Genomic DNA, 288358 nt, shown 5'->3' on the forward strand with positions numbered 1-288358 from the left:
ACAGGATCAGAACCAATGAGTGACTTTTCAATGGCACCTGGAGTTGAGCAACTTCCCTTGAGCTCAAGTTTCCACTATAGGCCACTGTGTGGTCTGCTGCTCAACTTCTGTCCTAACATAATTTACTTTTGAGGATAGATGAATTGAATTTATTGTCACGTGTACCAAGGCACAGTGAAAAGCTTTGTCTTGCGAGCGATTCAAACAGATCACAGAGTTAAGTAGCTCAGATAAGTAAATAATAGGTAAACAGTGGCATAAACAAAATCACAGATACAGGTGAATGTCAAGAGTTTGTGAGTCCATTCGGTTTTCTAACAACAGGAGGATAGAAACAGTTATGAAATCAGCTGGTGCGTGTGTTTAGGCTTCTGTACCTTCTCCTCGATGGTAGATGTTTAGAAAAACATTGCCAGGGTGGGATGGATCTTTGAGAATGCTGGCAGCCTTTCCTTGACAACAGGCCTGGTAGATGAATTCTATACATGGGAGGTTGGCCTTTGTGATTGTCCAGGCTGAGTTCACCATTCGCTGTAACTGTCTCCGATCTTGAATGGTACAGTTGCCATACCAGGTAGTGATACATCCAGACAGAATGCTCTCAATGGCGCACCAATAAAAGTTGGCAAAGATATTCGCCATCATGTCAAATTTCGTCAGCAGCCTGAGGAAGAAGAGATGTTGTTGGGCCTTTGTAACCAGTGCATCCACATGAAGAGTCCAAGAAAGCTTGTTGTGGATGACCACTCCCAGGAGCTTGACACTCTCCAATCGTTCCACCTCTGTGCTGTTAATGTGTAGGGGGGCATGAGTAACATTCTGCCGAAAGTCAGTAATGAGTTCCTTGATTTTGCCAGCATTGAGAGCTAAGTTGTTCTCAGTGCACCATTTTATCAGGTCTTCCACCTCCTGTCTGTAGTCTATTTTGTCGCCATCTGAGATTCGACCGACTGGTGGTGTCATCAGTGAACTTGTAAATGGCATTAGTCTGGTATTTAGCAACACAGTCATGGGTATACAATGAGTACAGTAGAGGGCTGAGTGCGGACTCCTGAGGGGCTCTCCAATGTTGAGTGTTAGTGAGGATGAAATAATGTCCCAATCTTTACTGATTGTGGCCTGTGGGTCAGGAAACTGAGGATCCAGTTGTAGAGAGTGGGGCATAGTCCAAGATCACTAAGTTTAGTAATCAGTCTCGATGGGATAATAATGTTGAAGGCTGAACTGTAGTCAGTGAGTAGTGTCAAGCTGCCCTAGGGAGGAGTGAAGGACGAGTGATATGGAATCTGACGTGGATCTGTTTGTCCGATAGGCAAATTGGAGCGGGCCAAGAGTAGTGGGGAGGCTGGAGTTGATTAATGCCATGACCAGCCTTTCAAAGCACTTCATGACCACCAAAGTTAGGGCCACTGGTGGTCATTGAGACATGCTGCATGAGCCTTGTTAGGCACAGGGATGATGTTGGCCCTCTTGAAACAGGCAGGGACAGTGGCCTGCTGCAAGAAGAGGTTGAAGATATCCGAGAAGACCTCTGCCAATTGATCTGCGTATGCTCTGAGTGCACGGCCTGGTACTCCGTTTGGTCCCATCGCTTTCCTTGGATTAACATGAAGGAAAACTGATCAGACCTCTGATGCAGGGACTGTTGGGATATGTTCGTCAGGACTTGTGGGAGTAGGTGGTACCTCTCTGCCGAAATTCTGCTCAAAGCCAGCATAGAAGGTATTGAGATGATCTGGGAGGGATGTGACATCATCTACTACCTTGCACTGTCTCTTTTTAGAACCTGTGATGTCATTCAGCCTTGCCATAGTTGCCAGGAGTCGTCTGGGTCTCTAGTTTGGATCAGTATTGGTCCTTGGCTGTCTTAATGGCTCTGTGAAGGTCATACTTGGATGGGACATGAAGGTATGGCTACTCATGGGTCATCAGTCCAATGAAATTGTGCACTAAGAGCACTTGCCATCAATGAAGATGCTGCATCTTAAATTAGTCAGAATTGTCAATGTAGCCACTTGATTAGCTACCTCCTCGAAAATCACTCTCCGGTCCCGATATTGGCAATTATCGGTTCCAAATCCACATTTCCTCCCAGCAATAGAATTGGGGCATGAAAACAAAAATCCAGTCCATGCCGTCAAATCAGTGATCTTTCATCCGAATTGGAAAGAGTTCGAGATGTGATTGGGTTTTAAGCAAGTACAGAGATGGAAAAATAAAAATAAAATACTGAGCATGCTGGAAATCTGATATAATAACAGAAAGTGATAGAGAAACAGAAACAGAGTTAGCATTGAGTCCAATGATTTCTTCAGGAATAAAAGCAAATAGTTGGAGAATTGCAACAGATCTGGCAGCATCTGTAGAGAGGAAACCGTTAATATTTCAAGTTCAGTGACCCTTCGTCAGAATTGAAGATAGCTGGGGAAGGGTGGAATGTATGCTGATGACGAAGTGGAGTTGGAGATGGAGACAAAAGAATAGAGTACATGGAGTAGAACTACTCTATTACTATACATTGTTGGCTATCACTCACAGGTAAGAATTATTGCCTTCCACAATCCAAACTTGGTTGCTGGGACAGCTTCTACCTTTCTAGACTCTGCGGGATGTATGATATTTGTTGCCTGTGGGATATCAGTTCATGTGTTATCAGTTTGAATCATGGTTTATTCTTTTCTCTGACTCCTGTCTCCCTCCTAAATTTATCACTGTTAGATCTCCAAATGCTGGGATAGTTCCACAGACTCTGCATTCATCTGTTTTAATCAAAGATGGTGGTCTCCCAGGAGTTGAGGTCAATGTTGCATTTCTTCATGTTGATTTTTAGCACAATCCTGATCTGCTTCTTCTGTCCTGTGATGCCTTTATCTTGACTGAGCTGGGGAAATACCTGCCTTGGCAGCCTTTTGCCTAACATCAAAACTAGATGACTTATGTGGTGTAAAGTGTGTGATTTATATATACTTTCATGTAGTTTTGTTTTGCGTTCTGAACCACTGGTATATGGCTTTTCAGTATGTCTGATGGCATTTAATAATGAACTTGTAAATACTTATGTAGCCATAGTGATTTATTTTAAAACATAACATTAGAGAGCGACTTCCTGGGGAGTAGTGGAGATTCGTTTACTTTGGGAAAATTTACAAATGAACAAAGTAAACAGTGTATTGCATCAGGCTTCCAGATAGAGAATTTCTCAACTTTTTTTCTGGGACCATAGGGATGACTGTTAAGAAGGAGATTTAAAGTCATTGAGGTTGATGGGTCTTCCTACGCTTATCAATCTGGCTTTGAGATGTCAACCAGGTGAAGCCACAAAACAAACAACATAAATACCAAGTGGTAAACAGAGCTAAGTGATTCCATTACCAACAAATCAGATTGAAGCTCTTCAATTCTGCCACATCCTGTTGGTATTAATGGAGAACAATTAAACAACTCAGTAAAGGAGGAGGCTCCACAACTATCTCATCCTGAATAGTTGGGATGCTCAGCACATCAGTGCAAAAGAAAAGGGTGAAGCATTTACAACAATTTTCTGCCAAAAATGTGCCAATTGGATGATCCATCTCAGCTTCCTCCAGAGGACACCAGCATCACCGATGTCACTGTCCAACCAATTCACTCCATGTGATATCAAGAAACAGTTGGAGGCACAGGATACTGCAAACACGATAAGCCCTGATAACACGCCTGCAGTAATACTGTAGGTGGGTGATCCAGACCTTACTGCACTCCTATCCAAATTGTTCCACTGGTTTGTACTCAACAATGTGAAAAGTTGCTCAGATATGTCCTGTCCACAAAAAACAGGTAAAATCCATTCCACCAGTTACCACCCCATCAGGATACTCTCAATCATTAAAGTGATGGAAGGGGTCTGTAAAAGTGCTATCAAACAACACTTACTTAGCAATGACCTGCTAACTGACACTCAACTTGGGTTCCTCTCTGCACCTGACCTCATGACAGCTTTGGTTCAAATATGAATGAAGGAGCTGAACTCCAGAGATGAGGTGAGAGTGCCTTTGGCATCAAGACCACATTTCAGTGAATGTGGCATCAAACAGCACATGCAAAACCAGAGATGATGGGAATCAGAGGGAAAACTCTCCACTGGTTGGAATCGCACTTGGCACATTAGAAGATTATTGTGGTTGTTGGAGGTCAGTTATCTCAGTTCCAGGGCATTTCTGCAGATGTTCCTTGGGGTAGTGGTCCTTGGCTCAAACATCTTCAGTTGCTTCATCAGTGACCCTCCTTTCATCATAAGGTTCAAAGTGAGGATATTCAATGATGATTGCACAATGTTTAGCACTATTTGCAAATCCTCAAATATTGAAGTAGTTAAAATCTAGGAAGATGTAGACAATATAACAGACTTGGGCTGACAAGTGGCATGTAACATTCATGCATATAAATGTCAAGCAATGACCATCTCTGATAAGAGATAATTCAACTATTGACATTCAATGGCATCATCATCATCACTGACTCCCCCGCTTACAATGTCCCAGGTGTAACCGTTGACCAGAAACTGAACTGGAGTAATTAGATAAATACAATGGCTACGAGAGTGAGTCAGAGGTTAAGAAGCTAAGAACCCTGCAGAAACTTAGCATGGCTCTTTAGACACCTCCTTCCAAACCCATGATCGCTACCATCTTGAAGAACAAGAGGAGAAGTGACATGAGAACATGTTCCCCTCCAAACCACTGACTATTCTGACTTGGAATTATATCGCTGTTCCTTTAGTGTCACTAGCTCAAATCCTTGGAGGTCTTTTCCTACTGACATTGAGGGCCTACATCCAGCAAATTGACTGGAGCAATTCAAGAAGGCAGCTCATTACCATCTTCATAAGGGCAACGAAGGATGGGCAACAAATCCCGGCCCAGACAGTGATATCCATGTACCACGAATGAATATTCAATAATTCAGCTAGTATGCATTTTGACTACTTAATATTAAAATGCAGGGTAACACATCTGTTTGTGGAACATTTAGCAATCACACCCACATTACGTTCAATAGGAGACCAAATCAGCTGTGTACATTCCTTAATTGTAAGAATAAATAGGTTCTCAATGATATAATTGATCATCTTTGAGTAAAACCAAAAAAGGTGGAAGCCATTATCTCTACTATTATTGCTCTCTCTTTCACACTTTTTATGTTATACTTTTTATTAATATCTGATATCTGTTACCCAGTTCCTCTCAGTATCTTTCTTAATTTGCTGATTAAAATTTATTGTTCTAGATGCTTAAAGTTACTGTATTCCTTGTCTTTACTTGCAAAACTGCATTAGTTTGTCTTTAATAATATGAACAGCTTATTATAGCTGCATAATTTAATGCTGTGTAAAAGACAACTACATAACTTTTTTATAAAATGAACAACCTAAGTGAGGCAAACTGATGCACTTTGTCATGGTTTAGGAGCAGTAAAGGTTAAGATGAAACAAATCAAGATTCAGAGTCATATAACATGGAAGCAGATCCTTCCGTCCACCAGTCCATGCTGACCATAATCCCAAAATAAATCCCAAAGTTTCGCCTGCCTGCCCCTTGGTCCATATCCCTCCAAACTTTTCTTATTCATAGACTTATCCAACTATCTTTTAAATATTGTAATTGTAACTGCACCCATCAATTCCTCTAGAAGTTCATTCCACAAACAAACCATACTCTATGTAAAAAAAGTTGGCTCTCATGTCCTTTTTAAATCTTTCTGTTATCTTAAAAATATATCCCCTAGACTTGAAAACCCCCAACATAGGGAAAGGAAACCTGCCTTATATATGCACCTCATGACTTTATAAACCTCTAAAAAGCCATCCCTCAACATCCTACATTCCAGTGAAAAAATTTTCAGATTATCCAGTCTCCCCTGCCAAACTTAGGTTTTATAAAATGAGCGGGTGTAGGAAGTGGAATAGACTAAATTTTCCTGCTCCTCGGATGCTGCCTGACCTGCTGTGTTTTCCAGCACCACTCTAATCTAAACTCTGATTTCCAGCATCTGCAGTCCTCATTTTTGCCTAAAGAGCATTTTAGTAGTGAGTTGTGGGAAAGGATGAGTAAGAATTAGAAGAAGTGCCAATTTGATTTCAACACAGTGTGGATTGGAGGGGGGATTTCTGAAGGGCGCAGAATGGCATATTTTTCAGTTTAGGAGCAATAATAGAGTAAAACCCCTTAAAGAGCTTGACAGTTGTAGTATCAAAAGATTGGTATGATCCTCATGGAGATCAATAACACCACAGAGCTGAACTTACTAAATGATCCCAATGGGGCAACCTCAAAAATAAAATGCCAGTTTTTATAACTCTTACTTTAGAATTTTGATTAAAATCAGCATAAATTAGCAGGGGAAATGTGGTAAATTTAAACTATAAATGTCATATTAAATAGTAGAACAAAGATAGACCTCGCAGGTTTACTAAGCAATCCCATTAGCATGTATGCCTCCTATTTTAGGTTAAAAACAATGACTGCAGATGCTGGAAACCAGATTCTGGATTACTGGTGCTGGAAAGGCACAGCAGTTCAGGCAGCATCCGAGGAGCAGTAAACTCGATATTTCGGGCAAAAGCCCTTCATCAGGAATACAGGCAGAGTGCCTGAAGGGTGGAGAGATAAATGCCCATTCTGCCTGTATTCCTGATGAAGGGCTTTTGCCCGAAATGTCGAGTTTACTGCTCCTCGGATGCTGCCTGAACTGCTGTGCTCTTCCAGCACCACTAATCCATGCCTCCTATTTTAGCCACAGTAATTCAAAGGTCTGAACTTCCTCAAGTAGAACTCCAACTATTTTTCTTTGAGGATTTAGAAAACAATTTTGTTCCAAATGCAGCTCACAATGAAGCCAAGTTCCATGGGCCTGGTCTTCACCAAAATGTGTACACCTACAGAAGCTATTCAGCTCTGCTTACAATAGCCTTGATAGCATGGAATCACCCAAAATACCTTTATCTGTAAGTTTAGTAGCGACACAATGCACCTTATGGTAAAGGTTGATCAATCAGTCCCTTAAAATATTAATGCAGTGACTGTAACTGTTTTTCCCCATATATCCCCCATTCCTTGATCCAGTCTGCATTTTCTTTCTGCGTGCACTGCCAGGTTTGAACTCAAATGGCCCTGAAATTTACCTAGTTTCAAGCATTGATAGTTTCCCCAGAAGTTCCCTTGAAGTTGCCATTTCAGTTTTAGTTTTAAATTCAACTTCCATTTTGATTAAGGTCTGTCTCAAAAAATATAGAGTTTGAAACAACAGACTCCTTTGTAATATGGATGGACAAGAAAAGTTGTGAAAAAGGCAAGATGGGAGCGAATGCTGAAATAGTTTGTTGACCAGAAAAGTTTGGTCCTGTTAGCACTTCTGCCTCACAGCACCAGAGACCCGGATTCAATTCCTGCCTCAGGCGACTGACTGTGTGGAGTTTGCACGTTCTCCCTGTGTCTGCGTGGGTTTCCTCCGGGTGCTCCGGTTTCCTCCCACAGTCCAAAGATGTGAAGGTCAGGTGAATTGGCCATGCTAAATTGCCAGTAGTTTTAGGTAAGGGGTAAATGTAAATGTAGGGGTAGGGGTATGGGTGGGTTGCGCTTCGGCGGGTCGGTGTGGACTTGTTGGGCCGAAGGGCCTGTTTCCACACGGTAATCTAATCTAATCTAAAAAGACTGCGAGGAGGACAATAGAAGGCAATCCCAAAATGTGCCAGCAGTATACAAGACTTGGTGCAGCTATAAATTTGGTCAGTGTTAAAAGAAAGAAACTAAGATTTTAGAGGCAATTTAACGTATGAAGTATGTATTCTACGTTAGATTGGAAGAGAAAAAAAATATTCAAGATGAAAGAATAAAAGTGAACCATTAAGATCAAAAGAAAATCACTGCTAATTACACTGAAGAAAACTTGGAAAAATGAAAATGAACAAGGTTTTCTAGCTGCACTGAAAGAAATGGAGACAAACAAGGGTTTAAAATTCCTGCAACATTAGGACTGCTTCTGGCGGAGGTGGACCTGCACAAAACTGACAGGTTACCCACTTCAACAAGGGCTGGGTGAATATCATTGCAAGAGATTTTACTCAAACTATTGTGGAAAGGTTTAAGCTATCTTGCCGGGGGTCCAATAATTTGAAAGTAGATTCGGCAAGGAGACAGCTAAAAGTTAAAAAATGTAAGGCAGAAAGCTAATAGGCATGTTTGGAAGGAAGGGAAAACAAAGGCCTGAAAATATATAGCTAGCAGGGTTGGGCAGTGGTGGCGACTTCAAAACAAGAAGTCTAGGAAATAAGCAGAGAGGATAGATTGACACATGATGAGACATGACTGAGAAAGGGACAAGAATGGCAGCTCAACAATCACAATTGCAGGACTTTCAAAGGATATTGAGAGGTGAATGAAAATGGGCAGGTCTCAATGTTAATTGAAGAAATAATAATAACTGAGTGGAGGTATTTGTAAGAAGGATCATCAAAGGAGCTACATTGGTTGAAATGAGGAGCAAAGAAAATCGCACACTGGGAGTGCACTGTAGAATCACCCCTCCCATATAGCCTGAGGGAGATAGAAGGAGAAATACGTAAGTAAGCCCATGGAACTTGGCTTGATTGTGAGCTGCATTTAGAAAATTGTTTCCGAAATCCTCGAAAAAGAGTTCTACTTGAGGAGGTTCAGTCCTTTGAATGACTGTGGCCAAAATAGGAGGCATATATGCTAATGGTTTGCTTAGTAAACCTGTGAGGTTTATCTTTGTTCTACTATTTAACATGCCACTTATTGTAAATCTCTGAAAATTGCAAAGAAGTATAAATTATGAGGGGTTCTGTTATTAACTAAGATAGAATTTGGAAAAAGTCAAACAGAGAACATTTCTCAATTTTTCTTTTAGATAGTGCATAGTAAGCCAAACAGAAGAGGGGGCAGACCTATGTTTAACTTCAGGGAATAAAGCTGGGCAAGAGAAAAGCGTCCCAAAAGGGGAGCACTATAGTAGAAGTGATCTTAATTTAAAAGACTTACAGTAGTCATGAAAAGGGCAAGGAATAAAAGTTCTGAATTGAGTCGAAGTTAATTTTACAACCTGAGAACATATTTAGCTTATCTAGATTGGGAAACAGCTACCTGAAGGTTATTGATAGATATTCAAGGAAGACATAACCAGTATTCAGGGTAAGTATCTTCCCTACAAGAAGAAAAGTGTGACTCACAAATCCAGAACCCTTTGAATGTCAAAAGATTTAAATAGAAGAACAGGAAAATATATGTAATTTACATAAATGATTTGGATGCGAGCACAAGAGGTACAGTTAATAAGTTTGCAGATGACACCAAAGTTGGAGGTGTAGTGGACAACGAAGAGGGTCACTTCAGATTACAACAGGATCGTGATCAGATGGGCCAATGGGCTGAGAGTGGCAAATGGAGTTTAATTCAGATAAATGTGAGGTGCTGCATTTTGGGAAAGCAAATCTTAGCAGGACTTATACACTTAATGGTAAGGCACAACAGTTCAGGCAGCATCCAACGAGCAGCGAAATCGACGTTTCGGGCAAAAGCCCTTCATCAGGAATAAAGGCAGTGAGCCTGAAGCATGGGGAGATAAGCTAGAGGAGGGTGGGGGTGGGGAGAGAGTAGCATAGAGTACAATGGGTGAGTGGGGGAGGAGAAGAAGGTGATAGGTCAAGGAGGCGAGGGTGGAGTGGATAGGTGGAAAAGAAGATAGGCAGGTCGGACAAGTCAAGGAGACAGTAACTGAGCTGGAAGTTTGAAACTAGGATGAGGTGGGGGAAGGGGAAATGAGGAAGCTGTTGAAGTCCGACCTGTCTATCTTCTTTTCCACCTATCCACTCCACCCTCTCCTCCTTGACCTATCACCTTCATCTCCTCCCCCACTCACCCATTGTACTCTATGCTACTCTCTCCCCACCCCCACCCTCCTCTAGCTTATCTCTCCATGCTTCAGGCTCACTGCCTTTATTCCTGATGAAGGGCTTTTGCCCAAAACGTCGATTTCGCTGCTCGTTGGATGCTGCCTGAACTGCTGTGCTCTTCCAGCACCATTAATCCAGTATTTGGTTTTCAGCATCTGCAGTCATTGTTTTTACCAACTTAATGGTAAGGTCCTAGGGAGTGTTGCTGAACAAAGAGACCTTGGAGTGCAGGTTCATAGCTCCTTGAAAGTGGAGTCGCAGATAGATAGGATAGTGAAGAAGGCATTTGGTATGCTTTCCTTTATTGGTCGGAGTATTGAGTACAGGAGTTAGGAGATCATGTTGCGGCTGTACAGGACATTGGTTAGGCCACTGTTGGAATATATGTGTGTAATTCTGGTCTCCTTCCTATCAGAAAGATGTTGTGAAACTTGAAAGGGTTCAGAAAAGATTTACAAGGATGTTGCCAGGGTTGGAGGATTTGAGCTATAGGGAGAGGCTGAATAGGCTGGTGCTGTTTCCCCTGGAGTGTCGGAGGCTGAGGGGTGACCTTATAGAGGTTTATATAATTATGAGGGGCATGGATAAGGTAAATAGGCAAAGTCTTTTCCCTGGGGTCGGGGAGTCCAGAACCAGAGGGAATAGGTTTAGGGTGAGAGGGTAAAGATATAAAAGAGATCTAAGGGGCAACTTTTTCACACAGAGGGTGGTACGTGTATGGAATGAGCTGCCAGATAAAGAGGTGGAGTACAATTGCAACATTTACGAGGCATTTGGGTGGGTATATGAATAGGAAGGGTTTGGAGGGATATGGGTCGGGTGCTGGCAGGTGGGAATAGATTGGGTTGGGATCTCTGGTCAGCAATGGACGGGTTGGACCGAAGTGTCTGTTTCGATGCTGTACATCTCTATGACTCTATAATGAAGACTGAAGTTGCAGAACACTACTCCTAAAGGAGTATAAGAAATATAGGAGAGAAATTAACAAGGAAATTAAAAACAGCTGCCATGACAAAGCAAGTAAAAGCAAGATTTTGTATAAATAGGTAAGAGAGTATAATTGGCAAGAGTCAGGATTATTAGGAATGAGAATGTTAGCTGTGGAGTCAGTGGACACAGATACAGTTCTTTGTGGATATTTTGTCAATTATCATAAAAGATAGGAATGATGCAAACAGTACAATCGAGTGGAAAGGGTGAGAAATAATAGATGAAATTAACATGACGAGAAAGGAAATATTAAGGAATTTAACATCTTTGAAAGTGGATAAGATGAAACATGTTGTCGGCGATAAAGAAACCAAAATAAGAAATAGTGGAGGCTCTGGCCATCATTTTACAATCCTTTCTGGCTCCTGGTATGGACTGAAAGATAGCTAATGTAGTAACTCTCACAAATGGAGTAGTTATCCATGCTCAAAGTACACAGGGCAGCGGGTAAATTTATCCCAAAGATCTCCAATTCACCTAATTTCTTAGCTCACACACTGCAATAAGGAACAAATAGTCATGCCACATTGTTTAGCAATAGAGAAAATGGTTGTCTGAATAATTACAGGCCAGACAGCTTGACCTCAGGATAGGAAAAATCTTCATTTCGAAAGACACAATGTAATCCAAACCAGCCAACATGGATTTTTTTAGGGAAGTTCAAGACTGATCAACATAATTTACTTAGAAGGGAGGGTCAATGACATTATGCATTTGTTATTGTCTATATGGGTTTTAACTCAGCTTTTAGACCATAATACCATAAGATATAGGAGCAGAAGTAGGCTATTCAGTCTATCGAGTCTGCTACACCATTCAATCATGGCTGATATGTTTCTTAACTCCATTCTCCAACCTTCTCCCTCTGTCTTAAATATCAATGGGTTCATTCAGTTAGTCAGACTGCCCTCAGACACCAAATACCTCACGCTGGAGACATGCCTTTTACCTGCTCCATGTGTGAGAACGAGTTTACTCAATCGCCTTTGCATTCTGCCCAGGGTGGTGGCTTCCTTCCTTAAATAATGTGCCCAGACCTGAACACAACACTCTAAATGTGGTCCAATCATAGCTACAGAAACACTACAAGTTATTTATTAAACTGTTCAGGCACCAGAAAAACCCACATGTCACTAATTCAAAATTCAAAAATCCAAATTAAAATAAATGATATTAAATATGTGTACATAAAAATCACACAGTCTACATCAACACAACTATTTCCTCTAACTTGTTTCTCACAATGAGGAGAATGATGCAGGGTGGTTAGATGCTGTAAGTAAAGCTGTAGAAGTAATAAAATAATATGATTAAAGTTTTCAGGAAATCACTAAATGTCTCTTCAATTTGCCTATGTGGGTACAGTGCGCCACCTGATGGTGGTACTCACCACAGATCGAGCCTTAATGTTAAATATGATCTTTGTTCTAAAAAGTGTATGCATACTTTAACATCTTCATTTCTTTACCAGTTATATTCAGTTTTTCTCTGTTCTAGGGAAATGTTATGAATAATCTAAATCCTCATTTTACACCTTAGCTTCAAATCTGTCCAAAACTGTCTACAAACAGCCCTCAAAACATATTCAGCATGGCTGCTAGGTATAAATATTTCTCACCACCATCCCAGGTACACTTTTATATGCAACTGCAGGCCCATCCACTAAACTATCTTTATTTAATCTATCCAATACTTAAGGAGTAATCATAGAATCCCTACACTCAACCCATCAAGTCCACACTGATCCTCCAAAGAGCATCCCACTCATACATATCCCTTCTACCCTACCCCAGTAACCCTGTATTTCCTATGACCACTCCACCTAATCTGCACATCTTTCGACTATGGGAAGAAATTGGAGCACCCAGAGGAAACCCACACAGACACAGGAAGAACATGCAACCTCCACACAATTGACAGAGTGTGGATTTGAACCCAAGTGTCTGGTGCTGTGAGGCAGTGGTGCTAACCACTTGAGCCACTGTACCAACCTGTATCCTAGCTAAAAATAATCTTTTAAGCATTTCTGATAATATCTAGGTGGGATGTTGTCTGGCCAGGAGGTTTTAAGTAATAAAGGGAGATTGAATAATCTGGAGTTTTTTTTTAGGAATGGAGGAAGCTGCAAGGAAACCTTATTGTAGTGTACAAAAAATTTGTAGGTACTATACAGAGTGAATATGAACTCCATAATCACTTTAGTTGAGAGGTCCGTAACCAGGAGAATGACTTAGGGTAAGATGTCTCAGGTTGAGGGGGGCTTCCTTTTCACATTAAGAATGATGGGAATCTGGAACGCATGACCTGGAAGGGTTGTAGAGACAGAAAATCTCATAGCACTTGGAGTTCCATGACTATTGAGGCTGCAGCCAAGAGCAGGAAAGTAGGAGTATAGTGGATGGGCTTCTTTTAAACTGGTATGAACAAATGACCTAATTCTTTGCTGTAAATATCTATGATGCAATGATTTCTTAGACTATGATTTGGTGGGTTGTTTAGAGGCACTTGAAGTAGGATACCATCGTGAACATTAGCAAAGTCCAGTAAAATTGCAGCCAATGATTCACAAAGGTGGTCAAGACTACTGTTCGTAGAATTATACAATTATAGAATTCAGCTAGGAGAAAGTGAGGACTGCAGATGCTGGACGTCAGAGTTGAGAGTGTGGTGCTGGAAAATCACAGCAGATCATGCAGCATCCAATAAGCAGGAGAATTGACATTTTGGACATAAGCCCTTTATTAGTGTGGGTTGGTTATCTCTGATAGTTAGAGCATGGTGCTAATAATGCCAAGGTTGTGGGTTCAGTCCCCACACTGACCAGGTGCAGCATTTCCAAGTGGCTTCTCACTTGCATGGTCTGTGTTTGTCATTTATAGAATTCAGACAGATAACCAAATTATCATTGGCAGAGCTTAAAATGTGTTGCTGGAAAAGCGCAACAGGTCAGGCAGCATCCAAGGAGCAGGAGAATCGACATTTTGGACATGAGCCCTTCTTCAGGAATGGAGCCCTTCCTGAAGAAGGGCTCATGCCTGAAATGTCAATTCTCTTGCTCCTTGGATGCTGCCTGACCTGCTGCGCTTTTCCAGCAACACATTTTCAGCTCTGATCTCCAGCATCTGCAGTCCTCACTTTCTCCTCTATCATTGGCAGATCCATGACAAAAACCAGATTAGCAACCATGACCAGACTATTGTTTCCAAAGGGATGAATAATATGAAAACTGACATAGGTTTTATAACTATGGAAAGAGCCAATGTAAAGATAGCACGGACAATTTAAAGAGATTGTCAATCTGAGGAATTGATACTCATAAGCAAATATTCAAGGAGAAGGAATAAAAAAAATTGTATTCTTTAATGTCTTTCCTTTTTTCAACGAAAATATGATTGAGGTGCTTTGTAATATGAAACAGCTGTGATCAGTGTATACAGAAAAATCCCATAAACAGCAATGAGATGAATGGCCAGCAAATCTGTTTAAGTGATATTGTTCCAGATATAATTACCACACTTCACACTCATGAAACTCTGGGTGGCCACACAAGCAGTCTTTGCATTAATTTAACATCTCGCTTGCAGGACTATAATCACGATCAGCAGCAGAATATTTAGTCAGTGTTGTCCGAGATTATGCACCGAGGTCGTCGAGCAGGGCTTAAACTCATAAATTTCTGAACTGGTGATCAATGTACTACTATCAAACCACATGGATACCGCAATTTCAGGGAACATATAATGGAAGGGATATCATCAGGATAGAGGTTAATGGAGTCTATCATAGTCCAAGCAGACCATTAGGCCACTGTCTCATTGGAGAGAGACAACTGAAAGAGTTTAACCTGAGATTCACCACGATCAGGTGAGAAACAAGGTTGAGAAAGCAGGACCTTCATGGTGATCTCAGCTGATGTGAGAATTGATCCCATACTGATGGTATCACTCTATGCCACAAACCAGTCATCCAGCCAACTGATCTAACTGACTCTCAACTAGCTGAGTCCAGAAAATAGATACTCCAACATTTTTATTGGGAACACAATTTACCCATCAAAATGATCACATGGAATATCACAATGGAAGGAAATATGAATGTTAGAATTGTAAAAAAAAATGCATTTAGGAGGTTAGCTTTACTATTAGGAAAAGAATATTTTAAAAATGAAATGGAGGATTCCCAGAATTTAGCTATGGCATTCATTGGAAAGTTGTTGAGCAGACAGGAATTTTTTTTTGTTAATAGTTGCTGCTGGCTTAAATGACATTAGCTAGGTTATTTTGGAGTTGAGCATTTTTTGCCAGAATCTGCAAAATCTGCACGGCTGAGTTAAAGTACAGAAGAGAAAGAATAAACCTTTACTTAACAGAGAGAAAGCTCAGGAAAAAAAATAATTGTAGTTGGTCCAGGAAAAGCATCAAAGAAGAATATGATTGTTGATGAGTATACTGTAAGATGCAAACACCAAACACTGCAGTAAATAAACAAGTAGAATGTAAGACTTGGAACTGATGTGGTGAAAACGCGAAGAGAATGAGTAAAATCATTGGAAGAGGATGAGGATGAAATGGCAGCACCAAGATTCAAAGGAATGCCATGCAGAGCTATGTTGCAGAGCTGTGGGATACAGTCAGAGGAAGTTGTGGACATTACAGTGGCAACTTATGAGTTCTTCTGATTGTATTCACCTTGATGCTTATGACAAGAAGAAGAATCAAGGATAATTAATCACTTATATAGCAGGAAAGGGGACAAGTAGAACTCTAAAATATATAATTCTTCACCCCAATCTTCAACTCATTTTCCTTCAACCTCACCAGCTATCCCCTTAAAGCTTTCCTCCGATGTTTTCAAGGTACTACAGCATGAGTTGGTTAAGATCAAAGCATTAATTCAAAGAGAGCAACATTAACTCAGAGCAAGTCTAGAGACAAACTTCGCTAACCTCAGCACACAATTTAGTATTACGCACCTCAGTACAGAGGGAGTGCTGCACTGTCAGAGAGTCAGTACTGAAGGAGTGCTGCACTGTCAGAGAGTCAGTACTGCAGGAATACTGCACTGTCGGAGAGTCCGTACTAAGGGAGTGCTGCACTGTCAAGAGAGTCCGTACTGAGGGGGTGTTGCACTGTAGGAAGTGCCATGTTTTAGATCAGTTTAAACCAAGGCCTGTTCGGAATTATGGGGAATTTGAAAGTGAACAGGGATGTTTGCTATCCTGCCAACAAACAAAAGGCATCTCTTACTTGAACAAGACTACATTTACATATAATTGAGCTACCGGGAGGGTCTGTTAACTGAATGGACTGCCATTTAACCTTGGGTGTTTTTCCTACAGCTAAAAGCATGAAGATGGTTATTTATCTCATTACTGTCTGTTGTACCTTGTGCAAGAATATTTGTAGGTGTACTTTCATTCATTATAATGGTGACTACACTTTAAGATGTATTTTGTTGAGCATGAAATGTTTCAGAATCTCCTGAAATCATGAAACCTCTCATAAATAGGAGTTTAGTTTTATTTTTTCTTTGAATGCCCAGATGGTGCCTTGCAGTATGAACCAGTTAACTTTCGTACCTTTTCTTTTTATAATTAGTGTTTTGTCCCTGCAGTCATAATATTAGACATTTTAAGAAAACAATTTTAAAAATTACATTTTTTGAGAATCGCTTGACCTTCTCCTGAAGATTTATACTGGAGCCAGACAAAGAGAAGATGTTCTCAGACATATATATTTTTTTTAAATTGAGCAATTAAAAACCATTGATTCGATGGTTTTCCTTCAAGCACGAAAACCTTGACAGATAAGGACTTTAATGTATGAAAAGTCTGGGCTTCCTTGAACACTGATAAATGGGATTCTTTGGCACATGAATCATTAGTTTGTCAAGATCTCGAGACACCATGGCCATCTTGGCTTACTTGCCAAGCAAAGATAGGACAAGCTGCCAGAAGAGGAGAGAAACAAGTGAGAGAAACATCCTTAAACACCTTCAAAGGGACTGATTGCATTAATGAGAGAGACAATTCCAATAATACCAGGTGTTGGACACCTTTAATCAGCCAGGCTATGAAAGGGCCTGATGAAGGGTTATGCTTGAAACGTTGATTCTCCTGCTCCTGGGATGCTGACTGATGGGCTGTGCTTTTCCAGCACCACACTCTCGACTCTGATCTCCAGCATCTGCAGTCCTCACTTTCTCTTATAAAAGGGCTACGCCCACAGACTTGTGAAAGAGAAACAAGGGATCACTTCTTTCCAGTCTTCCGTCTACAACCTACCTTCAATGCAATCTAAGGCAGAGCAACTGCGAAAGCCATCACGGCTGCTGAGATATTTCTGTAATTCCAAGCCTTCACTTCAGATAGTGCAACGTAGAGTCACACAGCATGGAAACAGATTCTTTGCTCCAACTTATCTGCACCAACCAGACATCCCAATCTGACCTACTCCCATTTGCCAGCATTTGGCCCATATCCCTTCCTACATACTGTATATACTCGTCCAGATGCCTTTTAAATGTTGTAATTGTTCCAGGCTCCACCACTTCCTCTGGCAGCTCATTCCATACATGCACCACCCTCTGGGCAAAGAAGTTACCCCTCAGATCCTTTCTAAATATTTCCCCTCTCACCTTAAACCTATGCCCTCTAGTCTTGGATGCCCCCACCCCTCGGGAAAAGACTTTGACTATTCCTTCTATGCATGTCCCTCATGATTTTATAAATCTCTAAGGTCACCCCCTCAGCCTCCAACACTCTTGGGAAGAACATCTTGACTTAAAAATATCAGACCTGCATCAAACAATAGAAACCGAACTTGACACATTTTTTTCATAAGTAATGTTTTAATTAAGGTGTGTGTGTGTGTGTGTGTGTGTGTGTGCGTGCGTAATTCGTGTGTTTATGTCTTATTTTCTTTCGTTGGCTTTAGAGCAAGCATGTGGAAATAAACTAGCTTTCCCTTTTATGTATAAAGGATTTTGCTGCTGCGGCATTTAAAATCGACTTTCTCTCAGAAAGGATAAGAAATATTCACACCACTGCAGAAAAATGCATTGATTGTGGGCACCATCTTAAAACTGGCCATTCTTCAAATCTATTTATGAATCCATGAAGATGAGAAGTGTACCCTGACTATAAGTGAAAATAAATTCAGTTAATTGTTTTAATGATTTATTTGCAAATCCTGTGCAGAAAGACTGACGAAATGCTGGAAATACGGGGAGAAAAGAGCAGTTTGGTGCTTACTGTCAAAGAGAGAGACAATATTTCAACCATGTCATTAGAGTCAGTGGTAAAAGAAATAGTTATTGGAGGGGAAAATTGTCAGTAAGCATGTGAGAAGGAAGCAGAGGTGAAAACAAATGATTGATAGAATGGCATGGCGTTGTTGAAATGCGTGGGAACTAGGGGGCATATTTGTAAGGTGAGAGGACAGAGATTTAAAAAGTCCTTTGTACAAAAAAGGGAAAGCTAGTTTATTTCCACATGCTGGCTCTAAATGAAAGAAACTAAGGCATAAGCACATGCATTGCACACATATGTACACATTCCTGGTGAAGGGCCAATGACTTAAATGTCAACTCTCCTGCCCCTTGGATGCTGCATGACCTGCTGTGCTTTTCCAGCACCACACTTTTCAACTCTGACTCTACAGCTCCTGCAGTCCTCACTTTGTCCTGGATGCTGTTGACCTGTGCGGAAAATCTGAGGGCAGCACAGGTCAGAGGTGGAGATGGTAAGATGGTAACACGTGCAAACAAGGAAGGAAATGTACAGGTTAGAGTAGATGACTACGGTGATTCCACTTTGACTTTACTCTATTAGGAACTACTGAGCATATTGGAAGTCAGAAAAATAGTAACGGGGGTTCAGATTTGAGTAAACAAGTTGGGAATTCATGTTGAGGTTGGAGAAGACATTGGTTAGGCCTCTTATGGAATACTGTGTCCAATTCTGGTCACTCAGTCATAGGAAGAACTGGAGAGGGTTCAGAAGAGATTAAGCTGGAGAGTGTTCAGAAGAGATTTACCAGGATTCTGCAAGGTATGAAACGTTTGAATTATAAAGAAAGGCAGGATAGGCTGGCACTTATCTCACTGGAATGTAGGTGATTGAGAGGTTACCTGATAGAAATACATAAAATAATGAGAGGTATAGATAAAGTTAATGGTAGTTGTCTTTTCCCCAGGATGGGGCATTTCAAGGCTAGGGGGAATATTTTCAAGGTGGGAAGAGAAAGATATTAAAAAGACATGAGGGGAAAATATTTTACACAGAGGGTGGTTCGCATGTGGAGTGAACTTCCTGAGGAAGTGGTGGATGAGGGCACAATAATAATGTCTAAAAGACACTTAGATAAGTACATGAATAGGAAAGGTTTGAAGGGATATGGACCAAGAGCAGGCAGGTGGGACTTGTTAGTTTGGGATTATATTTAGCGTGGATTGGTTAGACTGAAGGATCTGTTTCCATGCTGTATGACTGTGGACTAAAGTCAGCCACAGTTTTAGCACTGCAGCTGCAGTTATAATAATCTCCAGCACGGGGAGCTACTTCATTTAGCAAACAGAAGTTTCAGTCTGCATTTTACGGGAAACTACTTCACAAGGTTTTATCAGATTATTCTTTCTACAAATCAGATCTCTATTACAAACCATTACGTTAGCATATCCACCCAATAAATATTTGGTCATATTCATAACCGGTTGCTATCATCACACATACTTTGTATATTATTGTCTTGCAGATTAATGTAGGCATGGGAACAGAAATTCTTACCAGTAGTGTTTAGGTTACACTGGGAAAGGCAGGACAGGGGTTATGAGGAAGCATGGTTTCGTATGATCAACCTCAAAAAATAGGTGGTAAAGAAAGAGGTTGTTGGTGGTCAAATTGAAAGCTGCAACACGTTTAAGACAAGGAGGTCACTGTCACAGAGAATGCTACCATCCACCTTAGCAGGATTCAAACCCAGGCTCCCAGGACATTATCTAGGCCCCTGCTTTAAGAAGACAGGCAGTCAGCAGCTGAAATTTGATTGTCAACAGAGAGAGGGAGACTACAGCAGTTATGGGAACAGAAATAGGGCAAGTTCAGCATTCCAATGACATATATTAGCCAAGAAGCTGATAACAGGCACAGGGAAAAAGAGTGCTGACCATCAAACAACAACACAAAACACGCCAGCTATTTTTAAGAGGCATCAGTGACCTCAATGAAGATACAGGAAATCTAGGCACCATCTTCGTAAAGCCATCAGGAACGCCAAGAGACAATTCCAGACTAAACGAGAGTCCTAGACTAACCACACAAACACACATCGATTGTGGTAAGGCTTACATGATATAACAGGCTGTAAAGCAAAGTAGAATCACTGGCAACAATATATCCCTCCCCGATGAGGTCAATGTATTCTATGCTTATTTTGAAATTATCTCACCTGCCTTGGGGTCACCTGCGGTCACCACCACAGATGTCAGATCGGCCTTCTTGAGGGTAAACCCACAGAATGCGATTGGCCTTGATGGAGTCTCTGAATGGGCACTCAGATCCTGCAGGTCACATTTTTAACCTTACCATGATGTGAGGTTTCCACTGCTTCAAGAAGACCACTATCATCCCGATGCCTGTTTTTCCTTTGGCAATGTGTCTTAATGACTACCACCCAGTGGCTCTGACATCCATCATTATGAAGTGCTTCAAGAGGTCAGTAATGGCACGTGGTAACTCCAACCTCCCATAATGCCTTGATCCGCTACAATTTGCCAACCGTCGCAATAGGTCCATGGAAAATGCCTTCTCCCTGGCCCTACACTCATCCCTGGAACCTCTGGATAACAAGGACACCAAAGTCAGACTCCTTTTTATTGACTTTAGCTTCACCTTCAACACCATAATTTCAACAAAACCCATCTCCAAACTCAAACTCCCAGGACTCTGCTCTCTACTCAAAATAGATCCTCGGCTTCCTGCATTGGTTACTGATTATGTAACGAGTAGTCGATGTGATATCAATTTGTTTCTAAGGATAAAAATCTTAAATGTGAAATCTTACTGCATGACCCTTTGGGGAATATTTTTTTCTTTTGAAAAGTGATCGATTTCTATTATAATTGTAACTAATGCTTCGCATAGAAGAAAGGCAAGAGAGACTGGGCATAGAGCACTATTGGAGAGAACATAATGGGGCATGAGTAAGCTTTAAGATGAATAACTACCCCCACCCTTTAGCTGCTTGTTATTGTGTTGAGTTTATAGACAATGGCTTACATCAATATAATGTGTTTATTTTTATGTCATCTTTATGCCTACAACCATCTGCACAATTGATTGGCCATCATTTATTGACACACCAGGGCTGACTGTGTGTAATGAAATCCATAAGTTAAATCTTGAAACCTTCAGACATTACTGCAGATTAATGTGCTACAAATTTCATTGCTGTTCCTCCTCTTTTCAGACTTTTACCATTTTATGTTCATTTAGAAAGTAATCAGACACAGTAGACTTCTGTGTAGTGATCAATGGCTCTGTATTCAGAGAATTCCTCTATCTGATTTGACATTAGGCCATCATTAGATGGTGTTCTTCAGTGACACTGGCACATACAATAGCTTTATATTTATTAAATTATTTTTTAAGAGCTAGAAAATGGTATCAATAGGTTCCAGTTCAAGTTAATTATATCCAGCTATTATGTGTGAGCACTGGAATATATGTCCCATGAATCACCCTTGTAGCTGTATTGTGATATTCATTCTGAGTGTGAAGGAGTATTAAAATTCAAACTATCTATCAAAGCATAATTCCTCCTTTGAGAATTGCAGTTGCATTTCAGCATAGAAGTCAAAAATATAAATCAAACTTATTTGTTTTAGTTTCTGGGAGAATGGAACTGTATGAAATGTGCACAGGCAGAAACAAGCAACCGAGTGCAATTAGTCTGTTCTGATGTTTATATTCTAGAACAATCTCCGTCCATTCTATTTACCTCATCTCAGCCTTTCAGCATATTTTATTATTACCTTTCTTATCATGTAATTGTCTAATTTTATTCTCAAAGCATCTGACTTATTTACCTTAGCCCCTTCCTGTAGTAGCACATACTCCATTCTAACCACTCTCTGAGTAAAGAAATCTCTCCTTATATGCCATTAATAGGTTTGGAGGGATATGAACCGTGTGCTGACAGGTATGACTAGATTGGTTTGGGATATCTGGTCGGCATGGACAAGTTGGACTGAAGGGTTTGTTTCCATGCTGTACATCTCCATGACTCTATAAATAACTATCTTATATTTTTGGTCCCTAGTTTTAGATTCACCCATAAGTAGATGTGTTCAGACCACATTTATCCTAGCCAACCTACTTTTATTTTTAAACATCTCCAAATCCCAAAGCAAAATGGACCAAACTTCAATCTACTCCAATAGTTGTTTTCTCTTGGTTCACATCCCATTCCTTCTTGTCAACCTCTTTTACAGTTTCTGTGGAGTTTTGATGAACAGAACTGTGCACAGTTAGTTTGATCGGGGATCTGTACAAGTCTCATGAAACTTCACCAGTTTTCAATTTTAAACACTTAAAAGTAAATTCCTGTGTCACCAGGTCCCCTTTTCTCTCTTTTGTTCTTCTTTATTATGTTCTAACATAGCAGTTGTTGTAATAGCTATTAATAACAAGAGCAGTGTTGTTGAGTTCTTCCTTAAAACAAGTTGGACAAATCAGACCAGAATGTTATGAATGCATTTGCCCAGGTGTCCCACATTACTGAAGCGGTCAAATCGATTTGAACACAAGACGGTACCAATGCGAAAACAAGTTACGATAACCTTTAGTACTAAATATACTCTCGTATCCTTTTGGCCCCTTAAGTTTACAATGCTTCCGAGTCTCTTGTGGATTTACACGGTGGCTGTCTCTCTGGCTGTGCGTCAGGGTTTGCAAAGCTGCTTTCTCTCTTCCAATCTTTCTCTCTCTCTGGATGATCAGCAGGTCTCTGTCTGTCGCCATGCTGGTCTCCTCAGAAGGTTTGCAGAAGACTCAAGAGAGCGATCTGCAGGTGAACCCTGGTTTTTACAACTTTTAGATGTTTTTTTTGGAAGTTTCTATAATTGTGGCCAATCAGGGAGATACACTTAATAGTTTGAAACAGTGTTGATCATTTGGATGGCTTGCCACTGTTTGTTTCTTTGTGTAGCAGGACTTGGTGTCTTTCTGTCTGGGCCCTTCTTTGTTTAGTGGATAAGTTGTTGGAGGTATATCTGTCCAGGGTAACTGTTGCCTTTTAAAGTCTTTCCCACCTAGCTGCTGTGATAGCACTGTGACTGGTGTGTAGCTTTTGTGCTTTCAGAGTTTTACTTGGCCAATGTACCCAGCATCCTTTGCTGATTGGCCAAGTTAGCAATCTCTCAATGTTTTAGCAGCTAGGAGGCTGCAACACCAGCTATTTTCTATACTCAGCTGATGGTAATACTGCAAGGTTGGGTCACAGTGTGAAATTGTCATGATAGACCACATGTTTTATTTTTGTAATTTGTCAATTTTAAATTTTGTAATGTACTATTAAGGCCGTTGATGTACTTTTAATAAACAAAAATAAAGCTTATTACACAAAGAGAATGAAAAGGTTAAGGTTACATATGTGAAACGTAAAGGGAAAATCTTATAACACGAATCTGGAATTAAGCAGATTTCAATACATTTTTTTTCTCTGCAATAACCATTACAGACATTCAATACCACTCTTGTCACTCTTTAATTTCTTACTTGACTGATGAGGTTGCAAGCATTTCCATTTGTTGGTGTTCTGCACGTTCATCAGATGTGATTTTCTCTATTACTCTGTCTTTCGGATATCCACAGATACAGTCTAACTCACTGACTCTTCCTCATTAAATTCGAAGTAAAGTTGAAATAAAAACTGAAATTGCGAGAGACATTCAGCAGGTCTGACAGCATCTGTAGAGAGAAAGCACAGTTAACACTCTGAGTCCAGTGACCTTTCTTTGGAACTGATGGAGGCTAGGAAAATGTGGTATAATTGCGAGAGACAGGAGGTGTGTGGGTGGAGGGTAAAGGAGTAAGTGATATGTTGAGGCAGATTCTAGAAAGAGAGAAACACAGGCAAACAAAGGGTAAGCCACAGAGAATGGAGAGCAGTTAGTGGGGACGATAAGTAGGTGAAAATGAGTTAGCTATGCCAAAAAAACAGTCCATGTGATGATAGGGACTAAGTTGTGGGAATGTGTAAAGGACATGGAAAAAAGGAGCTCAAGCCCTAAAATTATTGAACTTCATATTGAGACCTAAGGCTGCAGTGTCCCGAAGAGGAAAATGAGGTGCTGTTCTTCCAGCTTGTGCTAAGCCTCACTGGAGCACTGCAGCAAGCCTATGATAAGAAATGTTGGCCGGGAAGCAAGATGGTGTGTTGAAGTAGCAAGCAATTGGAAGCTCAGAGTCACTTTTGCAGACAGAACATAGGTGTTCCACAAAGTGGTCACCCATTCTGCATTTCGTCTCCAGTGTAGAGGAGACCTCATTGTAAATAGTGAATACAGATGACCAGATTGAGTGAAGTACAGGTAAATTGCTGGAAAGTGTGCCTGAAGCCTTGGATGGTGAGAATGGAGGAAGTAAACAGGCAGGTATTACACTTCCTGAAATTTCATGGGAAGGTTGTAGAGGTGTTTGGAGGTGTTAGGAGTTGAGGAAAAGTAAATAAGGTGTCCTGGAGATAACAGTCCCTGCAAAATGTTAGCAAATGAGGGGAGGGGAATATGTGTCTTGTGGTGGCATCCCACTAGAGATGGCAGAAGTGACAGCTCATGATCCTTTGAATGCTGGGATGCAAAATGAGGACAAGGGAACCCTATCATTATTGTGGGACAGAAGAGAAGGAGTGAGAACAGACGTGTGGGAAATGGGTCTGACACAGCTGAGTGCCCTGTCAACCATGCTTTTTTGAGGAAAAAGGTGGACCTTTCTGAGGGACCTGTGAAAGGTAAACAGATGCGACACAGAGGAACAGGGAGAATGGAATGGAGCTTTTACAGTGTACAGGGTGTGAGGATGTATAGTCAAGGTAACTGTGTAATTCGGTGAGTTTGAGGTGGATATTTGATGGCCAGCCTATCCCAGAAATAGAAACAGAGATGTTGAGGAAGGGAGGAGTCAGAATTAGACCAGGTCAAGGTGAGAGCAGGGTGAAAATTGGAAGCAAAATTGTTAAATATTTCCAATTCTGAATGAGAGAGGGAATCAGCGCTGATGATGGCACTACTGTATCAGAGAAAGAGTAGTGAGGATGGACCTAATAGGCTTGGAGCAAGAAATGTTCTTTGTACCCCATGAAGAGACTGGCATTACTGGGACCCATGTGGATACCCATGGCCACACCTTTGATCTGAAGGAGGTAAAAGGAGAAGTTGTTCAAAGTGAGGATGAGCTAGACCAGATGGAGGATAGTGATGGTGGATGCAAAGGGTTCAGACCTTTCCTGGAAGAAAGGAATGTGATTCCAATAATGTAATTGTCCATTGGATTTCTTTCATCACCTGAGATAATATCGCTGGGTTGAGTCTGTCTGGATGTTGTTTTAGAGGTTATACGTCTCCTATGTTGGCATCATATATATCCAAACATATGTTTTCTTGACACATATTTGCAAATTGATATATGAGTCTGTAATAAATTTTTAAAGTCTCTTCAAATGTTTTTAGAGGAATAGCATGATCTTCAATCTAGTTTTATTGAGCACCTCTGTATTATCCAATCTAATTACTGGAGCATCAAATTTAGAATTTTCTCCTTCTTTAATCATTCTGATATTTACATTTCATTCCCAATTTCTTTCAGTGCTACAACTACACTTCTGTTCTAACTATCCACCCTATCACAGTATCGCTTTAACATATTAACACGACATATTCACATTTCCTCTTATCTGGTGTGCACATACTCATATCTTTTACAAATCATTCCTTTTTGATTTCAAGTCCGGTGAACTTCACTTATATTAGTTTACCAGAGACAGGTAACAGCACTAATGCCTTGTCTCCAGCAACAATATTTTGTGCTTTTTTTTAATCTCCTCTAGACATTAGTTCATTCCTGATGAAGGGCTTTTGCCCGAAACATCGATTTTCCTACTCCTTGGATGCTGCTTGACCTGCTGTGCTTTTTCAGCACCACACTCTCGACTCTAATCTCTAGTATCTGCAGTCCTCACTTTCGCCTTTCGATTAGTTCTTTGTTGAGTACTTTGAATTATTTTTTGACTAACTCGTACACTTTGGTTAGTTTTTTCCTCAGACACTTTATACATAGGTTGGAGTCCCTGACTTTACATGGTTTTCTTTAACTAACTTTAGGAGTCCTGTCACCTCATTCCCAAATATCAGCTAAAAAGGACTGAATCTTGTTGACTCCTTAGATACATCATTAATGGCAAACAATAATGAGAGAATTGCCTTAGTCCAATTATTAGTACATTCTTGGCAATAAGCTTTAAGCATAATCTTTATAATTTGATGCCATCATTCCAATGTTCTTTGAGATTGTGGGCAATAAGTTGAAGACATAGCTTTTTTTCACAAACTATTTCTTTTTTTGGGTAATCTATATTTGGTGTAAAAGTTCATTATTTTCACAAACGCCTTAATTATCCCTAAAGGCAATGCTTCAGGAATTCTTGTTGAACCATGCAAAATTGTTAAAAGATACTGATTCCCGCTGTAGGTTTTAGGTAGGCATCTTGCACACTTAATTAGGTCCTTGCTAAATAACACGTTAAGAGCTGGTCCTGGAATTAAAGGGGCAGGTTTCCACAATATCTGACACACAAAGCATGTCTGGCAATATTTCACCACATCTTTAATTAATCTTGGCCAATATTTTAGTTTGTGTTTTCCTGAAAACTGAAATGACCTGCCATTGGAACTTCAAAAGCCACTTCTACAATTGTTTTTACATAGGTTTTGAAAATAGTGTCAAATAACTGAATTTCCAAGTCATCTCTCTTTTTCATTGACTTTTCCTCTTCCAGTCTAATTCTGTGGGCATGAGATCTAGTCATGACACAATCTGAAAACAATCTAGAGTGGTGGTCCAGTAGCATATCAGTTTCTTTTGCTTCTATAGTTTATTCCAACATCCCAAGTGAGGTCAATATTTATGAATACCAAGTTAAAAATTAATTCCTTTTATCATCATTTGTTGCACTACTCAATCTACAACCTCTCCACTTACTGAGTTACACTTTAATCTAACTCTGTACAATGGTACCAGTTTGTAACTTCCATATATAATTGTAGTTAATATTCTCTTCCATCATACTTTTCATCATTCATATAAATCATTTGGATGTGAACATAGGAGGTATAGTTAGTAAGTTTGCAGGTGACACCAAAATTGGAGGTATAGTGGACAGCGAAGAAGGTTACCTCAGATTGCAACAGGATCTTGATCAGATGGGCCAAAGGGCCAAGGAGTAGCAGATAGAGTTTAATTTAGATAAATGTGAGGTGCTGCATTTTGGAAGAGCAAATCAGAGCAGATCTTATTCACTTAATGGTAAGGTCCTAGGGAGTGTTGCTGAACAAAGAGAACTTGGAGTGCAGGTTCACAGTTTCTTGAAAGTAGAATCGCAGGTAAATGGGATAGTAAAAAAGGCATTGGGTATGTTTTCCTTTATTGGTCAGACAATTGATATAAACAGGACATTGGTTAGGTCACTTTTGGAATTTTGCGTGCAATTCTGGTCTTCTTCCTATCGGAAGGATGTTGTGAAACTTGAAAGGGTTCAGAAAAGATTTACAAGGACGTTGCCAGGGTTGGAGGATTTCAGCTATAGATGGAGGTTGAATAGGGTAGGACTGTTTTCCCTGGAGTGTCGGAGGCTGAGAGGTGACCTTATGGATGTTTATAAAATCATGAGGGGCATTGATAGGATAAATAGACAAGGTATTTTCCCCAGGGTGAGTGAGTTCAGAACTAGAGGGCATATGTTTAGGCTGAGAGGGGAAATATATAAAAGGGACCTAAGGGACAACTTTTTCACACAGAAGGTGGTGCGTGTATGGAATGAGCTGCCAGAGAAAGTAGGAGAGCCTAGCACAATTACAGCATTTAAAAGGCAACTGGATGGATATATGAATAGGAAGGGTTTAGAGGGATATGGGCCAAATGCTGGCAAATAGAACTAGATTAGGTTAGGATATCTGGTTGGCATGGACGAGTTGGACCAAATGATTTGTTTCCCTGCTGAACAGCTCTATGACTCTATTAGTCATTGTAAGACAATTAAAATCATCAGCCAGCATCAACAACTAACTGACTCCAATGCCTTCCAATCTCTTTATTGTTTTGTTTCCTTGTTCAGAAGAATAAAGAAATTATACAATCATAGAATCCCAACAGTGTGGAAGCAGGGCATTTGGTCCATTGGATCCACAACATCACCTCTGAACAGCATCCCACCCAGATCCAGTCCCCTAACCTATCCCTGTAACCCTGCATTTCCCAGGGCCAATCCACGTAGAGTGCGCATCTTTGGACTCTTTGAGCATCTTATCCTTTGAAATAAAATATTCAGAACCTATAGTGCTCTGATTTTCTGTATCGATAATGCAGGAAAAATTGTCTTGACTGTCCTGAGTCATCTTTCCCTTCCTAGTATTCCTGGTGAGTTCTGAAAGAACACAATCCATCTGTACTATTGATACAATTTCAGTATTCATTTTCTTTCCTGATGATACACTGTTTTTCTGAGGATTCCTTAGGTATTCCTGCAGCTGCAATGGATCTCATTTAATTTCCAGCAATTGGCTTCCATATGTCCAATCAATGTTTTTTTTCCTCTGTCAACAATCTACTCATTCCATTTAGTCTGAACATGATTTTTGCCTGGCCTCCTGAGCCACAGGTTCAAAGTTTGAACAGCAGACTTTAGACTCCCTGCTGTAATACAACTTGAGTATTAGGTTTTCATAAGCACCTCTCGATTTTATTGGTTAAGTGGAACTGAAAATGCCTCACATTAATCAGATATTTTCTTTGTTTCGGTCGTCAGGAAGCCTATTCCACACATTTTCTATCCACAACTTCACTTCAACCTCTTGCATCCAACTGTTATCATCCATGTGTAAATCCCTGCAGAAAACTTGATTTTTGGCATGTTGTACGTTTATAAATTACCCTGAGCTTTAATTTTGTTCTGTCAGCTGTGCAAGCTGGAAAACCATGCCTTCTCATGTAGTGTGGTTTTCACCAGAACTTTCTTTGAGCCTTTCCACTCCACAGTTCAGTTGCTGGACTCATTGTAATTCAAGGGTTTTTCATCAAAGTTGTCGACATGACACCTACACATGTATTTTTACTGTTGTCTGTTGATGGATCTCTGGAATCTGGTAATTTTGTCATCAAGGTGGCAGCCTGAGCAAACTTGGTCTTCTGCTACAACACCACACTATTTCATTCCATAACGTGGCTGCACTAACTAGCTGTTGTTCTAAAATATTTGTATTTATTTGGCTCACTGGGACGCATGTGTAAAAATTGCATTTCTGGTAACGGTGTAACCAATGCCAGCAACTGCCAACACATTCTTCTCCTGTTCAGGGCAACGGTTGATGCCTGTTCTCATGGTACATTAGGTCTTGGCAACCTCCTGAGGCAGATTGCTTCTACTCTCAGACTGTTTTTTCTCTGAATTCTTTCGCTGCAGAGCAGATATTTAATTACTTGGCTTGAAAGCAAATTCATACTTCATTCATTTTGTAAGAGGGATTTCAGTTTGTCAGTCATCATGCAAGTCTGTGATATGTGAACACCTCTTATGGTCTGTGCATCTTCTTGGCAACTTGGCCTGTATCACCTGCTTCATCCCATACATTGCCTTATAAGGTGAGCCTAACCGTAAACATGCTGAAAATTTGAAACTGAGTTGGTGGCTCAGTGGTTAGCACTACTGCCTCACAGCGCCAAGGACCCAGGTATGATTCCAGCCTCGGTTAACTGTATGGAGTTTACACATTCTCCCTGTGTCTGTGTGGGTTTCCTTCCACAGTCCAGAAATGTGCAGGTCAGGTGGATTGGCCAAGCTAGATTGCCCATAGTGTCAAAGGATGTGCAGGCCAGGTGGATGAGCCATGGGAAACGCAGGGATGTGGTAGGGAGGTGCACCTGGGTACGATGAACTTCGGAGGATTGGTGTGGGCTGAATGGCATGCTTCACATTATAGAGATTGTATGATTCTAATGTTAAAGTAAGTTCTACATGTGCATTTATTAGCTGAAAAATGAGATGGGTGGGGGCGGGGTTTGACTTATACAACCTTTGTAGACCTAAACAAGTATTTTGGTCTTGGAAAAATTAAGTTGTTTTATATGCTAAATTGATGTATAATTATGTTCTATGTACCATACTTTATCTCACCCTGTCAGCATAACCTTTTATTCAATTCTGCCTTGTGTCTTTTTCTAACCTGTCCTTAGACGCTATTCACACCAACTAGTGAGTTTCACAATCTAACCGCTCTTTAGTTAGTGATTTTTCTCCTGAATTCTTTGCTGGCCTTATTTTATATTTCTGTCCACCAGTTTTCTTTTTCTCTGAATAAGTATCCTGTTAAATTTATTCACAATCTTTAAAACCTCTGTGAGGTCATCCTTCGTCCTGGAGAAAAATACCTCAACCTAGTCAGTCTCCTAAACCCTGCAAAATACCTTCACAAATATGTAGAGCTAACAAACTAGGCAAGGCCTTGGTTCAGATGTTCAGTTTATACTGAGCGACCTTTGACTTCAGAGCCTTGAGCCAGTCAGGAGGCATTGTCCTAAGCTCTTAATTATTATCCAGTGGTGGCTATAAATGTGTGCATGTGGCCATTATTTAAGGTAAAGGTTGGGTTTTACTGGGATGCCCATCAAATGGCTTGCAGTACTTCACTTTGAGTGCTGGAGTCAGCATATTGATAAGGAGAGGGGAGCTCTTCCACATAATGAAAAGGAATTACTGTCATGATACATTTGCAGCAAAGAATTGTAAAAATATTTATATTCCAATCTGTCCATCCCTGTTTGAGAGACTGTACAATAAACAAAAAGTCATTCTCACTCCATAGGGACAGCCTAAGAATTAGGAGAGAAGGCAAGAAACTAGCTGTCAGTTTCCTTTTCTGCACAGAACTGTTTAAATAATACATACAGATTGCACAAAATCTGCTCTGATATGCAAATATAAAGCAGTAAGGTACTGCTTTAATGAATTCACACAAAATGACAATGAGGGCAGATGTTCCACAATGATCATAGTCACAGTTTAACAGTGCATTATAATGGACAAAAAAGCTTCATGATTCCTGTTGAAACAGTTAACAAAGATATGCTGTATTTTTTCTCCCTTGTTGTCTTAATTCTTTTAGAATTGAGTGACTGATAAATAATGAGTGATGCAACATCCTGTGAAAATAGTTCAGCATTAAGTGAACTTATTTCCTGTATTTACATCTATTTATCATTGTAAGTAGTCAGTTGAATTGCAGTGTCACCTCATGCTGTGCTTTCAAGATGAGATTGTTTAAATAAGCTAATTAAACACACAAGATATGGCCTTACATAATCCAACAAGTAAAATTTCTGACAAGAATGTGTGGGCTGGATTGTGATATATTTTAAACAGCTTTGGCAAATTTGTCCAAATTGGAAACTCGGGTGGGTAGGTGGGCAAATTTTAAACTTGTTGACCTGCCTGCTGATAATCCAATCGACAAAAGAGGAATTTGAATGTGGATTTTGTGCTGAAGTTGTCTGACAACTTTGCATTTGCAACAAGGGACATTGTCACCAATCTTGTCAGTGCTGAACAAAAATCTGATCAATCAATGTCAGCAACTCATTAGTAACACCCTAGTGTAAACTCCACAGGTCAACAAGTAAGTGAACAATTCACAAATGTCAACAAATATGTCATAATGCTGAAAAAAAAGTCAAATTCCAATGAATTAGGCAATAACGTTGAGTACATATCCTGTGCAAATATTATATATTCTCTTCACGCTATGAGAGAACTGCTCTCTGTCGGTCCACAGCCTGTGTACAAAAGCACAATGCATATTTAGTTATTTTTAGAGACTAAATCCCTGGGGATGTAAGTGTCCTTGCTATAGATTGGTGAAAGATGCACAGTTTGTTGACCTTCTTATGATTCAACAGATGAAAAAAAAGTTTCAATGGGGCCTCATGTTAGATGTTAATGAGCAGATCAAGTCACTCTGCAAGACAAGCCATAAATGTATAATGTATGGAGACCTGGAAATTTAATGACTGTGTGTGCTTTTCAGGAACACAAAGGCATTTAAGGTTTGAGGTTTGTGGCCAGTTATGGGCCAAAGGTTCCAGACTCACTATTTTCATAAAGATTAAAAAAGAAGCATCCAGGATCCACAAGTTAAATTTGCATTTGACTTAATTTTTCATTCACAGGACAAAGGTGTCACTGGTAGTTTTCCCCCTGAAAATTAGGGACAGTTCCATGGTCATTAAGCATTTGAATTCCAGATTTTTATTGGATTCAAATTCCACCATCCGCTGTGGTTTGATTCAAAACCAGGTTCTCAGAGCATTACCTGGGTCTCAGGATGAACAGTCCAGCGATAAGACCACTAGGCCATTCCTGCCCGTATAACTTATAGGGACCTGAGTGGTGTGGACAACAGTGAGATTTACGGAAGAATTATGTGAGAAGTCTAGTGAGCCTGATCTCGATACCAGGAGCAACTCATTGTGGTTTTTTATGCTTTTGTTGAGCAGTTTCTCACTGGGCAGCAGTGAGTTCCCAATTCAGGGAGATTGTCACTTGTAAACACCCGGTTAATGGCACAACCCACCTCATTAATATTCAGCTTCCTATCTTACCATTCGCACGGAACAAGCTTGGCACCAGGAATTCTCCACATGGAAGTCTGAGCGGGTACCTAGTGACTGCAACTCGCTACTGGCTGTGAGGAATCTTCATTTTGCTCAGCGTCTCAATGTACCATCCACGGGCACCAGCTGCAGTCACACCCCCTTGTCCACAGGGATTGACATCCAAGATCTGTCAACCTCTCATGAACCTCATGGTCCATCTCCATGATCCCCATGATCCATCCCCATGATCCCCATAGTCCATTTCTGATCCACTTGCAGAACACAGAGGAAGCACAGACTTGCATTTGCCAATGAACTAGCAGCGAGTATTAAAATGGCCGCTGTAAGGACACTTTCGACTCAGGGGCAAGGACCCAGGTCATAGACTGGATAAGACTGTATCTCAGGGCTGCACTTAGTGCTTACCTGCATGGTCACATCATCTAGGCCTTGCTTTGCCATGCTTGGCCAGTGAGTGTATTGGTGCTTCAGGCAGAGCTGATGGCTCTCAGTACTGTCCTATTCTGATGCTCCTTTGCACAGATGTGCAGTCAGGCTGCTTGTCAGTAAAGATCTTTTGGGTGCAGGGGACAGTCTTTTTGTCAGGCACACACCAAAATATCAATATAATAACCTCATGGCAATAACACTGCATATTCTTTCAACCAAATGGCTGTGTCATTTGTCCCCCATTCATCATTTTTCCACTCAGTCTGGCCATGATCAAGGGCAGGTCCAACTGCAGCCCGGGGTAGCAGTCAGTCTGGTAAGGCCAGCAGCAGCATTCAGTTGGGAACCACATCTTGTCAGTTGGGGAACGGCAAAGACAACAGTCCAGGCCCCGGTCAGTCATGTCTAGGACCTGCCAGTTGGAGTCAGTCAGAGGTTAGAGTGCATGGAGTCCCAGTTGTCTGCACATTGGTGGTTGGGGAGGGAGCAAGAGGGGCCTGTTGAGTCATCATTTGCCAAATACGGTGCAGTGGTTAGCAATACTGTCTCACAGTGTCAAGAACACAGGTTCAATTCCAGCACCGGCGACTATCTGTGTGGAGTTTGCACATCCTCCCCATGTCTGCATGGAATTGCTCTGGGATGTTTTACCACAGTCCAAAGATGTGCAGGTTAGGTGGATTGACCATGGAAAATGCAGAGTTACAGGGAAAGGGTAGGGGGTTGGAGGAGGGGGTGGGACCAGCTGAAGTGCTCTTTAGAGGATCGACTGAATGGACTCTTTATGCACCATAGGGATTCTATGAAAAGGGGTGGGGAAGTCAAGGCTGGGAGGGGGAACACAGAAACGTGTAGAAGTGGGGACAAGGATGATAATGGGAATGAAAATCCAAAGGTGTATTTGGGAGAAGGCAGAACTGCATCTGAAGGCATAGAGGCTATGAGAGGGAGGGTTATTGGCAATGACCACATCAGGACCACTACATAGAGGACCAGAGTGGGCATCATTAAGCTGTAATGTCAGACCTTAGGGACAGGGAGATCTGGTGGAGGAAAAGTGCCCAGGATGGGCAGAGTCATTATTTCTTTGATGGGTGACAGCAGGGGATTCCACATCTGCTGGGCACTTGGACATTGAAGAGACAAATACATGAAGCACGGATTTGCAAACACCGGCTGCATTTCAGTTGCAAACAATTCTTCGCCCATTTACAATGGCAAAGCACACAGAATGAACGTGCTTGGGGTTCAAATGCTGCTCCCGGGTGATTGCACCATACCACCGGTGCTCACAAACTTAAACAATTCCACATCAATGATGCAGAAAGTAGCAGCAATGACTTTAAAAAGAAGTGACTGCTATCCAAAAGCGTCCCATCACTTCTAAACCTTTTGAGGGTGGTGTGGGAAAAGGGGGAGTGTCTCTGTGTCATGTGATTATGATGATGGACTCTGCAATGGAAAAGTGAATGGTCGGTGTGGCTCTGGGATGGGAGCGGGGTCAGAGGCACTCCCATGATGTAATGAGTTGGTCACTTTGCTGTAGCAGTACCTTCATTAAGTTAGTGCCCATGCCATGGCCAGGGCCATAGTGGAGCTGATATTGGGGTTGCTGAAGGTGTGGTTTCACAGCTTGGACTGTTCTATGGGGACCCTCCACCAGTATAGAGCAGACAGTGTTCTGTACCACCCTGTTGTGCTGAGCTGTACTCTGCACAATTGGCGCAGGTAACAAGGCAATGTGATAGATACTGAGGAGCTGAAAGAATGGAAGCAGTCATCTGAGGATGAGGATGAAGGCATTGAGCTGGAGGAGCTCTCCTTGGGTGGCTGCCTCACAGTGCCAGAGACCTGGGTTCAATTCCCACCTCAGGCGACTGACTGTGTGGAGTTTGCACATTCTCCCCGTGTCTGTGTGAGTTTCCTCCGGGTGCTCCGGTTTCCTCCCACAGCCCAAAGATGTGCATGTCAGGTGAATTGGTCATGCTAAATTGCCCGTAGTGTTAGGTGAAGGGGTAAATGTGGGGGTATGGGTGGGTTGTGCTTTGGTGGGTCGATGTGGACTTGTTGGGCCAAAGGGCCTGTTTCCACACTGTAATCTAATCTAATCTTGTCTACAGCAGAGCTCAGCTGCATTGGACACTAAAGGCTAGACAGGAGCTGATGGACAGTCAATGACGGCTGGATACAGCAAACTATTACATTATTTGTCAAGATGCCAGCATTTGGTTTATATTGTGAGAGTGAACTGCACCCTCTACTTATTTTTGTCCGCTTGACTGTAAATAAAAGCTCATCTTCGGAATTATCCGATTGCTCACCTATATGTGATATATGTATGGACCATAATGCACTGTAGGCCTCCAGTAGATACTGGGGTAGAGTAATTCAGCTGTGAGGGTGTTCATATAGGATGTAGCTGCACACAGGTACCTGAATGGCCTAGGGGTTAGACAGCAACTGGTGTGAGAGAATGACATTGTATATGTGAGGGAGTGTCAGCCCATGCCAGCTCTGGATCATGAGCAGAGTGATTTTGTGGCTGCTGTGCCATGACTGTGCTCCTGGTGTGGGGCAATACTAATTGCCAATGCTTGTCCAAGTGGACTATTAAAGGTGGCACAGCTGACAATCTTTCAGCAGATATCCACTGAGTAGTGAGGTGTTCTGGGGAATGGTGCATGCTAAGACAGGGTTAGAATTGCTTAAAAGGGGTGCCATAGGGGAAAAGGAAGTAGTTAATGAGGTGATACAGTGGGAAATCTTGCTAGGTCTTGCAGCAAAAATCTCTGCAAAAACCCCAACACAATTGATTCAACCCTGTGCATTCCAAGCCCGCTTTGGATAATTGGTCTGCCCTGGATACAGCTGGTGCTGGCTGGCTTTGTTCAGTTAAGCATACTGAACCAGGGTGACACCACCATCATAAAGATGGGTTTGAAAGGAAAATTGGCATGATGGATGTGCCAAGTGGCCCTATTCTGCACCATAAGCATTCCATAATTCCGTGGAGCAGCAATGTGCAGGACCTAGGGGAGAAGGACATGTGCCAGGAATGCCAACTTGCCAGAGGGCACTATCACCTACTAGACAGGCATGCAGATGCCAGATCGAAGGACAATTGGACAAAAGTATTGTGGAATATTGGTGTGCTGGGGATTGGAGGAGCTATTTACATGAAGCACATGGATAAGCTATTTTCTGAGAGCTCTTGCAGCTCAGTACATCAGCAATCACGGGTGCTATTTGTCTTGCTCTACGTCCTTGTGGTGTTTCTTTTCCTTCTCATTTTCCCACTGTATTGCATATCTTTTGCCTGAGATGCTGGAAAGGGATGCACCTTCATTATGAAAAAGTCAATCAGCAAACAATCACATATCTAAATGCATTGCCGAATGCCACACAGCTCCTCTCTCTGCACGAGGAAGATTGCTTGCGTATTGCATGACTGATTGATGTTATTGTTGGTGGAAATCAGTTTGAGATCTGACGTGCTGTTAGAATAAACAAAACACAGATGACTGGTGGAGGATGAAAGAATCACAATCTTTGCCAGGAAATCTGGCACAAACTGCTGTATTCACTGCATTCGGTCACAAACAGGCTGGACAGTGAGGGATTAGAATTATTTTCTAATCATAAAGACAGTGGGGTGAATCTTTCTTTTTTTCCCCAAGTGCATGTAGCATTGAGTTTCTTTGGAGCGATTGCTAGGGCCTGCTCCGATTTCCATTTAGGGTTTCTAGACGTTTAGGGTATTTGGCACTTTTGGTAATGTAGGAAGTTGAACATTAATGAGGTGAGTTGGAGTGCTAACAAGGCATTTATTAAGCAGTAATCTCCCTTAATTGGCAACTCACAGCAGCCTAGTGAGAAACTCACCACACAATTTGGCAAAACATAAAAGGTGAAATGAGCTGCTTCCAACGTTGAGATGAGACTTACCGAAATTCTCACACAATTCCACTACAAATCTTGCCATTCTCCATGTTACACAGGCATCTATAAAGTACTGCATGGTGGTAGGGTGCAGACAAGGCAGTATGGCTGCATTCTGTGGTTCCTTGGACTATGAGGAGCCTGCAATGTTGTTGAAGCCCACAGCTGCTCGAACTGCTCATTAGTAAAGTGGTGCTGGTGTTCCTCTGGCACAGAGAACTTCAGCAGCTGACTTGATATAGTGACACACAGCAAACTGGGAGACAACACTCATGTCACATGCTATGGCCTGGAAGGAGCTTGCTACTTAATAGTTAATGTCTCACTGACCTCATCCACAACATAAAGTGCTGTCTATACTTTGGTGTGAGGCTGCAGTTCTAGTTGTTGCCAGTGACGTCCTTGGTGCAGCAAAGGCACATTGCACATTGATCATCAGTGAAACCGAGACAGAGGATGTACTGACTGAAAGTGTACAGGGTACTCTAATATCATTTTGAATATAGTTTGTTTATTTGTATTCTATCTACTTATCCTATCTCTCCAGTTCAATTTAAATTAAGTTAATATCTTCTCAAGATTTAACTTACCCATTGTTGAGAAGTGTTCTTAAATAATGGGGCCACTAGCAATGTTTTGTTCGTATTATATAGGAGCTGCCAGTGTGGCACATGCTGAGGTAACTGCACTCTGAACAAAAAGCACAATTTGGGTATCTTCCAGCACATGTCTCCAGTGATTCTCCATCGATTAAATTATTTTAACAAATGGCAAGCAATAAGAATGTTCCAAGGATCAATCTTTACAGGACTTTCATACAGAAATGTTGAAGGTGAAAGCTTGTCCCATAATATTTTGCATTGTTTAATTTTTCTAAGGTCCTCTACAACCCTTTGAAATCACTGCATGTCTTCAGTTGCATCACCTTACACATCCTGGTTTTGTTTGTTCCACCCAACTATTGACCATGCCTTCAGCTGCTAGAGTCTTGAGCTCTGGAACTCGGTCTGCTTCTCTTCCCTTCTCTCCTCCATAAAAATGCTTTATAACCTTCCTCTTCAAACAAACTTTTCATCACCTGTCCAAATTCCTCCTCATGTAATTGGTGTGAAGGTTTGTTTGATAATGCATTTTGGGATGCTTTGACATCTTAAAAATTCTCTATAAATGCAAGTCATTGCTGTTGTAAATTTGTAGCAAGTCTTGAGATATAATAGCATTTCTGATGACATGAAACTTGGTGGGGTTGGTAAATAATGAGAAGGATAGCCTTGGGTTACAGGAGAATATAAATGGGCTGATCAGTAGCAAATGAAATTCAATCCGGATAAATGTGAGGTGATTACTTAGGCAGGACAAACAAGGCAAGGGAATACATGAGGAACAGTCGGAGCCCGGGAAGCGCCAAGGATCAGAGGGACCTTGGCGTCCCCTAAAGTATCGGGATAGATGGATAAAGTTGTTGAGACAACATCTGGGGTTCTTGCTTTTATTAGTTGAGGCATAGTATCAAAGAGCAGGGAACTTATCTGGAACTGTATAAAGTATTGTTTAGGCCCCAGCAAGAGGTCTGATGAAGAGCTTATGCTTGAAACATTGACTCTCCTGCTCCTCGGATGCTGTCTGACCTGCTGTGCCTTTCCAGCACCACACTCTTTGACTCTAATCTCCAGCATCTGCAGTGCTCACTTTCTCCCAGCAAGTTCTGGAATCTTCTCTACAGGAGGGAGATGATAACACTGGAGAGGGTGCAGAGCAGATTTACCAGAATGTTGCCTGGGCTGGAGAGTTTCAGTTATGAAGAGTCATTGGACTGGGATTGTGTTCCTTGGAACATGATTGAGACGTATAAAATTAGGACAGCACGTTGCTTTTCCCCTTGGTGAATGGATCAATGTCCAGGGAGTGTAGATTTAAGTTAAAGGGAGGAGGTTTAGAAGGGATATGCAAAACATTTTTTTCTCTCAGAAGGTGATTGGAATCTGGAACCCACTGCCTGCAAGCATGATAGAAGCAAAAACCCTCATAACATTTAAGAAACATTTAGACGTACACTTGTGATTCCAAGGCATACAAGGTTATGGGCCAAGTGCTGCAAGATGGGATTTGAATAGTTAGATGCTTGTTTATGACTGGCACAGACTCAATGAGCCGAAGGGTCTTTTTCTGTGCTGTAGACCTCAATGATTATGACTATAACTATGAGTATGAACTATAATACTGAAGCACAAACTGTTTTAATAATCTTATCAGGACCTCAAAACGTGTTGTAAGTGTTAATAGATCTCAAAGTTTGACATGCTTTAGAATGTAAACGCTTCTTTGTAAATCAGAGTGCATCAATAAATTTCACTAACCTCTTCTGGTTGGTTCATACAGTCAATATATACTAAATTAAGCAAATTTAGATTTTTTTTATCACGCTGTAATAACAGCGCCCACAAACACCCAACAATGTTGCTTATTTTTCCTGAAACTGGATTTAGCTGTTCTCTGACCTAGATGAATGTGTAGGTTTAAAAATTACAACATTAAAAAGAGCACATAGAACAATATCAAACTTAAAAACTTTTCTACTAGGAGTGCCTTGAAAAATACCTCAAACAATGCACTGTTATCTACTTGTGTTACTCTGTGCATACCACATGGGTGGATCAGGGAAGACACCTATGCTGTCAGAATGCAACTTTAGCTTCTCACTTCCTACTTAATCTTCTACAGTAATACAAGTATAATATTGGGTAGCGAGAACAGAGCTAAGTAGGAAGTTGTAAACTTTTCACTAACTAGTCAGCCTTTACATGAGCCTTCTCTTAGAAGAGATTCTGTTGCACTGGTCTGCTTCCAGTGCTACTGAACATTAATCCGTACTAGCTGCGTAATTGAGAGTTTCTCCATTATAGTGAAAATGGTACTAGAGACTCAAATCCGGAACTCACACCCATGACCTGGCTCCCACCATGTGAAATGATGGGGGAAAAGAAGATTGATGTAAATTGCACATAGTTGGTTCACTGAGGCAACTGCATGTATTGAAGTGCATGTATTAATGGAATGTGGGCATTGCTGGCTACACCAGCATTTATTGCCCATCCCTAATTGCCCAGAGGGTAGTTAAGAGTCAACCACGTTGCTGTGGCTCTGGAGTCACTTGTAGGTGAGACGAGGTATGGATGGCAGTGTTCATTAGTGAACCCAATGGGTTTTTTTTTCAACAATTGGCAATGGATTCATGGTCATCATTCGACCTTTAATTCAAGGGTTTTTATGGAATTCACAATCCACCAAGTGCCGTGGCAGGATTCGAAAGCCGGTCCTCAGAACATTATGTGGGTCTTTGGATTAACAGTCCAGCAATAGTAGCATTAGGCCATTGCATCCCCTTGTTGGTTCCAGTCTGATCCAATTTTCTTTAGTGAGATGTCTAAAACGTAACTTGTGCAGGTTAAACCTGGCAGGAAAACAAAATGGAATTCTGTGCTAGGCATTTTCGATATTGACCAAACTTGGGAGAGGTGAAGTCCACTTTGGGAAAGAAAATGCGTCTTCTGGGGTTGTTAAAAGTGGACATGAAAAGAACATAATGCATGCATAAACCCATTGCAACAGTCAAAGGAAACTGTCAAGGAAGCTGTTAAAGGGAACCATCGGAAAGAATTGTCAAGCAGTTAAATATCTTGCATTTGAAAAAAAAGCTGTTGTGTTAAGGAAATCATTGTTTGCTATTTCACTCTGTTTAAAGTGTGACAATTATCATTGTATGATAAGTACTGCATGACCAATTTCACAACCTATCATTATCACAGTGTTTGCCTGACAGTTCATAGTTTGATTGACAGATCTATTTGCATTTAAAGGCTTTGAAGTGCTTCTACGAATACAAATGCTTGCTTTTACAAGGGATCAAAAGAAGGTAAATATGGTGAATAAGCTTTTTAAAGACAGTAATATCATCAATAGTCACCTTAGAACTCTTTAATTCCAGCACAGGTCTTAGAAGCTGCACATGGTGACAATTGGGTGAGTTAGCATGGGGATTAATGGTGAAGGGTGATAGATGTGGGCATATGTTGGCATTAATTTGACATAGATGCTGTAAAGAATTGTAAAGAGGGTCATCGGTTGGCATGGAGATTATGAGGGTCCGTGGGATGTGAGGTGGCATTGGTTGCCAGGGATGGGACATGGGAAATATGTGGGGCTGTTAAGGGTGAGGACTGGTGGTGTACTTTTTCTTTGATTCTTTTCACCTCAGCTGTGACAAAGTGCTGGGGCACAGAGGTGGGCCTCACATATAGCCCACTTCTGCATCTGTGCTTTGTTCAAATATCCTGGGTAATTTTCTCAGTTTTGGTTTGTGAGTCTGGGAATTGTCATGCCTGTGCGTTCCTGCCTTCCCAACCCCCACTGACTGCAGAACAAAAGTTTAAATCTACCTCACTGTTTCTGTCCCTTGCCCCTTGCTTACTTCATTGTGTTTCATTCTCAACCCTCTACTATCACCCCTGTATTGCAGTCTCCATTTTCCTACCCCTTGCAGTGTAAAACTTGCTGCACTAATGAATTTCAATGCAGGAGAATTACTTCCAAAAGCCTTGCCATATTTTCGTCCAAATTAAACATCAGGAGAGACATGCCCTAACTCACATGCCCATGAATAGTTAAGATGTAGAAATGCTAGTGTTGGACTAAGTTGGAAGTCACACAACACCAGGTTATAATCCAACAGGTTTATTTAAAATCACAAACTGTTGGACTATAGTCTGCAGTTGTATGACTTCTGACCAGGAATAGTTAAATCATACACAATAAAATCTTACAGGGGTGGTTATTAATGTACAGACTGAATCATATGACTTGACAAGAGAGTGAAACTGGGATTTATTTCTGAATGATGCAAAGGAATGTCATAGCCTGAATACATTATATGCATAATTAGATACTGGGAATGTAATTGGAGTCTGAATTACACTTCAAGGGTTTTAATGATGCCACAAATTATTGGTGAAAGTTGTGGAACTATGAATGCCATCGCTTCCTGTGAAGGTGTTGTTGTCTTTAAAACACTTACAACTACTTTTATTGTTCTTTATGTCATTTACAGGCTTTATACTTTATTCCACTTGAGATGGGAATGAAGTTTACATCTTCTGTCACTTGTGACTGTTTTACTTTGTGAAAAGAAAGAGGTTTACATAATTTGAAGATTTTTTGTTAACATCTATGTATTTTATTGCAGAAGAGCAATCTGGAATATTCCAAAATATTCCAAGTGGGGCAGCATGGTGGCTCAGTGGTTAGCACCGCTACTTCACAGTACCAAGGTCCCAGGTTCAATTCCAGCCTCAGGTGACTGTGTGGAGTTTGCATATTCTCCCTGTGTCTGCGTGAGTTTCCTCCGGGTGCTCTGGTTTCCTCCCACAGTCCAAAAATGTGCAGGTCAGGTGAATTGGTCATGAGGAATTGCCCATAGTGTTAGGTGCATTACTCAGGGAAATGGGACGGGCTGGGTACTCTTCGGAGGGTCGGTGTGGACTTGTTGGGCCGAAGGGCCTGTTTCCACGCTGTAGGGAATCTAAACACTTTAATATGCTAGAGTTTTATTCAGTGTCCTAAGAGATGCCTCAAACATGATGCAAAATCAGTGGGATTTCTTCAGAGAGTTATAGCAAACTACATTTAGCTAACTTATTTTCAGTGAAAGGTAAGCCTTTCTGCTGTTTACATATGATCTCCTCACTTACATTCAGACAATCTCTGCTAAACAACACACATGTAATAATAAGGATCAACTGAAGGACATCCAGCCATTCTCCTGATCTAGACTTTTCTCCCTGGACTATCATATCACTAGCCTCACTGTCATTGCAATTCTACATCTTAGCCTGAACCTATCCAAGTTGAAATCATTTTGTGCACACAAACTCAATAATAACATAGTCTTGCCCAGGTTTCTTTGATCAGTGTAAAACTTACTGCACTAACATATTTCAATGTAGGAGAATTATTTCTGAAAGTCATGCCATATTTTCTTCTGAATCTTGCAGTGTTGCCTTTTGCTCTATTCCTGCATCAAATTTCCAAGCACCAGCTTTATCTATGCATCGTACTTCTAAATGATTTTCTTTTCTGTCGCTCCTCTCAATTAAACTAAGAAGCACAAATTGTTTTATCCTGTGCTGGTTTAGGCTGATTGGTTGATCCTTACTATATCTCATTCTTTAGCTCTGCTCTGAAATAAGTCAATGTCTTACCTTTCCGTGCCCTGCAGAAGGAAGCTCAGTTAGGAGTGTCAACATCAAGGAAATCGCGGTAGTTCTTGAAATTGTGTCATGGAATTGTTGATAGCTGCCTGAGAGGACAGACAGAATCTGATAGGTTCCAATACCACAATGAAGAGTGAGTCTAGTGAAGTGACTGCACAGAGGCTGGTATCCCGTCACCAAGTCACCCTTTATTTACTAGTGCTCAGTACACTGGCCAGCCAGCCAGCTTGGAGTCAGACCCCTGAACTGAGGAGATTCTGGTTAGATATTTTTAAAATTTTTTCTCACCCAACCACCTATGGTAGTGCTTATTTTTCCCCAGCATCCATGTTGTGTGTGTGCAGGCGAAGGACACAGTGAAGAACAATGAGTACAGAAATCTTTATTTATATTCCTCCACCACCATGAAGAAAGGAAACACCAGAGTGGCCAATGACTTTGACCCAGCGACACTGAAGGAACAGCGATACATTTCCAGGTCAGGATGGTGAGTGGCTTGATGGGGAATTGGCAGGTGATAGTGACCCCATTTTTTTAATATAGTCATTCCTAGGATCTCAGCATCGCTAGCTAGGTTCTGTCTAAGAAGCCTTGATGAATTTCTTGTAAAAGATACATACTACTGCTACTGAGTGTTGGTGATGGAGGGAATGGATGTTTGTGGATATGATGTCAGTTTGGCTGACCAGTTTGTCCTGGATGGTGTCAAATTTCTTTTGAGTGTTGTTGAAGCTGCACCCATCCAGGCGAGTGGGGAGTATTCCATCACACTCCAGACTTGTGCCTTTTGGATAATGGACAAGCTTTTGGAGTCAGGAGATGAGTTATTTACTACAGTATTCCTAGTCTCTGACCTGCTCTTCTGGCCATAGTATTTATATGGCTAGGAGAAAGTGAGGACTGCAGATGCTGGAGACCAGAGTTGAAAAATGTGGTGCTGAAAAAGCACAGCAGACCAGGCAGCATCCATGGAGCAGGAGAATCGACGTTTCGGGCATAAGCCCTTCTTCAGGAATGACGCTGGTGTGCCAAGCGGGCTGAGACAAAAGGTAGGCTAGGGGAGTTTGGGGGAGGGGTGCTGGGAATACGATAGGCGGAAGGAGGTGAGGGTGAGGGTGATAGGCCAGAGAGGGGATGGGGGTGGAAAGGTCGGGAAGAAGATTGCAGGTCAAGAAGGCAGTGCTGAGTCCGGAGGTTGGGACTGAGATAAGGTGGGGGGAGGGGAAATGAGGAAGCTATTTATATGGCTAGTCCAATTCAGTTTCTGGTCAATGGTAACCCCCAAAATATTGATTGTGGAGGATTCAGTGATGATGATGTAAATGAATTCTTTCTTATTGGACATGGTCATTGCTTGGCATTTGTATAGCATGAATGTCACTTACTACTTTTCAGTCTGAACCTGGATAATGTCCACATCTTGCTGTGTTTAGACATGGACTTCTTTCATATCTGAGGAGTCACAAATGGTGCTGAACATTGTCCAATCACCAGTGAACATCTCCGCTCTGACATTGTGAAAGAAGGGAAGGTCATAAATGAAGCAGCTGAAGATGGTTGGGCCTAGGACACTTCAAATAGATGACAATCAACATGGGCCCCTCTTGACTGATAGTATCTGCCAATCTCTTCAAGCAATGAGTAAATTTGAGAAGCCCAACGCTAATGTTGTTATACTTGCATTGATGTCGGAGTTATAAATTTTTTAAAAAGTGCGATGTGACATCTGTAGCTGAACACAGAAATGGGAAATCATTTGCTTAGATATGAAGATTTGTTCATTAAGATAATAGCAACTTTGCAGCCATGAACAACATTAAACTGGCATTGGTTTAGTAAGCATTTGGGTTTTAGCAAACAAGTGTTTGGATTTAAACTGGCGGTGGATGAACAGGCTCATTTAGTGTGGAATGGTCTTCAATGTATTTGTTTGGCAACACTTTCAATAATATTAGCCAGGCCTAGGTGTTTGTTTGGAATATTTATTTTAAGAATATTTATACTGACAGTGGGCTGACTTTCCGAAAGGATACTGCAGCATGGAAGCATCACACTGTACACAACAAAGGCATCACAATCCAGCGGAAAGCAATGTTAGAAATAATATTCAGCTTTTGCTTTGAATGTTTTTTGTAAAATTTCATTGTTTTGGGGAGGGAAGGAGGGGGAGGGTGGTAGAGGAACTTGGTGCTTTTACAAGTGGCATATGGAGTGCAGGCCTTCCTTTTCACCTTCGTTGTCTCAATCTCTTCCTGTACCTTTTCGTTTAAAGCGATGCAGTATATAAATCACAGGCGAGCCAGTGGGCAACAGCACAGGAAAACACTTAGCAAATATAAGCTATAACTTTTTTTTTTAAAGAGTATCCAAACAGACAGAAAAATATATACAGTAAGAAAGTCCCAGAAGCATCCTGCTCTCGCAGGAGGCACAGAATCAGAGTGGGCTTCTTTTGGTCTCTATGAAAACAAACTCTTGCAGATATCAAAACAGTCCAGATTAGCCCATCTCTGAAGTCTTAAGGAATGAAATGGGCCATCGCTGATGCTGACCTTTTCCCCATTTGTCCTTTGACCTGGATGGAAAAATGGCATCCGATGCACTTGATCGTCTAAATCCCAATCCAGTTCCCCCACTTTCTTCCTCTTACAGATTTCAGCAGTGAACCAGCCAGCCTTAGTAACTGAAAAGGAGAATACCAAGTTAAAAAGAGAATTATCTGCTGATGTGAGGGCTGGTGGTGACAGGATTCCGTTGTTAGTCAGATAGAGTCAAGAGGATGAGTTGGCAAGCGCCTCCTGAAGAGATCCATCCCCAGTACAGGGGAATGATCATCACAACTCACTTCTAACAAGAGAATTACAGCCTCACATCCGCAGTGGGAAACATTTCAGCAAACGGAACTCTACACAGACGTTAAGACACATTACAGAGATCCAGCACTGAAACAACAAGAGTTACAGCAGTGGCATGTGACAGCAGCTACCCGCAAATGCTGCACATGCTCAGAACAAGCCTGGTCACAACCACTCCACGTTTAGTTAAAAAGAGCAGTGTGATGAGCAGGAATGATTGTGGAATTCACACATCCAGACAGAGAATGGGATGACTCTGGTGCACACCAAAGCAAAAAGAATTTCAGTTTGTTAATATTCACAATTTCTTTCTCATTCCTGACACCATGAAAAACACTTTTCCGATCATTTGAGCCGATGCAGATTCGTCTCCAAGCTTTACTCTGATTGGTCATCAGTGCTGGGTTTGGCTGGAGGTGGTACTTCTGTGAAAACAGCCAATCCCTGATTTAATTACTCAATCACCATACAACGGGGTAGGTGCTGTGAGTAATATTTGAAGAGCTCAGGTGTAGCACCAGGGCAGTTGGTGAGTTCCAGCTCCTCCAAGTCTTGCAGTTGAATTAAGCCTGAGAGGCCAGCGGTGGTCAACAGCGGACACCCTAGGAGACAAAATAAAGCACCGTTATAACCCAACTTCGGACAAAAAGCAAACACATCACTTACATGGGGAATTATTGATAAGATGAGAGCTGGGCATGAAACTGTTAATCCCAAAAATCAGGACAATGTAATCGCACAATCTCTTTCTTGTGAGTTGTGTTGGCCACATTTAAATGGCCCCATTAAGTAACCTATTTATAGCCATTAATTATTCCTTTTCTTTATTTTTCTCTTTTTATGGTCACCCTTTCTGAAGCCAATAGAATATAATATTGCAGTTCCTCCGAGATTTCACATAGTTGGCCATTCTTCATGCTGGAGCCTAGACAGCTAGGCCTTGAACTGCGTTGGTACTGCATATAATAAATCAACAACCTCATCCTCCAATATAGTGGTTACATACAAATGCACATTCGGCACCATAAGTGCACGTGTATGGGTAAATGATGTGTGTACCATCCAGAGTCAACACCTGTTACAGATGTGAGGCCCTTTGCAGATGCAAATCAGGCATCAATCATCTATTTCTGACTTTCTTTATAAAGTGCATTAGTTACTGATTTAATGTTGTAGTCAGTATTCTCTGACAAACCCGCATTCATTAAAGACACCACTGGAACTAAAAGATAAGTTTTAATTTTTTATACCATATTTTGAATATAGGAGGTGCAGTCGGTCCCATGTTAACTTTAGACTTACTCATAGACACCACTCACCTTCTCCCACTGCCATTTCTGGCCTCAACCCTATGCCTTGGCCAAAGCCCATGCCAGCTAGTCTTTGTTCTTCAAAGAACCCTCTAGTTTGGTTGGTTTACGATGCAGACTGATGCTAACAGTGTGGGTTCAATTCCCACATTGGCTGAGGTTACCCTGAAGGTCATAACCTTCATCTGAGGCGTGGTGATCCTCAGGTTAAACGCATCACCAGCCATCTCTCTCTAATGAGAGAGCAGCGCTATGGTCCTCTGGGACTGTGTTGACTTTAACTTTAGTTGTCGCTGTGGCCCCAATTTGTGATCGCTGATGATAAGATGAGGACAAGTTGACTTCCATGTATTCTTGGCACTAGTGTGCTGGCCTGGCGCATGCCACAGCTGTTGCTCCTTATTTGTGCTGTGCAATTCACTAACCCTCTATGTCTGCCTTCCCTCCCTCTTTCCCCCCTCTAAGTGCCAATCTCAATGCTGGTGCCTTGGAGGTATGTAGTGCATGATGGTGATTCCTCAAGACTTGTCTCGAGCTTTGAGCGCTCCACTTTGACAAGTTGCTAATTAGGTTCTTGCTGATGAAAAGAACCTAAAGGAAAAGAAAGCAGGACAGCATTAGGATGGTAATGAAAGGCTGAGGAGTCACCAATGCGGGCTCACCTTTTGCACTTATCTGAAACTATTTGCTTGGGGGTCATGAAAAGGCCGAAGTATGAAGCTGTCACTGCTCAGAGGAGTTATCAGCTTTGCCATCTTCAAAACTGCCAGCTCCTGTTGTGCCTCCTGCTGTACCTGGGTGGGAGCCACAATAACAGGTGTTCTGCCACTGTGCAGATCTCTTTACCTTCTGTTTTGCACTGTCTGCTACCGTCAAAGAATAAAAGCGTCATGAATAAATACCTAAAAGGGAAGGGCAAACGTGAGGTTTATGCATGCAGTGCACGAGCTGGGAGGGAGACCTTTGAGAATGAGAGGAGGTGCCTTGTACTTAGTTTTGAAGGTGGATGTGCAGGTGTGGTCACTGCTATAAATGTCAGAGGAAATTGAGTGTAAGTAGGTGCAAGAGATCGCAAAATCACTGGCTGTATGGACCTTAACTCTATTTGTGAGGTCATTAAGTATCTTGCCATATCATTTCTGATTTCCTTTGTGCCAAATGTGTTGACTCCTTATTCTGACACAGTGAGACTCTTCAGGTCCTCCTCACAAACAATAGCAAATAGAAGAAGGCACTCAGGTCTGATCTGCATTGATCCTCTTCGTCTGTTAGCTGCGTGTTCCAACCAGTTTACGATTCCAAGCTGTATGCTCACACACGCGCAAACACACACACACACACTATAACAGACCACAACATCCCCAAGTAAACGTGACCAGAATGTCTGATGGCAGACTGCAATCAGCCAACCACTCCATCGAGCATTTTGAAAATCCCAAGAGACACATGCAGGTATCTGTATTTGTGTTTGCTGTCAGGAGCCTCTCCCCTGTATATAATGAGGACATTCCTCTCCATTACCATCACACTGATACATTAAGCTGTGCCTTTCTAAGTTATAGTTAGATCACAGAAATCAAGGGATGTAAGATCCACATCAAATGCATTCTATATGGGACAGAGCAGTTGTTTTCTCACATGAGGAATTCAAATATCCCTTTATAAAAAAAAAATCACCTGAATAAAAATTAGGGAAAATATTCCTTCCAGTTAATGGATATAAATTGGAATATTCAATAAAAACAAAATTAGTCACCTGCTAATGAAAGAAATCGTAAACTCCTCATTCCAAAGAGATGTTGTAAACCAAAATCTTGCACCTGTGGAAAGAAGAATATGAGTCCATTAATTATCGAGGAATTATTTCACAGCTAGGAACTGCAATGATTGGTATGGGATAACAATGAGGTAATTTGAGGAAGTTAATATAGAAAGGTCTGCCAAGAGACTTGGGTTGCTTTCATTGAAGAAACAGACCTGCGGTATTTCCTAGGTTTTGTCTGGTGCTGTGGCATTGTGATTAGTGGCAGCTGTAAGCCACTGCATGCCGCACTCGAAGTATCTGTAGGGGGAGGGGGTAGAGACTGTCACACATCTCCTGCTAGAAGGTGCCTTTGTAAAGGAGGTCTGGAGAGAGGTGCAGTGGTGTTTGTTGAGGTTCGTCCCAAGCAGCTCCATGATGCAGGACTCTGTTGCTCCATAGTCTGTTCCCTAGGATGGACACACGACAAACATCGACTGCACCTGGAGGACCATCAACTTGGAAAGATGCTCTTTAGTTTTCCAGAAACCTAATGGATTACTACAGCAAGGAGTTAACCTCGATTGAGTGTTGCAGGCTGGCACATTCCAAGGTCCGGGACTACGTGCTGTGGTACGCACTAAAGCTTGGGGCAGCTGCTGCCAAGGCACAGTGGGGAAAGACCACTGTCTGAGGTAAATGGGGGTCCGTTCAGTTATTGGACCCTCCCGGGACCTCAAATATATGCAAATATAATCTTGCATAAGTAAGAAATGTCTTCAGTTTGTTCGTTGGGTAGAGTCAACTCCAACGTTCGTTTGTTCCTTCATATGTTACTGTATGGGACCAAACTGCTTCAGTGACTAATATATAAAGATGTTTTTATGAATAAAGTATATTTTTGAAATTTAAAGAAAAGTGACTACTGAGCATAAAGATTATTTCTATTCCATGTACACTCCTGCAAGCTTGGAGTAAAAAGGACATTTTGAATGGGTGCTTCCATTTTTATCTGAATGTAGATGCTTGGAAACAGTGGTTATTCATCCAATGATAGTTCCACCTCTTTTTTTCTTGCTATTTACAAAGCTATACTTACGTTGATTCTATCATTGTGCATTTCATTTATTATTAACTCTATCAACGTGGAGTTTTCTGTGTTTATACTTCTTCTGTCAATGTTGTCCCTGTATTAATACTGTTATCTCCCATACACACTAACGCTTATCCTGGGCACTCTGCCAAAATCACTATTATATATTTGTTCAAATGTATTGTTATAAACCCTATGTACTGATCATGTCACAGATAATTAATTCTGACAGTTACACTGTTAGAACAGTAGTCAGACTGACTTCACAGATTGTCCACAAAAGAAAAGACCCTGAGCTTCCAGCTGCCTGCCACTTCAACATACCAGGCGAAAGTGAGGACTGCAGATGCTGGAGGTTAGAGTCACAAAGTCATAGAGTCATAGAGATGTACAGCATGGAAACAGACCCTTTGGTCCAAACTGTCCATGCCAACCAGATATCCCAACCCAATCTAGTCCCACCTGCCAGCACCCGGTCCATATCCCTCCAAACCCTTCCTCTTCATATACCCATCCAGATGCCTTTTAAATGCTGTAATTGTACCAGCCTCCACCACTTCCTCTGGCAGCTCATTTCATACACAAACCACCCTCTGCATGAAAACGTTGCCTCTTAGGTCTCTTTTATATCTTTCCCCTGTCACCAAAAAGCTATGCCCTCTAGTTCTGGACTCCCCCACGCCAGGGAAAAGACCTTGTCTATTTACCCTATCCATGCCCCTCATGATTTTGTAAACCTCTATAAGGTCACCCCTCAAACTCCGACACTCCGGGGAAAACAGCCCCAGCCTGTTCAGCCTCTCCCTATAGCTCAAATCCTCCAACCCTGGCAACATCCTTGTAAATCTTTTCTGAACCCTTTCAAGTTTCACAACAACTTTCCGATAAGAAGGAGACCAGAATTGCACGCAGTGGCTTAACCAATGTCCTGTACAGCCGCAACATGACCTCCCAACTCCTGTACTCAATACCCTGAACTATAAAAGAAAGCATACTAAACACCTTCTTCACTATCCTATCTACCTGCGACTCCACTTTCAAAGAGCTATGAACCCGCACGCCAAGGTCTCTTTATTCAGCAACACTCCCTAGGACCTTACCATTAAGTGTATAAGTCCTGCTAAGATTTGCTTTCCCAAAATGCAGCACCTCGCATTTATCTGAATTAAACTCCATCTGCCACTTCTCAGCCCATTGACTCATCTGGTCAAGATCCTGTTGTAATCAGAGGCAACCTTCTTCGCTGTCCATTACACCTCCAATTTTGGTGTCATCTGCAAACATACTAACTGTACCTCTTATGCTCACATCCAAATCATTTATGTAAATGACAAAAAGTAGAGGACCCAGCACCAATCCTTGTGGCACTCCACTGGTCACAGGCCTCCAGTCTGAAAATCAACCCTCTACCACCACCCTCTGTCTTCTACCTTTGAGCCAGTTCTGTATCCAAATGGCTAGTTCTCCCTGTATTCCATGAGAGCTAACCTTGCTAATCAGTCTCCCATGAGGAACCTCGTTGAATGGCTTACTGAAGTCCATGTAGATCACATCTACCGCTCTGCCCTCATCAATCTTCTTTGTTACTACTTCAAAAAATTCAATCAAGTTTGAGTCGAGATTAGAGTGGTGCTGGAAAAGCACAGCAGGTCAGGCAGCTTCTGAGGAGCAGGAAAATCGGCGTTTTGGGCAGGAGCCCTTCGTCAGGAATCATAATGAAAGGCTTTTGCCCAAAATGTCGATTTTCCTGCTCCTTGGATGCTGCCTGACCTGCTGTGCTTTTCCAGCACCACACCAATCTTGACTTCAACACACCACCATATTTCCTGGCCAAATCTCTATTTTAGGGTAGCTGCAATACTCCAGGGAAGCTCAGCACAAGCTGGAAGGACAGCACCTCATTTTCCACTTGGGGACCCTGCAGCCTTGTCCACTATTGTGGACTCAATAGTGAGCTCAACATCTTTAAGGCTTGAGCTGTTCCCAAGTCCTCACCTCAACCCCACACGCCAGGCTTGTTATCCCAGATTCTGGATTAGTGGTGCTGGAAGAGCACGGCAGTTCAGGCAGAATCCAAGTAGCTTTGAAATTGACGTTTCGGGCAAAAGCCCTTCATCAGGAATAAAGGCAGTGAGCCTGAAGCGTGGAGAGATAAGCTAGAGGAGGGTGAGGGTGGGGAGAACGTAGCATAGAGTCTTCATAGCAGAGGAAATGACCTGGGAGTTGCAGTGGGAGAGGGACTCCCTGAGATTCTTGTAGAGAGAGGAGGAAAACTTCTTCAAGGCAGGCATCCTTGCAAGAGGATTCGCAGTAGGGTTAAAATCAACAAGGTAAAAACAATGACTGCAGATGCTGGAAACCAGATTCTGGATTAGTGGTGCTGGAAGAGCACAGCAGTTCAGGCAGCATCCAAGTAGCTTTGAAATCGACGTTTCGGGCAAAAGCCCTTCATCAGGAATAAAGGCAGTGAGCCTGAAGTGTGGAGAGATAAGCTAGAGGAGGGTGGAGGTGGGAGTTTATCTCTTCACGCTTTTGCCCGAAACGTCGATTTCAAAGCTACTTGGATGCTGCCTGAACTGCTGTGCTCTTCCAGCACCACTAATCCAGAATCTGGTTTCCAGCATCTGCAGTCATTGTTTTCACCTTGTTATCCCATAGCCTGTTATAATGCACAACCTTTTGTTAGCCATGAACAGTCTCCATTAATAGCTATTCACCCTCCCAGACAGATCATTATCCACTCCTTTGTTTGTCCAACTCTTCTTCTCTCTCTTTAGGTTCTCTTTCCACCTATTGTTTACTCCTTAGCCCCTCTCAGCCCATTCTATCTTCTGCATAAAAACCAACATTTTCCCAGCTACTATCAGTTCTGAAGAATGGTCACTCAACCTGAAACACTAACTCTGATTTCCCTTCACAAATGCTGCCAGAACTGCTGAGCTTTTACAGCAATTTCTGTTTTTGTTTCTGATTTCCAGCATCCACAGTTTTTCCAGATTTTAGATTGACTTCATTCTTTCTACAACTTTGTTTTGTAGCTACGGAGGAGCTATAGTTATGCCACTGGACTGGCAACCTAGAATCCTAGGCTAATGTTCTGAGTTCATGAGTTCAAATCCCATCATGGTAGATGGTGAAATTGGGATTCAGTAACTTAAAACAAAACTGGGAAAAAAACCCCAAAAAACCAAAAAAGTCACCAAGTAGCAAATACTGCCAATACCAGAGGTGTGTCCGAACAGGTAGACCTAAAACATCTGTGATCACTGTCAATTGTTGTAAAAACCCATCTAGTTCAGTCATGTTCCCTAGGGAATTACATCTGTTATTCGTACCTGGACTGGTCTACATGTGACTCCAGACCTACAGCAATGTCGAGAGTATGGTGCTGGAAAAACACAGCAAGGCAGGCAGCATCCGAAGAGCAGGAGAATCGATGTTTCGGGCATAAGTCCTTCATCAGGAAGGGCTTTTCCAGCACCACACTCTTGACTCTGATCTCCAGCATCTGCAGACCTCACTTTCTACAGCAATGTAGTTGATTCTTAATTTTTCTCTGGGTAATTAGTAAAGGCTGGCCCAGCCAATGACACCCACATCCCACGAATGACTTTTTAAAATTTAAAACACATAGAAGTGACTTGAATTTTTATTTTACTTGAATATATGCATATTGCAATACGTACCTGACAACACCATCTCAGGTACAGACTGCGCAGGGAAGACATTGTAGAGAGATAGCCAAGTCCAGTGTCAGTAATCCGCACGCATCTACAATGTCAATAATGTGGAACAATTAGAAGGAGTGAGGGGAATAAACTTAACAGTAGCATTCAACTAAAATTAACAACCAACTCCATTAAGTGTGACTGACAACTTGTCACTGTCAACTGAGATCATTACTCAAGTGGACTTGAGCAGTTTTCAATGTTCAGTACTACCAACACTGTGTACTGTAGAAATCAATCTGGTTCTGCTCAGGAGAAAGCATAAGCCTTTTAAATTAATTAAGTGATAATTAAAACCAATCAGTAAGTCTTTCTAGTGTTTTACTCTGCAATAAAACAACTAAAAGGTGATAAGAAAGATTAAGTGGTTCTTAGATGTTAACACTCGGGACATTATTGAACTGAACTGCTCTATGTAACTCCTGCCATTGAGGTTTGCATGCACGATTTAAGTAAAATCATGTAGTCTCTCATCTAAAATCCAATGAAATATCATTTTGCACTCTGACAAGGGCAGAACACATTTCCTATGATGATCAGCAGGAAGCTGTTACGATAGTCTTGCAATGACCAGTTACCCTAGTTCTTGTACAGGGTCACAATCTTAATTATAAAGGGAAGTGCAGAGAATGCCATTTCCCTTTGTGACTTGTGCTTTATACATGTCAACTGACTTTTAGGAGTCAGGAGGTGAGCTACTCTCCATAGAACTCACAACTTCTAACCTTGTATCTGGGAATTTGATCTACATGGACAGTGATCCAGACATGTGCCAGGTAATGAGTGGTTAGAAAGGATTCGAGAGAAGGGTGAACACCTAGTATCATCGGGCAAGAAGGCAGATTTCATTCCTTCTCAATAACCTGAAGCAGTATTTAGTCATCGGTAGTAAGTCATTTGTTTAAAACAACATGATTGGTGTAATCCATGAGATTTACAGGCCTTTCAGTTTCAGCATTTCACCCTTCTTTTTCCTCCTTCGACAAAGAAGATCTTGTTCTTCTGATTTAGTCTGTAATGTTTCCAATTATAACCTTGCTAGGGAGAGAACAAGAATCACATACAAACACATTTATGCAAGGAAGAAAAAAGCTGGAGATGTGGGATATAAAAGTTGGATAGATGTTGGCGGCTGATTGGGGTGGGGAATCAGAGCAGGAATCTCATTTTCATACAATAGCATGTCGTGCTCATTCATCATGCCATGTTAAATTGTACCTTTGGATTTAAGTATGCAGCAAATGAAAAAAAGTCCTGAAGATTCACACTGGTTAAAGGTGGTGTGTCGTGCTGTTTTCCAGGTCTTGCTGGTGGATTTGGAATGAAGAGCCGCACCCTCTCCTATATACTGAGCTTTGGTGAAGCGAGGGAAGGAGGCACTGATACACTGAAGCTGGGTGGTGCCTGTGAAAGGTGAACAGGCATGACTGACTGAGGAGGGTGTTAGTGGGTGGCAGCCCTACAGAGGCTCATGGGGGAAAGGGGAGGAAGCGGGATCATCCAAGAGAAGGTCACTGTCAGAAGCTGTTAGCTCTAAGCACGATGATAGATATGCCAATGGTGAAGACCGGAGAAATGAAAATAACCGAGGTCAGGTCAAGAAGGATAGATGGAGATTCATGAATGGCAAATGGTAAGTTGAGAGTGGCAGTTGGACAGTTCCAGTCTGCCCGAGGACTGACCAATGGTGATGGGAGAGGGAGCTCTGATTAATGGGTGGTCAAGGGTGACTGGGGAGGGGGTAATGATAGTTGGGTTGAGAGACACCTAAGGCAGGATAATTGAAAGACACCCCAGATAGACCTTTGACACTTCCTCACCCTGCCCTCTCATCCAGATTCCAGCCAGAATGAGGTCCATGCAAGATCTCTACATCTACTCATGAAATGTGCAGAGATGACACACTCTTCACAAAAAGCTAGACTGAAACTGTCGGATGGCAGGAAGTGAACGCCTACCTGAGTGTCACTCATGATGTGGATAAGTGAATATCAATCATGAAAGAAGGACTGAATTGTTCAAAGTATAGAAAGGAATCGAAATGTCATAGCGCCATTAATGATGCCAGAATGTTCAGAAAAACCTTGGCCCTGTGAGCGAATAGGGGAGCCAATGGGCTCCCAGCTCATTCCCTGCCACACGCTTGATGGGGATGTCTGATTGAGTGACCACCATGCGATTACATGTGTCCCCCCCCCAGTTTGGGTCTCACATTGGAACCCTTCAGCATGAGAAGAAGATCCTGCCCAAACTCTGCACTTGGCATTGTATCATTTGTTATTGCCTCCTTTTGGCCAATGGATAAACTAAAGGCTACAGGATTGCTCTGTGGTGCAGTTGGGGTCAGTCTTCAAATTCTTTGGCAAGGAATTGATTCACAAAGTGCAGCTTTTAATGATTCCCAGGCCGTGTCACAAGCTGTACAGGTTGAAACATCACCACTTCAACATTGCTATTCCTTTTTATATGCAATATAACATTTTACTAATTCTGGCACCTGATGTACAATAATATCACTTTTTAAAAAATAAAAAACCATTAGACATATTGTTTTGTGATCAATAGTTCTGATGCATCTATTTTCTCAGCACAATCATTGCTTTTAACAGTACTCTTACAAAACATAATTTTATTTAAGTTCTTCTGATAAAGCAAGTCCAGTTTCAATGCCAAAAGCAATATTTTCCTCTGTCTCTTTCTTTGAGCCAAATGGGCAGGTGTATGAAAAGAACAGCTACTTTCAGAATTACAGGATAAATCATGCAGGAGTCTGGGCCAGTCAGTCCATTCATCAAGGTTTTGTTTAAGATCAAATGACAGAAGAGACTGCTGCTGAGCGCTCAGTTAATCAGAGTAAGAATGGACAAAACGGCTAATTTTCTCAGTTGAAGCGTGTTTGTGGGCTCATTTCAAGGTCAAATACAGATAATTATAGCAGCAGAAACAGCAGCAGCCTGGAAATAAATCTGCTCCAAGCAGAACCGCGGAGAAATTGAACTGGCTAATGTGCCAAAAATGCTGCTTGAATGTTTCCTACAACTTTCCACAGACTCCACTCAGGACAGCTCATTCCAGAAATTCATATTAATTTCAATAATATATATTTCTGCCATTCAATTTCACAAGAGCAGTCAATCCATTTTTAGCAAATGTGAAGCTACCATAGCTTCTTAGATTTCTCAAATTTGCCTTCTGATATAACACACTAACCACAAACAGTAATCCTGCTGGACTAGACCCTGAAGAAGGGCTTATGCTCGAAACGTCGATTCTCCTGCTCCTTGGATGCTGCCTGACCTGCTGCGCTTTTCCAGCAACACATTTTTCAGCTCTGGACTAGACCCTTCACTAACACATCAATCTATATTATACCAGAACATCTAATATGAAACATAGTGCCATTATAAAACTCACTTATACAACTGACCCTGCCTGGAATTATTACCATTTTGCTGTTTTTTAAAATCATTATGTTGTTTGTTATGTTTCAGTTAATGTGCTATGATTTTCTCAATTGGCATAAACTTTAGCTTATATCACTTTAAGTGTTTTCCCTTTGGAAGGCTGAATATACATGGAGAATATCAATAATGAAGGAAGGAGTGAACTCCTTGAATTATAGAAAGACTTGTACAATGATGTCCTGCCATTAATGATACCTATATATTCAAAAACACTTTACAGTCAATGAAAATGTTTGAAATGTGGTTCCCGTTATAATTTTAGAAAACTCAACAAATCTTATTTTAATTCCCTCATGGGAGATGTGCATCGCCATCTGGGTCAGCATTTATTGCCCATTCCCTAGATGTCCTTATGGTGTTGGTGGTTAGCTGCCTTCTTGAACTGCTGAAGATCACATGCCGTAGGAAGTCTTTGCAGCTAAGACTTCAAGCAGCAATGAGATAAAAGACCAGATCATCTATTTTTGTAATTTTAGTGAAGGGATAAATATTGGCCAGGACATCAGATAAATTCTGTTTTTCTTTAAATAATCCTTGCTTAGCCATTTACCAGTACCCATACTGAGAGCTCCTGAGACCTGACATTTCTCTCTATCATTAGCTTGATGTTTGGGCGATACTGAGGAAGGGATATAAAATATAAATCCTGATCAGAGAGCTGCAAACCATGAAGGGAACTTTCCAAACTATCCAGGTTTCAATACTAATAAGAGTTCTTTTCTAGAACATTAAGTTATGTTTACGTACAGCACTGGAAACTCTCTTATTCAAGAGAATGAATGCCTAGAATAGGATACATAGCCAATTATTTGGCTACTTTCATCGAGGAAACTGAAGCTCCAGTTTCCACCCACAGGCCAAAAATGTGCAGATTAGGTGGATTGGCCATGCTAAATTGCCCATAGTGCATAGGGATGTGTAGATGAATTATCCATGGGAAATGGTTAGAGTGGTGCTGGAAAAGTACAGCAGGTCAGGCAGCATCCGAGGAGCAGGAAAATTGACGTTTTGGGCAAAAGCCCTTCATCAGTAATGAGGCCTCATTCCTGATGAAGGACTTTTGTCCAAAACGTCAATTTTCCTGCTCCTCGGATGCTGCCTGACCTGCTGTACTTTTCCAGCACCACTCTAATCTTGACTCTAATCTCCAGCATCTGCAGAACCCACTTCTGCCTATCCATGGGAAATGTAGAGTTACATGAATAGGGTAAGGGGGTGAGTCTGAGTGGGATGCTCTTCGAAGAGTTGGTGTGGACTTGTTGAACCAAACAGCTTGTTTCCATGTTGTAGGGATTCTATGATCTCTGTCCAGGCATCCACCACACTCTGAGGTAGTGAATTCCACAGATTCACTGACTCTTTCAGAGAAATAATTTATCCTCATCTCCGTTTTAAATATGCTATCCCCTCCTAAAACAATGACCTCTCGTTCTAGATTGCTGCACACGAGAAAGTATCCACTCCACGTCTACTTTGTCAACCTCCTCTCGCATCTTACATACCTCAATTAGATCTTCTTTTCTTCTTCTAAACTAGACCAAAGGCTTAAACTGCTCAATCTCTCCTTAAGGTAAAACCCCTCATTTCTGGAATCAATTTAATGAACTTCATCTGAATTGCCTCCAATGCAATTACATCTCTCCCCAAGTAAGGGGACAAAAGCCATATGCATTTGGTCTCATTAATACCTTATACAGTCACTGCAACACTTCCCTCCTCTTATACTCTCTTCCTTTACCAATAAATGACAAAATTCCATTTGTCTTACTGAGTACCTGCTGTATCTGCATACTAGCTCTGCGATTCGTGCACAAGGACACCTCGATCTCAGAATCTTCTGAATTACTGGGAGAACCACTTGAATATAACATTATTGATCAAGAATCTGTTTATTCCAAACTGTGCAATGACTATGATGAAAATAATTCAAACTCTCCATTATTGGCAAAGGGATTCATTAAACCTGAATAGATAGTAACTAAGGGCTACTGCTCCTCGGATGCTGCCTGAACTGCTGTGCTCTTCCAGCACCACTAATCCAGAATCTGGTTTCCAGCATCTGCCGTCATTGTTTTTAACCTATATATCTCTGACCTAGCGTGTACAGTATAAAGGGTAGAGCAGAAAATAAAGGCTACAAACAGATGAGTTTTGACCTTATCTAACAGCAAAGCAGGCTTGAGCTGCTGACTCCTGTTCTGAACTAATATGTTCAGCCATAAGTATATTTACGCATTTCTTTCAAAGGTACCACTGATGTACTCACATCTGGTAACAAACCACATCGTTATACCACTCTCATAAATGTCACAAGACCGAGTAGATTATCTTGTCCATTGTACTTCACCCATCCAAATGCAGTCTCCAGTCAGCATTGATTTTCTATATTGACCTGTTTCATTCAATGCATTTGTGGCTTTTGTATTCATTAATCTGTATGAACTGCTTCCTCATATCAGTTCTAAAATTAGCTGTTTTAGGAGTTTGTCCCTATGTCCTCTTGACCTACTCACAAAGTATAATTGGAAGTCACAGTCCACATATACCATTTATTACCGAGGATACCTTTAAAAGGACATCACTCACGCTCTTCTTCATCAGCCTTAAAGGTCTGAGTTTTCCCAGCCTTTCCTCACAACATAAGCACTGGACCTCATATGCCAACCATTGGCTCTTTGCACTGCCTCCAATTGATTTCAAACTCCTTTGTGGAGAAAATGAGGACTGCAGATGCTGGAAATCAGAGTCGAAGAGTGTGGTGCTGGAAAAGCACAGCTGGTCAGGCAGCATCCGAGGAGCAGGAGAATCAACGTTTCAGGCATCAGAATTCCTGATGAAAGGGCTTATGCCTGAAACATGATTCTCCTGCTCCTCGGATGCTGCCTGACCGGCTGTATTTTTCCAGCACCACACTCTTCAACTTCAAACCCCTTTGTGCCTTGAAGACCTGAACTGGTGGTGCAATAAGACAAGAACAGTACAATTTGATTATGATTTTCTTGAATATTTGTCAAGCTGCATTGGGTAGATGGTTCCGCCTCTCTTGGATTTGATAATAATATATTTTTTTGCTGGTTTGAATCATTAATGTTATATCTGGTATGACCTTGATATCTTTCCATTTGCTTTTTACATATTTCAACCACTTGTGGGTAGAAATTTATCTTCACTGTGCCCATGTTTTATGAAGACAATAGGAACAATTTCTACTGCTATGTTTCTGAAGGACACCTTAAGTACTCAAATGCAGTTGACCCCAGTGAATCCAGCCATTTTAAAGCTCTGACCCAGGCTACTTGGTGGCTTGGATGAGTGGAATCTTCCCAGTCCCTGAACGATGTGGACTATGGCGGGAAGTTTGGGAAACTCAGGTGAGATGTTGAGACCAAAATGTTATATTTTCCAACCAAGTTCAAAACATTGAGACAAGATTCTTGTTAGTGAGTGACGAGAGGTCTACTAATGAGGATATCACTCTGTACCAACATAATTAATACATGATCTCATCCCATTCATATGATCTCACATTTTCCCACTTGCTGGATACAAACTAGATGCTGTGAATTCCCATGCATGAAAATCTGAGCAGGTACCTGTGACTTCCTTCAGACAGACAACAGGAGGCTGGAAGAACACAGGAAGCCCGGCAGCATCAGGGGGTGGAGAGGTTGACATTTCAGGTGAAAACCTTCTTCAGGACCCTTGCTCCTTTAGACCTCCATCTTGGACATTTGGTATCAATGTCCTAGGGCACAGTCATGGGCAGTGACTGTACACTGCCCATGTTCACAGACATTGACATCCAATAAGTACCAGCCTGTCCATATGATCATGGAATATCACAATAGCTGCTCTCTCTCTAGGGTACTGCTGCAAGGACCCTGTGTGTACAGGCACAAACACAGCCTACATCCTTGATGTAGAGCTCACTCACTCTGAGCCTAGCTAGATGCTCACAGCATCCTGTCTCACTATCTCCTGCCCTGCCTTATTGTTCTTTGGTTCCTCAGCTAGATCTTATAGAACATGAAACAGTCCAGCACAGGAAAACGCACTTCAGCCCACCAAGTCTGTGCCAACCATGATGCAATTATATGTAGGGAATGCTCTGCCCCAGAAGGCAGTGGAGGCAAAGTCTCTGGATACTTTTAAGAAAGAGATGGATAGAGCTCTTAAAGATAGTGGAATCAAGGGTTATGGGGATAAGGCAGGAACAGGATACTAATTGTGGATGATCAGCCATGATCATAATGAATGGTGGTGCTGGCTCGAAGTGCCGAATAGCCTACTCTGCACCTATTGTCTATTGTCTTCTGCAATTCTAAACTAATCCGCTGTGCCTGCATTTGGCTTACATCCCTCTATTTTCTTAAACGATCACAGCATTTCTGTCTGGGCTTGTTGTTTAATGCCTACACAAGACCAGGCAGCCTGTCATGATTATAGAGTCATACAGTACAGAGGAGGCCTTTCAGCCCATTGAGTCTGTGCCAACCTATTTATACTAGCCCCTTTTCCAGCACTTGCCCCATAGCCTTGAATGTTATGACATTTTGAGTGCTCATCCACATTTTCTTTCCAAGCTGATGAGGTTTTCCAACTCTACTACCCTCCCAAGCAGCACATTCCAGATTCCCACCACCTTCTGGGTTAAAAAACTTTTCCTCAAATTCCATCTAAACTTCCTGCCATTCAACTTAAAATTATGCCTCCTCGTTATTGACCCTTTGATTAATTGTCAGGAAACATCAGTCAATGGGGTGGATAGTTTGCTGTGTGGCACCATGCTATGTCATTGTTGTACCTGTACCATACACCAGCAGTGTATGCTCCAACACACTGCAGTTGCTGCAAGCAAATGGCTTTGTCTCCAAGTCTGAGAGGTATAGTTCTCAATCTAGTCCAGGGAGACACCGTCAGTCAGTGTGTCCAGCCACAGAAAGCCAAGAGCATCCCCAAAGGCTTGGGGATGGCATGTTATAGCTTTTTAGGTTTGGATTGTATGTTTATATTGTACGTGTTATGGAGGGAGCATGGGGGATACAAAGCTTTAGTTTCATTTTTGAGTTTGAGCACTGCAAAATCTCAAGTCTGTTCACATGTGTATTTTTTAATGAGTGTTTATAGCTTTGGAGTAGAGTTGTGGGTTAACAGTTCAATATAAAAACAAAGCAAAATTTGGGCTCTTGCCTAAGTGACCAATGACATACAGAGACAAAGACATCCGGAAAGTCAGTGACTGCGAACACGCTGGACAATAGAGACTGAAGTGCTAAACCAGCAGGAAAACTTTCCAGAGAACTGCTGCAAGTTGAGTGTTTGAGAAATCCATGTGTTTGGAAGTCAGTAAGATAGAAGCTCCAGAAACCACTGCATCACAGGAACAGGAGTAGGCCATTAATCCCCTTGAGCCTGTTCCAAATATTCAATGAGAACATAATTGATCTGTGGCTTAACTCCGTATACTTGTCTTTAACCCTTTTCCCTTAATACTACTGCTTAGATTCATAGAGTCATCCAGCATGAAACAGACACTTGGTTCCAACCAGTCCATGCCAAACATAATTCCAAATTAAACTAGTCCCATCTGCCTGTCCTTGGACCATATCCTTCCAAACCTTTCCTATTCGTGTACTTATTCAAATTTCCTTTAAATGTTGTAACTGTGCCTACATCTACCACTTTGTCTGGCAGTTCATTCCACGCACTCTCTGTGTAAAAAAAGGTTAGATTCCCTCCAGTATGGAAACTGGCCTTTCAGCCCAACAAGTCCACACTGACCCTTCAAAGAGTGGTCCACCCAGACTCATTCCCTCACCCTATATTTACCCCTGACTAATGCACCTAACACTATGGGCAATTTAGCACAGCCAGTTCACCTAGACTGAACATCATTGGGCTGTGGGAGGAAAACCACGCAGACACAGGGAGAATGTGCAAACTCCACACAGACAGTCACCCAAGGTGGGAATCGGACCATGGTCCCTGGCGCTGTGAGGCAGCAGTGTTAACCACTGAAACAGTATGCCACCCTTTGCGTCCTTTTTAAATCTTTCTCCTTTCCTTAAAATATGCATCTTAGTTTTGAACCCCCTCACCCGAGAGAAAAGAGCTTTTCATCCTATCTATGCCCCTCATGGTTTCATACTCCTCAATAATATAAATAATAATAATATTATAATATTATACAATAATATAAACCTCACGCTCAACCTCCTACACTCCAGTGAAAATAGTCCCAGTCCTTCCAGTTTATATTTATATCTCAAACTTTCCCTTCCTGGCAACTTCCTGGTAAATCCTTTCTGAACTCCAGTTTAATAATGTCCTTCTGAAACAGGGTGACCAGAACTGCGGAAGAGGCCTCACCAATGTCCTGTACAATCTCAACATGATATCCCAAGTCCTATACTCAAAAGGTCCGAGTAATGAAGGTAAGCCTGCTAAATGCCTTCTTAACTACCTTGTCCACCTGTGCTGCTAATGTCAAATAATTATGTCCCTGAACCCCTAGGTCTCTCTGTTCTACAACACTACCTGGGGCCCTACCATTAATTGTATAAGTCCTGTCCTTGCTTGTATTACCAAAATGCAATATCTCACATTTATCTAAATTAAATTCCATCTGCCACACGTCAGCCTATTGATCCAATTGATCAAGATCTGTTTGTACACTGAGGTAACCTCCTTCGCTGCCCACTATACCACCAATTTTAGTGTCACCTGAAATTTACCAACATGCCTCCTATGTTCTCATCCAAATCACTTTTATAAATGACAAACAAAAGTGGACTCAGCACCCGATCTCTGTGGAACACCGCTGGTCACAGGCCTCCAGTTTGAAAAACAACTGTCCACCACCACCCTTTGCTTGACAAAAATGTATCTATCTCAGATTTAAACTGAACAACTGATGCTGCATGCACTACCATTTGTGGAAGAGAGTTCCAAACCTCTACCACTCCTTGTGGGTAGAAGCACTTCCTCATATCTCTCGAACTGTCTGGACTTAATTTTTAGACTGTGCCCATGAGTTGTAAAATCTCCAACTATATCCGGTCTATCCTTTTCCATCACTATTTTAAAATGAATAGAATTATGGTCGCAGGCCCCAAAGTGCTCCCCTACTGACACCTCAGTTAACCTGCCCTGCCTTAATTCCTGAGCGTAGGTCAAGTTTTGCACCTTCTCTAGTGGGTACATCCACATACCGAATCAAAAGAATCACACACTTAACAAATTCCTCTCCATCTAAACCCTGAACACTATGGCAGTCCCAGTCTATGTTTGGAAAGTTGACTTCTTCGCCCTCCACCAAAAATACTTCCTGCTGACCGTTCTGCTAACCTGTCCTCCATGGCTACTCATCCAGTCTCTTTCTCTGTGATGTGCTTTGGGATATTTTATATCTTACAGAGTTGTTCATGTACTGAATCACATTTTTAAGTTACTAAATAAATACAAATTATTGTTGTAGTATATCCTGCTACTCATAGAGTCTTAAGAGTCATAGAGATGTACAGCACAGAAACAGACCCTTGAGTCCAACATGTCTATGCCGACCACATATCCTAACCCAATCTATTCCCATTTGCCAGCATTTGGCCAATATGCCTCTAAACCTTTCCCATTGATATATCCATCCAGGATGCTTTTTAAATATTGTAATTTTACCAGCCTCCACCACTTCCTCTGGAGGCTCATTTCATACACAACACTACCCTCTACGTGAAAATGTTGTCGCTTTTAAATCTTTTCCCTCTCTCCTTAAATTTACGCCTTCAAGTTTGTGACTCCCCCACCCTAGGCAAAAGACCTTGTCTGTTTACCTTATCCATCCCCCCCCTCAATCTCCGACGCTCCAGGGAAAACACCCCCAGCCTATTCAGCCTCTCCCGAAAGCTCAAACCCTGGCAACATCTTTGTAAATCTTTTCTGAACCCTTTCAAGTTTCACAACATCCTTCCTATAGCAGGAAGACCAGAATTGCACGCAGTATTCCAAAAGTGGCCTGATCAATGTCCTATGCACCCACAACATGACCTCCCAACTCCTATATTCAAGGCACTGACCAATAAGGGCAAGCATGGTTTGAGAAGATTTGTAGCTCAGGTTGAGATTCTGGATGTAGGTTTGCTCGCTGAGCTGGAAGGTTTGTTTTCAGATGTTTTGTTGCTATACTAAGTAACATCTTCAGTGAGCCTCCGAATGAAACACTGGTGGTGTAGCCCGCTTTCTATTTATATGTTTGAGTTTCCTAGGATTGGTGATGTAATTCCTGTGGTGACATCATTTCAAGCATATCAAGTGCCTTCTTCACTATCATATCTACCTGCAATTCCATTTTCAAGGAGCTATGAACCTGCACTCCAAAGTCTTTGTTCAGCAGGACCTTACTATTAAGTGTGTAAGTCCTGCTCTGATTTGCCTTTCCAAAATGCAGCACCTCACATTTATCTAAATTAAACTCCAGCTGCCACACCTCAGCCCATTCAAAATGCAGTAAACTCTGGGTTCTAAGAATTATGATCTCTCAAAGTAAAACCACGCATGTTCAAATCCCAAAGCTTAAACAGAGCAGCCAATATGGATTTAGTAAACTGTGCTGATAAATCCACTGAAATTAACTTTCAAAAGCTGGGAATATGTCAGGTGTAGACGTAAATAGATCGTTGAATACACAGCTAACAAAACTCAAGTAAGACAAGAATATTGTCAAGAATCTGTCACCTCTCTCCAAATTCACACAGCAGCGGTGCAAATACTGTAACAGCACTGGGAAACACAGGTTGATAGAATGAATTATAGTAGCCATTTCAAACAATGTAAGACCAACAGTAAATCTGGTAAAAATAGCAAACACACTATTGGTGTCTAGAGTGTCACATATCAAATAACTAAATTGCTGCCAGAGGAAGTGGTGGAGGCTGGTACAATTGCAACATTTAAAAGGCATTTGGATGGGTATATGAATAGGAAGGGTTTGGAGGGATATGGGCCAGATGCTGGCAGGTGGGGATAGCTGGTTGGCATGGACGGGTTGATCCGAAGGGTCCATATCCATGCTGTACATCTCTATGACTATGACTCCATGATACGATCACGGAACAGGAGCAGGCCATTCAACCCATCGAGTCTGCTCTGCCATTTAGGAAGATCATGACAAAATCCACATTCCTGCCTCCCCCAAATAACCATTCAATCATTAGCTTACACAAATCTACCCACCTCTGCTTTCAAAATATTCCAAACTCTGCTTCCACTGCCTTTCGATGAAGAGAGTTCATGATCCTCTGAGAGAAAACATTTCTCCTCATCTCTGTCTTAAATGGGTGACCATATAATTTTTAAACAATGAGCCCTAGTCCTAGACTTTCCCACAAAAGGAAACCTCCTATCCTTGTGCTCCCCCCTCTGAAGACCTCTCAAGATCTTATGTTTTGATCAAGGTTGCTCCTTATTTTTGCATTTTATCAATAGGTTACAGATCAGACACTCAAAAAAGGTTTTTGCTATTGTTACTAAACTATTGCTTGGCACAGAAGGCAGGGGAGTGCCTGTGTCAGATGGCATTCTGTTGGTAAAATCTTTCTTCTGGTCGCAGTGGACTACCCCTTCCTACTGAGAAAACAGGAGCCCCATGGAATATGTTTCTCAGCTACTGAACTGGTTGAGGACAATAGTGGACTGTGACAGGAGAGAGGGAGAGGTAAGAGCAGGAAATAATAGGAAGGAATGAATCTTGTTTATAATTTTATGTATCCCATTCTTGAGCCCAGAGGGCAGAATTTAATCAGTGACTAAACATATTGTATTCTCTAAGGAGATAATTATTGCTAACATGATTCAAAATACTTACCTTTTGTTATTCATGTCTTTTATATGCTCAATTTCTCAGTATCATGCTCCCACATGAACCACCAAACAGAGTAGACCCAACCTTGCACAGAATCAGCCTGCAGGGGGCACTCTTATTCTACTCAATGACAGGAACCATGAAAATGGGGTCCAAGCTTGATAGGGCGACCAGCAAATGAAGCAATTCTGTGTTTTGAGTTCTTGTTTCATAAGAAACACAGGAATTTCTGTTATGAGAATTAAAAAGTGCAGGAACTGCAACCATGACAACAGATCCAAAAGAATACTTCAATTCAGCTACCTGGTTGAACTGAACATGTGTCCGAGAAACAACAGTATTACCACTCTCCATTAATACACAGATTACAGTCATACACACTTGCTTAAATCTATGGACATTCTTATCCTTTTATTCTTTTCCTTCCCTATTTCTCTTTAAATGCCCTATCCCACCTTAATCCTGCATCCTTGGCACATACCATTCCCCACTTCATAAAACAGAAGGATGACCTGCATCAATCCAGCACCACACCTGCTCACCAAGTGTTCAAGAAAGAATATAGGAGTCGCTTGGTTTGAGAGACTTTATTTTTAATTTCAGCTTGCTCATCAAATGACTCTGTGCTCCATGCTTTGTTCCCTGACAACACACACCAAGACGACCATCGATCATGCCTGGAGGACCATCAACTCGGTGAAAGACATTCTTTGGTCTGCCTGAAACTGGTTGGTCTTCCAGAACAAGGAGTTGACTCCAACCGAGTGTTACAGACTGGCATATTCCAAGGACCTGGACTATGTGCTGAGGGACGCAGTAAAGCTTGGGGCAGCTGCCACCAAGATGCAGCGGGGAAAGACAGACCTCTGACTGATGTCTTCCTGCCGAAGATAAAGGGGGGTCCATTCAGTTATCGGATCCTCCTGGTGCCTCAAATGTATATAAATATAGTATTGTATGTGTAAGAGAGGTGTTTGGCTTATTGGTTAGAGCCAAACTCCAGTATTGTTTCCTAGATATGCAACTGTGCAGAACAGAACTGGGTTTGTTACTATGTGTACATATTAATGAATTTTTGAAAATGAATAAAGTATATTTTTCAAATGTAAAAAAAATCTTTATTTTTGGCTTCAGCTTGCTCACCAATTCTGGGGTTGAACCCAGTTCCTACGCCTCCATGGTTACACAACACCAATGTACTTGTGCAGATTAGGGTGAATTGGCCAAGCTAAATTACCCAGAGTGTTCAGGGATGTACAGGTTAGGTGCATTAGTCAGGGGAATGGGTCTGGGTGGACTACTCTTCGGTAGGTCAGTATGGACATGTTGGGCTGAAGAGCCTGTTTCCACACTGTAGGAATTCCAATTCCAAAAAAAACTGTAATTGCAGAGCAATGTTTCCTCTTGAGTCGCTGAAGTCTATTTTTTCACAGCTATGCAAAGCAAACATATACCACATTCAATCCTCCTGAGTCATTTCTTTGTTACCAAATATTTTGTTTATGTGATTGCTGACTTCTGCCTCTGAGATGCCCATCACCAGAGATTCCACAAAATCAATTTGCTGCAAGTAACAAAGAAAAAGCTGAATTTGTTGGTCACTGCAAAGACTATAGACCCTGACAACATACCAGCTTTAATGCTACAGACACATGCTCCTGAACTATGCAGGCCTTGAACCATCTCTACACTGCTATTTACCGGAAAACTGCCTGTTTATAAAAAAAACGATAAATCCAACCCAGCCAGTTACCACCTCATCAGCCTTCACCCAATCATGAGTAAAGTGGTAGAGTGAGTCTCATCCACTAATTATCCAAGCCTTGTGTATTTGCAGTGAGGACTCTCCTGAAATAGACTCCACTTACTTGGAAAGTGTCTAACTACAACATCACTTTCAAAGCTCAACACTACATTGAAGAAAGTGTTCTGATTGGTCAGAACTCAACCTATTTGATTTTGCATTCACACATTGCATTATCAGTGCATCAGGACACACTTCAACAAATCAGTAAAGTTTCTTCTGCAACATCTCTTGACCTACATCAATTAGAATAACACCTTCAAATTATCTCCAAGTTGCATAGCATCTAGACTTGAACAAATGTCATATGTCACATGACACCAGGTTATAGTCCAACAGGTTTATTTGAAATCACAAACTTATGGAGCGCTGCTTCTTCGTCAGGAGAAATGACTTCACCTGGTGAAGCAGCAGCACTCCGAAATCTTCACATTTCAAATAAACCTGTTGGACTATAACCTGTGGCCGTGTGACCTCTGACCTTGTCCACCCCAGTCCACTGGCAGTTCCACTTCATGGACAAATGTTGGCATTCCACCACCATCATCACTAGGTCAAAATCCTGGAAGTTCCGAATTAACACTGGTGTGGGAAAACTTCCATTACATGGAATTCATTTGGTGAAGAAAGCAGCTCACCACCACCAACATGGTGATAAATGCTGACCATGCCCCAAAGCAATGCCCTGCCCTGAAGAAACTGGTTTTCTTTCTGACTTCCTGAACATGATTCTACCTAACTTACATGAACCTTTATCCTAACTAAGAGGATACACTATAACACTAACATCGATTTGTGTATGATTTGCATTGCTTTTTGTGATTTATTGCATTCTAAAATTTGCAACATTGAAAATGCAGAGAGAGCAAACAGAATTAAAAACAAACACAAAACAACGTTTTTCTGCATTGCGACAGTCATGCAATGAAAGAATGAACTTTTGAAAATCCGGCCTTTCATTTTGACAGAAGATGCATTGGAGGTGTATGAATAATTCGATTACTTCCAAGCCGTAACTTGTAACCAAGCCAAACGTGTCCTTCAATCTATTTGTGCTCCCAGTGATACAGTTGGAAAGCAGAACTGAGCTCAAACTCCATAGTCAGCTTCGATCAGTCACACAGAATGTACATATGTGGGTTCACGCTGCTGCAACATCTTGGTACAGACTCTGCAATAAGAACGTTGTAGATGAGGAACATTTGTTCCTTAACACTATCAGGGCACTTTTTAAAAATCAGCTACAGTGGAAGTAAAACCAGCCCCACCGTGCTTTCTTTCCTCACCCTGTCTTATTCCTGTTTGAACAACGTTAGCAGGATTTAGCTGAAATGTTGCTGCCATTTCCTACTTCTGGTTCGGCGACCGTAAGATTCTCCAGTTTTTTTATTCATGGACCGTATTATAGAGTGATAGAGATGTACAGCATGGAAACAGACCCTTCAGTCCAACCCGTCCATGCCGACCAGATATCCCTACCCAATCTAGTCCCACCTACCAGCACCCGGTCCATATCCCTCCAAACCCTTCCTATTCATATACCCGTCCAGATGCCTCTTAAATGTTGCATTTGTACCAGCCTCCACCACATCCTCTGGCAGCTCATTCCATACACGTACCATTCTCTGCGTGAAAAAGTTGCTCCTTAGGTCTCTGTTATATCTTTCTCCTCTCACCCTAAACTTATGCCCTCTAGTTCTGGACTCCCCGACCCCAGGGAAAAGACTTTGTCTACTTATCGTATCCATGCCCCTCATAATTTTGTAAACCTCTATAAGGTCAGCCCTCAGCCTCCAACGCTCCAGGGAAAACAGCCCCAGCCTGTTCAGCCTTTCCCTGTAGCTCAGATCCTCCAACCCGGGCAACATCCTTGTAAATCTTTTCTGAACCCTTTCAAATTTCACAACATCTTTCCGATAGGAAGGAGACCAGAATTGCACACAATATTCCAATAGTGGCCTAACCAATGTCCTGTACAGCCGCAACATGACCTCCCAACTCCTGTACTCAATACTCTGACCAATAAAGGAAAGCATACCAAACGCCATCTTCACTATCCTATCTACCTGCGACTCCACTTTCAAGGACCTATGAACCTGCACTCCAAGGTATTTTGTTCAGCAACACTCCCTAGGACCTTACCATTAAGTGTATAAGTCCTGCTAAGATTTGCTTTCCCAAAATGCAGCACCTCGCATTTATCTGAATTAAACTCCATCTGCCACTTCTCAGCCCATTGGCCCATCTGGTCAAGATCCTGTTGTAATCTGAGGTAACCCTCTTCGCTGTCCACTACACCTCCAATTTTGGTGTCATCTGTAAACTTACTAACTGTACCTCTTATGCTTGCATCCAAACCATTTATGTAAATGACAAAAAGTAGAGGGCCCAGAACCGATCCTTGTGGCACTCCACTGATCAAAGGCCTCCAGTCTGAAAAACAACCCGCCACCACCACCCTCTGTCTCTACTTTTGAGCCAGTTCTGTATCCAAATGGCTGGTTCTCCCTGTATTCCATGAGATCTAACCTTGCTAAGCAGTCTCCCATGGGGAACCTTGTCGAACACCTTACCGAAGTCCATATAGATCACATCTACTGCTCTGCCCTCATCAATCTTCTTTGTTACTTCTTCAAAAAACTCATTCAAGTTTGTGAGACATGATTTCCCTCACACAAAGCCATGTTGACTATCTATGATGAGGGTGTCCATCTCTAATTGCCCAGAGGGCAGTTAAGAGTCAACCCCATTGCTGTGGGTCTGGAGTCACATGTAAAGCAGACCAGGTAAGGATGGCAGTTTCCTTCCCTAAAGGACATTAGTGACCCAGATGCGTTTTTCCCAACAATGGCTTCATGGTCATCGTTACACCCTTAATTCCATTTTTTATTACAGGATTCAAACTCCATCATCTGCCCTGGTGGGATTTGAACTCAGGTACCCACTACATTACCTGGCTCCCTGGATTAATAGGCCAGTGATAGCACCACTAGCCATTGCTCCCCTTAATTGGTTTAATGGGACATTAAAGGAAGTTAAATTGCATATACAACAGATTGGACAGCATTTCTCACACTCGGTGTCGCTATGGAGCAAAACACAAGAAATAGCTTTCAATATTTCCATTATTTCTGTCTGTTAGCAACCTTCTTGTTTATTTTTGGACAGACATGTTCTCTGACCGACATTGTTTCCAGGGAAAAGACCTTCACATTTGCTGTTGTGACTGAAGGATATTTAGCCAAGTTAACTATAATGCAAAATCAGACAATATTAATGTTCTTTTTCTTAATTCATCCTACTTTGCAAATTTACGTGTTCAGACATGTTAGTAGGAGCAGGTGGGACTTGAGCCCGGGTCTCTCAATCCAGGGGTAGGGTCACTACCACTGCACCACACATTCCGTGGAAGCAGGGAGTGAAACTTCCATGTTTCAAACTCCTGCTCTTTCTCTGAAAGAGGCTGACTGACATGTTGAAAATCTAGTGCATGGGCACCCATGGAATCAATTTGTAATTTGAATGGATGCTCAGTACCAGCGCCCCAGCGCCTCAGAACCAGCGGCGTGGACAAGTTGGACCGAAGGGTCTGTTCCTGTGCTCTATAACTGAAGTTTGCACGTATAACTCTGAAGAATCCGTTGATCATTTGAGATGCATTATAGAAAATATGATGCTTCCTGCTTGCTGATCCAACTGAAAAGATTAAATGCATGCACTAGATCCACATTGAGAAATTTAAGTCTATTTTTTGACCTCTACCACTTGCATGCAAAGCCAATTCCAGAATGTTCCAGTGAGAATGGTACCCTGAGGTGTAAGGAGTTTGGATTTCGCAAGCCACTTCTCATTATTACTTATGGCAAATTTGAAGCATGAATGTTTAATTAGGTTTGCTGTCAGCAGAATGGAAGTATTTTAATAATGAATTAACATAAGAAAGGACATCCTCATTATAGTATCTTCATGGGCGTGTGCGGGTTGAGTTCACTTTCTGAAGGGAAGTGGTTTTCCTGGCGCAATTAATCCCTCCACCAGAGAGTCCAACCCACACTCACCTCAACAGTTTGTTTCCACATCACAATTCTCTTCGAAAAATGTATACTGGCTCACGAAAAAGTATTGTTTATTTAAAAGATGCATTATCAATGTACACCTGTCAGAATTGAGGTAGCTGAACCTCTTGTCCTTGGCTTTCTCTTAGAGGACAGTTGACTGTAATTGTCACGTTACTTTTATTTATTCATAAGATGATGGGCAGCATTTGCAACAGTACATCAAAGGTGGCTCAATACCAGCTTCTCAAGGGCTATTAGGGTTCAGCAGCAATCCTAATTAGCATTTTGAGTCTTCTCTTCAAAACTGATCCTTCCTGCTAGTAGCTTTGCATAGTTCATATTTTGTTGATAGTATTGAGGGCTATTGCAGGCTGCAATGTGACATATTGGATTAGTGGTGCTGGAAGAGCACAGCAGTTCAGGCAGCATCCAACAAGCAGCGAAATTGACGTTTCGGGCAAAAGCTCTTCATCAGGAATAAAGGCAGTGAGCCTGAAGGGTGGAGAGATCTCTCCACCCTTCAGGCTCACTGCCTTTGTTCCTGATGAAGGGCTTTAGCCCGAAACGTCGATTTCGCTGCTCGTTGGATGCTGTCTGAACTGCTGTGCTCTTCCAGCACCACTAATCCAGTATTTGGTTTCCAGCATCTGCAGTTATTGTTTTTACCTCTGCAATGTGACATAGACAAGATGCAGAGCTGGGCAGAGAAATGGCAGATGCCATTCAATCTAGATAAATGTGAAGTGATGCATTTTGAAAGGTCGAACTTGAATGCTGAATATAGGATTAAAGACAGGTTTCTTGACAATGTGGAGGAATAGAGGGATCTTGGTGTTCAAGTGCAAAGATCCCTCCAAGTTGCCACCCAAATGGATTGGGATGTTAAGAAAGCATATGGTCTTTTGGCTTTCATTAACAGGGGGATCGAGTTTCAGAGCCGCAAGGATTTGCTGCAGTTCAATAAGACCCTGGTGAGATCACACTTGCAATATTGTGTCCAATTCTGGTTTAAATTAAATTAAAATTAATTACAGTATGGAAACAGGCCCTTCAGCCTAACAAATCCACACCAAACTGCCAAAGCGCATCCCACCCAGACCCATTCCCCTACATTTACCTCTTCACCTAACACTACGGGCAATTTAGCCTGGCCAATTCACCTAACCTGCACATTTTTGGATTGTGGGAGGAAACCGGAGCACCCAGAGGAAACCCACACAGACCCAGGGAGAATGTGCAAACTCCACACAGAGAGTCGCCTGATGCAGGAATTGAACCTGGGTCTTTGGCACTGTGAGGCAGCAGTGCTAACCACCGTGCCACCCATGGTTATCCTATTATGGGAAAGATACAAGGGCTTTGGAGAGGGTGCAAAGAAGGTTTACCAGGATGCTGCCTGGACTGGAGGGCTTGTCTTACGAAGAGAGGTTGTCTAAGCTCAGACTTTTCTCTCTGGAAAGAAGGAGGAAGAAAGATGATCTGATCAAGGGTATACAAGGTAATGAGAGGAATGGTTAGAGTCAATAGCCAGAGACATTTCCCCAGGGCAGGATTGACTGGCATGAGGGGTCATCGTTTTAAGATATTAGGAGGAAGGTATAGAGATGTCAGAGGTAGGTTCTTTACACAGAGAGTTGTGAATGCATGGAATGCGTTGTTAGTGGTGGTGGTGGAAGCAGAGTCATTAGGGACATTTAAGCAACTGCTGGACATGCAGATGGAGAGCTGTGAATTGAGGGGTGTGTAGGTTAGGTTATTTTAGATCAGAAATAATCCTCAGCACAACATCTGGGCTGAAGGGTCTGTTCTGTGCTGTACTTTTCTATGTTCTATCTATGTTCAGAATTTCAGTGGTAATCAAAACAAAGACAACATTGATGGGGTTTCTCAGGTCATGAAGTAGAGGTTACAGCATTGGCCCAAACTGAACATGCTTTCGAGATAGCCTTTTGCTCTGCCTCCAGCACTCTTTGCTGACTCTGCGCAAAACAGCTTGGCAGAAAATTCTGCTATTAATTCAACATTAGCTACCAATACCTTCGCAAAGTCTTTGATCAAGTTTTGGTTTTGCACATTCCCTTCACTAAATATAAAGATTCATTCAAATATTGAATGGTTTGAAACAGAACTTCATATAGAGCTAACAAACCATTTTGATAATTCTAGTTCTGAAGAAGGATCACTGGACTTGAAACATTAGATTAGATTAGATTAGATTACTTACAGTGTGGAAACAGGCCCTTCGGCCCAACAAGTCCACACCGCCCCGCCGAAGCGTAACCCACCCATACCCCTACATCTACATCTACATTTACCCCTTACCTAACACTATGGGCAATTTAGCATGGCCAATTCACCTGACCTGCACATCTTTGGACTGTGGGAGGAAACCGGAGCACCCGGAGGAAACCCACGCAGACACGGGGAGAACGTGCAAACTCCACACAGTCAGTCGCCTGAGGCGGGAATTGAACCCGGGTCTCTGGCGCTGCGAGGCAGCAGTGCTAACCACTGTGCCACCGTGCCGCCCACAAAAAAGTTCTGCTTCTCTGTTCACAGACGTTGCCAGTCCTGCTGAGTCTCCCTCTCCAGCAATATTTGTTTTTGTTTAATTCAAATCTCCAGCTCCTGCAGTTCTTTGATTTATATTAGGAAGTTCAAGGGCGAGATCATGCAGAACTTGCAGTAGGTTTTACAAATTTAGAGACTAAGACAGGAATTTTAGTGGAGACATTAACCTAATAGTCTCAGAAATTGCTGGAAAAGCTCAGCAGGTCTGGCAGCATCTGTGGAGAGAAATCAGTTAACGTTTTGGATTGAGTGACCCTTCCTCAGAACTGGTTAACAGAAATGCTAACTCTGGTTTCTCTCCACAGATGCTGCCAGACCTGCTGAGCTTTTCCAGCAATTTCTGTTTTTGTTTCTGATTTACAGTATCCATGATTCTTATGGGTTTTTAAAAACCTAATATTGTCTTTAGATTGTTAATTGTATTTGCTCTTCATTCTCAATGAGTTCTGTTTTTTAATTTTAATTTCCAATACTTGTTTTTTTTAAATTCCTGTCAGATTATATTTTGTTCATTGGAATCCAATGTAAACTGAAACAGCGCTGTTTTACGTTGATTATCTCGCCATGGCACCTTATCTATGTGCAGTTTCCGAGCGTTACAAAAAAAGAAATGCATGTTTAACATTTACTGCTTATCATTTTCACTGACCTTTGGTGATCCCTGAGGTCAAATTCACTTCTGGGTGAAACATTATGAGCCATAATGGTTTCTTTGGCTTCCCCCAGAGAACATGCAAAGTGAATTTGAAACAGAAATCAATAACACCTCAGTGAAGTGAGGGAGCCTGAGTCTAGATGCACCAGGAACTAGCCAGGGTGTAAGTTTAATCTAACTCCCCGATTGGGAATCCCAAGGGGATGGCTGGAGGTTACTTTGCGCCTGGGATTACTCTCTGCACTTGTTAAAATGAGAACAATTGGGAGAATAGATCCAGTGATGTCCGTTCCCTTCAGTTCTTCACCAGCAGGTTCAATTAAAATTGGCTGTATTAAGATTCCGTACAAAGTACCATTATTCTGTTAAAAAGTACCATTTAAGGAGTTGGTCGCTCAGTTGTCTGTAAGCATATAATCCTGCAGACTCATCAGCAAACATAACTATCAGCCAGTCATTTCACAAGTCAAGCAGAAAGCACTAGCTACATCATTTTCTGTCTTTGGGCCGTTAGCTCTGATGATTCATGGGTTCTATTTTAGAATGCAGGTTCATTGTTAGTTACAATAAACACAGTGTTTTATTTCCCAGTCATCAGCTGTAAACTCAAAGGACACTGCCTTAATGAACGCATATATGATAAACCTTGGATAATTTGTTTACAGTTGTACAACGCAATGAAATGAAATCTCACTGTAATTTAAACAATGCATTCTTAACTTCGCTATCACTGTCTGGGAGCATCACAATAAAAAAAAGAGCGCTTTTTAATAAGATTTCCAGTTTCTTAAATTCAATTCCTATTATTGCCGGAGGAGAGTAAAACCCAAAATGAAAATAAAATGAAACCAGTCCTGAAAAATCCAATGACTGTATTGTAAAACTAATGGCTGCACAGGAGGCCATTGCTGGTACAATCTCATTGTGGCCTTCTGAGGGTTAATGTAAATGTCATCTGGACTCCTGAGGCGATTACACTCACTCAATCACTTTCAGATAGCCATTATTCTTTAGATAATCTATGTTCGGACAGATGATTTCTTTCAGAACCTGCAGGATTGATATCACAGCTCTTAATCCCGGCTTCAGCCCCTTGATTAGATTGTAATACCCAGTTATCCATTATGCTAAATACAGTGTAATGAACATTGCAGCAAGCTTTATGTTGGCTTCGAATCAGGGAACTGATTAACACATGAGGCAAAGTGATCAGCTTGCCTTAATCCACTATTGTGGGATGTTTACACCAATCATGAATTAAATAAATGATTGACCTAACAGCCTATATGTAGTTGTTGAGCTGCTCAAAGTGTAGGGTTTTCTAATATATGAACAATAGGAAACAAGCAGGTGGGTAAAATTCAATGGTAACAATCACTAGAGAGAAGACTCCTTTCCTTGTGTGATAGTTTAAGTAATTCCAGGACAAACATGATGCATGTGGGTGGGTCCTTAATCAATCACTTGTCTCCTCAACATATGAACAGGTTCCCATTTAGGCATGAGGAGAGCTGCTGCTCGCGCGACCTCATTTCTTGGGAATTAAGATCATTCATCATTATTTCATCAGCCACCACACAGTCTCATTTTTCGAATTAAAGTTAAAATGAGAGTAAAGAGGCAGATTACTTTCCGCCTGTGGATGCAATTCATCTGCAAGGAGCCCCTCTGTAGTTGAAGACATTTAAATAATCCATGGTAATGAGTGCTCGATAGTACTTGTTGGGGAGTCAGTTTTGCATTTAAGAGAAATGAAAACAAAAATCTCTAAGCTTGAATTAAAGCACAGGAGATGTGCAATTTTATTTCAAAAAAAGACAGGGAACATAGTTTTGTGGCATAGTGCATTTCTATGTTAGATATTGTGAGAGAACTGGCCTGTGTTATTATAAGAGAGAGTGAGGACAGCAGATGGTGGAGAATCAGAGGCGAAAAGTGTGGTGTTGGAAAAGCGCAGCAAGTCAGCTAGCATCCAAGAAGTTGGACAATCAACGTTTCGGGAATAAGTCCTTCATCAGGAATGTGTTATCTTATCCCTGCAGCAACACTGCCTTGTAGCACTATTTTTGATCATCACCAGACTAATACACATTGAGATTTCTCTCTGCTGCTAACACTCTCCTGTCATCACACAAAATGTGAATAAAAATTTGATTTTGTTTATTTATTATCACGTGTATTTATTCCAAATACGATATTGTTTAGTGTCGCAGCTCTCTGGCGCCATCTTGAAATGCAGAAAAATAAACCAAAACACAGAAATATACAGCCAGAAAAATTAAACAGTGAAGTTCATCTTGTGGTCTTATCTCAATAGATTTAGGTGGTCTTTGTAATAGCTCCTGCTTATAGATCAGCCCTGGGCCTGGATCTAGGCTCCTCCAGCCTAGTTCCACAGGTCTATGCCACTAAACCAACGACACTGCTGTAACTGCGCTCCACTGCTGCTGGAGCAAAGAGCCACCACGCGTCACTACCATGAGTTCACGCTGGGCCGGCCTCACCAACGCATCCACCGTCGATGGTGCAGGAACCTGTGCTGGAACCAAACTCACCATCGTCAAGCGCCCAGGCCTAGTCACAGACCTGGAGTCTCGGCTCGGTCTACCAATCTGGATTGGGGGATTAAGCCTGGGGCCTGTTCCTTGCTCATTAGGAGACCTCGGGCAGGGTTGGAGCCGTGTCTGTCTCATCCTGCCTGCTTTAGTTTTGTTTTTACAGAACAAGAGACTTCTTTAAAATGCTAGGGAAGCAAATTGTCGATTGGGAAGGAGGAATAGATGGAGGTTAGGACTAGTAAAGAAAGGTAGTGCTAAGGAAATTAAAAGGGCTGAAATTTAATAAATCCCCAGGGCCTGATAATCTATATCCCAAGGTACCAAAGGAGAATGCCATGCAAATAATGATGTATCGGTTGCCATTTTCGAAACTTTTGTAGATTTGGGAGCAGTCTGGGCAGATTGGAGGGAGGCAGATGTAATCCCATTGTTTCAAAGAGGGGAGGAGAAAACTAGGATTTATAGATGGTTAAGCCTAGCACCAGTTGTCAGGAAATGCTAGGATCTATTATAAAGGATGTAATGATAGGACACTTAGAAAAATACCAATAGGATTAAACAAAGTCAACATGGATCTATAAAGGAAAATCATCTTTGACAAACCTTTCGGAGCTTTCTGAGCATGTAATCGGTCGAATAGATGAGGGTGGATTAGTGGATGTGGGGCATTACAGAAAGCTTTTGATTAACTCCCAGGCAAGTGGTCAGTGTGCAAAATGAAAGTACATGGGATTGGTGGCAATATGTTGACCGAGAATTAACTAGAAAACAGGAAGCAGGAAGTAGAAATAAATGGGTCGTGAAATTCAGTGATGAGTGGGGCACTGTGGGAATCGATGTTTGGACCCCAGCTAATCAGAATATAAAGTAACAATTTGGATGTAGGAATCAAATATTTCTTGATTCCATCACCAGTGGGAACTCTATCCAGATCCCTCATGATTTTGAACGTCTGTATCATGTCTCCTCTCGAATTTCCTTCTCCAGAAAAATAATCCCAAACCTCTGATCTATCCACTTTTCTCCTCTGTTGAAGTTTCTCCTCTCTGGAACCCTTCCTTGTGAAGCTTTACTGCCCTCTCGCTAATGATTTCACAATTTTCTTAAAGAACAAGACACAACACTCCAAGTGAGGCTGAAACAATGTTTCATACGACTTTAAACAAAGCCTGTTTGCCTTTGAATCTCTTGGGAAATTTTATGTGTGAACCATCGCACTAATGATTGCTGCCAACAATCGTTTTGGGCTTTCGACCTCAGAAAAGTTGCGTCTGATCATCATTTAGCGTACCTGGGATAGAGCTGGATGGATTTTTAGACCTGAAGGGAATTAAAATATATTGGGATAGTATAGGAATATGGAATTTCGGTGAACAATCAGGGATGATCTTATTGAGTAGCAGAGCCAAATGACCTTTCTTCTTTCCAATAATTTCTTATATTTTTACAATGGAGTTAAATGCAATTATTGAGAGGGAGGACTTAATTAGTGCCTTAATTATATGGTTAAAACTGTCAAATTTGATTCAAATCTGGAATTAAGCATTAAAATTCTGTCAATTTCAAAATTTAATATTTGGAAACATATGGTTACAAGGACTGTAAATCCCAAAGTTGAATCTGGTTTTCTTATTTGAGAAAACAAAGAATATGAAGCAATGTCAATCATTTAATGTTTCTACATAATGGGCAGAACAGAGATTGTTGGTCTCTCTCTAAGGCACCTGCTGAAACCACGAGAGAAAAATCGTGGTATTGTTGGTTACAGCACATCTGTTCCTGAACTCAAGATATGGATAGTTTACTAGCTGTTTTGCATTGCTAAGTGCCAGTTGGCGGGGATATAACAATTTTATATATTCACAGAGTGGGTGTTTCATTTTATCACTGCTGAGGGCTAATGTTACTGCTCCTGTCAGCATTGTGATAAATGATTAGCTTTTCCATATGGGCCCAATGTGCTGCTTCATTGCTGATTTCAATAAACATGATTGGTGAGGTTCTTTGGTTGGCTTAATGCAATATAAGTTCCCCACAAAGCACTTAAATCTATTACATTTTATGTTCCATCACAAGGATTTCATGCTCAGTCACAAGGTGGAATCTGATCCCAAACCCATCACAAGAATAGCATCTGATTGTGCAACCTCATGGAGACACTACAAAGCCATCTTTATCCTCTTGTCACATGAACTGGCTAAAACAGAGAAGATTTTTTAATTAACCAATCTGTCTTCTCTTTACTCCTGTTTCAGACATCACAAGGCCAGACTATTACGTACCAGTAAGCCTCCAAAGCAAAAGTAAAACAAGCTTTGAGTCCTTTATTCTGCCTTTAGAATGGGCCAATTTGATGAAAACAGAGCAGACATTACAATTGGTGATGATTTATCATGTGGTATGTTGTCATGCTTTGAGGTTGGGTTCTGTACACACAGAGCGTGGTGCTGGAAAAGCACAGCAGGTCAGGCAGCATCCGAGGAGCAGGAGAATTGATGTTTCGGGCCTAAGCCTTTCATCAGGAATTCCTGATGAAGGGCTTTTGCCCGAAATGCTAATTCTCCTAACCTCCATCTATTCTTCCTTCCCAATCGACAATTTGCTTCCCTAGCATTTTAAAGAAGTCTCTTCTTCTGTAAAAACAAGACAAAAGTAGGCAGGATATCAGTTATTACCTCATGTAACTATACAAGATCACACAATCTTATAATCCACAGGCACCTGATGGAGCAACACTCTGAAAGCTAGTGCTTCCAATTGAACCTGTTGGACTATAACCTGGTGTTGTGTGATTTTTAACTTTGTACACCCCAGTCCAACACTGGCATCTCTAAATCATCACTCTAGTGCAGCTTAGAAAGTTTTCTAACTCTGCCCACCCTGTGGTATTTGCACTTAATAATGTGCAGTTTGGTGACATCATCATAAGGTTGGTCAGGGTCCTAATCCTTTATGCAACAGGTGCCATTTCTTTATGAACCTTACAGAGCTAACAGTGTTTGTGCAAAAGCAACACAGCGTATTTCACACAAATGTAGTAATGCTCACACTTTCTACCCTAATGACTATCACATTTTACATTATTTATTCCCTTTACTATTCCAAGCTTTCAACAGCAAATCTGCTGATGGGAGTGGAGGGGTCTGATACCTCCACATTATTCTGTAAATTTGCAATTGAGCAATTTTGCTTTGACTCCACACCAGCTAAGGTGGCTTTGATTCATAGTCATGCCAAAATATGAATCAATCCTATTCTGGCATGTACTTCTCAGACTTCACAATCTAAGAATAAGGTGTAAGCCATGAGATAAGAGAGCTGTGAACCTGCAGAATTCTCTCCCACAGGAAACTGTTGGGGCTGGTTCACTAGATATATTCAAGAGGTAGCCAGATGTGGCTCTTGCAGCTATGGGATCCAGGGGTATAGAGACAGTGTGGGAACAGGATACTGAGATTGCATGATCAGCCATGATCATATTGAATGGTGGTGCAGGCTCGAAGGGCCGAATGGCCTACTCCTGCTCGTGTTTTCTATTTTTCTGTGTTTCAACCAAATTTTTTAAGATAGGGTGAGGAAACTTGCTAGCTCTTGCAGTGATAAGCCCTCCTGAAAACTCAATACAACTCGCACAAAGCTAAAAAATAAGGTAAGATCCAGCCCAAAGTATTTCATGGCACAATTTGATGAGCAGTATGGGAATTTTCCTAATGTCCACACCAAGATTATCCCTCAACCAATGGCATCAAAAGTTAATTAACTGGTCATGTGTCTTATTTTCTATTTTTTTTTAACAAGAATGACTCCAGTTAGTAAGATATTCATCAGTTATGAAGCCCTTTATTTTACAATAGCAGACATGTTATGCTTCTTCACCTTGATCCTGTATTTACCAATGGGTTTCACATTGGGACTGCATTGGCTGCCCTTGTACTTGGCTCATGGCCAGGTTTGGCCACAGACCCAGAAACATACAGGACCTATTGCATCAAAATGGAGGAGCAAGAGGACTCAGAAAAATTGCATCCTCTTACATTGTCAGGAAGCTTGGTTAGAGAGCAAATCATGTCACCAGAAGCAATGTGTTATTCACAAAGAGGATGAGGAGTAATCTGCCAGAAAAAAACCATCTTGACAATGGTGAGGCAAGAATGCTGTGGGGAGGAGGTGAAACGTGCCATGGTTTATCTGGCTTTGCATTCAAGTGAATAAATTTATATATATATATATATGGCTTTTTTTTGATGGGTGATTTGCAGAGGACTTTGGAATGATCATGGCTGCTCTACACACCCACAACAGACTGAGAAAACCTGGAAGAGTGAGATAGTTCCAGGAATGAGCCCATAAGAGATGCACATCCCAAAACTCCATTGGAAATGGGCTGACAGTTGCTTCATCCAGTCATTCTGGATGGAGCTCAAACCAATATGGCGAGTTGCACAGACCATGCATACTCACACAGTCCACCTTACTGGTCCCTCAGCTTCTGATCTTCAGGGATAGAATGGCCACTGTCTTCAATGACCATTATGACAACTGTTGAATTGTGGTGCACCATCAAACAGCATGAATAAGCACTCACAATCTTGCATCGGTCTGTCATAGGAGACAGTGAGGTTTGCAGATGCTGGAGATCAGTGTTGAGAGTGTGTTGCTGGAAAAGCACACTTTTCCAGCAACACACTCAATATCTATCATAGGTCTATTGCAATCACTGGAATCGTACTTACTTTTATCATATTCAAAATAGGTAAGAATATATTACACTTTTTTTTTGACCTGGGATATGCATATCATTGGCATGGCCAGTAGGAATTGCCCATCCCTAGTTGCCCCGAGAAAGTGGTGGTGAGCCACTTTCTTAAGCAACAGGAATCTGTGTAGTGTAGATACACCCATGGTATTGGTAGGAAAGGAGTCCCAGAATAGAGCTGTAGTAAAGGAATGCCGACACCATTCCAAATTGGGATGGTGAGTGATGTGGAAGTGACTGGTCTCCATTGCAGTTGCTATCTTTATCCTCCTACACAAGTTTGGGAGATGTCTTTAAAGGTGCCTTGGAAAATTGTTGGATGCTGTTGAGTTCTTCCGTATTGTTACTGCTGCTCTGATCCATGCATGTGGAGAATATTCAATGATGGTTTTGTCTTCACCTTGTAGATAATGGATATGTTGTGAAGGAGTTAGGATTTGAGTCATTCACTGCAGAATTCTGAGATTCTGATCTGCTCTTGAATTTGATTTGATTTGATTTATTGTCACATGTACCTAAGTACAGTGAAACAATTTGTTTGCAAGCAGTACAGGCAGATCATAGTAAGCAATACATAACAATATTGGGTGCTTCGACAGAGTGAGGCATACAGGTTGCATTGCACAGGAGATACGTGAAGCAAGATCAACATTATTTGAAGTTAGAGATTCCATTCAGCAGTCTAATAACTCCATGGAAGAAGCTGTTCTTGAACCTGTTGGTGTGTGTTCAAGCTTCTGTATCTTCTGCCTAACGGAAGGGGTTGTAGAAGAGCATTACTGGAATGGAATTGGTCTTTGATGATGTTGGCAGCCTTTCTGTAGCAACAGGAAGTGTAAATGGAGTCCATGGATAGGAGGTTGGCTTCCATGATGGTCTGGGCAGGGCACACAACCTTGTGTAGTTTCTTACAGTCCTGGTTGCCACACCAGGCCGTTATGCACCTGGACTGTATACTTTCAATGATGTGTCTGTAAAAGTTGGTGAGATTACATTTCTGGTCAATGGTAACTTCCAAGATGTCGATAGTAAGGGATTGAGTGAGTAATGCTATTGAAAGTTAAGGGGAAGTGCTCCATTAAGAAAACTTCTACATGCTTTTCTGTGCAAGTTGCAAGTAAAACTTTTTGTGGCATGACTTTAATCACCTTCAGAATACATTCATAACTGAAACTCCACAGGTCAAACAAGATAAAAGTGTGTCACATAGAGGACAATCTTTGACAGAAGATATTCCGCTTTGAAATGGAAATTTCATTCCACTGAAGAGTTCCAAAATGAGGGAGATGACAGAGGAAACCTTTCACACCAAAAATGATTTTAAAAATTCCTCACTTGGTTGATAAATCTTATAGGCACTTATAATGGATGTTTGTATGACTTAATTATAGTCCTTTCCCTTAGTTTTATGTAAAAATATAAACATATCAATAAGCAATTCTCCAAAAATCTTTATGATTGAGGATTCCTTTATTGTGTACTTATACAGAGATAAATAACCACAGTCCAATTACTTGATGCACTTAAATATTGATCATGTATGACATTATTATATATGTAGACTTGTTCGATTCATCAATAGATCTCCAAGTATTGGCAGGAATTCTGCAAGGAATTCCCATTCAGGAAATTTTCACAAAGTGACAGTCAAGGTTGGAAGTGTTTTAAAGTGATTTCAAAGCCACATTGCGATTCCCATTCACAGTGTGCTCTGAAAAGTGAGGTCTTCGAAGTACTTGGATTAAACTTGACGACTTATCAGTGTGCCCTCCAGGTTGAGTAGAAACACAAGCTGCTTTTGCCAGTTACACCCCTCTAAATACTGTGCAACAATGCCACATTACTTCTGCAAGGTTTCTCAAATGGCACAGGATGGGTGGAGTTTAGTGATTGCAGGGAATAGGGCCAGCCATTGACTGGAGAGTCGGTAGCAACACTGACCACAACCATTTCCAGGGGTTTGTTGGGAATAGTTCCTGGTAAAGTGGTCTGCTGGCTGCTCTCATGATTGCCAAAGCCTGCAGGGAGACTTCCTACCTTCAGCCCAACAGTAATAGCAGGGCCAAGGGAGCAGATGTCATTGGTAGTACTCCAGCCAATGCAGGGAAGAATGGTCATCAGTACAAAGGACACCAAGGGGATCCTTCTGTTCTACTGGCAGTGTCCATCACTGAACAGTGGATGCCTGAGAAGGAAGGACCTCCACCATCAGGGTGATACCCTTCCAGGTATTAAGTTCAGTGCCATAAGCACATTGCATTGCAAAATGGGTTTGACAAAAGACCTCCTCTAACATTATCAGTGTAAAATGCTAGAGCAGAAAGACAACTTCTGCCTTGTCAGTAGTAGACTGGACAACTTTAAGGGCATTTAAATGGTCATTGGATAGGCATATGGATGAGAATGGAATAGTGTAGGTTAGTTGGGCTTCAGATTGGTTTCACAGGTCGGCGCAACATAGAGGGCCAAAGGGCCTGTGCTGTGCTGTAATATTCTATGTTGTCAGCAAGGCCAGTCTCTAGTATTCTTTGCGTTGGAATGTAAAGGCTCAAAGAACAGTTCTGATCACACTTGACATGTTGACCTTTTTCTAAGCAACCTGCTTGGAGTTCAGATCGCACATCCTTCTTGCTGGAGGTATTCCTGTGCGTTTTATTCACCTTCAGAAGCTGTATCACCTGCATCAGCTCACTGGGGTGCTCATCTGTAGAGATACAAATGATTTCACATGATTAGGCCGCACACTGGACTGTACAGCATTAACAAGGAACAATGCAGGGAGTTATTAGTTGACTTTAATAAATAAATGATCAGTCATTATACATACTTTATAAAGAGAATATCCATTTTTATTGAAAAGCAACACAGAACTTAGATTATGACTTACCAACTCTTGAAGCAGTCTTCAAGGCGCGGATAGTATCTGCGAATCAGTCATCTGGGCAAGGATTTTCTCCAGGCTTGTTAGGTATTTCCTTGGCGGCCTTTTGGAGTTCAATGCTTTAGACAATAGACAATATGACAATAGACAATAGATGCAGGAGTAGGCCATTCTGCCCTTCGAGCCTGCACCACCATTCATTATGATCATGGCTGATCATCCTCAATCAGTATCCTGTTCCTGTCTTATCCCCATACCCCGTGATTCCACTATCCTTAAGAGCTCTATCCAACTCTTTCTTGAAAGGATCCAGAGATTTGGCCTCCACTGCCCTCTGGGGCAGAGCATTCCATACACCCACCACTCTCTGGGTGAAGAAGTTTCTCCTCAACTCTGTTCTAAGTGGACTACCCCTTATTTTTAAACTGTGTCCTCTGGTTCGGGACTCACCCATCAGCGGAAACATGCTTCCTGCCTCCAGAGTGTCCAATCCCTTAATAATCTTATATGCCTCAATCAGATCCCCTCTTAGCCTTCTAAACTCAAGTGTATACAAGCCCAGTCACTCCAATCTTTTAGCGTAAGACCTGATCTTTCTGATTAGTTAAGGTCATTGATTCTGTCTCAACAATCAATAGCATTTCCAGTCTTTAGAACATCAGTACAGTCCTTTGGTAATGCTGACCCATCCCTTAGCACAGTCATCTACCATGGCTGTCTCTCTTGGAAAAAAGATTCTTCTTCTGGATTGAATTACTGGAGGATAAAGTTCTCCTTTGCTGAAGCATGATCTCATGTATCATTTTCTCATACGAAGTCAGATTATTTTATGCAGGCCAAATGGTTCATTTACATCGATAATAATATCACATTTGTATAAATAAACCAACACTCGTTCAGAAGGTTACCATTTCCGTTGACTATGTTGAAGTCCAAAATAACCAAAACTAGGTTTGACTATCATAACTATGCAAAATATTAAGCTGCTTAAAGTGTCGAGCAGATACAAACAATATCCCAAGGCCTGCAGTAGTCATGAAAGTACAAGCTAATGGAAGAGATACAGAGGAACATATTTGCTGATCCATTTGTATATCAAAAGGTATAATTGCCATAGTCCCTAGGCTCTCAGGTGGTTTAACCTGAGGATCACCACACCTCAGGCAAGGGAGGGCATTGAGAAGGAGAGTCCTTTATGGTACCTTCAGCTGCTGCAGTTGGAATTGAACCCACATTGTGGGTATCACTCCACATTGTAAAGCAGCCACCCAGTCAACAGAATTAACCGACCCTTGATAGGTAATCCGCATCTGTATGTTGCAATATGAATAATCAAAGGAGTTTTGGTGGTTCGGTAATCTAGCATCCATGACAGTTACTACGGTTAATGCAGTCGGCAACTGAAAATATCTGCAGTGATATGCACATGCCCAAAATACCTCATTAATAAAGTTGCTAACTGAAATCGAAATCAGAGACAAAGACGGAAATTGCTGGAAAAGCTCAGCAGGTCTGGCAACACCTGTGGAGAGAACTCAGGGATAACGTTTCGGATCCAGTAACCCTTCCTCAGAATGGGACCGAAACGTTATCCCTGATTTCTCACTGCAGATGCTGCCAGATCTGCTGAGCTTTTCCAGCATTTTCTATTTTCGTCTCCGATTTACAGCATCCGCAGTTCTTTCGGTTTATTCAGATATGACACACTTTTGTCATTATGAACATTTGTCAGCTTTCCATTACTGCTGTTACTCTTCAGCTCCTTAGCAAGCCCAGAATCAGCCCGTGTATATACAATGTCCCTTGAAGCTCCCCAGTTCACAGCTGAACTTTACGTCGGACAGCTATTGTAAATCAATAAGCAAAAAGAATAGTTCTGCAGCATAGCAACAGTAAATATAAACACAGTCAATGACAGGGTATATTATGTGCATGCACACATCGCACGAATCATGGGACAAAGAAACAACAAATGCGGCCAGTCATCTGATTATATGCACTTAATTTCCAGTTAAACAAATTTCATTCATACCACAGTTTATGAGTAACAGATAAACTCAGCAGAACTAAGCTGGTTTTGGCTGTGGATTTGGAGCTTGGAGAGCAACAATACTTTCTGATGACTACACTTCATCGTCCAGATTCTTCTGCTTAAAGTGCCCATGATGTTCACAACCTGGACCCTCACTTCATCAAGTGAATGTATATATTTTATATGTTGGTAGCTTTTGCGACAATTTTATGAAACTGGGCTGGGCAAAGTTGGTGCTACAGTTCCTCCTATCCTTGGGCAAACACAGGGGTGAGTTTTGACCATAAGCTAAAATCAGACCTCTGTGCGAAGAGAGAGGGAGAATAAAGTCACCAGGCAGTTAAGTATTGTCATAGTTATTGCCGAGTATTATTGTTAAGACCATAAGACATAGGAGCAGGCCATTCAGCCCATCGAGTCTGCTCCACCATTCAATGAGACATAGCTGACCTAATAATTCTCAATTCTATTTTCCTGTCTTTTCCCCAGAAACCCTTGATCCCTTTCCTGATTAAAAATCCATTCATCTCAGCCTTGAATGTACTTAACTCCCCAACCACTATAGGCCTCTATGGCAACATATTCCACAGATTCACTTCAGGAAGTCCCTGACTGATGAACACAACCTCAAACAGGAAGTATCATTTCAAAGATCTGTCATATGAACATTTTCCTGTACGTACAAACAGCCCTTTACTTGCCCTGCTTTGTTTCTGACTTGTACACAAACCAACTTGCAAACAGACTCCAGAACAGAACTTGTTCATAACCTGGGGACAACCTGCAGCCTGAGAGAGAAGAAATCCCTCCTTATCTCTATCTCAAATGTGGAACTTCTTCTTCTGAGGTCATGCGCTCTGGGTCTAAACTGTCCCATTGGGGGAATCCACATCTACCCTGTCAAACCTCTCAGAATCTTATATGTACGTGTACGGAATGAGCTGCTAGAGGAAGTGGTGGAGGCTGGTACAATTGCAACATTTAAAAGACATCTGGATGGGTATATGAATAGGAAGGGTTTGGAGGGATATGGGCCGGGTGCTGGCAGGTGGGACTAGATTGGGTTGGGATATCTGGTCGGCATGGACGGGTTGGACCAAAGGGTCTGTTTCCATGCTGTACATTGCTATGCTCGCTTATACAATCACTTCCATGCATGTAAGTGCATTTGGAGATTTGTCTGTGAGATAATGGAGACCCCTGGTGCTGGTGTGGACCTTTGGAAATTCACAGTGTGTGTGTGTGTGTGGCTTCACTGATAAATTACCTGAGACCAGTAATAATAAGTCTCACTGTTGCGTATGAAACTGCCCACATTACTAATATCAACGGAGATGTAGGCTTTGGTCTACCTGTCCAATATCAGCTCCTCGAGCTTGTGCAGATCACATGCAATATACTCCAACGCCATGTCGGTGATGCGTGGACACCACGAGAGGTCCAAGCTGCGCAGCTTGCGTAGGTTCTCCGCCACGAGCTCCACGCCGTCGTCGGTGATCTTGGAGCAGCCGGAGAGGCTGAGGGCGGTGAGGTTGGGCAGGCTGTGTACCATGTTCACCACACCGTGGTTGGTGATCTCCCAGCAGGAGTTGAGGCGCAGCGTGTGCGTGGTGTATCCCTGCTTGGCGGTGAAGTAGGCCATGGCCGTGTCCGTCACGTGGTAGGCCTGTAAGTTCAGCTCCGTCAGGTTGGGCAGCAGCTGCGAAATGGCGGCGATGGCGTCGTCGGCGACGTTGATGCAGTCGCTGACGCTCAGCGAGGTAATCCGCGCGTTCAGGCTGGACCACAGGCCGGCCTCCGTGAAGTCATTGCAGCCTGACAGCTCGAGGTGGGCCAGCCCTTGCATCTGCTCCAACATGACCTGGGGGAAACGGAGAGAGAACGAAGACAATGTGTAAAACACCACAGCTTCCAATTCCCCGACTACACGAGCAATTCAAACCAGAGTTAAAAATCACACAGCAACAGGTTATAGTCCAACAGGTTTAATTGGAAGCACACTAGCTTTCGGAGCGATGCTCCTTCATCAGGTGATAGTGGAGGGCTCAATCGTAACACAGAATTTATAGCAAAAATTTGCAGTGTAATGTAACTGAAATTATACATTGAAAAATTGATTGTCTGTTAAGCCTTTCATCTGTTAGAATACAGTGATAGTTTCACTCCTTTCATGTGTAAATCACAAAAATCACAATCAATTCAAACCGGCAACTTAAAAAAAAGTAAATAATGAGGCAGAGAAATGAATTGCACTTCCCCCTCTCCAACCACACACCCCAACAAGCAGCGGACAGGGATTACACAGAACTACCCAGGGAGGAATCAAAACATGAGAAGACTTTTTTTAGACAAAATTAGAATAGACTAATTATCTACAGTGTGGAAACAGGCCCTTCGGCCCAACCAGTCCACACTGACCCTCCAAAGAGTAACCCACCCAGACCCATTTCCCTCTGACTGATGCACCTAACACTACAGGCAATTTAGCACGGCCAGTTCACCTGACCTGCACATCTTTGGACTGTGGGAAGAAACCAGAGCACCAGGAGGAAACCTACACACACACAGGGACAATGTGCAAACTCCACACAGACAGTTGTCCAAGGCTGGAATCAAACCTGCAACCCTGGTGCTGTGAGACAGCAGTGCTCACCACTGAGCCACTGTTTTGATTTCTCTTCTCCCAAAATGGATCTTTTCCCGGTAAAGTTGAATACAGTCCTTCACAATTCGTAGGGTAAGCCTTCAGGACAAACGTTGGGGAATCTGGGTTTCTGTCTCAAGTGGCTATGGCATGGTCATACCCAATGCAATTCCTTTTATTTATTCACGGGATGAGGGTGTCATTGGCCAGACAAGCATTTATTGCCGATCCCTAACTGTCCAGAGGGTAGTTAAGAGTGAGCCACATTGCTCTGAAATCACATGGACGCCAAGGCAGTTTCCTTCCCTAAAGGACATTAGTGAACCAGATGGGTTTTTTTTCCTAACAATTGACAATGGATTCTTGGTCAACATTAGACACTTACTTCCAGATTTGTTTTTAAAACTGAATTGAAATCCCACAATCTGCCTTGGTAGGATTTAAACCCATGTGACCAGAACATTACCTGGGTTTCTGGAATAATATTCCAGCCATAATTCCACTCGGCAATTGCCCCAGTTATTTTACAATCTATTGTCAAATATAGAACAAAATAATTTATACAGATGGACTACAAGAGACTAGGTAATGTTAAACCCCTGGTGTCAGTGGTTATTAATATCATTCAAACCCTGATCTTGTGTTGCATATTTTAATATTTGAACCAGTGACCATCTAGTCATGTACCCAGTGTCCACTGGATGGCTTTACATGTGCTATTCAAAAATCGTAGCCAATAATTGGGCTGACCTAAAATAACACAGAGAATTGCAGATGTCAGAGATCTGAAACAAAAACAAATGACAGAAATTGCTGGAGAAAGTCAGCAGATCTGGTGGTATCTGTAGGGGGAGAAACAGAGTTAATGTTTCAAGTCCAGTGATCCTTCTTCAGAACTGAAATCAGTTGACCATTGTTGAAAACTGCGCTGCTGTGGATTCTAAGATTGTTCCATCAGACTACAAATGATCGGATATTGAGTAAAATGCAGCTTAGAACATAGAACATAGAACAATACAGCGCAGTACAGGCCTTTTGGCCCTCGATGTTGCGCCGACCGAAGCCTACCTAACCTACACTAGCCCAATAACCTCCATATGCTTATCCAATGCCCGCTTGAATGACCATAAAGAGGGAGAGACCACCACTGATACTGGCAGGGCATTCCATGAACTCACAACCCGCTGAGTAAAGAATCTACCCCTAACATCTGTCCTATACCAACCTCCCCTTAATTTAAAGCTGTGTCCCCTAGTAACAGCTGACTCCATACACGGAAAAAGGTTCTCACTGTCAACCCTATCTAAACCCCTAATCATCTTGTACACCTCTATCAAATCGCCCATAAACCTTCTTTTCTCCAATGAGAACAGCCCCAAGTGCCTCAGCCTTTCCTCATACGATCTTCCTACCATGCCAGGCAACATCCTGGTAAACCTCCTCTGCACCCGTTCCAGTGCCTCCACATCCTTCCTATAGTATGGCGACCAAAACTGTACACAATACTCCAGATAAGGCCGCACCAGAGTCTTATACAACTACAACATGACCTCCAGACTCTGGAACTCAATTCCTCTACCAATAAAGCCCAGTACGCCATATGCCTTCTTCACAGCACTATTTACCTGGGTGGCAACTTTCAGAGATCTGTGTACATGGACACCAAGATCCCTCTGCTCATCCACACTATCAAGTAGCCTACCATTAGCCCAGTAATCCATCTTCTTGTTACTCCTACCAAAGTGAATGACTTCACACTTAGCTACATTGAACTCCATTTGCCACCTTACTGCCCAGCTCTGCAACTTATCTATATCCCGCTGTGACCTGCCACATCCTTCTTCGCTGTCCACCACTCCCCCAACTTTCGTATCATCCGCAAACTTGCTCACCCAGCCTTCAAGCCCCTCCTCCAGGTCATTTATAAAAATGACAAACAGCAATGGTCCCAAAACAGATCCTTGTGGAACACCACTAGTAACTGCATTCCAAGATGAACCTTTACCATCAACTACTACCTTCTGTCTCCTTCCAGCCAGCCAATTCCTAATCCAAACCTCTAATGCACCCTCAATGCCATACCTCCGTAATTTTTGCAGTAGCCTACCATGGGGTACCTTATCGAACGCCTTGCTAAAATCCATATACACCACATCTACTGCTTTACCCTCGTCCACTTCCTTAGTCACCTTCTTCTCAAAGAACTCAATAAGGTTTGTGAGGCACGACCTGCCCTTCACAAAACCATGCTGACTATCCTTGATCACATTATTCTTATCCAGATGTTCATAAATCCTATCCCTTACAATTCTCTCTAAGACTTTTTCCACAACAGAAGTGAGACTCACTGGCCTATAGTTACTCAGGCTATCCCTACTCCCCTTCTTGAACAAGGGGACCACATTCGCTATTCGCTATTGTGATGGATCTGTTCCTGTGTCACCTCAAGTTCAATGCAAACCCTCAACTTCATGAAGCTGACATATGAGGTTGTTTTTCAGCAATGTCCTTCAGCTAATGTTCAGGTTAAAAATGTGTTGCTGGAAAAGTGCAGCAGGTCAGGCAGCATCCAAGGAGCAGGAGAATCGACGTTTCGGGCATAAGCCCTTCTTCAGGAATGATTCAGGAATGAAGAAGGGCTTATGCCCGAAACATCTATTCTCCTGCTCCTTGAATGCTGCCTGACCTGCTGTGCTTTTCCAGCAATACATTTTTAAGCTCTGATCTCCAGTATCTGCAGTCCTTACTTTCTCCTAATGTTCAGGTTGTCCTGCTCACATAGGTTTCACTACTTACAGAATCCCTACAGTGTGGGAGCAGGCCATTTGGCCATCAAATCCACACCGACCCTCTGAAGAGCATCCCATCCAGACTCAGCTGTATCCCTGCATTTCCTATGGCTAATCCACCTAACCTGCACATCTTTGGCATGTGGGAGGAAATCCACGCAGACACGGGGAGAACGTGCAAATTCCACACAGACAAGTCATAGAGAGGTACAGCACAGAAACAGACCCTTCAGCCCAACTCGTCCATGCCGAACAGATACCCCTACCTAATGTAGTCGCATTTACCAGCACCTAGTCCATTTCCCTCTAAACCCTTCCTATTCATATACCCATCCAGATACCATTTAAATGTTGTAACTATAGCAGCCTTCACTACTTCCTCATACACGCACCACCCTCTGCATGAAAACTTGCCCCTGGGTTCCCTTTTAAATCTTTCCCCTCTCAACTTAAACCTATGGCCTCTAGATCTGGACTCCCCTACCCCAGGGAAAAGACTTTGTCTATTTATCCTATCCATGCCCCTCATGATTTTATAAACCTCAGCCTCCGATGCTCCAGGGAAAACAGCCCCAGCATATTCAGCCTCTCCCTGTAACTCAAATCCTACAACCCTGGCAACATCCTTGTAAATCTTTTCCGAACCCTTTCAAGTTTCACAACATCCTTCCGATAGGAAGGAGACCAGAATATTCCAAATATGCCTATCCAACATCCTGTACAGCTGCAACATAATCTCACAACTCCTATACTCAATGCACTGACCAATAAAGGAAAGCATACCAAATGCCTCCTTCACTATCCTATCCAGGTGCAACTCTACTTTCAAGGACCTCTGAACCTTCACTCCAAGGTCTCTTTGTTCAGCAACACTCCCCAAGACCTTACCATTAAGTGTATAAGCCCTGCTGAGATTTGTTTCGCCTGAGGGTGGAATCAAACCCGGGGCCCTGAGGTAGCAGTGCTAACCACTGAGCCATCATACGGCCCTTTGTGAGCTTTTGATCAGTGGCAACAGGATATTTGTATATGGTCCTAACTGCATGTGTTCCTGCAGAAATAGAAATCATCGAGGGAACATAGTCACTAAGAAACCAAACCGAGAATTTAGAAGACACTTCTTTACTCAAAAGATTATTGAGAATGTGGAGCTCATTACTGCAGACTATATCTTAAGATGAATGGATGCATACCAGGGAATGTTAGATGATTATGAGGGAAATGGGAAAAGAGGGCTGTGATAATCAAGTCAGATAATGAAAGACTGAGAAACATAATCGCTGGAATGGACAGTTTCTCTGCTGTATATTCTTTGTAATATATCTAGCTGCCTCACCTTGACCCAAGTTTGCTAGATGGTGCCCCTCAGCTATTTATAATCAATTGTTTCTCTCTGTCTCTCTGTTTCTCTCTCTCGCCTCTGGTCCTTTGTGTAATGTTGTTCATTTATCTCTGGCTCATGCACTATATATTCAGACATAAAGGGTTTTGATATCATTATTTGCAATCTCCTGTTAATCTACCAATCGACAAAGTTTTTTCATTAGTCCCTAGGAATGCAAGTAAACAAATGTGCTTTGTTTCTCCTTTGTCACGCATATTGCTGGGTTCTTTTTAACATTCACACTGAGAAACTGACCAGGCAATTCCTCTCCAAGATAAATATAAAAGTAATAGTGGTTAGGGTTTCAGTGCGCTCAGGAAGTAAACATGTCAATGCTTACAGGCATCTAACTAGATCCCATTGCTTATTTATTCATTCATGGGATATGAATTCACCACCCAATCATGGCAGGATTTGAATCCTTGTCCCAAGAACATTAGCCGAAGGTTCTGGATTGCTGGAACGGGGAGTTGAAATGATTTGCCATGCGGCAGTGGGGCTATTTAGTGCATGTGTCCCAGAGATGTTCTCTGAAACGTTCTGCAAGTTGGCGTCCTTTCTCCCTAGTATAGAAGAGACCACATTGAGAGCAACGGACACAACCCCACCACCCTGTGGCTGAACACCTCAACTCCCCCTCCCACTCTGCCAAGGACATGCAAGTCTTGGGCCCCCTCCACCGCCAAATCCTAGCCAGCCAGCGACTGGAGGAAGAACACCTCATCTTCCACCTTGGGAGCCTCCAACCATATGGAATCTATGTTGATTTCACCAGTTTCCTCATCTCCCCTGCCCCCACCTTATCCCAGATCCAACCCTCCAACTCAGCACCACCTTCTTGAACTGTCCTATCTGTCTATCTTCCTTCCCACTTCTCTGCTCCACCCTCTTCTCCAACCTATCACCGTCACCCCCCCCATGATCATCTACCTACTGCGTTTTCAGCTACCTTCCCCCCAGCACCTCCCCCATCTCTCAGTCCCCTTTGCCATTACCCCCTCCCCACCATCACATTTCTGACGAAGAGCTCATGCGCAAAATGTCAACTTTTCTGCTCCTCAGATGCTGCCTGACTGGCTGTGTTTTTCCAGCACCACACTTTTGACTGCAACTAGTGCCCAGTTAAGGACCACCTCCTCCCCTCCTCCTCCCGTAGCAGCCCTGCAGAAAGCCTGAAAAGTGAAAGATGTTGAGGCTGTTGGTCGACTCCCATGTTGCCATTGATCAAGAGCTCATGATATATCATGCAACCACCTACTCAAAGAGGTCAACCTTGAACCTTGGCAAGAATTGGCCCACTGCTTCTCAAAAGCTGACACTGCCCAAGAAAAGCCAACTGCTGTGAAACAACCTCATATACAGCTTCCTGAAACGTGAGGATGAGAGGTTGCATTGTGAGGGCAGTGACAGGTAAGCGACCCTGTCACTAGCTGAATTTCTAGCCTGGTGGAACAATCTTAGAGTTCATAGCAGGGCATTTTTCAACAATGGTCATTGAATTTTGCAATTTAGACTGAAGGTTTTTCACTCTGTTTGTGCTCTGTGCTAGGTTGAGGGAGCTGGAAGCTGAGTGCCACATTCTTGCCCTCACTGTGATCCTTACTCTCCTCCCCACCTCCATCACGCACCTCTGGCCTGGCTCACTCAGTGAGCATGGGGCTCAAGTGCCTGCAATACTAGCAGCAGCCACTATGCCTGCCGTTGAGCAATGCAGAGTTGCCAGCCTCTGATTGTTCAGCTTCTCTGAGAAGAGGAACTTGGATTCCCCCAAGATCCTTTGCAGGGCAAAGCCCGGTCTGTCTAGTTAAATGTTCGATTGGCACTTAGTGCAGATTACTTTCCAGAAGGAGACGATATTTGGTACTCCCCACTTCCCCTGCCAATGGATAAGATCCCTGACAGCCTCATTAAATTCTGCCCATTCTCGAGGGCTAAATATATAGAGATCAGTGTTGAAAATAAACCTTACACTTTCTTTCAGTAACATCTACAGCCATCAAATTAAGATAATTAGTACAAGAGCCAAAGGGAAATTGAGAATGTTTTTACATAGCAAATTACTTTAATCTGGAATCCACTGCCTGAAATAGTTGCAGAAGCAGAGTCACTAAAGACAATCAAATGTACATCTGAAGAGGAAACCCTTGCTGAGCTATCGAGAAAGAGCAGGGAGTGGTAATAATTGAACAGCTCTTTCAATTCACTGACACAAACCGACTGAAAACTCTTCAGTTCAAGTTACAAGATTCAATGACCATTGTTGAAAACTGCAGTGTTGTGGACTCTGAGATTGCTCTGGTAGACTAGAAATGATCAGATGTTGAATAAAATGGGGTTGTGCTGGACCTGTCATGGGCCCAGATTCGAGTCCAGCCTCAGGCAACTGTCTGTGTGGAATTTGCACATTCTCCCCATGTCTGTGGAGGTTTCCTTTGGATGCTCTGGTTTCCTCCCACAATCCAAAGATGTGCAGGTTAGGTGGATTAGCCATGAGAAATTGCCCATAGTGTTGAGTGCATTAGTCAGAGGGAAATGGGTTTGGGTGGGTTACTGTTTGGAGGGTTGGTGTGGACTTGTTGGGCCAAATGGCCTGCTTCCACACAGTAGAGAATCTAATCAATTGATATGTCACTGCATTTTCAATGCAAACTCTTATCTTCATGTTTCATGAAGCCTGTATATGAGGCTGTCTTTCAGCAGTTTGCTTTTTTCAGTTAGTGTCAGTTCTTGTGAAGCCTTTTTTTGCACGGTCCAAGGTTGTTCTGCTTACAAAGTTTTCACTAGAGTCATTGAGATATACAGCATGGAAACAGACCCTTCGGTCCAACACATTTGCCAGCATTTGGCCCATATACCCCAAAACCCTTCCTGTTCATGTACCCATCCAGATGCCTTTTAAATGTTGTAATTGTACCAGCCTCCACCACTTCCTCCAACGCATCTCGTCTACATCCCGCACCTCCACCCTCAGACCCCACCCCCCAACCGTAACAAGGACAGAACGCCCCTGGTGCTCACTTTCCACCCTACCAACCTTTGCATAAACCAAATCATCCGTCGACATTTCCGCCACCTCCAAACAGACCCCACTACCAGGGATATATTTCCCTCCGCACCCCTTTCCGCCTTCCGCAAAGACCGTCCCCTCCGTGACTACCTGGTCAGGTCCACGCCCCCAAACAACCCACCCTCCAATCCTGGCACTTTCCCCTGCCACCGCAGGAACTGTAAAACCTGTGCCCACACCTCCTCCCTCACCTCTATCCAAGGCCCTAAAGGAACCTTCCACATCCATCAAAGTTTTACTTGCACATCCACTAATATCATTTATTGTATCCGTTGCTCCCGATGCTGTCTCCTCTACATTGGGAAGACTGGGCGCCTCCTAGCAGAGCGCTTTAGGGAACATCTCCGGGACACCCACACCAATCAACCACACCGCCCCATGGCCCAACATTTCAACTCCCCCTCCCATTCTGCCGAGGACATGGAGGTCCTGGGCCTCCCTCACCACCAGACGCCTGGAGGAAGAACGCCTCATCTTCCGCCTCGGAACACTTCAACCCCAGGGCATCAATGTGGACTTCAACAGTTTCCTCAGTTCCCCTTCCCCCACCTCACCCTAGTTCTAAACTTCCAGCTCAGTTACTGTCTCCTTGACTTGTCCGGACTTGTCCTACCTGCCTATCTTCTTTTCCACTTATCCACTCCACCCTCTCCTCCTTGACCTATCACCTTCATCCCCTCCCCCACTCACCCATTGTACTCTATGCTACTTTCTCCCCACCCCTACCCTCCTCTCGCTTATCTCTCCACGCTTCAGGCTCACTGCCTTTATTCCTGATGAAAGGCTTTTGCCCGAAACGTCGATTTCGAAACTACTTGGATGCTGCCTGAAATGCTGTGCTCTTCCAGCACCACTAATCCAGAATCCACTTCCTCTGGTAGCTCATTCCACACACGCACCACCAACTATGTGAAAAAGTTGCCCCTTAGGTCCCTTTTGAATATTTCTCCTCTCACCCTAAACCTAACCCCTCTAGTTCTGGACTCCCCCCAAGGGAAAATACCTTGGCTATTCATCCTATCCATGTTCCTCATAATTTTATAAACCTTTATGTGGTCACCCTTCAGCTCTGATACTCCAGGGAAAACAGTCCCAGTCTATTCATTCTCTCCCTATAGCTCAAACCCTCCAACCCTGGCAACATCCTTGTAAATCATTTCTGAACGCTTTCAAGTTTCACAACATTTTCCGATAGGAAGGAGACCAGAATTGCATGCAATATTCCAACAGTGGCCTAACCAATGTCCTGTGCACCCGCAACATGACCTCCCAACTCCTGTACTCAATACTCTGACCAAATGCCTTCTTCACTATCCTATCTACCTGTGACTCTACTTTCACGGAGCTATGAACCTGCATTCCAAGGTCTCTTTGTTCAGCAACACTCCCTAGGACCTTACCATTAAGTATATAAGTCCTGCTAAGATTTGCTTTGCCAAAATGCAGCACCTTGCATTTATCTGAATTAAACTCCATCTGCCACTTCTCAGCCCATTGGCCCATCTGGTCAAGATCCTGTTGTAATCTGAGGTAACCTTCTTCACTGTCCACTACACCTCCAATTTTGGTGTCATCTGCAAACTTACTAACTGTACCTCTTATGCTCACTTCCAAATTATTTATGTAAATGACAAAAAGTAGAGGGCCCAGCACCGATCCTTGTGGCACTCCACTGGTCACAGGCTTCCAGTCTGAAGAACAACCTTCCACCACCACCCTCTGTCTTCTACTTTTGAACCAGTTCTGTATCCAAATGGCTAGTTCTCCCTGTATTCCATGAGATCTAACCTTGCTAACCAGTCTCCCATGAGGAACCTTATTGAACGCCTTACTGAAGTCCATATAGATCACATCTACCGCTCTGCACTCACTCATCAATCCTCTTTGTTACTTCTTCAAAAAACTCAATCAAGTTTGTGAGACATGATTTCCCACGCTCAAAGCCATGTTGACTATCCCTAATCAGTCCTTTCCTTTCCAAATACACCCTGTCCCTCAGGTCTCCCTCCAACTTACCCACTACTGATGTCAGGCTTACTGGTCTATAGTTCCCTGGCTTGCCCTTATCACCCTTCTTAAACACCACGTGAGCCAACCTCCAGTCTTCCGGCACCTAACCTGTGACTGTCGATGATACCGATATCTCAGCAAGAGGCCCAGCAATCGTTTCTGTAGCTTCCCATAGAGTTCTAGGTTATAACTGATCAGGTCCTGGGGATTTATTCATCTTTATGCATTTCATGACATCCACCACTTCCTCCTCTATAATCTGGACATTTTGCAAGGTGTCACCATCAATTTCCCTACAGTCTATACCTTTCATATCCTTTTCCACAGTAAGTACTGATGCAAAATACTCGTTTAGTATCTCCCCCATTTTCTGCAGCTCCACACAAAGGCTGCCTTGCTGATCTTTGAGGGGTCCTATTCCCTCTCTAGTTACCCTTTTGTCCTTAATGTATTTGTAAAATCCCTTTGGATTCTCCTTAATTCTATTTGCCAAAGCTATCTCATGTCCCCTTTTTGCCTTCCTGATTTCCCTCTTAAGTATACTCGTACTCCCTTCATACTCTTCTAAGGATTCACTCGATCTATCCTGTCTATATCTGAAATATGCTTCCTACTTTTTCTTAACCAAACCCTCAATTTCTTTCCCTACCAGCCTTTCCTCTCACCCTAACAGGAATATACTTTCTCTGGATTCTCATTATCCCATTTTCCAGCCGTCCCTTTACCTGCGAACATCTGCCCCCAATCAGCTTTCGAAAGTTCTTGCCTAAATTTCAGAGCATTGTATTTGTAGATAATTCTGCAACTGTCCTAAATGTTGCAATTAATTCAGTTGAGATTCAAGATTTTAACGTAAGTTTATTTCATTCATTGGTAATGAACAACAGACACAAACAATAATCCTCATGCCAACATCAACACAAATCAACACAGAGTGTTTCAGCTTACAGCAGCGAGCAAATAGAATCCAAACTGAATAATAAAACCCAACACAATATAAATACACTACAGACACATATTTCATATCGACTACATGCTGAATCTGAAATGATATGAGGAAGATCTTTAACAATGAATTGTGTTCGTGTTGAAGATGATGTTTGCATGAGAATGATCTGCACAGGATGAAAGTGGAAAGGGGAACACATTCTATTTTAATATAAAGGATGATAATTTTGGCATTATACAGTTATCAGCAATTGTTCAAAATGGAAGTGTGTCTCTGCATATGATTGTGAACCAAAACTGCAGTTTGGAGATGTGTATCACGAAAATGAATCAGAGTGTGGGATGGTCAGGTGGAATTTTAAGTAAGAGTTGAAGGGGAATGTTTTTGTCATTTGGAGATCTAGGCTTATTTTTAATTCATGAATCATAACCTTTGAACTTCACTCTATTCAAGTAACAGTCGGAAAGCTGAAGGGTCAGTTTTCAATTTATTGATAAAAGGTAGCATTTTATTTTGAATACTTGAGTTTCATTGTCTGTATTTGGGTAATATATATTTGTTAGTTCTGAATTGCATTAATTTATGAATGTATTTGAAATTCGTAAGTAACTGAAGCAGTAAATATTTTTATGAATAATTGTGTGTTTCAGTATAGTTCTGCTGCTGCTAATGACCCACAGCACTTTATGAATGCCCAATGCTGAGCTGCCAAATCTATTCCAATTCTATCCCATTTTGTGTGCTATTACCCCACAACGCAAGAACACACTCTGGTTGGGGGACTTCAAAGTCCATCATCAAAAGTGATTCAGCAGCATCACTACTGACTGAGCTGGTCAAGTCCTAAAGGAAATTTTAATAATTGAAGATTATTGTAACTGCTTCAACCTTATCTTCATCACTGTTGTGCTGGGCTCTCTTGCGATTGAGGATGGGGATATTGGTGGAGACTCCTCCTCCAGCAAGTTGTTCAACTCTCCACCACTGTTCATGAATGGTGAGGTGGGATTGCAGAGCTTAGATCTGATCCATTGTTTGCTGAATTCCTTGACTTTGTCTAACATCTAACGCCTATGTTCCTGCATCCAGGAAGGCATCGAGCACCCTGAGACTTGCTGTTGGGAAAAGGTGGAAGCTGGGCGAAAACAGCGACAGGAGTGCAATGCCACACTAACGCCCCACCCACCTATTTCTGCGACCACCTTCTTCCCCCAGTGTAATACAACCTGTGGTAGCCCCATCGGTCTGTACAGCCACCTATAGACTCACCCTGAGAGTGGGAGAGAGTCATCTTCATCTGCGGGGATCCACCAATGATGACAATGACATTCTCTCTTATTTCTGAATCCACTGTGCGGACCTCTGAAGACTGTGAGTGGCGATGGGATAGAATTTGAACAAAGCTTGTATACTCTATGTCCTTGCTACCCTCAGTGCTGCTAAACATTGAGGAGTACCGATTCATCAAATTACATTAACAATAATCTTAGCAACTGTAATACATGTGATTTTATTTTAATTCAGTTAATGTGTTATTTAATCTTGCTTGTGAACATCGATGACTGCCCGGTGTCACATTCCTTTTATTGTTAGTTAACACTGGATCTGCTTTGACAGCACAACTCCAGAGGTCTGCTGTCTTACATCTTGGCCAGTCTTTAATTAGTACAAGTGGGAAAACAACAAAGGTCAATATCCACGAGTTATCTTCCTAAAAATATACATGTCCAGTACTCACAGTTAAGCTATAAGCATATTGCTGTCAAATCAGCCAGGAGGAATGTTGCCTGTTTTACAAAGAGGTTATGAAAAATGACAGACAGAGACTTAATAACAGATGGTGTCAATATGTTGCACGCTATCCAAGAAAATGGTTAAGGCAGTGCAATGTCCAACTACTAGTTCCTAATGCAATACACCTTCTGGCTTAGGAGAAGATAAAGAAACTCTTGGTGTGTTTCATAAATTCTGCTAAAGATGTTTGATTACTGTAGATCTTGTGTGATGACATAGCATTGATCCTCCAGTTCCTCAGCAAACTAACTGTCCACAATTTGCTCACCTCTCGATTAACCTGGATTACTGATTGCATATTTAACGGAGATAGGCACAATGGCACAGTAACATGGCATTCAGCACAAACTGTTTGTGCTCCACCCAAGCCCCTTTCCATCTTTCCTCCTCTTCATGTATCATGGTAAGCTCAGGAGTTGATCCCAAATAAGCTGATGTGGCTGAAGTCAATGAAACAGGTGTAGGAATGAAACTGGATGGACCACCTGACACCATTTTAGGCCCTATCCCTGCCTAAGTTCAGCATGAGCTGGATAATATCCAGGCTTGGCCTGGCAAATGCAAAGTAATATCAATGCCATACAAGTGCCAGACAACGACCATCTTCAATAAGAGAGAATCCAAACATTTTTCTTTGATATTTGATGGCAATATATAGAGTATTGAGTCTCCTATTATCAACATACTGAGGTTTACCATTGACCATTACAATTGAAATTGAATTAGCCTAGCCATATAAATACTGTGGCTACAAGAGCAGGTCAGAGGCTAGGTATCTTGCAGCAAGCAAGTGACTCTCCAAAGTTTGTCCACTATCTACATGGTATAAGCCAGGAGTGTGATGGAATACTCCCCATTTGCCTGAATCAGTACAGCTCCAGCAACACTCAAGAACTTGACACCATTCAAGACAAAGCAAACACACTTGATTGGCACCACATCCATAAATATCCACTCCCTTCACTATCAATGCTCAGTAGCAGCAGTATATGTGAATTATAAGCTGTGTGAGTGAAATTTATCAAGGCTCCTTAGACAGCACCTTCCAAAACCATAATTTTTACCACCTTGAAGGGCCAGGGCAGCAGATACATGGCAACACCACCACCTGAAAGATTCACTCCAAGCCACTCACCATCCTGACTTGGGAATATATTGCTGTTCCTTCAGTGTCACTAAGTCAAAATCCTGGAAATCCTACCATATAGCATTGTGGGTGTTCCTACACCAATTGGACTGCAGCAATTTGAGAAGGCAGCTTACTATTACATTCTCTCGGGCAATTAGGGATGAGTAACAAATGCTGGTCAGCCAATGACACCCATAACCCATGAAGGTTTTGTTAAAAAAAGCACATTTCAGATTGACCTGAATGTCCCCGGGGCCTGATAGTCTACATCCCAGGGTGAAGGAGGTGGCTCGAGAAATCGTGGATGCGTTGGTGATTATTTTCCAGAGTTCGATAGATTCGGGATTAGTTCCTGCGGATTGGAGGGTGGCTAATGTTGTACCACTTTTTAAGAAAGGTGGGAGAGAGAAAGCAGGAAATTATAGACCAGTTAGTCTGACCTCAGTGGTGGGAAAGATGCTGGAGTCTATTATAAAGGATGAAATTATGACACATCTGGATAGTAGTAACAGGATAGGTCAGAGTCAGCATGGATTTATGAAGGGGAAATCATGCCTGACTAATCTTCTGGAATTTTTTGAGGATGTATCTCTGAAGATGGATGAGGGAGATCCAGTAGATGTAGTGTACCTGGACTTTCAGAAAGCTTTTGATAAAGTCCCACATAGGAGTTTAGTGAGCAAAATTAGGGCACATGGTATTGGGGGCAAAGTACTAACTTGGATTGAAAGTTGGTTGGCTGATAGGAAACAAAGAGTAGTGATAAACGGCTCCATTTCGGAATGGCAGGCAGTGACCAGTGGGTACCGCAGGGATCAGTGCTGGGACCGCAGCTTTTTACAATATATGTTAATGATATAGAAGATGGTATTAGTAATAACATTAGCAAATTTGCTGATGATACCAAGCTGGGTGGCAGGGTGAAATGTGAGTAGGATGTTAGGAGATTACAGGGTGACTTGGACAGGTTAGGTGAGTGGTCAGATGCATGGCAGATGCAGTTTAATGTGGATAAATGTATGGTTATCCACTTTGGTGGCAAGAACAGGAAGGCAGAATACTACCTAAATGGAATCAATTTAGGTAAAGGGGCAGTACAAAGAGATCTGGGTTCTTGTACACCAGTCAATGAAGGTAAGCATGCAGGTACAGCAGGTAGTGAAGAAGGCTAATAGTATGCTGGCCTTCATAACAAGAGGTTCTTCTGCAGCTGTACAGGGTCCTGGTGAGACCACACCTGGAGTATTGTATGCAGTTCTGGTCTCCAAATTTGAGGAAAGACATTCTGGCTATTGAGGGAGTGCAGCGTAGGTTCACGAGGTCAATTCCTGGAATGGCGGGACTACCTTACGCTGAAAGACTGGAGCGACTGGGCTTGAGTTTAGAAGACTGAGAGAGGATCTGATTGAGACATATAAGATTATTAAAGACCATTTAGGACAGAGATGAGGAGAAACTTCTTCACCCAGAGAGTGGTGAGTGTGTGGAATGCCCTGCCCCAGAGGGCAGTGGAGGCCCAGTCTCTGGATTCATTTAAGAAAGAGTTGGATAGAGCTCTCAAGGATAGTGGAATCAAGGGTTATGGAGATAAGGCAGGAACAGGATACTGATTAAGGATGATCAGCCATGATCATATTGAATGGTGGTGCAGGCTCGAAGGGCAGAATGGCCTACTCCTGCACCTATTGTTGATTGTCGATTGCTATTAATTTAGGTACCTGAGCTTAGAAAAAAAATACAACCTTATGAGTATAGAATATCAGCCAGTTTTCTACAGATTTTTCAAACTTAGAGCTTCGCTGACTAAGAGATGAATGAATACACTCGCAGTCACTGATGTAAAGAAAGATCTCAAAACAAGCTAAATTGATGATATCAGATATGTTACTTTTTAATGTGGGAATCGTCATTATGCTGCCAATCTCCCTAGACTTGTTTTATTTACACATTCATTCACTTGATGTAGGTATTGCTGGCTAAGCCAGCATTTCTTGTCCATTGCTATCTGCCCTTCAGAAGGTGGTTGTACAAACTGATGCAACTTTCTGGTGTAGGTACACAAGACAGTGCTGTTAGAAAGGGAGTTCCAGGATTGTTGATGCTTTTAGGTATGGTGTTATCACCTTGTAGTGTGAAGGCCCAACACCATAAAACACAGTCATTGTGGGCTTTTGTTATCTTCATTCAAGAGCCATGAAAACTATTTCAGAAATCCATGTACAAACATGTTCACTTCTACTTTAGATGATAGTCCAACATGGTTGATTTGGAAGTACTAGCTTTCAAAGCGCTGCTCCTCTATCAGGTAGCTGTGGAGCAGGACCATAAGATCATATGTCACCTTTTTTTATAAAACCTTAAGTTATCTTGAGAATGCGACTTGAAAGAAGTTCTGGGACTTACATATTAATGAACTGAAACCTGCAACCCAGTCTAAAAGATGAAAGAATTAACAGCATTCTAGGTTTATTCAATACACGGTGGCACAGTGGTTAGCACTGCTGCCTCACAGCGCCAGAGACCTGGGTTCAATTCCCACCTCAGGCGACTGTCTGTGTGGAGTTTGCACATTCTCCCCGTGTCTGCGTGGGTTTCCTCCGGGTGCTCCGGTTTCCTCCCACAGTCCAAAGAGGTGCAGGTCAGGTGAATTGGCCAATCTAAATTGCCCGTAGTGTTAGGTAAGGGGTAAATGTAGGGGTATGGGTGGGTTGCGCTTCGGCGGGGCGGTGTGGACTTGTTGGGCCGAAGGGCCTGTTTCCACACTGTAAGTAATCTAATCTAATCTAATCTAAACATCATTTCAGTTGCATAACACTGAGATCTTTTGCTATAAATTCTGTGTGTTATGATCCTGCTCCACTAACTACCTGATGAAGGAACAACGCTCTGAAAGCTAGTACTTCCAAATTAACCTGTTGGACTATAACCTGGCATTGTGTGATTTTTAACTTGTGCACCCCAGTCCAACACCAGCACCTTCACATCAGAGCTAGTTTGTTCACTTCAGCTGATGTCAAGGAATTAAATTATATAATCAGCAAATTAGGACTGCACTTGGCAGTGAATATTTTCTTAAGAAAGGTGTAAATACTTGTTTGCAGGAACCAGTTCAGTGGAAGTGCAAAGTATCAGAGAACAAATGATTCCTGAGCAAAGAAGCAGGCTTCTCAAAGAGAAATTGAGGTATTCTTAATTGCATAAAAGCTCTCATTCTGTGAAGCCTATTCTCGTTTTCATTCTTTGTTTCTGGTCTATTGATCATGAAATTCAGCCAGCTGTGTGATATCTATTTGGAGTGTGACATTTGGGTATCAGGACCAGGAGCGATGTCCCGGAAGTGGCATCTGAAGTGACATTCGGGGACAAGCTTTTGGGATTGGATGTTTTGATGTGACATTCAGCTGTGATGTCAGGGGAGCAACATTGTTATTCAATAAATATGCTTTTAAATATTGTTACTAATCAATCCCCTGTGACATTGCACAAAGTATAGGGCATTGATGAGACCACAATCTTGAATTTTTATCTAAGGGAGAATGTAAATGTATTGGGGACAGTCCAGAGGAGGTTTACTAGGTTAATAACTGAAATGAATGGGTTCTTTTTGAGGATATGTTGGACAGGCTAGGCTTGATTCCCCTGAGTTTAGAAGAGTAAAGGGTGACTTGATTGAAGTATATAAGATCCTGAATGGTCTTGACAAAGTGCAAAGAATGTTTCCTCTTGTGGATCAATCCAGAACTAGGAGGCACTATTCATAAATTAGGGATTACTCTTTCAACACAGAGATGAGAAGATTTTGTTTTCATATTCACACAGCACTGAAACTGATTCTTCGGCCTAACTAGTCCATGCCGAATATAATCCCAAACTAAACTAGTCCCACCTGCTTGCTCCTGGCCCATATCCCTCCAAATATTTCTTAGTCATGAATTTATCTAAGTGCCTTTTAATTGTTGTAATTGCACCCACATGCACCACTTCCTCAGGAAGTTGATTCCACACGCAAACCACTCCCTGTGTGAAACATTTGCCTTTCATGCCCTTTTTCAATTTCTTTCCTCTCACCTTAAAGTGTGACCCCTAGTCTTGAAATCCCCATCCCAGGGAAAAGACAACTACCATCAACTCCATCTATATCCCTCATGATTTTATAAACTTCTATAAGGTCACCTCTCAACCTCCTACGCTCCAGTGAAAAATGTTCCAACTATCCAGCCTTTCTTAAAAACTCAAACCTTCCACATCCGGCAACTTCCTGGTAAATCTCTCTGAACCCTCTCCAGCTTAATAATATCCATCTTATAGCAGTCAAGATCTGGAGATGCCGGTGTTGGACTGGCGTGTACAAAGTTAAAAATCACTCTACACCAGGTTATAGTCTGGTGGACTGTTGGACTATAACCTGGTGTTGTACGATTTTTAACTTTCTATAGCAGGGTGACAAGAACAGCATTCCAGAAGAGGTCTCACCAATTCCTGTACGATTTCAACAGGTCTTCCCAACTCTTATATTCAGACTGTAGGATTGTTTAACCTTGTCTCAGAAGCAAGGCCATTGAATATTTTTAAGACAGAGGTAGATTCTTGTTAGGCAGAGGAAACAAAGGTAGATGGGAATGTGGAATTTGAAACACAACAGATCAGCATGATCTTATCGAATGATGGACCAGGTTTGAAGGGCTGAATGGTCTACTTCTGCTGTTTCATATGTTCGTGCAATAAGTAAGATAATAAGAACAGGAACACTATTTACTGTACATTATCAGTTTATCACCATAATATGTCTGTACGGTTACAAACTCTAAATGATCTTTTAAAATAAGACCAGTTGAGGGCTTCAGATGTTTTGGGTCTTGTTCCCATATTTTAAGTTGTTGGGTCAAGTTTGCATATTCCAAAATGATTGGCATTGTTTTATTATACATTTTTAAATAAGGCACAGTCATTTATAATGTTTTTAAAAATTATAAATTTCTCATGCTGGTGTTCAAATACCTCTTTAGCCTTCGCCTTCCTTATCTCCAAAATCAAATCCAGCCCTTTAACCCCCTCACCCTGAGATAGCAATGATCCATCACTCTGAATTCTCATGCCTCTCCAATTTGAAATGCTCCACCACTGGCGACTCTAGCCAGGCTCCAAGCCCCAGAGTTCCTGCCCAAACCTCCAGCCCATAAGACATTTATTCAAACCTTTCCCATGGTCAAACTCCGTAACATGTGTCCTAAAATCTCCTTCCGCAGCTCAGTGTCAAATTTTGTTTGATAATATTCCTGTAAAACACCTTGGGGTGTTGAATCATGTCAAAGGTGCTGTATAAACGCAGGTCGTTGTTATTGTTTCCAGAGCATCACCGGAGTATGGTAGTCAGGAAATTGATGGCACAATATGGGGTTAGTTGACCTCCTTGGCATCAATCATTATGAGTCAGACAATAAACAGTCTTTCAGAGTCAGGAGTAGATAGTTTCTAATCAACCTTTTCAGAGTGTATGAGCTGTAAAGAGAAACTAGAAAAAAATCGGGTTTAATGGTAAAAAGTTACAGCTCGCTGCTGTGCAGAGGCACCTGGGTGTCCTTGTGCATGAATCACAGAAGGTTGAACTGCAGGAACAAGTAATTAGAAAGGCAAATGGAATATTGCCCTTTGTTGCTAAAGGGATTGAGTTTAAAAGCAGGGAGGTTATGCTGCAGCTATACTGGGTGCTGGTAAGGCCACACCTGGAGTATTGTGAGCAGTTTTGTTCTCCTTACTTGGGAAAGGATGCACTGGCCCTAGAGGAGGTGCAGAGGAGGCTCACAGGGTCGATTCCAGAGTTGAGGGCATTGGCTAATGATGAGAGACTGAGTAGACTGGAGCTATATTAATTGGAATTTAGAACAATGGGGGGGATCTTATAGAAACATATAGAATTATAAAGGGAATAGATAAGATAGATGTAGAGGGGATGGTTCCACTGGTGGGTGAAATTAGGACACGAGGGCATAGCCTCAAAATTAGGAGGAGTAAATTTAGGACTGAGTTGATAAGGAACGTCTTCACCCGGGGGTTGTGAATCTATGGAATTCCCTGCCCAGTGGAGTAGTTGACACTACTTCAATAAATATTTTTAAAGCTAAGATATGTTTTGAACAATGAAGGAATTAAGGGACACGGTGAGAGGGCGGGTAAGTGGAGCTGAGGCCACAAAAAGATTAGCCATGATCTTATTGAATGGCGGAGCAGACGGCCCACCCCTACTCCTAGTTCTTATGTTCTTATATTTTCTCTAGAGCGGTGGAGGTTGGAAGGAGACTTGATATAAATTGATAAAATTATGAGATGGGTTGACAGTCCGAATCTTTATCCCAGAGTTGAAATGTCTAAAACTAGGGGGGCATGCATTTAAGGTGAGAGGGGGAAAGTTCAAAGGAGATGTGAGGGGCAAGCTTTTTTTTAACATGTCTTCCACTGCCTCTGCCTCCGGGCCCACTTTTCAATCAAGACTCCCGTCCACCCACCATGGACACCTTCTCTCACCTCCAATACACCCCACCCACCTGGAAACCCTATGCTAGTTTGTTACCCACCCTTGACCTCTTCATTTCTAACTGTCGCCGTGACAAAGACCGCCTCAACCTGTCCACCTTCCTCACCCACTCTAACCTTCCGCCCTCATAACACCCAGCCCTCCACTCCCTCCGCTCCAACCCTAACATCACCATCAAACCAGCTGACAAGTAGTGGGGAGGGGGTGGGGGGGGGGGGGGCGCCGTGGTAGTTTGGAGCATCGACCTCTACAGTACTGAAGCCAGGCACCAACTCGCAGACACTACCTCCTACTGCCCCCTCAACTTCGACTTCATGTCCCATCATCCCAGACCATTCACAACCCCATCACCTCTGGGGATCTCCCATCCACAGCCTCAAACTTCATTGTCCACGAACCCTGCGCCGCCTGATCCTACCTCCTACCAAAGATTCACAAAACTGACTCCCCCAGTCGACCCATTGGCTCAGCCTGCTCCCCCCCGTTGAACTCACCTCTGCATACCTTGACACCGTCCTGTCACCCTTAGTTCAGGAACACCCCTACTTATGTTTAGGATACCACCCACACCATTCACCTCCGCCAAGACGTTCATTCCCCGGTCCCCAGCCCCCTACACCTTATCTTCACCATGGAAATCCAGTCTCTGTACACATCAGTCCGCTACACCCTCCATTTCTTCCTCTCACGCCGTCCCAACCAGTACCCTTCCAACGACACCATTACCCACCTGGCCGAACTGATCCTCAACCTTAACATTTTCTACTTTCAATCCTCCCACTTCCGCTAAACCAAAGGGGTAGCCATGGGCACCCTCATGGGCCCCAGCTATGGCTGCCTCTTTGTCGGGTACGTGGAAAAGTCCGTTTTCCGCAGCTACACCAGCAACATCTCCCATCTTTTCCTCCCCAACATTGATGACTGTATTGGCGCCACCTCATGCTCCCACAAGGAAGTTGAACAGTTCATCAACTTCACTAACAGCCCAGCCCCAGCCTCAAATTCACCGAGACCATCTTGGACACCCCTTCCTGGACCTCTCCATCTCCATCTCTGGCAACCAACTAACCACAGACAGCTACTACAAACCCACCGACTCCCACGGCTACCTAGACTACACCTCCTCCCACCCTGCCTCCTGTAAAAACACCATTCTGCATTCCCAATTCCACTGCCTCCACTGCATCTGCTTCCAGGATGATCAATTTCTATATAGAAAAATCCCAGATAGCCTCCTTCTTCAAAGACCACAATTCCCCCTCCCACGTGGTCGATGGTGCCCTCCAGCACATTGCCTCCATTTCCCGGACCTCTGTCCTTGAACCCCACCCCTCCCAATGCAACAAGGACAGAAACCCCTGGTCGTCACTTTCCACCCCACCAACCTTCATATACATCGCATCATCCTCCACCATTTCTGCCACCAACAAACAGACCCCACCACCAGGGATATATTTCCCTCCCCACCCCTATCAGTGTTTCATGAGACCATTCTCTCCAAGACTCCCTTGTCAGATCCACACCGACTCCCCCCCCCCCCGCCACCAGCCCACAGCCCACTCCCAACACCTTCCCTCGTCACTGCAAGAAGTGCAAAATGTGCACCCACACTTCCCCCCCCTCACCTCTGTCCAAGGCCCCAAAGGTTCCTTCCACATCTGACAGAAATTCACTTATACTTCCACAAATGCCATCTACTGTATCCATTGCACCCGATGTGGTCTCATCTACCTTGGGGAGACAGGATGCCAACTTGTGGGTCGTTTCAGAGAACATCTGTGAGACACCTGCACCAACCAACCCCACCCTCCCCCTTGGCTGAACACTTCAACTCCCCCTCCCACTCCACCAAGGATATGCAGGTCCTGGGCCTCTTCCACCACCAAACCCTAACCACCCGACGCCTGGAGGAAGAACACTTCATCTTCCGCCTTGGGACTCTCCAACCACGCGAGATCGATGTAGATTTCACCAGTTTCCTCATTTCCCCCCCCCCCCACCTTATCCCAGCGCCAAGCCTCCAACTCAGTACCGCCCTCTTGATCTGTCCATCATCTTTCCCATCTATCCACTCCACCCTATCACCTTCTCTCTCACTACCTATTGCAGTCCCAGCTACCTCCCCCCCAGCCCCTCTCCCACAAGCCTCATTCCTAATGAAGGGCTTAAGCCCGAAACGTTGATTCTCCTGCTTACCGGATGCTGCCTGACTTGCTGTGCTTTTCCAGCACCACACTCTCGACTCTGATCTCCAGCATCTGTAGTCCTCACCTTCTCCTGCAAGACCCTGGGGGTGCTGTCAGAGCTGGAGAAAATGCAGTTGCCTGCTGAATATCTTTCTGATGGGTCAAAGATCTTCGTTCTACTTGGAGGGTTTTTTACATACAGAGTAGCAGGAGTCTGGAATGCGCTGCCAGGGGTGGTGGAGGTAGGTACGATAGGGGTGTTTAAAATTTTTAGATAGGCACATGATTGTGCAAGGAATATGAACCAAGGGCAGGCAGAAGGATTAGTTTAATTTGGCATCATGTGCGGCACAACATCATGCATCAAAAGGCTTGTTCCTGAGTGGTACTGCTCTATGATGTTATGGCACACTTCTGGAGTAGGTGGGAATTGAACCTTCATCACCTAGATCCAAGATAGGGAACTACCACTGTGCCATAAGAGCCCTCCAGTGTCAGGAGCATCATACCAGAGAATGTATAGGTCATTACCCTATTGGTAATGCGTAATTCTGCAGCATTTATCTCCAACATTTTAACAGCTGATAAGTGAATGTTAACTTGAGTTCATGTAGAGTTCAACAGTCAGGCTGCAGAATCTAGCCTTTGCTCATTAACAGTAATTTATAAAACCAATTAAGAGGCTGCAGGCATCTCAGATACAATAGTTCTAATTCCTGAAGATTATTTTTGTATACAGTGCAAATGTTTCCATTCAATCCTTTGTACTTCCACTTTATGTGTGACAAGAGATCTGAGTGTGACACTTTAATTGTGATGGTGAAGTCTGATGGAGAGGAAATGAATAAGTGCAATGAACCCAATCAGGATACACGCTGACCACAGAAACATCTCTGTCAGCACAAAACTGTTCCCTCCATTCCAACCATATTTCAGTCCGTGCAGGAACTTGCCTGCTCCCTTGTCTCTGCAGGTGAACTGCATTTGACTAGCGGCAGTGACTTCTGCATCAGACCCTGGGGGTGCTGTCAGAGCTGGAGAAAATGCAGCTGACTGCTGAATATCTTTCTGATGGGTCAAAAATCTTAGTTCTACCTGGAGGGTTTGAGAATTCTCGCAGGCTTTATGTCAAATCCTGGCCAACACCTTACCACTGACCCCAAAACACTCACAGTACAGAATCTGAGTGTTGCTGCAAAGAAAAACATGGTACCAAAGGTTTTCATCTTGCACTCCATCAGGATAAATGCAAGAATGCCAAATTTTCAACAATCCTAACAGTACAGGAGAAAAGGGTGTTGATTGATTGATTGGCATATTGATTCTGATTGTGTGAAGTGTTCCCTTGACAAGAGCAACAGAGTAAAAACTCTCAGGTAATTCAAAAAAGATGCAAATTCATCTTGATTACAGAGATTGGGTCCCTGAGCTTGAATATATATCACTTTTAGCAAGCATAAATGAGTCACTTTACAAGCTTCAGTGATTACCTTAAATTGGTCATTTGTGTAGCTATCAACACACAGAGTTCAGTGATATGTTCACCCACGTATCCAAGCAGATGCATTTGTATAATGGTTGCCAATGATCTCTGTTGCTAGTTTCACTAGAGTATCTGGGCTCAGTGGTAGTCTCCTTCAATAATTAAAGGAAATTAAGAATCAACTGCATAGACCAGATCAGGTGAGGATGGCAGGTATCTTTCCTTAAAGGACACTAGTGAACCATATTCACCATTACTCAGAATAATTTTTAAGTGCAGCTTCTGCTATAATGGGATTTGAACTCAAAAGCTGGGTGGTAGGGTGAAATATGAGGAGGATGTTATGAGAACACAGGGTGACTTGGACAGGCTCGGTAAGTGGACGGATGCATGGCAGATGCAGTTTAATGTGGATAGATGTGTGGTTATCCACTTTGGTGGCAAGAACAGGAAGGCAGATTACTATCGAAAAGGAGAAAGTGAGGACTGCAGATGCTGGAGATCAGAGCTGAAAATGTGTTGCTGGAAAAGCGCAGCAGGTCAGGCAGCATTCAAGGAGCAGGAGAATCATTGCTGGAAAAGCGCAGCAGGTCAGGCAGCATCCAAGGAGCAGGTGATTCTCCTGCTCCTTGGATGCTGCCTGACCTGATGCGCTTTTCCAGCAACGATTCTCCTGTTCCTTGGATGCTGCCTGACCTGCTGCGCTTTTCCAGCAATGATTCTCCTGATCCTTGGATGCTGCCTGACCTGCTGCGCTTTTCCAGCAACGATTCTCCTGCTCCTTGGATGCTGCCTGACCTGCTGCGCTTTTCCAGCAACGATTCTCCTGCTCCTTGGATGCTGCCTGACCTGCTGCGCTTTTCCAGCAATGATTCTCCTGCTCCTTGGATGCTGCCTGACTTGCTGCGCTTTTCCAGCAACACATTTTCAGCTACTATCTAAAAGGAGTCAAGTTAGGTAAAGGGGAAGTAGAATGAGATCTATGTGTTCTTGTACATCAGTCAATGAAAGTAAGCATGCAGGTACAGCAGGCAGTGAAAAAAGCTAATAGCATGTTGGCCTTCATAATAAGAGGAATTGAGTATAGGAGCAAAGAGCTCCTTCTGCAGCTGTACAAGGCCCCGGGGAGACTGCACCTGGAGTATTATGTGTCCTTTTGGTCTCCAAATTTGAGGAAGGACATTCTGGCTATTGAGGGAGTGCAGCATAGGTTCACGAGGTCAATTCCCGGAATGGCAGGACTATCATATGTTAAAAGATTGGAGCGACTGGGCTTGTATACACATGGGTTTAGAAGGATGAGAGGGGCTCTGATTGAGACGTATAAGATTATTAAAGGATTGGATACTCTGGAGGCAGGAAGCATGTTTCTGCTGATGGGTGAGTCCAGAACGAGAAGACACAGTTTAAAAATAAGGGGTAGGCCAATTAGAACAGAGTTGAGGAGGAACTTCTTCACCCAGAGAGTAGTGGATATATGGTATGCTTTACCCCAGAAGACTGTGGAGGCCAAATTTCTGGATACTTTTAAGAAAGAGAAGGATCGAACTCTTAGAGATAGTGGAATCAAGGGTTATGGGAAGAAGGCAGGAACTGGATACTGATTGTGGATGATCAGCCTTGATCATAATGAATGGTGGCGCTGGCTTGAAGGGCCGAATGGCCTACTCCATTCCTGGGCACCTATTGTCTATTGTCCAATTCCTCTAGCACAGAGCTCCTAGGTACTAACCCTGTGACATTACCACTACACCACCACTCCCCTTAGCTAGAGGTTAATGGTAGGTACCCATGTAATTTTGCAGATGGTGGGGACTGGGCCAAAGCAATAGTGGATGATGATTGATGATCTCCAAACCATCAGCACCCCCATCTCCTCCTGACAAGCCCTGGTGCAGCAGTGGATTGTGTCAATCCATTCAAATGGAGTTACTATTTCTGAGGTGTTATAGTTCACCTGGGTCCCTGACAGGTCCTACTTAAACTACAGAACAAACATAAACACTGGGATTAAGCTGGTGCCCAGAGAATTAGACAATCCAGGGGCTCACCCATTGCAAACCATCCAACCAGGTATTCTGCTGAGCTCAGGGGAACTCAGGGCCATTGTCCAATAGACAGGTAGATGCAGATATTTACAGATTTGCCAATAACCTATACATAAAAAGCAACACCATCCTTGCTGCCTCAGTCTGCGAGGGTAATGTTTGAACCGGGGTGGAAATGTAAAACAGGGCAATGACACATTAACTGCACACAATATACTATGTCCTTAGGTGATGGTGAAGGACAATTGGTTGGGATACAATGGACCACTGATAGGCGATTACCTATTTTGCACCGAAAGTTCGAGTTATGTTAGAATGTACATCTGACACTGCCATGCTGCATGATAAGGGCAGGTCCACCCCAATACCTAGAGAAGAAGCAGTTCCTGTATTGACGTTGTAGATGCTATTGAATGCAAAAACATTACGGTATCCCATTACATGTATATTTTTATAAACTTATGTGGAGAAAGTGAGGACTGCAGATGCTGGAGATCAGAGTTGAGAGTGCGGTGCTGGAAAAGCACAGCAGGTCAAGCAGCATCCGAGGAGCAGGAGAAGCAATGTTTCAGGCATAAGCCCTTCATCAGGAATTCTTGTGACTGGCTTATGCCCGAAACGTCGATTCTCCTGCTTCTCGGATGCTGCCTGGCCTGCTGTGCTTTTCCAGCCCCACACTCTCGACTTATATGCATATGTATATATTTTATGCTTTTTTAAATTCTTCCCACATATTGTTGTTTCTAATTCCATTCAATGTTGAAATAGTCACATTTTTGTGTGCATCTGTTTACCAAAAGTTGGATTGCACGCTCAGGTCATTAATTTACAGGGTCTCTTGTATATTGAAGAAAGAGCTAAGAATAGCTGATGTGTGTTGGTAAACTACACTATCTCCTTTTATTGCTCTGCAGCTGGCTGCTGAGAGGTGTGGTACACAGATGTGCTTCCTCTGGGTTTCTCACTGTACATTTTTTTCCCAGTAAGTAAACACCTGGCCCCAGTTAATTGCCCTAGCTCTGCTGATCAGAAACCTTCTGATAGGACTCACAAGCATCTGCCCAGCTGCACTCATTCGCTCTGCAACACGGCGAATTAGATCTGTAACTCGATTCTTGTGGGGAGTATGAAACTCTCAAATTTGAGTAAAATCTGCTCAAACAGTATTGCATCTGTGCACCAACGTTTCTCCAGAAAGAATCCAGTCTCACAGCTCTGCCTTGTTGAAAAACATTGAGGTGAACCATGCTTTAGTAAGTGAACAAACAAGATTGACATATACTAACAGTTCCTAAGGTTAGAGCATTACCAGAGCTGAGATCATTCTTGTTAAAAAGGTTGTGTTGTATGTAAAATCAATGGCTCACTGTTCCAGTTAAAGGACCACATCAGTGACTTTAATTTCAGTATTCAGAATGAAGTCATCGAGGGTGAACTCTGACACAAAACATGAATTTGTAATGTGTTGACTCACAGAGAAAGGAAATGTGCATTGCAGTACATCAGTAAGCTCCAGAACAGTAGTACAAGGCGTTAATTGGAAACCTTTAGAATAATTAATTGGAGCAAGATGCAACCATTATAAGGAGTCACTTTAGCATTTATGATTACCTCACCTTTAAGTAATGAAAGAGGCTTTATATAGTACTTTTGTCATTCATTTGTCATGGATTGACCAGAATATTGCAGTGTGCCAGGGTTCTACATAAAAGTTAGTGTCAAGACTAGCCTCGCTCCAGACATTGTCTGGAATTAGAATTAGATTTTACTGTCACGTGTACTCAAGTAGTAATATAGGAGTACAGTCACCATTTTAATACAAAGGCCAGAATTAATACTATTAAAAAGCCACCAAATGCTCTGTGGGACATTAATTGAGTTGAAGCGAGACTCCGTCCTTATCAGTTTGGGTTCCACCAGGACTCGGAATTATATTTCTTTCTTCCTGTATCGCTGGATCAAAATCCTGGATCTCCCTCCCTCACAACATGATGGGGTGTCCCCACACCGGAAAATTATGGCAACTCAAGAAGACAGTTCAGCAGCATATACTCCGGGGCTGTCAAGGGTGGATGATAGATGCTGCTCTGACCAGTGATACCCACATTCCAATGACAAAAACAAAAAATCAGGATTAGATTCCCTACAGTATGGAAACAGGCTATTTGGCCCAACAAGTCCACACTGACCCTCCAAAGAGTAACCCACCCAGATCCATTCCCCTACCCTAGACTTATCTATGACTAATGCACCTAACCTGCACATCTTTGAATTGTGGGAGGAAACTGGAGCACCCGGAAGAAACCCACGTAGACACAGGGAGAACATGCAAACTCCACATAGTCGCCCAAGGCAAGAATCAAACCCAGGTTCCTGGTGCTGTGAGGCAGCAGTGCTAACCACTGAGCCACCACGCCACCTATAAAGTTCACAAGCTGGCAGCAAAGGAGAGAGGAGTTCATCCAAGGAGGAGTTTCATATATACTGGGAACTGGCTGCAATTTCTCTGTGGGTTGAGGGAGCTCATTTCTATTTCCCTTGGGCTGTCAAAGGTAAAAGTGAAGGATTTTGTGCAGCCTTTACCTAAGAACCTCAGTTTGAGCCTTCGATGAATGTTTAAAGTTAATTTCATTAGTTTAGTGACAAACTAGGAGGAGAATACCACCTATTCGTGACTAAGTTTTGCATCCATTTTTAAGAAGGTCAATCAGCCAACCTTCTGGATGGTGAAAACATGCCAAAGTTGAGGTAAATTCACCACAGTCCCCCTCTCTCATTAGACCCGAGGGTCACCACCTCAGGCGAGAGGAGAGGTTGAGAATCAGAATGCCAATAGTAACTTCAGCTGGTGCAGGAATCGCTGTATGGCATCACTCTGTGTTATAAACCAGCCAACTGACCCTCTTATTTGGAGGTCTAATGTTTGTGATGAGGCTATGATGTGGAGGTGCCGGTGGTGGACTGGAGTGGGCAAAATCATACGACATCAGGCTTTAGTCCAACACGTTTATTTGAAATCACAAGGGCTGCTCCTTCATCAGGTGAAGTCAGGATGAGTGACGGCCAGAAATAACGACCCTCCAGCTACCACCATCCATAGCTTCAATCTACAGCATGCAGGAAAAAACATACGTTGCCACAGCAACTCAAACTCAAACTCCCTGATTGAACCATAATGCATCACAGCCAACACTCATTTTACATGGGCGGCTGTGGGCTGAGTTTGTTCCCCAGTAGACAGGCAGGATGCTGGAAGAACACAGCAAGCCCAGCAGCATCAGGAGCTGGGTGGCATGTTGGCTCAGTGGTTAGTACTGCTACCTCACTACACCAGGGACCCGGGTTCAATTCCAGTCTTGGATGACTTACTGTGTGGAGTTTGCATGTTCCCCCCGCTGTGTTTGCATGGGTTTCTGGTTTCTCCCACAGTTCCAGGTGAATTGGCCATACTAAATTGCCCATAGTGTTAGGTGCATTAGTCAGGGTTAAATAGAGGTTAGGGGAATGGGTTACTCTTCAGATGGTCAGTGTGGACTTGTTTGGCCTGTTTTCACACTGTAGGGAATCTAATCTTAAAGTCGATGTTTTGGGTGTAGGATTTCTTCCCCAGACAGGCCTCACTCAGCATTAACGTTCAAGGCCGCACACGGTTTCCACTTCCGGAAGCTTCTGCTGCACACAGACCTTGGAGGTCCATGCAGAAGAAAAAGTAATGAGAGGGAACATTGCTCAGGATGATTGCATTATCGCATTGCTATAATGGAATTACCAACCTACGTGCTCGGGCTTAAAAAATACACAGAAGGCAGTTTTCAACAACATACTAATCTTGAAACGTCACTGCCTCGCCTAAATATCCTGACAGATTCTGTAGGCAGATTTGAGTTTCATTAACATAATCTCCAAGGACTTGACTGGGGATGGGTTTCCACTGGACTGCACTGATCATTTTCAATGTGACTCACTCCAGATCGGTCAAACCAGTGCAAAAGGGCGAGGAGTTTCAAAAGCATCTCACGTCCAGCAGGAAAAACAAAATCACACTTTCACAATCTTTCGCAATAGTTTACAAAAAGTCTCTGGAAACAAGTTCCGCACACATACTGGGTGAGGCACCCCCACATATGAGCCGTCAAATGGACTAAATATTAAACCGATAAACCAATTTTAATTTTGACCAATAAAATTGCAGCAAGTTACCTGTACTGAATTTACCAAGGAATCTTTTTAATGCAATTAGTTTTAAAATGCACTCTAAAATGCAAGTTGTGTTTGATAATGGAACATTTTCATACTTAGTAATAGGTACACAATTTAATTGAATACTTATGCAAAATGAAGAACCCCCAATTTAAGCTCAAACTTCTCTAAGTTGTCATTGGCTCCTAAACCTGAAAATCTTGGCCAGCAACTTTGTCTAACTGAATTGTGAGAAAATCCTTTGTGCAGACACATTTCATTTGACTCAAAAAGAGAGCTCTTCATTTGACTGGCTTTTAAAAAAGTTCTTTCATTAATACACAGACTGAATGCAGCGCAGCCCATTGTGTGTGGCTAAGAACCATTCCACTTGGAAGAAAATTCCAAAAGAATTAAACCTGCGCAATTGTCAACTCCAGAGTCACTGTCTTCATCTCCCTCTATGTGTTCCTCTCCCTGACTGACAAAGTGTGCAGAACTATTTCTGAATAGGGATGACTTTGTTGTTGAATTATGTCTCCATTGGCACTGTTTTGTGAAGGATACTAATAGGCTGAAACTTGCTGATTGTGCTTTTAGTATGGCTCTTCAAGAACTTATTGCAAAATGTTCAAATAGAAGAATATAGAAAACGCTGTGTTATTCTGTGGGATCCTCAAAGTAACAGAAAGCTCTCAATATACAACACCTAAATTGTCTACCCACCCACACTGGAGTCTCTTTGTAAATGATGGCAATTAAGGATAATCCCTGAGGTTTTGATGTTACAACGGGTTAAGAGGTTAAAAGCAGAAGCAGATGGTTAAATGTTAATGCATCTAACATGTACATGAAGGTACCCTGTTTCATTGACTGTGGGATTTCCATTGACAATGTTAATATTTCAAAAGTATAGTGAGCAATCAAGACTGTTATATTATTATTTAATATACTTTTCCCCGTCGTTTTCAGTTGAATTTTATTTGTTCAATTTCACTTATTGGCAAAACAATGAAATATCCAGCACCAAGTGTAGTTGAGTCTGACAATGTGAAGGAGCTGATTTGAAATCCCAATCACATGTGTGCCTCTTATTAATGTGAAGATAAGGTTGGACTCAAGGAGAAGTCAGAGTCACCTCAGATGCGAAGTCAGGATTGTTAGAGCTTTGAGACCACTTTTGTGCTCACTTTTCCTTAATGATCAGTCGGTCACTCTCACTCGTAATCTCTGTCTTTTTGTTGAAAGTACGGGGCACAGCGTCAAAATTATTGTTATAGAGATGATTGATTCTATAGAATTTCACAGAGTCTACAGCGCAGAAACAGATCATTTGGCCCAACTGATTAATGCCAGTATCTTTGCTCCCTGTAGACTACACAATACTTCTTTCACTCTATCAGCACATTCTTCTGTCTCTCTTAATGGACTTGTCTAGCTTCATCTTAAATGCATCTATGCAATATTCCCATGTTTTGATACAAACTACACATTATGAAGCATATTTCAATCTCAGAATTAACATTAATTTGGCCCCAAAGTCCCCAAAACGGTTTGATAGATTAAGAAAAAGACATTTTAGTTACTGCATTATCGGTTTTCAGCAGTTTGTTCCTCCCTGTTAATCCCCAAGCTCTAGAACCAGTAAACCACTCAAACAAATATCATTTTCATTGAACAGCTGAGTTGGTAATGATCCAAGGTAGCATTACTCATGCTTTGATATTGTGTTGCAAAGGAAAGGAATCTAGTTACTGAAAGTGCTGAAAAATGGATTGAACATTTGTAAAGCAATATAAAATAAAAATTGCAGTAACCCCATTGGCATTTTTGCTGCAGTCTGCTTAATCTGCACCTCCACCTATCTTATTTTTTCTTCTTTGTTCTTGCATGGAATACAGAAAAGCTAGCTTTGCTGCCCATCCCCAGTTGCCTTTGGTCCTCTTGGCCATTTAACAGTCATGCACATTGCCGTGGGTCTGGAGTCACATGGGGGCCAGATTGGGGAAGGATGGCTGCTTTTTCTTCCCTAAATGCATGAGTGAACCAGATGGGATTTTTAAAAATCACAATGAACAGTGGTTATGTTGGCATTGTTAGACTAACTTGAATTCAAATTCCATTATTTGTCATGGTGGGATTCAAACTAATGACCCCATGACATTAGGCAGGGGCTCTGCATTACTCATCCACTGGCATCACCACAACACTTTGCCTCTCTATATGAAAGAATATTGACTGCAGTATATGTTATATTGTTCCATCCACCGGATCCCTCAGAGTTATTTTGGATAGATTCACTGCCACCAATACTCCTTGCTAGAATCAGTCTAAGCTTCTGCTACAATGTGGGGAAAGATATCCACGTTTTAGCTTAGGCAGAAGGTAGCTTCAGTCTTTGCTAAGCAGTATGTGTTTATTGAATGTTATATAATTGATAGTTATAATAGCTCTTAGATACATAATGGATTTGAATCAGATTTGTTTTAATTCATTCATGGGACACGGGCGTCACTGGCTGGCCAATATTTATTGGTAATGGTGTTCCCATGTATCTGCTGCCCTTATCCTTCTAGATGGTCATGATTGTGGGTTTGGAAGCTGATGACAAAGCAATGTCAAAGTTGATGTCCTGGAACTCCCCCCCCACTAAGGGCCTTCTGTGTAACCTACAGCAGGTGGACTGCAGCGGTTGAAGTAGGCAGCTCACCACCATCTTCTCAGGAGCAACGGGGGACAGTCCATAAATGCTGGCCCAGCCAGAATTCCCATGTTCCATGAAGGAATAATAAAAGGACTCTTGGTGAGTTCTTACATGACATCCTGCGGACAATACGCACTGCTGTTAGTGGTGGTGGAGGCTCTGAACGTTTGTGGATGTGATGCCAATCAAGTGGGCTGCTTTGTCCTGGATGGTGTCAAGCTTCTTGAGTGTTGTTGGGGCTGCATACATCCAGGCAAGTGGAGAGCAGAGGAGGAAAATTGTGAGATATTTGGATGGAGCAGGGGAGTGGAATATTTGGACTTCAAGTTAACCAGTACAGACCGGAATGATGTCCTTTTGTGCTTTTTCTCTATGCTTATATAACCTTGTGTTTCCAACATCCCATCCTGAACAGCTGCATTTCCCAGAAATGAAAAAGAAAGTCAAAATAGGAAATATATAATTTTTGTTTAATGTCCTGAGAACCTTTCTGCCAGTTTACTCATGGCAGTGTCCAGGATAGTAATCTTTTATTCTTAGAGATTCCAGGACATTCCTAGAGGCGTTTGGAACCTTTCTGTTCTGCTTTGCATGCTTCACACACTGAGTTCAAAAGCATGGCCAGACGGCCTTGTACAATTCTGTCTCAAACATCCCCAGCGCTAAGTTATTCTGTACATGTGTTTCAGAAGTGGGCCCAGTGCCCAGTAACGTGTGGCAGAGCTGACTCCACTTTAAAAGGTGCAGATTAGTTCCCTTACAAATCTGCTTGTTTGCCAGGAGCACACAGATTCTATACAGCACAGCACAGCTCCTCCAGGGGAGGAAGAAGCTGGCTGGCTCAGTAACCTTTCAAATGATTCATTCACTGAAGAGAGCAGCAACAGAATGGCTGAGCAGTAATTGTTGATCATGAGTGCATCAAATGTCAGCTTATGGAACATAGATATTTAACCAAAGATTGTTTGTGCTTTTGTGAGAAGAGTCTAACTTCTGGAGCTGACAGAAAGAATTTGTTTACAGCATGGAAGCAGAAAGGAAAAGCAACAAGGTTTGAATGAGTCTAGCTTCCTCAAGTACAGGGCAAAAGTGAGGACTGCAGATGCTGGAAGTTAGAGTCCAGATTACAGTGCTGGTGTGGCACTGTAGGTCAGGCAACATCCGAGGAGCAGGAAAATCGACGTATTGGGCAAAAGCCCTTCATCAGGAATCAAGTACAGGAAAGGAGACAAACATAAAGCATAGAACATTACAGCGCAGTATAGGCCCTTCAGCCCTCGATGTTGCGCTGACCTGTGGAACCAATCCGAAGCCCATCTATCCCTAAACTATTCCATTTTCATCCATATGTCTATCCAATGATGATTTAAATGCCCTTAAAGTTGGCGAGTCTCGTCCTGTTGCAGGCAGTGCATTCCACACCCCTACTACTCTCTGAGTAAAGAAAAGACTGATAAGGATGGACAGGAGTTAATCCCAAAATGGGATTTTGGGGGTGGCAGTAGCAGTGGCCAACAGCAAGACAAACAAAAGTGAAAAAGATCAAATAATGACACTGTAGTGAAGGTTTCCTCTGGAAAGGAGACCTGATGGCCTAATGGTATTATTGTGAGCGGTGTCTTCACTAATTGTGTTATCGCTAGTGGTATTATCCAGAGAATGTGCTGGGGGCCCTGGTTTGAATCTGTCATGGCAGATGATGAAATTTGAATTCAATAAAAATCTAGAATTAAGCTGACCGTGAATCAATTGTTGGGGGAAAACCCATCTGGTTCACCTTTAGGGAAGGTAACAGTCTGGCCTACATGTGACTCCAGATCCACAGCAATTTGGTTGACTCTTAACTGCCTCCTGGGCAATTAGGGATGGGCAACAAATTAGAGATGGACACCCTCATCAAAGAGTCATAGAGTCTTTGAATACGGGAATAGATCCTTCAGTCCAACTTGTCCATGCCGACCAAATTTCCCAAACAAGCTAGTCCCATTTGCCTGTGTTTGGCTCATATTCCTTTGAAACTTTCCTTAACTGTCCAAACGTGTTTTAAATGTTGTAATTGTACCTGCATCTGCCACTTCCTCTGGCAGTTCATTCCACATACAAACAATAGTCTGTGTGAAAAAGTTGCCCATCAGGTGCCTTTTAAATCTTTCTCCTCTCACTTAAAAAATATTCATTCTAGTTTTGAATACCTCTACCCAACGGAAAAGGCCCTTGCTATTCAGCTTATCTATGTCCCTCATGATGTTATAACATCTATGAGAAAATATTGGATTCAAAATGTTAGTTTGTCATTTATTTTCTTCTTTTTTTCTCTATTTCATATCCAGAAGTCCGCTTACAAATAACTGAACATTCTTTTCTCCTTCACCACCCTAACCATGGTAACGTGCCAATTTGGTTTCTCTCTCCAAAAACTCCCAGCATCTGTAGTATTTTCCCCAGGGTAGGAGAGTCCAAAACTAGAGGGCTTAGAAAGAGAGGGGAAAGATTTAAAAGGGACCTAAGGGGCAGCTTTTTCACACAATATGGAATGAGCTGCCAGAGGAAGTGGTGGTGGCTGGTACAACTACAACATTTAAAAGACATCTGGGTGGGTACATGAATGGGAAGGGTTTAGAGGGATATGGGCCAAATGCATTTAGATTAATTTGATCAGCATTGATGAGTTGAACTGAAGGGTCTGTTTCCATGCTGCACATCTCCATGACTCTATGATAAGATACTGAAGGAATGAATATGTACCTCAGTGACAGGGCACCAAAAACTAGCTCATTCTGCCTCAGATCCATGTTTACTTGAGGCTTTGTGGTTCAGTCACTAGACAATGTTGACCTGAAATTCTACAATAATTCTACTAGGCTCCTACTGATAAACCAATGGAGACAAGGGACAACATGAACAGAGCCAATGGCTATTAGTTCAAGTTTTCTGAACTGCCCTCCAATGTCCTTCTTGAGCTAAAGCCCAGCGGAGGCTCAGGATTAATTCTTGGCAGATTCCTACCACATTCCTTGGTGGATCAATGTTGGAATGAACCCATTTCTAATCAATTCGTCAATGCCTGTGAACAAAATAATGCATGTGACAGAACTCAAGCAGGCACTAAACACAACCAGCACCTCAGTCTTTACATCCTCATGAAAAATGCCACACATTCAGAATAATAAATGTAATTAGATTAGATTCCCTACATTATGGAAACAGGCCCTTCAGCCCAACAAGTCCACACCGACCCTCCAAAGAGTAACCCACTCCCCACTGACTATGGGCAATTTAGCATGACCAATTCACCTAACCTGCACATCTTTGGATTGTGGGAGGAAACCAGAGCACACCCACGCAGACACGGGGAGAATGTGCAAACTCCACACAGGCAGTCACTCGAGGCTGGGATTGAACCTGGGATCAGTGAGGCAGCAATGTTAACCACTGCACCACTGTGCAGGAATTATAAGCATGTTGTGCTGTACACAGTTCTAAATTTGATTAACTGGGTGAATAATTAATATCTTTCATGATGTGATTTTTTTTTACAGAAAAGCATTTTCTTTCAGTTTCAATTAAGTACCCTGTATATTGCATGATGTAAGGCTAGTCCATGTGAGCTTAATCAGAAAAGTGAAGTGAGATTTTTCTTGTAATGTCTAAGACAGCACAATGGCTGTGTGCAACTCAATACTGCCAATGTCCTAGCCAATAATATAATGGCTGATGTGTGTTCAGACTGGTGTACGTGCAGACTAACAGGGAAGGCAAATGGGAGTCTTGAATCTGCGATTACTGTGGATCTGAGTTGGCACTTGTACAAGAAAGTCACTCCTTTGAACTCTGCAACGTATTTGTAGCTCTTAACATTTTGATTCAAGTGAGCGAGACTGGCCTTATTACAGTGATACTCACCATTGCTAAAATTAGCAGTCATCAGCATCTTTACTGTTTCCTTACTACACATTTGCAGCTCCCATATTTAACCTTATTTTCATTGATAACCTCAAGTTTAGCTTCATCATTCTTCATAGCCAGGTATTACTAATCAGTTAATTGTCCTCTGCTTTCTACTTGAATATTTTACATTCTCAATTTTTATGTTTCTTTTTAAATGCTGTTCATCTGAAAGTGCTTCCAGTTCTAACAAAAGATCGATACTCGAAATGTTAACCATCTCTTCACTGATTCCGCCTGAACTGCTGGGTGTTTCCACCAAGATCTGTTTTTATTTCAGACTTCCAGCATCTGGAGTCTATTGAGTTTAGTTTGTGTGATAAACTTTGGCCTAATTTTGCGTCTCTTGAACAAAAAAAAAGAGATTGAACTTCAGTGGAGATTTTCCCAGCCGAACTCTGGCTGCAGACCAGTGAGATCCCAAGAGAAAGGCACACATAGCTATTTCAGTTGCTTCCCTGCTGTCTCTGTTAGTTTCTTGTCAGAGATACAACCGGCTGCAATCCCTGTGGACTTTTAGGGCCAGTTTCGGGCATGCTGATGACTTCATTGGGGAACTGGTTTAGAATAAAAACAATCATTGAGGAAACTGAATTAGCATGCAGACGGGGGATGGGACACGATAATGGAAACATTTGCAGTTACTAACTTTATTTCTGACCAAGATAATTCAGAACCTTGGAACGGAAAAGCAGAGATGATTTGCCTTAAAGCAGATTTGATCTAACAGAAGTTTGCTCCAACCGTGGTGAAATGTCTGCCTGGCCAAGTGACTGCTAGTGAACCGAGGATAGCATGACAACAATCCAACAGGCAACTCAATGATACAGTCACAACCCTTGGGATCTCCCTGTTCCAGATTTATTTCTAAGTCACAGACTAAAGGTAAACCAAAGGAAAAATACAAAAGCTAGCCGGAGGCCATTAAGATATTTCAGAGAAACAACCAATGGAATAGGAGGAAATAGACAGTTTTTTTTAAACGAGAAAGGGGTTGCAGGATTGTGGAGAATAGGTGAGAAATTGGAGTTGAGGCAAAAATGAAATCAGCCATCATTGTATTAAATGGCGGAACAGACCCAAGGAGCCGAATTGCCTATTCTTGCTCCTTGTTCTTATGAAAGGCTACTGAACTGAGTTCATCTGATGTATTCTAAGTCAATCCGTTACTTGCATATTCAAAATGGGAGCATACGGATTATGTTACTGGGCTAGTAAAGACCCCAGACTATAGATTTGGAGATATGGACTGGATTATCCCACCTTTGTTGAGGGATGTTAGGGGGAATGGGAAAAAGGCAGGACAACCTTGGGATAAATGTTCACCACATTCTGCCAGGAAAGTTTTTTTGCTTTTTGCTTTTTTGGATACCTCTCACCTTCCCCCCCTCCCCCGCCCCACTCCATGCCACCCGATAAAGCTTAATTAGATGAGGCTCCAGTCGACTGCTTCTAATTGGTTCCTCGGGAGATGTCAAACAGGAATTGAAGCCAATGTTAGGATCGCAACCTGAACTGGGAAATCCATCTTTGTGTTCAAATCCCACCAGGGCAGCAGGAGAACTTAACTTCAAGAATTAAACACATCTGGAGTGAAATGTTAAAATCATTAATGGTAATCATGAACCTACTGGTTTGTTGTACCAGTTTCCCTTTAGGGAAGTAAATCTGCAATCTTTACCTAATCTATTTGTTTACATCAGACTCACGACAATGTAGTTGACTCTTATCTATCCTCTGAAACCACCAAGCAAATGCTTCAGTTGTATTCCCACCACCACGTCAAGGATAATGAGGCATAGACAATAAATGCTAGAACTACCAATGATGCCTACACCTCACTAATAAAGAAAATGCACTTTTTGAGAATTCAGACATTATACTTTTAATAAAATATAATTTAAGCGTGAACAGTGACTGCTTGTCTGGACTTGACCTTCGAAGACAGTGCTCAGAATAAACACAGCAAGATTTAATCTACAGTCTTGTACTAGATGCATGCAGACTGGTGATTTGTACTTATGATCATGACAGCCTTTAGTCCTGCTACATTAAATTGAAATATGCAATACGCCTGGGAAATGATGACCCATTTTCTAACTACATCGTAAGCATTATGACACAAGTATGTTTCAACCATTATGCTATAAAAAAATCTTGCAGTCAATCAAAAGTTAATCTCTAATAAGAGAATTCAAGAGATCCTACTGCTATCAGTGGTATTATGCTCCTCAAACAGCTGCCTGCATGAATCTCGGACCACATAAACACGTCAGAAACAGTGCCAGGGGTAACCATCAGACATGACATAGGACTGAGTCAGCACAGCTTTGCTAAGGTGAGGCCATGCCTGACAAATCTGTTAGAATTCTTTGAGGAGATAATGAATAAAATAGTGGACATGATCTATTAGGATTTCCAGAGGGTGCCACACAAGAGACTGCTAAGTAAGATAAAAGTCCATGGTGTTAGGGCAAAGGTACTGGTGTGGACTGAGAATTGACTAACTGACTGACAGGAGGCAGAGAGTAGGGATAAAGTGGTGACTAGTGGAGTTCCACAGTCAGGAAGTTAAGTGGCTTGGAGGGGACCTTGCATGTATATCTGCTGCCCTTTCCCTTCCAGATGGAACCAGAACTATTAAGTTGGGACCAGAACTATTAAGTTGGGACCAGAACTATTAAGGTTATACATTAGCAATCAGGATGGAAGAACTGAAGACATTGTTGGTAAGTTTTCAGATGATACAAAGATAGGTGGAGGGATGGGTAATTTTGAGGAAACAGGCTGCAAAAAGGACTTGGAAGATTAGGAGAGTAGGCAAAAGGGTAGCAGATGGAATACAATGTAGATAAGTCTGAGGTTATGCACTTTGGTAGGAAGAATAGAGGCGTAAACTATTTTCTAAATGGGCAAAGAAATCTGAAGTGCAGAGGGACTTGGGAGTCTGATTCTTAAGGTCAACATGTAGGTTCAATTGGCAGTTAGGAAGGCAAATGTAATGTTAGCATTCATTTCAAGAGTGCTAGAATACAGGAGCAGGAATGTACTGCTGAGGTTGCATAAGGCTCTGGTCAGACTACATTTGGAATATTTTGAGCAGTTTTGAGCCCCACATCTGTGCTGGCATTGGAGGGGGTCCAGAGGAGATTTACAAGAATGATCCCAGGGATGAAGAGTTTACCATATGAGGAACGGTTGAGGACTCTTGGTCGGTACTCAATGAAGTTTAGAAGGTTGGCAGGGGATCTGATTGAAACCGAGAGGCTAGATTCAGTACAGCAGATGTGGAGAAGATGCTTCCACTAGGAGGAGAGGCTGGGACCCAAGGAAACAGCCTCAGAGTGAAGGACTAACCTTTTGGAACTGAGATGAGGTAGAATTTCTTCAGCCAGAGGTTGGTTATTCCACAAAGGGCTGTGGAGGCCAAACCGTTGAGTGTATCTAAGACAGAGATAGATAAGTTCTTGATTGGTAAAGGGAGCAGGGGAATAGGGTTGAGAAACATATGATTGAATTATCATGATCCAATGGGGAGAGCAGATCAATGGGCTGAATGACCTAATTCTGCTCCAATGTCTTTTAACTCTATGGTCTTATGACTGTACTGAGTGGCACTGCCCATAACAGCAAGTAGAGACGGTAATGTGATGAAAACGGTACATTCAATCTTTTTTACTTTTCACATCTCCCTGTGACCCAAACTAGCTCAATCTTGGATTGTCAGACAACACTTCAGAATCTATGAGAGCTGTGAGAGCCTGCTTTTCATGAGTGGTTAATTTTACATAGTGTTACCACCAACAACACAACTTAAAGCAAAAGGAGGAAAAGACACAAATGATGAGCTACGTACAAGCTCAAAGGTGGAGATGAAAATGTGGACTGTGAAGTTCCCACTAACATTATTGGAAGGAGATCATTTGGCCTATGTGGTCCACACTGACCCTCCAAAGACTATCCCACCAAGATCCACCTCCTACCCTATCTCTGTAACCCTGCATTTCCCATGGCCAATCCACCTAACCTGCACATCCTTGGACTATGCAAGGAAACCACAGCACTGAGTGGAAACCCACCCAGATGTGGGGAGAATATGCAAAATCCACTCAGACAGTCGCCCGAGGGTGGAATTGAACCCATGTCCCTGGCGCTATGAGACAGCAGTGCTAACTACTGAGCCACGTGTTGGAAATGCCCCCTCTCTCTACCACCGCGCTTATTAGCAGCAGTATGTACCAGCTATGAGATGCACAGCAGAAATTTACCAAGGGGGCAAATTCTTCACACAGTGAGTCATTCGTGTGTGGAATGAACTTCCTGAGAAAGTGGTGGATATAGGTCCAATTACAACATTTAAAAGACATTTGGATTGATACATGAATAGGAAAGTTTTAGAGGGATATGGACCAGGAGCAGGGAGGTGGGATTAGTTTAGTTTGGGATTATGTTCAGCATGGACTGGCTGGACCAAAGGGTCTGTTTCCATGCTGTATGTCCCTATGAATCTACAGCTCCTTACACAGCATCTTCCCAACCCAAGGCCACTTCCATCTGGAAGGGCAAGAGCAGCAGATACACATGCAAGGTCCCCTCCAAGCCACTTAACTTTCTGACTGTGGAAATATAATTACCTTTTCTTTAGGTTCTCTGGCTCAAAATCCTGCAAGTCCCCCACTAGTCTACCCACAGCACATGGCCCACAGTGGATGAAGAAGGCAGTTCACCACCAGCCTCTTGAGGGTGATGTATCGATGGGCACTAAATACTGACCCAGCCATCGATGCCTACATCACATTAGTAAATCAAAAAACATTAAAGTATTTGTATAAGACACTTGTTAGACCTCAGCTGGAGTATTGTGCACAGTTGTGAGTACTACATTATCGGAAAGCTGTCAGCGTATCCGACAGAGTTCAGAAGTGGTTTCAGGCATGAGAAACTTCAAGTATGAGGACAAAGTGAAGAAGTTGGGACTCTTTTCTTGGAAAGAAGAAGGCTAAGAGGGGTTTTTAAAATAATGAGTGGGCTATAAGAGTAGGGAGGGAGGCATTTGTGAATGAAACGTTATTTTTCTGATAACCAACAAAGGCTTTATGGTCATTGTTAGACTCTTAAATCTTGATTTTTATTGAATTCAAATTTCACTACCTGCCATTGGCGGGATTTGAACCCAGGTCTCAAGACAGTTGTCTGGGTCTCTGAATTAGTCGTATCCACACAGATAAAGGGTATCAAAATATGAAACCTGATTACTCGTAATGAGGGAGTCTTGCCAGGTGGAGTCCCTGCTTCCCCAGTAGGAACACCACAAAAACTGATGATTGAGACATACTGTTCAAACGTGTATATTTCAACAGAGAGGTCGGCCATGTTCATTTTCCAAGTAATGCAAGTTTTCTGTTGACTGGCTTTCCTCCAGCTCCCCAAGAACAAACACTAGATTTCCCAGTACAGAATGTGTTGCCCGCATTACTGCAGTCCAGCCTCTCCACAACAAATCCATATAATGAATGAAAGCCTCTGTCTTTTGGCCGGGATAATTGTTCAGCAAGTCTGTGCTGACTAGCTGCATGTTTATTGATGAGATTTGCTGAATAAATATGAGGTGCTGCATTTTGGAAAGGCAAATCAGGGCAGGACTTATACACTTAATGGTAAGGTCCTCGGGGCTGTTGCTGAACAAAGAGACCTTGGAGTGCAGGTTCATAGTTCCTTGAAAGTGGATTCTCAGGTAGACAGGATAGTGAAGAAGGCATTTAGTATGTTCTCCTTTATTGGTCAGAGCACTGAGTACATGAGTCGAAAAGTGTGGGGCTGGAAAAAGCACAGCAGGTCAAGCAGCATCCAAGGAGCAGGAGAGTTGATGTTTCGGTACATAAGGTCTTCATCAGGAATGAAGTACTTGTGCCCGAAAGGTCAATTCTCCTGCTCCTCGGATACTGCCTGACCTGCTGTGCTTTTCCAGCCCCACACTTTTCGACTCCGACTCTCCAGCATCTGCAGTTCTTACTTTCTCTCAGTCACATTGAGTACAGGAGTTGGGAGGTCATGTTGCAGCTGTACAGGACATTGGTTAGGCCACTTTTGGAATATTGTTTGCAATTCTGAGCTCCCTCGTACAGAAAGGGTCTTGTGAAACTTGAAAGGGTTCAGAAAAGATTTACGAGGATGTTGCCAGGGCTGGAGGATTTAAGCTATAGAAAGAGGCTGAATAGGCTGGGGCTTTGTTCCCTGGAGCTTCTGAGGCTGAGGGGTGGCCTCATTGATGTTTATAAGGAGTCCAGAACTGAGGACATAGGTTTAGGGTGAGAGCAGAAGGGTTTAAAAGGGAGCTAAGGGGCAACTTTTCCACACAGAGGGTGGTGCGTGTATGGAATGAGCTGCCTGAGGAAGTGGTGGAGGCTGGTACAATTACAACACTTAAAAGGCATCTGGATGGTACATGAATAGGAAAGGTTGAGAGGGATATGGGCCAAGTGATGGCAACTGGGACTAGATTAATTTATGATATCTGGTCAGCATGGATGAGTTGGACCAAAGGGTCTGTTTCCATGCTGTACCTCTCTATGACTATGACTGTTTGACCAATAGCATTAGGATTGCACCTGTGCATATTTCAGCAGTAATGCCCTTTTGTTTCAGACCTTATCCCCCACTCCAACCTTTACACTGTGGCTCCTACAAAATTGCGTTTGGTTGCATTTGACTCCTGTTCCAGGGTCCTCTGTACATCTTCTGACATCTGCAAGAGGAGGCCTAGCTAGGATATCTTAAGGGGTTGGCCACAGATAGACACAATGCTTTAGGAGTTTATGAATGATTATGTCAGGCATATTGAAGTCTCCCTTGCACATTTCAAATTTAAATATTAATTCTTGCCATACTACTGTGGGGGAGGAAGCAGTGCAAATCTCCATGTGGATGATTACCAGCACTAAACCAAAGGGAATAGCTTTTGTGTGGGTGTAAATCCACAATACGCTATCAAGAATAAAGTTCAAAAATATGAAGTAGCAAAGGCCAGGAATCACTTCCATGGCAACATAATTAAATCCATATTTCATGGATTAAATCACTTTTTGAGAAGATTTGTAGCTCAGGTTGCCGTTCAAGTTGTAAGTTTGCTCACTGAGCTGGCAGGTTTATTTTCAAATATTTCATCACCATGCTAGGTAACATCATCAGTGAGCCTCCAGTGAAGCACTGGTGTTCTGTTCCTCTTGCTATTTATGTGTTTTGGTCTGTTAAGATGGGTGATATCATTTCCAGTTTTATTACTGAAAGGTTGGTAAATGGGGTGCAAATCGATGCGATCATTGATGGAGTTGCAGTTTGAATGCCAGGCCTCTAGGAATTCTGTTTTGCCTGTCCTGGGATCGATGTGTTGTCCCAGTTGAAGTGGTGTCCTTCTTCATCTGTATGCAAGGATACTAGTGATAGTGGGTCATGTCGTTTTGTGGCTAGTTCTCTGCCTGTCTGTCCAATGCAGTGTTTGTTGCAGTCCTTGCATGGTATTTTGTATATGACATTCAATTTGTGGGTTGTTGGTACAGGAGGGTCCTTTTGGTTCATCAGTAGCTGTTTCAGTGTGTTAGAAAGTGTGTGGGCCACCATGATGGCTACCAACACACTGAAACAACTACTTATGAACCTAAAGGACCCTATACCAACAACCAGCAAAACGAATGTCATATACAAAATACCATGCAAGGACTGTAACAAGTATTACTTCGGACTGACAGGCAGAAAACTAGTCACCAGGATCCACGAGCACCAACTAGCCACCAAAAGACATGACCCTTTATGACTAGGATCCTTGCATACAGACGAAGAACACCACTTTGACTCAGACAACATATCGATCCTAGGACACGCACAGGAATTTCTAGAGCCCTGGCATTCAAACCAGAACTCCATCAATAAACACATCAATTTAGACCCCATTTACCAAACTCTGAGAAAAAGAACTGGAAATGGTATCACCCACCACAACAGACCAAGACACACAAATAGAAAGTGGGGCAGAACACCAGCGCTTCACCAGAGGCTCACTGATGATGTTACCTAGCATGGTGACAAATGTCTACGAACAAACCTGCCAGCTCAGCAAGCAACTTACAACCCAAAATCACCTCTGCCCACAAAATACCAAGAAAAATGAGTTTGGTAATTCATAGATCACAGTAAACATGGAACTTTGGGGGAAGAATGGGAACCCAACATAGTGAAAGAAAATAAAAGAAGCAAAAATTATATAAATACTTCAAATAATTGTCACAGGTCAAATCATAATGATAAAGTTGCCTTTATTTCATGTGCGCATCTGTTTAATAGATTTTTTAAAAATGTGTTCATGGGATATGGGTGCCATTGGCAGGGGCTGCACTTATTGCTCAACCCTAATTGGCCTGAAGAAGGTGGTAGGGAATTGTCTTATCGAACCATTTATCTAGAGTAGGGACACCGATGATGCTGTTAGAGAGGGAATTCCAAGATTTTGACCCAGCAACAGTGAAGTAACAGTGACACAATTCTAAATCAGGATTTTAAAAACTTATTCATTCACAGGATGAGGGCGTCGCTGGTACAGGAAGCATTTATTCCCCATCCCTAATTGCCCAGAGAGTAGTTAAGAGTTCACCACATTACGAAGGTTTGGAGTCATATGAGACCATACTAGGTAAGGATGGCAGTTTCCTTTCCTAAAGGGTATTAGTGAACCAGATGGGTTTTTCCGACAATCGCCAATGGATTCATGGTCATCATTAGACACTTAATTCCAGATTTTTATTGGATACAAAGTCTACCATCTGCTGTGGCGGGATTCGAGCCTGGGTCCTCCGAACGTTCTCTGGGTCTCTGGGTTAACAGTCTAGCAATAATGCCACTAGGCAATCTCCTCCCCTTAGGATGTTGCTACTGGGGGATTCAGTGATGGAAATGTCACTGAATATCAGGGGGTGGTGGTAAGATTGTCTTGCTTGGCATGCATGTTATTTTCTACTTATCAGCTCGAACCTGGATATTGTCCACGTCTTACTGCATGGGGACACTGACTGCTTCCATATTTGAAGTGTCGCGAATGGTGCTCAACATTTGGCAATCAACAGAGAACATTCCCACTTCTGACCTTACAGTGGAGGGAAGGTCATTGATGAAGCAGCTGAAGATGGTTGCATTGAGAACACTACCCTGAGGAACTCCTGCAGAGATGTCCTGAGGCTGAGATGATTGACCTCCAACAACCACAACCACCTTCTTTTGTGCCAGGAATAACTCCAACCAACGAAGAGTTCTCCCTCTGGTTCCCCCAACTCCAGCTTTCCCAGGGCTCTTGATGCCACATTCAATCAAATGCTGCCTTGAATTCAAGGGCGGTCACTCTCACCTGACTCTGGAGTTCAGCTGTTTTGTTCATGTTTTCACCAAGGCTGTAATAAGATCAAGAGCTAAGTGGACCTGGCAGAATACCAGACTGAGTGTCTGTGAGCAAGTTATTACTTTGCTCGATAGCACTGCCCTTCCAACCTTTCACTAATGTTTGACAGTGGATGAAAAGGGCAGTAATTGGCTGGGTTGGAGTGGTCCTGCTTTTTGGACACAGGGCATGCATTGACAATTTTGCACATTGTTGGGTAGATACTAGTGTTGTAGTTATATTAGAACTGTATGGCAGTATGGCAAGTTCTGGAGCTTAAATCTCTGGGTCAATGGCTGGGATATTGTCAGGGCTCATCGCCTTTGCAGTGTCCAGCCATTTCTTGATATCACATGGAGTGAATCAACGTGGCATCTGTGATGCTGTGGACCACAGGAGGAGCCTGTGATGAGACTGAGGATGGAAGTGAATACTTTAGCCTTGACTTTTACACTGATTGATTCATCTTATGCCTATAATCTTCAAGCCAATATCCACAGTGCAGTTATATTCATTATACCGGTATTTGTGAATAAACATTTATATATTAATATACAATAATATAGTGCATTCATATATTACTTTAAATATAACTATACATAAGAACACAGGGCTTAGGAGGAGCCCTAGGCCATTTGGTCCATCAGGCCTCCTCCACCATGCAATGAGATCATGATTAATCTGGTTATGTTTTCAATTTTATTTTCCTTTTGCACCCGTAACCCTTAGTGCCATTGTCCATCACAATCAATCAATTCAGCCTTGAATAAATTTGAAGTCTTGGCCTCCAGTACCAGCTGAGGAAGAGAATTCCTCACTCTAATGGCCCTTTGAGAGAAAACAAATCTCCACATCTCTGTCTTAAAAGGAATCTCTATTATTTTAAAGCTATATTCCCTTGTTTCACCCTCGCCCATGACTGGACACATCCTTGAGATAGCTACCCTACCCAGTTCCCTCAAGATGTCATCCCAAGATGCGACACAGGAGAGAATGCTGGACACCAAATGATATACAGGGTTATCAGATCAGGTTAACGAACACTTACTCAAAATGATAGATGTTAAGGAGTGAGAGGTTGGAGCAATGGAGAGATTGAAGAGGGAAATTCCTGAGCCTAGATCTTTGGAATCTGGAGATGTGGTCATCAGTAGTAGGGCATTCAAGTGGACTATGTAAAGTGAAGGAAATAAAGCAACATTGAGAATGGTTTCTAAGACTTGAATCCAATATTTAATACTTAAGATCTCAAATGAAGGTCATTTCAAAGGTTTTCGAGGATATATGTTGTATAAAATAATGGCTCTGAAGGGGTTAATGTTCCTGCTACATTACCCATCCATTTCCACTGCCGTCACACACAGTCTGTGGTGGAGACAAGCAGTTCAACTTTAGCTTTCAGGGGGAGGAGATGTAACTGTACCAGCTCCCTTGCATCCATGAAAGCACAACAATGTTTCTACTTCCTCAGGAAGCTAAGGCAATTCAGTATGTCCATAAAGACTCTTATCACTTTTTATAGATGCACCATAGAAAGCACTCTATCTGAGTGCATCATAGCTTGGTACGGCAACTGCTCTGACCAGGACCATAGGAAACTGCAGAGCATTGTGAACATAGTCCAGTCCATCACACAAACCAACCTTGCATCCATTGGCTCCTTATATACTTTCCGCTGCCTCGGGGAGGCAGCCAACACCATCAAAGACCCTCCCACTCCAGTTATAATCTTTTCCAACCTCTTCCATTGGGCAGAAGATACAAAAGTTTAAATACACATACCCACAAATTCAAGAACAGCTTCTTCCCCACTGTTATTAGACTTCTGAATGGACCTCTCAACTTTTAAATTTAATGTTGATCTCACTCTCTGTTCACCTTCCCTGCAGCTGTAACATTGTATTCCTCACTCTGTTCTATTACCTTAATGCATTTTGTATGGCATGATCTGCCTGTTCTGCACACAAAAGAAACCTTTTCACTGTACCTAGGTACATATGACAATAATAAATCAAATCAATCAAATCAAAGTCATTTTGCCTGGCCAAATGTAGTTGGATTTATTGCCATGATGCAATAAGCCACCCTGATATCTAAGATCAGTGCCTCTTCAGTAGACATCAATGGTAGCATACCCTCTACCACTCATCACTGCCACAGACCCAAAAGGAAGCACAGACAAAGGAGAATTTGTGGCAACAAAGCAACCCTTAGCCAGTGCCACCTACTAGTAGAGATGGCAAGTACCAGAAGATGCCAACAGTGATCATCTAGATATACATGTATTGCACAGGATAGACAAGGAGGAGGCTGGAAGAACACAGCTAGCCAGGCAGCATCAGAAGGTACAGAATTCAACATTTTGGGTGTACCCTTCTTCAGGACCCCATCGCAGGTTACACCCGAAAAGTTGACTTCACTTCCTGATGCTGCCTGGCTTGTTGTGTTCTTCCAGCCTCCTGCTTGTCTACCTTGGATTCCAGGATCTGTAGTTTTTTTTGTCTCTATATAACTCAGGGTACATGCTTGGTTTCAACAAGAGTATATTATGAAGGTAAGATCTGGTCTTTGAGAACATGCGTGAGAGAAAATTAGTTCCTTATGGTTTTGGAGCATCTCGACTAAGACTGGCCTTTACATTATCAACCCATCTGGAATCACTTTCCATGGCCTCTGTGCAAAAATATAGCTAGGCCCAGACCATGCAGTCTCAGCAAAGCCCTCAAGCTTCAAATCCTGAAAGGCAACCATCTGATTGGCTACATAGCAGGTCAGCTGCGGAGTAGGAAGCTGCAAATAACCCATGACTGAGCAGTAAAAGGTCACACACGCTTCATCTGCTCAGACTAGCTGTGCAACATCTGTAGACTCCAAACCATGGAGGAAAGGCAATTGAAGCTTGTTGCAGATGAATCTCTGCACGGCAGGGTCAAACTTGTAACCATCAGTACAGATGGCTGAAAATTCACAACGTGCAACAGCTTGAATTTACATAGTGCCTTTCAAGTAGTTAAATAGTCCAAAACTCTGAAACATTGCAGCTGTGGGACTGCGGTGGCTGACAGAATGTACAGTCATGGCCAGCATTATGGGTGCTGGGCAGACATGTCCACAAATCTGTCAGAAATTCTTGAAATAGATAATGAAAAGGTAAGCGAGGCAGGGGCCAGACAGAGGAGAACTGCTGATTTGAGAAGCTATGTCCCACAGGTGTGTGAAGGAAACATCGGAGTTACATGAGACTGGAGGGACTCATAGGTTGTATGTCACTTGTATCCTGTACAGCACTGATGTAGCACATTTCTAGAATTCTGTGAAATTTTCATCTTGTTAAAGTCCCAGTTTGGACGAGTCATTGATGGTCTCAGTAATATTACTGCCAATTGGGACCATGTGGGTTAGACATGTTGGAATGAACAATATAGAACATCGAACTGTACTGCACAGGAATGGGCCCTTCGGCCCACATGGTTGTGTCAAACATATTGCCAAATTAAACTAATCCCTTTTCCTGCCCTTGATCCATTTCCTTCCATTCCTTGCATATTCATGTGCTTATCCAAAAGCTTATTAAATGCCACTGTTGTATCTGCCTCCACCACTATCCCTGGCCCCGTGTTCCAGACTCCTACCACTCTCTATTTAAATAACTTGCCCCTCACATCTCCTTTGAACTTTCCTCTCTCACCTTAAATGCATGTACCCTAGTTTTAAACATTTTAACACTGGGGAAAAAGATTCTGACTGTCAACCATATCTATGCATCTCATAATTTTACAGACTTCTATCAAGTAACCCTCAGCCTCTGCCATTCCAGGGAAAACAACCCTAAGTTCTTTTAGCCTTTCCTTATAGCTCATATCCTATAATCCAAGCAGCATCCTGGTAAACCTCTTCTGCATCCTCTCCAAAGCCTCCATGTCCTTCCCATAATATGGCGACCAGAATTGAATGCTTCCAGGCTGACGGCAACATTACTATTTTCAGTTGGAGTCTAAATGTGCTCTCTATCCCTCACACAACAGAGCACAGCTGGTGAAAAGGGAGAAGCACAAATTAAATTCTCAGAATCAGAGAATTTTTACAGTCCAAAAGGAGGCTATTCAGCCCATCATGCCTGTGCTGACTCTATTACCAAGTGCCAATCTACTGTCTTTTCCCCATATCCCTGCACACCATTTTGATCCAAATAACCTCCATTGCCCTCTTCAAAGTCTCAATTGAACCTGCCTCCACCATATTTCCAGGCAGTACATTCCAAACCATAACTAACAGTAAAGTTGCCAGAGTAGATTAAGGCTGCTGTCTCCTCCGAGAGAGACATCGGGTGGTGGTTTAACCTAAGGGTCACCACATCTCAAGCAAGCTGTGAAGCTGAAAAGGCATGACTTTCACAGTAAGCTCAGCTAGTGCAGGGATTGGACCACACTGTTGGCATCACCTGTGTCACAAACCAATCATCCAGCCAACTGAACTAACCATAACTCATGCTCTAACTTCTCCCTGTGTGAAAAAGATTTTTTTCTCACATCACATTGCTTCATTTCTGCATCAGTTTAAATCTCCTCGTTCTTGCTCCTTTTATTTTATGAGTGGGAATACCTTTCCCAATCTACTCCCTCCAAATTCCAGCGCTCAGAGCCTAAATGACAGTCACCAATGGCTGAGCAGGTTAAAAGTGGGAATATACAAGAGGCAAAATTACAGGAGTGCAGGTATCTCACAGGATTGCACAACTTGAGGAGATTACAAAATTAATGAGGGTCAAGGACATGGAATAATTTGCATTTTGGAGGATGGGAATTTTAAAACCAGGACATTGCTTAATCCTAAGCCAATGTACATCAGTGAGCAGTAGGGTTTTGGAGGACCTCAAGTTACAGAATGTGGGAATGCATGGGAATAGTCTAGTCTGGAGGTGGTGGAGGAACACATGAGGATCCCAGTAGCAGATAAGCTGGGACAGGTGAAGTCAGGTGATGTTCCAAAGGTGGAAATGGACAGTCCTAGGGATGGTAAGAATATGAAGCCAGAAGATTATCATGGGATCAGACATTACAAAAAGGAATTAGGAACAGACCAGCTAACACCAGGGAAAAGGACGGAATGGGTGTCTCGGGAGCCGAGATTGCGGCAAGGACCGAAAACAATGGCTTCAGTCATTAAATTGGAGAAAGTACTTTTTCTGATGAAGGGCTTATGCCCAAAACATTGATTTTCCTGCTCCTTGGATGCTGCCTTACCTGCTGTGCTTTTCCAGCACTACTCTAATCTTGACCCTAATCTCCAGCAGCTGCAGTACCCACTTTTGCCTAGAAAATATTTTTGCCCACCCTGTACTAGATGTTGGATAAACAATCTGATAAATTAGCAAGATGTGTTGAGATGGGTGTTTGCGACATAGAACTGGATGTCGTTAGCGTACGTGTGGAAACCAGCACAGTATCTTCTTCTGATGTTGCTGTGAAATAGTTTGCAGATGAGAAATAGTAGGGGACCAAGGATAGACCCTGGCCTCACTTTGGAAGTAACATTTGGGAGTAGTGCAGTGCCACATGGCTGAAAGACAATGGAGAAATGTTGGATGAGGATGGTATGGTCTAACCTGTTAGAAGCGACAGATGGGAAGAGAAAGTTCAAAAGCAGAAGCCTGTAGTGAAGTTCATTGTCCACCCAATGAGGAATTCGAATACTCAAGACTGGATGGGAATGGAAAGTTAAAAGTGTGAGTTAATGAGAATTAAAACAAGCAAACTAGATTCTAACCTGTCTATAAGACACCCACTTCCCACTTTAACAGACATAGGTTATGTGGGGGATGGGGATCACAGGATGGTATAATGGATATCCGGCTATACTTAGCTACAGAGATTGGGGGGGGTGGGCGGATATCTTTAAATAAGGCTTCTTGCCTCAAATGTAACTAGTGCTTTATTTTGTGTGGAAGTGTTTCTGGACTTCATAAACCAGAAGATAAAGAAGGCAAAAGGAGCTGAATCCATCAAGCAAGTGTCTTTCCAGCACGGTCAAGATGAGCACGGTGTGATCCCAGCACCCCGAACTAACCTGTAAATGGTCCCGTGATCCACGGTAGATTTGTGAACACTGCCCACCCCCTCTCCCCCAGCACCCGTCCTTCTGAGCCATCAAATCTGCAATATCTGACTGGCCTCCCCCTCACTTTGCTTACATCCAAATCTACGATGTCTAATTTCCCCGACATGTGCCCTTCCTCTCACTGTCCGACTCATCCTTTGGTGCACCATACGGCTGCCTATCCATGTGATGGCCACCCATTCTCTCAGTCTGGCTGGCTGCTGCTGGGAAACCATCAAAAATGTGAATCTACCCGGCCATTAAATTCAACAGACCTCTGGGAGTCTCATATGCTGAGGTTTGCTGTCTGTTGAATTCCCCACTCTCCATCTTCGTTTTCTTCTTGTTATTTTTGGGCTCAATCCATCTGCCTATTCGCAACTTCCTACTTCCATCTGTACGATATACAGTGCCCCTTAACCTAATGTCATTTGCAAATCTGAATACACAGCTCTTTATCCCTTCATCCAAGCATTGCAAAGAGTTTAGGACATTTTCCAGAGGTGGACACATTCCCTGTCACATCTCGGTCTGCTTTAATCATTCCTTCTCATTCAAATTTGTAATACTTACTCAATGATTTGCACCATCTGCAAATTCCACAGACAAGTTTTCCAACATTGTTAACTTGGTCATAAATACAGATTGTGAAGCGCAATACTCCCAATGAACCCCATGGTAATCCATTTGGAAGCATTACCAGTATTGACAACCTTTTGCCTCTAAGACTGTATCAATTTATTGACCAGCCCAAAGGAATTCCCAATTCCATAAAATTCATTGTGAAAAATAGCCTATTTGAAAGTTGGCACCTTTCAAAACGTTTTGAAAATCCAGGACTGCAATATGAACTACATTAATGTCATCTACCAACCTAATAACTCCTCAGAGAGTTCATCCAGATTTGGTAAATATAATCTATTTTTTATACCATTCCATGTTGAATAATAATAATAATAATAATCTCTAATAATAATCCCTTTGCTGATCATGAATCATACAGTCTAGATTAGATTAGATTACTTACAGTGTGGAAACAGGCCCTTCGGCCCAAAAAGTCCACACCGACCCACAACCCACCCCCCTAACACTACGGGCAATTTAACATGGCCAATTCACCTAACCTGCATATTTTTGGACTGTGGGAGGAAACCAGAGCACCCGGCGGAAACCCACACAGACACGGGGAGAATGTGCAAACTCCACACAGTCAGTCACCTGAGGCAGGAATTGAACCCAGGTCTCTGGCACTGTGAGGCAGCAGTGCTAACCACTGTGCCACTGTGCTGCCCTACTGCCAATGATACTTTCAGCAACATTCCTACAACAGAAGTCAAATGAATTGCCCTCAAATCTTGGCTATGATTGACTGCCCTTTTCACCTTGGCACAACATCAGCCTCCCTGCAGTCACAATAAGTCCTAATGAATTGTTAAAATCAAAGGCACATTGAGCACAGCTCTTGTTCGAGTGTCTTTTCAGATCACCTATTCTTTCCTGGATTATATCAGAATCAAAGTGATACATGTATCAGTATATTCCAATAATAATACCCTATGCTTCGACTGCCAGGAGGACAGCTGTTGCAAATGAGCTATTTGAAACCACTGTCCTACTCTGGTAGGTCACCTGATCCATCTCTAAGGACTCTTTTTGACTGCCCCAGTTTGTCATCACCTTCTGACTCCCAGCATAGCTAACAGAAAGATTCTCAATTAAAGGCTCAAAGCCTTTCCCTATTCCTCTGAGACTCACTTTTACTCTACAAGAGTAATTTTATTTCTAAAGAAAAGTCACTGAACCGGTAACGTTAACTTTCTCTCCACAGGTGGTGTCAGACCTGCTGAGTTTCTCCAGTACTTTCAGATTTTGTTTCAAATTTCTAGTATTGCATTTTTAATTCAATTTTATTAAAAACTGACTGACTTGGCCTTGCACAAACCCAATTAGCCATTTAGACTTGATTTGACTGGACGCACTTTCCTTTTGACATAGAAGGTCTTCTTTATAATTAGATGGTTCAAAATCCTTTCTAAGGGTTTTATGGTAATATTGGGGGGAAGATTAACTCCAACTGTAGTTTCCAGTCTCAGTAATTAAAGAACACAGGGCCATTTCCTCTTTAAAGCAGTTTAGAACTCATCGATTATTTCTCATATGTATGCTCATTTGTAATTGCATCGCACCTTTAACATAATAAAACTTAAAAATCACACAACACCAGGTTATAGTCCATTTGGAAATACTAGCTTTCAGAGCACTGCTCCTTCATTTTAATCTAAGATTGTTTATTGCATCACATCTCCATGACATTGGACTCCTTTGGCTATAAATTCTGTGAGCATGATCTTAACCTCCACAACCACTTGATAAGACGCTCTGAAAGCTAGTGCTTCCAAATGGACTATAACCTGGTGTTGTGTGATTTTTAACTTTGTCCACCCTAGTCCAACACCAGCACCTCCACAATATAATAAAACTTATCAAGCCACTTCACAGAGCCATCATGAACCAACAATGACACAGCCACATGAAAGTGGTCAATCGGATTGGTTTTTAAGGCATGCCTTAAAGAGGGAGAGAGAGAGGTGGAGAAGTGGAGAGATGCAGGGAGGGAATTCAAGAATCACGGGTCAGCAACAGTGGAGCAACTAAAATTAGGGATGCTCAAGAGGCTGGAACTAGAGAAGTATAGATATCTCAGAGGATTGTGGGGATGGAGGATGAAATAGGAAGGGTCATGGCTATGGAGTGGCTTGAGAACATGGATAGGAAATTTAAAATCTAGGTATGGTTTAACTAGGCACCAGTATATGTCAGTGAGCACAGGATGATGCCTACAGCCATATTAGTGGGAAAATGCCTGAACACATCTAACCCAGAAGCTAAGTCCTAGTTTATATCCTAGATCCTGGAATCCTTACAGTGTGGAAGTAGGCCCTTTGGCCCAACAAGTCTACACCAACCCTCCGAAGAGTAACCCACCCAGACCCATTCCCCTACCCTATACTTACCCCTGACTAATGCACTTAACCTACACATCCCTGGACACCAAGTGCAATTTAGCACGACCAATTCAGTAGCCTGCACAGCTTTGGATTGTGGGAGGAAACTGGAGCACCGGGAGGAAACCCATGCAGATACAGGGAGAAGGTGTCCTCACAGACTGTTTAATTGTATTAGCTTTAACATGTTCTTTTATATGTTGTGCGTTACAGGGTATTGACCCCAAGATATGCTTCCAACACACACCTACCCATCGTTAAGACTGCCTATTGCCCTTCCATTGCACTGCTGGTTTCCTCAGCTCTTCTGCTACTGAAGCTCTCCTCCCTAATTCGTTACATTCAGAGTTGACTGTTGTAAGAGTACCTGACAAATCTCTCACTCTTACCCTCTGAAAACCTGAGGTCACCAAAACACAACTCTGTCTGATCTTATACCAATTGTCTTTTTATCAATCATCCTGTTCCTTTAAATCAACCTGTTATGACCCATCTTTGCAGCAATCACACCCAAAGAGATTTGAGCCTGGTCCTGCTAGCCCAGAGGTAGGAACACTACCAATGCATCATGAAGTCTTTTAAAGCCTACTGCACCTCCTTTCAACCAGTGGTTAGCACTGCTACCTCACAGTGCCAAGGACCCAGGTTCAAGTCCAGCCTCAGGCAACTGTCTGTGTGGAGTTTGTACATTCTCCCCATGTCTGTGTGGGTTTCCTCTGGGTGATCTGGCTTTCTCCCACAGTCCAAAGATGTGCAGGTTAGGTGGATTGGCCATGCTAAATTACCCCTGGTGTTAGGGGCATTAGTCAGAGGGAAATGGGTCTGGAAAGATTGCTCTTTGGAGGGTCAGTGTCGACTTGTTGGGCCAAAGGGCTTGTTTCCACACTGTGGAAATCTAAATCTCTTTGTTCCACTCGCTCCTCCTATAAGACCCTCCTAAAGTTTTACTTCAACCTTTAGGTTACCATTCCTACTATCTGGCCTTGTATCAAGTTCTCCTTAGTAATCGCTCCTGTAAATAATCTTGTTGGTGGTGGTACATACCCTTATGTAAAAGATGACAAACCAGCATGAATCAGAAACCCAGAAGGGTGAGTTTAAATATCAAAATCAATCTCATACCCCTGACCAATCAAAGCCCTTATGGATAAATTTGTAAACTGGTGACAATCACCCAGCTAGGGAGGTCAGTAAGAATGAAACTGGTACAAAAGCAGAAACAAAAACAGAACAAGTCTTGTTATCACACAATCTGCTATTACACACAACCCATTGTAAGTCACTAACAGTCCCCATTAACAGCTATTCACCCTCCCAGCCGGATTGTTATCCTTTTGTTTGTCTGTCCAACTGTTCTTCCCTCTCTTTGGGCTCTAGTCCCACTAAACATTTACCCCTTACCCCTTCCCACACCCTATCCTCTGCATATAAACTGACATTTTTCTAGCTACCATCAGTTCTGACAAAGGATCACTGGATCTGAAACGTTAAATAAGTGATAGTGGTAAAAAGTCAAAATTCTTTATCTGACTGCATGCAGAATTTATAATAAGACAGATCAGTTGATGGCACAAATAGAAATAAATGAATATGACTTGATAGCTATTACAAACAGGGTGTTACACGGTGACCAACTCTGGGGATACAATATTCAAAGGTGTTTGATATTCTCAAAGAATAGGCAAAAAGGAAAAGGGGACCTTTTTTATTCATTCACAGGACATATATTGAGGCCAGCAATTATTGCCCATCCCAGTTCTGAGGAAGGGCCACTGGACCCGAAACGATAACTCTGATTTCTCTCCACAGATGCTGTCAGACCTGCTGTGCTTTTCCTTCTGTTTTTGTTTCTGATTTACAGCATCTGCAGTTCTTTTAGTTTTTATTGCCCATCCTTAATTGCCCAGAGGGTAGTTAAGAATCAAACATATTACTGTGGGTCTGGAGTCAAATATAAGCCAGGCAAGGACAGCACTTTCCTTCCCTAAAGGGTTGGGTTTTTCCTAACAATCAGCAATGGATTTGTGGTCATCATTCAACTCTTAATTCCAGACATTTATTGAATGCAAATTCCACCACCTGTGGGATTCAAGCGCAGGTCCCCAGAACATTACCTGGATCTCTGCATTAACAGTCAATCAATAATACCATTAGACCATTATCTCCTCTATGGTGGTGGGGCTTTGTTAATAAAAGATTATATCAATGTTTGTTCAGTAGTGATGTCAGTGAAAATAGATTGTGACGTGGAATCAGTTTGGGTGGAAATAAGAATATGAAGGAAAATAAGTCATGGCTGGGAGTTCACCATAGGCTCCTGAAGAATTGCCTCTCTGTAGGACAAAGTATAAATCTGTAAATAAGGGAAACATTTAAGAAGGACCCTAAAATTGTCATGGGTGATTTAACCTGCATATTGACTGAACAAACCAGACTGGTAAAATGGAAAATGAATTTGTAGAATGCATCAGGGATTGCTTCTTAGAGCAATACATTGCAGAACTTACCCAGGAACAGATTACTTTAGGCATAGTAATGTGTAATGAGGTAGGGCTAATAAGTTGCTATATGGTTAAGGATCCTTTAAGAAGTAGCAATCACAATGTGGTAGCCTTTCAAATTCAGCTTGAGGGTGAGCAATGTGGGTGTCAAATCAGTGTCCTAAATTGGCCATTATAGAGGCATGAAGAAAGATTTGTTTAAAGTGGGCTAGGAAAATAGCTTAAGGGAAGGTCAATGATAAAGTGTAACAATCAAGGCATTTCATGTTGCTAAGCAAAAGAATAAATATTGCCAAAAAGAAGGACTGATGAGAAGGGTGAACCATCTGTGGTTATTAAAGATAGTTAAGGGAAGTATCTAAACAAAAAAAATATATAAAATGGCAACCACTTTTGATAGGCCAGAGGAATGGAAATTTTTATTTTATGAAATGGTAGTGGATGATTAAAAAGCTAATAAAGAGGGATAAATTGATGCTGAAAGTAAACTGGCAATAAAAATAAAAATAAACAGTAAGAGCTTCTACAGATATATACAAAGAAAAAGAGTAGCCAATGTGAGTGCAGGAACCTTTGAGTATGCAAATGAAGAATCAATATTCTCCCTGTGTCTGTATGGGTTTCCTCCCACAGTCCAAAGATGTGCAGGTCAGGTGAATTGGCCATGCTAAATTGCCCATAGTGTTAGGTGTATTAGTCAGAGGGAAATGGGTTTGGGTGGGTTAATCTTCAGAGGGTCGGTGTGCACTGGTTGGGCCGAAGGGCCTGTTTCCACACTGTAGGTAAGCTAATCTAAGTCACAAGGTCCTGATAACCTGGATCCAATTGTTTTCCAGGAAGTGTCTGCAGAGATAGTGGGATGGTCAAAATATTCCAGAACTCACTGGATTCAGGGAGAGTTCCACTGGATTGGAAAACCATTAATGTTATGCCCCTGTCCAAGAAGAGAGGAAGGCAGAAAACAAGAAATTATAACCTAGCATCTATTATTGGAGAAATGTTAGAGTCCATAATTAAAGAAGAAATAATAGGATATTTGGAAAAGTTTAATGCAATCAGAAACGACATGGTTTTGTAAAAGGAGCATTATGTTCGACAAATTTGTTAAAGTTCTTTGAGAATATAGCAAGCAGAGTTGATAAAGGGGAACTGGTAAATTTAGTACATTTGGATTTTCAGAAATTATTCAATAAGGTGTCACATAAAAAGTTAGATCTGATGTCACAGTATTGGGGTTAACACACTACATAGGTGGAGAATTGGTTAACACACAGAAGAGAGGAAATTGGGATTAATGGGTCTGTTTCAGGTTGGCAAGATATAACCAGTGGACTACTACAAGAATCAGTTCAAGAGCCTCAATTAGTTATCATCTGCTTTAATTCTTGCTGGAGGGAGCAAGATGTAATGTATCCAAATTTGAAAAAAAAAATGCAAAAATATTTTTGCTGAGAACATTAGGACTCTACAAGATGGTTTGTTGGGCTGAATGAGTGGACAAAACTTGGCAGATGGAGTTTAATTAGGCAAGTGTACCTGGGGAGACGTACACTGCATCTGGGGAGAGAGATACTGTACATGGTGAGAGATACACCGAATATGGGGAAAGATACAGTGTACATGGGGAGAGAAACTGTACATAGAGAGAGATACACTGTACTTGGGAGAGACATACTGTACCTGGAAAGAAATACACTGTACCTGGGGAGATATACACTGTTCATGGGGAGAGATGCATTCATAACTATCTGTACATAAAGATGGGGACATGCATACAGACAGAATATGCAGCACCCATAAAACCAATTACTATTTGAAGGTCCTTCTTGAAAGATTTCACAATTATTCTGTGATTTTTTTTAAATAATTAAAAGTTTTTTTCCCATTTTGTGCACAGCTGTTGACATTTCCAAATAAATGATTTATCTTTATATTGTTATACTATGATCTTTATGTATACATGTATTTATTCATTTAAAGTCACTCAATCAAATCAAACATTTGAGCAGTTTACTGAAATGATTTGAACTACAAGACAGAGCTAAAATAAACCAGTCCTCACTGACAACAATATATTGTCCAATGGAATATCTATCATAGTCCCAGTAAAAAGGGAACCCATTGCAACGCTAGTCTAAGGTGATGAAGTGATAATAGTTTAAACCTGAATGACTATAATTACGGCAATGTAGATCTGTCAGATGATCCACGGAGTATAGGTTAATGGAAACCTCTCTGATTAGTGTTCTCTTTTAAAAATTAATTACAAATCTGAACCAATAACAGAAAACTAAAGGATTTAGAACTGGGCCATCAACATTTGAGAAATTGAAGAAAGCCTAACATTTTAGATACAGAATGATGGGTCTTCAGCTGAAATATTGCCCTATGCTTTCTCTTTGCACTGTGGCAGCATTTTCAGTTTTAAATCATATCTGAGGTGTTTCAGTTTAGGCATCAGTGCAAATGGTTTTATATTCACCACCTTCAGCTCCAGAATTGAATGGCAACTTTCAATTGACCAGCAGCTGGTTGTCACTGTTAATAATACTATAGATACACAGTAGGGAATTCCTTTTCCAGTTATGTTTCTTGTGTTACAGCATCATTTATCCAATTTTACTTCAAAGTACCGGAGGGGGAGCAAATTCTTATGTACCTGTCAAGTGACAACATTATAGACTTTAAAAAAATATATAAACAGGTCTAACATATCCTGACCCATGGTGCACAGAGGAAATCTTCCGATGCAAGGTAGGATATAAGGGAGTATTGGTTTTGTGACTGTATTCAGCGGATATTGGATTTGTAATGTTGGACCTGATGAGATAGTGCATTAATGATACAGGGGCTTGAGGAAGTTTAGACTTGTGCCATTGGATCCAACAAATATTGGATTTGTACCATACCTGTTGGAATATTCAATTTCTGATGTATGGTATGAAGCATTTAGCAACCTGAAGATCTGAAGGACGTATAAATGCCAGACTTCAGAATTCCTGAAGGATATCGAGCAGGGCTTGCCAAAATGAGAGTTAGGACCCCAAGTGGGGGGTCATGGGCTGAAATGTTAGTTCACTATGGAACTTTAACATTATTATAACAGCCACAGTCCTGTCCTTCACAATCTCACTGAGGATTGTAAAAAAAATTCAAATATTGATATGGGGTAACAATTGGAAAAGTTTTGGGAATATCGATGTAGGTGTTCAAAAGGTTCTTGAATGTGAGGATCGAGGTCTGTGGGAATGTTGGATTCATGGAGTACTCCTATATAGTAAAACAAAATCAGGATAGGTTCACTGCTTTGTTCTACATTTAAATTTTGTAGTTGAAAATATTCCAGCTGGGACATTGTAGAGTGTGAGACAAACAGGTGGAAAGTTGCCTGCTAGCCTCAAATAGGACAACGTTATATTCAGCAGAAGCTGATTTACAAACACACCTGGATATTAACATTCACAGGCAATGACACCAAATGAAACATCAAATTCAAAGTAAAAGGTAATTACACAAACAATGAAGGCAAAATAAGAATTTCAAGTAAGAATTAGAAATGGCACATAACTAAACTATCAATCATTAATGATTTCAACTCAATGATCACAAAATATATTAATGAAGTGCTTTTTAAATTGTTTGCGGTTTGCATTGAGTTTTGTAGATCTGGAACAGGATTTACCATCAAAGTTTTCATTTCACAGCTGTTGATATAAAACGCTATTTACATTAACACCCACTCTAGTAATTAATGAAAATCAACTGAATAGTTGTTCAATGAGAATTCTAACTTTTGCAGAATGATCAATTTTGTTCAATTTTCACCCATTTGTAAGGACTTAAATAACACAAGCAGACATTTTTGGGACAAAGAGTTAACTTTAACTCTACCCTGTGAGCAGTTTGAGGCAGATGTGTACATTGAAAGTACAGAAATTCACTTAGAATCCTATTCCTGATTTGAAAGTGAAAAGTCTCCAGTACACCAGAGGACCACAGGCTGCTCCCTCCTTAGACAGAGAGACAGACAGACAACTGAGTTAAACCTGAGACTCACCATATCTCAGGTGAGAATTGAGGTTGAATCCACACCTTGGTATCACTGTGTCTCAAACCAGTCTATGAACTAACTGTGCTAACCAGCCAAATGTCTTTGTGGAGTTTGCACATTCTCCCCGTGTCTGCGTGGGTTTCCTCCGGGTGCTCCGGTTTCATCCCACAGTCCAAAGATGTGCAGGTCAGGTGAATTGGCCGTGCTAAATTGCCCGTAGTGTTAGGTGCATTGGTGAGAGGGAAATGGGTCTGGGTGGGTTACTCTTCGGAGGGTCGGTGTGGACTTGTTGGGCCGAAGGGCCTGTTCCCACACTGTAGGGAATCAAATCTAATGTATATTAAAAAATGTCACCCCGAAGCTAGAAACTTGTGTGTGTTGATCAATGTTTTCAAATTAAGGTCCCCATGATATTTTTGGGACTCTGGTGTTACTTTCTGCCCTTCTGATGACCGGAAAGAGAATTTAAAGGGGTACTCACTTAAAGTCATTTTGATGGTTAAACATTGCAGTGTTTTTTTTGGTTAGTAGATTGCCAAAGGATTTCTAAGCTTTGATATCTTTGCCTTTCTCTGATTAAGGTGTTCTTGCTTTTCCTTTGGTCTAGATAGAGGAACAACTGGATGAAGAACAGCAGTATCTTAGTTAATTGGAAGACAGTGAGTAAGCAGGGATGCCTGGAGCAGGTCATATCTAGCCCAAGGGTTTGTAGACAAAGGTGCTGTCATACACATCTGGAGAATCAAAAAGTACAGCAGGGCCAAAATCTGATGGATTGTGGTACCATCTTTATCGATGGCCTTGAAAGTAACTTTACACCCTGTATGTTTTCACCTCCTACATACCTACAATACCTACATCTTCAAGTGTGCAGCAGCATTGAGCAGACCACCAATTCCTCTTAAACAGAGGCAGTTGCTTTGGTCCAACTCACCTAGACTAAGTATCCCAAACTGAACTAGTCCCATTTGCCGGCATTTGGCCCATTACCCTCTAAACCTTTCCTTCCCACGTACCCAGCCAAATGTCTTTTAAATGTAATTGTACCTCTTCTAGCACAGTAGTTCATTGCTGCCTCACAATGCCTGGGATCTGGGTTCAATCCTAACCTCGGGCAAACATTTGTGTGGAGTTTGCATGTTCTCTGTGGGATTCCTCCCAAAAGTGTGCAGGTTTGGTGGTTTGGCCAAGCTAAATTGCCCATTGTATTCAGGGATTAGGTGCAGGCTAAGTGGGTTAGACAAGAGCAATGTGGGATTGAAGGAATGGGGTGGGTCCGGGTGGGATGCTCTTCAGAGGGTCAGTATGGCCTGAATGGCTTGTCCCACACTGTAGGGATTCCACCATTTCCTCTAGCAGCTCATTCCATACACACACCACACTCTGTGTGGAAAAAGTTGCTCCTCAGGTCCCTTTTAAATCTTTCCCCTCTCACCTTAAACCTTTACGCTCTAGTTTTGGACTCCCTTACTGTTGGAAAAGGACCTTTGCTATTCACCCTATCCAGGCCCCTCATGATTTTATAAACCTCTATAATGTCATCCCTCAGCATCCAGCATGATTTCATTTCAGATGATTGAACTCACGTCTTTAAACACTGAAGTCCTCAGCCTGTAGTGCCTTTCTTTATCAAAAAATGCCTTATTCTGTGCTCCCTACCAGCTACTCCTCCCATTATCTTCATCCCAACTGGTACAGAGTTACTGTTGTTCAGTCTGGGGGCCATTGAGTTTTGACCAATGACTCCTAGCTGCCTGAACCCAAGAAGACACAGTTGCAGGTGGCATCACGTTAACCTCTGCTGGATATTGACTGAGGGTGTGGTGCAGGGTCAAACATGCGGACATCCTGAGAATGAGCGACATGTATGTCCCACACCTGCTATCCCCAAGGGAATGGGGTGCAACATCGCCACCTATCTGTGGCAAAGCAACGTACAGAAGATGAACACCTCTTGAAAGCTCCTACCCTGTGTCTCATCAACGCTTCCAAGATAGACATCTGCCACTTCAATGCTTATCTCTCCAAAGTGGAACACTCCAGCATCTACAAAGGCAATCACTTGAGAGTGTCCACAGCAAAGCACCCAAACATGGAATGATGCTGTAAGGGTGTGAGCACAATGTCCCGGGAGGTGGCCATTCTATTCTAAGCTGCAAAACTCTACTCTATTTGTGGAGCCACCACTTGGGTTGTCCTTCGTATGTCCAGGCCTGGAGGAGCAACCCCATGGCAAATTCTCCTCAATTTGTTCGAATAAGGCCAGCAGTCAATACAGAACCCAAGAGAACACCTCACACACCAGTAAGGTCTCTCTCAGGCAGGTCCTGCCACTACGATCAACCTTTGTGCTGTAGTGCTCAAGGCATTATTCTGGACAGATCACTCTAACCCTCTCCCTCATGTCAATCTCTGTGCTGGTGCATGGGTGGGATGGGGTGCATGACTGTGCCTGCTAAGGAAGATTATCCATCTCTGAGGAAATGGCTGTCTAGAGGAAAGAGAAAAGGTACAATAGTTACGTTGGCATTTGGAAGCTACAGAGTTGCAGAAGACAAAGGTATTCTCAATGTAAATTAATGTGTTGAAACTGATTCAATGCTGCATGCATTTTTCCAGGGCTTCATGAAAGAGAGGCAAGTCACTATCAGAGATACTGTTCAGTGAAATTTCTGGCATCAAAATGCCCCTGCCACACACTCTGTCTGGGTCACAGATATCGATAAGTCACTGGTACAGGATCATGAAAACAATTGGTCCTATTCTGATCCTTCCCCTAAAGCTTTTTCATTTTTCTTACAGAGAGACAGTGGGAGGCGTAGTAAGAGGTCAATAAGAAAGAGAACACAGAGATGAGGGGATGTGCACAGGAATGAGAGGTAAATAAGAAGAAGTGCTGCTGAATGAGCTGTACGTTTGCAGATTGTGAAGTTGGGAATGATTCAGGGTTGGAGCTCGTGACTGTAGGTTAGTGAGAGAGGAAAAATGTTATCCACAATCGATATGGAGGAAGAGAGGGACATGTGAGCATTTCTAAGTAATGAGAGGGCATATTGCTTGGTTGGCTCTAGATGAGAGTCAAGTGGCTGTCTGGAAAGAGAGAGAAAGACCCTTGAAATGTCACACCTATAGATGCAATTGGAAGTTCCAACAATAAAGGGGGAAAAGTCAAGTCGCAATAGACTGGGCTGTGATTATTTGTGACTACAAAGATAGTAGAGGTGATGACCATCCCTCATCAACAGCATGCCACTTTGAAGAATACACAAGGACAGAGGTTAAAAAGCTTGTTTCAGTTTTACTGGAGTGCACTAATGGGACTAAATGGTCTTATATGTACTAGTTTGTGGTTGAGTGCCAGCATGCTGTGAAGAACTATCCCTAGTCACCCTGGTTGGATTCAGAGAGACTCTCTCACCCTGAATGCTGGAATTCTGTCAAGGTCAAAAGGAATCAGGACAAGAGAACCTCAACCAACCTACAAAATAAAAATCCTGAAATTATCAATTATTAACATCAACGCTATCAGTGCAGCGCCGTTGCAACTGCCATAACATGCAACTGCCCATCCTTCATGACCAATTCAGAGACAGATGCGTAATTCTAAACACTTATTTCTTTTTGGACTCACCTCCCATTTCTAATCTGTATTGTGTTATTAATTCTTCTCACGTAGTTATCAATAAATTTACTCTTTATATTGGTTTTAAAACAGCCAGGTTAAATTGGCTCCATCAAAATTAATTTGGGTTTGGGAGAGGGGAGGGATGTGGTTGTAAATTAACCTTGTTGCAACCAATTTGTTGGGATTGGGGGCGGGGGGGAGTGGGGGTGGTGGCAGGGTGGTGGTGAATAAAGAATGGGAGGAAGTTTATCTCCTCCTCACCCGGGAATTTAATTTTTTGGAAAATCCATCAGGCACCATAACAAATTGGGAAACCTCACCTGGGCGTAACATTTGGATGGTGAACAATGTCGTACAGGTGGGGAATTATTACCATAGACTGGAGGAGAGTGTGAAGGACTGCTGTCAAATGATATGGACAGCGTAGGGAATAAATAAAGAGTAATACTCACTCTTGTCCCTCCTGTAGGTCACTGATCTATTTCCTCCAGGTCCTGGGAATGACAGTCTTGGAACTCATGACCACTGAATTCTCTCCTTGCGGATACAGTGCTTGGCAACCATCTAGGAAACTCTTTCTTGGGCACATGTCCCTATAGAGGCTTCTGAGGGCCTGGGTCAGTGACGCAATTCAAAGAAAGGTCTTTCTCCAGCACCTTGGAAATGAAATGGTCCACAAGGGAAGTAACCCCTCTTGAAGAGACGCGTTCCTACTTTAAATAGACCGATGGTTGATCTGTGGGAACGGTCTCGCCGGAATTGGATATATTCCTGGTCAAGTCAGTTCAATGAGAAACTTGGCAAACACATTATGGAGAGGTCTCAGAGTTAAAATATCCTGGGCCTGTTTTTGGTTGCAGATCACCCACCCAAGCACTGGAAATAGAACTGAGAAAATGAAAGTATTGTTGGAATATGTGCCCTAAGCATTTGACTGCAGCAAGACTTGTTTCAGTATCTCTCGTGCTAGTTTCATACTGGGTCTGTGCCAGTTCTCTCAGCAACATTATTTCCAAAATGCTCCTGTGTAGACAGCAGCTTAGTCTAATCGATTTTAATATAATTATAACTTTTAAAATTATAATTAAAAGTAAATATTTTATAATAAAATAGAAAAACATTTCAGCCAGGCACGAGTAAATGTTTAGTGGTATTATTTATTGTGAGTGTCTTTCTTTTCACTCCCTGGCCACAACTCAAGACCAAATGGTTAACGTTCAAGGATGTAGAATCCCTACAGCATGGAAACAGGCTCTACGGCCCAAAATGTCTACACCAACCCTCTGAAGAATATCTCATCCAGACCTTTACCCTCCACAAACGCACCTAACCTACACACCTCTGAATACTATAGGCAATTTAGCACGGCCAATTCACCTGACCTGCACATCTTTGTTAACGTTAACGTTCAAGGATGTAGAATCCCTACAGCATGGAAACAGGCTCTACGGCCCAAAATGTCTACACCAACCCTCTGAAGAATATCTCATCCAGACCCATGCCCCTACCTTTACCCTCCACAAACGCACCTAACCTACACACCTCTGAATACTATAGGCAATTTAGCATGGCCAATTCACCTGACCTGCACATCTTTGGATTGTGGGAGAAAACCGGAGCACCCAAAGGAAACCCACACAGACATGGGGAGAATGAGCAAACTCCACACAGACAGTTGCCTGAGTCTGGAATCAAACCTGGGTCCCTGGTGCTGTGAGGCAGTAGTGCTAACCACTGAGCCACCGTGCCACTTAGGGGGTGGGATCTTGAACATTGTCCCTTTTCTGGACAGCAATTTACTCTACAAGTGGCCCACAAAATGGGAGGTTAAGCTGTAGAAAATTGGAAGGTTAGTCTGGATTACTGAGATTGAAGGGGGATAAGATTACCACAGGGTGCTGGGGATCGGTAATAACAAGGATATTGATGTCTCACCTCAAGTCCTGCGTCAGTGATCGTCGATCTTTTCAAGCTCACTGACCTCACACCTTTTTTGGACAGAGGGTAGTTGTCTATAAACTCACAGATGTCCAGATCAGAGACTCCAATCAGGCAGAAAGAATCAAAGCCACGGATGGCGAATCCTTGCAGGTTGACAAACTCCTTTTCTCCATTGAGAAGGATATTGTACAACTCCTTTGCATGGAGAATGGGTGTGATGCCTTCCCAGAACTTGACCTGATACAAGACCTTTCTCCATACTTTACAGACCTGCGCCAAAACACATCTTTCGCATGAGGAAAAGTACCAGAAGAGTCGGTTGATGATCTTCTCATCCAATATAGGCAATTGTCCTTCCATTGAAGACAGCGACAGTTTTCGTTTGGACCCTGATGGCTGGCATGTACTTTGCAAGGTCTTGTTAGAGTTTGGTTCCACCAGTGGAATCGTGTCAGTCAGTCCACACAGAGATGAGGAGGGTCCGTGTGCTGCTTGGGTTAGTGAAGCCAGTTCACTGTGGTTAGGTAGAGGTGGGGGGAGTACTGTTGGAATTGATGAGGACTGGCACAGTCGGTTTTTAGCGGCAGGGGTTCCTTTGGTGATACTGGCTGATCCTAATCCATTGGACTGGGCTGGAATCTTGACTAGTCCGTTCCTGGGCATGCAGGGAGGCTTGATTTCACTGGAGCTATGTGTAGACATTTCTCAAATTCACTGCAGGCAAATCAAGACCATAGATCAGTAATTAGAATGACAAACAGTGTACATGGAAATGCAGAGATACTATCTCACAGAAACAAACGATGGCAGCCAGAACAAATTACATTTATCCTCCAAGTTCCCATATCCCTTCAAATCCTTTTTCTTTTTCCATCTACCAACGTAATCTTTAATACAGACCTGGCTTCTTTCTTGACTGCTAAGTTTGGAAGTGAATTCCACAGACTCATAACTCACCGTGTAAAAAGGAATTTTACCTGTTCTTGAACCCCCAGAGTCAAGAATCGTCTATCAACTTGACACCTCGAGTCATCTAAACACTTCAATCGTATCACCTTGTATTTTAAAACGCTTTCACGAGAAAGATCCCGTTTCTCATGTTTTTTTTAATATTTGTAGTTCCTCATTCCAAGCAGCATCACAGTGAATCAGCACTGTACTCTCCCTAAGGCATTAAAATTCTTGCTGCAGTGTGGCAGACTCAATGGTAAACACAATGAGGTCTTGTAAGCCTCAACAGTGACTTACGCCTCTTACACTCCAAACATCTTGAGATAAAACATAAAATTCCATTAACTTCCGTTAAAAGATTGATCAAACTAAACAACTGCCACTTCTGATCTGTGACCCTTTTCTGACCTGGGGAACTTTTACACCTAATAGGATGAGGCTGAATTTTAATGTTTGGGCCTACTCTAAGCAGGAGTTGACAGCAAACAGGCAGCAGGGTGGGTTTCACCAGGGTTCTTTAACACAACCAGGGCCTTAGCACCCTAAGTATTGACTTCCTGATAATTGGCGCTACGTGAGTGACTATACACACCTGACTGGAGGGACAGATTGACTCCTTTGTTAAGGAAGAGGGGCCAACCCCACTGACAGATGTAGGAATTCTGTCCCCGGATCTTTGGGGCATCTGTTGTTCCCAGCTGATAAGCATGTTAAGGTCAAGCAAGTGTGGCTGGAAGCAACTGAGAAGCAAGAGTGTAGGCCCTGGGTTATGGGTATGAAGCCATTTGAGACTCCCTAGTTCACTGAGGCAGACATTCCCCATTCAATTGCCAAGATCCTCACTGCAAATTCCCAGCCTTCTCCAGCTCCATTCACTCTTGTCTCAAGACACTTTCCAGTAGACCAGCTACCTCTTACACTCACCTTTATTTTATTGCCATTGCACACTCTATCCTTCGCAGTTACCTCCCGTAAAACGTCCTTCAAACCATTCTCCATTAAAAAATGGGAGGGAATCTAATTGAGGTCATAAGATGCTAAAGGGGATTGACAAGGTGAACGGAGAGTAGATATTTCCTCGTGGGACAGTATAGAACAAGAGGTTTTGGCTAAGGGGTGACAAATCTAAGGGGTGATTGAGGTAAGGACGAATTATTGCTCTCGAAGGGTCATGAATCTGTGGAATTCACTACCCCAGAATGCAGTGGACACTGGGACATTAGGTAAATTTAAGGAGGAGGTAGGCAGATTTTCTAAATTCATATTAGGTTGAAAGGTTTTGGAGAGAGGGCAAGAACGTAGGGTTGAAGCCGAGATGAGGTTAGCCATGATCATATTAAATGGCGAAGCAGGCTCAAAGGACTGAATGGCCTACTCCTGCTCCTCGCTCTCATATTCTTATGTTCTATTTCTTGCACACAATGTTTTTTTTCATAGAGGGCAGAACATTGAAGAAAAGGAATGATCTGGGTGGGGGGTGACCCTCCAGTCATTGCCCCTCTGAGTGGTAGAGAGAGTGTTTATCGGCTGAGCATTGGAATGCATGGAATTGCAAGTGGCCTCCCAGACACTCGGTCACAGAATTAGCACAGGAGCCTCCAGGTTCTGCTTGGTTAGACGTTGATGCTAGACCTCAGCCACTGATTGAGAGCAGCAGCAGGAATTACATGGCATTTTACCAGCCTTTCCAAAGGCAGTGCACATATTCCGAGAGATATGGTTCAGCTCTCAGGCAAAGAAAGCAACAGTGTGCCCCAAGTACTACTGGTGGGGTAACACCCTATTGGCGCAATAGGAAAAGAAGCATTAAGATTTTCAGGTTTGATGAGGGGAAATCAATTGGGTGTTTTTTGTAAGTTTGTCAATATTTCTGCACCATCCTTATAAGAGATAAGGGTGTCACAGGCAATTATTGCCCATCCCCAGTTCTTCTTGAACTTATGAGTTCTCTAGGCCAGTTTAGAGTCAAACTGTGGGTCTGGAGTCACATCTAGGCCCAACTGGGTAAGGGCATTAATGAATCAGATAGATGTAGAAATCCCACAGTGTGGAAACAGGCCATTTGGCCCGACAAGTCCACACAGAGAGCATCGCACCCAGACTCACCCCCACCTCCCCCTATCCCTGTAACCCTGCATTTCCAGTGGATAATCCACCTTAATTTAGGTGTTCCTGAACACTATGGGCAATCCACCTAACCTGTACATCTTTGGACTGTGGGAGGAAACCAGAGCACCTGGAGGAATTGCACACACACACACAGGGAGAATATGCAAACTCCACACAGAGAGTTACCCAAAGTTAGAATTGATAACAGGTCCCTGGCACCGTGAGACAGCAATGCTAACCACTGAGTCACCCTGGTTTTATATCACTCAGCAGTGGTTGTAGCTTTTAGTTCCAGATTTTTATTGATTCCAAATTTCGCCTTTTGGTTTTTAAATCTGTGTCCCCAGAAATTTAAACTAAAACTAAAATACTGATGATGTTGGACATGTGAAACAAAAATAGAAAATGCTGGAGAAACTGGGACACCCGCACCAACCAACCCCACCGCCCTGTGGCCAAACACTTCAACTCCCCCCTCCCACTGCACTGAGGACATACAGGTCCTGGGCCTCCTCCATCGCCACTCCCTTACCACCTGACACCTGGAAGAAGAATGCCTCATCTTCTGCCTCGGGACCCTCCAGCCCCATGGCTTCAATGTGGATTTCATCAGTTTCCTCATTTTCCCTCCCTCCCACCTTATCCCAGTTCCAACCTTCCAGCTCAGCACCGCCCTCATGACCTGTCGCACCTGGCCATCTTCCTTCCCACCAATCCACTCCACCCTCCTCTCTGCCCTATCACCATTACACCCACCTCCATCCACCTATTGTACTCTCAGCTACCTTCCCCCTCACCACACCACCCCTCTCCCATTTATCTCTCCACCCCTGAGGCTCCCAGCCTCATTCCTGATGAAGGGCTTTTGCCTGAAATAGTTGTGAACCTGCAACTCCTCAGAAGAATCTTCCCACCCCCATCAGTTAGATGGTCTCCTGACCCCATGATTGTGTTAACTTTTCAAGTCGATATTCTTCAGAAATGAAGAACTTGAATTCTGGAGAAGAGTCACATTGGACTTTGAAATGTTAATTCTGCTTCTGTCTGCACAGATGCTGCCAGACCCCTGTTGAATTTTTCCAGCATTCTTGGTTTTTATCAGATTGTCAGGCTGGGGTTCTGGAGTACTAGTCCAGTGTCATTACCACTGTGGCATTGCCTCCCACTCAGTATAGTTTTAATCTTCATTGCACTCTTGTCTCCATTGTTGCCACTAACTGGAACTACATCAACCTCAAGGTAAGAGGAAGACGAGCACTCGCTGACAGCTGAGTTATTGACTGAAGGGCTGCGATTAGTTAAATTAATGAGGATTGCCCATTGAGTTCTGCACTGGTGTAATATTTGACAGTGCAGAGTCTGATTAGTTGAATCATGCCTGTATGAAACTTTCCCAGGAAAATCGAGCAAGGAGGTGAGGGACCACGGGAACCTTGTCCACATCCAATTCCCTCCTTGTCCTGTTAGTGCTCCTCCTCTGATGATTCCATAAGACCATAAGATATAGGAGCAGAATTAGGCCATCCAGCCAATCAAGTCTGCTCTGTCACTTGATCATGGCTGATATGTTTCTTAACCCCATCCTCCTGCTTTCTCCCCATAGCCCTTGATCCTTTTACCAAATAAGAATCTATCTGTCTCTGTCTTAAATGCACTCAATAACTTGGTCTGCGCTGCTTAACGTGGCAATGAGTTCCACAGACTCACCACCCTGTGGCTGAAGAAATTCCTCCTCATCTCAGAGCAGCTCTTCCTCAGCATGAGGGGGCGGCTCAGTGGTTAGCACTGTTGCCTCACAGCGCTAGAGACCAGGTTCGATTCCATCCTCAGGTGACTGACTGTGTGGAGTTTGCACATCCTCCCCGTGTCTGCGTGGGTTTCCTCCGGGTGCCCCGGTTTCCTTCCGCTGTCCAAAGATGTGCAGGTCAGGGTGGATTGGCCATGTTAAATTGTCCATAGTGTCCAGGGAAGTACAGGCTGGGTGGATTAGTAATGGGAATGTAGGGTTACAGGGTTAGGGTAGGGGATGGATCGGGTGTGAACCTCTGCAGAGAGTTGATGTGGGCCGAATGGGCCTATTTGATATAGTCAAGATTCAGGTGGGACTAGTTCATTTGGGATTATGTTCGGCATGGACTGGTTGAACTGAGGGTCTGTTCTCCTGCTGTATGACTTGAGCAGTGCGATACTCATTGGAAGGACTTGATTGGCTGAGTGGCCTGCTTCCACACTGTAGGGAATCCATTGACTCCTGCCGCAACCAGTCTTCTGTACAGATGTTGCACTGGGCGCGAGGTGTCACGATCAGCCTGGATACCTTTGCTGTTAAATTTGGAAACTCTGGTTCTGTCTGGGCACCTGCGCTGCATCTTCAGCACCCCAATGGCTTTCTCAGGGTCTGCCTTTTGGGTTCCATGTGGCTTCAATTATATTGTATCTGCATGGCAGCAACAGGTTGCGTCAGCATCTCTTAGAGAGTGCTCCTTCCTTAAAAACGTTCAATTGCTGATTCGTCATGGAAAGGCAAAAATCTGAGAAGGTCTTGATGAACAGGGAATGAGGACATTGCAACAGATTTCTAGTTATCCCCGTGTAGATGATGATCTGCTGATGGGGCCGTCCATCATCGTCAACAGTAATGAATATATTTACCTTTATTCCCGTGGATCATTGATGGTGTGAAATCCCTCCAGAGGGATGAATGTTGCAGATGAATCAAAAGGGACCTCAATCACACAGTCCCTGATTCTGTGGGCCCATTGGGATTTAGCTGGTGTGCCAACTCCAAGCTCCCCCTGTGTCTGATCAAGACTCAAATTGCACGGATGTGGCAACCCTCTCTAACATGGCATCGTCTGCCTGGTAGATTGCAGATTGTTAAATGTCGCAGATGGCACCGGGGCAGGTGCTTGGCAGAAGCAGGAGCCAAGGAGTTCAGGGGATGTGATGGCAGCTGGCAGTGCCTGCTCTCCAGTCCACTTGGCAGGAGGCTTTGTTCCAGGAGCTTCATCAATGACCTGCTTTCTGAGGCATCGGTCGTGCCTTGAAAGCGGATCATCAATCCCTGAGCTGGGTGCATTGCTTCTTGAAAGGTGCTTGTCTCCTTTGTTCGGTGCTGCAGATGGTAGCTGAGCAGAGGACAGCTGCTGTTGCTCACTGCTGCTGCCATCCCCTGCCTTGGGTCATGTTGGTGGTGTAATAGCTCATTTCCCCAGCACAGGCACATGCCAAAACTGCTCCCTTTTGGCTGTGAGGGGGCTGACAACTGGGAGATGCCGATCAAAGGCAAAGAGGTCTCAGGCCACATGGATGGCCTACATTGTTTCAAAGCAGAAGAAAGCAGACTCTGAGAACAGCTGCCTTTCATTAACAACGTGTTTGGCTGCTCCTTGAAATGCCTTAGCAAGCCCCTATGATCAAGAACATTGAGTGATAATCAATAAATGTCAGCTTTGCCGGCAACATCTGTATCCTTGGAAAGAATTTTTAACAAGGCAAAGAAGTAACAGTCACATTCTGCATTTCACTGTCAATTCCTGCTGCCCATTTACTTTCAAAGAATAAAATAGAATCCCTACAGTGTGGAAACAGGCCCTTCGGCCCAACAACCTTCAGGTCCACACTGACCTTCTGTAGAATAATCCACTCAGACCCATTCCTCTACATTGATCCCTGGCTAATGCACCTGACCTACACATCCATAAGACCATAAGACCATAAGACATAGGAGTGGAAGTAAGGCCATTCGGCCCATCGAGTCCACTCCGCCATTCAATCATGGCTGATGCGCATTTCAGCTCCACTTACCAGCATTCTCCCCGTAGCCCTTAATTCCTCTAGACAACAAGAACCTATCAATCTCGGCCTTGAAGACATTTAGCGTCCCGGCTTCCACTGCACTCCGTGACAATGAATTCCACAGGCCCACCACTCTCTGGCTGAAGAAATGTCTCCGCATTTCTGTTCTGAAATGACCCCCTCTAATTCTAAGGCTGTGTCCTAGTCTCCTCGTCTAACAGAAACAATTTCCTAGCATCCACCTTTTCAAAGCCATGTATTATTTTGTACGTCTCTATTAGATCTCCCCTTAATCTTCTAAACTCCAACGAATACAATCCCAGTATCCTCAGCCGTTCCTCATATGCTAGACCTGTCATTCCAGGGATCATCCGTGTGAATCTCCGCTGGACACGTTCCAGTGCCAGTATGTCCTTCCTGAGGTGTGGGGACCAAAACTGGACACAGTACTCCAAATGGGGCCTAACCAGAGCTTTATAAAGTCTTAGTAGTACATCTCTGCTTTTATCCTTGAACACTATGGCCAATTCACCTAACCTGCACATCTTTGGATTGTGGGAGGAAACCAGAGCACCCGGAGCAGAAGTACACAGACACGGGGAGGATGTGCAAGCTCCACGCAGACACTCGCCTGAGGGTAGAATCAAACCTGGGTCCCTGGCACTGTGAGGCAGCAGTCTAACCACTGAACCACCATCTTTCAGTTGGCTGGGGAGACCTGGGCATTGGCATTTAAGAAACAAAGAGCGAGGGCAAAATGCAATTTATTGTCTTTTTGCATTTGTAAATAACAGACATTGTCCACACACTTTGAAATGCACAAGAGAGCGAGGGCCCATTTGCTCCATAGCTTCCTCCTTGTACAGGGTGATGGTTTCAATGCAGACATGTTTGTACCCTACCTTTGGCATGTATGGTGTGTCAACTTGGCTTGCAAGTAAATAAAGCAAAGGAGAAGACTTAGCTGTGAAATGTGTGTCATTGCCAACTGGCATAGAAGAGGTGAAGGGCTAAGAGTCTGGTACAGTAGAGGAAAGGTTTTTGTGCTATGGTAGTTAGGGAATCAATGTTACCGTACAGTTAGAAGCAGCCCTAAACTGAAGGCAGTGGTAAAAGTTGACCGTGAGAGTGCTGCTTTAAGAGAGTGAAGAATATTTTGGTACCCAAGGGTAGAATTGAGATAAAAACAGGAGGTACCTATTGCTGTTAACTGGACATTGCAGGTGGAATTGTTGAATGAAAGCAACATACTGCAGATGCTGGGAATCTGAAATAAACCCAGTGAATGCTGGAGAAACTCAGCAGGTTTGGCACCATCTGTGGGGTGAGCGAGAAACAGAGTAAACGTTTCTGAAAAAGAGTCATACCAGACCTGAATTGTTAACTCTGTTTCTCTCTCCACAGATGGTGCTGAACCAGCTGAGTTTCTCTAGAAACCTCTGTGTTCGCTTGGGCTAGCTGACTGTGTTTATGAAGTTCGGGAGCTGAGTTGGCAATTCTACTTCCATCCTGGCAGCATGACTCAGATCCCTGGCAGCATTAATCCAGGAACCTGTGTTCCCTGCCTTCAATATCTTCATGGATCATGGCTGGCTGCATTCATGGAGGTTTTGGTACTCTTCACCAGGATTCATTTGAACCTGCTGCTCTCTGAGTACAGGCAGTACTTTAGGAAGCAGAATTCTGTGCAAACATAATTTAGTAGTACAGTCTCAGTGAGCAGAGACAAGAGATTATACATGAAATCTCCACATCCACCTGGAAGGTTTGGAAGGGTGGGCAGAGAATGAAATTGGGCTAGAGGCAGAATCTCTTTTCCCTGATGTTGGGTTAAGTTTTCACTACTGATCCCTTAGAACCTTTCAGGCAGGTCAGTTTTATCAGAACTGCATATGAACTCATTAGTATGTCATGATTGCTCATTAACACATCACCAGCCTTATAGAATCATAGCATCTCTGCAGGTTGGAAGCAGGCCATTCGGCCCAATGAGTCCACAGTGATCCTCCAAAGACAATCCCACCCATTCCTCATCCCTCTAACGTATCCCTATAACTCTGCATTTCCATTGGCTAACCCACCTAGCCTGCATACCCCTGGGCACAAGGGGCAAATTAACACAGCCAATTCACCTAACGTGCACATGGAATGGAATTATTCATGAGTGCAAACTTGTCAGCCCAAAACAGGAAACCTGCACATACAATGTGTGTACTTGGCAGGGTAGACTTCTTTCTCTAAACTCCACTGGGTACAATCTTCCTCACTAACTTGGGGGGGAGGGGGGGTCCGTGGGAGGGTGGCCTCCTAATCTGTAAAAGCTGAAGCCTCACCAGATCAATCAGTTTAAGAGGGTGGTGGTTGATGGGAAATATTCATCCTGGGTTCAGTTACCAGTGGTCAGTGGTGTACTTTAAGGATCTGTTTTGGGGCAATTGCTTTTTGTTATATTTATAAATGACCTGGATAAGGGCATAGAAGGATGGGTTAGTAAATTTGCAGATGACGCTAGGGACAGTGAATAGTGCTGAAAGATGTTGCAGGTTACAGAGAGAGACATAGATAAGCTGCAGAGCTGGGCTGAGAGGTGGCAAATGGAGTTTAATGGGGAAAAGTGTGAGGTGATTCACTTTGGAAGGAGCAACAGGAATAAAGAGTACTGGGCTAATGGCAAGATTCTTGGTAGTGTAGATGAGCAGAGAGATCTCGGTGTCCATGTGCATAGATCCCTGAAAGTTGCCACCCAGGTTGATAGGGTTGTTAAGAAGGTATACAGTGTGTTAGCATTTATTGGTAGAGAGATTGAGTTTCGGAGCCAAGAGGTCATGCTGCAGCTGCACAAAACTCTGGTTAGGCCACACTTGGCGTACTACATACAATTCTGGTCACTGCATTATATGAAGGATGTGGAAGCTTTGGAAAGGGTTCAGGGGAGATTACTAGGATACTGCCTGGTATGGAGGGGAAAGTCTTATGAGGAAAGGCTGAGAGATTTGACACTGTTTTTGTTAGAGAGAAGGTTGAGAGGTGATTTCATTGAGACATTTAAGATAATCAGAGGGTTAGACAGGGTTGACAGTGAGAGCCTTTTTCCTTGGATGGTGATGGCTAGCATGAGGGGACATAGCTTTAAATTGAGGGGTGATAGATACAGGACAGATGTCAGAGGTAGTTTCTTTACTCAGAGAGTCGTAGGGGTGTGAAATGCACTGCCTGAAACAGTTATAGACTTCCCAATTTTAAGGGCATTTAAATAGTCATTGGATAGACATATGGATGAAAATGGGATAGTGTAGGATAGATAGGCTTTAGATTGGTTTCACAGGTTGGTGCAACATCGAGGGCCAAAGGACCTGTACTGCGCTATAATGTTCTATGTTCTATGTTCAGTAGTCTGCCTCATTGTCCTTCAGCATTAGGGGTGAAGCCTCCCAGGGTCAACAAGCCTGCCCAAGTGAGGCAGTCATAGTGGCAGATGCCAGCAAACTTAACTGGGGCAGGTAAATGGGGCTGAACTTAAAAGGGGGGCTGAACTCTGAGGACCATTCTTGTCCCTCTCAAGCCTTTATTGAAAACCTGTCGGATGTACACATGAAAAGTCAATGACATGGTGATGCAATGAGTTGCAGACAAGTGTTGCTCCTTTTGCATTTTAAATGTGAACTCTGACAGATGTCTGCGATTTAATATCACCATTTGTACTAATATTGGTAGCTGCAATAAAATGATAGAATTTGGTTCCAATGAGGCATCTGACGGAGATGTCTGTCACCCAACCTCTTGTGTAACAGTCCTGTACAGTGACAACTCATAGCGCAATGAAGCATGATGTAGGTTGTGGCACATACTCTGGCAAAGGGTATGATTCACCTTTCATTTAAGAAGTATTTAGATGTACACTTACAATGCCTCGGCATATGAGGCTATGGGCCAAGAGCTGGAAATGGGATTAGAATAGTTAGGTGCTTGTTTATGACTGGCACAAACTTGATGGGGCTCAAAGAACCTTTTTCTGAGCTGTTTATGGCTCTATAACACCCTCTTATGATGCAGGAACTGGCCATAGGTGCTGACCACCACAGTCTCCTCTGTCCAGGCCGCCATTGTGAAGAAGAATGGCCTCTTTTTGCTATCCTTTCTCTCCTGGACAGCCTTCAGGAGATCTTCTGGGGAGGCATCGCAAAAACGTGGTGACACTTTTCGCCTGGTCGCTGACATCTCCAGGGGTTAGATAGGAGTGGTGTTAAGCAGAGGTTAGGGTTGTTGAGTGAAGTGCATTCTGGGTACGTTTTAAATATGGCGCCTAGATGTTGGAACTTGAAGAGTCCCAGTAGGTCTCAGAACATCCAACACATAAAATCTATCTTTTTAACCCATGAATACATCTGAAATCGTTTGAGAACATCGCGCACAGGAAAATCCATCCCACTCGCGAACCGACATCTCTCCTGCTTCTCTCTCCCACCTCCTTGCTGTCAAAAAAAGACAACTTTCTGCCTCCAGTCTCTAAATACTGCGTTGACCTTCAGCAAGGTCTTTGCGTCTGGTAGGAGCTGATCTGCCCCTCCCATTTTACCTCTGGGATAGAAGACAGAGAGTAAAACTGACTTTTTATTTTGCTCTTCCATGAGCTGTAGGTGTCATTGGTAGGGCCAGCATTGAGCTGCCACGATTACTGTGGTTCAGTAATTCACTGTTAGGAAGGTAGTTCCAATTTGAACAGGGTTGCTGTGTCACCATAGTCTTATCAGACCAAAGGGGCTGCTCTCTCATTCAAGAGAGAAGTGACTGGCAGTGATTTAACCTGAAAACCACCAGACTTCAGGTGAGGGAAGAGGTTGAGAAGGAGAGTCCTTCATGGTAACCTCAAACCAGTAATGGGAATTGAACCCATGCTGTTGGCATCACACTGCTCTGTAAACCAACAACCCAGCCAACTGAACAGGGTCAAAGAGTAGGTGACCTTTCATTGGTTTCCTGTTACATGCTCTGCCCCATAATCACTTTCCATTGGCTTCAGTAGGAATTTTGTATAATAGAGGGAAAATACCATTCTGCCACATATCCTTGTATATGTTTCACCCTAGGAGAAGGTGAGGACTGCAGATGCTGGAGAGTCAGAGTCATAAAGTGTGGGGCTGGAAAAGCACAGCTGGTCAGGCAGCATCCGAGGAGCAGGAGACTCAATGCTTCCGTCATAAGGCCTTCATCACCCTGCTCAGCATCAGGTTCAGAATACTGCTCCAGAAACCTGCAGGCCACTCCCAGTCAGTGGGATTGAACTGAAGGCCTCACTATCACCATTCCCAGCCAGCTGCCCTCACAATATTGCATCTGGCCAGTTCTGGTGGGAAGCAGTCAGGATTACGGCCTGTAAGAACTTCCAAGGTCCAGGTCCACGTGCGCTAAAGATTAGGGCAGCTGCTGCCGAAGTGCGGTGGGGCAAGACCACTGTCTGAGATCTTTCTGTCGAAGTTAAATGGGGGCCTGTTCAGTTATTGGATTCTGCCAGTACCTCAATTATCTGTAAACATAATCTTGCACAAGTCAGAGATGCCTTTAGTTTGTTTGTTGGATAGAGTCAAACTCCAATGTTTGTTTGTTTTCTTCTGTACTGTACAGAACTGAACTACTTCAGCAACTATGGATGTATATAAAGATTTTTATGAATAAAGCATATTTTTAAAATTAGGAAAGAAGATAATGGTCTATGCATATTGTTACTGAAAGCATCCAGCAAGTAATCTCCTGAATACAAAGGCAGCATTTTCTGTTTTTGTCAAAGAAATAAGTTTTCTCAGGTTCTATAGGGCATAGAGCAGAAGAGAAATAAAAACATGGCCAGGGCATCAGTGAAATGATCAGAGTGAAGTGCCCGGTGCTGTAACCTCTTGTACCCCTTTGGGTTCTCCCAACCGTACCTGACTCCTTCTCTTGCTTAAACATGATCTGCACATAGAGTCATAGAGTCATAGAGCTGTACAGCATGGAAACAGACCCTTCGGTCCAACCATCCATGCCGACCAGATATCCCAACCCAATCAAGTCCCACCTGCCAGCAACCAGTCCATATCCCTCCAAACCCTTCCTATTCATATAGCCATCCAAATGCCTCTTAAATGTTGTAATTGTACCAGCCTCTACCACTTCTTTTGGCAGCTCACTCAAATACACGTACCACCCTCTGTGTGAAAACGTTGCCCCTTAGGTCTCTTTTATATCTTTCCCCTCTCACCCTAAACCTATGCCCTCTAGTTCTGGACTCTCCCACCCCAAGGAAAAGACTTTGCCTATTTACCCTATCCATGCCCCTCATAATTTTGTAAACCTCTATAAGGTCACCCCTCAGCCTCCGACGCTCCAGGGAAAACAGCCCCAGTCTGTTCAGCCTCTCCTTATAGCTCAAATCCTCCAACCCTGATAATATCCTTGTAAATCTTTTCTGAACCCTTTCAAGTCTCACAATATCGTTCCGATTGGAAGGAGACCAGAATTGCATGCAATATTCCAACAGTGGCCTAACCAATGTCCTGTACAGCCGAAACATGACCTCCCAACTCCAGTACTCAATACTCTGACCAATAAAGGAAAGCATACCAAACGCCTTCTTCACTACCTTATCTACCGGCGACTCCACTTTCAAGGAGCTATGAACCTGCACTCCAAGGTCTCTTTGTTTAGCAACACTCCCTAGGACCTTACCATTAAGTGTATAAGTCCTGCTAAGATTTACTTTCCCAAAATGCAGCACCTCGCACTTATCTGAATTAACCTCCATCTGCCATTTCTCAGCCCATTGGCCCCTCTGATCACAATCCTGTTGTAATCTGAGGTAACCCTCTTCGCTGTCCACTACACCTCCAATTTTGGTGTCATCTGCAAACTTACTAACTGTATCTCTTATGCTCGCATCCAAATCATTTATGTAAATGACAAAAAGTAGAGGAGCCAGCACAGATCCTTGTGGCACTCCACTGGTCACACATTTGTACAATTGACTACAGAATACAAGCATGAGCAGATGGGGGAAATCTATGTGTAACACCCATCACAGACGCTGTTGGACACATTTTATTTTAAAGAGGCAACAAAACTATCATTCATTTTGAGACAACTCTAGGCTATAGGGGCCAAATGAATCCTCCAAAGTCCTTCGCACCCACCTATCCCATTTCTGGGGGTACATTCTTAATTTCAAGATTCATAGAGAATGTCTAGATATGTAATGGTTTCCCAATATTATATAACTAGCTTAATTTCTCACTACAAAAATTAGTGGTTCATATGTTCCTGGTTTGGACATCTTTTCTCATCTCTGTTTATTGTAAACCTGTCAACTCTCACTCAAGCGGAATATTGCTTGCTTCTTTTGAAATACTATCCATTTTACATCTCTCATGCATTTAAATGGATTTGTATTCTGCCTCACGCTTTACGATCGTTCATGTCACTGCAAACATTTGTCAGCTTTAAGAAGAATTACTGGAATACATTGGAGGAGCTGAGCTAAGGGACATCAAGGATGTGGAGGCTTTGCAGAGTATTGTATGGCCGCAACTTTACCAATATTCAGTCGCTCTCAGTTCTCCAACAATATAATTGTTTCAATAATTCCAAAAAAAGGAATTACAGAAACGAAGTGTTCTGGGGTTCTAATGATGAATTGCTTGTCCTTTGTTAGCTACATATCCTGAGCTTTGTCCAGGTGACTTAGTCTGCTGCCAAGCCAGAGACCATTGACTGACTGTAATTATAGCATGGCTTCATTACAGATGCAATTTTGCAGTTTCTGGGGCTCAACGGAATGGGTTTCTAAAACCATATTCATCAAGCACTGACGGCTTGATCCATAAATTAAGACTGTGCATTTGCCAAAAATGTGCTCCGTTCAGGAATTAGCTGCATTCTGAAGGTTTCACTTCAAAGGGATTAAACAATTCTCTTTCATATGCCTGGAACCAAACAACATTAGCAGCTAAAGGAGACTGAGAGGCCAGGGGCTCCAATTTCAGTCTATAGGATAGGCGGCACTCAAGGGAACCTGTTTGATAAGTCTGCCCCCACCCCCTGTAGGTTTCATTTCTCCTTTCTGCAAGAAGAAAGCTGTTAAAAATGACAGCAAATGCCCTTCACAGCAGCTGCTGCCTGAAATGATGGTCATTAGATGTGGCAAAACCCAGGAATCACTTCTGCATTTCACGTTGGCAGACTGTATAATCGTAAGGACCTGGCATATGTCATCTGGCAGACATTGGGAGCTGGCAGGAATGGTGTCTCTGCAGACACAAACAACACCTCCAGCATTTTCTCCCCTTAACCAGCAAACAGGAAAGGAAATCTCCAGGAGACTTGGCGAGCTAAATTCACACACACATACACACACACACACACACACACACACACATACACGCACACACACACATACACGCACACACACTCACACACACACGTACACGCAGAGACACAGACAAACAAAAACATAAACACACACACAAACACCAATAAACATACAAACACACAGAGACACAAACACACACATGCAGGCACAAACACACACACAGACGCAAACACAGACAAACACACAAACATACACACAGACATAAACACACACAGACACAAACACAGATACAAACACAGACACATAAACACAAACACAGACAAGATGTGGAGGAGTGCTAGTGCTTCCAAATAAACCTGTTGAACCATAACCTGGTGTGTTGTGTGATTTTTAACTTTGAAATACAGACAGGAGAGATACAACTACAGACACTTAACACGAACACACACACAGACAAATGTATACAAAGACAGACAGATAAACGCACATGCACACAAACTCACACAAACAGACACACCAACACAGACAGACACAACTACAAAACACACCCACAGACACACATATGAAATATGAGCCTGCAGCCGGCAGCATTTCGTAATGAACTGTTCATCATTGATTAGATTTGACATACAAACCAGTATTACAAAGATGTATGGACACAACACAACACAAACAATCACTATTATTGTTCTTTCGCATTCCTTAATAAAGTCATAGCAGCTAAATAGAATGATGAGGTTGAGCTGGTTTCAGTTGAAGGAGATTTTAAATACCTTGCATACCTAACATATGTGTTTCATATAGTTATAAAGACTGGGCCCTACTACATTGACTGCAATGCATTCCTAGCAAATTTTTCTGCCCCCACCCCACCTTTTGCTGCATGGTGGGTCAGTGGTTAGCACTCCTGCCTCACAGCACCTGGGTTCAATCCCAACCCTGGGCAACTGTCTGTGTGGGGTTTGCACATTCTCCCTGTGTCTGCGTGGGTTTCCTTCCACAAGCCAAAAGATTTGCAGGTCAGGTGAATTGCCCATAGTGTTAGGTGAATTAGTCAGGGGTAAATATTGGACGGGGGAATGGTTCTGCCTGAGTTACTCTTCAGAGGGTCGGTGTGGACTTGTTGGGACGAAGAGCCTGTTTTCATGCTGTAGGGAATCCAATCACTCTCCTTCTCCAGCTTCGTGACAACTTTCTTTCCTGACTTCCAATGGCATTAGGAGTAGGACAGAGACTAGGAGCGAGAGCTATCATTTATATTCTGAAGGAACTGAGCACCAGCTGAGAGGACACTACTGACTGCACAGGGTAAAACAGCCTTCATTATATGTGGCCTGAACACAATGTGTCAAAATGTTCTGTAATCAGGCTACACTAGTCAGAGGATTCGGGCCTAGATTCAACGTGAGAAAAGCAAGCCTGCAGAGAGCTAATCCATTTATTCCACATGTTCACACTTGTATTTGTGCCTCCTATCAAAAAAATGAATTTCGATCCACCACCAGCAGCTCCTAGTTATTCTTGTGCACCAGTCAATGAAAGTAAGCATGCAGGCAGTGAAGAAGGCAAGTGGTATGTTGGCCTTCATAGTCAGAGGATTTGAGTACAAGAGTTTGGATGTCTTGCTGCAGCTGAACAGGGCCTTCGTGCGACCACACCTGGAGTATTTTGTGCAGGTTCCATCTCTTTCTGAGGATAGTGAGGACAGCTGAGATGATCAGCGGGGTCTCTCATTCCCTCCATTAAAGACATTTACACCACATGTTGCATCTGAAAGGCTAAGGGCATTGTGGATGACCCCACACACCCATCACTCAAACCCTTCTCCCTCCTGCCATCTGGCAGAAGATACTGGAGCATTCGGTTACTCACGGTCTGACTGTGCAACAGTTTCTTCCCCCAAGCCATCAGGCTCCTTAACACTGTATGAATGGACTCTTTCTCTTCTGAAATTCTTTGTACAGCTTCAAACTGCTGCTAGAAGAGTGTCTATTATTTGCCATTCTTCTGTTACACTGTAATTTGTGTGTTTTGCATTTCTTATGCACTTTATAGCGTGTACGATTGCAAAGTTTGTGCTGTCCATGTAGCACCCTCAGTCCTGGACGAACCCTGTCTCATTTTTACTGTATCAGTTGGATATGGGAGAAATGACAAAAGTGCCTCACAAACCTTATTGAGCCCTTTGAGAAGGTGACCAAACAGGTAGATGAGAGTAAACCGGTTGATGTGGTGTATATGGGTTTCAACAAGGCGTTCGATAACGTCCCCCAGAGTAGGCTATTGTACAAAATGCGGAGGAATGGGATTGTGGGAGATACAGCAGTTTGGATCAGTAATTGGCTTGCTGAAAGAAAAGGGTGGTGGTTGATGGGAAATGTTCTCCTGGAGTCCAATTACTAGTGGTGTACCACAAGGGTCGGTGTTGGGGCCACTGTTGTTTGTCATTTGTATCAACGACCTGGATGAGGGTGTAGAAGGGTGGGTTAGTAAATTTGCAGACGAGACTAAGGTCGGTGGAGTTGTGGATGGTGACGAAAGATGTTGTAGGTTACAGAGAGAGACATAGATAAGCTGCAGAGCTAGGCTGAGAGGTGGCAAATGAAGTTTAATACGGACAAGTGTGAGGTGATTCCCTTTGGTCAGAGTAACTGGAATGCAAAGTACTGGACTAATGGTAAGATTCTTGGTAGTGTCGGAGAGCAGAGAGATCTCGGTGTCCGGGTACACAGATCCTTGAAAGTTGCCACCCAGGTTGACAGGGTTGTTAAGAAGGCATACAATGTTTTAGCTTTTATTAATAGAGGGATCGAGTTCCAGAACCATGAGGTTATGCTGCAGCTGTACAAAATGCAGGTATGCCCGCACTTGGAGTATTGTGTACAGTTCTGGTCACCGCATTATAAGAAGGATGTGGAAGCTTTGGAAAGGGTGCAGAGGAAATTTACTAGGATGTTGCCTGGTATGGAGGGAAGGTCTTACGAGAAAAGGCTGAGGAACTTGAGGCTGTTTTTGTTGGAGAAAAGAAGGTTGAGAGGTGACTTAATAGAGACATATAAGATAGTCAGAGGGTTAGATAGGGTGATCAGAGAGAGCCTTTTTCCAAGTATGGTGATGGCGAGCACGAGGGGGCATAACTTTAAATTGAGGGGTGATAGATATAGGACAGATGTCAGAGGTAGTTTCTTTACTCAGAGAGTAGTAAGGGTATGGAGTGCTTTGCCTGCAACGGTAGTAGATTCACCAACTTTAAGTGCATTTAAGTTGTCATTGGACAAGCATATGGGTGTACATGGAATAGTGTAGGTTAGATGGGCTTCAGATTGGTATGACAGATCGGCGCAACATCGAAAGGGCCTGTACTGCACTGTAATGTTCTATGTTCTATGTTCTAAAACCTACTCTACACTCTACTACTCTCTACTCCTTATCTGAAGAAGGACGCTCTGGCTATGGAGGGAGTGCAGCCAAAGTTTACCAAACTGCTTCCTTGAATGGCAGCATTGACATATGAAGAGGGGCAGGATATGTTTGGATGATATTCTCTGGACTTTAGAAAAATGAGGGGTGATCTCATAGGAAGCTATATAATTCTAACAGGCCTAGGCAGGGTAGATGCAGGAATGATGTTCCCAAAATCATGGGTCATAGTTAAGGATATAGGGAAGGCCATTTAGGAATGAGATGAGGAGAAATCTCTTCATCTAGAGTGTGGTGAGCCTGTGGAATTCACAGGAAGAAAGTGAAGCCAAATATTGAGTGTTTTCAAGACAGAGATAGATAGGTCAGTAGGTATCTTGGTAGTTAGATAGGTAGATAGATAGATAGATAGATGGATAGATAGATAGATAGATAGATAGATAGATAGATAGATAGATAGATAGATAGATAGATAGATAGATAAAGAGTTCATGGGCCAAAAGAATCAAAGGATATCGTGATAAAGTGGGAACAGGAGGCTAATATGGGTGATCAACTATGATCATATCAAATGGCAGAGCAGGCTCAAGGGGCCAAATGGCTACTCCTGCTCCTACTTTTGTTATGTCAATGCTTTTCTGCTTTGTTCAGTTAGTAGGTGATTGCCAGGACTATGGAGTCACTGGGGATATCTCCTGCTCTGTTTGGCTCACTCTTTGTCAGCTATAAATTCTGAAAGGCTTCCTTTAACAGGCGTAGATATTAAATTTACATCGTTAAGGAGGCTATGCTTGTTTCAATTTTCTGGCTTGACCCTTTATTCCGCTAATCAGGAGAGCAGCACAGGAGGCAGCTTGCAATATGAGACCTGAAATCCCCTCAGATCCAGGCCCAAGGAGAACCAGAGGCAGCAGCTGGAAAACTGGCTCCCCTGATAAAAGCAGGACATCTGTCATTACTTAGCATTGCTCCGACCAACTCAAACACCAAACCATCCACCCCCCCAACCTTTTAATCACTGTACATTTACAATTATTTTAGACACGTTCCCTAACCCTGCTTTCTCTCCACAGATGCTGCCAGACCAGGTGAGTTCCTCCAGCAACTTCTGTTTCAGATCTCCAGCATCCACAGATCTTTGCTCTATTTTTTTTGTCATGCTGTATTGTTTGCCTCTTCCTGCATAAAGTGCAAGGTTCCATCAAAGGTGTCTTTCATTCTTTTACTGGGTTATGAGGTGTCCCGCTGTTTCCACTGACTGCAGTCACCGGGAACTATAGGACAGGTTCACCCCAAATCAATCTCTCAATAACGTACCTTCTAAATACAGCAGTTAGACCAACCCTCTCTCCTGCAGTAGTATGACTGCCCCTTTCCCATCCTCTAGGCACTTCGGTTTCTTTTCTGAATGAACATAATGTGTGCTGCATTCATGTCAGTTATATTAAAAATATGCCCAGCCTTCTATGATGGAGCCATCTCTCAGCTATTTGACCAAGCAGGGCCTCACACTAAGCCAGCACCATCCATCCACTCACATACTCATGGAGAATAGCAAGGCTGATAGGATAATGTTGTAGTACAAAGTGAGGATTGCAGTTGCCGGAGATCAGAGTCGAGAATGTGGTGCTGGAAAAGGCAGCATCCGAGGAGCAGGAGAATCGACGTTTCAGGCATAAGCCCTTCCTGATGAAGGGCTTATGCCTGAAACATCAATTCTCCTGCTCCTTGGATGCTGCCTGACCTGCTGTGCTTTTCCAGCACTACACTCTTGATAGGATAATGATGGCATTATAAGCTTTAGAAATCAGAAAGCACTTTCTAATTTAGAATATGATGTAAACACAGCTTGTCCAATCAAAACTGAATGTTCTTTGGCTTTGTTCCATTCCATAAACTCACAGATTTATTTCTCTCTCTAAAAGGTAAAGCAAAAAAAACATCATAACAGTAAATAGGAGATACAGATTTATGGTCTGATATTGATGCACACACAAGGTTAATACGGGAATAAAAACAATCACAGAATCCCTACAGCGTGGAAGCAGGTCATTCAGCCCATCGACTCCAACCAACCCTCCAAAATGCATCCCACCTAAACTGACCCGAGTTCTGTAACTCTGCACTTCCCATGACTAATCCATCTAGCCTGCCTAGACACTATGAGCAATTTAACTACCTAACCTGTGCATCATTGGACTGTGGGAGGAGACCAATGCAGACACAGGGAGAACGTACAAACGCCACACAAAAAACAGTAGACCAAGGGTGGAATCAAGGCTGCAGATGCACCGGACTACGTCCCGACACACTTTCTCCTCGAAGATTTTAACCTACTGCGAATCCTCTTAGAAGGATGCCTTCCTTGAAGAAGCTCTCTGCCTCCCTCTCTCACTGCACACCCAAGGTCATCTCCTCTGCACAGAAGCTCTTCAGCCACGTTCTCAAACAGACTCGCTACCACAGCCACATCTCCTTCCTCAGCACTTGCCTACAGAACCGACTGATCCCGCACGGACTCCGGACTACGTTCCGACGCGTCTGCAGTCCTCACTTTCTCCTCGAGGGTGGAATCAAACCCAGGTCTCTGATGCCATGAGACTGTAGTGCTAACCACTGAGCCACTGTGCTGCCTAATGTCCTGTAGTATGTTGGAAATGTGAAGTAAAATGAGGAAGTGCCAGAAAAACTCCGCAAGTCTGGCCACAGTTAAGGGGAGACTTAATGTTTTGAGTCCAGCATGACTCGTCTTCCATTTGTAAGGGATCTGGTCACTGTTTGAACTATGAAGGGAGCACAGCATTTCCACAACCCCAAGGACAGACAGCAGAGGGCCATCAAACTGAGCAAACCTTTATCTCAGCTCTCATTGCTGGAAATGAACCCAAGGTCAATGCTTACTCATGAGGAACTGTGGTTGGTTTGAAATTTGCTGGAGGTCATTTTGAATAGACTCAAATACATCCAATGATGTCCACTGAACACATGGGAATGTCCGTTTGAAAAGAAACTTTAACCAGAGGCAATGGCATTGCATGATAGATGAAGCCGATCGCATTCTCACCCCCTACCCTATCATTACTCTCCAGCTGCTTTCACCACAGTTTTCACTTCCTGTGAAGCTAAAGGTCATTGGCAATACATCATGACATTGTTCTAATATGGCTAACCCTCAGCAATTCTCCACATCAGAACAATTTTGGGAGCATATATGGTGTTTTGGTAAGCAATTTTGTTAAAATGGCTTTTAAAGAGGAAATTCAGTCTGCAAATATGAATTTAACACCTGACCACATGATTGTAGTCATATCTGGCATGAAGGTTGTGACTATTGGGGGTCAGTCATCTCAGTTCCAGGACATCCCTGCAGGAGGTCCTCAGGTGGTATTTTTGGTCCAAGCATCTTCAGCTGCTTCATCAATGATTTCCCCTCCATCATAAGGTCAGACGTGGGACTGTTCGCTGATGATTGCACAATGTTCAGCACCATTCATGATTCCTTAGATACTGAAGCAGTCCAAATGCAGCAAGACATGGACATTATCCAGGTTTGGGCTGACAAGTCATAGAGTCATAGAGATATACAGCATGGAGGTAGACCCTTTGGTCCAACTCATCCAGGCCGACCAGATATTCCAATCTAATCTAATCCCACTTGCCAGCATCTGGCCCATTCCTTCTAAACCCTTCCTTTTCATGTACCCATCCAAATGCCTTTTAAATGCTGTAATTGTACCAGCCTCCCCCACTTCCTCTGGCAGCTCATTCCACACACACACCACCCTATGCATGAAAAGTTGCCCCTTAGATCTCTTTTATATCTTTCCTCTCTCACCCTCTAGGAAGAGACTTTGTCTATTTATCCTATCCATGCCCTTCATGATTTTATAAACCAGTATAAGGTCACCTCTCAGCCTCCGACACTGCAGGGAAACAGCCCCAGCCTATTCAGCATCTCCTTGTAGCTCAAATCCTCTAACCCTGGCAACATCCTTGTAAATATTTTCTGAACCTTTTCAAGTTTCACAACATCCTCCCAATAGGAAGGAGACCAGAATTGCAAGCAATATTTTAAAAGTGGCCTATCCAATGCCCTGTACAGCCGCAACATGATCTCCCAACCCCTATACTCAATACTCTGACCAATAAAGGAAAGCATACAAAATGCCTTCTTCACTATCCTATCTACCTGTGACTCTACTTTCAAAGAGCTATGAACCTGTGCTCCAAGGTCTCTCTGTTCAGCAACACTCCCTAGGACCTTACCATTAAGTGTATAAGTCCTGCTGAGATTTGCTTTCCCAAAATGCAACACCTCACATTTATTGGGCAGTATGGTGGCTCAGTGGTTAGTACTGCTGCCTCATAGCACCAGGGACCAGGTTCGATTTCAGCCTTGGCCGACAATCCGTGGGGAGTTTGCATATTCTCCCTGTATCTGCGTGGGCTTCCTTCGGGTGCTCTGGTTTTCTCCCACAATCCAAAGATGTGCACATTTGGGTGAATTGGCCATGCTACATTGCCCACAGTGTTCAGGGATGTGTAGGTTAGGTGCTCTAGCCTGGGGAAATGTGGGTAATGGGTCTGAGTGGGATACTCTTTGGAGTGGTGGTGTGGACGTGTTGGGCCGAAGGGCCTGTTTCCACACTGTAGGAATACGAATTCTAAAAAAAAATTAAACTCCATCTGCCACTCCTCAGCCCATTGGCCCATCTGATCAAGATCCCGTTGTAATCTAAGGTAACCTTCTTCACTGTCCACTACCTACAATTTTTTTGGCATCTGCAAACTTACTAACTATTCCTCCTATGTTCACATCCAAATCATTCATATAGATGACGAAAAGGAGTGGACCCAACACCGATCCTTGTGGCACTCCACTGGTCACAAGCCTCCAGTCTGAAAAGCAACCCTCCACCACCACTCTCTGAATTCTACATTTGAGCCATTTCTGCATCCCTGTATTCCATGAGATCTGACCTTGCTAACCAGTCTCCCAGGTTTGTTGAACGCCTTACTGAAGACCATATCAATCACTGGATTAGTGGTGCTGGAAGAGCACAGCAGTTCAGGCAGCATCCAACGAGCGCAGCTCGTTGGATGCTGCCTGAACTGCTGTGCTCTTCCAGCACCACTAATCCAGTATTTGGTTTTCAGCATCTGCAGTCATTGTTTTTACCATATCAATCACGTCCACCGTTCTGCCCTCATCAATCCTCTTTGTTACTTCTTCAAAAAAACGCAAGTGGCAATTAACATTTGTGTCACAGAAGTGCCAGGCAATTACTATCACCAATAAGAGCTAATCAAGATATTCAATGACTTCATCATGACTGAATCCCCATTATCAACATCTTGGGAGTTACCATGAAACACAAACTAAGATGGTGTGGCCATATAAGTACTGGGGCTATAAGAGCAAATCAGAGCCTATGTTGATTTCCCAAAGCCTGTTCATCAATTACAAGGCACAAGTTGGAAGTATAATGGAATATTGCCCACTTGCCTGGTTGAATGCAGCTCCAATAATATTCGAGAAGCTTGACATCGTTCAGGACTATCTAGTTGGGAGTTCATGTTAAGGCTGTACAGGACGTTAATTAGGCCACTATTGGAATGCTGTGTACAATTCTGGTCTCCCTCCTCTAGGAAGGATGCTGTGAAACTTGAAAGGGTTCAGAAAAGATTTACAAGGATGTTGCCAGGGTTGGAGGGTTTGAGCTATAGGGAGAGGTTGAGTAGGCTGGGGCTGTTTTCCCCTGGAGCGTCGGAGGCTAAGGGGTGACCTTACAGAGGCTTATAAAATCATGAGAGGCACGGATAGGGTAAATAGACAAGGTCTTTTCCCCAGGGGGAGTCCAGAACTAGATGGCATAGGTTTAAGGTGAGAGGAGAAAGTTTTAAAAGGGATCTAAGGGGCAACTTTTTCACACAGAGGGTCATGCGTGTGTGGAATGAGCTTCCAGAGGAAGTGGTGGAGGCTGGTACAATTACAACATTTAAAAGGCAGCTGGATGGGTATATGAATAGGAAGAGTTTAGAAAGAAATGGGCCAAATGCTGTCAAATAGGACTAGATTTATTTATAATATTTGGTTGACATGGACAAGTTGGACTGAAGGGTCTGTTTCCATGCTATATAGCTCTGTGACACTATGACTCTGTGACAAGATGCACTGCAGATATTCACCAAAGATCCTTAGAAAACATCTTCCAAACACATGACTGCTACCATCAAAAAGGGCAGGGGAAGCAGAAACATGGCAACACCACCACGTGTAAGTTTCCCTCAAGCCACTCATTGTCCTGGCTTGGGGATATATCGTCTTAACTTCAGTATCACTTGGTCAAAATCCTGGAACACCTTCCCTAACAGCATTGTCTACACCAAATGGTTCAAGAAAATAGTTCACCATCATCTTCTCAAGGGCAACCAGGGATTGGCAACAAATATTGGCCCAACCATATTGTGTGAGTGAATTTTAAAATAAAGTTTTGCAGTATTCTGATGACCAAATACGAGAAGCTTTTAAGAGAATAGCTTTTCCAATTGTAACATCCAGCATAAGGACTTTCACTTATAGGGAACTTTTAACAAAAAATGCTCTGAATGAAGGTATATAGAAAAGTGATTCAGAGGACATACTAGCTGCAGCAACCAATCTCCCCATTAACATCAGTATGAGGCATTCCCAGGGCAGTTATACCTTAGGCTTAATTCAAATTAATAATCTAATTCCATTTTCACTTAATATAGAATCATAGAATGCCTACAGCTTGGAAGGAGGCCTTCCATGCTGTAAAGCTCATGTCAGCTATCTGCTGAAGTTATTCAGGGAGTCCCACTTCCAACCCTTTCCCTACAAATCTTTCCCTCAGATTTAACTAATCCTCTGCTGAAGGCTAGGATTAAATCTGTCTCCATGACTTTTGCAGACAGTATTTTCCTGATTCTAGTAACTTGTTGCATAAAAATGTTTTTCCTCATGTCCCCTTTGATATTTTAGCCAATCACTTTAGCCTTGTGTCCTATGGCTGTGGACCCTTCCACATGAGAATAGTTTCTTTCTGTCTAATCTGTCTAGATTCCACATGACTTTGAACACCTCTAGACAATTTCCTCTCAACCTTCCCTGCCCTGGAACAAACTATCGCCCCCAATTTATTCTCATGAGTGAAGTTCCTCATCCCTGTAGTAACAAGGTCCATCAGCTGGACTTCATTGAATATGAGTTTGCTGACTGGAGCTGTTAATCCGGTCCAATCAGGAAGCCCAGGCTGACTACTGTTTGATCACGCAGCATTGCCCTCTGAGAAGGGCATGGCTTATCACTGGCCACTCGGTTGTTTCCTTTCTTCCTGCTGGTGGAAACTGAATAAAAATTCGTGCACCTTGTGTCTCTCACTGTGTCTCACACCTGCACACACACAACATGGGTGCTGGGGAAAAAGTAAGCACTACCGCAGTTAGGCAGTAGTGTGGGGGTAAAAAGGGGGGGAAAAACATTTAAAAAATTAAAAAAAAAACAGGAGTGTCAGAGGTTCTGTTCACTCTGAGAGCTGGCTCTGAGGGAGCTGGACCAGTGTCAAGGACCATGCACATGTAAATGAAGGATGACTTGGTGACAGGATACCGGCATCTGTGGAGTTATTTCAAAAAGGGGATGCCCTTAGCCCGCTACTTTATCTAGAGAAAAAAAGAGAGGAAAAAAAAGAGTGAGTACTGTTTGATCACGCAGCATTGCCCTCTGAGAAGGGCATGGCTTATCACTGGCCACTCGGGTGTTTCCTTTCCTCCTGGTGGTGGAATATAAATAAAGATTTACACACTTGTTGTTTTTCACTGTGTTCAACACCTAAACACACGACATGGGGAAATAATAAGCACTACCGCTGTCAGATGGTAGTGTGGAAAAGGTAAAAAAAAGATTAAAAACAAGATTAGAGAAGGAAGAGTGAGTGTCAGAGACACTGTATGAGGCAGTACTATTATCAAGGAGTGTCCTTGGTGATGGGATACCGGCCTCTGTGCAGTTACTTCAATCCCTGGAACCATTTTCTTAAATTCTTTTTGCATCCTGTAACATTTTTCCAGACGTGCAATGCAAAGGGTTGAGAAATTGCATGTAGTAACGATATAAACAAAAGATTACTCACATTCACCTCTATTAGTAACTGACCCAGACCCATTTCCCTCTGACTAATGCACCCAACACTACAGGCAATTTAGCACGGCCAATTCACCTGGCCTGCATACCTTAGGATTGTGGGAGGAAACTCACACAGACAGTTACCCAAGGCTGGAATCGATTGTGGGACCCTGATGCTGTGAGGCAGCTGTGCTAACCACTGAGCCACCATGCCACCTGATCAAAATTACCCCCAAAAATGTGTCAAGCTGAACTTAAGCATGGCAATCTTTTATGCACCTATGGAATATTCCTCATCTTTGCGACTTTTCAGAGGATCTTGAATTGTCTCTGAATTGAGGTTGTTCAATCCAATTACCTTAAATTTGTTTAAAACAACTGGCAGAGATTGAAAGGAGACTCTCAACTCATTGATCTGGTTTGTATTCAGACTGAAGTTTCGTACACAAAGGGACAGTGTTCTACGTAGATACAATGACAAAAATAAATGTGGAGCATATCTTCAATCAAGTCAAATTATTTTGTGTGTAAAACAGAAACTAACCAGAGCTTAAAAGGATTAATCTTTACTTTTTGTCATAAATGCTTTGAAAGAATTCATAGAATCCCTACAGTGTGGAAGCAGGCCATTCAGTAAGTACCAAACCCCTGAAGAACATCCCACCCAATCCCTGCATTCCCATGGCTAACGCGGACACTAGAGGCAATTTAGCATAGCCAATCCACATAACCTGCATATCTTTGGACTGTGAGAGGAAACTCAGAGCACCCAGAGGAAACCCAACCCGACATGGGGAGAATGTGCAAACTCCACACAGACAGTCACCCAGTGGAATTGAACCCAGGTTCCTGGTGCTGTGAGGAAGCAGTGCTAACCATTGAGCCACTACACTGCCAATCAGCTGGCTTTGACAGTGAGTTTTAATCATAATGTGAGTGACCTCTCTGGCATATTCTGGATGAATTGCGTCATGTACATTATTTCCTAATAAATCACCACCTTCAGCCTGGAATGTTTTTGCCAAACTGTAAACAGCAGGGATGCCAGTATCTACATTAGCACCAGAACCCAGCAGCATAAGCTCTATTCATAATCATTAATGACAAACAGTGCACAATAACCTTGTAGTACAGACTGTATGAAATTTATTTTATATATACCTATATAACACACACAGCTCTGCAGTGCCATACCACTGGAAAACTGTAAACAGAAATTATGTATTTCAGTTAGGTACAAGGAATGCCAGATAAATATGAACAAAGCTATTTTAAATCAACAACAGACAATCCTAATTATATAAAAATATAGAAGTATTACCTAATATGAAGTTAGTGGAAACTTATAAAAATCCTAATAAGGGACGACCATTATGTGACAGTCTGTCCAATGAGTTTTTTTGCAAAATACTTCCCCCCCTTCACATTGTACGATAAGTGAATATGTTCATAAGCCCCCTCACTCCATCATTTGAATGAATTTGTTAACCTATTTGTTTTAACAACAACATCCCAAGTAAACACACCTTGATCTATGTAGCACCTTAATCATAGAAATCTGTCCTCAGACACTTCATTTGGGATCAAGCAGAAAAATTGTGTCTCCATGAGCAAAGAAGGAGATATTAGCAAAGATGGCCACAAAGCTGGACACTGGGGTAGATTTTAAGGAGAGTTTAAAGAGGTAGAGGAAGGCAAAGAGGTTTATAGAGAGAATTTCAGAGTGCTGGATATTGATGATTAACATCCTGGTCACTAATTGTGCGTCATAGAGTCATACAGCACAGAAACACACCCTTCAGTCCAACTCATCTATACTGACCAAGTTCCCCAAACTAAACTAGTCCCCCTTGCCTGTGTTTGGCCCATATCCTTCTAAACCTTTCCTATTCATGTATCTGCCTAAATGTCTTTTAAATGTTGCAACTGTACCTGCAACCATCACATCCTCTGGCATTCTCTGTGTGAAAACGTTGCCTCTCAGGTCCCTTTTAAATCATTCTCCTCTTGCCTTAAAAATATACCTTCTGGTTTTGAACTTCCCCACATTAGGGAAAATATAGACTGAGGAGTGGCAGATGGAGTTAGGCATTGGTGAGGGCACTTTAGGAGTACTGTCAACTTTGTAAGACACAATTTCCCATGTACAAAGCCTTGCTGATTATCCTCAATCAGTCCTTGCCTCTCCAAATGTATGTAAATCCTAACTCTGAGAATCCCCTCCAACACCATGGGTAGCATGATGGCTCTGTGGTTAGCACTGCTGCCTCATAGCGCCAGGGACCCACGTTTGATTCCAACCTCAGGTGGATACGTGTTTGGAGTTTGCACATTCTCCCCGTGTCTGCGTGGGTTTCCTTCAGGTGTTCTGGTTTCCTCCCACAGTCCAAAGATATGCAGGTCAGGTGAATTGGCCATGCTAAATTGCCCATAGTGTTAGGTGCATTAGTCAGAGGGAAATGGGTCTGGGTGGGTTACTCTTCAGAAGGTCGGTGTGGACTTGTTGGGCCAAAGGGCCTGTTTCCACACTGTAGGGAATCTAATCTAAAAATAATCTAATCAACGTATCCACCACTGATGTCAGACCCATCAGTCTATAGTTCTCAGGCTTCTCCTTACAACCTTTCTTCAATGAGTCACAAGATTAGCCACCCTCTAGTCTTCTGGCATCTCACCCATGGCTATAGATATTTGTTTAGTATCTCTCCCATCCCTGGTTGATCCACACAGAGGTGAGCTTGTTGATCTTTAAGGGACCCTATTCTCTCCCTTGTTGCTCTTTTGTTCTTGATGTAATCATAGAATTTCTTTGGATTATCCTTAACCTTATCTGCAAAGGCTATCTCATATAGCCTTTTTGCCCTTCTGATTTCCCTCTTAAGAATGCCCCTACATCCCATAAGCTTGTCAACAGATTCATTTGATCCCAGTTATAGAACATAGAACATAGAACGTACAGTACAGAACAGGCCCTTCAGCCCACGATGTTGTGCCGACCATTGATCCTCATGTATGCACCCTTAAATTTCTGTGACCATATGCATGCCCAGCAGTCTCTTAAATGTCCCCAATGACCTTGCTTCCACAACTGCTGCTGGCAACGCATTCCTTGCTCTCACAACTCTGACATCCCCTCTATACTTTCCTCCAACCAGCTTAAAACTATGACCCCTTGTGTTAGCCATTTCTGCCCTGGGAAATAGTCTCTGGCTATCAACTCTATCTATGCCTCTCATTAGCTTGTAAATCTCAATTAGGTCCCCTCTCCTCCTCCTTTCACCAATGAAAAAAGTCCGAGCTCAGTCAACCTCTCTTCATAAGATAAGCCCTCCAGTCCAGGCAGCATCCTGGTAAACCTCCTCTGAACCCTCTCCAAAGCATCCACACTTTCTTACAATAGGGCGACCAGAACTGGACGCAGTATTTCAAGTGCGACCTAACCAAAGTTTTATAGAGCTGCAACAAGATCTCACGACTCTTAAACTCAATTCCCCTGTTAATGAAAGCCAAAACGCCATATGCTTTCTTAACAGCCCTGTCCACTTGGGTGGCCATTTTAAGGGATCTATGTACCTGCACACCAAGATCCCTCTGTTCCTCCACACTGCCAAGAATCCTATCCTTAATCCTGTGCTCAACTTTCAAATTCGACCTTCCAAAATGCATCACCTCACATTTATCCAGGTTGAACTCTATCTGCCACCTGTCAGCCCATCTTTGCATCTTGTCAATGTCCCGCTGCAGCCTACAACAGCCCTCTATACTGTCAACGACACCTCCAACCTTTGTGTCGTCTGCAAACTTGCTGACCCATCCTTCAATCCCCTCATACAAGTCATTAATAAAAATTACAAACAGTAGAGGCCCAAGGACAGAGCCCTGTGGAACACCACTCACCACTGACTTCCAGGCGGAATATTTTCCTTCTACTACCACTTGCTGTCTTCTGTTGGCCATCCAATTCTGTATCCAGACAGCTAAGTTCCCCTGTATCCCATTCCTCCTGACCTTCTGAATGAGCCTACCATGGGGAACCTTATCAAATGCCTTGCTGAAGTCCATATACACCACATCCACAGCTTGACCCTCATCAACCTTTCTAGTCACGTCCTCAAAGAACTCGATAAGGTTTGTGAGGCATGACCTGCCCCTCACAAAGCCGTGTTGACTGCATTCAATCAAGCCATGCTCTTCCAGATGGTCATAAATCCTGTCCCTCAGAATCCTTTGTAACACCTTGCAGACGGCAGACGTGAAACTGTCTGGTCTGTAATTGTCGGGGATTTCCCTATTTCCTTTCTTGAAGAGAGGAATTACATTTGCTTCTCTACAGTCCTCAGTGGAGAACGAGGATGCAAAGATCTTCGCAAGTGGTGAAGCAATTGCATTTCTCGCTTCCCAAAGCAGCCGAGGACAAATCTGGTTTGGGCCTGGTGACTTGTCATCTTAATGTTTGACAACATTTTCAGCACATCAGCTTCCTCTATCTCTATCCATTCCAGTATGCATACCTGCTCTTCAAAGGTTTCATTCACTACAAAGTTCATTTCTTTCGTAAAGATAGAAGCAAAAAACTCATTTAGGGTTTCTCCTACCTCCTCAGACACAAGTTCCCTATGCTATCCCTGATCGGCCCTACTCTTTCTTTGACCATTCTCTTATTCCTCACATAAGTGTAAAATGCCTTTATGTTCTCCCTAATCCGTTCTGCCAAGCTTTTCTCCTGCCCCCTCCTGGTTCTCCTCAGACCATTTTTGAGCTCCTTCCTCACCTACCTGTAATCCTCTAGAGCTGAGCTTGACCCGAGCTTCCTCCACCTTATGTAAGCTACCTTCTTCCTTTTGACGAGAAGCTCCACCGTTCTTGTCATCCAAGGTTCCTTTATCCTACCCCTTCTTGCCTGTCTCAGAGGGACATGTTTATTCATCACTCACAACCGAAACCTAATGTATACCTCCTTCCTATTTTTCACCAGAGCTTCAATATCTTCCTTCATTCATTGTTCCCTACTCCTGCTAGCTTTACCCTTCACTCTAACAGAAACATACTGCCTCTGAACTCTCACTGTCTCAATATTGACAGCCTCCCACTTGCCAGTCATCCCTTCACCTGCGAACAATCTTCTCCAATCAACGTTTGCAAGTTTCGATCTCATATCGTCAAAATTTGCCTTACTCCAATTTAGAATGTTAACTTTTATACAAGGCCTTCCCTTTTCTAGCATGATTGTAAAGCTGATAGAATTATGATCACGAGTCCCAAAGCACTCCCCCCCCACCCCCCCAAAAAACAAACTACACTAGCCCTGCCTTATTTCCCACCAGAAGCTCAAGTTTTGCCCTTTCTCTAATGGGTACATCTACATATTGATCAAGAAAATTTTCTTGACCACATTTAACAATGTCAAAGAGAGGAGGCACCACGCAAAAGATACTGTTAGAGGATTGGAGAATTTGGGAGTAGGAGATGATTGTAAATCTAGACAAGGTTATAGAGCCTTGAAAGAAGTTAAACACAAAGGTGAAAACTTCAAACTTTAGACAATGGGGATCTGGGATCTATGGTCAGACAACCAGCATAGGGGTAATGAATGTAAATAATCAATGTGGGATATGATATGGGCAACAAGGATTTAGCTGAGCTGAAATTTGCAACAACAAGCATTTCATGCATTCATAACTATGGCATATATAAACATAATACCAATTGCCATTACTTCATACATAACATAATGGCAGTGACTTTTTGTCTTATATATAAAAAGACCATTTTGGTTTTTCTTTAATTCATTCATGCAATGTGGGCATTATTGACCAGGTCAGCATTTTTCTACCCTTTCTGAATTGCCCAGAAGGCAGTTAAGTTTCAAGCAATTGCTGTGGATCTGGAGCCACATGTAGACCAAACCGAGTAAGGACGACAGATTTCCTTCCCTCAAGGACATTAGTAAACTAGATGGGTTTTTACAAAAATCAGCAGTGCTAATATGGACACCATTGGGCTAGATTATTTACTTCAGGTTTTGTTGAATTGAAATTTCACCATCTGTGAACGGGATTCAAACCCAAGTCCCTAGAATATTAACCTGGGAATTGTGGAATGCTGGTTTAGTGACATTATCACTACACCACTGCCTCCCTATGCAAAGTTCTGTTCCAGTGATCAGGTGCCATTTAAACAAAATTGGAATTCAAAGCCTTTCCTGGCATCTAGACAATATGGTTGCAATGAGGAACCCTGTATAATACCATCATTGGCACTTCACACTCAAGGGAAACCCACTATCCACTGAAACCTTTGCTCCCTCTGTAACCAATGCCTTATGGTCACAGGAGAGGTGTTGAAAATGTAGTCACCTACAAACGTTAGTCACACATTGGGTCACCAGCTCCTCACTAACATGTACTAAAGGCTGTGTCCCATGGCAGATGCACACTTAAATGCATTTAGTACAACATGAAGTCCAAAAAAGTTATTGTAGCTTTCAATTTAATGGGAAAAGAAAACTTCCTGTTCCAACTATAGCCTACAGGACATAATAAATTTCTGTGCTAGCCTGTCTAGTGAAGTTAAGCTGGCCATAATATGCCTCTTTTGTCACAGAATTATTGAAGCACACAGCACGGAATCCATTATGCCAGTGCCTGGTCTTTGAAAGAGCTATTCAGCTGGTTCCTTTCCCTGGCCTACTCTTTCCCCATAACCTAGCAGTATTTTTTTTTCTTTTTTAAACATTTTCTTTCTCAAGGTACTATTAAATCTGCTTCCATGTGTGTGAGGAGGCCAAAAGATGTGGGTCACAGAATGCATGTAGCTGTCAGCTGTTCGTTCTCCCCAGAGCTATTCAGTACTGTGAGAAAATTCAAGTTAGGATTTCCAGTTACTACCTTGTATCATGCTTCTAACATAATAATTGAAAAATATTGAAGGAAAGCTTTGGACAAAAACTCAAAGTATACAGCAAACTTTCCAGAAACATCAACCACGATGCAGAGTAAAATCAGGCAGAAGGTAAAATTCACCACAGTCCCACTCTCTCACAGCTACCTAATGAAGGAGAACGCTCCAAACGCTAGTACTTCCAAATAACCCTGTTGGACTACAACCTGATGTTGTGTGCTTTTTAACTTCTCTCGTTAAAGAGAGAGAGAGAGAGAGGACTGGTGGTGGTTTAACCTAAGAGTCACCACACCTCAGGAAAGGGGAGAGGTTGAATACTTCATGGTAACTGAAATAACTCCATAAAAACCAGTACCTTGTCACCAAGTCACCCTTTAACTACATGTGCACAGTACATGACACTGACCCAACTAGCTCAGAGCCAAATCCTAGAGTGAACAGAACCCTTGACACTCCTGTTTATATCTGTCAGGCAGGGCTCCCTGATTGGATCAGGTTAACAGCCCCAAACAGGGCAGCACAGTGGCTCAGTGGTTAGCACTGCTGCCTCACAGCACCAGGGTCCTAGGTTCAATTCCAGTCTCGGGAGACTGTCTGTGTGGAGTTTGCACATTCTCCCAGTGTCTGCGTGGGTTTCCTTCGGGTACTCTGGTTTCCTCCCACAGTCCAAAGATGTGTAGGTCAGGTGAATTGGCCATGCTAAATTGCCCATAGTGTTAGGTGCATTAGTCAGAGGGAAATGGGTCTGGGTGGGTTACTCTTTGGAGGGTCGATGTGGAGTTGTTGGGCCGAAGGGCCTGTTTCCACACTGTGGAAGATCTAATCTAATCATATTCCCTGAGGTCCACCTGGCTGACCTTATTCTATTCACGACAGTAACTTCAGCCAGTACAGGAACTGAACCTACATTGTTGGCAGCACACTGCATCACAAATCAAACATCCAGCTAACTGAACTAACTGACCACTAAGGCAGACCTACAAATGCAATTCTGAAAAACACATACCAACAACAATCTCCATTTAAGAAAGTGGCCTACATTCAAGACAGCATCACCCATGAACTGATATCGGTGAAATGTGTGCAAGGGCCGAGTCTTGGACCAAGAATATAAAGTTGGTATGAGACCGATTGAAAACAAATAATTCAAACTAACAGAGCCCGTGCACGGTGCCATTTTGTCATTGAGATCATGGTAGGCTTTGTCCAGTAAAATATAGACACAATTAGGACAGATTTTCCAAATTGTGTCTTCTACCATTGTACCCTTATTGTAACTTCCAAAAATTGAGGATGCAAGCAACTTACAATCAGCCAACTTACTAATTTTTAAATTGTAAAAGTTTCCACATGCAATTTTCCATCCTAATATAAATTTCAGTTTTCAACAAAGTTTGGCTCTGATGCTATTGCTTAGTAAAGTGGACTTGAGGTGAAAACACCAGGATTATATCTGTGAGGAAGAGATGAGTTGTGGTTTGTCTGTGTTCCCTCTAATTATTTAAAGTTTTTTTTCTCTCTCTCTGTGGAAGGAACAGAATGTTTGAGTGCCATTCAGTCGAACTGAGTGACGGGGTACATGAGAGTGTCATATTGCCCTTCAAGGGGTTTAGATCAGAGAGGTGCTGGAAAAGCACAGCAAGTCAGGCAGCATCCGAGGAGCAGGAAAATCGACGTTTCGGGCAAAAGCCCTTCATCAGGAACAGAGGCAGGAAGCCTCCAGGATGGGGAGATTAAAAAAAAAAATTGCCTCTATTCCTGATGAAAGGCTTTTGCCCAAAACGTCGATTTTCCTGCTCCTCAGATGCTGCCTGACCTGCTGTGCTTTTCCAGCACCACTCTAATCTAAACTCTGGTTTCCAGCATCTGCAGTCCTCATTTTTGCTGTATTGCCCTTCAATACTACTGGACAATCCCTCTCTGTTTATTGGTGTCTTTGCTTCTTAAATATCTTTTGCAATGAATACATACTTCTTTGCATATCGTTACACTCTGAATTGTTCAACAACCTGTGCATTAAGAGTAGGACATGTACAGTACAGATTGGAATTGTCTTTTTTAGTTCAATGTCCCCTTCAATCTCTGTCTCACAAGTGCAGACTTGTGAAAGTGAACAATCAGTCACAGAAAGGATCCAGTGACACCAAGTTCAAATCGAATTTTGCACACTGACCTCACTGTTTACACGGAGATAGCAATAGTTTTTCTGTCTTTGCCTTTTTGTAACCACAGAGGAAAAATCACAAGGATTCAAAGAAATAAAAAGGAAAATGTAATATTTTGGTGACTGGCGAGGATAGGAGTGCTTCAGACAATACACCAGCTCTGTTTTTTTGCATTTAGAAAAACAGCACTCATCTCATACACTCATCTGGATTACTTTTGTGTCAAATCTGATTGTCATGCACAGGTTTAAGAATGGTTAATTTCCAAGATTTTTCACTCATCTGTCTATTCCCTTTTAGCAGATTGGAATGGCTGAAGGGCTGATATTCCTCTTTTGTTTTGGAAAATTACCCATTTTCAGCGTGATTTACTAATGACTGGCAAAATTATGGCAACATGTGGATTACTGACAGCAAACAAAATGAATAGACATTGATGATCCCTATGCAACAATTTTATGTTAAACATAGTTGAATGGCAAAGGTAAATGGCAATTTCTGGGATGGTGATGTGTGCACATTTTTGTAAGGGAGAGGGCATCCTCTTATGTGTACAACCACAAATGCCATTGACTGACAGAACTCAGTTTCAACCTGGCATGATGTTCGCAATAAACTGTATGGTAAAACTATTATTACATAACAGCAATGTCAAGGGCAGTCAAGCCAGTATTTGATTGAATGTAGCTTCAATGATTGGATTAGTGGTGCTGGAAGAGCACAGCAGTTCAGGCAGCATCCAACGAGCAGCGAAATCGACGTTTCGGGCAAAAGCACTTCATCAGGAATAAAGGCAGTGAGCCTGAAGCGTGGAGAGATAAGCTGGAGGAGGGTGGGGGTGGGGAGAGAGTAGCATAGAGTACAATGGGTGAGTGGGGGAGGGGGATGAAGGTGATAGGTCAAGGAGGAGAGGGTGGAGTGGATAGGTGGAAAAGAAGATAGGCAGGTCGGACAAGTCAAGGAGACAGTAACTGAGCTGGAAGTTTGAAACTAGGATGAGATGGGGGAAGGGGAAATGAGGAAGCTGGTGAAGTCCACATTGATGCCCTGGGGTTGAAGTGTTCCGAGGCGGAAGACGAGGCGTTCTTCCTCCAGGCGTCTGGTGGTGAGGGAGCGGCGGTGAAGGAGGCCCAGGACCTCCATGTCCTCGGCAGAGTGGGAGGGGGAGTTGAAATGTTGGGCCACGGGGCGGTTTGGTTGATTGGTGCGGGTGTCTCGGAGATGTTCCCTAAAGCGCTCTGCTAGGTGGCGCCCAGTCTCCTCAATGTAGAGGAGACCACATCGGGAGCAACGGATACAATAAATGATATTGGTGGATGTGCAGGTGAAACTTTGATGGATGTGGAAGGCTCCTTTAGGGCCTTGGATAGAGGTGAGGGAGGAGGTGTGGGCACAGGTTTTACAGTTGCCTTGTAGCTTCAAGGAGACCTAGCTAAAAGACTTCAACCTGACATGCCTCCCAGTGACCATTCTGCCTTTGCTCTTGAGTGGAAAGCTCTTTATATTATGCATTTCCGTCATTGCTCTGATGATAATTAAATATGCCCCACTTTTTTCAACACATTAATCCAGTTGCAATCTGAGTTAAAGGAGCCACTGACGATTTCTTGAAAACGTTGCATGGGTTCCTCATTACTGACTTAAGGCCTTCAAACAATCAGTTTTTTATTTTGATTGCTAGCCAGCACTCTGCTCATAACTAGGCACAGGCCAAGAGGCAATTGATACCTTTGGCCATCAGACTGGAGTCGCTACAATGAAAGCAAAATACCGCAGATGCCAGAAATCTGCAATCAGAACAGGAAGTGCTACAGATACTCAGCAGATCTGTGTAGGGAGAAAGAGAGTTAATGCTTCGAGTCTTGTATAATTCTTCTTCAGAATTGTTGCTGTTGGACCTGCTGAGTTTATCCTGCACTTCTCTTTTACAATAACCATAATCCCCATTTCACAGAATTAACCGACCAGGTTGAATGTCCTCAAAAGACATTTAAACCAATTTGTTCAGATATGTTATTACACACCTCAGGAGCAAGTGAGATTTGAACCTCAGCCTTCTGATCAGAGATAAGGACACTTCCACTGAGCCATAAGAGACTCCAGCCATAAGAGACTCTATAAATTGACTAAAGATTGTTGTAAGTCTGTTGAGAAGAGGTAGGCCCAAAGATACAGATATTCAGGAGGTTTATATGTTTTTGGAGATATGTCTCTTGATTAAACTTAAAATATAAGCCATAACTATTAATTTAACCTGGGGCAGTGTTTGTAGAGGAATAAGATGGTGTTAATTTCTGGGTTTGTAGATTGTGAAGGAGCAAAAATGACCTTTAATCGAGTGATATGTACTTCTTGTCAGACGTGGGAGTTTAAAGAGAGTTTAAGGGTTACTGTGGATTATATCTGCCATAAATGCTGTTGGCTACGAATCTTATCAGATCGAATGGATCAATTGGAGAGACAGTTAGAAGCAATGAGGAATTTGCAACAGCAACTGTAAGTGATGGATGGCAGTTATAGGAAGAGGGGACAGTCTCAGATACAGTCACATAGATGGCTTAACTCCAGGAAGGGTGAGAGAGGTAGGCATCTAGGGCAGGAGTCTTTTGTGGATATACCCATTTCAAACAAGTATGCTGTTTTTGAAAATATAGGGGGTGATGGATTCTCAGGGGAACGTAGCACGAACAGCCAAGTTTGTGGTATTGAGACTGGCTCTAATGCAACGAGGGGTCCGTCGGTTTCCAAGAGACCAATTGTGTTCGGGGATTCTCTAGTCCGAGGTACAGACAGACGTTTCTGTGGCCAGCAGCGAAAAAGCAGAATGGTGTGTTGCTTCCCTGGTGCCAGGATCAAGGATGTCTCAGAGAGGGTGCAGAATGTTCTCACGGAGGGGCCAGCAAGAGATCATTGTCCACATTGGAACCAACGATATAGGAAGGGAAAAAGTTGAGATTCTGAAGGGAGATTACAGGGAGTTAGGCAGAACTTTAAAAAGGAGGTCCTCAAGAGTACTAATGTCTGGATTACTCCGGGTGCTATGAGCTAGTGAGGGCAGGAATAGGAGGATAGAGCAGATGAATGCATGGCTGAGGAGCTGGCGTATGGGAGAAGGATTCACATTTTGGATCATTGGAATCTCTTTTGGGGTAGAAGTGACCTTACAAGAAGGACGGATTGCACCTAAATTGGAAGGGGATTAATATACTGGCAGGGAAATTTGCCAGAGTTGCTCAGGAGGATTTAAACTAGTACGGTGGGGGGGTGGGACCCAGGGAGATAGTGAGGAAAGAGATCGATCTGAGACTGGTACAGTTGAGAACAGAAGTGAGTCAAACAATCAGGGCAGGCAGGGACAAGGTAGGACTAATAAATTAAACTGCATTTATTACAATACAAGGGGCCTAACAGGGAAGGCAGATGAACTCAGGGCATGGTTAGGAACATGGGACTGGGATATCATAGCAATTACAGAAACCTGGCTCAGGGATGGGCAGGACTGGCAGCTTAATGTTCCAGGATACAAATACGACAGGAAGTCTAGAAAGGGAGGCAAGAGAGGAGGGGGAGTGGCATTTTTGATAAGGGATAGCATTACAGCTGTACTGAGGGAGGATATTCCTGGAAATACATCCAGGGAAGTTATTTGGGTGGAACTGAGAAACAAGAAAGGGATGACCACCTTATTGGGATTGTATTATAGATCCCCCAATAGTCAGAGGGAAATTGAGAAACAAACTTGTGGGCGGCACGGTGGCACAGTGGTTAGCACTGCTGCCTCACAGCGCCTGAGACCCGGGTTCAATTCCCGCCTCAGGCGACTGACTGTGTGGAGTTTGCACATTCTCCCCGTGTCTGCGTGGGTTTCCTCCGGGTGCTCCGGTTTCCTCCCACAGTCCAAAGATGTGCAGGCCAGATGTGTTCGGTAAGGGGTAAATATAGATATAGGGGTATGGGTGGGTTACGCTTCGGCGGGGCGGTGTGGACTTGTTGGGCTGAAGGGCCTGTTTCCACACTGTAAGTAATCTAATCTAATCTAATCTAATCTAATCTGTAAGCATAATAGGGTGGTTATGGTAGGGGATTTTAACTTTCCAAACATAGACTGGGACTGTCATAATGTTAAGGATTTAGATGGAGAGGAATTTGTTAAGTGTGTACAAGAAAATTTTCTGATTCAGTATGTGGGTGTATCTATGAGAGAAAGTGCAAAACTTGACCTACTCTTGGGAAACAAGGCAGGGCAGGTGACTGAGGTGTTAGTGGGGAGGCACTTTGGGGCCAGCGACCACAATTAAAATAGTGATGGAAAAGAATAGACCAGATCTAAAAGTTGAAGTTCTAAACTGGAGAAAGGCCAATTTTGACGGTATTAGGCAAGAACTTTCAAAAGCTGATTGGGGGCAGATGTTCGCAGATAAACGGGCAACTGGAAAATGAGAAGTCTTCAGAAATGAGATAACAAGAATCCAGAGAAAGTATATTCCTGTTAGGGTGAAAGGGAAGGCTGGTAGATATAGGGAATGCTGGATGACTAAAGAAATTGAGGGTTTGGTTAAGAAAAAGAAGGAAGCATGTGTCAGGTATAGACAGGATAGATCGAGTGAATCCTTAGAAGAGTATAAAGGAAGTAGGAGTATACTTAAGAGGGAAATCAGGAGGGCAAAAAGGGGACATGAGATAGCTTTGGCAAATAGAGTTAAGGAGAATTCAAAGAGTTTTTACAAATACATTAAGGACAAAAGGGTAACTAGAGAGGGAATAGGACCCCTCAAAGATCAGCAAGGCGGCCTTTGTGTGGAGACGCAGAAAATGGGGGAGATACTAAATGAGTATTTTACATCAGTATTTACTGTGGAAAAGGATATGGAAGATATAGACTGTAGGGAAATAGATGGTGACATCTTGCAGAATGTCCATATTACAGGGGAGGAAGTGTTGGATGTCTTGAAATGCAGAAAGGTGGATAAATCCCCAGGACCTGATCAAGTGTACCCTAGAACTCTGAGGGAAGCTAGAGAAGTGATTGCTGGGCCTCTGGCTGAGATATTTGTATCATCGATAGTCACAGATGAGGTGCCGGAAGACTGGAGGTTGGCTAACGTGATGCCACTGTTTAAGAAGGTTGATAAGGACAAGCCAGGGAACTATAGGCCAGGACCCTGACGTTGGTGGTGGGCAAGTTGTTGGAGGGAATTCTGAGGGGCAGGATGTACATGTATTTCGAAAGGCAAGGACAGATTAGGGATAGTCAACATGGCTTTGTGCATGGGAAATCATGTCTCACAAGCTTGATTGAGTTTTTTGAGGAAGTAACAAAGATGATTGATGAGGGCAGAGTGGTAGATGTGATCTATATGGACTTCAGTAAGGCGTTCGACAAGGTTCCCCATGGGAGACTGATTAGCAAGGTTAGATCTCATGGAATACAGAGAGAACTAGCCATTTTGATACAGAACTGGTTCAAAGGTAGAAGACAGAGGGTGATGGTGGAAGGTTGTTCTTCAGACTGGAGGTCTGTGACCAGTGGAGTGCCACAAGGATCAATGCTGGGTCCTCTACTTTTTGTCATTTACATAAATGATTTGGATGTGAGCATAAGAGATACAGTTAGTAAGTTTGCAGATGACACCGAAATTGGAGGTGTAGTGGACAGCGAAGAGGGTTACCTCAGATTACAACAGGATCTGGACCAGGTGGGCCAATGGGTTGAGAAGTGGCAGTTGGAGTTTAATTCAGATAAATGCGAGGTGCTGATTTTTGGGAAAGAAAATCATAGCAGGACTTATACACTTAATGTTAAGGTCCTAGGGAGTGTTGCTGAACAAAGAGACCTTGGAGTGCAGGTTCATAGCTCCTTGAAAGTGGAGTTGTAGGTAGATAGGATAGTGAAGAAGGCAGTTGGTATGCTTTCCTTTATTGGTCAGAGTATTGAGTACAGGATTTGGGAGGTCATGTTCCGGCTATACAGGACATTGGTTAGGCCACTTTTGGAATATTGCATGCAATTCTGTTCTCCTTCCTATCAAAAGGATGTTGTGAAACTTGAAAGGGTTCAGAAAAGATTTACAAGGATGTTGCCAGGGTTGGAGGATTTGAGCTATAGGGAAAGGCTGAACAGGCTGGGGCTGTTTTCCCTGGAGCATCGGAGGCTGAGAGGTGACCTTATACAAAATTATGAGGGGCATGGATAGGGTAAATAGGCAAAGTCTTTTCCCTGGGGTGGGGGAGTCCAGAACTAGAGGGCATATTTTTAGGGTGAGAGGGGAAAGATATAAAAGAGACCTATGGGGCAACTTTTTCACACAGAGGGTGGTGCGTGTATGGAATGAGCTGCCAGAGGAAGTGGTGGAGGCTGGTACATTTGCAACAGTTAAGAGGCATTTGGATGTGTATATGAATAGGAAGGGTTTGGAGGGACATGGCAGGTGGGACTAGATTGGGTTGGGATATCTGGTCGGCATGGACAGGTTGGATCGAGGGGTCTGTTTCCATGCTGTACATCTCTATGACTCTATTGCTTTATGAATGCAATTTAGTCTGTTGAATCTGGTCCAAGGCATGATGTCCTTGAATAGAGCATCAAACCTCAGATCCAGCTATTCCCCGAGATCACCAGGAGATGCCTGGAGATCTATCCACTGGGAAGGAATTGTACTGCCCTGGAAACAATGAGGAAGGAGTCTGGGAGCTGTCTGACCACTGGCGATGGGTGAAGCCCTCATCCCTATTTATGGAACCTAAAATGTGCAAAAAGTGACTGGATCTGCTCCAACTTCCTTCTCAGATCAAACTAAGCCTATTTGATGCATCCAAGAGATTTCTGCAGAACAGATTTGAAATCAGCCAGTCTGATCAGGGTCCAGACAGAGCCAAGCATTAGCAAAATAATTGATTTCCTCACTCTGCACTTGCATAGAATTCAGAAGCATATTACAATTGGAGGTTAGTGAATTAGTGATTTTTTTAAAATTGACCATCCTGGGAGGTACACCCAACATTTTGAGGCTGGTTCTAGAAGGATAATACAAGATGGACTTTGTTTCACAAGTGAAGCCCTTCCACCTGCCTATCAGCAGCCTCTGAAGTAACATACGTAAAGCAAGAGGGACATACACTCTAACATAAGGGTTCTCACACCTTATCAGTCTGACCTGGGCCCTACCATCTGAAGAAGATAAAGAATTTCTGGGGGAGGAAAAGAAATGAATGAATCAATGAATCAGATTCATGAACAATTCATTACTAATTTTGGAACAGATTCAGAAAATTGTGAGAAATATCCCACATGAATTTAGGGATGAATATTTTACTAACACTCCTTCTGTCAGCTTAGAGTCATACAATCATAGAGATGTACAGTACAGAAACAGACTCTTCGATTCGACTTGTCCATGCCGACCAGATATCCTAACCTAATCTCGTCCCATTTCCCAGCACTTGGCCCATATCCCCCTAAACCCTTCCTATTCAAATACCCATTCAGATGCCTTTTTAAATGTTGTAATTGTGCCAGCATCCAGCACTTCCTCCAGCAGCTCATTCCATACACGCACCATCCTCTGTGTGAAAAAGTTGCTAATTAGATCCCTTTTAAATTCTTCCCCTCTCACCTTAAACCTATGCCCTTTAGTTCTGCACTCCCTCACCCCAGGGAATAAGTTTTATTTACATTTGAGTGGGTAAGAACATTAGAAGACAAACGCAGGTAATGCAGACTCAGACATACATTCACACTTCAAAATGCACTGTTCACATAAACACTCACAGATACATAACAGAGATACAGAAACACAGATACACACGTAGACACACACAAAGACCCACATAGACATGCACTCAGACATACATCACATGGACATACATTTATACAGGCACACAGAGATATCCACAGACATAGACACACAGAGGCACGCACAGATATATATAGACACAGAGATACAAAATACACACATATAGACACACAAACAGTTATGTACACATTCGCTCACACTGTCTCACACTATCATAGACACACACTTATAGAAACACACATACACACTGCCTCAGACAAACTCCCACACTGAAACTCACTCTCACATTGACACACATTCTCTTACACTAACAGTCATAGAATCATGCAGTGATATATCACAGAACCGGACCCTTTGGACCAACCTGTCAATGCCGACCGGTTTCCTGAACTGAATCAGTCCCATTTGCCTGTGTTTGACCCATATCCCTCTAAACATTTCTATCTATGTATCTGTCCAAACCGCTCTTAAATGTTGTAATTGCACCAGCCTCCACCAATTCCTCAGGCAGCTCCTTCCATACACGCACCACCCTCTACTTGAAAAGTTGCCCCTTAAGTCCCTTTTAAATCTTTCCCCTTTCACTTTAAACCTTTGCCCTCTGGTTTTGGACTCCCCTCTGCTGGGAAAAAGGACTTGACTATTTACCCTATTCAAGACCCTCATGATTTTATAAACCTGTATAAGGTCAATCTTCAGCTTCCTATGCTCCAGCAAAAAAAAATTCCCAGTCAATTCAGCCTCTCCTTATAACTCAAATCTTGCAGATTCACCTTCACAGTGAGACACAATGATATAATTCACACTTACTCTCACATTGACAGCACACACTCTCACAGTGACACACACAGTGACACTAATAATGACACACTTTTTCTCTCACACACACACTCTCACAGTGACACACACAGTGACACTAATAATGACACACACTTTTTCTCTCACACACACACACACAGTGACACTAATGGTGACACACACACTTTTTCTCTCACACACACTCTCACAGTGACACACACTGTGACACTAATAATGACACACACTTTTTCTCTCACACACACACTCTCACAGTGACACACACACAGTGACACTAATGGTGACACGCACACTTTTTCTCTCACACACACTCTCACAGTGACACACACACAGTGACACTAATGGTGGCACACACTTTTTCTCTCACACACACACTCTCATAGTGACACACACACAGTGACACTAATGGTGACACACACTTTTTCTCTCTCACACACACACTCTCACAGTGACACACACAGTAACACTCATGCTGACACACACACACTTTCTCTCTCACACACACACAATAACACTCATGCTGACACACACACACTTTTACTCTCATGCACACACTCTCACAGTTGACACACACACAATAACACTCATGCTGACACACACACACTTTTACTCTCTCACACACACTCTCACAGTTGACACACACACAGTAACACTCATGCTGACACACAGTTTCTCTCACACACACACTCTCACAGTTGACACACACACAGTAACACTCATGCTGACACACACTTTCTCTCTCACACACACTCTCACAGTGACACACACACACAATAACACTCATGCTGACACACATACACTTTCTCTCTCACACACACTCTCACAGTGACACACACACACAGTAACACTCATGCTGACACACACACTTTCTCACACACACTCTCACAGTGACACACACACAATAACACTCATGCTGACACACATACAGTTTCTCTCACACACATACACTCTCACAGTGACACACACAGTAACACTCATGCTGACACACACACACTTTTTCTCTCACACACACTCTCACAGTGACACACACACAATAACATTCATGCTGACACACATACACTTTCTCTCGCACACACACTCTCACAGTGACACACACACAGTAACACTCATGCTGACACACACACACTTTCTCACACATAACCTCTCACAGTGATACCCACACAATAACACTCATGCTGACACACATACACTTTCTCTCTCACACACACACTCTCACAGTGACACACACAGTAACACTCATGTTAATACACAGTTTCTCTCTCTCACACACAAACTCTCACAGTGACACACGCACAGTAACACTCATGCTGACACACACACACTTTCTCTCTCACACACACACTCTCACAGTGACACACACAGTGACAATCATGCTGACACAAACACACTTTCTCTCTCACACACACACTCTCACAGTGACACATACGTAACACTCATGCTGACACACACACTTTCTCTCTCACACACACACACTCACAGTGACACACAGTAACACTCATGCTGACACGCACACACTCTCTCTCACACACACTCTCACAGTGACACACACAGTAACACTCATGCTGACACACACACACTTTCTCTCTCACACACACACAATAACACTCATGCTGACACACACACACTTTTACTCTCATGCACACACTCTCACAGTTGACACACACACAGTAACACTCATGTTGACACACACTTTCTCACACACACTCTCACAGTGACACACACACAGAGTGACACTCATGCTGACACACACACACACTTTCTCACACACACATAAGGTGGCCCTAACGTCCCTACTCCTGCCAGCTGATTATTGCCCTGAGCGTCTTTTCAATCTCTCGGTCCCCCAACCTCTCCAGCGAGGAGAAGCTTGTTGCCTTGGCCTGATAAAGCACCTCTCACGCCTTAACTCTCACCTCCCCGTCAGCTCTGAAACAACCTGACAACTCCCACCCTCCCAGGGAAGGGTGGCTGACAGAGACCAGTCAGGGGTTCCGATAGAAAAAGCTCAAGCCATCACTTAATTTTCTGAGATCTTTTCCTCACTAACCGGAATGAACCAAGATTCAAAGTAACACTGATTGCTTCCCTTCACCCCTTCTGTCAAAACTTGCTGGCCCTTAAATACACACACACACACATGCGGACACAGACACATACACACATAGATGCACACACACACATACACAGACATACAGATACATATACACACTCATACACACTCAGACATACACACAGACAAACATACAGACACACATACACAGATACACTCATACATACAGGTGTGCATAGACACACACAAATACACACACAAACACACAAATACATGTATACACGCAGACACACAGATACATACACAAAAACAGACATACACACAGACTCAGATACAGACACACAAACACACAAACACATGCTCACACACACACATACACACATACATAAGCACACACGCACTCACTCACACACAGGTACAATCCAGCATCTACAGCAAAAACTCAGACACGCCTGAGGGCTGCGTTGAATTAGGAAGCAGAGACGTTAATGAACCAGGCTGCAGCTATGAAGACTGTTTGTGACACAAGGGCATAATGCGAGGCTGCATCTACAGGAAATGAAGTCCTGGATCTGACTGGAAGCAAATGAGTGAAACGCTTTTATTAAATCCCGATGTCCCATTTATTGACACAATATTTGTCAGTTGTTCCTGTATTTCTATCTCTGTAAGACTCCCCCCCCCCCCCCCCCCCAGTAATCCTCTCCTTTGAAAACTCATGGTACTTAAGACATCACAGAATGACTTTGGCGACAGCGAGGACTGAGCCATTTCCATGGAGCAGGAGGGAGAGCTGTTGGTCACACCGAGTGCACTCGGCTCAGATCCTGCGACTTTTCTTGATAGTATTTTCTGGTTTTTAATTTTTTTTTAAAAAAAGAAACTCGACTTCGGCACGATACGATTTTTGCTTTCCATTATTTGAAATGACTGGAGGAAGAAACAAAATAAAAGGTTTTAATATTGGCGAGCCAGAAGGAGCCTCCCACAAGAAATGCACCGAGTCTGAGAGGGGAGTCAGAGGGAACAAGGGGCAGTGGTAGCTGGTGGTGAACTTGCTGAGGTTGGGGAGGTGGGGGTAGGAATTTAAAACAAAACACCCTCATTTTCAGTGGGGGGAGGGGGTGTTGTTTAAAAAAGCATGGGCACCTCGCCACACATATGGTCAGAGCAATGAGTTATTGACTGAGTGGCGATGAGTTGTCTTCACTCCAAGCAAGGGCTGTTGAGTGTGGGAGGAGCCCCGTTACTGGAGGGAGAATGCCGACCCCAGTGAGCCCCTGGGAGCGAGTGGAAGGGTATGCGGCCGCTGCCGAGTGAACCATTCCCCCATTCCCACCCCCACCCCTTTTACTGATCCGAGTGAAACAAACGAGGGGAGACTGCGTCAGGACTGCAGTGTATCCGTGTGTGTGTTTTAGCTGCTCCCTCTCCCCGCCCCCTCCCTCCAAGCTGCAGATCCCCACGTCAGGCTGAGTCGTTTGAAGGATATTTTTATCGCTCTGGTCTCTGGAGAGAGACTGGGAGCTGAGCGCTGTGTGAAGCTCAGCACTGCTACACGCCCTCACAGATTTATATGCAACCTTCAGTCTCGCACTCATACACACCCACAGGCACATGGACACTCCCATACTCTGTATGCTCCCAGATTCATGCATACTCTCAGATACATTTACACTTCCAGAGCCACACACAATTCCAGACCCATGCACACTCAGTCTCATATACTGTACGGCCCCAGGCCCCAAACGCCTGCAGACTCATATACACTCTCAGACTCAAATACATCCCCAGACCCATACACACTTTCAGACTCATAGACAATCCTAGATTCATATACACTCGCAAAATTACATACATTCCCAGACCCATGCATACTTTCAGATCAGCATACACACCCTGATACATACACACGTTCAGACTCACACTACCAGACTCATGCACACTCTGAGACATATACACAAACCCATATACACTGTCAGACTCATATACACCCACAAACCCTTATACACCCACATATACACTCCCAGATTTATTTACATCCATCAACTCATGTATACTCGCAAACATCCATTCACTACCACACTCATACACCCCTACAGACTTTGAGACTCAATCACACACAAATGAACGCACACTCTCAATCCATCTAACGTCCCAGGCTCATTCTCAGAAGTATATATATCTTGCAGACTTAAACTCATCCCCCAAATACATGTACATTCTCGGACCCATATAAACTCCTCGATACATATGCTCTCCCAGTCTCATATACTCCTAAAGACCTACACTCACATCCAACAAACTCCCAAATTCATGCACAATCACATACTCATACACACGCCTAGAATTATCTTAGTTCGTCCACATAACATACATGTGTACACCAGTGCATGTAGCTTCACTTACATACATAGATCTACACGCTGTATGTTCTCACTCACAAACGTGTATTCACGAATATCTAGTGATGTATTCACACACAATTTCACAGATACATTATGACACACTGTCGCACAGACTTGCACAGGTGGGCATGCATGTTGCATTCTGTTTGAAATTCTCTTCATTTCTGACACACACCCTTTGACATTTATGACACACAACGCTCCTTCCTGATGCTCTTCCAAATGTACGCCATCGCACATTCTTACGTTTACACACTGCATTTCCTTTTAATTCACTCACACACTCGCTGGCATGCTAGTATTTCTCAGCAACCGCTCCCTTTCCCTCTCGCTCTCTCTCTCTCAGATTGTGTTTAATTGCCTTTACTGCATGAACGCTCTCATCTATCCTCTTGCTGTATGTTCAATGTCTGTTCTCTTCTTATTTGTCAGCTGACCACTTTTGATTTTTTTCCTACAGTATCTCGACCACAATGTTAGTATTTAGACGTTACCTTAGAAGATGAAGCGTCCGCAAAAGGGAGTGAAGTTTGCGTGAAATTTCATCGAATTACGAACCAGTCCGAAAGGCCACTTGGCGGACAATAAGGAGACGCGGTTTCACTCTAAGTGAGCGGTGACATAGGGGTGACATATAGCCACAGGCTTCGACTGTATAATGCCGTTTCACCCTCACCTAAGTGCTGCTTCTCGACACAAGTCGCTCCAACCTGTTCTGGGTTAGCGCCGATCCCCGTGCATGCCGCGGGTATTGACACCGCTCTCCTTGGGCGTCCCGGTCAATTTAGGATCATTCTAGGCCCCCTGGCCAAGACCGGAATGGTATCATTCACCCAGAAACGGAACAGGAGTTCAAACAAATAGGTAGCCCGCCCGTGTGTGTGCGTGTGTGTGTGTGTGTGTGCAGCCGTAAGTTACAATCAACGGGAGCCACAAACAATACCACGGACACGGCTACAGCTCGAAATTTCGTCGATGGTCCAAAAAAAACAGAGAACCAGATGTTTCATCGCAACGATAATGGCTGGCAAACAGCGACTGAACCGATCCAGGTAGAGCGACGGCGATCAGCACCGCGGACAGCACCCCAATGGCGAGCACCACCAGATCAGCACCATGGACAGCGACACCACCCTGGGCACGCCATCGACATTGGGAGCAGGACAGCTGGCCGGGTGCCGACTGCGACAGGTCCTGGAAAAGCGCCGCATGAGCATCGTCAGTCAAACGGAGTGGCTCCTACCGCCAGCTCTTCTGAGTCTCACCAGGATCTTCCAGTCAAATAACAGGCCTAAATAAAGCCGAGAGAGATGGAGGGGGAGGTGATTCCTGACAGCCTGCTAGATCACGCTGTATTTAGAGCGCCCAGCACGAATGGATTGATGTCCTTTTCCTCGCCTGAAAATCGGAGATTAATAGCTCATTGTTGTGGGTGCTGTTTGGCCTTTGCTTGACAGGCTATTCCCAGCTGTTAGAGTGCCCTGGATCTTCTCAAATCTGTCAGTGTTCCAATCTCATCACAGCTCTGCATGTTGTTAATGAATGCCTTGTGTTTAATTATAAATCAAATGACCAAAACACATAAAGCATGAAATCCAACCTTACAAAGGTGAAAAAAATAACAAAATCGCAGTAAGATTTTGTATGTTTGTTCCAGTACAGAGAGAGCCATATGCTTACAATTCTAATCAAATTCAAACAGAACACCACTGCCCACTTAAAAACATCTAAACAGTAACCTGTCTTCAGGTTCATCCCCTTAACTGGAAAGCATCTGAATCATAAACCAGACAGACCACTTAATTGGCCTCTGGTCTTGTGCCAAATTACTATCCCTGATCTCAGGGCAGGCAAAAGTAGAAATCCTGGACCACCCCCATCTCCCCATATTAATGACAGATAAATGAGGCCAACTTCCCTGCTCCTTGTCTGTGTTTATCATTCATTGATGAAACAATGCCTCTGGATGTCAGATGAATGCAAAACTTGGCTCAGGTATCACAGTTTGGGCCATTAGTCCTTTGACATTGTCAAGGATAACTCTTGACTAATGGAGCCCTCTAACCAGGCTGCCGGAGGTGACTTGGTAACTGGGGCCCAGAGGGAAATAACAGTTCCAGGAAAGGAGATGAGCTAATGATATACAAATAAATTTGAATCAAATCCTGAAATTAAATATTCAGATAATTTAAACGTGCCAAGAAAGAGTGAATCATTCTGATCAGCAGGTGAAGGGCTGGGTGGAGAGGAGGGTGTGTTCAGCATGTGTGTGATTCAGTATAGCTGAAAAAAGACATACATTATGGAAGCTTTACATCAGAACAATTTGCAAGAAATATCAAAATGAAGAGTAAACAGCATTACTTGCATTTTAAATGTTGTTTTCTCTTTCTATTGGTAATCTTGTGAATTGTGCTGATGACAAATTTCCACAAAATGTGTTATTTTCAACTTCAATTTCTGTACTTTTTAAAATTTATTCATGGAATGTAAGCATCACTGGCTGATCCAGCATTTATTGCCCATTCCTAAATGCCCTGGAGAAGATGGCTACCTTCTTGAACCACTATAATCCATGCCTTGTAGGTGTAGCCACACCGCTGTTAGAGAGGGGTTTTCCAGGATTTTGACCTAGGAACAATGAAGCAATAGCGACACATTTCCAAGCTGGGATGGTGAGTTGTTTTCAGGGTGGCACATCCATGTTAAGCCTACTTGCTCCAGGCTGACTCCTTTCTTTTCCTCTCTTTCCTTTTCATTTCTTTTTTGCTTTTTCTTAATTTTTCTGACAAGATACCTCAAAATGGTGCTGGATTGTGGCAACAGAACATTTTTCATTGGATCTCAGTAGGTATATGTGACAACAAATCATTCATTTATTCCATTCTTCTGCTGCCTCTGTCCTTTCAGTGTAGAGGGCACAGATTTAAATTTTTCTGTCGAAGGAGCCTTAGTGAGATGCTGCAAAGCATTTAGCAACACTATGAGCAGAACCATTCAGCTCTATTTTACTGGAGGTCCCATGCATTAAAATAATTCTGGAGACCGGAAATGGAAAAGTCCTTCCAGTTGAAGTCGAATAGTTAAAGGAATTGAAATATCTGTACAGAATCCCAAGAAGGAGATGGAAGCACCAACAAGAGGGTGGGGAAAGAATGGTCCTTTTTAAAAAAAAAGTTGTCAACTCCAGTTGAAAATAAAGCTGGTAGTCTCATGTTACCCCACAGTCCCAGGTGAACTTGGCACTGGGGTGATGGGCCATGTTGTTAACTGGTTTGCTGGTTTTATGCTTTTGTTTATTTTTCACTACCATCAAGCCATTTTAGTGGACATGACAAGCTCACTAAAATTGCAACAGCCAGGAACCCAGATCCATTGACTGCCTCTTGGAGCAATCCAGAAATATGTCCTCAAACTTGTTCTTCAAATCAGTTAGACCATGCATCTTCAATCCATTTGATCTTTTTTAGCCCATATCATTTGACAGTCTGACCATCATCTTACCCAAAATTTGAAATTTACAAATACAACAAATGTTATGTTCTTACCATTGCCCTTGTTGGTAATGTCATACATCAACATCGGTGAAAAATTATTGAGACTTGATGAGAAAATAAAAACCTCAGGCATATTAAATTGAACAGAAGTGCCCATAAATATATTTAAATAGGAAAATTGCTGGGTTTAGATAAAGAGAATGTGGCCTCTGGGAATTGAGTCAATTTCATTAATAAATGGATAATTCAGACACATTCAGAAAGTAAATGACTGCTTCTTGCATTTTTATGGATTTTCAGCACAAGATAACCAACATGATACTGTCTATTGAGCCCACTCCTAAAATCAACCACTTGGAAGGGAACTGTTCTTTCAGCACAAGCAGTTTCACAGAACATCTTTGGTCAATGAATTCTCATCCAGCTCCGTCCACAGCTTGCCCAAGTTTGAGACTAAACAGTGACTCCCTGAAATCTGAATGTAAACTGGAAGTGAGTTGAATTCCTAACATGAACTCAGGGCCATCTGAACACTTTGATAAAAACTGGAAACAAACATCTATTTCCATCAGTTGAAGAGCATATCGAACTATTCAGGGAGCAGGGCAGCAACAAACAATTCCAGCCACGCAAGGCAGTCTTCACTAACGCTGCCACAATACTGGCATCATGAAACAATACTCAACACTTAAAGAAATGTATGCTGTACTGGAATTTACACGGATCTCTGTGAGGATGGGAACAACACAAATGGAGGTAGCATCACATTAGGATTAACCAATAGAGGCCCCAGTTCACAGACTCTCACAAACACACAGACAAGAGCGCACACACACACATCCACAGAGAAGCAGACACACAAATAAACACACACACACATAAACACACACACATCCATACACAAGCATACACACACATTAACACACACATTAACACACACAAACACACACACAAACACACATTAACACACACCAACACACACAAACACACACCAACACACATCCATACACAAGCACACACACATAAACACACACACGGACACATTAACACACATCCACACACCAACTCACACATACACATATGTAAGACATTGATAATGAGGCGGTAGTGTTCTTTTAATTCAACAACTCAAACAGCTTTGACCTAAAAGGAGCACCGTTTTTGTAGTTTTCAGATTCAGATGGATTCAGCTCCTTTACACTGCAATTTCTAAGAGCCAACACCCGTCTGACGTTAGCGTCTGAAGCGATGTAGATCTGCGCCCAGGGCCGTGTCATAGTCCCGTGTCAGGATGGGGCGCTCGGGGTTGGGGGGGGGGGGGGGGGGCGCGGGGGAGCTCAATCTCAGAGCCAAACCACTGAGAGACACAAAGAACTCACACCTGATTCACAGGGGCCTCCGGCCGAATGAGAAATGTGCGGAAGGAAAGGATTTACAAGCTCCCGGGGCGGTCTCCACACCCTCCTTTACACTCGCTGACGTGCTCCTTGTCTCTCACATGCATACGGCCAAACATAACGCAAGCAAACTCCCACCAATACAGAGGGTGACTGCACAGCACAGAAGCCATGCACACCAGGCGCTCAGCTCTCTCCCACCGTCAGACACACCTTTCTCCATCACTAGAGGACAAATTTGTCACATTGCCCTCTCCCACATTCTCGCTCCAATGAGTAATGTTACCACATATTTGCATGAATTCCTTCTTAAACACTCTTACCCGTCTCCACCTCTCATTGACTCTCTGACAGAGCCTCACATTCACACATGCCTGCACAACACACGAAGTACACAGGGTTGCATAATGGAAACAGGCCGTTCGGCCCATGCTAGCAATTATCCGACACGGGAGCATCACCCCGAATCTGTCTCCTGCCCCAAACTATTACCATTCACTCCGCTCCACTCACTTCCCTGTTCCTAAATCCCGCTCTCAGTACTTTTCATCATTTGGGTCACATACATTTTGTCCTTCGCACGGGCAAGTGCACCCTCTACATTGTAATCACATGTAACCTCTTCGTCCCAAACATTCCCTCCGGTCCTCTCCCAATTGCAGTCTCACTCAAAATGCATTTTCTCTCTCTGACAGAGATAATCTCACGTATCCTCCCCACGCCCCCCAAACACACATTTTATCACATTCTCCCTGTCTCTCACACACACATAGATATTCTCACATTCTCCCCTCTGTCTCTCACACACAGATAATCTTACCCATTCTCCCCACTCACACACCAATATTCTCACATATTCCCCCTCACACACACAGATATTCTCACACATTCCCTCCTCTCTCACACACAGATAATCTCTAACATACCTCCCTCTCTCACACAGATAATCTCACAAATTCCCCCCTCTCGCACACAGATAATCTCACACATTCTCTCTCTCACATACATAGATAATCTCACACATTCCCCCCCGCCCCTCACACACATATTCTCATACATTCTCCACCTTTCTCACACAGATATTCTCACACATTCTCTCTCTCACACAGATAATATCACACATTCTCTCTCACACACACACAAATAATCTCACACATTCCCCCCTTCACACACAGATAATCTCACACATTCTCTCTCTCACACCCAGATATTCTCACACATTCTCCCCTCTCTCAAACACAGATAATCTCACACATTCTCTCTCTCACGCATTCCCCCCTCACACACACAGATAATCTCACACATCCCCCTCACAAAACACAGATATTCTCACACATTCTCCCATCTCTTACACACACAAATAATCTCACACATTCTCTCTCTCGCACACACAGATAATCTCACATATTCCCCCTCTCTCACACAGATATGCTCACACATTACCCCCCTCACACACAGAGCAATTCTCACACATTCTCTCTCTCACACACATAGATAATCTCACACATTCCCCCTTCACCCCCCCCACACACACATATTCTCACACATTCTCCATCTTTCACACAGATATTCTCACACATTCTCTCTCTATCACACACAGATAATCTCACACATCCCCCCCCCCCCAACTCACACACACACACATATTCTCACACATTCTCCCTCTTTCACATACACGCTGTCGAACATCCCCTCCTGTCCTGCCACATTGCACCTTACAGCGTCAGATCTGTGCACGCCCTGGCCATGACTGTGATTTATTATTAGAACCCAAATAAAGCATCTGCTCTGCTTTCTAATACACACAAAATACAAAGCGGTTGTTGCCGTGTGGCTTCAGCGGTGTCTTACCTTTTCAGAATTGTCCCTGCTCCATTGTTTCCTTGCTGTGCTCTCCGGAGGATGTGGCAAAGATTTATATGGTTTTAAAATTAAAACCGGTCCCTGGCAGCGTAAGGTCTCTCTGTCTCTCTCTGTATCACACACACACACACACAGAGCCGCCAGTCAGAAGGCGTCTCCGGGCCCCACGTAACATGAACACATCCTCCTGCAGGGGCTGTCAGCGACTGACAAGCGAGAGAAGGGGAGGGGACTGCGGGGGGGGGGTGGGGGGAATAAAGAGGAACAAAAAAAGGGGAGGGGGTTGGATCTGAGATGGGCGAGGAACAGGCAACTTCACCTCCGTTCCCCCGCCCACACACAGAGCCACCCAATACCCTCTTCACCCCCCCTCCTCCCTTAATCTGGTTGAGGCGAGGTGCGTGGGGGCAGGAGGATGGACAGTTTCAATCCCCCCCCTCCCTCAGTGACCGGGTACGGCTCAATCCCCGGCTCTGTCCCCTCACAGACCACATTCCACCACCCACCAATCCTCCAATCCACACACCCCCTCCCGAAACCTCGGAGGGGGGGTGGATTCGCCATTGACCCCCACACACACGCCCCACCCTCCGTTAAGGCCGTACCTGATCTCGTACCCCCCCCTCCCCCCCCACACACACACATACACCCAAACCCTCAGCCCACCCCAGTGCTCTCAGGTCTGGGATCTTCCTCTGCCCTGCCCCCCTGTTGATGAAATTTCAATGTCAAAGCGGCCTGGCCGGGGAGGAGGAAGGTGTGAGGTTGGGGAGGGTGGTCAGGGCTGATGAGGGAGGGGAGGGTGGTGGGAGAGCTATTTAGGGGCTGTTCAGGAGAGGTGGAGGTTGGTGGGGAGAAAGTTCTAGATGGTCTGATTTCTGGAGCTGCTGGGGGAGGGGTGGTCTTTGGGCATTGGTTGACCAGTGGGTGTTGCAAGGGGGAGGGTGTGAGGGGCTGCTGTTGGGGTATGGGTGATTGGCAATGGGGCCTGTTGGGGTAAGGAGGTTCTGTGGAATGGGGTTTTGGGCTGGAAGATGTTGAGGGATAGGATTGTTGTGGGAGGGGGAGGGGCTGAGTTATGAGCTGTTGTGAGAGTGCAGGGACTGTTGTAGGGGAAGGGGATATTGGGGCAGACGTTTTTGGGGAGGCGATTTTTGGGGAAATTGGTGAGATTTGAGGAATTTGGGGGTTGTTGGAATATTTTTGGCGGTAATGTGGAAGTGATAGATGTGGTCGTTGGGGTATTGTTTGGGGTAATGGGGCTGTTATAGATGGGACTAGTTGGGATATTGTTGGCGGTAATGGAACTGTTATAGATGGGGCTGGTTAGGGTATTGTTTGGAGTAATGGGGCTGTTATAGACAGGGCTGGTTAGGGTATTGTTGGGGCTAATGGGGCTGTTATAGACAGGGCTGGTTAGGGTATTGTTGGGGTAATGGGACTGTTATAGACAGGGCTGGTTAGGGTATTGTTGGGGTAATGGGACTGTTATAGACAGGGCTGGTTAGGGTATTATTGGGGGTAATGGGGCTGGTATAGACAGGGCTGGTTAGGGTATTGTTGGGGTAATGGGGCTGTTATAGACAGGGCTGGTTAGGGTATTGTTGGGGGTAATGGGGCTGGTATAGACAGGGCTGGTTAAGGTATTGTTGGGGGTAATGGGACTGTCATAGACGGGGCTGGTTGGGGTATTGTTGGGGTAATGGGACTGTTATAGACAGGGCTGGTTAGGGTATTGTTGGGGTAATGGGACCGTTATAGACAGAGCTGGTTAGGGTATTATTGGGGGTAATGGGGCTGGTATAGACAGGGCTGGTTAGGGTATTGTTGGGGTAATGGGGCTGTTATAGACAGGGCTGGTTAGGGTATTGTTGGGGGTAATGGGGCTGGTATAGACAGGGCTGGTTAAGGTATTGTTGGGGGTAATGGGACTGTTATGGACGGGGCTGGTTGGGGTATTGTTGGGGTAATGGGACTGTTATAGACAGGGCTGGTTGGGGTATTGTTGGGGTAATGGGACTGTTATAGACAGGGATGTTGGGTTATTATTGGGGTAACGGGGCTGTTATAGACAGGGCTGGTTGGGATATTGTTGGGGGTAATGGGGCTGTTATAGACAGGGCTGGTTGGGGGATTGTTGGGGGGTAATGGGGCTGTTATAGACAGGGCTGGTTGGGGGATTGTTGGGGGTAATGGGACTGTTATAGACTGGGCTGGTTGGGATATTGTTGGGTGTAATGGGACTGTTATAGACAGGGCTGGTAGGGGTATTGTTGGGAGTAATGGGACTGTTATAGACAGGGCTGGTTGGGGTATTGTTGGGGTAATGGGGCTGTTATAGATGGGGCTGGTAGGGGTATTGTTGGGAGTAATGGGACTGTTATAGACAGGGCTGGTTAGGGTATTGTTGGGGTAATGAGACTGTTATAGACAGGGCTGGTTAGGGTATTGTTGGGGTAATGGGACCGTTATAGACAGAGCTGGTTAGGGTATTGTTGGGGGTAATGGGACTGGTATAGACAGGGCTGGTTAGGGTATTGTTGGGGTAATGGGACTGTTATAGACAGGGCTGGTAGGGGTATTGTTGGGAGTAATGGGACTGTTATAGACAGGGCTGGTTGGGGTATTGTTGGGGTAATGGGGCTGTTATAGATGGGGCTGGTTGGGGTATTGTTGGGGTAATGGGGTGTTATAGATGGGGCTGGTTGGGGTATTGTTGGGGTAGTGGGGCTGTTATAGACGGGACTGGTTAGGGTATTGTTGGTGTAGTAGGGCTGTTAAAGACAAGGCTGGTTGGGGTATTGGGGTAATGAGGCTGTTATAGACAGGGCTGTTTGAATTAATGTTGGGGTAATGGGGCTTTTATGGACGGGGCTGGTTGGGATATTGTTGGGGTAATGGGACTGTTATAGACAGGACTTGTTAGGTTAATGTTAGGGGTAATGGGGCTGTTATAGACAGGGCTGGTTGGGATATTGTTGGGGGTAATGGGTTTGTTATATACAGGGCTGGTTTGGGTATTGGTTGGGGTATTGTTGGGGGGTAATGGGACCGTTATAAGTGTGGGGATTATTGCTGTGGTGGGGTTGTTGGGAGGAGCGGTCTGTAGTGCTGTTGTTTGGGGGATGCTGTTTTGGGGGGAAAGAATTGTGGCTGCAAATCATTCGGGCTTTTGAGATGAAAATCAATGGGCATTTTGCTGAACTGAACTTACAACATTTTGAAAAGACATGATTTAACAAAGTTTTCAGCAGAATAACCACTCAGAAGCGAGTCCCAAAAAGAAAGGCAAATTAAATTCTTCACAGCCTTCCTTCTTAAAGTGCACTGCCTGGAACTGCAAACAGTAAACTCAGCTGAGGCTGGACCAGTGTCTTATTTAGTTTATGATAACTTCTTTGTTTTTACATTCCATGGCCCTACTGAGAAACAAGAAACACTAAAGTAGCAGAGAATCCTTTTGACAGAGAATTGCCTTCCCAAATGAAGTGAGGTTCTGCAATGTGGAGGAACAGAGGGATCTAGGTGTGCAAGTACATAGATCCCTCAAAGTCGCCACCCAAGTGGATGGGGTTGTTCAGAAAGCATATGGTATTTTGGCTTTCATTAACAGGGGGATCAAGTTTAAGAGTTGCGAGGTTTTTCTGCAACTCCACAAGTCCCTGATGAGACCACACTTGGAATATTGTATCCAGTTCTGGTCGCCCTACTATAGGAAAGATACAGATACTTTGGAGAGGGTGCAAAGAAGGTTTATCAGGATGCTGCCTGGACTGGAGGGTTTGCCTTATGAAGAGTGGTTGAATAAGCTCGGACTTTTCTCTCTGGAGAGAAGGAGGAAGAGAGGAGACCTGATCGAAGTGTATAAAATAATGAGGGGAATAGATAGAGTCAATAGCCAGAGACGTTTCCCCAGGGTAGGGTTGACCGGTACGAGGAGTCATAGTTTGAAGATATAAGTAGGAAGGTATAGAGGAGAGGTCAGAGGTAGGTTCTTTATGCAGAGAGTTGTGAATGCATGGAATATGTTGCCAGTTGTAGTGGTGGAAGCAGAGTCATTGGGGACATTTAAGCGACTGCTGGACATGCACATGGATAGTAGTGAGTTGAGGGGTGCGCACGTTAAGTTACTATATTTTACATTCGGATTAAATCTCGGCACAAAATCATGGGCCAAAGGGCCTGTTCTGTGCTGTACTTCTCTATGTTCTACGTTCTTTGTGTAAAGTTTTGTTGCAGCATCGGTAATGGGCACCAACTTTAGGTCAGTTCATTTCACTGAGAAACTGACACAAAGAGTTGGGTCAATAACATCCTTAGAGATTTGGGGAAAACCTTACCCTTTTAGAACCGAAGATGGAGGAGAGGATGGTGTGTGTGTGTGTGTGTGTGTGTGTGTGTGTGTGTGTGTGTGTGTGTGTGTGTGTGTGTGTGTGTGTGTGTGTGTGTGTGTGTGTGTAATAACCTGGTGACCTTGAATCATCTAAGTGAGAGCACTCCGACAATCACTTTGCAAAAATCCTGAAACTGTCGCCCCGCCGCCCTCCCCCACCCACCCACCCCCACACCCCAGCAGTGGGTTGTGGGTGTCACCTCGCCTCAAGGACTGTAGCGTTCCAAGGAAACATCACTTTCTCAAAGACAGTTAGGGATGGGCAATAAATGCTGGCCTATATCCCATGTGCGATTAAATAAAAATCCCTAACTTCATCCACTGATGGAAGATCATCAAGGTAAAAAATTCCGGCCTCCCCTTATGTTCTTACAGCCCTTCACTCTTGCCTCATCCTTTTTCTCTATGCTCTGTATTTTCATGTTTCCCCCAAAGCAAAATCCTCGACCACCTAGAAGAAGAAGGTGCAACTGGTACATGGAAACATCTTCATCTGCAAGTTCCGCTCTGAGCCACTGATCATCCTGACTTGGAAGTATATCACTGTTCCTTCAGTGTCATTGGGTCAAAACCCTGGAATTCCATCTCCCTAACAGCGACGCGAGTTGTGGGCGTATTTACATCCCAAGAACTGTAGCTCGCCATCACCTTCTGAATGGCAATTAGGGATGGGCAATAAATGCTGGCTCGGTCAGAGATATTCATACCTTTAAATGATTGAATTAAAAAATCTCCAACTTCATCCAATTCTAATGCAAGGTCATTAACTCATTTAGGGAGAAAGTGAGGACTGCAGATGCTGGAGATCAGAGCTGAAAATGTGTTGCTGGAAAAGCGCAGCAGGTCAGGCAACATCCAAGGAGCAGGACAATCAACGTTTCGGGCATCAGCCCTTCTTCAGGAACTCATTTACCCTGTTCACAGATATTTCCTAACCATCTGAGTATTTCCTGTATTTTCTGATTTCATTTCAGATTTCCACTATCTGCAATATTTTGATTTTGTCCCAGTGCTCTAGGTCGCTGACTCAAGGTTTTACTGACTGTTATACTATCAACATGACTCTTTCGTAACTGAGGTGCCTTGGGATCTCACTCCTGAAGACCAATACATCCTTGAGCAGTTTGTGGCCACTCCATCAACTGCAGGATGATGAAGTGAAGGCAAGAAATGTGATTGTGCTACGCAAGAGGTTTTTCACTTTTTCATCCAGTCACTGAAAAGTACTCTGAAAAACATGTCTTTACCCAATTCAGAAAAGCATAAGACCAGTGCAATATTTCCAGCAATCGTACATCTCGGGGGTGAATTTCTTCTGTGCATAATTGTAACATGATTCAATTCCACCCCATTTCAGGGTCTGAGTGAGGAGCAGGTCCTGGGCTGAATCCCCAGGCCTGGACTTGCAGGCAGAGCTGAGGCTGTAAGTCCACAGTTGGGTCCGATCTCCTGAACGAGCATAGGTGGAGGAGGACGGGAGTGGTGGAGGACCACTGCGGCCGATGTCTGATGGTATGGTTTGGGTGAGCATCGGTTGGGGCTCCAGATGTGTAAGAATTGACTCATGGATCCAACTCAGACTGCAATGGACACCCATAGCCGAAATCCACAGTCTATTCCAGACCCCAGACGATGCCAAGTGGAGCAGGAACTAGAAGACAAGAGGAAGATAAACTCGAGTAATATCTTTAAATATGTTCGGTAATTTAAAACGGTGCTAGCGCATGGCAACACTTTATACTTTTTGCTACTTTTTTTTTAAATAGATGTGACAATAAATCATTCAATTCACCTTGGTCGACGAGTTTGCTCTCATTACCCATGATATCCCCCACATCTCCTTCAATAGCATTTCCATGCATGGTATCGAACCATCAACATGCCTCTTCCTGTGCTGCCAATGATAGTACAGGCCTCCTACTGTGCTCTTTCCTTTCTTCACTCTTGCCCTTTACCCTCATAGAAACACAGAAAATCATGATGGGACTGGGCCGGCTAGATACAGGAAGAATGTTCCGATGTTGGGGAAGTCCAGAATTAGAGGTCGCAGTCTAAGAATAAGGGATAAGCCATTCAGGACTGAGATGAGGAAGAATTTCTTCACTCAAAGAGTTGTGAACCTGTGGAACTCTCTCTCCCCCACGAAGCTGTTGGGGACAGTTCATTAGATGTATTCAAGAGGGAACTGGACATGACCCTTTTAGCTAAAGGGATCAAGGGATATGGGGAGAGAGTGGGAGTGGGGTACTGAAATTGCATGATCAGCCATGATCATATTGAATGGTGGTACAGCTAGAAGTGCTGAATGGCCTACATCTATTTTCTATGTTTCTTTCCTCCAGACTCAGTATTAGCACAGCACCTCTTTGGCTGCACCTTCCAAATGCACAATCTCTATCTGTATCCTTTTTGACAGGATATTGCTGAGATGAATTTGACATACACATACTGGCCAGTGTATTTCAAAGAAAACAGCACGGAGAGAATACCGAACCTCTGGATGAGAGCCAATTCATAGTTAAAATAAGAGTTATTTTGTCCAGTGGATCCACATATACTGGGATGATGATAGGAGCAGAAACTGTAATTATGAAGAAAGATTTGCAAAGGAAATGGGGAAAGGCTAGTTTGTCTCCACAGGATCTATCCTGGCGAATAATCAAGGCTGAACTAGAGTATTTGTCATCTTCGTGGCTTTTTTGTTTATTCCTTCTTGGAAAATGGCCTTTACCAGCAAGACCAACACTTGGTGAGCTGCCTTCTTGAGTCACTGTAGTCCACATGATATAGGTTAAGGTAAATTTGCCATAGACCCAGAGGACCTTAGGGCTGCTCCCACAATAGAGAGAAACACATTAGGGGACAAGTTTAACTTTAGAGTCACCAATCCTGAGGGGAGGGGTGAGGTTGAGAAGGTGTTATCTCAGATTGTGTAGATACATCAACAATGTTGTGAGGGAGCAAATTCCAGGACATTGACCCCAACAACATTAAGAAAACAGCCATATAGCTCCAAGTCAGTATGGTGAATGACATTATATTTAACCCCTTAACGGTGCTACATGAAGAAATTTTCTCCCATAGTCTTCATCATGGTTTATTTTACAGTTACACACTTTCGATACTAGAAGCTATTTTAAAACATTTAATTTTCAATTAATGTCCTCACTTAAACTCTGCATCAAGTCTCAAGGCTGGTTCTCCCTGAGGCCCTAACTCTGTTTTCACTAATTTATTGACAATGTTTCTAAACTTGCTCCTGAACAGGTGCAATCCTCAGAGATGTGCTAAGTGCAGGTAAGTAGCTCAGTGGCATTTTCTACTATTGTTTTACACAGATCTGCCCATAATGTTCAAGTGATTTAATGTGAAATATAGCCAAGTCAAATTTACCCTGTGCTTGGGCCCGGTACTTAGACATGGATTGAGTTTGCTAACAATCATACCAATCTTAACATTTAAAGGACATCTAAATTCATAGGTTTAGGCTGGATTAATATCCATCCTATTTCGATGGAAGGCTAACTGACTAGACTTCAACTTCCATATCTCCACAACTGTCTTCCAATTTCTCATACATTCCATAGCAGCAATAAAAAAATACCCAAACACCCACTTTCAGGCTTTAGACATTGCTACTGTGAAACTGGCACTCTCCTGTGTTGGTGGGCAGCAGTCTCTCACAATGACAATGATATTTGATTATAACATGAACCAGTGCATGGAATCCTTGAATGAGGGGAGGCTATTATCTTGGGGCTACTGCAGAATTCTGGTTGACCAGGAAATAACCGCTCTTGCCACTTGCCATAGCTGTCGGAAGTGTTTGGAGATTGACACTCACCCTGTTTGACTGTATTACAATACATCTTCTGTGGCCATCAAGCCCTGAGATGGAAATGGAACCTGGGACTTCTGGCCCAGAGGTAGGGACACTATCCAGTGCTCCATAAGAGTTCTGGTAAATGACTGACCTTCACTAAACAGCTCATCCTGATACTGAGTTTGTAATCTGATGGAAATAATGGAAAAATATCTATGAAATTCTGAAACTGTTTTTGCACTCCTGTTAGACTTTAGCTGAGGTAGCACATGATACAGGGCTAACTCCCTGGTATGGAAAGAAAGCTCTGCTTCAGATTAAAGTTGACTTGTCTGCTCCCTATACTTTAAGGGATCATTGAATGCACAGTACACAAAGAATCCAGTAACATGTTTTTGAAATAGAGTTTTAGGAATTGGTCACGTGAGGGAGAGGACAAGCATCCAAATTGGAGCTCCGTCATGTCAAGACCCAGTAGCAAATCACTGTGCAAGGCATTTCCAGGAGAACTGGAAAGCTCCTCATCATTATGCCTCCAGTTTTTCAAGAGCTCTCTTGTACTTGCTTCATAGCCTCATTGGAGCCCACACACTAATATTCTGATACTGGTAATTCAGTTATTACTGGCATAATCTAAACAATTTCTGTAGGAGTTTGAGAGAGCTTCTGAGAGGTTGCTGACTTGTTAATGATTGTATGTGTGGAGGCGAATATCAGTTTGTGTGGGTCGGGGGGGCAGTTTTGTGTATGTGCACATGGATGACAATGTGTGGGATTGCTAATGTTTATTAACATTATTAACAAGAGCGATAATGGTTTGCACATAGTATTGCAATCAACTTAGCCTCTGCATGGCGTAATCACTTTCTGACATTCAGATCAGAAGTAGCATACATATCCAGGCCCTAAGTTTTCATATGTGGCTGTTACAGAGGTCTGTTTGGGCCAGTTAGTGTGTTGGCCCTTACTATCTTTTCATGACTGGTCCTTTATGGCTAAGCATAAGCAATATCTTTCATTCGTAGCTTGCACATTCGTGATGAAATCTGTTTTCTTGTTTCTTTATTCTTCAGTGGGATATGGGCATTGTTGGGAACACCAGCATTTGTTGTCTATCCCTAATTATTCTTTAGTGGCTTGTTTTGCCGTTTTAGATGGCAATTAAGAGTTAACAGCATTGCTATGGGTCTGGAGAGACATGCAGGCCAAACCATGTCAGATATGGATGGCAGATTTTCTTTCAAAAAGGAGCTGGCAAACCAAACGGGTTTTTAACACTAGTCAAGTAATAAATTCATGATCACAATTATCAAAATTAACATTAAATCCAACTTTTAAAAAAATTAATTGAGTAACCTCCTCCAATTGCCACAATGGGAATGTGATAGCATTAGCCAGGACTCTGGATCATTAAGCCAGTGACCTAAGCACAATGCCATCATCTCTGCTAAAGGTTTCAAGGTCTATTCTCCATTTTCATATCTCCCATATCATTGGGCCATCTGTGTCATAGATGTCACAGAGATATACAGCATTGAAACAGACCGCTCAGTCCAACTCGACCAGATATCCTATCCTAATCTAGTCCCATTTGCCAGTACTTGGCCCATATCCCTCTGAATGCTTCCTATTCATATACCCATCCAGATACCTTTTAAATGTTGTAATTGTACCAGTCTCCACCACTTCTTCTGGCAGTTCATTGCATACACGCACCACCCTCTGGGTGAAAAAGCTGCCCCTTAAGTCCCTTTTAAATCTTTCCCTCTCACCCTAAACCTATGCCCTCTAGTTCTGGAAACCCCAACCCAGAGGAAAGACTTTGTCTATTTACCCTACATGCCCCTCATGATTTTGTAAAGTCTATAAAGTCTGATTAGCTGTTTTGTTTTAACACAGCCTCATGGCTTGTAAATTTAAAACATGATTTCAAAATGACTTTGACACTTTTACCGAGTTCACTTTGACCAGTCCTGTGGCTGGAATCTGCAATGTTGGTGCCTCAGAGACTGAACCTCCCTTTACATCCATGACTCACGCCAGCCGAACAACAGAGAAGTGCATGTATCTATAACAACCATGATCAAACACTCCACAGGCATGGTGAAGACAAGCTGGGCAAAACAAGAGCTCTGACAAAAACACTCAGCAATAATACTGACATGAACCAGGTTAAACATCACACAATGCCAGGTTATAGTCCAAAAGGTTTATTTGAAATTACAAGCTTTCAGTACGCTGCTCCTTCATCAGGTATTCAAGGAGCAGCACTCTGAAAGCTTGTAATTTCAAATAAACCTTTTGGACTATAACCTGGTGTCGTGTGATTTTTAACTTTGTACACCCTTCATGTCACGAGCCAGGGCTGCAGATGATGGTCTTCATGTCTTTGGCCTTACATTTTTTCAGCCTCAGAACTGGCAAAACTAAATACAACAAACTTGTGAAAAAATGATCTGAAAGCCCAAATACAGACTTTGCCATTAACTAAGTTTGCATTGAATGACACAGTTGACCAAGATTGGGTGTCCAATCTGTAAGGTGTGTGCTGTGCCCCAACACAAATGCTCCAAAATGGCATCTGTTTTCCTGGTAATTCTCATTGAGAATGTGCTTGTAGTCTACTGCTAGCATGAATTGTCTGTATCATTCAGTTCATTGGCTGGAAATTCACATTAAGGAGTGTTGTGGGTGGAAATCCAACCATAATGATCTTGGCTCACATCTCTATTCAAAAGCACACCATTCATGTCAATTTTAAGTCAAGACTCAGAGCCAAAAATTCACTTTTAACTGATTTTTTTTTGACTCACCAATGGCTGCATCACAATCAGGCCTTTCAAGTCTGAGTAAGATTTTAAACTGTTACACAATCAACAATGCAAAGAGCATTTGTAACAAATATGAATGCCAGCATAGAGGACACACGTCAGGCAATGTTGGATTGGAAACCTTAACGTAGGAGGTACTGGTAGTCACAGCTTAGTCATAAGAGTGAAATCACTCTTTCATTTACTTTATGTAATTTCTGAATTACAGAATTAATTGCTTGCAATTATTTATATTAATTGCTTGCAATTTTTTATTCTGTGTATCTTGATTCTGTTTTTAATAAACTTACCTGCTTTTTTTTAGCATGGTGTAGTGACCTTTACCCCAGAATCAGGAGAGTAAAGAAAATGTCTAATTTCTTTAAACTGTATGTAGAATCTATAATTGTTAAGAATCTTTGAAACTAATCTCAAAGATCTTGCATCAATTTTAATTTTCTTGAATCATTACGTTAAGTGAATTAATTAAAAAACAGTGAATTGGATATTTTTTTCCTTCAATCAGCCAGAGCTGGCCAGAGCAAGGTTTGTTAAAGAGATTGATAAAGGAACCTACTAACCTTAACCCGAACCCTATCGCAAGACTGATGTGAACCAAGCTGAGCAGATTGTGCAGGAGAGTACCATTCAGATAATTACCATCTCCAGAAGCCTCAGATGAAACGTGACTCAAGGGCTGAATCAATTGAGTGGGAAAGTGTGTATCAGTGGCTGAGTTTGAAAACGTTCAAACTACAAGTGTCTGTGCGGTATGTTACTGTTGCTTAATGTTTTGTGCTTTCTCGTATCGTGTATAAGATAAAATATAACTTTCTGTTTGAAATATAATGCACTTGTATATCCATGATCAATTTGCATTGGTTCCCATTTGTGATAAAATAGAAATAACAAAAATGAAACCTTGTGTTTAATTTCCTTGGTTGGGGTAGTTAGATAAAATTAGGTCTTTTTTAATGGTATACACAGGGGTCACAGCTACAGTATTTTGTCATTTGAGCAGTAGACTGATCAGTGATTTGATAATGTCTGTGCACCCATGTTGTGCAAGGATGTAAATATCTCAGAAATAGCTTAGAGAGAGGCAGTGGCCTAGTGATATTATCACCATCCAGGGATCCTGGCAATGTTTTGAAGACTTGGGTTCAAATCCTACCATGGTGGAATTGGAATTCAATATATATATAAAAATTGAGAGTCTAAAGATGACCATGGGAGGGCAAGCAATAAGAACAGTTCAGAGAGGGTTCATTCAATTATTCCCAGGGATGACCCCATTTTTTAAATAGATATTTTTATTGAAAAGCTTCCTTAAATCTTTACAAGACATTTATATATAAAGAAAAAAGGACACCATCAAAACAGTAACAAACAGTACAAAGAACAAGGCCATAACATCATACCATTGTTACTAAACAACCCACTATTCTACCAAAACAAACCTAAGTATTTAACAAAAACTAAACTACAAACGTATTGAATAAATACTAGTTTAAATTACATTCAAGTTACTTAAATTAGATAATGTCTTACTACTTTATTCTATCTTACTCATCACACCTCCACTGAGGCTCCCATTCTCTGGGAGTACCCCCTACAGTGCCCAGGGATAATCTGATGAGGAAAAGGCTGTACTTTAATCCATTAGAATTTAAAAGGGTTAGAAGTGATCTTGTTGAAGCAAAGGTAATGCTGAGGGGACTTTACAAGATGGATGTTGAAAGGATATTTCCTCTTGTGTGTGTGACTGGAACGAGGGGAAACCATTTAAATATCAAAGGCCCCCCCATTTAAGACAGAAAGGAGGAAAAACCTTTCCTTTCAGAGGTTCAGGGATTTGGAAATCTTATCAAGAGAGTAGTCAAAGTAGGGTAATTGAATCAAGTAGATTCCTGACTAACAATGGAATTGATGATTATCTGGGTAAGCAGGAATGTGGAGTTGAACTAGATCAGCTGTGATCTTATTGAATGGCAGAACAGGATCGAGAGGCCAATTGACCTACAGCTCCCAACTGAAAGTTTCTAATCATTGAGAACCCCCAGGATGTTGACAGTGGGGAATTCAGCAATAGTAATGTCAAGGGGAAATGGTTGGATTCACTCTTATTGAGCATTTGTGTGTGAATGTCGCATACCACTCACCATTTAAAATTGGAACGCTTTCCAGCTCTTGCTGCATTTGGAGATAGACCTCCTCAGTATCTGAAGAATCACAAATGGTGCTGAACATTGTGTAATCATCAGCAACCATTCCCATTTCTTATGATAGTGAAGTAACTCCATCGAGGTCAATATTCCATCACCAAGTCACCCTTTACTTATACATGAACAATCCTTGACTTTAGTACTGCCTCATTCAGAGTCACTATCCCTGATACTTACCATTCTTAAAAATGTTATTAAACAATACACACTTTACAAAAAACAGTTAACATTAACAGCTGTCTACAAAGAAAACAGCAATTTTACAAGGGAGAGGAGCAGCAAAGCCAAGCTCCAAACCCTATCGTACAACCAGTTTTCAGGGAAATGAGGACAAACCTCAAATCCCACTTTTGGTCACAAAGCAGTAACAATAACATGTACATAAGACAGTCCAATAACATAAAGAAGATGCAACCAAGCAAGCCCTCCCATCCCTCCCACCTTCTGGCTCTCAGGGTGACAGCTTTCAGGACAACCTATAAGCCTCCCAGCTACTCACCATTTTTTTATTTTTTTTTATTTTTTTATTTTTTTTCGAATCTTTATTCAATTTCCACCACCAGGAAGATAGGAAAATACCCGGGTGGCCAGTGACAAGCACTGCCCTTCACATCAAAGGGCAATGCTGTGTGATCAAAACAGTGAAGGGACTCACCATTTTTTTCTGTTAGCCAGGGCTCCCTGATTGGACCAAATTAACAGCCCCAATCAGAGGACTCATATTCTATGAGGTCCAGCTGACTGATCTCTTTACAATCACGACAAGAAGGTCATTGATAAAGCAACTGAAGGTGGTTGGACCTAGGGCATTTTGGAGAGGAATTCCTGCAGAAATGCCCTGGAATTGAGAAGAGTGACTTCCAACAACCACAACTCTCCTCTTTTGCTTTAAGTATGACTCCAACCAACTGAAAAAAGATAAACAGCCAATTTAATGGGGATACATCAAAGGGGAAAATGGCAGACATCAGAGAGTGTCCATAAATGAGTGGGAGGTTTGAGGGGTACATGTGATTCTCTGCAGAGTAACCACATCCATGACATTGCCTTCTCAAACAATAAATGCTGCAAACTGTATTGTCGCAGTCGGTTTTAAGAGCTTAATGTTTTGTTCTGAATTCCTTCTTTGAAGTGTGTGGGAGGAAATCCAGAGATCTTGCTCTTGGCAAGTTTGGAAAATGCTCAGGAAGGAATATATATATTTTCAGTTTTATTTAGCTAATCTCTCAGCCTTTTTAGGCTTATGGCCAAATGTTACACAACATTCCCTGATCCACTGCTGCATTGCTGATTACATCATTCCAGTTGAGCACAGATTGATATGCAAAAATGCTTCTGATCGTCTGAGATTATTGTTTCCACTTCCTGATGGAAGAGTACCTTGTGCCCACTCTGTGTCTCTAATGTCAGCCTGAGAGAAGCAAGGTGTCACATTGTAGAGGAAATATGAGGTGTGGAATGGAATCTTATCATTCCAGTGCAGGCACGATTCGCACATCCATGCACCACACTAGTTGGCTATTTGCCACCCATGACTATATCCAGGACCAGAACACAACAAGCTAATGGATGTGTTGCATTAATGTGAAAATATCTATTTAAAATGTGAGGAGATTCATAGAATTTGGTTTCTGTTTCATTTGACAGATGTGCAAATGGAAGCTAGAACAGTTCTATAACCTCACTTCTGAGATGGCACTATTTCATTTGTGAATTATTTCGGTACAGTAACTAGCATTGCAATTGTCATGCTTTGTTGATCATTTTAACAAGCTGCACTTGATGAATTGCATGAATACTAACATGTTATGAATACTATTGCTGTTAGGCCATCAAAGATAATAGCACTGCTCACACTGAGGACTAACTATTCACCAGTGTAAAGACTGAGCAGGTTAAATAATCCTTGACATGACAAGTTAAACTATCTCCTGCATTTGAGACCTCTGTTTATACCATACGTTTCTGCAGTGCATTAATTTTTTATAAATAGAATGTTGCATGCTGAATTATCAATTGAAATGGTTTGCCCTCATTCCTTCTTTATGTGGGACAACATTAAGGTACACAGTAGTGAGGGGAAAGATGAAGAGATTTAAAAAGTACTGAAAGAGAATGCTTGTACTTTTGTTACTGTTTAAGTTGTCATTACAAAGATTGATAGAGCAGAGAATGAATAATGTTTTAGCAGATAGAAGGAGCTGCCACTGAATCTCTATTATAGATACTGAGTTTGAGTCCTTCCTTTCATATGTTGAGAGATATAGTCTTGTGGATGACACCCAATTGGTTTGGGTCCATTGATTTTTTTATGCTGCATTGCTCACTGCATTGTGGTGCAATTTGTCCCTTTTTGTCGCATGTGCAAATTGAGGTCACTGTAACTGGTAGTATAATGTTCTTGTAATAACATAGAGTCACAGAAAGAGACTCTTCAGTCCAATTCATGTACTTGAATAGGAAGAGTTTGGAGGGATATGGGCCAGGAGCAGGCAGGTGGGACCAGTTTAGTTTGGGTTTAAGTATTTCAATAGTCAAACTCTAGCAAGGGACTGATTTACAGGATTATAGCAAAAGTGCTGGAATATAGGACTAAATTGATTAGCTCTTTCAAAAGGCTAGTACAAGCAGGCCAGGCTATTTGGCCCCTCTTTTGTTGTGCAGTACTATAGGAACATAATGTAGGAGCAGACGCAGGCCATTCAATCCATCAAGTCCGTTCCCTTATTCAATGAGATCATAGCTGATCTGATCTTCCTCAACTCCACTTTCCTGCCTTTTCTTGTAACACTCAATTCCCTTACTGATCGAAAACCTGTTCATCTCAGTCTCAAGTATACTCCATGAGGTCCAAAGCCCTCTGTGGTAAAGAATTCCACAAATTCACTACCCTCTGAGAGGGAAAATTCCTCCTCATCTTTGTCTTAAATGGCCGACTCCTTACTCTGAGCAATGTCCTCTGGTCCTACAGTACGCCACATGGGGAAACAACCTCTCTGCATCTACCCTATCAAATCCCCAAAGAATCGTGTATTTCTCAGTAAGGTTGCCTCTTATTTTTCTAAACTCCAATGAGCACTCATCTAACCAACTCAAACTCTCCTCAAAAGACAGTCCCCTGCATACCCCTCATGAACTTTTTCTGGACTCGTCCAATGCCCATACATCTCTCCTCAGGGAATGGACCAAAACTGTGTACATTATTCCAACTGTAATACTAAGTGCAATTTAATCAGAGATAATGTGAACTAATGTCTCATCAAAGATTTCTAATCATTAAGGGAAGCAAGGGCTATGAGGAAAAGGTGGGAAATGGAATTGAGGATTATCAGATAGGCCATGATCTCATCAAGTAGCGGGGTGGACTCAATGGGCTGAATGGACTACGTTTCCTCCAGCGTGTCATGGACTTCTGGTCACTGGTATTGCGTCTTCTTCTCCACTTCACTATTTTCCAAATTAAGTCAAGGGAAGGGCAACAGCCTAGTGGACTGTTAATCATTGGATTGTTAATCCAGACAGGGTCTAGATTAGAGTGGTGCTGGAAAAACACAGCAGGTCAGGCAGCATCCAAGGAGGAAAATCAACGTTTCGGGCAAAAGTCCTTCATCAGGAATGGAGGCAGGGAGACTCCAGGGTGGACAGAGTAATTGGGGAGGGGGTGGGGGGGAGGGGGGGAGTTGGGGAGAAGGCGGCAAAGAGAAGAGCTTCAGGGCAGGGGAGATGACCTGGGGGTTGCAGTGAGAGAGAGACTCACTGAGATTCTTGTAGAGAGAGGAGGAGAACTTCTTCAGGGTAGGCATCCTTGCAAGAGGATTCGCAGTAAGGTTAAAATCAACTCGGCGAAAGTGAGGACTGCACTCAGATAGCTTCCTGGGGACCTGGTTCGAATCCCACCATGGAAGATGGTGGAATTTGAATTCAATAAAAATCTGGAAATAAGAGTAAAATGATGATTGCAAATCCATCGCTAATTGTCAGGAAAAGAAAACATTTGTTCACTAATGTCCTCTAAGGAAGAAAGCTGCCATCCTTACCTGTCTGGTCTAAATGTCAGTTCAGACCCACAGTGACGTGGTTGACTTTTAACTGCCCTATGAGTAATGCTGACTGAACCAGCAATGCCCTCATCCTGTGAATAAAATGAATAAAGTCAGAACAGTTTTCTGGTAACAACGATATACATCTATCTCCTTTTTCTCAATTCTAGATTTCCTGAATTGTTTTATCATTTCCTGGCAAAGAAAGTGGGCAGGCAACCAAATGCAACATCCTTCACAAAACTCATTAAGAAAATTAGACAAGAAAATATGATCATTCCCACATTCTAGACAGATATGTTCTTCTGGGTGTAATTTAATATAAAAGAACTCGAATGTTTAAAAGGCAGTAATTCTGTCATAAGGTTATGATTATGTTCATAATTGGTAAAGCTTCCATCTCAGAGTTTTACATGTCACTTGAATCTTTTAGTTGAATTATAGCCTGTATACTCTGTTATTCTAGGTGTGATCAAAGGGTCCAATGTAAATTGACATAGGCAGTGATTTGGTGAATTCGTGGATAAGGAACAGATGTAACTCCTAAACAATCCTAACTAAAGAGATTCACTGTTAGGACAAATTTTCATTTGGGAAGGATTTTTCTTTCAATTTAATTAAAACATGACATCATCATAGCCCCTCTCTCCAACTAAGACAGACAACTCATGGTTTAAACAGAGAGTGACCACACTTCAGGTGAGGGAACTGAATCTGTGCTGTTAGCTTCATACTGTATCACAAACTAGCCATTCAGCCAACTGAGCTAACTTTAAACTTTGCCAGTCAGCCCTGACTTCAGTGCTTATTGTCTATTTTAAATGGATGCTGACACCAATCATATATTTTACATAGAAGCAGTAGACCCCAGGAGGAGGCTATTCAGCCCAACCAGCCTGTCCCACCATTCAATTAGATCATCTAACCTCAATGACATTTTCTCGCATTATCCCCATATCCTTTGATATCATCGGTCTCACAAAACCTATCAATTTCTTTCATAGATGACTGAGCTTCCTGTGGGGTAAAAGACTCTGAAGATTCACTTCCTTCTGAATGAAGAAATTCCTTCTCATCTCAGCCCCGAATGACCACCATCTTACATTGAGACTTTGTCTCCTGGTTTTAGATTCACGTCCTTGGAAAACATATTATCAACATCCACCTGCTATGCCCTATAAGAATTTTGTCAGTGTCAAGAAGAAATATTTGTCAAAGCTCTTTGACATAAAGGTGTAAGTGCAAGAAATAAAATGTTTGTCTCTATACCTTCCTTCAACAGTTGAATGTTTTGGATTGAAACAAGCAAGAGATAGAAATAGACAAAATGTTGCACTGATTGGATTGGGTGACATGTAAACACCAACACAGGCTAGTTGGTTCCAATTTCTGCACTGTATGTTCTGTGCATTTCTCTGTAAAAACCTCTGTCTGCACCATTTTTGGACATACAAATCACGACAAAAGTAGCAGATGCTTTGTGAAGATAGATTGTGAGCTGAATCAATCATGCTTTCACGATATGTTCATGATGTAATCATATTAGGATGTGAATTCCACCAAAATACATCAGACACTCAAGCAAACTCTGGCCTATTTACCACGAAAATCACCAGAAATCAGACCAAATTACAACACAACAGTAAATATGCCATAATGTTAAAACATTGAAACATGCAAAATCTTTTAGAGGCTTGGGGAGTGAGTCCATTAAGAAGGTCCTCAATAGCGCTAGGAAGCTGATAAAACAAAGCACACAGCTCCTGGTTTCTGCTGTATTAAACAAGTGTCCAATTCAAACAAATATTCCAATATTTGGACAGACTTATAGTCTTGACAGAATGTCAAAAAAAGTTGTACCTGATACTATGCTACTTCATCTTTCACAAAAGGATAATGCAAGATAACCAATGGAGAGCCTTAATAGAGGAGGAGGAACTGCAACTGACTGGGGTGATGTGCAGCTGATTAAACTGGCTTGCCACTCAGTGATAGGACTTTCACTTAACTTTGCAAATGTGTCCCTAAGCCTTTGACTTCAGCACAGAGTTCTGGCCTCAATAAGAACATATCATGGCTAATCGACAGTCTGCATCTGTTAGCACAAAGGCCCATTAACCACTGAAATAACTCCACAGTGGCTGGTATCCCATCACCAAGTCACCCTTTGTTTGCACATAGAGAGTCCTTAACACTGATGCAGCTGCCTCAGAGCCAGCTCTCAGAGTGAACAGAACTCTAACACTCCTGTCATCCAGGGCTCCCTGATTGCACCAGACTAACAACCCCAGTCAGGGAACTCATATTCTTTGAGGTCCAACTGGCTGACCTTGCTCCAATCGGTACACCCACAATTTACTACATTAAAAGCATAGCAGATAGGAGCAGGAGTAGGTCACATAGTTGCACATTATTCAATAAGATCATGACTGAATACTGCCATTCTGAACAAAATGTAATTATGATTCTCAAAAATATGTGAAACCAATTAATTTCTATTTTTTTGGGGTTGGTATGTGTTCTTTTAGTGCTTGATTCTTTGATGTTGATGGTGTCTCTAACCTAATGGTATGTTTATTTGGAAGCTAAAATTCAGAAGGCTAAAGCTGTGAATTTTTCATGTCCTGACTCCTCAAACACTGTCCACCATCTGCAAGGCATAAGTCAGGAGTTATAGAATCACAGAATCATGCTGTACCGAAGAGGCCATTTGGGCCATCAAGTCTGCATTGCCAAAAATCTACTACCATCTATCCCAAGCCCACTAACCTCACTAGGTCCAAAGCTCTGAATGATATCACACCTCAAGTGCTCATCCAAGTACATTTTAAAGATTGTAAGGTTACCTGCCTCAACTATTCTCCCAGGTGTTGCATTCCAGATCCTCTCCACCCTGTGGCTGTAAAACATATACCTCAAATCCACTCTAACCTTTCACATTAAAATTATGCCCCTTGTCATTGACCCTTAAACTGAAGGGAACAGTTGCTTTCTATTCACCCTCTCCATACTCTCATAAACTTTTACATCTATATCAGCATCCCCTCAACTTTCTCTGCTTTTCCTTGGAGTTGTAATGATTGAATAGACCCCACTTGCCTGGATGAGTGCAGTTCCAACAGTACACAACAACAATCTCAACACCATCTATGGTTAATCAGATCACTTGGCACCCCCCTCCACCCCCCCAACACACCCCACCTTTGACATCCACCCTCTCCATTACCAATGCATTGCGGCAGCAGCGTGTACTATGAAGGGATGCACTGCAGATATTCATACTACTCCTACAACATCACCTTCCAAAGAAGAACAAGGATAACAGATCCTCGGGAACACCACCAGTGGCAAGTTCCTCCCCAAGTTCCTCCTCACTATCCTGGCTTGGAATATAATCCTGCTCCTTCACTGTCACTGAGTCAAACACCTGAAAAGCTCTCCCGGACAGTTCAGTGTGTGTCCCTATGTGACATGGCATGCAGCAGTTCGAGAAGACAGTTCACCACAACCTTCTCAAGGGCCATTAAGGATGGGCAACAAATACTGGCTCAGCCAACAACATCCACTTCCCAAAAATCCCCAAATGAAGGTGGAGCAAATGTATTTGCATCTTACTCGATGGGGAACCCACATTGTACCTATGGTGTCGTCCCACTCTGTGCTGGGTCATGGGGAGCTGCCCCAGGACTTCACCCCAGATCCTGTCTTCAGTCCCCTAGATTTGGCACCTTTCATATCTGTGAGAGAGATCACTACCTTATGGAAGCCTCCTCCTGCTATTCTATAGCTGTCAGGTAGTCCTTATGAATGGCCAGGATTCTGACTGGGAAAAGACACTTGGCTGCAGGTTATAAGTGGGGAGCTCCCATGAAAGCTCCATCAAGTTAATGTTCAAAGCTCTGTAGTTCAGAACTGAGAGCCGTCAACAGCTTGGAAGATTTGCCTCAACAGCTCCCAGCATATGTTGGCGAAGGAACTTTCAGCCACGGATGTTGAGTCAGTTGAAGCATACCTAATAACCAAGGCTGTGATAGACAGATTTTATTTAATCAGCAAGGGATTCGAGGGTTATGGGGAAAAGGCAGGATTTGGTCCATATCCCTCTAAACCCTTCCTATTCATATACCCATCCAAATGCCTTTTAAATGTTGTAATTGTACCAGACGCCACCACTTCCTCTGGCAGCTCATTTCATACACGCACCACTCTCTGCGCGAGAAAGTTGCCCCTTAGGTCTCTTTTATATCTTTCTCCTCTCACCCTAAACCTATGTCCTCTAGTTCTGGACTCCCCCACCCCAGGGAAAAGACCTTGTCTACTTACCTTATCCATGCCTTCCATGATTTTATAAATCTCCATAAGGTCACCCCTCAGCCTCCAACGTTCCAGGGAAAACAGCCCCAGCCTGTTTAACCTCTCCCTATAGCTCAAATTCTCCAACTCTGGTGACATCCTTGTAAATCTTTTCTAAATCCTTTCAAGTTTCACAACATCAGAGATCAGAATTGCACATAATATTCCAGAAGTGGCCTAACCAATGTCCTGTACAGCCACAACATGACCTCCCAACTCCTGTATTCAATGTTCTGACCAATAAAGGAAAGCATATCAAATGCCTTCTTCACTATCCTATCTACCTATGACTCTAGTTTCAAGGGTCTATGAACCAGCACTCCAAGGTCTCTTTGCTCAGGAACACTTCGTAGGACCTTACCATTAAGTGTATAAGTCCTGTTAAGATTTGCTTTCCCAAAATGCAGCACCTCACATTTACCTGAGTTAAACTCCGTCTTCCACTCCTCAGCCCATTGGCCCATCTAATCAAGATCCTGTTGTAAACTGAGGTAACCCTCTTCGCTGTTCACTACACCTCCAATTTTAGTGTCATCTGCAAACTTACTAACTATATCTCTTATGCTCACATCCAAATCATTTATATAAATGACGAAAAATAGAGGACCCAGCACCGATCCTTGTAGCACTCCACTGGTCACAGGCCTCCAGTCTGAAAAACAATTCTTCACCACCACCCTCTGTCTTCTACCTTCGAGCCAGTTCTGTATCCAAATGGCTAATTCTCCCTGTATTCCATGAGATCTAACCTTGCTAAACCCCAAGACAAGTCACTGCACAGGAAGCATGGCCAAGGGAAGAAGCTTCCTACAATGGGAATTTATAAAATCATGAGGTGTATAGATAGGGTTAATGGTACAGGTCATTCTGCTATAACGCGCATTTTGTCAACGCAAATTGGCTATAATGTGATTGACGAATAGGGGACACTGTTTCTAAAGCACAAACTTTTAAAACGATGTTGGCTATAATGCGATTACACCATCAATACTTTAAATGCTATTTGTATTGCGTGATTCTTGCATAATATGGGGATCACGTAGGAACGTGACTATGGCGCTATAGAAGAAATGACAACAATTGTCTTTTCCTTAGGATGGGGGAGTTCAAGACGAGGGGGCACATTTTTAAGGTGAGAGGAGAGGGATTTAAAAAAGGACATGAGGGGCAAATCTTTTACACAGAGGGTAGTTTGTGTGTGGAATGAACTTCCAGAGGAAGTGGTGGATGTGGACGTAGCTACAACGTCTAAAAGACATTTGGATAAGTCCATGAATAGGAAAGGTTTGGTGGGATAGGGACCAAATGCAGACAAAATGGGAATCATTTAGTTTGAGATTATGTTCAGCATGTACTGGTTCGACTGAAAGGACATTTCTGCCCTGCATGAATCTGTGAGCCTGCACATAAGGGTAGATGGTTGCATTTTGGTAAGATAATGTCCAATAAAAACAGAAATTGCTGGAAAAAACTCAGCAGGTTTGGCATCATCTGAGGAGAGAGAAACAGTGCTCACATTTCGGGTCCAGTGAACGCTCTTCAGAACTAATTGTAGCTCAGAAAACCTTGGTATTTATGCTAAAGATGAGTTGAAGATGGGGGAGCTGGGAAAGGAGCAAATGATGGAGACGGTGCCCAGAGAGGGAGAAAAACTGTTGGGCAGATAAAAGAATGGGTAAAGGTCAGCTTGGGAGAATCAATAGCTGCTAATGGAGACCATTAGGAGCTGACAATGGGATGGTTGTGGTAGTAGCCCATGTGATCACAAGGCCTTGTGTGTGGAGGTGGGATAATGACACGGGAGACAGGCCCAAAAATTGTTAAATGCAATATTGAGTCCAGATGGCTACAGAGTTGGAAAAAGCACAGCAGGTCAGTCGTCAGGACCTGAAGAAAGGTTATGCCTGAAACGGTGACTGTCTTGCTCCTTGAATGCTGCCTGACCTGCTGTGCTTTTCTAGCGCCACACTTTATCGACTCTGATTCTCCAGCTTCTGCAGTCCTCACTTTCTCCTAAGGCTGCAGGGTCCCCAAGTGGAAAACGAGGGTGCTGTTCTTCCAGCTTGCGTTGACCTTCACTGGAGCACTGCAGCAAGCCTGAGACAGAGATGTTGGCCGGGGAACAGGGTGGGGTGTTGAAGTGGCAGCCAACTGGAAGCTTAGGATCATCACTGGGGACAGTCACCCCAGTCGTCACTTCTGCTCCCCAATATAACATGCTTGTCACTGTAACATCATGTTTCTGGGCTAGTAATCTAGAGAATGTGAGGACTGCAGATGCTGGAGATCGGAGTCAAAACATATGGCACTGGAAAAGCACAGCCAGTCAGACAGCTTCCGAGGAGCAGGAGAGTTGACGTTTCAAGCATAAGCTCTTCATCAGGAAGATTGTTGATTTTGATGAAGAGCTTATGGTTCAAATGATTTTGAATTCCTCATGAAGAGCTTATGCTTGAAACGTCGATTCTCCTGCTCCTTGGATGTTACTCGACCAGCTGTGCTTTTCCAGTGCCACACTTTTTGACCAGTAATCTAGAGAGTCAGGTTAATGTCCTGCAGACACAGGGGGAATTGAAATTCAACTCATAATTTAAAAATGTGGAATTGAAGACTAGACTCATAAATGTGTTGTTATTAATTATTGTAAAACCTCCTCTAGTTCAATAATATCCTTAAGGGAAGGAAATCTGCCCTCGTCACTCCATCTGAACTACATGTGACTCTAATACAATGTGGTGGTCTTTTAACTGCCTTGCCGAAATGGCCTAACAACCTGCTCAGTTCCAGGTGAATTAGTGTTGGTCAATAAATACTGACCTTACCACCGATGTCCACCTGCCATCAAAGTATAAAAATACGAGAGTCAGATGAGACATACTCACCCCCTGAAAGTTAAAAATCACACAACACCAGGTTATAGTACAACAGGTTTATTTCGAAGCAGTGCTTCGAAAGCTAGTGCTTCCAAATAAACCTGTTGGACTATAACCAGGTGTTGTGTGATTTTTAACTTTGTACACCCCAGTCCAACTACTGGCACCTCCAAATCATCACCTCCAAGGGAATAGAGATGCAGTCTGCATCTGCAAAATGGAAGATTTATTTTAAAATGAGCATTAGCCTTTTTAAACAAGGAGATAGAGGGAGAGGGATAGAGTGGGAGAGTGCAGTCTTTGGTTGTTCTTCACCTCTCAGTCGTGAGTTAAACCTGTGCTGGGAGCTATGTGACTAGCGCAAGGCACTGCTGCCTACAGACTACAGGATATTGGGATTTCATTGCCTTGACTTCACTAACTCTGGCACATGTAATCCTAATGTAAATTCTAGGGATTTCTGCCTCTCGTATTTCACGGAGGACTCCATATTCCAAACAATCGAAATGAAATTGACCTAACAGAATTTTACACAATCAGAATAAACAATTTCACAATGACAATGAGTGAAAAGGGTTTTAGCTCCCTGGATTCGTCTCGATTGCAATCAGAACCATGCGCAGATGAAGCGTGTGTTTATCTAATCACTGCACTAAAAAGGAGCAGAATTCCATCAAAGCACGCCCTCGAGAGATGGAAACATGCCAACAAAAATTTGCATTTGCATAGCGCCTTTCACATAATAGCACATCCCAAGTTGCTTTGCAGGAGTGTTCCCAAACAGAATCTGACATTGTGCCACATGAGGGGGTTACTGGGGCATACTGGTCAACGAGAGAAATGGTCAGGAGCATCTTAAAGAGAGCTGGAGAGACTGAAGGAGGAGAATCTAGACTTTAGGCTCTTGCCAGCTGCAGGTATAGCTGCCAGGGGCAAAATGACTGAAATTGGGGTTACTCACGTGAGCAGAATTGGGGGACTACAAATACCTTGGAGGGTTCTCAAGATGAAATGGAAGACAGAGATAGGAAATGGAAAGGCCATGGAGGGACTTGACAATAAGGGTGGAAGTTTTAAACTCGAGAACGTTGCTGGACAGGGGCCAGTGAGCACGCAGGTGGTGGTGTGATGGGATTCAGTTCATGTTAGAAGAGGGGCTGTATTGATTTGAATAAATGAAAGCTTACAGAGCTTGGACACAGGGAGGCCAGCTCAAGTGTAGCCATAACAAGAATCTCTACAGTGCGGAAACAGGCCCTTCAGCCCAAGATGTTCACACCAACCCTCTGAAGAGTAATCCACCCAGACCCATTCCCCTACCCTATTACTCTACATTGATCCCTGACTAATGCACCTAACCTACACATCCTTGTCCACTATGGGCAATTTAGCATGGCCAATTCAACTGGCCCGCGCATCTTCGGACTGTGGGAGGAAACCGGAGCACCCAGAGACAGACACAGGAGAAAGTGTAAACCCCACACAGACATTCGTCTGAGGTTGGAATCAAACCCAGGTCCCTGGCGCTCTGAGGCATCAGTGCTAACCACTGAGCCACCGCGGCACCCTGGTGGATGAGTGTTTCAGCGGCCAATGAGCAGAGGCAGGATTGGAGCAGGAAGTGGGCAGTTTTGGTGATGGAGTGGATCGTCCCAGGGTGAAGTAAGATATTGACATTGCCAAAGGTCTGGTTCAGGCTCTGGCAGGGGACAATGGAGTCAATGGCAATGAGATGGAATTTCTGGTGAGGATCAAAGGCAACCGCTTCATGTGTCAGATATTGTTCAAATGCAATAGAATTATCCATTGACTGATCTCAATTCAGTATTTGTAATAAGTTGACCTATAAGGGATTCACAAATTCAGCAGTTATATTGAAAGGGACAGTATGTATTCAACATAAAAATTGTGCTTAGAAAATCCACACTCAGTGGCCTTCGTCTGTCCTTTCACAATAGGTTCTCACTCCTGCTTTCAATTCAGTCAATAAATACCCATGTAATGTCTGCCATCAACATCTCAACTGCAATAATAGAAATATAGAATCATACAAAGAGAACTTGACTAAGCTCGGACTTTTTTCTTGAAGAGAAGGAGGAACAGAAGTGACCTGATCGAGAGGTAATGAGAGGCATGGATAGAGTCAATAGCCAGAGAGTTTTCCCCAGGGCAGGATTGACTGGCATGAGGGGGTCATAGTTTTAAAGTATTAGGAGGAAGGTATAGAGAAGACGTCAGAGGAAGGTTCTTTACGCAGAGTTGGGAATGTGTTGCCAGCAGTGGTCATTTGGGACATTTAAGCGACTGCTGGACATGCGCGTGGACAGCAGTGAATTGAGGGGTGTGTAGATTACGTTATTTTATTTCATATTAGGAATAATCCTCAATACAACATCGTGGGCCGAAGGGCCTGTTCTGTGCTGTACCTTTCTATGTTCAATGTTCTATACAATCGTAGAATCATACAGGACAGAAGTGGCCCTTTGGTTCATTGAGTCTGATCCACTGAAAACACACAACCTACACTAGTCACTAGCAATATTAGTGAAAAAATTGTACTCATAGAAAGCATCCTCTCTGGATGCATCACAGTGTGGTATGGCAACTGCTCTTCTCAGGACCACAGGAAACTACAGAGAGTTGTAAACACAGCCCAGTCCATCACACAAACCAGCCTTCCATCCATTGACTCCATTTATTCTTCCCGTGCCTTGGGAAAGCAACCAACATAATCAAAGACCCCTCCCACCCTGGTTACACTCTCTTCCACTGTCTTCCCGAGGTTGAAAATATATAAGTTTGAATATACACATCAACACATTGGGTGGAACGGTGGCACAGTGGTCAGCACTGCTGCCTCACAGCGCCAGAGACCTGGGTTCAATTCTCGCCTCAGGCGACTCTCTGTGTTGAGTTTGCACATTCTCCTTGTGTCTGTGTGGGTTTCCTCCCACAGTCCAAAGATGTGCAGGTCAGGTGAATTGGCCATGCTAAGTTGCCCACAGTGTTAGGGGTAAGGTGTACGGGAATGGGCCTGGGTGGGTTGTGCTTTGGTGCGGACTTGTTGGGCCAAAGGGCCTTGTTTCCACACTGTAATAATCTAATTCAAAAACGGCTTCTTCCCTGCTGATATCAGACTTTTGAATGGACCACTCAAATGTTAATGTTGATCTCTCTCTCTCTCTCTACACCTTCTCTGTGGCTGTAACATTGTATTCTGCACTCTGTTCCGCTACCCTGCTGCACTTCATATGTTACGATCTGTCTTGTATAGCACACAAAGCAACACTTTCCATTGTATCTTGGTACATGCAATAACAATAAGTCATTCAAATAAATTACATTTGCCTTAGTACCTTTCTTTTGCCCCAGTACCAAATACACTCAAATTTGTGTTATGCTTGAGAGGAATTGTTCAGCAAGAAATATTTCAAAATGAGTTGGCTTGGAATTAGTGCTCCGGTATACCAGTAGAGCTTATTACATACTTGAAGCTAATAATTTAAAGAGCTAATAAAGCAGCCTACACATTTTATAAGGATTTTCCTTGGTAACTCAGAAACTTTGCAGATCTCTTGCAAAACAAATATCTAATTTGTATCTTCCCATTGTATAACGATTGTGGCAAATCCAATTAGTGAATTCAAATGGATCATTTTAACTGTTCCCTACCCCAAACCCAGCAGAATCCAGGCAGGTTGAAGGTTAAAATGGAGCAGGGGAAAATTCTATTTTGTTCCTGCTCTGTTCAAATTGAAAAATGCCCCAGTCAAAGGGGAGTGTCAATCATGTGTGTAAACCTGGGTCTGGTCATGGCAAAGGACCCCACCACCATCTAAACTTGGAAGACAGCAGCAGGCAAAACAGTCCCTTAAGAACCACAAGTAAATCTGGGAACTGAGGAGACCTTTACAGGCAGGTCGAATACTTCTGTTTGTGAGACTTGGGGGGGGGGGGGGGGGGGGGGATGTGGCGGGGGCAATACCAATCAGATCATGAGTGGTAAGTGTTGGCTTCCATAGCCTGAGCCCTCCTTCCCCCCCCCCCACAACACTCTCTTGCACCACTGGAGATCTGGAGAATGCAGAAGAAACTTAGTACATCAGTGGAGTGAGAAATAAAGTTCATGTTTCAAGTCCAAGATGATTCTTCTTCAGAACAGTTTTTACTTTTTCTGCCTAAGTCTAGACACCCTCTGACATGATGGTAAAAACAATGACTGCAGATGCTGGAAACCAGATTCTGGATTAGTGGTGCTGGAAGAGCACAGCAGTTCAGGCAGCATCCGAGGAGCTATGAAATCGACGTTTCGGGCAAAAGCCCTTCATCAGGAATAAAGGCAGTGAGCCTGAAGCGTGGAGAGATAAGCTAGAGGAGGGTGGGGGTGGGGAGAAAGTAGCACAGAGTACAATGGGTGAGTGGGGGAGGGGATGAAGCTGATAGGTCAAGGAGGAGAGGGTGGAGTGGATAGGTTTAAAAGAAGATAGGCAGACAGGACAAGTCCGGACAAGTCAAGGGGACAGTTACTGAGCTGGAAGTTTAGAACTAGGGTGAGGTGGAGGAAGGGGAAATGAGGAAACTGTTGAAATCCACATTGATGCCCTGGGGTTGAAGTGTTCCGAGGCGGAAGATGAGGCGTTCTTCCTCCAGGCGTCTGGTGGTGAGGGAGCGGCAGTGAAGGAGGCCCAGGACCTCCATGTCCTCCGCAGAGTGGGAGGGGGAGTTGGAATGTTGGGCCACGGGGCGGTGTGGTTGATTGGTGCAGGTGTCCCGGAGATGTTCCCTAAAGCGCTCTGCTAGGAGGCGCCCAGTCTCCCCAATGTAGAGGAGACTGCACCGGGAGCAACGGATACAATATATGATACTAGTGGATGTGCAAGTAAAACTTTGATGGATGTGGAAGGCTCCTTTAGGGCCTTGGATAGAGGTGAGGGAGGAGGTGTGGGCGCAGGTTTTACAGTTCCTGCGGTGGCAGGGGAAAGTGCCAGGATTGGAGGGTGGGTTGTTTGGGGGCGTGGACCTGACCAGGTAGTCGCGGAGGGAACGGTCGTTGCGGAAGGCGGAAAGGGGTGTGGTGGGAAATATATCCCTGGTGGTGGGGTCTGTTTTGAGGTGGCGGAAATGTCGGCGGATGATTTGGTTTATGCGAAGGTTGGTAAGGTGGAAGGTGAGCACCAGGGGCGTTCTGTCCTTGTTACGGTTGGAGGGGTGGGGTCTGAGGGCGGAGGTGCGGGGTGTGGACGAGATGCGTTGGAGGGCATCTTTAACCACGTGGGAAGGGAAATTGCGGTCTCTAAAGAAGGAGGCCATCTGGTGTGTTCTGTGGTGGAACTGGTCCTCCTGGGAGCAGATCCGGCGGAGGCGGAGGAATTGGGAATACGGGATGGCATTTTTGCAAGAGGTAGGGTGGGAAGAGGTGTAATCCAGGTAGCTGTGGGAGTCGGTGGGTTTGTAAAAAATGTCAGTGTCAAGTCGGTCGTCATTAATGGAGATGGAGAGGTCCAGGAAGGGGAGGGAGGTGTCAGAGATGGTCCAGGTAAATTCAAGGTCAGGGTGGAATGTGTTGGTGAAGTTGATGAATTGCTCAACCTCCTCGCGGGAGCACGAGGTGGCGCCAATGCAGTCATCAATGTAGCGGAGGAAGAGGTGGGGAGTGGTGCCGTGTAATTACGGAAGATCAACTGCTCTACGTAGCCAACAAAGAGACAGGCATAGCTGGGGCCCATACGTGTGCCCATGGCTACCCCTTTGGTCTGGAGGAAGTGGGAGGATTCAAACTTACCCTGGGACTTGCAGGAAGCCTCTGGGTTGCTTCACCGTTTATCACCTCCAGACAGATTTCCTGGTGATTTCAATCTTAAAATCCAAGCTTATGTAATATTGCTTTAGAAGCTGCGTCACTTTAAGAGTTGGATATGTAATGAGCCACGGATGAAGACACATGTCTGACCATCATGTGCATTCCTGCAGAAGCATGTTGGAATCCAAATGCAAAATAGGTTGTGTATTGCTGTAAATTGGAGTCTGAGCTGTTAAATAAGCCTGCACGAGATTTGAAAGTAACTTGAATCCATGCTTCTTCTTTCCTGTTACTCACCAAAAAAATTCAAGAAATGCAATAGAAAAGGCTGCACACCACCACTTTCTCAAGGCAACTAGGGACGATCAATACATGCTGATCCAGCCAGTAACAGTCACTTCCCTCAAGTGAGAAAAAGAAAAGAATATCATTACTTCAACAAGAAAATCAATATTGAACTTTTACTGTGTCTTCACTGATGTGTTACTATTTTCAGCTCACTCCCTGGTTCCATTCACGCTCTGTCTTTGAAGGAAGAAGATAGATAGACCAACTAAAAAGATAGACCAACCAGTTTCTGGTTTTTGGATAAGCTGTGTTGTCTTCCTTGAAGCAGTTAAGATTGAGGGGTGACCTGAGATGTGGATAAGATTATGAGGGGCATGGATTGGGTGGATGGGAAGGCACATTTTTATCTGTAGATTTAAGGTTTAGATTTTATTGTCACGTATACTCAAGTACAGGAATACAGTGAAAAGTATACAATGTCGCCACACACAGTGCCATCTTAAACACAAGGGTAGTTAAGTACAATAAAACTTAGATACAAAGTGAAGAGTCAAAATGTGTGGTGCTGGAAAAGCACAGCCAGTCAGGCAGCATCTGAGGAGCAGGAGAGTTGACATTTCAGGCCTAAGCTCTTCATTAGGATTGCTCAAAGTGTCGACTCTCCTGCTCCTCGGATGCTGCCTGACCAGCTGCTGTTCCAGCACCACACTTCTTGACTCCAGCATCTGCAGTTCCCACTTTCTCCCTTAGGTCCAAAGTAGTCAAACAAAGTTAAAAAAGTTAAACATTTTCATCAGAGAATAATAGAAACCTAAAGAAATAAGGTTATAGTTAACATTAAAGTCCTGCAGTGGAGGGATCAATAAACATGGGGCCATGGAGTTAACACACAAAGTGGAAGGATAAGAGGGTAATTGAGGAGAAAATGTTTTACCTCGAGGGTGGTGGGAGTCTGAAACACACTGCCTGAAAGGAAGGTGAGTCAGAAACTCTCAAATCATTTAAACTGTATTTAAATATTCATCTGCGTTGTCATAGCCGCCAGGGGAAAGTTCTGAAGAGTCATAACAGACTCAAAATATTAACTCTGTTTTTCCCTCTCTGCAGATGCTGTCAGACCTGCTGAGTTTCTCCAGCATTATCTGTGTTCATTTTGTTTGTTCGCAAACACCGGGAAAGCAGTTTCCATCTTGCAAGCATGCAAAAGATTGGCAAGTTCATTGTGCTGCGTAACTTCACCCTTCACTGAGAGACTAATTCCTTTTTGTGCCCAGACAGCTTTTTATATCTTGCCCTAAGCAGCTTTGGTTATTGCAATGTTGAGTTAGCTCAGCGAGGTGAACTGCTCTGGAGCGGCTGCCAAGAGTTGGTCAGTTTGGTAACTGTTCCAATCCTTTCAGCATTGCCTGCTTCAAATACTGCTTTTCTTTGCTTTAATTTCCAGTCATCTTGAGTTTGCCTTGGCACTGGATTCAGATGTGCCTGGAAAAGAGATTATAAGATCAACACAACGCAGCTCTTCCAATTACAACCTTTTTCACATGATATCGCTCTCCAGTTCCAAGAACTAACTCATAAAAAGTCAGTGAAATATGAACAGGACCTTGCTTTTGTGAGCAAACTATATGAAAAATGTGGTTTTGTATGAGATTTCACAACATGAAGGGATTCTCACAGTAGTTTCCTAAGGTGAACCATGCTGTATGTGATCATGGCAAAACTGTGTGTTTTACCTGATGTAGCAATGCTTATGTTATTTTCTATTTCATGACAAACTAGGCGTGGATACTGTAGTATTGAAGAATCCAACAAACAGTTGTTGCAATTAGCTGTGATATACTAACATGGAATTCCACAAATTCTTATTGTCTGAGCTAGTATTAAGCTATTAGTTTACAACAGGGGAGCAGACGTCCAGTAGAGTATCATGTTTCAAGTGATCCCGGGGTAAGGTGAAGTTGAAACCTTTAATTCCTTAGACCACATGCTATGATATAATGGTACCAGGAGCATGTTTCTTAAAGGCACATTGACATAAGGATGGTAAGACACAGCACAACAGGATTTTATCCAGCATGTGGAATCTAGTTCCATAACCCAAAATAGTGTCAATAGAAAATTTAATGAAACTTTCACCAAAAATCAGCGAAGTAATGTTGTCCTATTTGCTGAGCATCATTTCACAATGATTCTTCTGTTGCTGGTTTTTAAGTGGAAAGTTATTGCAATTTCTTGAGATAACAGCTCTTCAATTAGAATTACTGGAAACAATTCTCCGGCACTAGCAGTGTCATTTCTGTTCTCTCCTTCTTAATCAGACTAATGATTCAGTTACCAAACCTTACATGTTGAAAAGTTGATGCCACACTTTGGCAATTGCTTACATATATAATATCTTGATTACAGCTAGAGCACAAGCTTGTATTTCCAATCCTCTTGGTCCTAATTCAGATCATGAATTGAATCTATCATTTTTTGTCTTTATTCTTTCATGGGATGTGGATGGGACTGGCAAGGGCCAAGATTTGTTGTCCATCTCTAAATGCCATCCATTCCCATGGCTTGCCAGGGGGCAGTCAAGACCCAGTCACACGTAGGCCAGACCATGTATAGACAGCAGATTTCCTTTCCTGAAGGGCATTAGTGAACCAGGTAAGTATTTTTTTACATCAATTGATAAAACGCACTATTACCAACAATTCACTTTGAATTCCTGATTTTATTGGTTGAACTTTAAACTCTGCCAGCTGCCTTGGTAGGATTTGAACTCACAACTCCATTGGGGCTCCCTGAAACACAGTGATATTACCACAATGCTACAATCTCACCTAATAGTATGACCACTGGTTTCTGAGTGTAGCATTCCTTTGATTCTGGTCATACTAAAGCTTAGCAGACAAATGCGTCCTTAGAATTATTTTTGTGGATCGTGCTGGACAGTAAGAGGCACAGAATGGTGTTTGTTTCATCAAAGGTTAAAGTTAACTACACTGAAAAAGCAAATCTAATCCCACTGCTCCATTCTCCCCCCAAAGACCCATTCCACCAGCTAAAATAATTATCCAACTTTCCCTTTAAAAATACAGCAAATTCTGTTTCAAGTATTCCTTGTGTAATGCATGAAATGTCCCAAAAATGCATATCATCTCCTTATCTCTTGCCTCAATCTCTTTGCCCTACTTTTAAGTTTCTCGTATTTTGCAACAGATTTGCAAAAAAAAACTGTCTTTCCCAAGTCGTTCTATCTCTTCATAATATCTCTTCATAATTATAAAAACATTATTAAATCTCTTCTTGCTGCAGCAGAAAGATTTCCACAACCTTAAATCATTTCTTCTAACAACAAATCATTTCTCAACTCTCACAACCCAGTGAATTTATGCTGTACGGTAACTGTTCTGGATGCATACTCCTTAATTAAGAGTTCTGTAGCAATGTTAGGGGTACAGTCAGCAGAATGATACTATTACTGGGCTGGATCCTGAAGTGGAGACTATTATTCTAGCAACATCAGTTCAAATTCAGTAGCTGGAAGAGTTTAAATTCAATTAATTAATCTGGAAATTAATTTAAAAGCTAGTCTCAATGAAAAATGATTACAAAGTTGTTGTTAATAATCTCATTTAGTTTACTAATTCTCCCTTTGGAGATGAAATCTGCCAACCTCACCTGGTCTGGCCCACATATGATAAGATCCAAAGCAATGAGTTGACTCTTAACTGCCCTTTTAGCAGGCCGCAGGGCTTATGAGAAAATGGGGATGGGTGAAAAATGTTGGCTTTATTAGTGACGTGCATTCTGATTGAATAAATTAAAACTTTAACAATGGGGTGCACAATAGTGGGCTTTGGGAATTCCCCATTATTCCTTATTACAATTCTGGTGTTCTGCCATTCTTACTGAACAGATCCGCATTCTACAGCCAATCTGTACAAAGGGACAGGTTTACCATAACTAGGAAGTTATTAACAACACTGATTAATTATTAATTTTTTTAGCTCCTGATTCTATGAGTTAATTATAGACCTGAGTTTCAATAGTCCAGGAAAGCGATAGTATTTTCTGAGTGCTCTTACACCAGTGCCAGTACACCCCACTTTCCAATTGGAACCGATTTATGATTTTTGCTTTATCACTTAATCTTCTGGTAATATCTACAGATTCTCTTATTCAAAACCTTTCTTATACATTCACATAAGCTCTGTGATGACTACTATCCTGAATATCTATGATTCTAGGATGTTTCTGGAACAAACTCGACAGCAAATTTATGAAAAGCACTCCCAGTCACTGGATGAGCATTCTTGTGCAAATTTCAGAGCAGATGGTTATAGCATACTCCATTAATCTGTCAGAGGACCTATACTATTCAACACTGACACTTCTACATTCACACCAGACACTGCAGCCATAAAAGCACTGTTGCACAGCATTCCTGGCAGGCAGCAGTGAAATCAAGACATAAATGGAGCATCTTTTACTCTGAAAAATAGGAATGATTTAGAACTATAATTATATAAAATAGATGTACTATTAAGTGGTACAAAAGCATCAACCCTTGACTACATCCATCATCGCATTGCATATGCCAATATTAAATCCATAATACATATTTTGCATATATGTATAATATTTGTATATTGTATACAGCAATTAGGGATCGAGATACGGATAATCTATTTCTCACTAACTTCTTTATTTTCTAGCTGACTTCCTATGTGGCCATTATTGCAGAGATGCAATTTGCCATCACAATCCATAATTGTTACGTGGGAACATTGCCATGCTCTGATCATTTTTTCTTCTCTGTCAGTCCCACATGCTCCACCCTAACCCACATTTTCAATTTATTCTGTAGGCTCTCCTCTTTACCTTTTTGTGCTTAATCATTTGAGTTTAGTTTACATCTCATTTTTACATCTCATTTTAAATCATTTTCTCCCATTCAATCTTTGCTCTTATCATTGCTGTACATTTGAAATTAGATCCTTTAGATATCAGCATGGGAATACATTGAGGTGAAATTGCTTTGATTGCTTTTGCAATAGTAGCACTGGCATTATTTATTTCAAGTTGCTTATTATAGCAAATAATTTTAACAAGAGCATTAAAACATACGGCTGATATTCAAAAGTCTTTGTTTTAAAGAGTTGTTTCTTGTTTAATTTGGCTCTTGCACACTTACTTCTCTCGACATATAATTGTCCATCATACAGCCAATTCATACACTGGACTACCTCATGATACCCACAAATGGCACCTATTGGTCTCTACTCTCATCATTTTGTAGAGCTAATACAATTGAACTGGGTTCTTCAACTTTTGTGGAAAAGAACTATGCATGGCATCAGCAGTGAGGTCTTTTAACTCAACCTACTTACCACCATTCACCAATTTACCAATCAACAAACACCAATGCCCAATGAGCAGGAGGCATTGTTATTTCTTAAAGAATGATCAGTATTAACTAAACAGTAACAGGTAACTAGCACCTAAAGACCTCAAACTGGAACCGATAAAAACCAACAATAGGAAAGCGTCGGACATTTGGATACACTATTGATAGCTTTTCCTTTATTCAATATTAATAAAGAGATTTATGAATATAATAAGACTATTGTTATACATAACATGTGAATCATGCATTGTCAATAACTAAACATCAATTTATCTTCTTTTATTCATTCATGGGATGTGGGCAACACTGGCAGGGCTAATATTTATTGCCAATCCCTAGTTGGTCTTGAAATGATATGAAAACTATTCTCTTTGTCCTTAGTATGCTGTGGGATTTATGTCTTTTATATCCCTGCAATTTATGGGCATGCATTGATACTCATGTTCTTGTCATTCTATCTATAATAAAGACTCACATTGAGTCCAATGAGGACACAAGGGAAAAGCTTGCAGAAATTTCTGGGATAATTATCTCCATGCATGATGAAAACTGTTTGGTAATTTATTTTAAGATCAAGTCACAAAACATCAGCATTCCTCTTGAACTCCAGATCTTCTGGAAAAGGAGGTCAAGATCATTCAATCAGCCTTGATAAACCCTCCAGTATTCTTTTTGTTACACGGAGATTGTTTGCCCCAGCATCAAGATCTTTAGACATTCCTGTCTTGAGACAGAAACATCCATAAACTACTTGGCTTACACAAGACAATGAGAACTAGGAGCAGGAGTAGGCAATTCAGTCCCTCACACCTGCTCTGCCATTCAATATGATCATGCCTGATCTCTTCTCAGCCTCAAATAACTTACAATAACTTCCTATTTCTTGTCTCATAGTTATTGATTTTACTCTAAGGTACATAAGACAATGACTGGAAAAAGGCCTAAAGATTTCCCTTATGGGAATATCTTGGAATTCTGCTGGAAAACATTATGTTGTTTTATTTAATTTCCTGTCTCTCCCTCAGCTCCTGTCTCCTCCATACTGCACCACCTGTTTCCAAAAGTCAACTGGTCATATTAGAGAGGTCAAATGGCCTACTCCTGTTCCTATTTTCTATGTTTCTATGTTCCAGGTATCAGACAGTGTTGTTCTCCAAATAATTGCCATTAGCTGCACAACAGTAGCCTCAGTTTCTACCCAACCCCTCTTGAGAGTCAATTGGTTCAGTTGAGCCGATCTACAATACAGAAAGGTCTCCTTTACATTGGGGAGACTGGACGCCTCCCAGCAGAGCACTTTAGGGAACATCTCTGGGACACCCGCACCAAACAACCACACCACCCTGTGGCCCAACATTTCAACTCCCCCTCCCATTCAGCCGAGGACATGGAGGTCCTGGGCCTCCTTCATCACCACTCCCTCACCACCCGACGCATGGAGGAAGAACGCCTCATCTTCCGCCTCGGAACACTTCAATCCCAAGGCATCAATGTGGACTTCACCAGTTTCCTCATGTCCCCTTTCCCCACCTCACCCCAGTTCCAAACTTCCAGCTCAGCACTGTCCCCATGATTTGTCCTACCTGCCTATCTTCCTCTCCACCTATCCACTCCACCCTCCTCTCTGACCTATCAACTTCATTCCACCTCCATTCACCCATTGTACTCTTTGCTACCTTCCCCCACCCTCCTCCCTGACCTATCACCTCCATCCCCACCCCCACTCACCTATTGTACTCTATGCTACTCTCTCCCCACCCCCACCCTCCTCTCATTTATCTCTCCACCCTTCAGGCACTCTGCCTGTATTCCTGATGAAGGGCTTTTGCCTGAAATGTCGATATTCCTGCTCATCGGATGCTGCCTGAACTGCTGTGCTTTTCCAGCACCACTCTAATCCAGATCCTACAATACAGAGTGATACCAACGACCCCTGGTTCAATTCCCGTAACAACTGAAGTCCCTATGAAAGGCCTAATCTTCTCAACATCACCCCTTGCCTGCGATGTGATAACCCTCAGGTTAAACTACCATCCATTACCTCTCTTCAATGAGTGAGCAGCTCTATGGTCCTCTGGGACTATGGCGACTTTACTTGATCCTGAGAGGAGGGTAGGGAGAGGTATGGATTGGACTATAGTGTAAATTAAGATTTGATGAAATCTATTGGAGTCAGACTTATTTATACTTAGAGGGAAACCTTGCCAATCCAGGACAAGTCATAAGTTAGTGGTAGAGTCTTTATCTCTAAGCTCCCAGATGTGGGTCTCAGCTCCCTCCTCTGTAACTGGATTCTTGACTTCCTGATCCATAGACTGCAACCAGTAAGAATAGGCAACAACATTTCCTCCAGCATACTCCTCAACACTGTACACTGCAAGGCTGCGTACACAGCCCCCTACAATACTCCTTATACACTCACAACTGTGAGGGCAAATTCCACCCCAACTCCTGATGACACTATCAACATAGGTTGGATCTGAAACGACGACGAGACATAATTCAGGAAATAGATTCAGTGCTTAGTGGCACCATACAAAGACAATAATCTCTCCATCAGTGTCAGCAAAATAAAGGAGCTGGTCATTGACTTCAGGTAGAGGAGTGGAGGGCACGCCCCTGTCTGCATCAATGATGCTGGGTCGATACTGTCAAGTTACTGGATGTGATGATCACCAACAATCTGTCCTGGCCCACCCAGGACGATGTGATGGTCAACAAATCGCATCAATGTCTGTAGCTCCTCAGGATTCTAAGGAAATTTGGCATGTTCACTATGACCCTAATCAATTTATATAGATGCACTATAGAAAGTATCCTATCCGGATGCATCACAGTATGGTATGGCAACTGCTTTGCCCAGGACCACAATAAACTACACAGCCCAGTCCATCACACAAACCAGCCTTACACCCATTGACTCCATCTATATTTCCCAGTGCCTCGGAAAACCAACCATCACAATCAGAAACCCCTCCCACCCCAGTTATACTCTCTTCCACCCTCTTCTATTGGGCAGAAGATATAAAAGTTTGAATGTACGTGCGAACAGATGCAAGAACAGTTTCTTCCCCACTGCTATCAGACTTATGAACAGACCTCTCAAATGTTAATGTTGATCCCTCTCTCTCTCTGCACCTTCTCTGCAGCTGGAACAATGTGTTCTGCACTCTGTTCTGTTATCCTTATGTACTTTGTTTTGAAAGATCTGCCTGGTAAATGGAATGTGGACATCAAAACACAAACACATCAGCTACAATCTCGTTGAATGGTGGAATGGACTCTGGTGAAAGGATCTGAATAGTCTATTTCTGCTCATATTTGGTATGTTCTTAAATCCAAATATTCTTCAAAGTTGAACTACAAAACTATAAAGCACAAACTTTGGTAGCTCCCTGTGACAGCACAGTCAACATCAGGTACACATCACACGAACAGTCACAGATACAAATCAAATTTTGAACATTTTAGGTCACACTGAGTTGCTATCACATTGCACTAATCTACAATGTATCTATCATGCATTAAAAGTGATAAACGTATTAGAATATTTCAGTTAAAAATCTATTGAAAATTTTTACATGTGGCTCAGTCAATGGGAAATACCATTATAAAAATGTCAACATGTATTTATAACATAATGTACACCTATCAGAATAACAATCATAATAATAGCAGTTTAACATATTCAGAACATCTGATGAATATTTTTGCAGCTGTTTCATCAGATCTCCCATTAATAAGGTCTCCTGCCTGATACTGCTGCCTGATCTATACTCGCAGATCTTGCTTTTATATTGATGCCTAATTGATGTGATTAAATTGTGGGCGGCACGGTGGCACAGTGGTTAGCACTGCTGCCTCACAGTGCCAGAGACCCAGGTTCAATTCCTGACTTAGGTGACTGTGTGGAGTTTGCACATTCTCCCCGTGTCTGCGTGGGTTTCCTCCGGGTGCTCCGGTTTCCTCCCGCAGTCCAAAGATGTGCAGGTCAGGTGAATTGGCCATGCTAAATTGGCCATAGTGTTTAGGTAAATGTAGGGGAATGGGTGGGTTGCGCTTCGGCGGGTCGGTGTGGACTTGTTGGGCCGAAGGGCCTGTTTCCACACTGTAACTAATCTAATCAAAATCACCTCTTACCCACGGAACACCTACTCCACTGGCCGAGAGTGCACCAACAATTTGGTTCCCATCGCCTCCTCCCCTCCCCCAACAACTCTTCACCTGGATTCTGCGACTCCCAACACTTTATTGGAAAATCAAGCACTGACCACTCCCTCCCCATCCCCAGCCATCTTCATTCAGCCCAAGTGCCCCATCCCATTTTGTGCTGAACTTCATGCATGCACTTCATGAAATTACATCTGTCTTCTTTGGGACTCCCCCACAGTAACAGGACTATTGGCCCCACATTCTCAGGTAAAATACATCCACCACAGAAGGTCCTCCCTCCCTCAAAGAGCTTTTTGGAAATCCTTGTTTTACTGATACCTAATCTTCTCAACCATTCTCCTCCTTGTCCCCCACATTAACCTATCACTCCCTCATAACTTGGTCTCTCTGACATGACCCACAACTTGTCTTCCTTCCTCTATTGTATTTACCAACCCCACTCTCTTTCACAATTTTCCCTTCCATCTCTCCTGTCATCTGTCTCTCCTTCTCTCTCTCTCTCTCTCTCTCTCTCTCTCTCTCCCCCTCCCACTACATTCTGTAGTGTCTCCTACCTCTCTGCAACCTCAGTTATCCCTTTGCCTTGCAGCTCTATTTGGCCTGAATTCTATACTCAGTCTTTGCTCTCCAACCATAATAGCACAGGTGATCACTTGTGTCCTTTTGCAATAAAAAGACATTTTAATATTTTCTTTTCTCATGCCTTCTGGAGCCCTACGGAATGCTGAATTTAAGAGGAGTGGTGAGAATGACTTCCATTGACATGACAGCACCATGTGACTGAATGTTGCAGTAAGGAACCCTCGCAAAATTAAAGTCAATGGGAATCAGGGGGAAGAAGTCTTCATTATCCGGAGCCATATTTAGCAAAATGGAAAAAGGTTGTAGCTTTTAGAGGTCAATCATCTCAGATCCAGGAGATCCACAGGGAGTATCTTAGGCACAAGCATCTTCAATTGCTTCATCAATTAATGTTCCTTGTTATCAATTAAGAGTGACAATGTTCGTTAATGATTGCACAGTGTCCAGTGCATTTTACAAAACCTCAGGTATTGAAGCAGTCCATGTTCACATGCAACAAGAACTGGACAAATCCAGACATGCTTTAGTTTTTTTTCTTTTTTTTTTGGGGAATAGCCCCTTTTTTTTGTTTCTTTTTTTTTCTTTCAACCCCCCACACTACCGCCTAAATGCAGTAGTGCTTATTTTTTCCCCCAGCACCCATGGTGTGTGTGTGCAGGTGTGAGACACAGTGAAAGACACAAGGTGCACGAATCTTTATTCAATTTCCACCACCAGGAAGAAAGGAAACACCCAAGTGGCCAGTGACAGGCACTGCCCTTTACATCAAAGGGCAATGCTGTGTGATCAAAACAGTGAAGGGGAGGGTAGGGACTAAATCAAAACAGAGTTGGAGGGAGAAATAATGCACTCTACTCCCTGCGGCGCCCAGCTGTCCCTGAACGACTCCAGGGTGTCGGTGGACACCGCGTGCTCCTTCTCCAAGGACACCCGGACTCTAACGTAACCGCGGAAGAGGGGCAGGCAGTCGGCCCTAACGACCCCCTCCACGGCCCGCTGCCTGGACCTGTTGATGGCCAGTTTGGCCAGGCCCAGGAGCAGACCCACGAGGAGGTCCTCGGACCTGCCCTCCCTCCTCCGTACCGGGTGCCCAAAGATCAGGAGCGTGGGACTGAAGTGCAGCCAGAAACAGAGGAGAAGGTTTTTAAGAAAATCAAAAAGGGAGTGCAAACGCCCACACCCGATATATACATGGTCCATGGAGACATGCTTTAGTAAGTGGTAGATAACATTTGTGGCTCTTAATTGCCAGACAATGACCATGTCCAACAAGAGGGAATCCAACCACTACTCTTTGATTGTCAGTAGCATTACTGTCACTGAATCATCTATTGTCAACCTAATCTTAACCATAACCCATCTTGGGGGTTACCACTGACCAGAAATTAAATGGACAATCCACTTAAATATTGTAATTACAGAGTCTGTCTATTCTGTACTCAAAGTCTCCAAAGCCTATCCAATGTCTACAAGGCACAAGTTGGGAGTGTACTGGAATATGTGTCACTTGCCCGGATGACTACAATTCACAGGAAATGCAGCACCATTGAAAAAAAAAACAGCCCTTTGATTGGTACATATAGTCATAGAGTCATAGAAATGTACAGCATGGAAACAGACCCTTTGGCCCAACTCATCATAATATTCACTCCCTCACCAAAACCAAACATTGGCAGCAGTGTGCAACATCTACAAGACAATCTGTGGGAACTTACCAATTAATACAAACCTCTGAATCAGGAGCAGTGCAGGGCATTCAGCCCCTCAAACTTGCTCTGCTGTTCAATAAGATCATGCCTGTTCTGTTTGTAACTGAAAGTCTACATTCCTACCTATCCCCCCAATAACCTTTCATCCCCTTGCTGAACTGCAATCTATCTGCATGAAAATAAAACAAAGAACTGCAGGTGCTGGAAATCTGAAACCAAAGCAGAAATTGCTGGAGAAACTCATCAGCGTTAATGTTTCCATTCCAGTACAAGCCTTCTCCAGAACATTCTGATGAAGGCGAGTTTTAAGAAGATTTGTCGCTCAGGTTGAGGGTCTGGATGCAAGTTTGCTCATTGAGCTGGAAGGTTCATTTTCAGACATTTCGTCACCATACTAGGTCACATCTTCAATGAGCCTCCAGACAAAGCACTGCTGATGATTCTTAAAGAGAAAATGCTGGAAAATCTCAGCAAGTCTGGCAGCATCTGTTAGGAGAGAAAAGAGCTGACGTTTTGAGTCTAACTGACCCTTTGTCAAAGCTAAAAAAAAGGGAGAAATAGGGAGGTATTTATGCTAGGTTGAGAGAAGGTGAATCATGGCTCCAGAAGCAAAGGTAGCAATAAAGAGGTGATAATGACAGTGCATAGAGAGATTAGGAGCTGTGAATGACCAAGGCTGAGGCCAGTGCTGTGTGACAAAATATGGGGGGCATGGGTGAAGCAGAGGCAAAATGGAAAACAGGCGAGAAGGGTAGCCAGGGGGGGAAGAGGAGAGGAAAAAGGTGATGAGAGAGTGGGGAAGCGAGAGAAAGAGAGACAATCAAGAAATAAGAGGTACAGAACAGTGAAAAATTTTTTTAAAAGGGGTAAATAAAATAAATGAAATAAAATTATGGAGCTGAATGAAAATAGAAGGGTCGAGATGGGATAATCATCTGAAGTTGTTGAATTCAATGTTGAGACCGTCAGGCTGTAATGTGCCTAGTCGGAAGATGAGATGCTGTTCCTCCAGTTTGCGTTGAACTTCACTAGAACATTGCAGCAGATCAAGGACAGACCTGTGGGCATGGGAGCAGGGTTGTGTGTTGAAGTGGCAAGCCTCGGTAAGGTCCGGGACCTGATTGTGTACAGATCAAAGGTGCTCAGCAAAGCGATCACCCAGTTGGCGTTTTGTCTCTCCGATTTAGAGGAGACCACATTGGAAGCAACGAATGCAATAGACCAAATTGAAAGAGGTACAAGTGGAACGCTGCTTAATCTGAAATGAGTGTCTGGGGCCTTGGGTGGTGAGCATGGAAGAGGTAAAGGAGCAGGTGTTGCACCTTCTGCGATTGCATGGGAAGATGCCGTGTGTGATGGGAGAGGTGTTAGGTGTGATGGGAAGGTGCCGAATGTGATGGGAGAGGTGTTAACTGTGATGGAGGAGTGGACTAGGAAGTCCTGGAGGAAACGATCTCTGTGGAATGCAGACAGGGGGAGGGAAGGGAAGATGTGTATAGTGGTGGCATTGTGTTGGAGTTGGTGAAAATGGCGGAGGATTATTCTTCGCATGTGAAGGCTAGTGGGGTGAAAGGTGAGAGCAAGAGGGACCCTATCCTTGCTCTGGGAGGGAAGGGAGGGGGGTGAGGGTCGTGGCGCGGAAGATGGACCGCTTGCTGTCGAGAGCCCTGTCAACAACTGATGATTCCTGCTTTCTATTCATATATTTGGGTTTCTTTGGGTTGGTGATGTCATTTCCTGTGGTTATGTCATTTCCTGTGGTGATATCATTTCCATGCCATGCTTCTAGTAATTCTCGTACATCTCTCTGTTTAGCTTGTCCTAGGATGTATGTGTGGTCCCAGTCGAAGTAGTGTTCTTCCTTATCTGTATGCGAAGATACTAGTGAGAGTGGGTCATGTCGTTTTGTGGCTAGTTGATGTTCATGTATCCTGGTGGCTAGTTTTCTGCCTGTTTGTCCAATGTACTGTTTGTTACAGTTCTTGCACGGTGTTTTGTAAACAATGTCCCAGGACAAGCTAAACAGAGACACACACGAGAATTCCTCGAAGCATTGCATTCCAACCAGTACTCTATCAACACACACATTGTCTTAGACCCCATTTACCACCCCCGAGAAAAAGAACAGGAAATGACATCACCATAGTAAATGACATCACCAACCCAAAGAAACCCAAACATATAAATAGAAAGCAGGAATCATCAGCAGTGCTTTGTCCGGAGGCTCACTGAAGATGTTACCTAGTATGGTGATGAAGCGTCTGAAGATGAACCTTCCAGTTCAGCGAGCAAACCTACATCCATTCTGAAGGGTCACAGAACTCTAAACATTAACTCTTGTTTCGCTCTTCACAAATGCTGCTTGATCTGCTTAGTTTCTCCAGCAATTTCTGCCTTTGTTTCAGGAATTTATCTACCTCTGCCTTAAACATATTCCAGGATTCTTCTTCCACCACCTTTTGAGGAAATCCCGACTTAACAGTGAAGTGATAGCATGTTCATGAACAGACTGCAGGATGACAAGAAGGTAGTTCAACAGCACTGTCTCAAGGGCAATTAGGGATGGACAATAAAGAATGTTTTTGCCAGCGATGCTCAGAACCCATTAAAGAACAACAAAAATTTGCTAATGATCCTTGGCAGGAGCTACTCTTTCATTTTCCCAGTCATACTGTGACGAAAGCTGAAAATTACAGCACAGTGGGATCGGGAGTCCACGCACATAAATCACAAAAATGCATCCTCACTCAGCGGATGATAAGGAAGGCAAAAAGAATGTTGGCCTTTATTTCAAAGTGAATGGACAAAATCAATAGGGAGGTCTTGCTAAAACTATTCACGGCACTATGGGAAAGCACAGCAGGTCAGGCAGCATCTGAGAAGCAGGAGAGTCAACATTTCGGGTATAAGCCCTTCATCAGGAATGTGGGGGTGGGTGGGATGGAGGAAGGGGACTGAGAGAGATAAATAAGAGGTTTGGGTGGAGCAGAGGGGGAAGGTAGCTGGGAAGGCGATAGATAGATGCAGGTGGGGTGTGATGGTGATAGGTCAGAGCGGAGGGTGGAGCGGATTGGTGGGAAGGAAGATGGACTGGTAGGACAGGTCAAGAGGGCAGTGCCAAGTTGGAGGGTTGCATCTGGGATGAGCTGGTGGAAGGGGAGATGAGGAAACTGGTGAAATCAATGTTGATTGCATGTGCTTGGAGAGTACCGAGGTGGAAAATGAGGTGTTCTTCCTCCAGGTGTTGGGTGGGTTGGATTTGGTGGTGGAGGAGGCTCAGGAGTGGCATGTCCTTGGCGGAAGGGGAGTTGAAGTGACCGGCCACAGGGTGGTGGGGTTGTTTGGTGCATGTGTCCCAGAGATATTCTCTGAAACATTCTGTGAGTTAGCGTCCTGTCTCCCCAATATAGAGGAGACCACATCGAGAGCAACAGACAGAGTAGATGAGGTATTTGGATGTGCAGGAAAATCTCTGTCAGATGTGAAGGATCCTTTGGGGCATTGGGTGGAGGTGCAGGCACACTTGCGGTGGCAGGGGAACGTGCCCAGAGTGGGGGTATGGGTTAGTGGAGGGCACGGACCTATCAAAGGAGTTGTGGATGTAATTGTCTTTGTGGAATGCTGATAGGGGTGGGAAGAGAAGTAGATTTCTGGTGTTGGGGTCTGTTTGTAGTTGGTACAAATGGCGGAGGATCATGCACTGTATCCGGAGGTTGGTGGGGTGGAAGGTGAGGACCAGGGAGGTTCTAACTTTCCTCACTTTCTCCTATTCAAGGCACTAATCAGATCGCAGCTGGAATACTGTGTACCATCTTGTGTCCCTTATCTAAGGAAAGATGTACTGGCATGTCCTGAGAATATTCATGAGGCTAATCCTGGGTGTAGGAGGACTGCCTTATGAGGGGAGGTTGTGTAGCTTGGGACTGTACTTATTGGAATTTAGAAAGATGTGAGAAGACCTAATCGAAACATACAGCATTCTTTGTGACTTGACAGAGTAGCCGCAGAGACCTGTTTCCCCCTTATGGAAGAGTCTCAGACCAGATGGCATCATCTCAGAATAAGGATAAATTTAAAAGCCACACAACACCAGGTTACAATCCAACAGGTTTATTTGGAAGCACTAGCTTTCAGAGCGCTGCCTCTTTATCAGGTGTTGTGGAACAGGATCACAACATGGTCATGTTCCACAACCACCTGATGAAGGAGCAGCGCTCTGAAAGCTAGTGCTTCCAAACAAACCTGTTTTACTATAACCTGGTGTTGTGTGGCTTTTAACGTTGTCTACCCCTATTCAACACCAGCTCCTCAAAATTGGCATGAGGTGTCACTCATTCAAGATAGAGATGACCAGAAATGTCTTCACTCAGATGGTAATGAATGTGTGGAGGTCTTTACTGCAGAGGTCTGTCAAGGCTGGGTCATTCAGTATATTCAATGATCCAGAAGAAGGAACTGAAGGTATTGTTAGGAAGTTTGCAGATGACACAGAAGTAAGTGGAGGGCTGGGTCGTGTTAAGGAAGTGAGGAGGCTGCAGAAGGCTAGGAAAGTGGGCAAAGAAATGGCAGATAGAATGCACTGGGGAGAAAATGCGAGGTTATGCATTTTGGTGGGAAGAATAGAGTTCTAGACTATGTTCTAAATGGGGAACATAGTCAAGAAGGCTAGAATACAAAAGCAGAGATATACCTCTGAGACCATATAAGGCTCTGGTCTGACTGCATTTGTAATATTGCGCAGTTTCAAGCCCCAAATTTAATGAAGGCCATAATGGCATTGGAGGGGGTCCAGAGGAGGTTTACGAGAATGTCCCGGGGATGAAGGGCTTGTCATGTGAGGATCAGTTGAGGACTCTGGGTCTATATTCAATGGAGTTTAGAGGGATGAGAAGGGATCTGATTGAAACATACGGAATACTGAGAAGGGCTGGATAGAGTAGATGTGGAGAAGATGTTTCCACCAGGAGGAGAGACCTGGACCTGAGGACACAGCCTCAGAATGAAGGTCTAATCCTTTAGAATTGAGATGAGGAAGAATTACTTCAGCTGGGGGGTGGGGAATCTATGGAATTCATTGCCATAGAAGGCTGTGGAGGCCAAGTCATTGGGTGTTTTTAAGATGGAGGCAGTTTTCAATTAGTAAGAGAATCAAGGGTTAGTTAAGATTAGATTCCTTACAGTATGGAAACAAGTCCTTCAGCCCAACAAGTCCACACTGACCCTCCGAAGAGTAACCCACCCTATATTTACCCCTGACTAATGGCCCTAGCATTATGGGCAATTTAGCATGGCCAATTCATCCTGACCTGCACATCTTTGGATTGTGAGAGGAAACCGGAGCACCTGGAGGAAACCCACGCAGACACGGCGGAGAATGTGCAAACTCCACACAGACAGTCACCCGAGGCAGGAATCAAGCCCAGGTCCCTCGCACTGTGAGGCAACACTGCTAACCACTGAGCCACCGTGCTGCCCAAGGAAAAGGCTATGTGGAAAAAGCAAGAGAATGGAGTTGAGAAACACATCAGCCTTGATCAAATAGTGGAGCAGGCCTCGTGGGCTAAATGGCCTAATTCTGCTTCTATATCTTATGGTTGAATGGTCTTATATTCAAGTCTGAGAGTTTAATCAGCAAGGGAATCAAAGGTTTTGGGGGAAAGTTAGGAAAGTGGAGTTGAGAGTTATTAGTTCAGGCAGGTCTCTTTGAATGGTAGAACAGACTCGATGGGCTGAACAGCCTACTCCTGCTCCCGTTGGTCTATGGTCATCTGGTCTCCACCAAAGGAATGAAGATCTGAAGTGCACAATGTATGGAACCTCATTTGTAAACATTTATGTAAACTCTGTCAGGCACCAGTGCAAAATTGCACCACTCATTCACAATGGCTTACGATATACAACACAATGTATTGTAGGTTTCGAGATAGGCCTGGTGTGTGTCAGAAGTTATGCTAAAATAGCACACACAGCTCTCAAAATAGATATTATGAAAGCCAGTACTTTGCTTCCTATTAAGATGTCAATGCGACCACATAATCACTTTCTGTATGGTGTGCTTATTGCCTGCCCTTATCTAGCCTTACAGTAATATACATTGGCTATTGTAAACAGCTCAACAAAGCCAATGAAACTGTGTGCAGCACAATACCCTTCCCAGGCCCTTCTGTGCCTTGTACCCCATTATGATAAAAAATAAAAATGCATTTAAATAACCTTATTTACTTAATCCTCTCCCGCTGCAGTGATTATCTGTGTGGTTTTCCTTGTTGGCTTAGACACACAGAGAGCTCCGGGCAGCTCCCTGATGCCCTGTACGCCTCACTTTAACAATTGGCCACAAAAGCTGCAATTTGCAATACTGTCGAGCTAAAAATGCAGTGCAGCTGCTTTTACAGATTAGAGAATGAACCCCATGTGGGCTGCTGAGAGTTGTTTTCCCTGACTCTGTGCACCATGTGATCGACATTTTTTGAAACAAAAATAAATGTTGCTTGCTCAGAATGTGAGGATGGTCATTGAAAGCTAAATTCCCCCTCCAAATGGTCTTCAAAAAACCCATCAACGCAAGGGTCCAAGTATTTTTCAAGTTACCTTTTTCTTCCGGGGCAGACTGTATTTGAGAGGTGCCTTTTAATTAAGAGTTAGTGGTGACAACATAGGATCTTTGTCCAGGACAGAATTATTCAACAGTGTAATCGAACTAGCTGCTGAGCTCAATTAATAAAATGTATTGCACTGATTACAAGATACTGTTTCCCAATAAATTTCTATGTTCCTGTGAATTGCCCATTATCAGGAGAATTGTGTTGTGCTTGAGGTGAGTGATTTGTCTTTTCTCTGATGTCCTTATGCAAAACTGTGGGACTGAAGCAGCTACTGCTCCACACTCTGTAAACTTGCAGGTTTAAGGAGCTTTTGGGTTATTGCCATATGTTAAATTGCTGGGCCAATCCATATTGGTAGGAGTGACTACCACACAATCCTTGTGGAGACAAAGTTCCCCTCTTCAAGTTGAGGATAGCCTGGCACTATCACCATGCTAATTGGGACAGACTTTGAACAGACCTGGCAACTCAAGACTGGGCATCCATGAGGTGCCTTGGGTCATCAGAGGCAAAAGAATTGTAAGTGAGAAGGGCATTACCAGTGAAAATCTCCATATATGCCCAGCCATTCTGTGCCCTCAAAACAGTGATGGGCAAGATTGGGACTGTCTCCCATCTCCTGCTGGAATATGCCTTTGCAAAGGACATCTGGAGAAAGATGCAGTGATTTTTCTTTTGTCGAGGTTCTTCCTGAGCAACTCCGTGCTTTACGGACTGTTCCCTGGGCCACGCAATGAGACAAACATCAACTCGGTAAAAGACGCTCTTTAGTCTGCCCGAAACTTGTTGGTCTACCACAGCAAGAAGTTGACCCTGGCCAAGTATTGCAGACTGGCACATTCCAAGGTCCAGGACTACGTGCTGACGGATGCGCTAAAGTTTGGGGCAGCTGCCACCCAGGCGCAGTGGGGAAAGACCACTGTCTGAGGTCTTCCTGCTGAAGGTAAATGGCAGCCCGTTCAGTTATCGGACCTCCCTAATGCCTCAAATATATAGAAATATTAGTATTGTGTGTGTAAGAGAAGTCTTTGGCTTTTTGGATCGAGTCAAAGTCCAATGTTTGTTTGTTTCTTTGATATGCCACTGTACAGAACCGAACTGTGTTTATGACGATGCATGTATACGACAATATTATTTACAAATAAAGTATATACAAAATTAAAAAAATCTATTCAATAACAATCTATCACCTCATAGCCTGACGTAGCCTCCCATTCTACCGTTATCATCAAGCTGTATGGATCAGGCCTATTTCAAATTAAGAGTGAAGGAAGGGCAGGCCAGAGCAGCACCAGGCATATCTAAGGATGAAGTCTCAACTTTTAGAATTTACACACAGGATTGCTTGCATGTTAAGCATCATGAACAGCATTATGTGATCCACTGACTAACAGATCAGATTTAAGATCTGCAGTCCTGCCACATCCAGTTGTGAACGCTGGTAGAGAATTGAACAACTAACAGAAGGTGGAGGCTCCATAAATATCCCCAACTGCAATAATAGGACAGGCAAACACATCAGTTGCAGAAGGCAAGGCTGAAGTATTTGCATCCATCCCCAGGGGTGTTCAGAATCACATATGTCATTGTTCATTACCAATTTGATTCACTCCACATGGTGTCAAGAAATGACTGAAGGCACTGGATACTGTAAAGATTCTGGGCCCTGGCAATATTACAGCAATAGTACTGAAGACTTATGCCCTGGAACGAGCCATACCTCTGACCAAGTTGTTCCAGTACAACTACAACACTGGCATTTACTTGGTAAAGTAGAAAATTGCTTTAGTATTGTTATGAACCCCTGGGGAAAGTGTACTAATATTCAAGCCCCTCAAATCACAGAATCATCACAAAAGTTAAAAATGTAATCAAAGTCCCTGTCTGACGGACTCCGTTAAATGAAGACGCTGAGTAGATTTTCCTTAACAAAAGCTGCTACTTATTATGAATAAATAAATTCTAACCACAAGGAAATAACTACACACCAGCAACATATGGCTCTACTAGTTAAAATTCCAACCCCTGTTAAAAACTCCACATGGTCATACAAAGAGAAAAGGGCAGACAAAAAAAAAATGTGGGTGTTATGAGTGGAGGGAAAAGTACTAGGGAATCAAAGTTCAATAGCTCCAGTTCATGGGCTTAGATAACATGTTCTTTGTTCTTTGCAAGACCTACTTCCATCCCAATTCTCAGCTCTTTGATGAACAGACATTAATTGATTGGTTCTCAGTCACTGGTTAGACGCAATAGCTTATAGCAAATGGTGAGATTGATTCCAGGCTTAAGTTACCCGCCTGCACTTGCAAGTTACAAAGTAGGCCACACGCCAAACCAACTTGAAAATATATCATATTTATTCAATGTGTTGCTGCGTCAAAATCTTGAGACTTCTTTCTTTCCTTCCAGTGCTCTGGGTGTTCTTGCACACCAAGGTCTGCAGGAGTTCAATAAGGCGGCTCAGTCCCCCCCTCATTCGGGGCAATTAAGGATGAAAGATAGATGCAGCGATGCCCACATCCCATGAACAAATAAAAAAAAGTATGTAGTGGTATGCTTGATGATAGTATCAGCACAAAATAAATATGAAAGAGAAACCACAGGTACAGCTCAAAAAAACAATCAAAGGCCAATTAGGAGATAGATATTGTTCTCATGGCTAAAGGGATAAAAAAGTACAGGGAGAAGTTCGAAACAGGGACTGATCAGCCATGATCATGTAGAAAAGCAGACCAGGTTTGAAGGGTGGAATGGCCTACACTGTTCCTATTTTCTATGTATTAGAATTGTATATTATGGGATAATTTGTGTTTATTTTGATATCTTTACTATCACTGACAATTAACCAGTGTGATGTAGAACCAGACAGCAGGAAATAGGGTGGCACAGTGGCTCAGTGATTAGAACTGCTGTCTCACAATGCCAGGTACCTGGGCATTGATTCCACCCTGTATGGAGTTTGCACATTCTCCTCCTGTCTGTGTGGGTTTCCTCCCGGTGCTCCTCTTTCCTCCCACAGTTCAAAAATGTGCAGGTTAAGGTGGATTGGCCATGCTAAATTGCCCACAGTGTCCAGGCTGGGTGGATGAGCCATGGGAAACGTGGGGTTACAGAGATAGGGTACGGGCATGGGTCTGGGTGGGATGCTCTTCAGAATGTCAGTGCTGACTGAATGGGCCAGATGGACTCTTTCTGCACTGTCAGGATTCTATGAATCCAAGAAATGCCCACTGGACAGCCTATTGTCAGGCTTCAGTTGATGCCTCTGTAATTCTACCCTTCTGCTGGCCTTAGATAGTCAAGGCAAATCCAGTCATTCTGATTGGGTGGAAGTTCTGAATACAGTCACACTCCCACGCTCAGTAGTGCAGAATTATTTGTGCCCAGATTTCATGAATGACAAGGAGAAAGGCGTCAAAAAGGCTGCAGATGCTGGAATCCAAAATAGACAGGCAGGAGGCTGGAAGAAGACAGCAAGCCAGGTAGCATCAGGAGGTGGAGAAGTCAACATTTTGGGTGTAACCCTTCTTCCAGATCCAGGCGGTTCTTGACTGCGAGAGTAAATTGAATCCTAAGCCAGATTCATGTTGCTGCAGACATCCTCACCAGCTTCAGGATTAGCCCCTCATGGGCAGGAAGGGAAAGAGCTTCCTGTCAATGGCTTCACTGACTGAACAGCTCCCCAAGGACTGTGAGCATCTAGTGTGACCTAAACTAAAGCCATCAGCTGGTCACAGCTTGGTACCAGCTCAGCTCCACCAGTCACTTATTCATTTGTGTACAGTTAAACAGCTGCTAAGTCAGGGGAAGTCTTAGCAGCCAGAAACTGAACAAGATTAATCGTGTTCATTTAAGCCCGGGTTCACAGTGGCCATATTCATAGGCTGGGGATGAAGGGAAGTTTGACACAATTGTGAAGGTGTGTGCAATGCCAGATCCAGAAAGGAACAGGGGAACAACCAAGATTTATAATTTTGCAGACTTAACTCTGCAAAAAGATTCTCTAAATTCACAGACTGTAATGCTCAATTGACAGCCTGACAAAATGGCTCATGTTCATGATTGAATGTTTACATTAGATTACCTACAATATGGAAACAGGCCCTTCAGCCCAACAAGTCCACACTGACCCTCTGAAGAGTAACCCACCCAGACCCATTCCCCTATCCTATATTTACACATGACTAATGCACCTAACGCTGTGGGAAAGTTAGCAAGGCCAATTCACCTGACCTGCACAACTTTGGATTGCAGGAGGAAACTGAAGCAAACCCACACAGACACTGAGAAAATGTGCAAACTCCACACAGACAGTCACCAGAGACAGGAATTGAACCCAGGTCTCTGGCATTGTGAGGCAGCAGTGCTAACCACTGAGCCACCATGCCATCTGAATGCTTGCCATGCAAACTCAAAACTAGAAGCTACCTCAGTGATGAGCATTGATGTTATAGTTGCTTCTGGATTAGTGGTGCTGGAAGAGCACAGCAGTTCAGGCAGCATCCAAGTAGCTTCGAAATCGACGTTTCGGGCAAAAGCCCTTCATCAGGAATAAAGGCAGTGAGCCTGAAGCGTGGAAGTATAAGCTAGAGGAGGGTGAGGGTGGGGTGAAAGTAGCATAGAGTACAATGGGTGAGTGGGGGACTTCCGTTTCCCTGGCCCCCAACGCCTCATCTTCACCATGAATATCCAATCCCTCTACACCTCCATCCACCATGACCAGGCCCTCCAAGCCCTCCGTTTTTTCCTCTCCAGACGTCCCCAACAGTACCCTTCCACCGACACACTCATTCGTTTGGCCGAACTGGTCCTCACCCTTAACAATTTCTCCTTTGAATCCTCCCACTTCCTCCAGACCAAAGGGGTAGCCATGGGCACACGTATGGGCCCCAGCTATGCCTGTCTCTTTGTTGGCTACGTAGAGCAGTTGACCTTCCGTAATTACACCGGCACCACTCCCCACCTCTTCCTCCGCTACATTGATGACTGCATTGGCGCCACCTCGTGCTCCCGCGAGGAGGTTGAGCAATTCATCAACTTCACCAACACATTCCACCCTGACCTTAAATTGACCTGGACCATCTCTGACACCTCCCTCCCCTTCCTGGACCTCTCCATCTCCATTAATGACGACCGACTTGACACTGACATTTTTTACAAACCCACTGACTCCTACAGCTACCTGGATTACACCTCTTCCCACCCTACCTCTTGCAAAAATGCAATCCCGTATTCCCAATTCCTCCGCCTCCGCCGGATCTGCTCCCAGGAGGACCAGTTCCACCACAGAACACACCAGATGGCCTCCTTCTTTAGAGACCGCAATTTCCCTTCCCACATGGTTAAAGATGCCCTCCAACGCATCTCGTCTACATCCCGCACCTCCGCCCTCAGACCCCACCCCTACAACCGTAACAAGGACAGAACGCCCCTGGTGCTCACCTTCCACCCTACCAACCTTCGCATAAACCAAATCATTCGCCGACATTTCCGCCACCTCCAAACAGACCCCACTATCAGGGATATATTTGCCTCCACACCCCTTTCCGCCTTCCGCAAAGACCGTTCCCTCCGCGACTACCTGGTCAGGTCCACGCCCCCAAACAACCCAACCTCCAATCCTGGCACTTTCCCCTGCCACCGCAGGAACTGTAAAACCTGCGCCCACACCTCCTCCCTCACCTCTATCCAAGGCCCTAAAGGAGCCTTCCACATCCATCAAAGTTTTACTTGCACATCCACTAATATCATTTATTGTATCTGTTGCTCCCGATGCGGTCTCCTCTACATTGGGGAGACTGGGCGCCTCCTAGCAGAGCGCTTTAGGGAACATCTCCGGGACACCCGCACCAATCAACCACACCGCCCCGTGGCCCAACATTTCAACTCACTCTCCCACTCTGCCGAGGACATGGAGGTCCTGGGCCTCCTTCACCGCCGCTCCCTCACCACCAGATGCCTGGAGGAAGAATGCCTCATCTTCCGCCTCGGAACACTTCAACCCCAGGGCATCAATGTGGACTTCAACAGTTTCCGCATTTCCCCTTCCCCCACCTCACCCTAGTTCTAAACTTCCAGCTCAGTAACTGTCCCCATGACTTGTCCGGACTTGTCCTACCTGCCTATCTTCTTTTCCACCTATCCACTCCACCCTCTCCTCCTTGACCAATCACCTTCATCCCCTCCCCCACTCACCCATTATACTCTATGCTACTTTCTCCCCACCCCCACCCTCCTCTAGCTTATCTCTCCACGCTTCAGGCTCACTGCCTTTATTCCTGATGAAGGGCTTTTGCCCGAAACGTCGATTTCGAAGCTACTTGGATGCTGCCTGAACTGCTGTGCTCTTCCAGCACCACTAATCCAGAATCTGGTTTCCAGCATCTGCAGTCATTGTTTTTACCTCATTATAGTTGCTTGAACCTATCATCCCTCCATTAGTCTTGTTGTGCATGTGCTCAATTGTCATGTTCTGCACCCTGGTCAAATATACAGTCTCTCTCACTTATGTGTTTCTCAGTCTTATGCTGAACTCACACATTGTTTGTCCTTTTCAACAGGCTAAAGGTCGTACAGCATGATCAGTTTGTTGATTTTCCTGCCCATTCCTCTCCTGTTGAAATAGCTAATCTCCTACTGCCACTTGCCCTCTTAGCCTACCAGTTCAACATAACAGGCCCATAATCCAAAAGCACTATGCAGTAAATTGCAGGCAAGTTAAAGGTATCCATCACACCCAACACATTGGAAACAATCAGGCCTCAGAGCCGGCTTGCTTTCCAAATGGGAATATTTGGATGATTTTCAGTTTGAATCTTATGTTTTAAATCAAATGAAATAATTTGCTTTAATTCATTCTGGGGATGTTAACACTGGAACTAGGCTATAGTTTATGGCTACGTTGTGGAACCATACAAAGCAACTGGGCTTGTAAACAGAACATATTGCTGAGATATTTTTAGATTATGAATGGCACTGCAGACCTATTGCTGTGTGATTGACTCATTGATTTCACAACCACACAGACCTGTTTTAAAAAATTTGATGCGAGACAGAGTGAGACTGAATGAATAAGCAGGAATTAAACAGAGGGCAGACAGAGGTAATGCAGATGAGGAGTGAACAGAATTAATCCACCGAAGGGTAGATTCCATATTTGGATAGTCAGGGCCAGCAGAGAGTCAGTTAAGTGGGCATTTCAGCCAATTTATAAGAGGCATGATTAGGCAGCAAGAAAAACAAATGTTTTTGCACATAAAATTGCAAGAGTCTCATTACAGATGCAGATTTATGTTAATGACTGCCAGCTGCAATTTTCTTGCCTTTTACCAGCGCTGCACACCCAAACAAAAAGGAGGGAAGCATGTTTTGGTCTTTGACTCAGATTTTGCAGTGAGGGTGTAGTCATAAGTGGCTAAATCTGAATGCTGAGCTCAGCCAAAGAGCATGCTGATTGTTTGCATTTTTCTGTGATTGACTCACTGTTATTACTGTTTACACTTCCAGGTGCAGGGAGTGACAGAACCTGGGAGTCACAACTCAGGTCAAATGTTAAAGCGATGTGGACATTTAAAGGGACACAAGAGAACTGGGAGTCGAGCATGACTACAGCTTTTGGAAAAGTCCACAAGGTGTTTCAAATCTGGCAGCCTGTGATTGAAGTACGTTCGTAAGGGACACTGGCCTCAAAATGTTAACTCTGTTCTCCTCCTCACAGAAGTTGCCAGACCTGCTGTGTTTCTCCAGCACTTTCTGTTTTTGTTTCAGATCTCCAGAATCCGCATTTCTTTGTTATATTTATCTACCCATCACAGGGTAAATGGTGGCACGGTGGGTCAGTGGTTAGCACTGCTGCTTCACAGCACCAGGGACCCGGTTCAATTCCAGCCTCAGGTGACTGTCTGTGTGGAGTTTGCACATTCTCCCCGTCCTGCATGGGTTTCCTCTCACCAACCAAAAATGTGCAGGCTAGGTGAATTGGCCGTGCTAAATTGTCCATAGATTAGGTTATTAGTTAGGGGTAAATAAAGGGTAGGGAAATGGGTCTGGGTGGGTTACTCTTCGGAGGGTTGGTGTGGACTTGTTGGACCAAAGGGCCTGTTTTCACAATGTAGGAATTCTGATTCTAAGTGCCGAAAGGATGTTTCCCCTCATGGCATAGTCTCAGAATAAAGGGGTGCCAATTTAAGGCTGAGATGAAGAGGAATTTCTTCCCACAGGGGGATTGTGAGTCCTTGCAATGGAGGTTCATTGTGTCTATTTAGCGCTGAGATATGTAGATTCTCGATCAGTCAGGGAAAAGGCAGGAAAATGGAAGGAATGCCATGATCCTCTTGGCTGGCATAGCAGGCTTGAGGGGCCAAATGGCCTACACCTGTTCCTCTTTTTTCTGGTCTTAAAGCTAAGACTTAATGTCACAGCCTCCCATGGGAATTGGAGCCGCTAGCGTCCTGGTAAAGTAAGTTTTGATCTGTCTTGTTCCTGAGATGTGAGCATTAATTGCAAGCCTGGCATTTGTTGCCCTGAAACTAAGTGTCATTGAACTGAATGGCTTGCTTGGTTATTTCGGAGCAGAGTAAAACATCAAGCACATCACTGTGGTTGTGGAGTCTCATTTAGACCAGATCTCCTGTAAGGATGGCAGGTTTCACACAGGACATTGGTTAAACCTGTTATGGACCAGGCCAGACCCCCTCAAACCATTTCAAGAAAGTAGCCCACACCCTATCATTGCTAGTTGTTTTAAGTAGATGTAAAGTGGATATTCCGGGGTGATACAGCTGCTCAAACAACTTACTTTTAAACAAAACAGAATTTATTTACAAGATTACCAAATGAAACACAAATAAAAGAGAACAGAATACAGAATAACTTAAACTATTTGAAAACCCAACAGATTACCCCAACTTAATGATGCTGTTCCAAATACTTGCAACAATCCCCATAAACACCCCTTGGCTCAAAAGATAAAATCAAACAAAGTGTCTTACAGGAGAGATGTCAGAGAGAGGGAGGATCAGCATGGACCTGCTTCTTTGGTTCCAGCAGCTTCACAACCGACTGCCTGCTAAAACCAAACCAAACAGGGGAATGCTGAGCTGAGAGAACTAGCCACTCCCCTTTCATTGTGCAAGTTTTTTTTTAACTTGAATGCCTTTTTCCTGAGGCAGTAACTGTTAGCTATAATCAAATTGGCCTTAAAACCCATTCAAGCCTAGACCTTTCAGAATCGCTGCTTTTACAACTTCTCTAAACAAAAAGCCAAGGGCGGCAGAACCTTGTTAAAGGAGCAGCGTCATTACAAACCAGATTTTTTATACCAACAGTTGATCATAGTTGGCACTATGTCTGAAACTAACTTTATATTCATGACTTATTAATTAGAAATTAAATTCCACCAAACTCCCTGGTAAGGTTTAAATCAATGTCCCAGAGGATGAGTCCGGGCCTATGAATTATAAGTTCAGCGGCATTACCACTCTTCTACCATCTGCCCTTCCACTAATACACCACTTTATGTGATATGGGTAGGTTGGCATCAGTCTATGGCACTATGGTGCAAACCTGATCTGCCTGCCATCCTTCTGTTGGTCTTTTAAGAAGGGTAGATATTTGGAGACTTATCTCATGACTCCCAGAAGGGGGAAAGATAGTGACCCATAGAGACCAAAACATAGAGACCTGGAATGAAGGGCGGTGGGGAAATGTTACAAAATATCACATGCAGGAACGACCCAGAAATTGTTCAATCAATCTGTTGCACAACGCAATCGAAGTGCAATGGTAGCAGGTTCAGGCAAGAGAACATAGAGACATCGAGCAGTGTCAGGGTTTCCTGTCACAGAATAGTGCAATCTTCCAAACCCACAGCATCAAGTCCAGGCTGAGATTTCCACCTAAACACAGCATATGGGAATGATGAGTTCAGGCGTCCCTAGATAGAATCATAGTCATGGAGTCATAGAGGGCTACAGCTCAGAAAAACATTGACAACTTTCCAGAAAGAAATAGATATAGATCTTAAGACTAAAGGATGTGGGGAGAAAGCAGACTGAGTTGGATGATCACATGGAATATTGGCAGAGTACACTTGGTGGGCCAAATGCCTACTCCTGTTTCTATAATCTATATTCTATGTTTCTTATATTTTTTCTATTCAGTCATGGGATGATGATGTATCTGGCTAAGCCTGTATTCATTGCCCAACCCTAATTGCCCGAATGGCAGTTAAGAGTCTGTTGTGGATCTAGAGTCACATGTAGGCCAGACCAGGTAAGGATGGCAGTTTCCTTCCCAAAAGACATTAGTGAATCAGATGGGTGTTTCTGACAATCGACAATGGATTTGTAGCCATCAAGTCTTAGTTTTAAGACCAGCTGATCTGACCATCCCATTTATACCCTCCTGTAACCTAAAGATATCTTTCTCAATATTTACTGCCTGTCTAATTATTGTAATACCAGCAGCCTCACAGAGCAGCTTCTGAAGAGAGATTATGATGTCATCATGGATAAACCTGAGATACTTGGCCTTATACAGGGGTATATTTTATAAACCAGATCGAAAATCAGAGGATACAAATTTAAGGTAATAGGGTGCCATTAAAGATGTATTATATGTAAATATAAATTGCGGAATTTTAATATCACAAAAGAGTCTGTGGGTGTGGGTCAGTTCTGTGAAGGTATTTTTTTCAAAGCAGATCAGAATTTGGGTACTAAAGGTTATTGTAAACACCCCCGTAGTGTTAATTGATGGAATACTTATACAGCTGAACTTACAACAGACCATTTGACCCAACAAGTCTTGTTGGGCCAAAGGGCCTGTTTCCATACTGTAGGGATTCTAAGTCCACAACAATCCTCTGAAGAGTATCCCATCCAGACCCATTCCCACACCATATTATTTTACATTTGCCCTGACTAAATGCACCTAACCTACATTTCCCTGAACACTATGGGCAATTTAGCATGGCCAACTAACCTAACCCGCATATCTTTGGACTGTGGGAGGAAACTGGAACACCAGGAGGAAACCCACCCAGACACGGGGAGAACATGCAAACTCCACACAGACAGTCACCCGAGGCTAGAATGGAACCCAGGTCCCTGGTGCTGTGAGGCAGCAGCACTAACCACTGAGCCACTGTGTTGTGCTTTGACTTCAGAACAGATGCTTCAAGGTCACTGTTCTGAAGAACAAGTAGTTCAGTTCAGCAGGGAGAACATTTTCTTCCAGCAAGAGAAGCAAGCTTTTAGTTCAGGGGAACCAGTCGTGCTAACTTCCAACATCCAAGTCATTCTTATGTGGAGAGATAGCAACCCCAATGGCAACCCTAATTTGTGCCAGCCAGCCAATACAGTGTGATGGGATGGGCAAACAACCGAGAAGATGTTGTGTCCAGCTTCTGGCCCCATCGCTGGGGGCTGTGTAATGCCAGAAAAATTCTGGCTTCTGTGTCAGATCCAGGAAGGCAGCCTGGGGAGGAAGCAGTGGCTGAAGGATTGAGGCATGAAACAGAGTTGGCAGCTTAGACACAAGCAGCATCTGCCTCGAGAGGCTGTTTGAGATATTTGTCTTAGCAACACACACCCCCCAACCCTGCCCAGAATGGTTTAACTGTAATTTTAAGGTAACATCCTTTTGCTATGCACTTCCCTGGTGGAGAGGTTTAGCTCTATCCAACCTATCAAATAACATGATTGTCTTAAACACCTCAATTAATCTATCTCTTAATCTTTTATACTGAAGGGAATGCTTGCCTAGTCTATGCAACTTGTCCTCGTAATTTAACTGTACAAATAGAAGTTGTTGTAGCTAATGGTGCATGATTCATTGAGAAATGATTTGCAGTTTGCATCTTGGACCTTCCTGGTATTATGTATTGTGCTGACACCGCTTAAATTTGAATTAATTTGATTGTTGAACGTGTGCGTTGTACAAAGTCTGTTTGTAATGAAAAACCGTAAGCTGCTGCAGTCTACTTGGATGAGTTATAGCAGTGATTGATGTGTCACCTAACTGCGACACAGTCCTATGTCCTTACTGCATAGGAAGTATTTAATAAGTGATATGAATAATGAGCACCAGACTGTTTGGAGAGACACTTAGGCTTAAGAAGGTAAGTCTTCTGACACCCAGTGACAGTGCCAAGCTGTTTTTCCCAGACTCCATTATGATAATTAAAGCCATACACATGTGACATGCTATTAGACATTCTGCATAGTCTCAGTAACTCAATTTCAGAGTCTTAGCAGGCACACCAATGATGTTAATATTTCAATAAATATATATTAAAAAATTAATTAAAGTCGGCAACACTCCCATTTCTTTAATTGGATTGAGATTCCACTTGCTTATTTAGTTTGTTCCTTTTTTGACTGTGAGAATGCAATCGAGGAATATCCATATTAATGTTTGCTGTCCGAACAGCAATGCAGACTAACAGGCTACCTACACATTATAATTATAACTGCCTGTTATCACTCATTCGATAGCACCAAGGTCTGGTAAGTTCTAGAACAGGTAAGTGGTTCATTCTGACACCTGACTGTTTAAAGGTTAAAATCACCCTTATTGTGGATTTGTTAAGTGAATAAATATTGTATTGGACTATTGGATGGCTGAGGGGGATAAATGTCCTGTTAGACTGCATTGCTGTTCTGGCAGCAAACATCAATACTGATCTCCCCAGATTGCAAAAATTAGGAACAAACTGGAAAAGTAAGTGCCAAATCTCAGCAATACCTGACTTATACAGTTAGAAAACACACAACACCAGGTTGTAGTCCAACAGGTTTATTTGGAAGCACTAGCTTTCAGGTAAAGGAACAGCGCTCCAAAAGTTAGAGCTTCCACTTAAACCTGTTGGACTATAATCTGGTGCTGTGTGATTTTTAACTTTGTCCACTCAGTTCAACACCGGCATCTCCAAATCATGATTTATACAGGTAATTGTACATTTGGTGAATTCCAATCTTACCTAGAGAGTATATATATTCAGCAGGGTTAAGGTCCATTTCCATAAGGTAAATGAGAACATTTAGGGATGGATGACCATAATATAATAGACTTTAACATTATTGTTAGAAAGCGAGTAAGTTCAATCTGAGGCAATTGTGACTGACAAAGGAAGTATTGTATAAGATTAATAGAACAGGCTTATAAATTGTCTCCTAATTGGAATGGAGATGGCAAAGAGATGTTAAATAAATATAAAATAAATATTATGGGCAAAGCAAACCCAAAGTAATAAAAGACATCAACAAGAACCTTCAAATATTTCAGAAAGAAAGAAATATGTTTCCACAATGCCCTCTATGGCCTTGGGGAGATCCCAAACCATTTCACAGGAACTGAAGGACATTAAAAGAGCAATCGTTGTTGTAGGCAATACAGCAGCCAACTTACACACATCAAACTTTGATAAACAGCAGTGAACGAAATGATCTGATGCTAGTTTATTAGCATTGGTTGAAACATCAATTTTGGCCAAGGCACTGAGGATATCTCCCTTGCCTCTTTTTGAAATAATGGCACATGGGCCTATTATATCTACCTACAAGAGCTTCAGTTCAGCACCTGCACTGAAGGACAGCACCTTCCTCAATGCAAGAACTGGAATGTAAGACCAACATTTGTTTTAAAAGGTTAACTCAGAATAGATCCATCCATGGTGGGGTGAGCTAATCTGTTGTGATTGTGAAGTCATGCATCTTAAGAGGTAACAATGACTATTAACTAATTTTTTTATTCACCCGTGGGATATGGGTGGCATCCATTTATTTCCCATCCCTAGTTGCCCTTGAGAAAGTGGGAATGAGCTGCTTTCTTGAGGTGTTGCAGTCAATGTGCTGTAGGTAGACCCACAGTGCCACTACAGAGGGAATTCCAGGATTTTCACCCAGTGACAGTGAAGGAACGGAGATATATTTCCAAGTCAGAATGGTGAGGAGCTTGGAGGGGAACCTGCAGGGGATGATGTTCCTATGTGTCTGTATCCTTTGTCCTTTTGGATGGTCAAGTTCGTGGCTTGATGGTAATGGCTGAGGTCTCAGATATTGTGCTGGAGTACAATTCTGCTGCTGTTGGTGGCCCAAAGTACATCATGGATGTCCGGTTGGTAGATCTGTTCAAAGTCTGTTCCATTTAACATGGTGATGGTGCAACACAACACGATGGAGGGTACTCTTAATGTGAAAGCAGGATATTGTCTCCACAAGGACTATGCAATGGTCAGTTTTACCAATACTGTCATGGACAGATGCATCTGCAGATTGATAAGAATGAGGTCAAGTACTTTTCCCTCTGGTTGGTTCTCACATTACCAGGTGAACATAGAAATCCCCCACCCACAATATATTTTTTACCCTTGTCACCCTCAGGATTTCTTCCAAGTATTGTTCAACATGGAGGAATACTAATTCATCAGCTGAGGGAGGATGGCACATGGTAACCAGTAGGAGGTTTCCTTGCCCATGTCCAACCTGATGCCATGAAACTTTTTGAGGTCGAGTGTCAATGTTGAGGACTCCCAGGGCAACTCCATCCTGACTGTATCCCACTGTGCTGCCACCTCTGCTGGGTCTGCTCTGCTGATGGGACAGGACATATTCAGGGATGGTGATGGTGGGACCTGGGACATTGTCTGTAAGGTATGATTCTGGACTAGACTATGTCAGGCTGTTACTTGATTCATCTGTGAGACAGCTCTCCCAATTTTGGCACAAGCCCCCAGACATTAGTGAGGAGGACTTTGAAGGGACAACCGGGCTGTTTCTGCCGTTGTCTTTTCCAGTGGTTTAATTTCTTTGTTGAGATTTCTTAACAATTGATTCGACTGAGTGGCTTGGCAGGCCATTTCAGAGGGCTGTTGAAAGTCAACCGAATTGTTGAGGGTCTGGAGTCACATGTAGGCCAGACTGAGTAAAATTGACAGATTTTCTTCCCTGAAAGCATTAGTGAGCTTTCCCCCCCAATAACTGGCATTGTGTCAGTAGATTCTTAATTTTTTTCCCCAATTGATTTCAAGTTCCACCATCAACCCTGGCAGGATTTGAATACAGGTCCCCAACTGATTGATAATCGAGCACTAATATACCAGACCATCACCTCCTCAGCAACGTTATTGTAGCTAACCAGATATAAGTTTATGCAATCTGTTATTTTGCAGTTATATGATAAACAAACTAGATTGGTGGAGTGTGGGGTGACAAAGGGATTTTACAGCTTCCATTGGCCCAAGATCTACACCACGAACATTGATTTCCCCATTGGCCCAGAAGCACTCACTGTTTTAAACTTCCATGAATGCAGGTAGCGAAACAATTTCCTTTTCTCCAACTGGACTATTAAAAAGGTGAGCATTTCCACATACTACACTTGGAATACTGTGTTCAGTTCTGGTTGCCTCATTATAGGAAGGATTTGGAAGCTTTAGAGAGGGTGCACAGGAGATTTACCAGGATGCTGCCTGGACTGGAGGTCATGTCTTATGAAGAAAGGTTGAGGCTTTTCTCATTGGAGCGAAGAAGAGTGAGAGGTGACTTGATTGGTGTGTACAAGATGATGTGAAGCATAGATAGAGTGGATAGCCAGAGACTCTTTCCCAGGGTGGAAATAGCTATCACAATGGGGCATAATTTTAAGGTGATTGGAGAAAGGTATAGGGGAGATGTCAGAGATAGGTTCTTTACGCAGAGAGTGGTGGGTGCGTGGAATGCACTGCCAGTGGTGGTAGTAGAGTCAGAAACATTAGGGACATTTAAGCGAGTCTTGGATAGTCTCATGGATGATAGTAAAATGAAGGATATGTGGGTTAGTTTGATCTAAGAGTAGGATAAAAGGTCGGCACAATATTGAGGGCTGAAGGGCCTGTAATTCTATGTAAACTGCTGCTATACTCAAGTATGTGACTTTTAAGCCAAAAGCATATTCACAGTTAATAGGTTGTCATTTAATTTGAAAAAGTTGTGTGGATTACAGAAGATTGATTGTAGTAGATCTAATCTAAGATGATCCTAGCAAAATGTGGTACCAACTCCTGGCACATCATATAACAGCCTTTCTGCTCAAATCTATAGAGTAGGACTTGACCCTACAAATGATTCAGAGGTGAGAGCATCACAACCTTGCTGTAGCTAACACTGTATCCTCACAATCAACATAGACTTTGCCTTGAGACAAGAGACACATTCTAGTGAAATCACACTGACCTTACGACACCCAGATTGCCCAGCTGCTATGCAATGCTGAAGATTTTGAGCATTGTGTCACAATACCCTGGACTTACTGCTGTTGTAATGTGATAGATAGAGAAGGGAATTGTAAGGAAGAGCTACAACCTCATAATTAAGGACAACACTGCAGATGATCAAAGCGTCAAAAATGCAATGAGTGCTTCGCCAATGTTTAAACTCTTCACTGATATGAACCCGAGCAACACTGTAAATAAATTATGTTTCGAAAGGAAGAGTTCAGAATTGCCTTGCACACACACTGAGCCCTTTGTCATTGGTGTCTTATTCTCTTTCTGAGCACAGGCAGTGTTATTATCAGACATGATCCATGTCACAAAACCCTACAATTTTCTCCACATGAAGGTAAGTCATCCCCTGCCCCAAACACCACCCTCCCTCATTTCGACAGTAAAAGAACAAGAAAAACAATTGCTGCTGGGGAAAGAATATCACTGTCAGAAATGGGAAACACCCAAAAGTTTGAAGCACATGCAATAGCTGGGAACCAATACATTCACTTTAAGTTATTTTCTCAGATTTATCAAGAGCATTCCATTAAATCATGTGTCATAGAAGTGTGGAAGGTCAGAGCAGAAATAGGAGTGGCTCAGTGATTAGCACTGCTATCTCACAGTGCTAGGGACCTGGGTTCAATTCTACCCTTGTGTGACTGTCTGTGTGGAGTTTGCGCATTCTCCCTGTGTCTATGAGGGTTTCCTCCCACAGTCCAAAGATGTGCAGGTTGAGTGGATTGGCTGTGCTATAGTGTCCATGGATGTGTAGGTTAGGATTTTTCCATGGGGAGGTGGTGGTGCTCTTCAAAAAGTTGGCGTTGATTCAATGGGCCAAATGGTTTGCTTCCACTCTGTAGGGAGTCTGTGATTTGAGCCTGCCCTGCCTTTCAATATGGTCATGGCTGATTTTTTGAGGTCAATTTCCCAATGCTGCCCTCACCCCAAAACCTTTGATTCCTTTAACCACAAGAGCTTTGACTAGCTCCTTCTGTGTCTGCATTCATGATTGTACTGAATTAGGATTGGAAATGGGATTTCTCCTGGTTTGGACTGTATGTTTAACTGACTCAGAGCAATGTGGCTGACTCTAAAATAATCTCGAACCCACTCAGTTAAATACAACTGCTAGCCGAAGAAAGGAACTGAAACAAGACAACCCAACAGATATGGATGTAGGCATCTCTACAAATGCTCCCTGTTGCTGGGTTAAAATCCACAAGACCATAAGATAGAAGAAAAGGATGAGGCCATTGGGCCCATCAAGTCTGATCTACTTTTCAATCATAGATGATACATTTCTCAATCCCATTCTCATTCCTTTGCCCCATAACTCCTTGTTTCTCCTCTTACTAATCAAGAAACTATCTATCTCTGTCTTAAGTACATTGAATGATGGTGCCTCCACAGAATTCTGCAGCAATGTGTTTCACAGATTCACCATCCTCTGTCTGAAAAAATTCCTCCTTATCTCAGTTCTGAAGGGTTGTCCCTTCCCTCTGAGGCTGTGCCCTTGGATCCTAGTCTCTCCTACTAGTGGAAACAACTTTTCCACATCCACACTTTCCAGGCCTCTCCCTATTCTGTAAGTTTCCCTCCCCCACCCTAATCCTCGTGAGCTTCATCAAGTACAGTCCCAAAGTCCTCAACTGATCCTGATACAGCAAGCCCTGGGATCATCTTTACAAATCTCCACTGGATCCTCTCCAACACCAGGACATCCTTCCTTAGATCCAGGGAACAGAACTGCTCACAATATTCCAAATGTGGTCTGACCAGAGCCTTACACAGCCTCTGCAGTAGATCTCTGCTGTTGTATTCTTGTCTTAAAACAAATGCTAATATTCTAGTTGCCTTACTGACTGCCAACTGAACCAAGAACTCCCTCCTAATAACATTGTGGGTGTATCAATGCCTCAAAGACTGCAGTGGTTCTGGAAGGCAGCTCATGACCACTTTTTCAAAGGCAATTCGGGTGGGCAATAAGTGCTGGCCTGGCCAGTGACACTCAAATGCCACTTCTCCATTGGCAGACAAATTCCAAAACCTAAAAACCAAAAGAACAGACTCGAAATCAGAAACAAAAACAGACGTTACTGGCAAAGCTCAGCAGGTCTGGCAGCATCTGTGGAGAGAAATCAAAGATAACGTTTTGGGTTCAGTGACCTTCTTCAGAATCCTGAGGTGTTCTGAGTAAGGGTCACCTGACCCAAAACATTAACTCTGCTTTCTCTCCACAGATGATGCCAGATCTGCGAAACTATAAATTTGCCCTTCACCTCCTCCATCACCTGCTTAAGGGAATGAGAAAGGTAAATGTCTATTGGTATTGCTGCTAGACTAGTAATCCCAAAGACCCAAGTAATGTTCCAGGCACCTGTGTTCAAATCCCACCCTGGCAGATGATAAAATTTGAATTCAATCAAATTCTGGAATCAAGAGTGATCTAATTATAGCCATGAAGCAATTGTAATGAAAATCCAAAACAGAAATTGCTAGAAAAACTCAGTGGGCTTGGCAGCATTTGTGGAGAGAAATCAGAGCTAACGTTTTAGGTTGAGTGACCTTTCTTCAGAACTCAAGGACCCGAAACGTTATTTCTGATTTCCCCCCACAGATGCAGCCAGACCTGTTGAGCCTTTCCATCAATTTCTGTCTTTGTTTCTAATTTCCAGCATCCACAGTTTTCTGTTTTTTTCAATCACAAAATCCATCTGGTTCACTAATGTAATTGAAAGGAAGGAAACTGCACTTTACCTGGTCTGACCTATACGTTACTCCAGACCTACAGCAGTGTGATAGACCCAAACAATTAGGAAAGGCAATACATTCTACAAGTAACAGATTAAAAATGTTAGCTCTCTCTGTTTTTATCCCTATTAGCTTGGGACATATTCTAGACTGAGATTTGTCTTGGTATGAGATTGCTTTGAATTAAAAGCTATACCGAAAGATGTCAACACAACAATAAAGTTCATTATGGGAAAGGTTTGTACAGGGCATCACAGGGACACTACATTTGGGTTGAGGTGGAACTTATACAAGTTTAAAATGGCAAGGCATAGTAGGCTATGGACAAAGTGCAGGTAAATGGGATTTGTGTGGTTTGATGTTTGTTGGTTGGCAGAGACATAGTGGGCCGAAGGGCCTCTTTCTATGCTGTATGGATCTATGACGTCTATCACTAGATTTATTTTAAGAGTGTAATTCATGTTAGATACCTTTTTCTTATTTGTTTGTGAGATGAGGCATTGCTGGTAAGGCCAGCCTTTATTGTCCGTCCCTAATTACCCAGAGGGCAGTTAAGAGTCAACCACATTGCTGTGGGTCTGAAGACACATGTAGGCCAGACCAGATAAGGATGGCAGATTTCCTTCCCTAAAGGACATTAGTGAGCCAAATGGGTTTTCATGACAACCAACAGTGGGTATACATTTGTTATTAGGCTCTCATTTTAATCCAGACCTTGTTGTTTTACTGAAATCAAAGTTCACAATCTATCACAGTGAGATTTGAAGCCATGTTCCCAGAACATTAGCCTGGGGGTTCTGGATTACTAGCCCAATAATATCACCCCACTTCATCATAGAATCATACAGCCATACAGCATGGAAACAGACCCTTCGGTCTAACCAGTTCATGCCAAACATGACTCAAACTAAACTAGTCCCACCAGCCTGTTCCTGACCCAAATCCCTCCAAACCTTTCCCATTTATTTATGTATCCAAATGTCTTTTAAAAGTAGTAATTGTGCCCACATTCACCACTTCCTCAGGAAGTTCATTCCACACACAAATCACTGCATAAAAAATTTGCCCCTCATGTCTTTTTAAAATCTCTCTCCCTTCTCAAATTAAACATGTGCCCCCTACTCCTGAAATACACCATCTTAGGCAAAAGACACCTACTATTAACCCTACCCATACACCTTGTGACTTTATAAACTTCTATCAGGTTGCCTCTCAACCTCCTACGCTCCAGTGAAAAAAGTCCCAGCCTTTTCTTATAACTCAAACCTTCCATACTTGGCAACATCCCGGTAAATCTCTTCTGATTCCTCTCCAGATGAATAACATCCTTCCTGTATCAGGACGGCCAGAACTGGACATATGCTACCAAATATCAGCCTTGCTTGAGTTAAAATATGAAGTCTTCGAATTGTTCCTACAACATTTTCGACTTTAGGCCTTCATCAGATTAACAGCCACAGGTTTTCCTTTTAGGGTGGGTTGATGTGGTAGCAAAAAGATTGCAAGTTTCATTGCATTTGGTGATCTGAGTCAGTTTATTTTGTAATTACGTTGATTTACAGATTCAGATTAAAGATCAATTATAAACCTATTAAGTTGTGCTTCCTTTGAGAATAATGACTATACGAACAAAATGTCATAAAAATGATATGCCCCAATGATCATATTTTAGTAATTTGTACTTTCACCTGCTCGAGTCATTTTATACTGATTAGTTTAATGTTGATGGTTTTTAAATTTCTTCAGCTGCAGGTAAAATCAGTGTAATCAGTTGATTTGCATCAAATAACCTTTTTGCCCATTCACTTCAGAGATGTCTCTTCAAGATTCTCAAAGCAGCGGCTGCATTCTAAAATAAAGAGTGGGAATTGACATCTCTCATGGACACCGCCCCCCCCCCCTCGCGCTCTCATCTTCCCACATTTTGTCCTGATACAAGCAAACAACAGCATTCCCCCCACTCCCCCACCCCCAACCCCATACACTTAGGCTGCAATTAGATTCTTGTATCAAATATCTGGGACAAGTTAATTGGTGCCCATTGGGAATAAGTATTCAAATCACAGGATTAGTATAAACGCTCTCATTCATAGACTTCAAACCTGCGCAATTTCTATTACATACCTCCAAGGAACATAACCTGCAAAGCCTGATTGATGTGTTAGTTCCTATATTTTAGCTCATGGTACAATAGACTGGAGCATTGATGGGAATGAGAAATCGTGATGTGGAGGTGCCAATGTTGGACTGGAATGGACAAAGTCAGAAGTCACATGACACCAGGTTATAGTCCGACAGGTATATTTGAAATCACAAGCTTATGGAGCACTGCGCCTTTGTCCTTGAATTAATTCATTCTCCTAGTCTGATCGTTATCCACTCCTATGTCTGTCCAACTGTTCTTCTCTCTCTTTGAGCTCTGCCCCCACCTATTGTTTACTCCTCCCCCTCTCCCACCCTGTCTTCTGCATAAAAACCAACTTCCTCCTGGCTACCATCAGTTCTGAGGAATAGTCACTTGACCAGAAACGTTAACTCTGATTTCACTCTACAGATGCTGCCAGACCTGCTGAGCTTTTCCAGCAATTTCTGTTTTTGTTCATAATAACAAGACTTCTTTTAATGGAATGGAGGTTTCTTTGGCAATGACCAACATTTGGTGCCTATCTCCAAAAGACCTTGAACTGAATGAGTTGCTTGGCCAATTCAAAGGGCAGTTTAAAAACCAATCGCATGGTGTGGATCTGGAGTCAGGTGTAGACCAAAGCAAATAAGGACAGCAGATTCCCTTTCCTAAAGGACTTTAGTAAATTGGGTGGGTTTTTGCAACAATCAGTGATGGTTTCATAGTCCCCATTAGATTCCAGATTAACTTTCAGTGTTCAGATTTTAAAAAATTAACTGATTTCAGATTCCCCTAACCGCCATGGTGGAATCTGAACATATGTCTCCACAATATTACTCCGGGATGTTGGATTACTAGTCCAGTGACACTACTTATATAGTATTAGTCATGATAATGATATATAAGGAACTGATTCAGTGATATATGTAGTATTTCTTATAATATTGTAGTGATGTCTGACACACCTCAGAGAGATATGTCTTGAAAGGTCAGTAAAGATGCAGGGATGGTATCCATTCCTGATGAGGGACTTTTGCCCGAAACCTCGATTTTCCTGCTCCTCGGATGCTGCCTGACCTGCTGTGCTTTTCCAGCACCACTCTAATCTAGACTATGGTTTCCAGCATCTGCAGTCCTCACTTTTGCCTAGTAAAGATGCAGCTCCAGTCTCTAAAGAGTTATCATTACTGAAATGCTCTAGTATAAACAATATTCTTAGAATATAAATCTACCATATTTTAGGTCCTATATATTGTAATTTGTAATCTGTAATTAAATAACAAAGACAATATTTCCTCCCCATATCTTTGACGGATTAGGAATGTAATGACTCTGATGAATCACTGGTGACTCTCTGTTGCTAATTAACCTTCTAACGGGAGAAAGATGATGGCTGTTTGAGATTCATCAGGTGATTCCTGAAAACTGTCTGCTAGTACTATCAATTGTCATCACCTGACACCACAGCTACTCTGATCTCTTAAAGCATTATGCCGGATCCTTACCCTGTCACTGGGGACAAATCATCTGACCCCTACATCAAAATAGTCACTGGACTAACAGTCACTAGATTCAAAGAATATAACAGCTTAATGTCTTCACTGGGCGGAGAGGATGACAGCCTGTTCCATTGCTATGCCTCTTGCTGTGATTCATCCTCTGTCTCACTCTCTCCCTGTGGCTTGGGGCACATGCATTCACTCTGAGCTGTCAATTCACGTCAGTTAATGTCACTGCAAACACAAATGATTGCAAATCACCCTCTGAACCTTGTCTCTGATGCCACTCAATAGTAAATTCACATTTGGACTTAATAAGGAGAGGTGATGGCCTAATGGGATTCTTATTAGGCTGCTAATCTAAAGGCCCACAGAATGCACTGGATTCAAATCCTGCCATGGCAGATAGTGAAATTCAAATCAAAACAAAAATTTGGAATTAAGAGTCTAATGATGACTAATTGGCAAGTCAGGGAAAACCCATCTGATTCACTAATGCCCTTTAGGGAAAGAAACTTAATCCAAAATGACTGATGGTTGGCTTTTAACCATCCTCTGGACTATTAGGAATAGCCTGGATATCCACATCCCATAAATGAATTTTAAAAAAGGGACCACCTTTTGATACAAAACTAAATGATCGCAAGAGATTGTTTTTAAATTACAAAGTTAGGAAACAAGGCTCCAAAGTTTTGTGGGGCCATTTAGAGTCGTGGAGCTGTACAGCATGGAAACAGACCCTTCAGTCCAGTTTGTCCATGCCAAATAACTTCCGTGGTGTATTTCCAGGAATGTCCTCCTCACTTCTTCATCAAAAATGCCATTCCCCCTCCTCTCTTGCCCCCTTTTCTGTCCTTCCTGTAGCATTTGTATCCTGGAACATTAAGCTGTCAGTCCTGTCCATCCCTGAGCCATGTTTCTGTAATTGCTATGATATCCCAGTCCCATGTTCCTAACCATGCCCTGAGTTCATCTGCCTTCCCTGTTTAGGCCTCTTGCATTGAAATAAATGCAATTTAATTTATCAGTCCTACCTTGTTCTCTGCTTTGTCCCTGCCTGCCGGCCTGTTTGACTCACTTCTTTTCTCAATTGTTCCAGTCTCAGATTGAAATCTTTCCTCACTATCTTCCTGGGTCTCACCCCACCCCACCACCTTACTAGTTTAAATCTTCCCGAGTAGCTCTAGCCAATCTCCCTGCCAGTATATTAGTCCCCTTCCAATTCAGGTGCAATCCAACCTTCTTGTGCAGGTCACTTCTACCCCTGAAGATATTCCAATGATCCAAAAATGTGAATCCTTTTCCCATACACCTGCTCCTCAGCCATGCATTCATCTGGTCTAGCCTCCTGTTCCTACCCTCACTAGCTCGTAGCACCAGGAGTAATCCAGATATTACTACTCTCGAGAACCTCCTTTTTAAATTTATGCCTAACTTTCTATATTCTCCCTTCAGACTCTCATCCTTTTCCCTTCCTATGTTTTGGTTCCAAAGTGTACAATCACCTCCTTCTGGTCCCTTTCCCCTTTGAGAATATTCTGCACTCTCTCTGAGACATCCTTGATCCTGACACCAGGGAGGCAACATACTATTCTGATTTTTTGCTGCTGGTCGCAGAAACATCTGCCTGTGCCTCTGACTAGAGATCACCTCACACAATTGATTGCTTGAAACCCGACATACCCCTCATTACATTAGAGCCTTTTTTGATACCAGAAACTTGGCTGGTTGTGCTACATTCCCCTGAGAATCCACCACCTCTGACACTTTCCAAAACAGCATACTTGTTTGAAATGGGGATAGCCACAGAAAACCCCTGCACTACCTACCTACCTCTCTTATCTTTCCTGGAGTTAACCCATCTATGGGACTGCATCTGTGGCTTTTCTCCCTTCCTATAACTGCCATCCATCACACCACCTTGCTCTTGTAAATTCCTGATTGCCTCTAACTGTCGCTCCAACCGATCCATTCGATCTGATAGGATTCACCAGTGACGACATTTATTGCAGAAATAATCCTCGGGTAACACGTAAGTTCTCTCAAAACTCCCACATCCAGCAAGAAGTGCATATCGTTCTACTAAAGGCCATTTTTGCTCCTTCCAATCCACAGACCCAGAAAATGGCGCTGCCTTATTGCTTTACAAAATACTGCTCCAGGCTAACTCAATACTTATGGCTTATAGTTTATAGTGTAAGGTAAGGGGTGTCATGCTCCATTTCAGCTCACCCAGAGTCCACCATGGTGGATATCAGGAGCAACATTGAGATGAAACAAAATAAAGTTTTGGTTATCCATTACAGACTTCATTTTTAAGCACTCATTGATAAAAACCCAATAACTGCATCTAAATTTATTCATATCCTTGATCCCTTACAAAAACAAGCATTTCTTCCAAGTTCCTAATCTCGTTTAAAAATAAATATTCGCAGCCCTACATCAAAATAGCTAATCTCTTTCCATCTATGTGGACTTTTTAATCAAGGTTTGAACTTGCCCTGTAGTGATAAAGAAAGATGGAAAAAGCAGTCATCAGATATAATGCTGCAGATATCTTCGAACCAATCAGTTCAGAGATTTTATTATACACATCTGGTGGACACTGGACTTGAACCTAGACCTCTTGACTCACAGATAGGAGCACTATCAC

General features: G+C 43.0%; 1 protein-coding gene and 1 long non-coding RNA gene across 4 annotated transcripts; both read right to left on the minus strand.

Annotated features, from left to right (window-relative positions):
* Positions 1 to 43874: 43874 nt before the first annotated feature.
* Positions 43875 to 214219, minus strand: fbxl16 (F-box and leucine-rich repeat protein 16). 3 transcript variants are annotated; one of them, XM_072560048.1, is made up of 6 exons: positions 213995 to 214219; positions 158347 to 159066; positions 90222 to 90730; positions 54193 to 54277; positions 49429 to 49492; positions 43875 to 46964 (listed from the first exon to the last, which is right to left on the minus strand). In XM_072560048.1, exons 2-6 carry the CDS (start codon positions 159052 to 159054, stop codon positions 46816 to 46818), a joined length of 1515 nt encoding a protein of 504 aa, XP_072416149.1. In that variant the 5' UTR covers positions 159055 to 159066; positions 213995 to 214219; the 3' UTR covers positions 43875 to 46815. The 3 variants fall into 3 exon arrangements, with proteins under 3 accessions (XP_072416149.1, XP_072416150.1, XP_072416151.1); XM_072560049.1 differs by lacking the exon at positions 213995 to 214219 and adding an exon at positions 207744 to 208832; XM_072560050.1 differs by lacking the exon at positions 213995 to 214219 and adding an exon at positions 159330 to 159406.
* On the minus strand, positions 85408 to 86942 carry LOC140464777 (uncharacterized). The gene is made up of 2 exons (XR_011954980.1): positions 86844 to 86942; positions 85408 to 86660 (listed from the first exon to the last, which is right to left on the minus strand). It is a non-coding gene; the product is annotated as an uncharacterized lncRNA (long non-coding RNA).
* Positions 214220 to 288358: the final 74139 nt, after the last annotated feature.

Source organism: Chiloscyllium punctatum, chromosome 40 (assembly GCF_047496795.1).
Source record: "Chiloscyllium punctatum isolate Juve2018m chromosome 40, sChiPun1.3, whole genome shotgun sequence".
Lineage (NCBI taxonomy): Eukaryota > Metazoa > Chordata > Chondrichthyes > Orectolobiformes > Hemiscylliidae > Chiloscyllium > Chiloscyllium punctatum.

What these genes read in the sequence shown, in the direction of transcription:
- fbxl16 (XM_072560048.1), bottom strand. Translation starts at nt 159,054, where the DNA reads ATGTCTACACATAGCTCCAGTGAAATCAAGCCTCCCTGCATGCCCAGG. An exon ending in TCACTGACGCAGGACTTGAG is followed by an intron (nt 90,731 to 158,346) that starts GTGAGACATCAA and finishes CGTTTCCCCCAG; the next exon opens with GTCATGTTGGAGCAGATGCA. An exon ending in GAGGAGCTGATATTGGACAG is followed by an intron (nt 54,278 to 90,221) that starts GTAGACCAAAGC and finishes TTGACATTGTAG; the next exon opens with ATGCGTGCGGATTACTGACA.